General features: G+C 47.3%; 18 protein-coding genes, 2 long non-coding RNA genes and 2 other non-coding genes across 61 annotated transcripts; 12 read left to right on the top strand and 10 right to left on the bottom strand.

Annotated features, from left to right (window-relative positions):
- The first annotated feature begins 19,061 nt into the window (after window positions 1-19,061).
- Window positions 19,062-42,583, top strand: ERBB3 (erb-b2 receptor tyrosine kinase 3). Its single transcript, XM_061416820.1, has 28 exons — window positions 19,062-21,810; window positions 25,248-25,399; window positions 25,918-26,104; window positions 26,807-26,932; window positions 27,543-27,608; window positions 27,776-27,894; window positions 28,003-28,144; window positions 30,083-30,196; window positions 30,289-30,409; window positions 32,582-32,655; window positions 32,831-32,921; window positions 33,355-33,560; window positions 33,886-34,015; window positions 34,222-34,312; window positions 34,536-34,690; window positions 35,089-35,142; window positions 35,484-35,625; window positions 36,323-36,442; window positions 37,508-37,606; window positions 37,800-37,985; window positions 38,152-38,307; window positions 38,557-38,632; window positions 38,804-38,950; window positions 39,271-39,368; window positions 39,459-39,647; window positions 39,802-39,873; window positions 40,298-40,592; window positions 40,778-42,583. Exons 1-28 carry the CDS (start codon window positions 21,729-21,731, stop codon window positions 41,296-41,298), a joined length of 4,011 nt encoding a protein of 1,336 aa, XP_061272804.1. The 5' UTR covers window positions 19,062-21,728; the 3' UTR covers window positions 41,299-42,583.
- Window positions 35,379-40,299, bottom strand: LOC133247721 (uncharacterized). The gene is made up of 2 exons (XR_009736473.1): window positions 39,938-40,299; window positions 35,379-39,009 (listed from the first exon to the last, which is right to left on the bottom strand). It is a non-coding gene; the product is annotated as an uncharacterized LOC133247721 (long non-coding RNA).
- Window positions 42,584-43,318: 735 nt separating the features above from the next.
- Window positions 43,319-54,687, top strand: PA2G4 (proliferation-associated 2G4). Its single transcript, XM_061416859.1, has 15 exons — window positions 43,319-43,815; window positions 45,605-45,733; window positions 45,998-46,103; window positions 46,196-46,265; window positions 46,522-46,614; window positions 48,056-48,119; window positions 48,363-48,441; window positions 48,626-48,704; window positions 48,789-48,922; window positions 49,208-49,302; window positions 49,406-49,533; window positions 49,689-49,742; window positions 49,956-53,336; window positions 54,058-54,080; window positions 54,346-54,687. Exons 1-13 carry the CDS (start codon window positions 43,728-43,730, stop codon window positions 50,019-50,021), a joined length of 1,185 nt encoding a protein of 394 aa, XP_061272843.1. The 5' UTR covers window positions 43,319-43,727; the 3' UTR covers window positions 50,022-53,336; window positions 54,058-54,080; window positions 54,346-54,687.
- A 2,515-nt stretch (window positions 54,688-57,202) lies between these two features.
- ZC3H10 (zinc finger CCCH-type containing 10) lies at window positions 57,203-59,487 on the top strand. Its single transcript, XM_061416856.1, has one exon. The coding sequence runs from the start codon at window positions 57,203-57,205 to the stop codon at window positions 58,859-58,861; it is 1,659 nt and encodes a 552-aa protein (XP_061272840.1). The 3' UTR covers window positions 58,862-59,487.
- Window positions 59,488-63,690: 4,203 nt separating this feature from the next.
- ESYT1 (extended synaptotagmin 1) lies at window positions 63,691-78,408 on the top strand. Its single transcript, XM_061416839.1, has 31 exons — window positions 63,691-64,866; window positions 66,470-66,511; window positions 66,683-66,817; window positions 66,925-66,998; window positions 67,115-67,187; window positions 67,343-67,432; window positions 67,637-67,692; window positions 68,290-68,413; window positions 68,501-68,677; window positions 68,796-68,878; window positions 69,170-69,218; window positions 69,348-69,434; window positions 69,537-69,629; window positions 69,858-69,929; window positions 70,107-70,193; window positions 71,335-71,484; window positions 71,977-72,129; window positions 72,265-72,441; window positions 72,597-72,679; window positions 72,804-72,852; window positions 73,190-73,279; window positions 73,411-73,506; window positions 73,759-73,830; window positions 73,929-74,015; window positions 75,851-75,991; window positions 76,070-76,221; window positions 76,328-76,426; window positions 76,511-76,642; window positions 76,720-76,825; window positions 77,183-77,232; window positions 77,406-78,408. The coding sequence occupies exons 1-31, from the start codon at window positions 64,465-64,467 to the stop codon at window positions 77,443-77,445; spliced, it is 3,321 nt and encodes a 1,106-aa protein (XP_061272823.1). The 5' UTR covers window positions 63,691-64,464; the 3' UTR covers window positions 77,446-78,408.
- A 10,458-nt stretch (window positions 78,409-88,866) lies between these two features.
- On the top strand, window positions 88,867-93,006 carry MYL6B (myosin light chain 6B). Of its 2 annotated transcripts, XM_061416869.1 has the most exons (8): window positions 88,867-88,964; window positions 90,257-90,485; window positions 91,200-91,227; window positions 91,442-91,585; window positions 91,805-91,978; window positions 92,504-92,581; window positions 92,735-92,772; window positions 92,910-93,006. In XM_061416869.1, the coding sequence occupies exons 2-7, from the start codon at window positions 90,303-90,305 to the stop codon at window positions 92,761-92,763; spliced, it is 636 nt and encodes a 211-aa protein (XP_061272853.1). In that variant the 5' UTR covers window positions 88,867-88,964; window positions 90,257-90,302; the 3' UTR covers window positions 92,764-92,772; window positions 92,910-93,006. The 2 variants fall into 2 exon arrangements, with proteins under 2 accessions (XP_061272853.1, XP_061272854.1); XM_061416870.1 differs by lacking the exon at window positions 90,257-90,485 and having other exon boundaries at window positions 88,922-88,964.
- A 287-nt stretch (window positions 93,007-93,293) lies between these two features.
- On the top strand, window positions 93,294-96,457 carry MYL6 (myosin light chain 6). Of its 3 annotated transcripts, XM_061416882.1 has the most exons (7): window positions 93,294-93,373; window positions 93,643-93,670; window positions 94,532-94,675; window positions 94,874-95,047; window positions 95,139-95,216; window positions 95,521-95,565; window positions 96,268-96,457. In XM_061416882.1, exons 1-6 carry the CDS (start codon window positions 93,371-93,373, stop codon window positions 95,547-95,549), a joined length of 456 nt encoding a protein of 151 aa, XP_061272866.1. In that variant the 5' UTR covers window positions 93,294-93,370; the 3' UTR covers window positions 95,550-95,565; window positions 96,268-96,457. The 3 variants fall into 3 exon arrangements, with proteins under 3 accessions (XP_061272866.1, XP_061272867.1, XP_061272868.1); XM_061416883.1 differs by lacking the exon at window positions 95,521-95,565; XM_061416884.1 differs by lacking the exons at window positions 93,294-93,373; window positions 93,643-93,670 and adding an exon at window positions 93,856-93,875.
- Window positions 96,458-97,147: 690 nt separating this feature from the next.
- SMARCC2 (SWI/SNF related, matrix associated, actin dependent regulator of chromatin subfamily c member 2) lies at window positions 97,148-117,337 on the bottom strand. Of its 11 annotated transcripts, none has more exons than XM_061416826.1 (30): window positions 117,159-117,328; window positions 115,017-115,136; window positions 114,305-114,390; window positions 113,765-113,846; window positions 113,572-113,664; window positions 112,906-112,975; window positions 112,606-112,675; window positions 111,803-111,878; window positions 111,505-111,636; window positions 111,286-111,401; window positions 109,909-110,033; window positions 108,642-108,701; window positions 108,445-108,482; window positions 108,051-108,181; window positions 107,697-107,768; window positions 105,799-105,912; window positions 105,230-105,383; window positions 104,476-104,568; window positions 104,128-104,247; window positions 103,975-104,037; window positions 103,373-103,631; window positions 102,973-103,134; window positions 102,640-102,704; window positions 102,275-102,410; window positions 102,034-102,200; window positions 101,223-101,357; window positions 99,825-100,206; window positions 99,411-99,494; window positions 99,072-99,137; window positions 97,148-98,519 (listed from the first exon to the last, which is right to left on the bottom strand). In XM_061416826.1, the coding sequence occupies exons 1-30, from the start codon at window positions 117,267-117,269 to the stop codon at window positions 98,443-98,445; spliced, it is 3,459 nt and encodes a 1,152-aa protein (XP_061272810.1). In that variant the 5' UTR covers window positions 117,270-117,328; the 3' UTR covers window positions 97,148-98,442. The 11 variants fall into 11 exon arrangements, with proteins under 11 accessions (XP_061272810.1, XP_061272811.1, XP_061272805.1 ...); XM_061416827.1 differs by having other exon boundaries at window positions 104,128-104,244; XM_061416821.1 differs by having other exon boundaries at window positions 99,072-99,494; window positions 117,159-117,329.
- A 92-nt stretch (window positions 117,338-117,429) lies between these two features.
- LOC133247720 (uncharacterized) lies at window positions 117,430-128,035 on the top strand. Its single transcript, XR_009736472.1, has 2 exons — window positions 117,430-118,458; window positions 118,637-128,035. It is a non-coding gene; the product is annotated as an uncharacterized LOC133247720 (long non-coding RNA).
- Window positions 118,157-118,238, top strand: TRNAS-CGA (transfer RNA serine (anticodon CGA)). Its single transcript has one exon. It is a non-coding gene; the product is annotated as a tRNA-Ser (tRNA).
- Window positions 125,305-154,796, bottom strand: RNF41 (ring finger protein 41). Of its 5 annotated transcripts, none has more exons than XM_061416864.1 (8): window positions 154,615-154,747; window positions 153,969-154,120; window positions 151,902-152,086; window positions 135,110-135,222; window positions 131,276-131,547; window positions 130,443-130,578; window positions 129,970-130,073; window positions 127,898-129,219 (listed from the first exon to the last, which is right to left on the bottom strand). In XM_061416864.1, exons 4-8 carry the CDS (start codon window positions 135,197-135,199, stop codon window positions 128,868-128,870), a joined length of 954 nt encoding a protein of 317 aa, XP_061272848.1. In that variant the 5' UTR covers window positions 135,200-135,222; window positions 151,902-152,086; window positions 153,969-154,120; window positions 154,615-154,747; the 3' UTR covers window positions 127,898-128,867. The 5 variants fall into 5 exon arrangements, with proteins under 5 accessions (XP_061272846.1, XP_061272848.1, XP_061272847.1 ...); XM_061416863.1 differs by having other exon boundaries at window positions 153,969-154,081; XM_061416865.1 differs by having other exon boundaries at window positions 153,969-154,064.
- A 75-nt stretch (window positions 154,797-154,871) lies between these two features.
- Window positions 154,872-161,074, top strand: NABP2 (nucleic acid binding protein 2). Of its 6 annotated transcripts, XM_061416874.1 has the most exons (8): window positions 154,872-155,146; window positions 155,409-155,495; window positions 157,117-157,218; window positions 157,592-157,730; window positions 157,806-157,877; window positions 158,036-158,117; window positions 158,212-158,275; window positions 160,556-161,074. In XM_061416874.1, exons 3-8 carry the CDS (start codon window positions 157,140-157,142, stop codon window positions 160,753-160,755), a joined length of 636 nt encoding a protein of 211 aa, XP_061272858.1. In that variant the 5' UTR covers window positions 154,872-155,146; window positions 155,409-155,495; window positions 157,117-157,139; the 3' UTR covers window positions 160,756-161,074. The 6 variants fall into 6 exon arrangements, with proteins under 6 accessions (XP_061272858.1, XP_061272855.1, XP_061272859.1 ...); XM_061416871.1 differs by lacking the exon at window positions 155,409-155,495; XM_061416873.1 differs by lacking the exons at window positions 154,872-155,146; window positions 155,409-155,495 and adding an exon at window positions 155,502-156,731.
- Window positions 161,045-166,583, top strand: SLC39A5 (solute carrier family 39 member 5). 8 transcript variants are annotated; one of them, XM_061416847.1, is made up of 12 exons: window positions 161,045-161,133; window positions 161,252-161,309; window positions 162,370-162,727; window positions 162,932-163,115; window positions 163,919-164,081; window positions 164,265-164,434; window positions 164,634-164,774; window positions 165,150-165,246; window positions 165,326-165,496; window positions 165,674-165,754; window positions 165,880-165,941; window positions 166,323-166,583. In XM_061416847.1, exons 1-12 carry the CDS (start codon window positions 161,059-161,061, stop codon window positions 166,464-166,466), a joined length of 1,704 nt encoding a protein of 567 aa, XP_061272831.1. In that variant the 5' UTR covers window positions 161,045-161,058; the 3' UTR covers window positions 166,467-166,583. The 8 variants fall into 8 exon arrangements, with proteins under 8 accessions (XP_061272831.1, XP_061272830.1, XP_061272836.1 ...); XM_061416846.1 differs by having other exon boundaries at window positions 165,880-166,070; XM_061416850.1 differs by lacking the exon at window positions 161,045-161,133 and adding an exon at window positions 161,769-161,861 and having other exon boundaries at window positions 161,168-161,309; window positions 165,880-166,070.
- ANKRD52 (ankyrin repeat domain 52) lies at window positions 166,544-183,393 on the bottom strand. Of its 3 annotated transcripts, XM_061416842.1 has the most exons (29): window positions 183,258-183,393; window positions 182,863-182,946; window positions 182,330-182,408; window positions 182,068-182,138; window positions 180,836-181,036; window positions 180,243-180,330; window positions 179,985-180,127; window positions 179,474-179,686; window positions 179,144-179,222; window positions 178,775-178,889; window positions 178,584-178,666; window positions 178,358-178,475; window positions 178,061-178,129; window positions 177,723-177,863; window positions 177,562-177,642; window positions 176,338-176,449; window positions 176,061-176,132; window positions 175,611-175,812; window positions 175,276-175,363; window positions 175,082-175,199; window positions 174,142-174,361; window positions 173,877-173,964; window positions 173,685-173,768; window positions 173,436-173,581; window positions 173,136-173,218; window positions 172,853-172,935; window positions 172,562-172,653; window positions 172,410-172,477; window positions 172,066-172,155 (listed from the first exon to the last, which is right to left on the bottom strand). In XM_061416842.1, exons 1-28 carry the CDS (start codon window positions 183,282-183,284, stop codon window positions 172,419-172,421), a joined length of 3,039 nt encoding a protein of 1,012 aa, XP_061272826.1. In that variant the 5' UTR covers window positions 183,285-183,393; the 3' UTR covers window positions 172,066-172,155; window positions 172,410-172,418. The 3 variants fall into 3 exon arrangements, with proteins under 3 accessions (XP_061272824.1, XP_061272825.1, XP_061272826.1); XM_061416840.1 differs by lacking the exon at window positions 172,410-172,477 and having other exon boundaries at window positions 166,544-172,155; window positions 183,258-183,392; XM_061416841.1 differs by having other exon boundaries at window positions 172,062-172,477.
- Window positions 183,394-189,138: 5,745 nt separating this feature from the next.
- COQ10A (coenzyme Q10A) lies at window positions 189,139-192,546 on the top strand. Its single transcript, XM_061416860.1, has 5 exons — window positions 189,139-189,460; window positions 190,022-190,168; window positions 190,950-191,142; window positions 191,373-191,474; window positions 191,746-192,546. Exons 1-5 carry the CDS (start codon window positions 189,339-189,341, stop codon window positions 191,911-191,913), a joined length of 732 nt encoding a protein of 243 aa, XP_061272844.1. The 5' UTR covers window positions 189,139-189,338; the 3' UTR covers window positions 191,914-192,546.
- Window positions 192,547-193,268: 722 nt separating this feature from the next.
- On the bottom strand, window positions 193,269-216,186 carry CS (citrate synthase). Of its 2 annotated transcripts, none has more exons than XM_061416858.1 (11): window positions 215,950-216,186; window positions 205,257-205,307; window positions 204,521-204,628; window positions 203,748-203,813; window positions 203,300-203,431; window positions 202,481-202,669; window positions 196,618-196,817; window positions 195,796-195,925; window positions 195,577-195,678; window positions 195,167-195,376; window positions 193,269-194,862 (listed from the first exon to the last, which is right to left on the bottom strand). In XM_061416858.1, exons 1-11 carry the CDS (start codon window positions 215,989-215,991, stop codon window positions 194,692-194,694), a joined length of 1,401 nt encoding a protein of 466 aa, XP_061272842.1. In that variant the 5' UTR covers window positions 215,992-216,186; the 3' UTR covers window positions 193,269-194,691. The 2 variants fall into 2 exon arrangements, with proteins under 2 accessions (XP_061272842.1, XP_061272841.1); XM_061416857.1 differs by lacking the exon at window positions 215,950-216,186 and adding an exon at window positions 210,668-210,742.
- Window positions 216,187-224,173: 7,987 nt separating this feature from the next.
- On the bottom strand, window positions 224,174-227,615 carry CNPY2 (canopy FGF signaling regulator 2). Its single transcript, XM_061416881.1, has 6 exons — window positions 227,111-227,615; window positions 226,376-226,488; window positions 226,116-226,231; window positions 225,126-225,329; window positions 224,868-224,964; window positions 224,174-224,339 (listed from the first exon to the last, which is right to left on the bottom strand). The coding sequence occupies exons 2-6, from the start codon at window positions 226,461-226,463 to the stop codon at window positions 224,296-224,298; spliced, it is 549 nt and encodes a 182-aa protein (XP_061272865.1). The 5' UTR covers window positions 226,464-226,488; window positions 227,111-227,615; the 3' UTR covers window positions 224,174-224,295.
- Window positions 227,616-229,394: 1,779 nt separating this feature from the next.
- On the bottom strand, window positions 229,395-242,338 carry PAN2 (poly(A) specific ribonuclease subunit PAN2). Of its 5 annotated transcripts, none has more exons than XM_061416834.1 (25): window positions 242,057-242,338; window positions 239,207-239,376; window positions 238,975-239,095; window positions 238,758-238,835; window positions 237,897-238,164; window positions 237,140-237,482; window positions 236,844-236,940; window positions 235,881-236,000; window positions 235,549-235,668; window positions 235,146-235,274; window positions 234,818-235,017; window positions 234,585-234,721; window positions 234,340-234,446; window positions 234,026-234,124; window positions 233,835-233,908; window positions 233,581-233,728; window positions 232,987-233,139; window positions 232,808-232,867; window positions 232,530-232,620; window positions 231,805-231,962; window positions 231,565-231,708; window positions 231,255-231,434; window positions 231,036-231,129; window positions 230,562-230,759; window positions 229,395-230,066 (listed from the first exon to the last, which is right to left on the bottom strand). In XM_061416834.1, exons 1-25 carry the CDS (start codon window positions 242,336-242,338, stop codon window positions 230,032-230,034), a joined length of 3,606 nt encoding a protein of 1,201 aa, XP_061272818.1. In that variant the 3' UTR covers window positions 229,395-230,031. The 5 variants fall into 5 exon arrangements, with proteins under 5 accessions (XP_061272818.1, XP_061272820.1, XP_061272819.1 ...); XM_061416836.1 differs by having other exon boundaries at window positions 232,996-233,139; XM_061416835.1 differs by having other exon boundaries at window positions 234,585-234,718.
- Window positions 233,453-233,526, bottom strand: TRNAE-UUC (transfer RNA glutamic acid (anticodon UUC)). Its single transcript has one exon. It is a non-coding gene; the product is annotated as a tRNA-Glu (tRNA).
- Window positions 242,339-243,737: 1,399 nt separating the features above from the next.
- Window positions 243,738-248,849, top strand: IL23A (interleukin 23 subunit alpha). 3 transcript variants are annotated; one of them, XM_061416880.1, is made up of 5 exons: window positions 243,738-243,821; window positions 246,634-247,159; window positions 247,382-247,483; window positions 248,126-248,272; window positions 248,386-248,849. In XM_061416880.1, the coding sequence occupies exons 2-5, from the start codon at window positions 246,992-246,994 to the stop codon at window positions 248,545-248,547; spliced, it is 579 nt and encodes a 192-aa protein (XP_061272864.1). In that variant the 5' UTR covers window positions 243,738-243,821; window positions 246,634-246,991; the 3' UTR covers window positions 248,548-248,849. The 3 variants fall into 3 exon arrangements, with proteins under 3 accessions (XP_061272864.1, XP_061272863.1, XP_061272862.1); XM_061416879.1 differs by lacking the exon at window positions 243,738-243,821 and adding an exon at window positions 244,513-244,985; XM_061416878.1 differs by lacking the exon at window positions 243,738-243,821 and having other exon boundaries at window positions 244,513-247,159.
- On the bottom strand, window positions 247,615-263,431 carry STAT2 (signal transducer and activator of transcription 2). 2 transcript variants are annotated; one of them, XM_061416844.1, is made up of 24 exons: window positions 263,121-263,428; window positions 260,164-260,307; window positions 259,861-260,014; window positions 259,420-259,515; window positions 259,156-259,245; window positions 258,989-259,064; window positions 258,484-258,569; window positions 258,172-258,320; window positions 255,150-255,308; window positions 254,952-255,044; window positions 254,676-254,735; window positions 254,293-254,313; window positions 253,981-254,074; window positions 253,550-253,597; window positions 253,386-253,469; window positions 253,141-253,239; window positions 252,904-253,039; window positions 252,730-252,782; window positions 252,533-252,627; window positions 251,779-251,915; window positions 251,424-251,606; window positions 251,126-251,183; window positions 250,005-250,321; window positions 247,615-249,721 (listed from the first exon to the last, which is right to left on the bottom strand). In XM_061416844.1, the coding sequence occupies exons 2-24, from the start codon at window positions 260,292-260,294 to the stop codon at window positions 249,579-249,581; spliced, it is 2,562 nt and encodes an 853-aa protein (XP_061272828.1). In that variant the 5' UTR covers window positions 260,295-260,307; window positions 263,121-263,428; the 3' UTR covers window positions 247,615-249,578. The 2 variants fall into 2 exon arrangements, with proteins under 2 accessions (XP_061272828.1, XP_061272829.1); XM_061416845.1 differs by lacking the exons at window positions 253,386-253,469; window positions 253,550-253,597 and having other exon boundaries at window positions 263,121-263,431.
- Window positions 263,432-263,643: 212 nt separating this feature from the next.
- LOC133247709 (apolipoprotein F-like) lies at window positions 263,644-266,048 on the bottom strand. The gene is made up of 2 exons (XM_061416861.1): window positions 265,522-266,048; window positions 263,644-265,292 (listed from the first exon to the last, which is right to left on the bottom strand). Exons 1-2 carry the CDS (start codon window positions 265,604-265,606, stop codon window positions 264,331-264,333), a joined length of 1,047 nt encoding a protein of 348 aa, XP_061272845.1. The 5' UTR covers window positions 265,607-266,048; the 3' UTR covers window positions 263,644-264,330.
- Window positions 266,049-273,488: the final 7,440 nt, after the last annotated feature.

Genomic DNA, 273,488 nt, shown 5'->3' with positions numbered 1-273,488 from the left:
GGTCATTCTCACTGCTTGTATTTGGGGTTTGTGGGGATACTTTATTGTAGTTGCTGCCCGTGATTTTTTGTTTTTGCCTACTAGTTACTATTTTGTGTTCATATTTGTTTTGATGAGGATTTGCTAAATCCCAAAGCCAGGTAGGGCTGCCATATCCCCCACCACACATACCCCTCTCTCTTACTTTGGTATGGGACTCTGCTTATGCTTTCTTCTCTTTTCATGTTGTAGTGACATGTGTGCTTGTCTATTATCTCTTTATCCATAGACTCTAAATGCCATGGGAGCTCAGGAACAGAACCTGGAGATATAGTTGGGGCTCAAAAAATAGTTGGTGAAAGAAAAATGTTCCTTATTTGGAGGTTGAGAGAAAAGAGTCAGTCTGTGGCAGATACACAAAGGAGGATAGAAGTGGTAAGAAATAAAGCTGAAAGACTGGGCCAGGTCAGTGTAGGGTCTTGTAAGCCAGTTAAGGAGGTTGTCCTTTATACTGAAGGCAATGAAAATCCTTTAAAAGATTTAGACAAGGGAGTGATCTGATGATCTATTTTTTTTGTTTGTTTTGTTTTGTTTAACATCAGAAACTGCAGTAAAGAGAATGGATTGTGGGAGGCAAAACTGGAGATTAGACTCCATCGGAATAATATAGCATTCGAGTATAAATAATGAATAAAAAAACTGAATTGAAGTGACCTGATTTTCAGATAGCTTACGCAGTGGAAAACATAATTAGAACCCAAAGGGCAATAGAATGACCAGAAGAAGGTTGAATCTCAAAAAGATGATAGTTAGCCTAGATAAATGAAAGCTCACTCATTCAGGCCTCTAATTCGTAACTGATGAACAAGTAAGGCTGGTTTAATTATAGCTTGTGGAAGATAAATATTATGTGATTTCACATATGTGGAATCTGAAAACTAATACAAATGAACATATTTACAAAACAGAAACAGACTCACTGACTTAGAAAACAAACATTTCTAAAGGGATGGAGGGATAAATTAGGAGTATGGGATTAACAGATATACACTGCTATACATAAAATAGATAAGCAATAAGGATTTACTGTATAGCACAAGAAACCATGGGGCTTCCCAGGTGGCGCTGCTGCTGCTAAGTTGCTTCAGTCGTGTCCAACTCTGTGTGACCCCATAGACGGCAACCCACCAGGCTCCCCTGTCCCTGGGCTTCTCCAGGCAAGAACACTGGAATGGGTTGCCATTTCCTTCTCCAATCCAGGTGGCGCTAGTGGTAAAGAATCCGACTGCCAACGCAGGAGATGCAAGAGATGTGAGTTCAATCCCTGGGAAGGGGGAAGATCCCTGGAGTAGGCAATGGCACCCGACTCCAGTATTCTTGCCTGGGAAATCCCATGACAGAGGAGCCTGGTGGGCTACAGACTGTGGAGCCACAAAGAGTCAGACATGACTGAGCGACAGAGCACAGAGAACTATATTTAGTATCTTATAATAACCTATAATGGAAAAGAATCTCAAAAAGAATATATATAACTGAAATACTTTGCTATACACCTGAAATTTATCTTTATTGATTTATTTTTATTTTTGGTTGTGCTGGTCTTTGTTGCTGTCGGTGGACTTCCCACTGCAGTGGCTTCTCTTGTTGGGAAGCATGGGCCCTAGAGCACATGGGCCTCAGTAGTTGGGGATCTCAGGTTTACTTGCCCTGTGACATGCAGGATCTTAGTTCCCAGACCAGGGATCAAGCCTGAGTCCCCTGCATTGGCAGGCAGATTCTTAACCACTGGACCACCATGAAGTCCCTGTACATCTGAAATTAACACAATATTATAAATCAACTATAGTTCAAATAAGAAAAGTAATAGCTTGTGTAACAGCAATATACGAAGTGACACTATGGTTAAGTTGAACAAAAATGTTAACTTGCTTTTTTTTTTAAAACAAAAATAGCTTGTTTTAAAAATTCACATTGAGGGCTTCCCTGGTGTCACAATGGTAAAGAATCTGCCTGTCAACACAGGGCACACAGGTTTGACCCCGGTCTGGGAATATCCCATGTGCCATGGGGCAACTAAGCCCGTTCACCACAGCTACTGAGCCTGTGCTCTAGAGCCCAGGAGCCACAACTACTGGAGCCCATGTGTGTACTCCACAACAGGAGAAACCACTGCATGAGAAGCCTGTGCACCACAACTAGAGAGTGGCCCTGTTCTCTGCAACTAGAGAAAAGTCTGAGCAGCAACGAAGACCCAGCACAGCCAAAAAAAAAAAAAAAAAATCACATTGAGATATGATTCATGTATGACATTATTGATCCAGTAAAATATATGATTCAGTATTTTTAGTATATTCACAGATATGTGCAACCATTACTATAATCAATTTTAGAACATTTCCATCACCTCAAAAAGAAACCTCATACCCATTCAATATCATCCTCCTACCCCTAATTACCCTTCTCTCCACGCTAAGCAACCACTAATCTACTTTTTGTCTCTGCTACTGCTACTGCTAAGTCGCTTCAGTCGTGTCCGTGCGACCCCATGGACTGCAGCCCACCAGGCTCCTCCATCCATGGGACTTTCTGGGCAAGAGTACTGGAGTGGGTTGCCATTGCCTTCTCTGTCTTTTTGTCTCTATAGGTTATCCATTTCAGGACTTCCATAAAAATGGAATTATATATTATGTGGCCTTTTCTGACTGGCTTCTTTCATTTAGCGTAATGCTTTCAAGATACATTAAATTGAAATTGAAAACTATCAGTGCTTCATTCTTTCTATGGCTTCCCAGGTGGCTCAGTGGTAAAGAATCCACCTGCCAAACAGGAGATGCAGATTTGATCCCTGGGTTGGGAAGATCCCCTCTAGAAGGAAATGGCAACCAACTCCAGTATTCTTGCCTAGAGAATCCCATGGACAGAAGGAGCCTGGTGGGCTACAGTCCATGGGGCACAAAGAGTCAGATACGACTTAGCAACTAAACAGCAGCATTCTTTTTATGGGCAAATAATATTCAATTGTATGTATACACCACATTTGGTTTCTCCATTTTCTGTTTATAGACATTTGGGTTGTTTCCATTGTAGGGCAGGCAGAACTTTACTTCTACCCATCTCAAGTCCTCAGCTGGAGCTCTTTAACAAAAAGATAGATTAACAGGAGAAAAATAAATTTATTAACACATGCAATGCATATCACACATGAGAAACTTCAGCAAAGAGTAACTCAAAGCAGTGACTTAGAACTCCAGCTAACATGGTATCTTCAAGAAAAAGACAATAAATCTGTGGAGAAATGCTAGGACAAAAGAAAAGGGTTTTAGGCCTCTAAGGGTGGCCAACTATGGGGAGATAAATAAATGGGAGGAAACTAATGCAGTAAGGTTTGTCTGCAGATTTTTCTGGTGCCATCTCTGGGCTGATAAGAGTCTGGACTGTGGAGTGTCTCTAGTAAAGGAGAATTTATAGCCTGCCTTTAGGCAGAAAAGGAGGAGGGTAGAGAGAGAGCTTTTTCTCTGTTTGCTGTTTTTAATTGCCTTAAGCTCAAATATATATATATTTTTTGGTCAAAGAGACATATTTTGAGATGACATATTCTGGTTTCCTTCAGCATATTTTGGCTATTAGGAATCATGCTGTAATAAACATTCATGTACAAGTTTTGGTGAGGACACGTGTTTTCATTTCTTTTGAGTGTGTCCGACTCTTTGGGACCCTATGGACTGTAGCCCAGCAGGCTCCTCTGTCCATGGGATTCTCAAGGCAAGGATACTGGAGTGGGTTACCATGCCCTTCTCCATTCTTTTGGGTATATAACCAGAAATGGAATTGCTGGGCCATTTAATTTGGTCTTTGGCTCCATTAATAGACAGTGTTCAGGATGTGCTAAGGGATAGTGCCATCTGTCATCTGATTTATAGTCTTGGGCTACACATTTTGACAAACTGGACCATGTACAGTCAAGAGAGACAGGGTGATAGGGAAGAGATTGTTAAGTGAGTCGCTTGAAGAACAGCGGGAGGATTTAGAGGCATTTAGCTGGAGAAAAGAAAACTAAAGAGGAAACAAGAGACATCCTCAAACATCTGAAGGGTTGTGACATAGAAGAGGGATTAACCACAGGATAGAATGAGGCCTACTTGGTAGAAATCACAGAGAAACATAATTGGTCTGAAGATTTTCCTCCCTTCCTTTCTTCTTTCCTTACTCTCTCCTTCTTTCCTTTTCAATTATTTTATTTTTTTAAATCAAGTAATTAATTTTTAAAAGGTTTTTATTTATTTCTTAAAAGTTAACATGTACATAATAGGAAACCAAACACTACAAGAAAAAAAAAACATATTGTAAAGTTAAAAAATAAAATAAAATATAAAATAAAAATGCAAAAAAAAAAGGAAGAGAAAAAAACAAAGTCAGTTCATTATCACAGGCAGTTTATCATTTGATGTGTCCTTCTAGGTATAATTTGACTATAAAATTTTATTAATTTATTTATTCATTTTTGGCTGCGCTGGATCTTCACTGTTACATGTGAGCTTTCTCTTGTTGCAGCGAGTGGTGGCCACTCTCTAGTTCAATTACTGGGCTTCTCATCGCAGTGGCTTCTCTAGTCGCAGAGCATGGGCTGTAGGGCATTAGGGCTTCAGTAGCTGTTACATGGGTTTAGTTGCACCGAACAGGTTTTGTTGCCATGTGGCACATGGGATTGACCTTGACCAGGGTCTGAACCCGTGTCCCCTGCACTGGCACGTGGATTCGTAACCACTGAGCCACCAGGGAGGTCCTCTTGAGTTCTTCTGACATAACCTTAGTAGTCTTGGATAGTTTCTCCCATTCTCTCTTCAATCCAGTCTAAATCAGGTTTGCTGCTACTGCTGAGTTGCTTCAGTCGTGTCTGACTTTTCGCAGCTCCATGGACTGTAATTTTGCTAAGTACTCCGTACCAAATTTTTAAAAGTTCCTATCTATTCCTAGTTAGTTAACATATATATATATATATATTTTGGCTGTGCTAGGTCTTTGTTGCTGCTTACGCTTTCTGTAGCTTCAGTGAGTGGAGGCTACTCTAGTTGCAGTCTGAGAGCTTCTCATTGCAGTGGCTTCTTTTATTATGGAGCACTGGCTGTAGGCACTTGGGCTTCAGTAGTTGTGGCCCATGGGCTTAGTTGCTCCAAGACATGCGGAATCTTCCCAGACCAGGGATCGAACTCATGTCCCCTGCGTGGGCAGGAGGATTCCTAACCGCTGGACCATCAAGGAAGTCCAATATTTTTATTTTTTAATATTTTACATTTATCTTTTATTTTTCTGCCATGCCACATGCAGGATCTTAGTTCCCCAACCAGAGATCAAACCTGGGCCTTGGCAGTAAATCCTAACCACTGAACTGCCAGGGAATTCCCGTGTCTTTTTTAAAAATCATCAATGGGTGTTGAGTTTTATCAAATAGTTTTCCTACATTCATTGAGAGGCTTATATGATTTTTCTCCTTTATACTGTTAATGTAGTAAATCATATTACTTGGTTTTCCAGCATTCACTGGAATTCCTGAAATAAATCTTACCTGACTACAATGTTGTATAATTTTAGCATATCAATGGATTCTGTTTGCTAATATTTTGTGTAGCTAATATTTTGCATCAAAGTTAATGAGAGATGGGCTTATAATTTTCCTGTTTCTTAATAAATTTGTTCAAGTTGCATTGTCTCATAAAATGAATAAGAAATTGTTTCTTTTTAAAATGTTTATTTAAAGTGAAAAAAAATAAAATAAAATGTTTATTTATTTATGGCTTCTACTGGGTCTTCATTGCTGTGTGTAGGTATTCTCTAGTTGCTGAGAACAGGGGCTACTCTCTCATTGCAGAGGCTTCTCTTGCTGCAGAGCAGGGGCTCTAGGGTGCTCAGGCTTCAGTAGTTGTGGCTTGCAGGAAATTGTTTCTTTTTATCTATTATCTAGAAAAGTTTTTGTAAGATCTTCCTTAAATGGAATAATTGACCAGTACATCTATTGGGGTCTAGAAGTTTCTTGTGGGAAAGTTTTTATATTATGTATTCAATTTATTTAAGCAATATGAAACCATTCAGGGTTTTCTTTTTTCTTTTTTAATTTATTTGGCTGCAGCAGGTCTTAATTGTATTATGTGGGATCTTTCAGTTGTAGCATGCAAGATTTTTCAGCTGGGGCATGCAAGCTCTTAATTATGGCATGTGGGATCTAGTTCCCTGACCACAGATGGAACCCAAGCCCCTTGAATTGGAAACTCCAACTTTTAGCCACCGGACCACCAGGGACGTCCTCAGAATTTTCTGTTACTTCTTTGATCAGCTTAGGTAAGTTTGTTTTCCTAAGAATATTTTTCTTTCAACCAAATCTTAAAACTTATTTTAATAAAGTTACTCATAATATTCTCTTGTTATCTGTAGAATTATAGGAAGTCTCCTTTTTTATTCCTGATACAGAAACAAGCTTAGTTTTGTTGATCTTCAATATTGCTTAATTATTTTGTATTTCATTAATTTCAGTTCTTACCTTTATTATCTGCTTTCTTCTACTTGCTTTGAGTTTAATTTGTTCTCTTTTTCTGATTTCTCGAAATGGATGCTTATGGGTAGGGCTACCATGTTGGACAACAAAGACCTAAAGGATGCAAAGGTAATGATCGCACTTGTTATCTTTAATTTACCAATCTGCTCCCTGCAGAAAACAAATAGATCCTGGAGGATTGCAGTGAACTACTGCAAACTAAACCAACTACTAGCCATAGTTGCAGATGCTTTTCCATATGTGGTATCATTGCAGAGTGGAAAAATAAATAGGCCTTAAGTATATGGTATGGGCTTCCCAGGTGGCTCACTGATAAAGAATCCACCTGCCAAGCAGGAGATACAGGTTCAATCCCTGGGTTGGGAAAATCCCTTGGAGAAAGAAATGGCGACCCACTCTAGTATTCTTGCATGGGAAATTCCATGGACAGGGTAGCCTGGCAGGCTCCAATCCATGGGGTCATATAGAGTTGGACATGACTTAGTTAAACCACCACCACTAAGCACATGGTGGAGAAGGCAATAGCAGCCCACTCCAGTGCTCTTGCCTGGAGAATCCCAGGGACGGGGGAGCCTGGTGGGCTGCAGTCCATGGGGTTGCTAACAGTCGGATATGACTGAGCGACTTCACTTTCACTTTTCACTTTCATGCATTGGAGAAGGAAATAGCAACCCACTCCAGTATTCTTGCCTGGAGAATCCCAGGGACGGGGGAGCCTGGTGGGCTGCCGTCTATGGGGTCGCACAGAGTCAGACATGACTGAAGCAACTTAGCAGCAGCAGCAGCAGCAAGCACATGGTATGCAACCACTGCTCTGGAAAACTTTCTTTTCCATCCCTATCAGAAAGTAGAACAGACACAGTTCACATTCTCCTGGAAAAGGCAACAATATACATTTTCAGTCTGGCCCCAAGGCTATGTTAAATCTCCTACCCTTTGTCAGAAAGTAGTCTAGGGGCTTCCCTGGTGGTCCAGTAGTTGAGAATCCACCTCCAGTGCGGGGGATGCTGGTTTGATCTCTGGTAAGGAAGATCCCACCTGCTACAGGGGAACAAGGCCAAGCGCCACAGCTACTGAATCCCAGGCACCTGGAGCCCATGCTCCACAGCAAGAGAAGCCCTTGCACTGCATCTAGAGAGTAGGCCTCCGCTCACTGCAACTAGAGAAAGCCCCCGAGCAGCAACACCCGGCACATCCCCCAAAATGAAAAAATTTAAAAAAGAGAAAAGAGTCTAAAGGGACCTGACCAGCTTCAGCTGTACATCTCTCAGAACATCACTATATTGATCTGCTATATTAATAACATCATGTAAATTGGACTGGTTGAGCAGAAAGTGGCAAGTATGTCAGATGCCTTTTGATAAGACACTTGTTTTCTAGAGGGTAGTATGTTACCAAGTCTAAGCTTGCTCTGCTCGCTGCATGACAGGCCAAGGCCAATGAATCAGAGACGAGATGTTGAGGCAAGGAATAAGAATTTGGCAGACTAATGTCTCAAAATAACCACTTTATCAAGGTCTAGAGGCCAGGTTGTTTATAGATCAGAGATGCGGGGAGGTGAAGAACAAAGTAAAAAGGCCATTAATCTTGCAAATATCTCCTGGAATGACAGGCCTCAGGCAGGGGATGTGTTAATTTCTTCCTTCTTGCCATCCACAGGTAGACAAGGTTCCGAACAAAGGTACTTTAGTTTAACAGTCAGGTAGAGGATCAGGGTCCTCTGAGGCAGGCCATTATCTATGATTATAATAACAAATAAGCATATGATTGTGCTCATTTCACATGCTAGTAAAGTTATTCTCAAAATCCTTTAAGCTAGGCTTCAACAGTACATGAACCAAGAACTTCCAGATGTGCAAGTTTAGAAGAGACAGAAGAACCAGAGATCAAATTACCAACATTCGTTGGATCATAGAGAAAGCAAGGGAATTCCAGAAAAACATCTACTCCAGCTTCACTGACTATGCTAAAGCCTTTGACTGTGTGGATCTCTACAAACTGTAGAAAATTCTTAAAAAGAAGAGAATACCTACCAGACCACCCTACCTGTCTCCTGAGAAACCTGTATGCGGTTCAAGAAGCAACACAAACAACTGACTGGTTGTTAGAACCAGGCATGGAACAACTGACTGGTTCAAAACTGTGAAAGGAGTACGACAACGCTGTATATAGTCACCTTGGTTATTTAACTTATATGCAGAGAACATCATACCAAAGGCTGGGCTGAATAAATCACAAACTGAAATCAAGATTGCTGGGAGAAATATCAACAACCTCAGATATGTGGATGATACCACTCTAATGGCAGAAAGTGAAGAGAAACTAAAAGAAGTGAAAGAAGAAGTGAGTGAAAAAGCTGGCTTAAACCTCAACATTAAAAAGCTAAGATCATGGCATCGGTCCCAACACTTCAAAGCAAACAGAAGGGAAAAAAGTGGAAGCAGTAAAATATTTTATTTCCTTGGGCTCCAAAATCACTGTGGATGGTGACTGCAGCCATGAAATTAAGACTCTTGCTAGGACTTCCCTGGTGGTTCAGTGGTAAAGAATCTGCCTGCCAATGCAAGACACACAGGTCCCTAGTCCAAGAAGATCCTACATGCTGCTGAGCAACTAAAACCTATGCACCACAAGTATTGAGCTTGTGCCCTAGAGCCCAGGAACTGCACCAAGAGAAGCAGCCACAATGAGAAGCCCCAACTTACAACTAGAGAAAAGCCTGCAAAGCAACAAAGACCCAGCACAGCTAAAAATACACAAACAAAAAAAGATGCTTGACAAAAAAAGCTATGACAAACCTAGACAGCATATTAAAAAGCAGAGACACCATTTTGTTTACAAAGGTCCCTATAGTCAAAACTACAGTTTTTCCAGCAGTCATGTACGGATGTGAGAGCTGTACCATAAAGAAGGCTAAGCACTAAAGAACTGATGTATAGAACAGTCTTATAGACTCTGTGGGAGAGGGAGAGGGTGGGAAGATTTGGGAGAATGGCATTGAAACATGTAAAATATCATGTATGAAACGAGATGCCAGTCCAGGTTCGATGCACGATACTGGATGCTTGGGGCTAGTGCACTGGGATGACCCAGAGGGATGGTATGGGGAGGGAGGAGGGAGGAGGGTTCAGGATGGGGAACATATGTATACTTGTGGTGGATTCATTTTGATATTTGGCAAAACTAATACAATTATGTAAAGTTTAAAAATAAAATAAAAAAAAAAAGAACTGATGCTTTCAAATTGTGGTGCTGGAGAAGACTCTTGAGAGGGCCTGCAAGGAGATCAAACCAATCAATCCTGAAGGAGATCAACCCTGAATATTCATTAGAATATTCATCAGTCCATTAGGACTGATGCTTAAACTGAAGCTCCAATACTTTGGCCACCTGATTCGAACAGCCGACTCATTGGAAAATTCCCTGATGCTGGGAAAGATTGAAGACAAAAGGAGAAGGGGGTGGCAGAGGATGAGATGGTTAGATAGCATCACTGATTTAATGGACATGAATCTGAGCAAACTCCAGGAGACAGTGAAAGACAGGGGAGCCTGGTGTGCTGCCGTCCATGGGGTCATAAAGAGTACGACACAACTTAGCGACTGAACAACAACAACATAACAAAAGCAACAAAAAGCAAGTCAAAGAAACAGTTCCAACATGGAGTCAGAATTGGCTTTCCCCTGCAACAGAGGTATTAACCTTTTTTCAGAGTTCCTTTCAGAATTAGCTATTGCATTGTGACTGCTCAGCAGTCCAACTTCTCCTTCTGTCCAGTCCTGTTTCCCTCCTTTCTTGCAAGTGTTGATTCCAAGAGCACTCACTAATAAACTGCCTGCACTCTAACCTCCACTTTAGAATTGGCTTCCCTGGAAACTCAACCTGTGACCAAGGGAAAGGTTTTACCAGGTAAAGATAGTTCAGTTCAGCTCAGTTCAGTCGCTCAGTTGAGTCTGACTCTTTGTGACCCCATGAATCGCAGCACGCCAGGCCTCCCTGTCCATCACCAACTCCCAGAGTTCACTCAAACTCACATCCATCAAGTCTGTGATGCCATCCAACCATCTCATCCTCTGTCATCCCCTTCTCCTCCTACCCCCAATCCCTCCCAGCATCAGGGTCTTTTCGAGTGAGTTAGCTCTTCGCCTCAGGTGACCAAAGTACTGGAGTTTCAGCTTCAAAATCAGTCTTACCAATGAACATCCAGGACTGATCTCCTTTAGGATGGACTGGTTAGATCTCCTTGCAATCCAAGGGACTCCCAAGAGTCTTCTCAAACACCACAGTTCAAAAGCATCAATTCTTTGGTGCTCAGCTTTCTTTATAGTCCAACTCTCACATCCATACATGACCACTGGAAAAACCATAGCCTTGACTAGATGGACCTTTGTTGACAAAGTAATGTCTCTGCTTCTGAATATGCTGTCTAGGTTGGTCATAACTTTCCTTCCAAGGAGTAAGTGCCTTTTAATTTCACAGCTGCAGTCACCATCTGCAGTGATTTTGGAGCCCCCAAAATAAAGTGTGACACGGTTTCCACTGTTTTCCCATCTATTTCCCATGAAGTGATGGGACCAGATGCCATGATTTTAGTTTTCTGAATGTTGACTTTTAAGCCAACTTTTTCACTCTCCTCTTTCGCTTTCATCAAGAGGCCGTTTAGTTCTTCACTTTCTGCCATAAGGGTGGTGTCATCTGCATACCTGAGGTTATTGCTATTTCTCCCCGCAATCTTGATTCCAGCTTGTGTTTCTTCCAGTCCAGTGTTTCTCATGATGTACTCTGCATATAAGTTAAATAAGCAGGGTGACAATATACAGCCTGACGTACTCCTTTTCCTATTTGGAAGCAGTCTGTTGTTCCATGTCCAGTTCTAACTGTTGCTTCCTGACCTGCATACAGATTTCTCAAGAGGCAGGTCAGGTGGTCTGGTATTCCCATCTCTTTCAGAATTTTCCACAGTTTCTTGTGATCCACACAGTCAAAGGCTTTGGCATAGTCAATGAAGCAGAAATAGATGTTTTTCTGGAACTCTCTTGCTTTTTCCATGATCCAGTGGATGTTGGCGATTTGATCTCTTGTTCCTCTGCCTTTTCTAAAAGCAGCTTGAACATCAGGAAGTTCACGGTTCACATATTGCTGAAGTCTGGCTTGAAGAATTTTGAGCATTACTTTACTAGCATGTGAGATGAGTGCGATTGTGCAGTAGTTTGAGCATTCTTTGGCATTGCCTTTCTTTGGGATTGGAATGAAAACTGCCCTTTTCCAGTCCTGTGGCCACTGCTGAGTTTTCCAAATGTGCTGGCATATTGAGTGCAGCACTTTCACAGCATCATCTTTCAGGATTTGGAATAGCTCAACTGGAATTCCGTCACCTCCACTAGCTTTGTTCGTAGTGATGCTTCCTAAGGCCCACTTGACTTACATTTCAGGATATCTGGCTCTAGGTGAGTGATCACACCATCGTGATTATCTGGGTCGTGAAGATCTTTTCTGTACAGTTCTTCTGTGTATTCTTGCCACAGAGAGAACAAGAAAATATAATCATAATAAATATGTTTAGCAATGTAGGCTCAAAATATATACATTTTAATAGTTAACTTTATTGAGTACCTTCTTTCTGTTGGGCATGCTCTATAGGCTTTACATGCATTAATTCTTACTTTTTATTACAATCCTATAAGAAAGTACTGAGAATTCCCTGATGGTCCAGTGGTTAAAACTCTGTGCTTCCACTGCAGGGGGCACAGGTTTGATCCCTGGTTGGGAACTAAGATCCTGCACACTGTGCAGCCAAAAAAAAAATACTATTATTCTCCCTATTTTGCAGTTATAAAACAACTTACAAATTTAGGAAAGAAAAAATAAATCAACTGTTAGAACTGGAAATATTTACATAGGTCTCTTAGAAACAGATGGATCTAGAAGACAAACAGGGACTTCTCCGATGGTCCAGTGGTTAAGAATCCACCTTGCAATGCATGGGAAGAGGGTTCGATACCTGGTTGAGGAAGTAACATCCCATAAGCCTCGTAGCAATTAAGATGTGAAGCAGCCAAAAAAACAAAAATAATAAATAAGGAAAGACAATAAGCAGAGATATAAAAGATCTGAATAATACAATTAATAAGCTCAATATATTATATATGAAGAATTCTACATCTAACAGATAATACACTTTTTTTTAGCACGTGTAAAACATTTACAAAAAATGACCATGTACAAAATTACAAAGGAAGCCTTAATATTACGTTTTAAAGAATACGTTTTACACAGCCATGTTCTATGACTGTAATACAATAACATGAGAAATTACTAAGCAAAGGATAACTTTTTAAAGTTGACAAATGTCTGGAGACTAAAAACATATCACTAATAGTGAAATTTGGGTTAAAAAAAGTCAGAGAAATGATGAAATACTTTAAATAAAAGTTTATCCGACTTTCTAGGCTACAACTAAGGCTTTAATTAGAGATGTATAAGCATCTGAATGCAGAGTTCCAAAGAATAGCAAGAAGAGATAAGAAAGCCTTCCTGAGTGATCAATGCAAAGAAATAGAGGAAAACAACAGAATGGGAAAGACTAGAGCTCTCTTCAAGAAAATTAGAGATACCAAGGGAATATTTCATACAAAGATGGGCTCGATAAAGAACAGAAATGGTATGGACCTAACAGAAGCAGAAGATATTAAGAAGAGGTGGCAAGAATACACAGAAGAACTGTACAAAAAGAGCTTCACGACCAAGATAATCACGATGGTGTGATCACTCACCTAGAGCCAGACATCCTGGAATGTGAAGTCAAGTGGGCCTTGGAAAGCATCACTACGAACAAAGCTAGTGGAGGTGATGGAATTCCAGTTGAGCTATTCCAAATCCTGAAAGATGATGATGGTGTGAAAGTGTTGCACTCAATACGCCAGCAAATTTGGAAAACTCAGCAGTGGCCACAGGACTGGAAAAGGGCAGTTTTCATTCCAATCCCAAAGAAAGGCAATGCCAAAGAATGCTCAAACTACTGCACAATTGCACTCATCTCACATGCTAGTAAAGTAATGCTCAAAATTCTCCAAGCCAGGCTTCAGCAATATGTGAACCGTGAACTTCCTGATGTTCAAGCTGCTTTTAGAAAAAGCAGAGGAACAAGAGATCAAATTGTCAACATCCACTGGATCATGGAAAAAGCAGGAGAGTTCCAGAAAAACATCTATTTCTGCTTCATTGACTATGCCAAAGCCTTTGACTGTGTGGATCACAAGAAACTGTGGAAAATTCTGAGAGAGATGGGAATACCAGACCACCTGACCTGCCTCTTGAGAAATCTGTATGCAGGTCAGGAAGCAACAGTTAGAACTGGACATGGAACAACAGACTGCTTCCAAATAGGAAAAGGAGTACGTCAGGCTGTATATTGTCACCCTGCTTATTTAACTTATATGCAGAGTACATCATGAGAAACACTGGACTGGAAGAAACACAAGCTGGAATCAAGATTGCCGGGAGAAATAGCAATAACCTCAGATATGCAGATGACACTATCCTTATGGTAGAAAGTGAAGAGGAACTAAAAAGCCTCTTGATGAAAGTGAAAGTGGAGAGTGAAAAAGTTGGCTTAAAGCTCAACATTCAGAAAACGAAGATTATGGCATCCTGTCCCATCACTTCATGGGAAATAGATGGGGAAACAGTAGAAACATTGTCAGACTTTATTTTGGGGGGCTCCAAAATCACTGCAGATGCTGACTGTAGCCATGACATTAAAAGACGTTTCCTCCTTGGAAGGAAAGTTATGACCAACCTAGATAGCATATTCAGAAGCAGAGACATTACTTTGCCAACAAAGGTCTGTCTAGTCAAGGCTATGGTTTTTCCTGTGGTCATGTATGGATGTGAGAGTTGGACTGTGAAGAAGACTGAGTGCTGAAGAGTTGATGCTTTTGAACTGTGGTGTTGGAGAAGACTCTTGAGAGTCCCTTGGACTGCAAGGAGATCCAACCAGTCCATTCTGAAGGAGATCAGTCCTGGGATTTCTTTGGAGGGAATGATGCTGAAGCTGCAACTCCAGTACTTTGGCCACCTCATGCGAAGAGTTGACTCATTGGAAAAGACTCTGATGCTGGGAGGGATTGAGGGCAGGAGGAGAAGGGGACGACAGAGGATGAGATGGCTGGATGGCATCACTGACTCGATGGATGTGAGTCTGGGTGAACTCTGGGAGTTGGTGATGGACAGGGAGGCCTGGCCTGCTGCGATTCATGGGGTCGCAAAGAGTCGGACACGACTGAGCGAATGAACTGAACTGAGAATGTTAAATATACTTGAAAGAAACCAAGAAAATTTTGGAACCTAACGAACAAAGCATTCAACTCAAGAATGAATCAACTATTAGAACTGTAATTTTTAACATACCCTCTCAGGCAAACAATAGGGTGAAGTACAGAAGATCTGAAGGATAGCATTAAGAAGCTAAATTTATGAAATATCCCATCATGTGCATGCTCAGTTGTGTCTGACTCTTTGTGACCACATGGACTGTAGCCTGCTGAGCTCCTCTGTCCATGGGATTCTCCAGACAAGAATACTGGAGTGGGTTGCCATTTCCTCCTCTAAGGGATCTTGCCGATCCAGGGACTAAACTCCTGTGTTCTGGGATTTCTGCATTGGTAGGTGAGTTTTTACCACTGCTCCACTTGGGAAGTCCAATGTCAAATATATGATGAGGAAATAGAATAACTATAACCTGTGAACAAGAGAGGAAACAAGAGAACAGTATCTAGAATAATAAGACAAAAGAGCGGCAGCAGCTGCAGCAAATAAGCAAAATATAGAATGAAAATGGGACAGACTCCGCAGACACAACACAAACACAACAGATTGTTTTATGTTAATTTAAATGCAGTTCTCCATTATGGCTTATCACAGGATATTGAATTGTGCTATAGTGCTCTGTGCTATACAGTAGGACCTTGTAGTTTAGCCTCTCTGTACATAATAGTTTTTATCTGCTAGTCCCACACTCCCATTCCTCCCTCCCAGATACCCCTTCCCTTGGCAACCACAAGTCTGTTTTCTGTTTCATAGATATGTTCATTTGTTGTATTTTAGATTCCACATACAAGTCATATCATATGGTATTTGTCTTTCTCTGACTTACATTGCTTAGTATGATAATCTCTAGGTCCATCCATGCAGCTGCAAATGGCATTATTTCATTCTTTTTAATGGCCTATATTCCATTGTCTGTGTGTTTGTGTATATATATATATATATATATATATATGTGTGTGTATATATATATATATACATATGTGTGTGTGTGTGTGTGTGTGTGTATATAAATAAAAGAAGAAAATGGCAACCCACTCCAGTATTCTTGCTGGGAAATCCCATGGACAGAGGAGCCTAGTGGGCTCCCTGGGGTCGCTATATATATATAGACCACATTTTCTTTATCCATTCATCTGTCGATGGACATTTTTATTTCCATGTCTTGGATATTGTAAATAGTGTTGCTATGAACATAGGAGTGCACCCATCTTTCTGAATTATAGTTTTGTCCAGGTAAATGCCCAGAGGAGTGGGATTGCTGGGTCATATGGCAACTCTAGTTTTCTGAGGAATCTTCATACTGTTTACCATAGTGGCTGCATCGTCTTACATTCCCACCAACAGTTTGGGAGGGTTCCATTTTCTCCACACCCTTTCCAGCATAGATTGTTTGTAGATTTCTTAAAAAAATGGTCATTCTGTCTGGTGGAACATGGCACCTCATTGTTTTGATTTGCATTTCTCTAATAATTAGCAGTGATGAGCATTTTTTCATGTGCCTATTGGCCATCTACATGTTTTCTTTGGAGACATGTCTATTTGGGTCTTCTGGGGAATTCCCTGGCAGTCCAGTGTTTAGGACTACAAGCCATGTGGTGTGGCCAAAAAAAATTAAATCTTCTGCCCATTTTCTGATTGTGTTGTTTGTTATTGAATTATAACAAACTGTTGATATATTTTGATATATATAACAAGCTGTTGATATATTTTGGAAATTAAGCCCATGTTGGTAGCATCATTTGCAAATGTTTCTCTCAGTCTGTAGGTTGTCTTTTTGTTTTACGGTTTCCTTTGCTATGCAAAAGCTTATAAGTTTGATTAGGTACCATTTTTTTATTTTTGGCTTTATTTCTATTCCCTTGGGAGACTAAGCTAAGAAAACACTGGTAAATTTATGTCAGAGAATGCTTTGCCTATGTTTTCTTCTAGGAGTTTTATAGTGTTATATCTTATGTTTAAGTCTTTAAGCCATTAAGAATTTATTTTGACACAACAGGTTTTTAAAATTTTATTCACTAGATTATTGGTTTATTATAAAAGGATACAACTCAGGGAACAGTCTAATGGAAGAGATGTAAAGGGCAAAGTATGTGGGAGTTTCCATCCCCTTTTCAGGTACCATTGTCCCTGCATCTCCACATGTTCCCCAACTAAGAAGCTCCCTCAACAGATTAAAAAAAAAAAAAAAAAACAATATTGGACTTCCCTGGCGGTCCAGTGCTGAAGACTCTGTGCTTCCACTGCAGGGGGTGATAATTCCATCCCTGGTTGGGGTAAAGTCCCACGTGCCATGTGGCCAGAAACGAAATAAAACAGTACAATAGTATTAACCGTACACTAATGAATTTATAAGCCTAGACGAAATGTATAAATTTCTGGGAAAATACAAATAGCAAAATGGACTTCCCTGGCCATCCAGTGGTTAGGACTCCATGCTTTCACTGCGGAGGGCCCAAAGGGGCCATAAACAAATGAAGTTTAAAGATAAATAAATACATAAAATGTTAATCAAAGACTTTCACTGGGACTTCCTCTGTGGTGCCTGGGCTAAGACTTGGTGCTCCCAATACAGGGTCCCCAGGTTCGATCCCTGGTTCAGGGAACTAGATCCCACATGTCGCTACTAAGAGTTTGCAAGCCACAACAAATATCTTGCCTGGTGTACAAAGATCGAGGATCCTGCCTTGCGGCAACTGCTGCTGCTACTACTGCTAAGTCGCTTCAGTCGTGTCCGACTCTGTGCGACCCCGTAGACGGCAGCCCACCAGGCTCCCCTGTCCCTGGGATTCTCCAGGTAAGAACACTGGAGTGGGTTGCCATTTCCTTCTCCAATGCATAAAAGTGAAAAAGTGAAAGTGAAGTCGCTCAGTCGTGTCCGACTGTTAGCGACCCCATGGACTGCAGCCCATCAGGCTCCTCCGCCCATGGGATTTTCCAGGCAGGAGTACTGGAGTGGGGTGCCATTGCCTTCTCCCTTGTGGCAACTAAGACCCATCAAAGCCAGATAAAGAAATATTTTTTGAAAATTTTTAAAGGACTTTCCTACCCAAACTTTTGACCCAGATGATTTTACAGATATGTTCTACTGACCTTCAAAAACAGTTTCTTGCTACTTTTATGCAAGCTTTTCAGAAACTAGAAAAAGAATTGTGCAGGTTTTTTTTTTTTTTTGGTTGTACTGGGTCTTCGAAGCCTGGGCTTTAGTTGTGCCATGTGAGCTTAGCTGCCCCACATCCGATGGGCTCTTAGTTCCCCAATCAGGGATTGAACTCATGTTCTTTGTATTGGAAAGTGGATTCTTAACCACTGGACCCCCAGGGAAGCTCCCAGAAATCTTTTTAATGTTCTTATTAGTTGTAATTGTGTATGTGGGGTTTTATTTGTTTCTTTCTGCATTAATTACTCTTGCCAAGGCTTTACGTTAAGTGAAACGTACTTGGCATATAGCTTTTACCTCTACTAAGTATTTATTTGACAAGGTCCAGTTCAAAGGATTCTATATGTAAAATACCTCCTCTGAAGTTTTCTCTCCTAAAAAATAACTTTTAAAAAATGCCCATTTTGGACTTTTCTGGTGGTCCCGTGGTTAAGAATCCACCTTGCAATGTAGGGGACACAGGCTAGATCCCTGGTTGGGGAACTAAGATTCAGGGCAGGACAGCTAAGCCTGAGTGCCTCCAGCCCTAGCATGCTGCAACTAAGACAGGAGGAAGCCAAATTGAAAAAATAAAAAATTATCCAGTAGAGAGAAATATTGATAATACAGGGGAAAGACAAGAAGACTGAGGTATAGAACAAGAGGGCGGGGTGAGGGACAGGAATGGGAGGCCGACAGCTGGCTTGTGCTGTGTGCTTAGTTGCTCAGTCGTATCCGACTCTTTGTGACCCCATGGACTGTAGCCCACCAGGCTCCTCTGCCCATGGAATTCTCCAGGCAAGAATACTGGAGTGGGTAGCTATTCCCTTCTCCAGGGGATCTTCCCGCCACAGGGATCCACAGGGATCCACAGGATCCACAGGGTCTCCTGCATTGCAGGTGAATTCTTCACCGTCTGAGCCACCATAGAAGCCGGACAGCTGGCTTAACTAGCAACAAAGACAATTCACTTTAATATGATGGAAGTCAGAGTACCTAAGCGAGGATGAAGGTAAATTGGCCAGATTGCTGGTAGATAAGGATGCTTTCCTTTTTTTTTCCTTTTAAAATTTATTTACTTTTGTCTGTGCTGGGTCTTGTTGCTTCATGCAGGCTGTCTCTAATTGTGGTGAGCGTGGGCTACTCTAGTTGTAGTGCACTGGTTTCTCATTGCAGTGGCTTCTTTTTTTGAGCACAGGTTTTAGAGCATGAAAGCTCACAGCAGTTGTGGTGCAAGGGTTCAGTTGCCTCGAGTCATGTGGAATCTTCCCGGACCAGGGATCAAACCTGTGTTCCCTGCATTGGCAAGCAGATTCTTAACCACTGGATCACCAGGAAGTCCTTTATTATTATTACTATTTTTTTAAAATATTGTGGCATGTGGGATCTTAGTTCCCTGACCAGGGAATTGAACCTGTGTCCCCTGTATTGGAAGGTGGATTCTTCCCTGGACCACCGGGGAAGCCCTAAGGATTTCTTTGGATTACTTTCACAGTAAAATAAGAACCAAAGTTATCAGCTAAGAGTAAGGAAAAATAAAGGGATGCAGGATAACTGCTAACTGCAGAGAGTGTTGGTAAATAAAGTCTCCATTGGTTCATTTACTGGGTCAGCACAGCACCCAACAGAGATGGCCCCTTACTTGTCAGATATTTCCAGTGCTTACATCCCTGATATTTAGCATAACGTATTGAAGAGTGAATACCAGCAAGCACACCTGGATATATCTGGTTGCAGAGGGAAGGATTAGGGTTGCTGATAATAATAAGATACATACAGCTACATAAGATACATAAGATACATAAGATATATGAATACATAATACATAAGATATAATAATAAGATAAATACAGCTAGCATTCAGTAATGAAGATCTCCCTGCCTTTTCTTAGTAAATACAGACAACAACCTTTAATAAATATGACTGCTCTACAAACAAAGAAACTAGGGAGGGGTTCCTGCTTCGAAATGAGAGCCTTGAACACTAGGTCAAAATGCATGAGTGATCAAATGAAAGGCCCCGTAAGTGGTAATAGCTCGATTATCTGATAGGATTTTAATTCTGAGCAGATGAAGCTCCAGTCTAGAGCTTGTAACCCAAGAAGTCCTATGCAAAGACCTGATCCCCTCCTTCTGATCACCTGATCATCTCAGCACTGTCACCAGGTGGATGATCTTGGAGTAGTCCCACATTTCCAGTTCTGTAAAACTGAGAGTGATGTCACCTAATTCACATAATTTTTATATTAAGTGAAACATTCTCTAAGTTTGAGAAAGTACTTGCAAACGATCTTGTATACTAATGTATATGTTAATGTTGCTATTACTATCATGACTGTTAAGTAAGTGGTCAGGACAAGGTCAACACTCAGGGGGCAAAGGTAGCCTCCAATCACAGAACGGGCCCTCCAGGGTGCAAAGCAAGTTTAAAGAATTTTAGCCAGTACTCTTGGCTCAGAGTGAGAGGTGGAATTTTTCTTATTCAAAGCTCAACTGTTCTTGAAGTCTTCAGGCTTGAAACTCTGGGGAAAATAATTAGGCTCTCAGGGCAAGATCCGGAATGCCACACCGTGTGAGGTCACTGCCGCCGGCTGGGCACCAGGAAGTGCCCATCCGATCCATTTGGTGTAGGCCTGGGTTTGGGGCATCCCCTCGTGGTGGTCAGTAGCGCCTCTGGCTAGGATCCGGGAGCTGGTGCCCTGGGTTCATGCCTTTCGGGGACGCAGTCTCTAGGGCCCTCTCCGCGTCCCCCTCCTCCTCCTTTCCAGGAAGACCCCAGGCCCCGAAGGCCTGGGAAAGTGAACGCCTGTGGTGGGAACGGCGGCCGCCCCGACGGCGCGGTCCAACTCCAGTGTGCAAGGGGAGGCAGCTGTTCTCCCAGGCGGCCGTGGGGGGCAGCAGAGGGGACTGCGACAGGTGCGGGAGCCCCTCCCGGGGTGGAAGTGAAAAGGCGGGCTTCGGGGTCTGTTCCCAGGCTGGAAGCCACCCCCGCCCCCCTACCAAATCCCCGGGAGAGGCCGGGCCGGCGCCGGGTCTGGAGGAGGAAGCGGCCGGAGACAGTGCAATTTCACGCGGCCTCTGGAGCTCGGGTTCCTCGGCAGGGCGGATGAGTTATGGGGTTTGGAGGGGGTTTCCGGGGAAACTGAGGTGGCCTGAGCGGGCGACAAAAACACCCTCCCCCTCAAAAACACACACACACACAGGCAAACACATTGAGACAGAAACTCCCCCAAGTGACCCAACCGGCTAGGGGAGTTGAGTGATTTGGTTAGTGGGCGAGGCCAACTCGCAGGGGGTCGGGCTTTGGAGCGTTCGCTCCCCACCCCCATTACCTTTCTCCTCTGGAAGTATTTGGGGGCGTTCGGAATCTTGGACTCCGGGAGAATAATTAGGGCGAGAGCAGTTTAGGATCTGCGCGGCCAAACTGCCGGGCACCGGGCGTGGGGCGCGCTAGCTCGGGGCGGGCCGCCGAAGCTCCGGCAATCTCTACTCCAGCCTCGCGCGGAGGGGGCGCGGCCGAGACTCACCCCCTCCCCCTGCGCTCGGTCCTGCGCTCCCTCGCAGACTCCACTCCTCCCCTGCCATCCCGCCCCGGACTCCGGCTCCGGTTGCACTTCGCAGCCTCCTCTGCCGCCGCTACCGGGTCGCTGGCGGCTCAGGTGGCTTCGCTTCGATGTCCTAGTCCAGGGCCCTTCCCGGCCGGCTTGGGCTGGGCTCCCCTCACCCTACGCTGGAGTCATGAGGGTGAACCGGGCTCTGCAGGTGCTGGGTTTCCTCCTCAGCCTGGCCCGGGGCTCCGAGGTGGGCAACTCGCAGGCAGGTAAGCGGCGCGGGAGCACTGGCGGGCTCCGAACCCGGGATTCCGAGCCGGATTCGTGGGGTGCCGGAGGCCAGTGGCAGGAGCTTGGGCTGCGCGAAGCTGGGGTGCGAAGCCCCCGCCGGCTGGGACCCCCTGGGCTCGGGACCGTCAGGATGGGGTTCTCGGCGTGGTCCGGGCGGGGACGCGATTCTGGGACCTGCCCCCCGGCCACCGCCTCCTGGGCGCATCGCAGACCCTCAGATTTGTCTCTCCGGCGGATGCTGAAACCATTCACACTTCTGAGGGACCCTGCAGGGATGGGAACTAGGACCTCCATTCTGTAAACGTGAGGGGGTGATTGGAGGTGGAGATCTTGGAGGAAGAGGGACACGGAGGTGAGGGTCTCGGTTTGCTCTAGACGTCCTTGGCCCCTGGGGCTCAGCGCGCTCCAGTTTCGTTGTTTTGCCGACAGGGCGGAGCTGTGGAAGGGGGGGAGGTTGTTGTTCTCTAGTGTTGGAAAACAAGAGTGGCACCTCCTCTTCCGTGAGTGGGCCTGCCCTGGGGAGAGTGGAGAATAACCTGGGGGCTAAGTCCAGGCGACAGCAGGGGGAGAGGCCACGCAGAGGCTGACTGCCCTCGTTCTCTCAAAATAATAAAGTTGGCTGGTCCCCAACTTGACCAAACTTTTTTTGTTAAGCCCCAGATCATTTAACCAATATTTACTGAGCATCTACTATGTACAGAGCCCTGGACCACGAGCTGTAGGGTGAAGAATTTCCAGCCGCTATATTTCTGCCTTTTCTCTCCCCAACTTGAGGGCTGACAGGGCACCTGTCCTGTCTTCTGAGCCCCCTATCCTGGGGAGGGTCCTTCTCAGACCCAGCTTCACCCCCACTCCCATTCTGTTTATTGTCTGGCTGTCTCCGGTCCTCTAGACAAGAGTCAGATCACCCCTCTGTTCCTTCTCCCACTCCCATGCCAGCTAAGCCCCCCTCTTTGGGGTGTCTCCGGGGCGGTGGACACCTGAGGGGTGCTGGACACCTGAGGGGTGCTGGGGATGCTGGCACTGGAGGAGTTCTGTTGATTTCCTCCCCTCCCCCCCAGATCTCAGCTTGAGGTTTGGCACTGTCAGGGCCCCTTCCCCAGGGTGGGAGTGGGAGAAACACCTGTGCTTCCCTCACAGTTGCTGGGCCTAAATTTAGACCCTGGGATCTTGGGATGTGAACACTCCCAGCTGGTAGAGGGCGGGGGTCTGGGGATTGGAGTGGGAGAGATGGAGTAAAGTGACTGTCTCACTGTTCCGCTCAGACCCCTGGAATCTTCAGCCGGGAACCCAGGAGTCCCGGATCCTGGCCGCCTTCCCTGAGGGAGACAGGAGGCAGGCATGGTTGGGTCTCTTTACCCTTTATCTGGCTCCTGCAGCCTCTGGGCATCCGGCCCCGTCTCAGTCCTTCTATAGCCCCTTTGTCCTGGTGGTGATGGGGGCGGGGGACTTGGGGGAGAAGGCCTCTAGTTGAGGAGGGGCTGAAGATTCTTGTTGCGACCCACCCCAGTGCTCTCTACCAAAGAGGAGCCTGTGACACTGGCCCTCCCGGTGCCCCTGGTCGCTGGTTATAGCAGGGACTTTTGAATTCCCCTCCCCCTCCCCGCCTCCCCTAGATGCCTGGTTCCTCAGAGGTGTTGTTCATAGTTTCCCGCCCAGCCCTTTGCTCTTGTTTGTGTAATATGGACTTTACCCTCAGGGTGGCAGGGAACTGGGACCTCTAACACTGTAGTCTCCCCAGCTCGACACAAAGTCTGCACAAACACATGCGGGCAGGTGGGAAGGATGGGGCCACCTGCAATACTTCCTAACAAGGAAACCCGAGGACGGAACCTGTGGAGACTTCTGGGCCAGTAGGGGAGCTGTGTACGTGTTTGTCTGCGTGTGAGTGTGTACACACACACACCCCGCTTCCCTGTGCAGAAATCTTGGCTCCTCCTTTATCTGGGGAGAAAGGTTGGCGCCTTGACTTGGAACAGGGGGTGTCCTGCCAAGAAGGGAGTTGGGGTGGGGCTGTTGCAGAAACGACCAGCTTCCTAGTGGTTTTCTTTTCAACCCAAGGACCCTAGGGTTCCCAGGCACCTCTGGGAGCTCGTGTCTGTTTACTTCTCTGCTGGGTCTAGCTCACCCTTTTCCCTTCGTGGGGAATGATAGGGAATGGGAGCCCCTCAAAGGTCGAGTGGTCAGACTAGGGGTGCATCTAGGAGAGGTTGGGGCCTCACCATCTCCCTTCCTCCATTCCCACTCCTGCCTCCCACTAGCTGCCACCGCCTCAGGGAAGGGTGGCTGGAACAGGTGGTATCTACCCGTTCCCCCGCAGCCTTTCACCGAGCCAGAGGAGAGACAGGGTAGGGCTTCAGGGTCCAAGATTGCCCATAAGCCCCCATGTCCTCCTCCGCACTTACAAAGTAAAGCGCACCTCCAAGACTGACAGCGAGTGAGGATTGAGTGAGTGAGCGATGTTGGAAGACTTCTTAATGGATCTCCTCTGACAATGAAATTGGGTAGAAGGCTGAGACTAGGGGCAGTCGATTGCTGTTTCCATCCAACTTCTCTGTATTTGCTGAAAAATACTCTAGGGCTGGAAAGTGTGATGTGGAGAGAGCTGGCATGTGTGGGGATGAGGAAAGGAGTGAGAGGGAAGCCAGAGTTTAGGGAGGGGGTGCGGGGTAGGCAACCAGCTCCCTGTCTTCCAGCTTGAAAGACAAAGCTTACATTGACCCCCCACTACCACCATCACCACCACCGCCAGAGGCCCCCAGCTAGTGAGGTCACTGGTCTGAACCCAAGGCTTGAGGGTGGAAGGGGGTTGCTGCTGAGGACAGGGTGTCTGGGGACAGGGTGGAGCAGCCCCCTCCTCCAAGATAGAATTGCCTCATTGTGGGCCGGACTGTGGCCCCAGGCACTGCCCCCACCCTCTGCCCCCATCCCACCCTCCCTAGACACAATAGGGGCTGTGTGCTGCCCCAAAGAGATATTTATTCCAGGACCTAGAGAGGCAGGATGGGGGTAGAGAAGTGCCCAGTTGGAGTGGGGGCGGGGAAGAGGAGGGTAACCAAGTTGTGGTCCATTTCTAACTTCTTCTTAGGGAGAGGAAAACAACCCCACATCCTCCTTGATTAACTCCTTAGAGCCCAAAGTAGTACCCAAAAGAGGCCCAGAGGAGGCCCAGGTGGGAGAAGGAAATCTTTTCACCTTCCTATTCAGGGGGATAGTGAAGGGATTTTGGGAAAAGAGGAAGTTAAAGCTCTCAGTCCAGCCTTGGTATCTGCCTCTAGGGTTGAGGGTTGGGGGCAGCTGCCTTCTGGTCATGTTGAGTGTTACTAGAGGAGGGCGACCAAGGGGGTGGTCTTGGGGGGACGGGGCTGAAAACTTATGTCCAGCCCCCTGCCACTCTCCCCTCCACTTGGAACAGTGTGCCCTGGGACTCTGAATGGGCTGAGTGTGACTGGCGATGCTGAGAACCAATACCAGACACTGCACAAGCTCTATGAGAAGTGTGAGGTGGTGATGGGGAACCTGGAGATTGTGCTCACAGGACACAACGCTGACCTCTCCTTTCTGCAGGTTAGAGCGCTGACCTTCTCCCTCAACTTCTTTCCCCTTGCCCTCCTTATTGAAGCCTGTTTCCTGTCCTCCGGGCTACCCTGTGCTGGAGCTGGAGTTTAGCATTCCTAAAACTCAGTGGTTTCTAAGATCCAAGCCTGTGTGTTTATGGGGCAGTGATTGGAATCTAGGGCCTGTGGACTGGTGGCTGTAGCTGGGGATACACAAGGGCTGGCCACGAGAAGGGACAGGGGTGGGGTAGATTCTACACCAGGGACTGAGGGGCACCTGGGGAGGTGAGGCAGGGATAAGCAAAGACTGTCCTGGCATGAGGAGCCCTTGGAAGGAAAGGCTTGGAGCCTAGAATTTCTCAGCCATTTCCACAGCCCATCTTCACTTGTAGAAGTCATGTGGCACCTGCTATTCCTTACTCCAAAACAGGACTTGGAAAGAATTAGAGGAGTTAGGGAGGGAAAGGGGACTGAGACTTCTTGCCCCATTTCTTGTCCCTCTCACCGACGCAATCTGCTCCGTCACAGTGGATCCGAGAAGTGACCGGCTATGTCCTTGTGGCCATGAACGAGTTCTCTACACTGCCACTGCCCAACCTCCGAGTGGTGCGGGGGACCCAGGTCTACGATGGGAAGTTTGCCATCTTTGTCATGTTGAACTACAACACCAACTCTAGCCACGCTCTGCGCCAGCTCCGCCTTACTCAGCTCACTGGTCAGTTCCTGGTGATTCCTTCCAGGCCTGCCCTCAGCCCACCCGCTGACAGGTGCCTCCTTGACCAAGGCCCCAGACTGCTCCCTCTAAGGGCCCGTTCACGGCACCCACCAGCTTGACCACTAAGATGTAAAGGTCCACTCCTCCTTGAACAATAGAGAGATACCCCTAACAGGGAGCTGGGGCATCTTGCTCCGGGGGAGGGCCCTCATGTCTTGGTGAGGCTGAAGGTGGAGCCAGGGCTAGTACCCGTTCCTCTAACTTCAGTACAGTGTACCTTAATGTCCCTTCTTCTCTGGGAATGGGAATCCCTCCCCCACCCCCAAAGGCCAGCCCCCCAAGCCAGAGGGCTACAGGCTGGGTACTAAAATTCTCCCTGTCCCAGTCAGCTGAAAAACAGGCAGGTAGGGCACGCGGGGGTGTGGGTGTGGGCTTGAGTCAGGGATCTTCTCTCCTTCTTTCCCTTCCCCTCCCCCACTGGCTCAACCGGATCTGGACAGGTGTCTGAGGAGGCAGGACTTTCTTTCAGCCTGGCTCCTCCTCTTGTAAGGCGTCTGCAGTTTGGACTTAATTGGATGTACCTGTCTGCCCCATATCTCCTGCTTCTGACTGGGGTGGCCTCTCAGACTGGTGGGGAGGGAGGGAAGAGGGGGGACTCCCCTGACTAGCTCCTGACCCTCCTACTGGTCTTCCCTACCTCAGAGATTCTGTCAGGGGGTGTTTACATTGAGAAGAACGAGAAACTTTGTCACATGGACACAATCGACTGGAGGGACATCGTGCGGGACCGAGATGCTGAGATAGTAGTGAAGAACAATGGCAAGACCTGTGAGTGGCTATGATCAAGACTGCCTCTCACCCAACCAGAGTGACTCCCTTCTGTTCCTCAGTATGTCCCTAATCTGAACCCAGTCTCCCTTGAACAAACCTCAGGCTCTAACCCAAGGAGCTTGCCAGGTGGAAGCAGGTCGGTCGCCTAGAACCGGAACTGCAGACGCAGGGTGCCAGGGAAAGGGGCAGAAGAGCTCTGTGCTGAGTGAGAAGCCAGGTCTCGACTCCAGATCCATTTCTCTTTCCACTCCAGCATCCTCCCTTCTTGGAGCCCACCTACCCGCAACTGCAGGCTGCCACTCCCTGTCCACTCACTTGCACATATTCCTACTGAGTTCAGTTTGCCAAGAAGAACCAAATTCCTGGCTTGAGACTGGGCTGAGCCGGGCATGTGCCCCAGGCCCTCCCCTTGGCCGCCCTGTGGGTGGTGTGGAGGCGCGGCTCCACCCCTTGCTGACAGGTTCACTTGAGCCCAGCCCTGCTCTGCGAGGGCAAGGAGGGACACCGCCCTGGCTCCTCACTTCCCGGGACTGGGTGCCTGTGTGCTGACATCATACCCTGTTGATTTGAGCAAGCCTTTTTGACGGCCTTTTTCTCTCCCAAACAGGTCCCCCCTGTCATGAGGCCTGCAAGGGGCGATGCTGGGGTCCTGGACCGGAAGACTGTCAGACATGTGGGTCTACTTCATTTACTTCATCTACTCCATGTACACTTTCTTATCCTTTTCCACCCCAACTGTGTCAGGGGGGTGGGGATGAGCCTAGAGGGCAAGAGGGTGAGGGAGAGCCTCAGAACACAGTCCCAGAAACCCTGACAGCTGTGCTTTCTCTCCTTCTACAGTAACCAAGACTATCTGTGCCCCACAGTGTAATGGTCACTGCTTTGGGCCCAACCCCAACCAGTGCTGCCATGACGAGTGTGCAGGGGGCTGCTCAGGCCCTCAGAACACAGACTGCTTTGTACGTACTGTTGCCACCACCTGACTGTTCTGAAATGGGATGTGGGCTTTGGGGAGGAAGTTAGGGTACATATGTAACATGAGTCTTATAAGCCTTCTGTGTTCCTAGGCCTGCCGACTCTTCAATGACAGTGGGGCCTGTGTACGCCAGTGTCCACAGCCTCTAGTCTACAACAAGCTAACCTTCCAGTTGGAACCCAATCCCCATACCAAGTATCAGTATGGAGGAGTGTGTGTAGCCAGCTGTCCCCGTAAGTGTCTGAAGGGAAGGAACAATGGTAGTAGAACCAGGATTTTAGTCTTTTAGCCATTTTTTACAAAAATTTATTTATTTATGAATGGTAGCGCTGGATCTTCATTGCTTTGCGTGGGCTTTCTCTATTCGCAGTGAACCGGGGGCTTCTCTTAGTTTCAGTGTGTGGGCTTCTCATAGTGGTGACTTCTCTTGTTGAGAAGCACGGGCTCTAGGCATATAGGCTTCAGTAGCTGCGGCTTGTGGGCTCTAGAGCTCAGGCTCAGTAGTTGTGGCACATAGACTTAGTTGCTTCACTGCATGTGGGATCTTCCTAGGGATTGAACCTGTGTCTCCTGGATTGGCAGGCAGGTTCCCTTCCACTGTGCCACAAGGGAACTCCTATCCATTTTATTTTTTTAATATTGTTTTTGCCGCACTGCACAGCATGTGGGATCTTAATTCCCCAAACAGGGATTGAACCCATGCCCCTTACACTGGAAGCATGGAGTCTTAACCATTGGACCACAAAGGAAGTCCCTGACAGGATTTTATTTATTTTATCTTATTTTATTTGTGTGTGTGTGTGACCAGCAACCTGCTGTTTTTAAAATATAACATTTATTGCATAGATGGTTTGATACAGAAGAGCTTTTCTTCTCATTTTGACTTTGGAAGTACTATGTGACTGAAAACAAAGAGGAAGTACCAAAACTGAACTTGGGATTCTGTGTTCATGTGGTATAAACCAATTTCATATTTAACATGTAGCAGCAGTTTTTAAGTTTCCTTTAGAAAAATATGAATTCCACACATTTGTTATTTTGTCCTGTTTAATTCCCCATGGGCTGAAATCACTAGGATCAACTTCTTTCTAGAGGAAACAGAGGAACAGAGAATGGAAGGAACAGTGAATCTTTCTGAAACCAGCCTCCGACTGACACATAGCTTCCCCGGAGCTGGTGGAAAAAACAGTCCTTTGGGTTTTTTGTTTTGTTTTCACGGCTGGGTGTTTTATGTAGTGACTGAATCTCAGCATCATGTCCATAAATCACAGAGAAAAACAAAACAGAGAAACTTGCACCTCAAGAAACTTTTAGGAAGATCTATCTATCTATGTATTTATACATATATACACACACATATATATATATTGGGTAAAAACCCTGAGAGAAGGAGAAAGAGAATCAAAGAAAATGTATAGAAACAAATTAGCTGGACATGCAAACTAAGCTATGATTCATCCAGAGTTTAAACAAATCAAATTTCACAGTTTAATATTGGGGGAGGGGACAGAACAACAAACAAATGATACATCTTCCAACTTCACTAATAAAATGTGGCAAGACTTTATCGACTTCAAGGGTATAAATGAAGGCTAAATAAAACGTTAAATCAATGGTGATTATTTTGAGTGGCAGTCCTGGCCATGTTGCCAGGCTGGTTCCTGCTATACATCTTACCCCAGGGGTAAGCACATCCTACCCCTTAAGGTGTGCTTCTTCCCACAATATGAACCAGGGTTTTAGATGAAATTTTTTCCTTTTTTTTTGGCCATGTCCCTGACTAGGGATCGAACTCGAGCCTTCAGCAGTGAAAGCACAGAGTCCTAATCACTGTACTGCCAGGAAATTCCCTAGATGCAATTTTAGGAGGTGAAATGGATCAAGTTGGGAGGTTAATTGAGAGTGTAAAGGGCAATGGGTTGTGATCATCATCACCCTTAACAAATGGCCCCTATGTCCTGTTCCCCATCTATTTCCCCATGACTTCCACCAATTGCTCCTAGTTCCGCTTTTTGGATCCAAAGAGCAAAGGGCCTTTCTAATCCATGCTTAGAATCTGGCACTTGAGGAACCTCCGGTGGTCAACTGGAGCAAATCCATGCAGATGAGGAGGGAGGCGGTTCAGCTGGTAGTTGGCAGTGTTCCTCTCTCATCTCTTTCCTCTTTCCTAGATAACTTTGTGGTGGATCAGACGTCTTGTGTTAGGGCCTGTCCTCCTGACAAGATGGAAGTAGATAAAAATGGACTCAAGATATGTGAACCTTGTGGGGGTCTGTGCCCGAAAGGTGAGTAAAAGAAAGGAGTTGATGACGAGAGACCCTTTCCCCTGACTCAGCCCCGACCCCTCATCCCCACACTGAGCCTCTTCTGTTTGCAGCCTGTGAGGGGACAGGCTCCGGGAGCCGCTTCCAGACTGTGGACTCGAGCAACATTGATGGATTCGTGAACTGCACCAAGATCCTGGGCAACCTGGACTTTCTTATCACTGGCCTCAATGGGTTAGAGATCCTGTTTTCATCCTCTGATCCCCCACCCCAGCAGCCCCCTCACAGTTCATTGCACTGGTTCAAGCCTTCATACAGGGAGCTGATCAGGAGGTTAGATTAGAAAATCTTAGAGGTCACAAAGGACCTGGCAGTGCTTAATCCCCCAGGGCTTGAATCCCCTCAGACACCCCGGAGCAACCCAGCCACCTGCATGGCAAGGGACAGGGACAGAGTGTCCTCCTTCTTAAAGGCTTCTAAATATTCTTAAATTGGATAAAAATCTGTCTCCCCATGACTTCCAGCTGTTTCACCTAGTTCTGCTCCTTGGTATGGAGCCACAAAGAGCAAGGGACATTCCAGTCCATAGGACAGCGTTTACAGTGAGTGTGTGTGTGAGAGAGAGAGAGAAACATTAGACCACCTGTCTTTGGACAATATTATATCTAAAGTTGCAAAAAATGGTATAAAGATTTTCCATATGCTCTTTATTCAGATCCCTCAAGTGTTAATAGTGTACCATAAAAAAAGGAAAGGAAAGGAAAGTGAAGTCACTTAGTCGTGTCCGACTCTTTGCGACCCCATGGACTGTAGCATACCAGGCTTCTCTGCCCATGGCATTTTCCAGGCAAGGGTACTGGAGTGGGGTGCCATTTCCTTCTCTAAACAGTGTACCATATGCTTTATCATTTCTCTCTCTACACATCACATGCGCACACACACACACTCATTATATATGCTCTTGTTTTTCTGAACCACTTGAAGGTAAATTTCCAGACATGGTGTCCTCTCACCCCAGTGACATTTAAGGGTGTATTCCTTGAAAACAAGAACATTGTCTAACTTAACCACAGTACGTTTGTTTAAATCAAGAAACTAGCACTGATACAAAATGTTATCTAATCTACAGATGTCAGTCAGATTTCTCTTAATTGTCTTACTAAAGTCCCAGATCATACGTGTACATCCATTGTCTCTTCAGTCTCCTTTAATCTGTAACAGTTCATGCCCTTGACATTGTTGATGAGTACAGGTCAGGTGATTGGTAGAATGTTCTTCAGTTTGGGTTTGTCTAATGTTTTCCTCACACTTAGATTCAAGTTAGGCATTTTTTTTTTTACATAATTTTTTTTAATTGAAATATAGATGATATGCAATATTACATTAATTTCAGATGTACAGCCTAGTGATTTGACATTTAAATGCACTATAATGTCACCACAAGTCTAGTAACCACCTGTCCCCATACAAAATCATTACATTATTATTAACCATATTCCTTATGCTGTATATTACCTCCCTGTGACTTATTTTGTAATTGCAAATCTGTACCTCTTTTTAAAATTTGTTTTTACGTGAAGGATAATTGCTTTATAGTATTATGTTGGTTTCTACCAAACATTAGCATGAATCAGCCACAGGTTTACCTATGTCCTCTCCCACTCAAGTTAGGCATTTTTGATAATACTACAGACGTATTCTCCGTGCATCATATCAAGAAGGCACATGATATTGATCTGTCCCATTACTGGTGATGATGCCTCTGGTCATTTGGTTAAGGTGGTGTCTGCCAGCTTTTCTACAGTAAAGTTATTTTCCCTTTTCAATTAAATATCTTTTGGGGAGATACTTGCTTGAAGCAGTTTTTTGTGTTTTAAATATTTATTGGGCTATGCCAAGTCTTAGCTGTGGCATGTGGAATCTAGTTCCCTGATCAGGGATCAAACCCAGGCCCCCTGCAGTGAAAGTGTGGAGTCTTAGCCAGTGGACCACTAGGGAAGTCCCCCGAACCAGTTTTTATGAGAATTGCCAAATGATGATTTTCTAACTCCATTGTTGTTGTGTTGATCACTTGCTAAGTTGTGTCCAACTCTCTGTGACCCCATGGACGGCAGCACACCAGGCCTTCCTGTCCCTCACAAATAAATGCCAATTTGTTGGCATTCTGGTATTAGGCAGAGCCTTTCCTTCCTATTTATTTATGTGTTGGTGTGTTTAATCTGTGTGGATACTTGTTTTAGTCAATGTTTCATAGTCTCTTACAATCATTATTCCAGTTAACCAGTTCAGTTATTCTTGATTCGCTCAAGCTGGCTCTGGTGAAGAATGGTATTTGGAAACTAGGCATGCTTACTGCTACTAGGTTATGCTTCTACTTTGTTGACTGGTTTTCACTGTTCTCCCCAGGGACCCCTGGCACAAGATCCCTGCTCTGGACCCTGAGAAGCTCAATGTCTTTCGGACAGTGCGGGAGATCACAGGTGAGTGGAAGGGGAAGAGGCTACCCTTTCTAAGAGGGCTAGATGAACCACTGGTACAAACTGCAGTGTAACCACTTGAGAAAATCGTGTCCCAAGCAGCAGGGGAAGGACCAGCTGAAGCTGAGAAGGGAAGGGGAGAGACTCCCCACTCATACACCCTTCTCTGTCCCCTCAGGTTACCTGAACATCCAATCCTGGCCTCCTCACATGCACAACTTCAGTGTCTTTTCCAACCTGACGACCATTGGGGGCCGAAGCCTCTACAAGTGAGTATGAGGTGTGGAGGCAAAGAATTGTTTCTTAGGCATCTTGAGTGAAATATAAGGCCTGGTCTCACACCTGCTTCCCAGGTGGCGCTAGTGGTAAAGAACTTGCCTGCAGGAGACAGAGATGTCATGTGGGTTTGATCCCTGGGTTGGGAAGATCCCCTGGGAGGGCATGGCAAACCACTCCAGCTTTCTTGCCTGGAGAATCCCATGGACAGAGGAGCCTGGTGGGCTGTATAGTCCATGGGGTCACAAAGAGTTGGACATGACTGAGCGACTTATACAGTGGGAGTTTGATGGGGGCAAAGACTACAGGAGGGGAAGTCCCTCTCAGTGACTAGTTCAGAGCAAATTTGTTGAAGGAAAATGAATCCAAAGCATGGTCAGTTTTTCCTCTGTGGTCTCCCCTCTCATCTGGTCTCCTTGCTCTCAGCCGGGGCTTCTCACTGTTGATCATGAAGAACTTGAATGTAACATCTCTGGGCTTCCGATCCCTGAAAGAAATTAGTGCTGGGCGTATCTACATCAGTGCCAACAGGCAGCTCTGCTACCACCATTCCCTGAACTGGACCAGGCTGCTTCGGGGGCCTTCAGAAGAGAGGCTGGACATCAAGCATAATCGGCCCCGCAGAGACTGCGGTGAGAGAAAGGGCCCAGGACAGATGGGTGGGGGTCAGGTGCGAGGGGGGTGTAAGGACTGCTCTGCCCTTCAAGTGGGAGAACAAATGAGGGATGGAGCCAAGGAAAGGGGGACATTAGGCTGGAAACAGTAATGAACAAAAGTGTTCTTGCCTGGAGAATCCCAGGGACAGGGGAGCCTGGTCTATGGGGTTACTGTCTATGGGGTTGCACAGAGTTGGACATGACTGAAACGACTTAGCAGCAGCAGCAGTAATGAGCAAAAGTAAGGAAAAGGCTTGTTAGGAGACCTCAGGCTCCTCCTAACTCAGCCCTTCCTTTCCAGTGGCAGAGGGCAAAGTGTGTGATCCACTGTGCTCTGGAGGATGCTGGGGCCCAGGCCCTGGCCAGTGCCTATCTTGCCGGAACTACAGCCGAGGAGGTGTCTGTGTCACCCACTGCAACTTCTTGAACGGGTACAGTGAGGGGAGAGAGTCAAGAAGGGGTAGGGGGATTGGGCCCTGGGAGGAAGATGTTCAGGTGGCACCTGAAAGCCTTTAGATAACTTTCTGCATGTGCCTTGGTGGGAATTAGGTAGGAGGCCCTGTGGTTGGGGGATCAGGGCAGGTCAGGCCTTGGAAGTGACTCCCCTCTCTTTACCTCCTGCCCCACCCCACCCCAGGGAGCCTCGTGAGTTTGCCCATGAAGCTGAGTGTTTCTCCTGCCACCAGGAATGCCAACCCATGGAGGGCACTGTCACGTGCAATGGCTCGGTACAGTAGTAGCACCAGGATCTCTATGGGAGAGAGGGCAGGGCTGCCCTGGAGGGTCTAGGGAATGCTGTGGCCAAAATTCAAGGCCTTAGAGAGGCACAGGGAGGCCAGATGATGCTAGGGCCTGAGGCCGGAGGAAACCGAATGACTGGGTGAGTTCTTATTGGGAGTATAGAGTTGATCTTGGGATCTCATACTTCCTGACCATCTCTCTTCCACTCAGGGCTCTGATGCTTGTGCCCAGTGTGCCCATTTTCGAGATGGGCCCCACTGTGTGAGCAGCTGCCCCTTTGGAGTCCTCGGTGCCAAGGGCCCCATCTACAAGTACCCAGATGCTCAGAATGAATGTCGGCCCTGTCATGAGAACTGCACCCAGGGGTCAGTGATGGGATGATAAAAGGGTACTGGAGGAGGGGTAGGAGCACAGAACTAGGGGGAAAGTAGAGCCTGAGGAGACCAGAAAGGAACTATGATGTAAGAACCACTCCCAGCTGTGTAGTGAAGGACTAGAGAAAGGGAAACTCAGTAGCTGCTCAAAATAACACCACAATTTGAGACCTGGAATAGCCTCAACTCAGGGGAGTTTCATGCAAGAGAGGGACTCAGGGAGGGTTGCTGAGCCAGAGATGGGGGCCATGTCTTGGGATATGCTTTGGGCTCCGGGACTGGATGCCATGAAGGGGTCTGAAACAATGTTATATGTTGAGGCTGTTGGAATTGAGCCTCCAGTGGGAGTCTCCCAAGCTCCCATTTAAGGAGCTGATTTTCTTCTCCAGGTGTAAGGGACCAGAGCTACAAGACTGTTTAGGCCAACTGCTGCCACTAATCAGGTATGGTGGGCTTAGAGGTATAGGGAGCTGGGGATATTTGGGGAAGGGCAGTTACTTCCTGCAAAGAGTTGAGTCTATTCATTCTGGCCTTCTATATATAGGCTACTATCATGGGACTCAGGGACACAAGAATACAGGTTTCTGGCCTTCCCTTCCTAAAATTAACTTGCAGTAGTCTTGGGGTGGAGATTGAGGTTAGCCCCTTCATTGCTCAAGGATATATGCAAATGTGCATGTTAACTTCTTGCCCAAGATCTATTTTATACATTTAGTACAGGTATAAATGACATTTGTACAGGAAGCGTAGACCAAGGATAATTCTGGACTTCTCTGTCCTACAGCAAAACCCACCTGGCAATGGCCTTAACAGTGGTAGTCGGGTTGGCAGTGACTTTCCTGATCCTGGGCAGCACTTTTCTCTACTGGCGTGGACGCAAGATTCAGAATAAGAGGGCTATGAGGCGCTACCTGGAACGGGGGGAGGTGAGTGTCTATCTTACCCTGGAAACGTGCCCGATACCATCACCCTTGGAGAGCCTCTTCCTTCCCCAGAGCCTTGATCCCTTTCTTCAAGGAGGTAGTATGGTCCACCGGAAAGGACTCTGCCCAGAGAAATGGGAGACTCCTGATTTTGCCACTAATTTGCCATGTGACTTTGAAGAAGTTACCTTCCTTCTCTGCCTGTTTATGCACATATACAGAGGAAACAATAACACTCATTCTTACAAGATGGCTGTAAGGGTAAAAGGGGATGATATATGTGAAAATGCTTTGAAAATCAGAAAATGTATAAAAGTACTCAAGGCATGGCTGAGTTCTTTCTCTGTTCACATGAAACTATCACAACATTGTTGATTGACTATACTCCAATATAAAATAAAAAATTCAAAGTTTGAAAAATTAATCAACGTGATAGTATTACCAACCCTCTCCCCTACCCCCCTATCAAAGTGAAAAATCCAACCCTCTTGATTCCTGATCTCATGAACACAACTTCCTCAGTCCTCAAGGTCTGTTATTCCCCAATAGGCCTGAAATGTTTTCTAAGACTAGAGACATTTCTCCTCCTGTTCCCACCCCTTCAGGCTTCGCTGCTCTTGGCAGGCACCTGGGGCGAGGGCGTTGGAGATGGATATGGGAGTGGGCTTTCCTGAGTACCTCCTTCCCATCTGTTCTGCAGAGCGTAGAGCCTCTGGATCCCAGTGAGAAGGCTAACAAAGTCTTGGCCCGAGTCTTCAAAGAAACAGAGCTGAGGAAGCTTAAAGTGCTGGGCTCCGGCATCTTTGGAACTGTACACAAAGTGAGTGGCCCACAGGAAGTTTGGGGAGGTGGGGAAAGGATCTAGGGCAAAGAGGAGAGAGATTGGGGAAAGATCATTTCATTCCATACCTTTTAATAGTGTTCTAGGTCCAACTTCAAAAACTAGCAAACTCAGAAAAAAAGAGATCAGATTGGAGAGATTGGAGGTTACCAGAAGTAGAGGTGGGGTAGAAAAAGAAAGAAAGTGAAGTCGCTCAGTCGTGTCCGACTCTTTGCTACCCCATGGAGTATATAGCCCACCAGGCTCCTCTGTCCATGAGATTTTCCAGGCAAGAATACTGGAGTTGCCATTTCCTTCATCCAGGGGATCTTCCCAACCCAGGGATCGAACCCAGCTCTTCTGCATTACAGGCAGATGCCTTAACCTCTGGGCTACCAGGGAAGCCCAGGTTCTCCACTGGGGTAGGAGGAGGAACTGGATGAAGGCAGTCAAAATGTATAAACTTAGTTATAAGATAAATATGTACTAAGTGATGTGCGTGCATGCTAAGTTGCTTCAGTTGTGTCCGACTCTTTGCGACCCTGTGGACTGTAGCCTGCCAGGCTCCGCTGTCCATGGCATTTTCCAGGCAAGAATACTGGAGCGGGTTGCCATGCCCTTCTCCAGGGGATCTTCCAGACCCAGGGACTGAAACTGCATATCCTGCAGCTCCTATATTACAGGTGAATTGTTTACCGCTGAGCCACCAGGGAAGCCCACAAAGTGATGTAAAATGTGATAAATGTAATTAACACTGCTGTATGCTATATATGAAAGTAGTTAAGAAAGTAAATCCTCTTAAAAGTTAAGATTTCCCATCATAAGAAAAAAACTTCTATTTCTTTAATTTTGTTTCTCTCTCAGATGATGGATATTCACTAAACTTATTGTGGTAATCTTTTCATGATACATGTAAGTCAAGTCATTATGCTGTACATCTTAAACATATACAGTGGTATATGTCAATTATACCTCAATAAAACTGGAAAAAGAAAAAAAAGGTCAAGGGAAAGGAGTAGCCTGGGGAGAATGACCTTAGGCTGACTCCTGCCCAAAACTTCCCAGGGCGTGTGGATTCCTGAGGGTGAATCAATCAAGATTCCAGTCTGCATTAAAGTCATTGAGGACAAGAGCGGACGGCAAAGTTTTCAAGCTGTGACAGACGTAAGTGAAGGCAGGGTGTTCGGTGTGCCACTAAGAGAGGATAGCTGTTAGATATAATTATGTAGAAACACGGTCTTGTGTTAGCAGGTACTATATTAGCCACAGAGATGTCCCTGAATGTTGGGGGAGCCCTGGTCTGGTTTTATGTGAACCTGTCTGTTCCCAGGATGACCTTTCTTGTTTTGTCTTTCAGCACATGCTGGCCATTGGCAGCCTTGACCATGCCCACATTGTACGGCTGCTGGGACTGTGTCCAGGGTCATCTCTGCAGCTTGTCACTCAGTATTTGCCTCTGGGCTCCCTGCTGGATCACGTGAGACAACACCGTGGGGCGCTGGGGCCGCAGCTGCTGCTCAACTGGGGAGTACAAATTGCCAAAGTGAGTGCGAGGAGCCTGGAGGAGTTTTAAGATGGAACTGCCTATGGGCCTGCAGGGAGGGGCCCAGGGGGTTGGAAGTGTTGAGAGGTACCTAAGGGTTTGAGGTGATTCTGGGGCTCAATTGAGAACCAATTTCTCCACCTTGAGAAAACTTCCTTCCCTACAGGGAATGTACTACCTTGAGGAACATGGCATGGTGCACAGGAACCTGGCTGCCCGAAATGTGCTACTAAAATCACCCAGCCAGGTTCAGGTGGCAGATTTTGGGGTTGCTGACTTGCTGCCCCCTGATGATAAGCAGCTACTGTACAATGAAGCCAAGGTAAGGTGATGGGAAGGCTGGGTAAGGAGTGGGCGTGGACTGAAGCATGGGAATAGGGAGCGAGTGCTCTGTGGTGTCCTTCAGAGGCCATCAGATGCTGCAGGGGCAGTTCAAGGAGAGGAACCTGGAGATGCCAGAAATAAAAGTTTAGAGAACAAAAAAGGAAAGAACAATGGAGAACCTGGGTTTAGAAATGCTAACACAGTGTGTAGAAATCAGCTGGTAATGCTTTTGTCTTTGATCCCTCAGACTCCAATTAAATGGATGGCCCTGGAGAGTATCCATTTTGGGAAATACACACACCAGAGTGACGTCTGGAGCTATGGTCAGTCCATCTGGATGCCCACCATAAGATTAATAGCCCAAATTCCAAAGTTGCCTTTTGAGACCCTTTCTTAGAGTCTCTAAGCCCTTCAGATCCTGGGTCAGATTTCCCTTAATCTGCATGCCCATGTCTACTATTTTGCCATCAACTAGTCATGTCTTCCTATACCAGGAGTGACAGTTTGGGAGCTGATGACTTTTGGGGCAGAGCCCTATGCAGGGCTGCGACTGGCTGAAATACCAGACCTGCTGGAGAAGGGGGAGCGGTTGGCACAGCCCCAGATCTGTACCATTGATGTCTACATGGTCATGGTCAAGTGTGAGTTACCTGCTGATCTCAGCTTTTTTTTTTTTAAACTTCATTATTGCTTCATTGAACTGAAGAAAAAAGAAAAATAAGGGCACAGATAAACAATGCTCAGTGATGAAAAGTGAACACCCAGAACAGCAGTGCATGCCCCAGATGGTCTCTGCCCAATAAACATTAAGCACTTTCTACATTATTGTGAGGCTGTTGGATGTCAGGCTCTCCACACAAAGACAAGGGAACAAAGCACTGGCTATTTTCTAAGTGACTTCCCTCCCTACTCCCTACTCCACTCTCCTCTTATGGCTCTGCTTCCTACATCTTATCCCCAGGTTGGATGATTGATGAGAACATTCGCCCGACCTTTAAAGAACTAGCCAATGAGTTCACCAGGATGGCCCGAGACCCACCACGATATCTGGTCATAAAGGTGAGTAGGGACCTGGAGGTGCCAAAGAGATCTAGAAGGGGGAACTTGGCTGGAGCCAGGATCTATCTTAACAATCACCTGGTCTCATAGAGAGAGAGTGGGCCTGGAATTACCCCTGGGGCAGAGCCCCCACCTCTGACAAACAAGGAACTGGAGGAAGTAGAGCTGGAGCCAGAACTAGACCTGGACCTGGAGTTGGAGGCAGAGGAGGAGAATCTGGCAACCACACTAGGCTCTGCCCTTAGCCTGCCAATTGGAACACTTAATAGACCACGTGGGGTAAGACACTTTCCAGTTTCCTAAGACTTTATAAGCCATCTGCACACCTGCACCCTCATGAACCCCACAATGTCCATATTAATTACTCAAAGGCCTCTGTAGTGAGCAGATTTCTTTCTTAATCTAAACCTTTTCCTCACTTTTTTCATCCTAGAGCCAGAGCCTTGTAAGTCCATCATCTGGATATATGCCTATGAACCAGGGAAATCTTGGGGAGGTTGGCCAGGTAAGGTCTGTTTAGGAGGAGGCCAAGATGCTATATTTAAAATGGATAACCAACAAGTACCTACTGTATAGGGCAGAGAACTCTGCTTCAAGATTCTGTAACAACCTAGTTGAGAAAAGAATTTGAAAAAGAATAGATGAACATATAACTTTGTTGTACACCTGAAACTAACCTAACATTGTTAATCAACTAGGCTCCAATATAAAATAAAACATTTTTTAAAAAAATTAAAAAAGAGGATACCAAGAGGTTGGGTGGCAGTGCCTTAGGATTGGTAGGGAGTAGCAGGGGAGACTTTGGAAATCTCCGGTTTGATCAGGGTTCTACAAAATAGAAGGTGCTGAACAGCCCAATCTCTTTCTAGACAAATTTCTCTTCTTCCCTCGTTTCTGTGTAATTCACCATGTATTATTCTCCTCCTTAGGAGTCTGCAGTTTTTGGAGGCAATGAACGGTACCCCCGTCCAGCCTCTCTGCACCCAATGCCACGGGGACGCCTGGCATCAGAATCATCGGAGGGCCATGTGACAGGCTCCGAGGCCGAGCTCCAGGAGAAGGTGTCTATGTGTAGAAGCCAGAGCCGGAGCCCGCGGCCAAGAGGAGACAGTGCCTACCATTCCCAGCGCCACAGCCTGCTTACTCCTGTCACCCCACAGTCCCCACCAGGGTTAGAGGAAGAGGATGTCAATGGTTATGTCATGCCAGATACACACATCAAAGGTGCCTGATTCTGCAGTGCTTTCCTCAAATCTTTCTCTAATCCTCCTTTTGCAGGCTCCTCTTAATCCTTTGGTCTTCTCTGAGCATATCCTTCCCTATTCATTTTTTCCTAACACCCTTCTACTCCCCACTGCCTATTACCATGAAGTAATACCACATACCTAGCCTTTCTTCTCTACCCCTAGGTACCTCCTCCCGGGAAGGCACCCTTTCTTCAGTGGGTCTCAGTTCTGTTCTGGGTACAGAAGACGACGATGATGAGGAATATGAATACATGAACCGGAGGAGAAGGTGCAGTCCATCTCGTCCTCCTAGGCCAAGTTCCCTCGAGGAGCTGGGTTATGAGTACATGGATGTGGGATCAGACCTCAGTGCCTCCCTGGGCAGCACACAGAGTTGCCCGCTCAACCCTGTGCCCAACATGCCCAATGCCAGCACAACTCCAGATGAGGACTATGAATATATGAATCGGCGACGTGGTGGAGGAGGTCCTGGGGGGGACTATGCAGCCATGGATGCATGCCCAGCCTCTGAGCAAGGGTATGAAGAAATGAGAGCTTTCCAGGGGCCTGTACTCCATGGTCCCCAGGTCCACTATGCCCGCCTCAAAACTTTACGTAGTTTAGAAGCCACTGACTCTGCCTTTGATAACCCTGATTACTGGCATAGCAGGCTTTTCCCCAAAGCTAATGCCCAGAGAATATAACCCCTGCTCACTGAGGTGCTCAGGGAGCATTTGATGGCAGCTAGTGCCTCTGGAGAGTAACTCTCTTCTTGGTCTCTCTCCCTCACAGGTCTCAGCCCCATTTCCTAGTCCTAGACAATTCCATTCAAACTTTGGAGGCCTTAAACACTTAGACACAAATTTCTTGTGGTTATGTAGCCAGCTGTGCACTTTTTCTCTTTCCTGATCCCAGGAAAGGAGATTTTAAAATAGGTTTTCCCTATTTTGTGTGCTTTCCCAATCCCATTCCTCAGCTTCCTCAGGGGAACTCCCTGGAGATATGAAGGATTACTCTTGTCCCTTTTCTTAGACTCTGATTTGTTGACACTAGGCTTTAAAGTATGCCTTTATTTCCCTTTAGACTTTAAAGGAAGAGGAAAGGGGGGAACCCGGCAGGGGAAAGGAAAATTTTGGCTTACGATCCTTAATCCCGCAGAAATAATGAGAAGTGAAATCTTGTGAAGAAAGAGGTTGGGAGTAGATATTAATGATTACTATTAATTGAGCATTTACTATGTGCCAAGCATCCTGCTAAACTTTACCTATATTTATCTCATTTCATCATTTACACCAACTCTGTGACCTAGGTATTATCCTATTTTACAAATAAGGAAACTGAGCCTTAAAGAGGGACTTCCCTGATGGCTCAGTGGGTTAAGAATCCGCCTGCAATTCCGGAGACACAGGAGACACGGGTTCGAACCCTGGGTCGGGTAGATCCCCTGGAGGAGGGAATGGCAACCCACTCCAGTATTCTTGCCTGGAGAATCCCATGGATAGAGGAGCCTTAAAGAGATTAAGTAAATCAAGTAGCAGGTCCATGATTCAAAATCTTCCAATGCATGTGCTCTTACTGTAAGGTATCAAGGAAAACTGATGTAAGCCAGAGCCCTGATAAGGGGCATTGTCTTCTTGTTTTTGCACTGAATCAAGTCTAACTCCAACAACTACTGTAGCCTCCTCCTTCACCCTGACCTCTTATCCTAGAAGTGGAAGGGGGTGGTCAGAAGGAAAAATAACTGGACATCTCTGTGTAAACCGTAGCCTACATGTGCTGTATATGAGCTCCACCCAAGGGACAGATTCACAGGGGTCCCAAGAGCCACTTTCAGGAGCTATTCTCATCTACTTGTGGGAAGCTTCCAGTAGGGATAGAAAGAGGACCCAGCTTCAGACCTCTGTCCCTTTGGATGGGAAACTGGGGTATGTTTTTATCCCTCAAATTTTTTGTTTTTATACGTCTGAATAAAAATGCCAAAGTTTTGCAGCTTTCTGTCTGTCAAATGAAAACCTGTCAAAGTGTATGAGATAGAACACTCTTTTTCCCTGTCCCTCAGCCGTGGATGCTTCTTTCTGTCTCTTGACAATCCTACTGGGCCCCATGTCACTTTCTCCATCCCTACTTTTCCTTATTCCCTTAAGACGAGCATAGAGCACAGTCCTTTTCATTTTAGGGTTTTACTATGAAATCTCTATAGGGCAACCAACTGGGAATAACAAAACAAATAACGCGTTCGGGGAAGTTAGAAAAAGTCCTAAGAGGTAGAATACTGAAATTCATGTTTTAAAACTCATTCTCTTAAAAAAAAAAGTATCTGTGAACACTTCCCCCAGATGGCCATCAAAACTTGTTAGAACAACAGTGCCATCTTCAGTGAGAGTCCGGTCTCTAGATCGGGATAATCCCTCACTAATCTGGCTGCCCAAGCAGCCCCTGCTTCCCGGATTCCCGATCTCTTTCCACACCCGCTCTGCCCCTCCCGGTTCTCCCAGCACCTGAGGACTAGAGGACTGGTCCGGCAGGTCTCGCCGGCAGCTCCAGGGACTCAGGGAAGGGCGTATCCTACCTCCCCAGCCTTACTACGATCCTCCCAACTCGCTTCGGCTCCACCCCGCCCCTCAGCCTCCAAACCTATTTCCCTGCCGTAGCTCCGCCCCTCCTCCCTTACCCCGCCCCTCTCTATTACGGGTTATCGCTCGGCGTTCCTGGTGGATATGGTTTTTCCGGGAGAAACCACGCTTCCCCTCGTGCTTTCCAACGGCTCCGCCTTCCCGCCGGAGCCTGACCCTTCCCAGCGTGCTCGGCGATTCCAGCGTGCGAGGCTCTCGGAGAGCAAGGCCCCAGGGCCTGGCTTAGGGGCGCGAAAAGCATGCTGGGGATTGTAGTTCGGTAGTCCGCGAGGGCGGCTAGGGGCTGGCAGTAGGAGGGACTCGTTGTCCCAGGATGCCCTGCGCCTCAGCCCGCGCGTTCGCAGTTTCTCGCTCTCGCCCGCCCTCCCGCTCCCTAGCTTGCTCGCGCTTTTGCTCGCGGTCTCCTCGCGGATCGAAGGGGTTCTGACCACAGCTTGTGGCTGAGAAGAGCGACAGAGGCGGCGACTCAAGAGAAACGAGGCTGCAGTGGTGGTGGGAAGATGTCGGGCGAGGACGAGCAACAGGAGCAAACTATCGCCGAGGACCTGGTCGTGACCAAGTATAAGATGGGGGGCGACATTGCTAACCGTGAGTGCGGCCTCAGGGGTCCGGATATCGAGGCTGGGAAGGGAGAGTCAAAGGAGACGGTGATGGGTTGGCTCCTGAGGGCTGGAGCGGTGGGGTCACGCACTGTGGGTTACTGAGGGCCCAGTTCAGGTCTGCTGGAGGTGGCGTGGTGGGGAGGCTCCGTGTCGCGCCTGGGACCCGAGAGGCTGGGCCTGGGCTGGAGTCCCTGGAGATGCTGGCGGACGGTCGGCAGGGCGGCTGGGAGAAGATCAGAGCTGGGCCCCTGGCCAGCTCCGACCCTAGGCCGTTGGTAAGGAGGCGAGGTGTACCTCCTGCCCCTCACCTTTCAGTTCAGATTTCTGTCTCTGATAATGGTGGCAGCGAGACCACCTCGAAAAGGAAGCGCTTCTATTTTGTCGCGGCTCCCCGCCGTCAGGAACCTGGCCGGCACGTGTTGCCAAGTCCCCTGAGGCTCGCCGGCTACCTTCCTCCGCTATGTCCCTGACACCAGCTTGCCTACCACGTGCTTTGCTGTAGTCTTTCGTTCTTTACTTCAACTCCTTCCCTGGTGGGGGCCGCCTTCTACTCTAGGGCCAACTCAGGGACCTTTAGAGAGCACCCCATAACTCTTGTTTGACTGTTCTTGAAGTTGTTCATTGTACCTCCAACCTGCGGAGTTGGCTTTAGTTAGTCGTCTAATTTGATCTTAGGTGTTTAACAACTTTAGGAGTGTTTTGAGGTCCTCCTCACCCCAGCCAGTCAAACCTATGAATAGTGCTGTTAAAGGGAGTCTGAAGTTAGAATCTCAGAAGTCATCCTTACTAAGATTGTGCTCTTGACTTTCTCAGCAGCTGCCTGGCACTCTCTGCAGATGTCTCGCTTTCTATTTTCTCTCTTTGCAATTAAAAACCCAGTTAGGGGACACAAAATGCTTGTCTTTGGGCTTTTAAATGGTTCTGACAGTAAAGATAGGCATTTAGGATGCTTTTGATCCTGTGACTGAAAATCTGAGTTTCTCAAACTTTCAAAGAATCACCAAAACTTGGATCACAAAAATAAAATCTGAATCCACGATGGACCATGGAGAGGGTATCGGTGAACAGAATAAATGCTTTGTAACACAATGGATATGTAGTGGTTTAAATCAGAAAAAACAATTTTCCCTCTTGCAGTTTATAACTTCTGAGGCACCTGTGAATCCCATTACCAGTTTGAAACTCTTTTGGGTCACGTACTTCTTTGAGCCCAGGGACCTAGGTTAAGTCTTCTTGACTTGTTATTTGAAGAAATAAGTCTGCATAAATTGAGATTACTAACACCCCCTAATTGGGGTGTCTGGAAAGGAAGAAGGTAGCATTTAACAACACATCAGCTTAGAGTCAGCAATTGTATGTCTACCTTCTTGTTGTCCCTGATGCCTATAAATTTCTTCCAGTCTGCTTTGCATGTGTTGGATATCTTGGTGAGAATGCCCTTGAAGTTCATAAATCTGTCCTACCATACCACAGGTATCATCTTTGGAAAGTCTCCCTTGCCTTAGGAGACAGGTGGTGCATACCTAGCTGTCACACTATATAAAGGAGGGGAGGGAGTGTTGGATTTTTTAAGTTAAGGAAAGGAAGGTAGAGATTATAGAGATGACAGGTACATTCTAAGAGGCAAAACATATTCCTTTTTTTATCCTTAGAGCAGTGGTACTAGGGAATATTTCTCAGTTGGACTCAGAAAGTCTAAGTCCAACTTCTAGGTGTATCTTGGACGTTAACTTAGACAACACATTCAGGACTGATACATGGGATTCTGTTCCCAGGGGTACTTCGGTCTTTGGTGGAAGCATCCTGTTCAGGTGTGTCGGTACTGAGCCTGTGTGAGAAAGGTGATGCCATGATAATGGAAGAAACGGGGAAGATTTTCAAAAAAGAAAAAGAAATGAAGAAAGGTAAAAAAAAACACAAAAAAACAACCCCTACTAATTAACTAAGTTTCACCTTTATTGAGTCCTGTTTTATTGTAATGATGCAACCTTTACCCCAGCACTGGTTGAGATATTTGGAATTGGAATGGCAAGGGGAATTCAGTTTCCCACTCAGTCCAGACTGATCAAACTTAAACAAGACCCTGAAGAAAATCCATTCATTTTTCAGAGGGGCAGGAGGGTTCTGAGAGAGCGAGCAGGGCAGTAAGGCTGATTGTCTCTTTACAGGTATTGCCTTTCCCACCAGCATTTCAGTAAATAACTGTGTATGTCACTTCTCCCCTTTGAAGAGCGACCAGGACTATATTCTCAAGGAAGGTGACTTGGTAAAAATGTAAGCTTAAACCATTTTAGAGCACTTGTCTTTTTCCTCGGCATTCACAGTAGTGCCAGTTGCTAATGCTGTACTCTGCTCTTGCCTTTCAGTGACCTTGGGGTCCACGTGGATGGCTTCATCGCTAATGTGGCTCACACTTTTGTGGTTGATGTAGCTCAGGTAGGTGGACTGCTTTGAACTCTATTCAGCCAGTGGGGAGCTGGGGAGGGCCCACTGCTGCTGGTTTTTTTTTTTTTTTTCCCCCACTGCTGCCTCTTATCCTCACCTACTACCACCACATTAAGTTTTGAGAGTCTCTAGAGAAATAAAAGGGGAAAGGGTGTTTTCTCTCCTGACCACTGGATACATAATGGACACACAGATATTAACTGATCAGCTTTTCGGGAAGGCACTGACTGCGTTTCCTCCTCTACAGGGGACCCAAGTAACAGGGCGGAAAGCAGACGTCATTAAGGCAGCTCACCTTTGTGCTGAAGCTGCCCTCCGCCTGGTCAAACCTGGAAATCAGGTGAGCTGTTTAGTCCAAGTCCAGAGTTTGATAGAGCCAAAGATGCATTCAGGATGTACTGCTATTCCATACTGAAAGAGAAGGAACTAAAGAGTTTAAACCGAAGAGCTGTTAAATCTTAGTGCCTACCTTAGGTGATATGATGCTCTCTGTAAGGGGATGGGTCGTCTCTTTCTCATGGAGCCTATAGAGATCCTTCCTTTTTCATGTTTTGGATGTGTATTGTTCCCAGAAATAATTTAAGATAGATAGCTCAATAAAACACAGATATTAAAACTAAGTTTTAAAAGCTTATAACACAAAAATAATAATAGTACCAGTAAATTGGTGGCAAAGAAAGGCCAAAGACCCTTGCAAGACAATATTAGGAAGTTCAGGGATCATAAATTTCTCATGAATTCATACAATAACATGTTAGACTACTAGTGGAGACTTTGTCTAACACTTAGATTTCAGAACCTGTTCAATACGTAAAGCATCCTCTTTCTCTGTGCTCTTCACCCTTTTCATCCATTTGTCCCCATTATCACTTAATTGCATCGTTTTTACTTCAGCCTCTGTTGTAGTTTTCTTGCGGTGGTATCTATCAAAGAGCTATTATAAAGCACTTTGAACAGTACCTGGCACATAGTTAACCCTTTTGTTAGCTATTATTATTTTACACATTGATTATTTTTATTATTTATATGCTTACTATTGTTGGAAGATACTATTAATGTAGTGGCTGTTGTCTAACTATGACATGAGACTTTCAGGATTCTCATCCCATTACCACCCACTACTGATTTAAAATGAAATAACTTCAAAATTTCCTCATCTATAAAGTGGGGAAAATTAAATTGTGCCTCATTCTCACAGGGTTGTGAAGATTGAGATGATCCATATAAAGTGATTATCACAGTACCTGACATGTAGTTTAATAATAGCTATGATTGGAAATTCACTTTCCTTTTTTTCTTAACTATAATTTAGGTGAGGATCAGCTCATGATTGAAAGAGGTAGAGGGGAAAATAAAACTTTCTGGACCCTTTCAACAGGTTAGAATGCCAGGTATCATGGACTGAACACTGTGATCCGAAAACCTGGGTTTATACCAGGTTCTTTTGGTTAACTGGTTTAACCTTGAGCAAATCATGTAACCCTTCTGAGCCTCAGTTTCCTCCTCCAGATTAGGATGTAGATTACCATACAGAATTGTTGGCACTAGTCACCTTGCAGAATTGTTGTCTAAGTAGACCATCTTTGTGATAGCGCTTTGTAAAATGGTATGCAAATTTGATTTCTAGGTTGTAGGATGCTAGGGCTATGAAATGAAAAATTACTGAGAATCATTGCATTTGCTGGAGGATATTAGAACTCAGTTCTTTTGTGCTGCTGCTTCTCATAGTAGACAACACTAGCTCCTGGTATTTTACGTTTTATTTGATCTTGTACTTCTAGAACACACAAGTGACAGAAGCCTGGAACAAAGTTGCCCACTCATTTAATTGCACACCAATAGAAGGTGAGACTTCAGATAGTGGGGTTGAGGGTCTCAGTATGAGTGGTTTAGCAGAATTAAGACTTTTGTTCCCTTGAGCATCCATCCTGGCTCTGGCATAGTCCAAGACCCAAACCTCAGTGCCCGAGTTTCCATAGCTGGGCACTTTGCTCTCATTGCCTGCTCCGTGGTTCTACTTGGGTAGGTGGGTTGGAAACCTTTGGGGATTCTAGATGAGTGGTACCACAGGCTTTGTCCTCTCTACAGGTATGCTGTCACACCAGTTGAAGCAGCATGTCATTGATGGAGAGAAAACCATTATCCAGAATCCCACAGACCAGCAGAAGTAGGTGCCCTGTATCCCACCTTCTACCTTCTGTTGTATAAGACTAGTCATGAACTTCTCCTTCCATACTCCAGGCTAATCTTATCCACCGTCTCCTCTAACCTGGACTAATCTTATCCACCTTCTCTTCTAAGCTCCAGGAACCACTTATTGCTCCTTACTGTTCCCTTTCTGTTCCTTTTAGGAAGGACCATGAAAAAGCTGAATTTGAGGTACATGAAGTATATGCTGTGGATGTTCTCGTCAGCTCAGGAGAGGGCAAGGTGATGAACGTTTACCAGAGCCGGCAGAGAGGGGAGGCTGCGGGTGGGTTCCAAGAGCACTAGACCAGATGTGATCTTTTATAGGCCAAGGATGCAGGACAGAGAACCACCATTTACAAGAGAGACCCCTCTAAGCAGTATGGCCTGAAAATGAAAACTTCCCGTGCCTTCTTCAGTGAGGTCGAAAGGCGTTTTGATGCCATGCCCTTTACTTTAAGGTACTACTGCACTTAGCGAGGACAGGACTTGGAATAGTCTGACCCGTAGACCATACAACCAGATCTCTTTCCTTCCCCTACCCCACTTGCCCTCCTTCCCTCTTCTACCTAGACTTGTAGCTCTGGCCTGCATGCATGCCTTCTTTCTCCCTCTCATAGGAAGTAGTGTAAAAACAATCCTACACATTATTTCTGCCTGAGGGTAGGAGTTATTTAAAAACAGTAACAAAGTGGTAAGACATGACAGGGAGTTAAGGATACCTGAATTTGTCTTTCCCTCCCCAGAGCATTTGAAGATGAGAAGAAGGCCCGCATGGGTGTGGTGGAGTGCGCCAAACATGAACTGCTACAACCATTTAATGTTCTCTATGAGAAGGAGGGTGAGTTCTGAGAAGAGAGTTGTAGTTTGAAGCCCCCAATTATGGTCCCCTTCTCCTTGAAGTCAAGGGGACATTCTATCAAAACACTTTGTTTCTCTCATAGGTGAATTTGTTGCCCAGTTTAAATTTACAGTTCTGCTTATGCCCAATGGCCCCATGCGGATAACCAGTGGTCCTTTTGAGCCTGACCTTTACAAGTCTGAGATGGAGGTCCAGGATGCAGAGCTCAAGGTTAGTGTGTGATGGAAAGGAGCAGGGACGTGGCACTTTTTTGGGGAGTGAGGACTGAGTGACGGGAAGTCCCAAGAAGAGCTACAGTGCCAAGAGTAGCACTTGGCGTTTGCTCCATGTTCCTCAAAATTTGTTTTCCTTCTTCTGTTTTGTAGGCACTCCTCCAGAGTTCTGCAAGTCGGAAAACCCAGAAAAAGAAAAAAAAGAAGGTTTGTTATGATCATCCCTCCCTGGTGGGGTGAACCTGATCGTCTTTATTCACCTTCCTGGGTCATGGTGGGGATATAGGTGTCGATATGTCCTTATTTCTCCCCATCTCAGCCCTGACCTAGAGAATTAGGAATATTCTTGTCTTTGGTCCCCCAGACAGTACCCTAAGTTATTGAAAACTGACACATCTTCTCTCCTTTCCATGAATGTAGGCCTCTAAGACTGCAGAGAATGCTACCAGTGGGGAAACTTTAGAAGAGAATGAAGCTGGGGACTGAGGTGGGTCCCATCCCCCCAGCTTGTCACTCCTGCCTCATCCCCTTCCCACCACACCCCAGGCTCTGTGAAGTGCAGTTCGACTTCTCCACCCAGGACCGCGAGCAGAGCGGGGTCTCCCTGTCCTCCTCCCAGTCCCCCATCCCAGCCCCCTTCCAACAACAACCAGCTCCAACTGACTCTGGTCTTGGGAGGCCAGGCTTCCCAGCCACCGAAGACTACTTTAAATAGGAAAGAGAAATTGAATAATAAAATCAGGAGTCAAAATCCATCGTTTTCAAGCCCCTCTTTCTAGCCTTTTTCTACTAATCTCTGCTTGGTCAAGGTTTATGGCCCTACAACAGAACGGGAGGAGGCTAACATAGCCACCACCACTAAAAACTCAGATGAAATTTTTTTATACCACTCCAGTGTCAGCATTTTCCCATCTGTTGGGGCTTGTTCCTCTGTTCCCACTTTCCCCAAGTCTTTTATCAGGCCTCAAAATAGAGAGGAGCTATTCTTCAGACTATTTTTCTTCACATGTGGCAGATTCCTTTTATGATCCAGGCTGTCGAGCCAGGCCCCTCCCGTTTTTAGGAGCTGGAGCCTGCATTTACCAATGGATTCTCATCTGTCAATTGGATCCTCATTTGTAAATCTTTGTAGTCAGTTTTGTTCTACAGGACAGTGTTTCTTCCCTCCACAAGGCTGTAAAGAAGTAATCCATCTCAACCTTGTCCATTTCTTTGAAGTCAGTGGGGTTCTTCCCTTGCTCCATCTTAGAAACCTGAGCTGGAAGCTCCACTGTGGTTTTGTTCCCTGTTTGAAATATTTTGACCTCCCTTCCTTGAAAGAAAGATGTGTAACCAGAGGAGCAGACTGAAGAGACAAAACTCCTGGCTTTCTGAAGCTGTGGACTTGGATTAATTGCTAGGGGTTTGGAGAGAAAGGTGACCTTTCAGTACCTCTGGCATGCTGTCCCAGGGAACTAGGGCTCCCACTAACTTATGAGGTTTTTAAACACATTGAAAATGACATGGCATTAAAATAAATTTGGATTTGCTCATAATCATGTGTCTGTATGCTGCTCTTATTTGATGGTGGTGGGAGAGTGAGCTGAAGTGATCATTTGGAACCAGTTTTGGGGGGTTTTTTGGCCTTGCCTCATGTCATGCAGGATCTTGGTTTTCCAACCAAGGATCAAACCTGTACCCCCTGCAGTGGAAGCATGGAATCGAAACCACTGGACTGCCAGGGAAATCCCTGGAACCAGTTTTCTAAAATACTGAATACCTTGGGTTGGGGGAAGACATAAAAATCCTGGATTTTGTGATTTAACAGTTCATTTTCTATGGGAGTTTGGTCTAGTTTTCTGAAATAAAAACATAGCCCTTAGTGCTGACACTATTTAGAACACTTAATGTATGGATATGAGAGTTGGACTGAAGAAAGCTGAGCACCAAAGAATTGATGCTTTTGAACTGTGGTGTTGAAGACATTTGAGAGTCCCTTCGACTGCAAGGAGATCCAACCAGTCCATTCTAAAGATCAGTCCTGGGTGTTCTTTGGAAGGAATGATGCTAGAGCTGAAACTCCAGTACTTTGGCCACCTCATGCGAAGAGTTGACTCATTGGAAAAGACTCTGATGCTGGGAGGGATTGGGGGCAGGAGGAAAAGGGGACGACAGAGGATGAGATGGCTGGATGGCATCACCGACTTGATGGACGTGAGTTTGAGTGAACTCTGGGAGTTGATGGACAGGGAGGCCTGTCGTGCTGCGATTCATGGGGTTGCAGAGAGTCGGACACGACTGAGCAACTGAACTGAACTGAATGTTTATTGCGAAAAAAAAAAAAAAAACCTGCAAAGTGATTATCTTGGATTAGGAAGCCAGGAAGAATGCCTAAGTGTTAACACATTTTTTTCAGGCCACCCTGAGGTTTGATGGGTAATGCATGTATTAGAGCATTTTTTATGTTACTGCTGACCTGAAGATACATTACATAATTACGAATTAAACTGAACACAGATCTCTTCGTAAGAGTTCATAGCAATCAACAGGTGAAATCCCAGTGGGTTTGATATCTTGGCGTGGGTGGGGGGCGTGGCATTTTTGTTTTCAAACACATGACAGTCCATTGGTGACAATACTAGAACCACTTAAGCACTTGAAACGAGGGTCGGAAATTTAGAAACCTAATTTTCCAGAACTACAAAGGTTAAATGTTCTAAAGAAAACACTAAAAAAAGGAATCATAACAAGCCTCAATCCATCTTATAGTGAATAAGGTGAAGTCTGTATGATGAAGGGTTTTCTTTCATCCTTCATAATACACGTTTTTAGGTGCTTCTGACCTAACCATATCTTGATACTGGGAAGCTGTCATACCACCAAATACAATTCGTGCCTAAAGATACATGTAGCTGATCGGGCTTTCCTTCTGTCAATTAGATCTGTCTTTAATTTGTTAATTTGACACGACTGAAGCGATTTACCACACACACTATGCAGAGGGAGAATCACTGAAGTATCTTCTAACAAGATGCATTGTGGCCAGGAATGTTATGATATTCTGCCTCAGGCATTGCAGGGAAAGACCACAGTTGCCTAGGACAAAAAGAGTTCATTTTCCACAGTAAAAAAGGTCTCTTTTTGTAGTAAAACAGCTTTCTCAATTCCCCGCTGAATTGCAATCTTAGGACCTTTGAAAGTTCCAAACTCGAACCTGCAGATATTTAGTTTAATAAATAAGGTAAACCAGTAAAACAAGTCAGGACTTTTTGTACAGTCCGCCTCGATCCACAGTAAAATGGAGGATGTCTCCAGAAAACTGCAACTCCCATGAAGCAACGAGAGAGAAGGCGGAAGTAGCTACCCTTTGCTCGTTTTGCACTTCTAGGTCTCTTATTGGAAATATGTGCTCATATCTACATAATATGGTATCCTCATAATAAAACAGGTGAGAGGAATCTTGTACATCAAAATACTAATTTCCAACAGAATTTCCCTAGCTCAATCACTTTTCACACACCAGCAAACTGCCAAAAGCTATCGTTACGCCCCTTGGGCTACCCCGCCCCCGGGGGGGGCGGGATGGCCAGGGCGAGAAAGCGGAAGTGACGACACTGAGTATTCCATTAAATATCCGTAGGCGGGCCCCTGGCGATCTCTTGGCCTTAGCGCCATCTTTTGAGGTGAGTGTTAGTGATGGCTGTGTTCGTGTTCCGACTACAATCCATAAACATCTGATCTCTGCACTCACCATCATTACAGCAAACTAACCGCAGACTTTTTTTCTTTACCCGTAGAAACCTCTGCGCCATGAGAGCGAAGGTAAGCAGTCCCTGCCAGTGAGCTAAAGCTGTAAGAATTGGCTGTTGGTAGGGGAGACCTTGGCAAGGGAAATCGGCCATCGTTCCAGTGTCGCCGGGTTCTCAGATTGTGCTCACGAGCTAGTGGGAGAGGAAGGATAGTTTGAGGAGAAGCAGAATAAGTGGTGGGTAAGTTGTGTGGGGAGAAGCAGAATAGGTGGTAGGTAAGTTCTGTGGCGAGAGATGCTGAAAGTGGGAGAGGGCGCATGCAGGCAGGATTCAGGGTTTTACGTCTGGGATCCAGGTGGCAGTCCAGATTGCTGATGGACTCGGGGTTTTGCGTCTGGGATCCAGGTGGCAGTCCAGATTGTTGATGTGGTTTACTGCGACTAAGCCCTCCTACTTGATCAAGAATCCACCCGGTTCTAAATAGTGCTTTTCATGAAAGTTGTGAAAGTGTTAGTCGCTCAGTCGTGTCCGACTCTTGCGATCCCGTGAACTGTAGCCCGCCAGGCTGCTCTGCCCATGGAATTTTCCAGGCAAGAATACTGGAGTGGGTTGCCATTCCCTTTTCCAGGTAATCTCCCTTACGCAGGGATTGAACCTGAGTCTCCTGCATTGCAGGCAGATTCTTTACCGTCTAAACCACCGAGGAAGCCTCCCCTAGTGTTCTTCATATCCCTATCTAAACTTGTTACTGAAACTAATGATATCTTGTTTTATTCTCTGTCCTTGGTTGCCAGTGGAGGAAGAAGCGAATGCGCAGGTATGCTGGGACGTAGTTAGTACTGGCGGGGGGCGCGGGGGGAGTGGAGCAAAGTGGACAAAACTTGGGACGAACATTTGGTTTAGAAATCCAAAACAACTTATGAGCATTGACTGGCCAAAGCCATGAATTGGGCAGAAGACGACAGAATCGTAGTGTTGATTGATTGTACCTGTCCCTTGTATTGGGTGCACATTTAAGATTGAAGGGAAAGACTGAACTCGGGTTTGTGGGCCCGAGGTGTATTCTTATGTCTGGTTTTCAGGCTGAAGCGCAAAAGAAGAAAGATGAGGCAGAGGTCCAAGTAAACTTGTACACCCATGGAAGCCACAGAAGCAGAAACAAGGGAAGCCAGAGGCCAGGGACGCTGGTACAAAGTGTGGACTGCATGCCTACTATCTAGAACTTATCAATGGATCTGGAACATCTATGGCCATTCTGATCACCTTGACCACCTTTGCGAGACCTACCTTGCTCATATCAAAGCCGTCCCTTTTGGTCCATTGCCCTGGACCTGTGATAACTATGGACTAGTTCTCTTCTCAGTTGTGGCTGAATGTAACGTGTACAATAAATCATCTCTTTTGCTGTCTTAGCTGAAGAAAAATTTTGTGTGTTATGTGGTTTTTTATGGTTACACTAGCTGGGGATTCTCTATCAGTACAGTCTGTCTCTACTCCCTGCTGTAGAAAAAGTCAAGCTTTATATCTACAAGTCGGGGGGCGGGGAGGTGTGGGTTCCGGTCTTACGAGCTGCTAGAGTATTGGGTGGCCTTTACTTCCTGGAAAGGGCGTAAACGCCACGGACGGTTTTCAAGTTGATTTCGCGGGCATAGGAGTAACCAGGTCCGCTCTTACCTAGGTTCACGTTACAGAATTCCGCTTTAAGGCGTTTTGCCATTGGGTCGGGTTGCCATGGTGACACGCAAAGCTTGCTGGGAACTTCCTGCTGCTAGTCGCGCAAGTATTTCGCACACCACAGAGTGTGGTTCCGGGTCTGGTAGCTAGAGCGTCATTTCTTCCGCAGGAAGCGGAAGGGCGGTAGGGTAGGCGGCTCTTTGTCGAAGCTAGAGGACCGGCAGGCGGCAGCAGCAACTACGGCGGCGGCGGCAGGTGAGGGAGGCGGGAGACTTAGGTGGAGGCCGCGCCCGGAGGGGAGGAGTCGGGGCCGGCCCAGCGGCTGGGCTCGGCCGGGCTACACAAGGCCCCCCAGGACCGAGTTGGCTGTTCCTCACGTCGTAGGGCCGAACCCCTTTTCTGACTGACCCCGCTTCGCGAGCAAACGCCAGCTCCGTGACGTCACACCCTTGCCCATCCCCTCTGCTTGATGTCACCTGGAGTTCCCTTCCCCGCTTCACTTCGTGCTCCCTAGTGTCCTATTCATGTGGTCCCCGGCAGAGCTCCGGCGGCACTGCACAGAACCTGCCAGGCCAAAGACTTGCTCCGGGAAACTCTTAGGACTTTTTCCCCCCCAAACTCTGGGGTGTTGAGAAGCGTCATAATCACCACCCCTAAGTCTAACCCGCCATCCTATTGCACTGTCAGTCGCAGCCCTTGCACGGCCCCCTATTCGGAGTTCCTAACCCCAACCCGACTCCGGGCTTTGATCCCTACATTCTCCTTCATCTCCAGAAGCGTCCCTTACCCTTTGTTCACTCAGAGCTAGTTTTCCAACTCTTTCTCCTAGGCTCTCCAAATTAGTTCTGTCCCATACTACTCTTCTTACTGGCAGCTTCTCCCCTTGACAGGGGAAGTTCAATTTGAATCCGAAGGAAATCTTGGGAGTGCCTAGAGCTCTTTCCATTTTGTCAGACTTCATTCTTGCAGCAGCAACCACCCTGTAGTTCTCCATTCTTACCCCTTCTCACACCCAAGTCTCTGTTTTTCTCCTGCTCAGAACCCAGCAGTGATGTGGAGGTGGAGACCCACAGGAGCCCCGGACTTCACCTGAGCTACCTCAGGTATCACGCAATCCTGGGAAAGTTGGGTGGGGAAGAGATCTGCTTCTGGTGGGACTTGTAACATGGGTCAGGCTTGGATAGATGCCATTTATTATTCAGCAGGTCAGTTCCCTTTTAGTAAAAGTTTGTATCTTTTCTTTTCCCACTCTTTTCCTTGATTGCTTTTACTATTCTGGGACTACCTCCCTTTGGAGAAAGAGGACCTCTTTTTTACAGATTCTCTTGCAATTCTGGCCTGTGATCCAGTTGGTATATTTTCGGGATCATTTTGCCTTGAAAGCAAAGTCAAGGTAACAGACTGGGTGGTTGGGGGCCATCAAGGCTAAAGAAGTTGTAAAGATTCCTTATACTCAAGGGGAAACAATATGAAGTTTTCCTATTTGAACAGCAGGGGGAGCCTGAACACTGCTTAGGAAAGGCTTAGGAGGTCAGACACGTGGTAGCAGGGACTCCTAGTCTTGTTGGGGGTGGGGAAAGGAGAGGGCTAGAACCAGGGCAGTGGACTGACATTCCTGAGATCTCTTGGGAAAGAGGAGACTTAAAAAGCTTTTATAGAGTCTATAAATAAAGAGGATCTTCTTGGAGTGAGGAATGGTGTGGTTTGATGTCAGATCTTTCCATGGAGGGTAGGAGGGGTATAGAGTGAAGAAAGACAGGTTATTTGTTCCTGTGAAATTAACACCTTTCTATTGCCTTGATCTTGCCACAAATGGTTTTGTCCTTTGGGGGTCTATAAGTGGAGATTCTAGCTGTCGAACTCTTCCCCTGAAATGGAGGGGAGGGGGCTGACCATCCTAGAGTTGAGAATAGTGGTAATCTGGGAGAGAACTCCAAAAAAATGACAAATTTAGATATTGCCCTCAAGGTGGTGATACCAGTCTCTTTACTCAGGACTTCCTGGGGTCTGGAGATCTATTTCTTCACACAGTCCTCACCTCACATCCCATGGAAGAGGGGAACAGGGAAGCAATGTCACCAGTATCCCATTATCCATTGCCGTTAGTAGCTCACCAGCTTATCTTAGCCAGAGTTCCTAGTCTCCTCTTAGCCTGATCAGACACCGACAGCAGTTTTAATTTTGTTTCCACAAATTTAATAAGGTCAGTTCAGGAGGTGAAATAAAATCCAACACTAATCTCTCCCTCTGCCTCTTTGGCATGTCATGGTTATATGGCTTCACCATATAACTCTTGGGGTTATATGGTGGCTTCACCCCAACTCTTCCTGCTCCGTCAGCCAGGCAAGTGTGAATCATTCTGACACAGACCAGGAGCACAGGGCCTGGGCAGGACTTCTGATAAGCCAGCCAGTCCAGGCAGAGTGCTCATCCGTTAGCTTCTCCATCTCCAATACCATTGTCCCTCTGGCCTGCCTGTTGCTGGACTACCTGCCTGATAGTCAGGAAGAGTTTGGCCTTTCTGGAGGACTCCAGTTTGACACAGTTCTTCTCTTTCCTAGTGGTCACCAAGAGTGGCAAGAAAAGGAAGAAAGCCCTGAGTTGGGAGGGACCAGGATGCCTGACCGGGACAGCTATGCCAACGGCACTGGGAGCAGCAGTGGAGGCCCTGGAGGTGGTGGCAGCGAGGAGGCCAGTGGGACAGGGGCAGGCAGTGGCGGGGCCAGCTCAGATGCCATCTGTAGAGACTTCCTGAGGAATGTGTGCAAGCGAGGGAAGCGTTGCCGCTATCGCCATCCAGACATGAGTGAGGTGTCCAACTTGGGGGTAAGCAAAAATGAGTTCATCTTCTGCCATGACTTCCAGAACAAGGAGTGTAGCCGCCCTAACTGCCGATTCATCCATGGCTCCAAGGAGGATGAGGATGGCTATAAAAAGACAGGAGAGCTGCCTCCTCGGCTGAGGCAGAAAGTGGCAGCTGGCCTAGGCCTGTCACCAGCTGATCTACCAAATGGGAAGGAGGAGGTCCCAATCTGCCGTGACTTTCTCAAGGGTGACTGCCAGAGAGGAGCCAAGTGCAAGTTCCGTCACCTGCAACGGGATTTTGAGTTTGATGCTCGGGGTGGAGGCGGCACTGGTGGTGGGGGTTCAACAGGCCCCATTCCCCCAGGACGACGTCATGATCTCTATGATATTTATGACCTCCCTGACAGGGGCTTTGAGGACCATGAACCAGGCCCCAAGCGCCGGCGAGGTGGATGCTGCCCCCAAGATGGTCCCCATTTTGAATCCTATGACTACAGCCTGGCTCCACCCCGAGGGGTGGAGTGCAGACTGCTAGAGGAGGAGAATGCCATGCTCAGGAAGCGGGTAGAGGAGCTCAAGAAGCAGGTCAGCAACCTTCTGGCTACCAATGAAGTACTGCTGGAACAAAATGCGCAGTTCCGCAATCAGGCCAAGGTCATGACCCTGAGCTCCACTGCACCAGCAACTGAACAGACTCTGGCCCCCACCGTGGGTACTGTCGCCACTTTTAACCATGGCATTGCCCAGACTCACACTACTCTCAGCAGCCAGGCTCTGCAGCCTCGCCCTGTGTCCCAGCAAGAACTGGTGGCCCCTGCTGGAGCTCCGGCTGCTCCCCCAACTAATGCTGCACCTCCTGCTGCCCCACCACCCCCACCCCCACACTTGAACCCAGAGATCGCGCCACTGTCAGCTGCTCTGGCTCAAACAATTGCCCAGGGAATGGCACCCCCACCTGTATCCATGGCTCCTGTGGCTGTATCAGTGGCTCCTGTGGCCCCCGTGGCTGTATCGATGGCCCAACCCTTGGCAGGAATCACAATGAGCCACACCACCACCCCCATGGTGACTTATCCCATCGCTTCCCAGAGCATGCGAATCACAGCTATGCCACACTGATGGGGCTAATGGACACTCCCCTGGTATAGTCTCCCAGGGCTGGAGTTGAGGGGCCTTCACCCACACACCTAGTCCTCCAGAGCCCTGTCCAAAGGGCTCACTCATGAACTAGGATGAGAGACTGCGAGGAGTTTGCTTCTGAGAAGGGATTGGGTTGGTGTGTTTCCTCCCACCTGCCTTTTATGAGGCTCCTCTTGTCCATCTTCCTTCAAGCCTCATGGGCTTGCGTAGGAGTGCAGACTGAAGGCCACAGACGAAGGACTGACTGAGGGGCGTGTGTCCTCTGATGGGAATTTGGGGGACATCCTTGGTCTTGTCCTCTTTTCTGCACAGCACAGGTTCCAGCACTGGCTTTGGAAGGAAAAAATACCCTGCCCAGAGGGGAAGCCAGGAAAGAATAGGAAGTGGGTGGCCAGGAGAGAAGGCCTGTTAGGAGCCTTCATACAGTTTGGGGCCTAGTTGAGTTGGACAATATAGGAACTGCTCCTGGGCCCGTGGGAAGATGGGGACCATAGTACTCCAGCCCAAAGACTAGGGGAGGCATTCATTACCTTGGCTTGACCTGGACATCCAGAGGGCAGGGCCAGCCACGTTCCAAAGAAATAAAAAAAGTTATTTTTGACAAAGGAGGCAGTGAAAACTTGCTTAGATATTCTGTGTGGAAGATGGGAGCAGTAAATAGATGTCATGCCAAAATGGAATAAAGACCCCACTCTCACATAGCTTGGGTAAGGATGGATGAAGGCCAGTGAAGAAGGGTAAGGGCCCAGAGAAAGATCAGATGGGGCTTCAGGGAAGGTACTTTGTGGGGTAAAACCATTGGAGCCACCTTGTCTAGTTTAAAAATAGTCCCATCCATTCTGGTTTCTATCTGCATGTACTATTCCCAGGTTGCCTTAGTAACCAGGGTTCCCAGGGTCATTTAGGGGGGCAGGTACTAAGGAGGGTGGATGTGCTGGGAAATGGGAATGGGATATGTGTCGACAGAGCCTTCCCTTATTCAAACACGGCAGGGCAGGTGGCAGTTTCTGAGTTGTTGACAGCAACATCCCTCCTACCGCATCCTTTTCTCAGTTCCCAGTGCCTTAAGCCTTCAAGGCTTAAGAGGTGCTGGGGAAAGGAGAGTTCTTCTGGGGACACAAACCTCGGGGTTCATCCCTTACTTTCCTCTGCTTCCACATAGGACCACAGAGGTTTTAAATCCAGTTAAGAGTCAGTAAAGCCAAGGGTCCCAGTAGCCAAACCTCAGTTCCTCCTCAGCTCGTGGCTGATGTAGGGGAAACAACTCAGGGGAACAGTCTAATGGGACAGTGGATTTGGGGGTAGAGAAAGTGATCCTGGTTTATTCTTCCCCCATCATATCTCGTGCTACCTCTTGCTCTTGTTTGGTTGATCATTCAGTATACACCTGGGATTGGAGATGGTGGACTAAGTCAAGACCAGTCATTTTTAAAAAAGGGGAGGGGGCGCAAAAGACTGAAGATGGGCAAATACTGAAATATTGTTTGTGGATTCTAGAAGCCACACATTGATAAGCTTAATGTTGATTTTCTGATATAATTCTGGATTATTAAAGAGATGGTTTATGAGCATTTAGACAAATGTGATCATAGATACCAGCATTAATTCGTCCTAGCCAAACTCTGACGAGCTAACTTTTATTTTTTTTGCCAAGTATCTCTAAAGAGGTAGATTTGGGAAACTGTAGATGTTGTATGTATTTTTTAATGTGTTCCAGCTAAAGACTACCAAGAATATACCTACAGTTGAGTGAGTTGGATGGATTTAACACAGTTTGTGATGATGGAGAGAGGACACCATGTGCAACTATAGTGTGTCTTGCAAGAGGATGTTAGAAAGGACCTATAGGACTTAGACTTTCATTGAGTTTGGAGAAGGTTCAAGGAAATAGAGCTTCACTCTAAACTGGGTGCTATTAGGGAAGCAGGGAAAATTCAATGATTGGGTATCTTATCTAGAAAAAGAACAGACTAAAGTGAAGCTGAAACTGCAGTAAGTAATGAAGCAGTAGTCACTCATTAGCTGGGAGAGGGGGATGTTTGCAGTTTAAGGTTTGCACATTGACCTTGTTTAGCCCTTAAACAAAATTGTGATCTAGGTTTTTGTTTTGTTCTTTTGACTCAGTTCATCACAATCACTGAGTGCCCTTGTCTCATGTTGGTGTTTTGTGAGATTGTGTCCAACAGTACCTGTGAACCAGGTCAGCCCCCTAATAATTCCAAAAGCCAGCTGTGTCAGGCCATTTCCCAGATGTCAGAAACTGCTTTCCTCTTTCTCACCTAAGTCATTGCAGATAAGAGAATAATTATGGGTCAGTTAATAGTAGAGTTTGATGAAATCAAAACTGAAAGTTTGTGCCTAGTAAATGTCGATGAGCACATTCATGTTAGAGATATACCCAAGGGCTATATTTTTTTCATTGTATAAAAATATGAAAAGCCTACTCACCAACATAACAAAAAAATACTAAGTAATACTGGAAATGTCAGTAACTTGGATTGACTAATCTGAAGGGTCAATTTCGATTGACCCTGCCCCTAAAAATACTTGAACCTGCCTGAGAAACAAATGTAGAGACTTGCCTGGTGCTCAGACGGTAAAGCGTCTGTCTACAATGTGGGAAACCTGGGTTCGATCCCTGGGTTGGGAAGTTCCATGGAGAAGGAAAAGGCAACCCACTCCAGTACTCTTGCCTAGAAAATCCCATGGATGGAGGAGCCTGGTGTCCATGGGGTTGCAAAGAGTTGGACACGACTGAGCGACTTCACTTTCACTTTCATATTAGCAATAATTCACATGAGAACAACATGGGACTTCCAACTGGCTGCAAAAAAATTAAAATATTATTCTTCATAATACGGCAGTTAATATTATGAGCCTGTTGTGTTCTAGCACCTTCCTAGAATCTCCATAGGATAAAAGAATCATAGTTGCGCATTGTAAACGTAGTTGTACCATGTCTGTCTGATAGGAGTCAGTTCTAAAGTATTTTGTGTTCTTCTGAATAGTTTTTACAGAAGACCATTGGCAAACCAGTGGGGTATCTGGGAAAAAGAATGATAAGACTGTGGGTAGACCCCATAGATGTCTTCAGATATTTGACGGGCTACCTAATAAAGTTCCTGTCTTGCTGCACAAGCAGAGAGTTCTAGAAAATAGCTAACATGTGAGTACTTAATATAAACCAAGGCACTGTGCTTGTCACTTTACATGCAGTATTTCATTGACACAATGGGCATCATTATTGTACTTGTTTACCAGGGGAGAAAGACTTAAAGAAGATAATCAACCCAAGGTTCCACAACTAGTCAAGAATGGATTGACGAATCTCTTCAGGCAGTCTGACTCCAGCTTGGCATAAGATAAGTGCTAATAATAGAGCCATCCAACAATGGGACCACTACCTTCCAGTAACTTGTAAGGAATAATACAGAGGAAGTTTCCTCAAATTTTGTTGCCACTGCCATCTTGAAGAGTAGTCAGGGACCAGATTACCATTTCCAACCCTGGGAGGCAATTGTAATTTCATATAAAGGCAGAATGCAAAACCAGGAAGTCTCAATGCTCTCCTCCCTTAGATACTTCCTCTAACAAATGGCCATCCTTTTTCCTGTTACCCACTTACTGCTTATCACCACCAGGTGGCACCTGGGCAGCAGAATTGTCAATGGGTGGGGACCCACCCTGTTTACTTTGTTCTGGTGCCTGCATTGCAGCTGCTGATTCTGTGGTTGCTGGGTGCCAGTTGTGAAGAGACCTTCCTGAGGATGAGCTTTTGTTCTCCACACACCGTCTTCAGTAGGAGGGTCTGATCTGGATAGGATGAGAAAGGGGAAAAGTTGGGAAAGGAACTTCCATAAGTCATCCTCTTCAACCCCCAGCCTAAGGGACTCCCCTCTACTCCAATATTTGGCAAATTTTAGTTTTATTAGAAAGTTTTTCCTCTAAGGATGTTCATCCATTTTCCTGCTCTGGTTCTGTTTCATCAGCTGGTGGGCAGACAAATCATTCTTACTTCCTCCAAGGAATCAGAAATAATAACCCCTTGAACTCCTTTTATACCTGCTCATCTCAGGCTGTGGAGAACATAGAAAATTGTTCTTTATACAGTTCTGCAAACTGAAAGAAGCAGTTTAGTTACTGTTTCAGAGAAGTACAGAAAGGGAAGTGAGAAAATTTAAGGGAGGAAGGCTGGGCAGGGATAAGTTTTAAACAGCTTTGATGAAACATAGCCTGATGAAATCTATGCCCTGCAGAGCTAAATAAAAATTTTAACAGCTGCAAATCAAACAGTAATGCAAGCCCCACATATATTGCATTAAAAAGTAATCATGGCCAATCTGTCCCTCCTGGGCTTCCAATCGCCCAGTTTCTAAGTCCCTAGACAACACTTTAAGTCCAGTTAACTGGTAACAAGAGTCCTCATTCAGTGTACCCTGAGTTTTTTCATTCCTAAACCTACACAGTGCAATGTAGCACTGAGTTCTACATCTGACTATATTCTAAACCTTCCTTGTAACACAGGCAAATGAGTAACAATTGTCTCATTACTCTTGATTATCCATTTTAGTGTCCTAGCTGTTCCTCAAAGTCAGGAATTCTTGGAAAATATAATCACTTCTGCTACAGCTGAGCCCCCACCTCCCTTTGGATCCAGTTTAGTTTTAATCTCTTTAAAATAGAGATGACTAATTCTTGGAGGCAGAATGGACATACTTGGAGATTTCTAAAGATAAAAAAACCTCACTTCCTATTCACCCTGCTTTCCCCCTCCCCAACTCCTTTCCTTAAGTCTGAATTATCTAAACTCTGTAATTTTCATACTTTCCAGGTTTTTGTTTTTTGTTTTCCAGAGGCTGTCATTACATAGATGAGGCAGAAGACTGGGAACAAGATAGACAGAGTAGGTCACTGAACACTTTCATTCCATATAGGGTAATTTCCTTTCCTTTTGTAAGGACAGCCAGAAAAAAGTGGAAGGATAAGGAATATGCTTAAAGAATGAAAACAAGGGAAAGGAGACAAATTAACACGTAGGAATTCCAGACCAAGTTCTGCCAAGTCATCTGAACAGAGTGGAAGGAAATCCTAACCCTCGGCAACCCCTCAACTTCGCTACTCAATCTACCTCTAAAACCGAGTAATTAGCGGTGCGGCTCCGCATGACGTCATACCACAGGCACGCCAATCCCACGTGGGGGAGCTCCTGGTCCCGCCTCTCCGCTTTAAATGGTAGCCACGCCTCCTCCTCTTTTTAACTAATCACAAGCTAGTCTTTAGCCTTTTGCCTCCTTTTCCCGCCATCCCGGGCCGCCCATCTTGGCACTCAGGTCCAATCAGGAAGGTCCTGCTTCTCCTGAGCCCTTTCCCCCTCCTCGCGGAAGGGGGCGGGGTTTCGAGCTTTTGACTCCACCTTCGTCTATGCGGTGCGGACCAACCCAAATAGTCAGAACGAGGGGGCGTGGCTTGAAATCCCCTCCCCCATTCTGGGGTTTATGGTTTGTAAGCGGGGGAGCTAGTCGCAAAACTAAGCAACCTCTAGCTGATCTCTGGGTTGGGCGGGTGCTCCCTGAGGTGGCAGCATGGAGCCCTCTCTTGGAGACAGCTCTAGCTCTAGCCCCAGCCCCAGCCCGGTGGACCAGCCCTACCCTCCCTCCGAACCCCCTGACCAGCCCACCACTGCTCACGCAAAGCCAGAGCAGAGTTCTGGGGACCAACCTGCCGGCCCAGGAGCGGCGGGTGAGGCCTTGGCGGTGCTGACTTCGTTCGGGCGGCGGTTGCTGGTGCTAGTGCCGGTGTACCTGGCCGGGGCAATGGGACTCAGCGTGGGTTTTGTGCTCTTCGGCCTCGCCCTCTATCTGGGCTGGCGTCGGGTCCGCGAGGAGAAAGAACGGAGCCTTCGAGTCGCGCGGCAGCTGCTGGACGATGAAGAACGGCTTACGGCGAAAACTCTTTACATGAGCCATCGAGAGCTACCTGCCTGGGTGAGCGACCACCTTCAATCCTCAGTGCAGAATAGCCCCCTTTTAGCGCCTCAGTTCGAGGGCTCTCCCTATCGTTAAAGTCAGCTCCCCACCTTGGGACGATGAGCCCCAGACTTACCCCTTTGGCCAGCTAGCCGCCTGCTTGCTGGGACGCGCCACTCTTGGGAGCGACTATCCACCCCCTTCCGCACGCCCGGATCCCGATTCTTCCACAAAATCAGGACTTCTTCCTCCACGCTTAGGCAAGAACAGTAATAACATCTGGGAAGCCCGTCTCAGGCGTGGCTCTTCCTCCAACCTACCATTCCAATGCCCCTCCTTGTTTCTGGTGCCATTCACGCAGCTCCTGGGCATCCCCGTTCCGGTGGCCGCTCAGAGGGTTTCCTCCTCTTTCCTGTCCTCCCCAAGACTTTTTTTTTTTTAGTATCCATTTAAGGCCATAAGGTTTTTCTCCCTTTTCCCGCTCTTATCCTCGAGTACCCCGAGCCCCTCCTTGGGAGCACTGCCCAGTCGAGGCCCCGCACCTGGACAGACCCTCCGACCCTCTTCTTTTCCGCCTGTGGTGCCTGGGCCACGGAGCAGCGGAGGCGGCTGCTGGACAAAGGGCGGGGGTGCTGGGGGGGTGGGGGGCGCATGCGACTGCTGCAGTGCCCGCTGCCCACACTCCACCGCCCCTGGCCGGCCCCACCCTTTTCCGGACTGCGGGCTGCGCTTGCTGGGTTGAAGTCAGGACCCGTTTTCTTCGCCCCCTCTGCTGTGGTGAGGGGCCCGGATGGCTTCTCTCAGGCCTTGCAGGTGCCCAGCCCGTTATCCAGCCCCTCCCGGCCCCTCCCTTCCCGCTCCTCCCAGCAGAGCTGCCCGTCTAGGGAAAATTAAAGTTGACACTTGGCAGACATATCCATGCTTCCCAGACTCTGAACTGGGGAGGAGAAAGGGGGAGCAGTGGTCCCACAGGACTTGGAGCCCAAGCAGCAACTGTTTCTGTTCCTCTTCCTCCCTAAAGCGAGGAGAAATTAATCTTCCTCCTAAAGCGACTACCCCTCCTCCTCCCCCAGTATAAAGCACAGGTACACTTCCTTTCCATGAAAGGAGTCACACAGATTAAAAAGAAAGAAGACACCAGCCTGGGCCCAAATAGCTCTTCTGGCCCCTCCCTAACTCAGGAGCCGCTTCCTGCTTCACCTCTTGGTGTAGAAGTAGTGGTTCCCAGGGCAGAAGGAAGGCTGGTAAAAGGAGCCAGGATCCCAGGATTTCCTCCTCAAACTCTGATTTGTCAGGACCTTCCCCTCCAGAAAGAATGTGCTCTTCTTTCCCCTCCTCCTCTCCACCTCTGCAGCTGACATCATTTCATACCCTGGAGCTATCTGCAAAGCAACTTTGTGTGGCCAACTCTTTTGGCTCCCTTTGTTAAAGAAACCTCAGTGCCCCCAAGCCCAGTGGAGGACTGAATCCTCAGGACATCCGGCTCCTCCCCCAACCCCTGGGTGTGAGGAGGCCCTGTCACACTTAGGTTTTCTCAGAGGGCAGCCAGTAGGCATCTTAGCAGGAAACCACAAGCAAAGGATAGTGCTCATCACTATCTCCATTTTTTTTCCACCTCCAGGTCAGCTTCCCAGATGTGGAAAAGGCTGAGTGGCTCAATAAGGTGAGGGTTGATTGTCCTGGTTTTTGTTTTTCATGAGGGGGAATAGGATTCGTCTGTCTTGCCAGACCCTGCCACACTTCAATTCTAGCCTCTCCACGGGGAGGATTCTAAAGGAAATTCCCTTTAGAGGGAAAGCAAGGCTCTTCTGTGACCAGTTCCCTTTCCTCCCAGATTGTGGCCCAGGTCTGGCCCTTCCTGGGCCAGTATATGGAGAAGCTTCTCGCTGAAACTGTGGCCCCAGCTGTTCGAGGATCTAACCCCCACCTGCAGACATTTACATTTACACGAGTGGAACTGGGTGAAAAGGTACTTGTATAGGAGGGGAAGGAATGGAAGGGAAGAGATGGGGACGGGGGAGGCAGGTGGCCTAAAGGGGTCTTTCCCTTCCCTCTCAAGCATTCATCTTTCTACAGCCACTGCGCATCCTTGGAGTCAAGGTTCACACTGGTCAGAGCAAAAAACAGATCCTGCTGGACTTGAACATCAGGTACTGCACTTGTCACTTTTGCCGGGTCCCCTTCCTGGTCACTCTGACTGCTTTACTCCCCTCACCCCACTTCAGCCTAGGACTCACCCTCTGTTCTCTTTCTTCCCAACACCCAGCTACGTAGGTGACCTTCAGATTGATGTGGAAGTGAAGAAATACTTCTGCAAAGCAGGAGTCAAGGGCATGCAGGTAGGGCACATGCCTGGGGCCTCCACAAGAAGCCTTTTCCTGGAGTTTCAGTAGATGGGGGAAGTGGGAGGTTAGGAAAACCAAGGCTGGGGAGGTCTGGGAGGGGAAAAAGACCTTTTCTGAGGAAAGGCTTTATTCATTTCTTCCTTCCCCAGCTCCATGGTGTCTTACGGGTGATTCTCGAACCACTCATGGGGGACCTTCCCATCGTGGGGGCTGTGTCGATGTTCTTCATCCGACGCCCGGTAAGAGAAGACATCCAGGAGCAGCAGGGAAATGCAGGAAGCAGAGGACTGGGAGGTAGAGGATGGCCATCTCATCTCCCCAGTGGGGAATGGGGGAGGGAACTGACACACAGGCTGAGAACTGGCAGGGAACTGGCAACAGTTGTATGGGAATGACCATACCCCCGTGTGCTGTGTCCTGATCCCCCTGCTCTTTGCTTCCAGACCCTAGATATCAACTGGACAGGGATGACCAACCTGCTGGATATCCCAGGACTCAGGTACCAAGGACTTACTGAGCACCTGCTAAGTGTTCCAAACCTGATTTGAAGGTTTAAGGGGTACAGAGCAGTGAAAGATGCAGCCAGGAGACTTTCCTGGTGGTCCAGTGGCTAAGACTCCGACCTCCCAACATAGGGGGCCTGGCTTCCATCCCTGGTCAGGGAACTAGATCCCACATACCACAACTAAAGATCCTTTGTGCCGCAACTAAGACCCAGTACAGCCAAATAAATATTTAAAAAAAAAAAAAAATGCAGCCGGTTTCGTCTAGGAGCCTTGACCCTAGTTGGGGAGCTAAGACAAATACTCCTGAGAAGTTTCGTACTGTGGTTTTTCTCCTATGGAGACTGCATTTTGGTAGAGAATGAAGAGGGCTACGGGGTCCTCAGCAGGGACAAAGGGAGAAAGAAGAGCTGGATGGCAACCAGGAAGGGACTGAGTAGGAGGTGGGAAATGGGGGTAGAAGAGTAGCGAAAAGGTATTCTCAAGAAAGACCTTCCCTCTAGCTGTAGATCTCTCTCGGTGGTGAGAAACATAGTTGGGGGTGGGGAAACAGGGACCCTCACACTCACCTCCTTTTCCACTCCCCCATTCAGCTCCCTCTCTGACACCATGATCATGGATTCCATCGCTGCCTTCCTTGTGTTGCCCAACCGATTGTTGGTGCCCCTTGTGCCTGACCTTCAAGATGTGGCCCAGTTGCGTTCCCCTCTTCCCAGGGTACGGCCTCTCCCCCTAGATAGAGCCTTCGCTCAGGAACCCTGTGGTGGGTCTTTAATTTCTCACAGTCTGATTCCTACCCTTCAGGGCATAATTCGGATTCACTTGCTGGCTGCACGAGGGCTGAGCTCCAAGGATAAATACGTTAAGGGCCTGATTGAGGGCAAGTCAGACCCCTATGCGCTTGTGCGAGTGGGCACCCAGGCATTCTGCAGCCGTGTCATCAATGAGGAACTCAACCCCCAGTGGGGAGAGACTTATGAGGTGGGAGAGCCAAGGAGTGGGGGGAGCATGGTCAGGTGGGGAAGTTCAGGAGGTGTTAAGAGAAGATGATGATTGGATGCTGCTCACCTGCAGACCCTTATCCCTCTGTGTTCTTCAGGTGATGGTGCATGAGGTCCCAGGACAGGAAATTGAGGTGGAGGTGTTTGACAAGGATCCAGACAAAGATGACTTTTTGGGCAGGTAAGACTCTGCCTACGTTAGGAGTCTAAATCCCCAGGGCCACTGACATCCCAGACATAATCCTTTTCCAGGCCAGGGGAATAGTAATCATTTTCTTTCCCAACTTCTCACCCTTCATCCCCACCATGCACACATACTTAAATACCTCCTGAGTGTAAGAAGGGAGTCTGAGATCTGCCAGTTATTTCTGGGTGAGAAGCGGGCCAGTGAATGACTTTCTGCTAATTATAACACTCTCTTCTTTTTTCCTTTTCACTGCCATCATTACCACTACCATCCCCTCCCCCACAGAATGAAGCTGGATGTAGGGAAAGTATTGCAGGCTGGAGTAATGGATGAAGTAAGTTGAGAGAAGAGGAAGGTGGAGGGTAGTGTCCCCCATTGTGTAGACAGTGGTTACTGCATTGGTGGGGAAGAAGTTGGGTGGGTTTCTGATCTCTACCTCACTCTCTTCTACCTCTCCCTCCAGTGGTTCCCTCTTCAAGGTGGGCAAGGCCAAGTTCACTTAAGGCTAGAATGGCTTTCACTTTTGCCAGATGCCGAAAAACTGGAGCAGGTAACTAATGTGCAAAACAGTAAGCTAGCAGGGGAGAAATAGGTAACTAGAAGTATGGGGGACTGAGTGGATGAAGGTCTGACCACGACCACCCCTCCGCAGATTCTACAGTGGAACCGTGGAGTCTCTTCCCGCCCAGAGCCCCCGTCGGCCGCCATCTTAGTTGTTTATCTGGATCGGGCCCAGGATCTTCCTGTGAGTGTGGCTTCTGAGGGCAGGTGAACAGGAAGCCGTGGGGTCAGCACTCCCACACCCTCCCTTGCCCCTGACCACTGTGCTCCAGTAGCAACAGCATGTAAACATGAGGACTCCACAGACGGGATCAGAGTCATCTCAGGGGAAAGACTCTGATGAGAGCCCACCTTCCTTCACTGAAACACAAAAACAACCAAGATGGTGACTTCTGAATTCTCCCACCCGCAGCTGAAGAAGGGGAACAAGGAGCCCAACCCCATGGTACAACTGTCAATCCAGGATGTGACCCAGGAGAGCAAGGTGAGGGCCAGGACAAGGATACCACTGTGGGAGGCATTGTGTGTGGGGACAGGAGGAGGGGGGACTATTCTTGGGATGAAGTGTTCCCTTTAGGCTGCCCATAAGGGCAAGGGTTTTCTGGAGAAACAGAACTGGTACTGGGCCATGTACCCTTGACCGAGTCCTGCATACCTCCAGGCTGTCTACAGCACCAACTGCCCAGTGTGGGAGCAGGCCTTCCGGTTCTTCCTGCAAGACCCTCAAAGCCAGGAGCTTGATGTGCAGGTGAGTTACAGGTCCTCCTGGATGCGCTATTCTGTCTTCCCAGGTCTACACCATTTCTTCTCTGCATCTTCTCCTTTGATCTCTTATTTTCTTGGGGTTTTTTGTTTGTTTGTTTGACTGTGTGGCTTTCCAGGTCATAGTTCCCTGACTAGGGATCAAACCTGGGCCATCTGCAATGAGAGTATGGAGTCCTAAACCACTGGACTGCCAGGGAATTCCATGATCTCTATTTTCAGTCCATCTACCGAGACTCTCCACCTCTTACACTCTCCACATTTCCCCACCCATCTCTCTAGGCTCATTCTTATTGAGAACTGTGTACTTCAAATGAGTGATTTTTGTGCTTTGTAAATTATGCCTCAAAAAAAAAATTTTTTTTAAAGAGAAGAACATATGGAGCACTAAACACCTAGCATTTTTTTTCTGGCATATTTTTATTTTTAAAAGTTTTTTATTTTATATTGGAGTATAGAGTTAGAACGACATTGTGTTTCAGATGTACATCAAAGTAATTCAGTTATACATATTCATATATTTATTTTTCAGATTTTATTCCCATGTTATTACAGAGTATTGAGTATGGTTCCCTGTGCTTAGAGTAGGTTCTTGTTGATTATCTCTATCACAATATGGTAGTGTGCATATGCCAATCCCAACCTCCCAGACATCTAGCACTTCTAAGGTCATAGAAAAAGCATGTGCACAGTATCTGCTGTCATGAAACTTACTGGCTAGTTTCATAGAAGAGACAAACATATATAAGGAAAGATGATTCAGCATCAACCAGTGGGAGTCAGATACCCAAAGTATAGTACTTAGGATGGCTGGAGAAAAGTACAGAGGCTGGAGTAACTAGAGAGACTTTGTGACAGAAGTAGGATTTTCAGAGGGACTGCAAGTATCAGTAGGATTTAAATAGGCAGAGAAGAGCAGAATGAGAACGAGAACTTGGCCAGGTAACGAGACCAGAAAGAGCAGAGGAGGAAGGGACTGTGGAGTAGACAGAGGACTATAAAAGGATGGCCCGGAGTGGAGCAGGTTTGTGACTGGCACAGAGTGAAGCTGCAGCCGCGTCACATTTCCATAGTGTACCTCCCTGTTCCCTAATCTTTCTCTCCATCCCCTCTTCTTGTGCCTACAGGTGAAGGATGACTCCAGGGCCCTGACTTTAGGGGCACTGACCCTGCCTCTGGCTCGCCTGCTTACTGCCCCGGAACTCACCCTGGACCAGTGGTTCCAGCTCAGCAGCTCTGGCCTAAACTCCCGCCTCTACATGAAACTAGTTATGAGGGTATGGAGGTGGATGAAGTGCTATGGGCGGAGAAGGGCCTTGTGGATTCTTTGTGGCATTAAGAGTAAGGAAAGGTGACTTGTTCCTGGGTTTCAGCACACACACACACACACACAAAAGTAAGGAAAGGGAACTTCCCTGGCGCTCCAGTCGCTTAGACTCTGCACTACCATTGCAGGGGGTGCAGGTTCAATCCCTGGTCTGGGAGCGTGCAGCCAAAAAAAAAAGGGAATCCTCTGCAATGAAATGATCTAGTATATGTGGAAGCATCTAGCAGACACACAAAACGTTTATTGATCTAACTGGGGGAAGAGATGGTGTCTGAGTAGGGTGAGTGTGGAGGGAACCCTCCAGAGATGAGCCCAGCCAAGGCAGGGACCTAGTTTCCCTGTCAGAGTGCCTGCTCTGCCTGCCAGGCCCCACATATCTTGCCTGCTGATGGCTAAATTTTGATTAGCCGCTTTGATTTGACAATCACTCTGCCCTTCCCAGCTCTTATACTTGGATACATCAGAAGTGCGGTTCCCTGCTATGCCTGGTATTCCTGGGGCTTGGGACCTGGATGATAGCCCTCAGACAGGCAGCAGTGTGGATGTCCCACCTCGACCCTGTCACACTACTCCTGATAGTAGCTTTGGGACAGAGGTAAGTCTGTATCCAGATAGGACTAAGCTCTATTTGCCCACTGTGGTCTACGTGTGCAAAACCTGTTTCAAGACTGGGTCTGACCGGTTTCTCTCTTTGACTGCCATCTGGTGTCCCCATCTGTCCCTTTTGCAGAATGTGCTTCGGCTCCATGTATTAGAGGCCCAGGACCTGATTGCCAAAGACCGCTTCTTGGGGGGATTAGTGAAGGGCAAGTCAGACCCCTACGTCAAACTAAAGCTGGCAGGACGAAGCTTCCACAGCCGTGTTGTTCGGGAAGATCTCAATCCCCGTTGGAACGAGATCTTTGAGGTCAGAATTGAAGGCTAGAACTCTTTCCAGTTCTGCCCCATCTTTCCCCCACCTCTGAAAGTAGTCCAGAAAACTTCTGGGGTTCAGTTGACTGGAGGGGGAATCCAGTCATTCGGAGAAGAAAAGGAAATGATTCCACTATTTTCTTCCACTAGGTGATCGTCACATCAATCCCAGGTCAAGAGCTAGAGGTTGAGGTTTTTGACAAGGACCTGGACAAGGATGACTTTCTGGGCAGGTGAGAGGGTAAGGTCTGATGAGGAAGACAAGCTGGGTCTTGTAGACCAGGACGTCTGGTCTTGTGGGGACAAGAGACTTGGCTCTTGACCATAGACCTTAATTTTAATCTTTCTACTCTACAGGTGTAAAGTGAGTCTCACCACTGTCTTAAACAGTGGCTTCCTTGATGAGGTAAGCATGAAATGAGAATCAGCAATCCCTTGGGACTTACCTGGCGGTCCAGTGGTTGACTTCACCTTCTGGTGTGGGGCGTGTGGGCTTGATTGTTGGTGGGAGCTAAGATCCATATGCCTTGCAGCCAAAAAAACCAAAAAAATTAAAAACCTCAAAAAACATTAAAAAAAAAAAAGAAACAATATTGTAACAAATTCAATAAAGGCTTCAATTATGGTCCACAGATGGTATATTAAAAACAAAGAATCAACAGTCCCTCCTGATCCAGTTGCACATCTCATTCTTATGGTCCCTGTCCCACACACTCCAGTCTTAACCCTGCCTACTTCCACAGTGGCTGACCCTGGAGGATGTCCCTTCTGGCCGCCTACACTTGCGTCTGGAGCGTCTGACCCCCCGCCCCACTGCTGCTGAGTTAGAGGAGGTAAGGAAAGATACTGGAAGAAGGAAAGGACCCAGGGTGGGTCAAAGTAAGCTCTTCTGTCCGCTTTCAAGGCATATGCCAGCCCTCCAGAGTATCAGTTACCACCCCCCAGTCCCCGTGTCCTCCCCTAGGTGCTGCAGGTGAACAGCTTGATCCAGACCCAGAAGAGTGCAGAACTTGCAGCGGCCCTGCTGTCTGTCTACCTGGAGCGGGCTGAGGACCTGCCGGTGAGATCTGCTCCCCACACCCCATAGCTCCCAGGCCCTTCTATATCCCTTGGGTTTGGATGCTCCTGGTGTATTTGGAATAGTAAATTCCAAATTCCTCTCTCCCAGGGTGGTGCTGGGATGGGAAGAATTGTCTGCCCAAGGCCAGGAGGGTGGTGGCTGTCAAGTGGCAATAGGGATGTGGGCCGCTGGCTATGGGGCAGGGAATTTGCCTTAACTGGGACACATTTAAGACCAGTATTTTCTTTCCAGCTCCGAAAAGGTACCAAGCCTCCCAGCCCTTATGCTACTCTTGCTGTGGGAGATACGTCTCATAAAACTAAGGTACTGTATTGGGAAATGCCGAAGGACTAAGAATGGGAGGGCTGAGAGGAATAGAGGAGAAAATGTCAATCACTGAGGATCCTCCTCACCTCCACCAGACTGTTCCCCAAACGGCCACCCCCGTCTGGAATGAGAGCGCCTCCTTTCTCATCAGGAAACCAAACACTGAGAGTCTGGAGTTGCAGGTACTGTAAACTCATCCTACAAACATTTACCAGATTGCTGTCACAGTCCAGGCACTGAACCAGGCACAGGGCATTCAGAGATAAAACAGCAAGTTCTAATCTTTTTGGAGCTCATACTCCTTTTAGGAGAAAAATAACCAGAGAATACTTCCAGACTGGTAACTGCTGAGGTAAAAGGCAGTGAGGGGAGAAGAGGTGGGAAAGGTGAGGGTGGGTAGTAAGAAAGGCATCCTTAGCTTAAGGGTAGATAGGCCCTGACCAAGGAAAGGAAAGGAAAACCTTTCAGGCTAAGAGGGGAATAGAGGCAAATAATATATTATGGAGATAGGCAGGAGCAAGATCACAAGAGCTCTTAAAAATTATGTTGAGAATTTAGATTTTATCCTAAAGGCATAGGAAAACACTAGAAAGAATGAGAGATGACATCCAGACTCATATATTAGGAAGACTGTTGATGTCAGGGTAAAAGATGAGCTGGAGGAAGGCAACACTGGAGGCAGGTGGATCAGTTAAGAGACTGTTAAGAGTAATTAAAGCAAGAATTGACAAAGGCCAGATGATATTTGGCTGTTATTTTGACATGGAGGGGAAGAAGTTGGGGAGGAGCAAAGAACAGTCTAGGTGTTAACTCCTGGGTTTTTAGTGTGGACGGACAGATAAAGGTGCCATTGCCAACAGAGGGAATGCACAGAGCAGGAATTTTAAAAACTGAGATCTCTGAGGACCATCCAAGGGGAGCCAGCCATTCGGAAGGTAGATCTCTGGCCTATCGTGGGCTTCCTTCCTGTCCCTCTTGTTTGAGCATCATGAGCAAGCAACAGGTAGTAGCTGCAGTCACGAGCATGAGCATGATCTCTCAAGGTGTGTGTAGAGTGAAAAGGAGACAGACAAAGGTGGGATATGCTGGGCGCTGCAACAGATGAAGGGCAGATGGAGAGTAAGAGCCCTGAAGTACAGTGGGATGCTTACCAGGAAGGAGTGGGTTATAGAAGCCACAGGAAGTGACCAAGTGTTATTGAGAGGTAAACTTAGATGACTGAAAACTATTCACTGACTTTGAAAACCAGGAGGCACCGATGATTGGAACAACTTCAGGAGCGGGTGACCAAAAAGTGATGAGGTATAGGAGGTGAAGAGAGGATGGGGGAAGTTAATATAGGAGTGCTGGGCTCTTTCTGGAGTAAGGAGTCAAGAAATACCTTCCAAAGTTGATAGAACAGTAAGTAGAGAATTACATGATAGAAACTAATAGAACTTAAAGTAATGTAGCTATTAACAACACTGACAGAGGTAGAGAAGAGATGTAAATGAGCTCAGTTAATCATCTTGCACAGTAGAGACTCAGTAGATAATAAAGCTGGCAAATATGAAATAGAGATATAGGCATATTAGTTTAGTTAGAACTATGCCAGTATAAGGAAAACAGGAAGAGCTCTGGTAGAGTGTGGACATGCGGGTAGGAAGGGCAGGAAGCAATTTCATTTTACTGTTCTTTTCCCACCCTGTGCAGTTATTACTGGGATAATTTATGAAAGCTGAGAAAGTAAAGATCATACAGTCTATTCTGGTTGAAAAAGGGAAATGGGGCCAGCAGCAACTATTACCACAGCTTCCCTGTGTCTTCATGAAGGGGAATCTCTGACCAAAACCACCCGAATGTCCAAGCATTTGGACCTGGAATGCCGGGATTAAATCACCTCTCTCCCTTTATTGACCATGCTGCGAGGCTTGCACTGGGATCGAACCTGGGCCCCAGCAGTGAAAGCGCCCAGGCCTAACCACTGGACTGCCAAGGAGCCTGCTTCTCTCTTGATGACAGTCCTATTGCTTCACAGGTTCGGGGGGAAGGCTCTGGCACGCTGGGCTCATTATCCCTGCCCCTCTCCGAGCTCCTTGTGGCTGACCGGCTCTGCCTGGACCGCTGGTTTACGCTCAGCAACGGTCAAGGGCAGGTGCTACTGAGAGCACAGCTCGGGGTGAGTGTGGGAGATGTGGTGGGTGTGGGGAGGCGGGAGCAGAGGGCTGTGTGGCTCACGACCTTCTTGTCCGTCTAGATCCTGGTGTCTCAGCACTCCGGGGTGGAAGCTCACAGCCACAGCTACAGCCACAGCTCCTCATCTCTGAGTGAACTAGAGCTCTGGAGTGGACTCCCTCAGGTCACCTCTTCAGCCCCAGAGCTCAGGCAGCGCCTAACACACGGTGACAGGTAAAGTGCTGGGACAGAAAGATGGGACTCAGTCGAGGATATAAAGGACAGGCTACCGACTCCTGAGGCACTGCCTGCTCCCAGCGCTGTCTCCATCTCTCCATAGTCCCCCTGAGGCTCCAGCTGGGCCGCTGGGCCAGGTGAAACTGACTGTTTGGTACCACAGTGAAGAACGCAAGCTGGTTGGCTTCATTCACAGTTGCCGGTGAGACCCCATCTGTCCACCCTCCAGGTTCTACCTGTCCCCCCCACCTTGGGTGGCCTTGTCACCTCCTTCCTCCTGTCACAGGGCCCTTCGACAAAATGGACGGGATCCCCCCGATCCCTACGTGTCACTGTTGCTACTGCCAGATAAGAACCGGGGCACCAAGAGGAAGACTTCACAGAAGAAGAGGACCCTAAATCCTGAATTCAACGAGCGGTCAGTCAGTGGGCTTTCCAGTGAAGAGATGGCAGGCTTGGGAAGGGCCCTGCCTCTAACGCCCAGTCCTTCCTCAGGTTTGAGTGGGAACTGCCCCTGGATGAGGCCCTCCAGCGAAAGCTGGATGTCTCTGTGAAGTCTAGTTCCTCCTTCATGTCAAGAGAGCGTGACCTGCTGGGGAAGGTAAGAGGGCAGGGTAAAGGTGAGAAAAGTTGCTGGTGGAAAGGCTTGTAGTCCCTGTTAGGGAGGAGGCACCCAGGTGACGCTACTCTACAGATGTTCTTTACGGTACTTTACTACCCAATTTGGAGAAGGAAGTGGCAACCCACTCCAGTACTCTTGCCTAGGAAATCCCATGGACAGAGGAGCCTGGCAGGCTACAGTCCATGGAGTCACAAAGAGTTGGACAGCACTTAGTGACTCAACAGCAAACACTACCCAATTGCCTCTGTACTGGTTTGGGACCTGGAGTGTGACAGGGTGGGACGTGGTTTTTGGAGACATGAAAAGTAACGTCACCCCTGCTACTCTCCAACACAGGTGCAGTTGGACCTCGCTGAGATAGACCTTTCCCAGGGTGCGGCCCAGTGGTGAGTACCTGATGAGCTGGCAGTGGCCCAGGATGCTTAAGTAGGAAGGAAAAAGGATGTAAGCCAAGCTGAGAACCACTGATCTGAAGTAAAGAGCCCTAAGATCTTGTCTCATTTATAAGAGAACACAAGAGTCATCTTTTTACCTGAGCCTTCTCTGCTCGTTCCCACAGGTATGACCTCATGGATGACAAGGACAAGGGCAGCTCCTAGGAGCCAGGGATTTCTGCCTGACCGCTCTGTCTCCTTGCCTCGCCTCTTGCTGCATCACCGCCTCCACGCGATGAGCCTAAAGCTTGGGGCCCGAGGGCAGAGCCTGCACCGCTCAGCCCTCACCCTTCCCGGTCCTGTGCTAGGGCCTTTGCGCAACCAAAGAGCAGGACCGTACGTTACCCTCTACTGCACGGCCTTTATCCTTCCGGGCTCCTGGGGCAGGGACGTGAGCTGGCTATTTGCTGCTCTGCCCACACATTCTCCTTTCTGCCCAGCTCCTCAGGGCCTTCTGTGTCTGTGCCTGGCCACTGGCAGCACTAGCAGTGGCATTAGCTTATGCCAAATATAGCTTTTGGAAAGACCTTTTTTCTTTGATGGGATGGTCTCCTTCTTCCCAAACATGAGCAGTCAGGGAGAGAAGAAAGGCTAACCATGCACGCTGAGCGCCTCCTGGACCACTTCATGCAGCAAGTGTACCAACCCAACCCCACATCCCCTTCCGTACCCACTTCCTCCAGCCTGTCCCAAAGATGACACCTGCTGTGTTGACTCAGGCCAGCCAGTCTCTGGATGGCTCTGGGAAGAGATTCATCAAAGCCTTCAGGTGGCCAGTGTTGGTCACGGTGTGAGCCTCTAGCTGGGGCATACAGAGGGCTCTGGAGGACTCAGGACAGCATGGTCAATATTTGTCCAGGCGCCTCGGCTATTCAGTCACTGTCTAGAACTGAATCTCCTAATTTTGTCCCAACTCTGCCAATCCAACGTCTCTTACATTAAACCTTATACTCAAACCAGCTGGGGCTCTTTTCCTTAAGGGCAGAGAATCCCACCTACCCATCAGGTGTTTATTCCAAGTGTCAAAAGCCTTTGTTCAGTTCACAAATCAGGTCTGTTTGTTTATATTTTTAACTGATTATCAGTTATTAAAAAAGCTGATTTAAGCATCTGCAGTGGTGACATCAACCTCGACTCCTGGCTCAATACTGGCGGCTCTGTCTTATTAACAGTCTCAGAAAGGACCCTGCACGGCCATGAGTTGCTTGTGGATCCTCATCAGAAAAACGATTCCAAGTTGTAGAACCTTGTAGTTATTTTCCTTGTAGTTACTCTGAGTTTTGGGGGGCCTCCCAACCAGGCTTTGAGAGTGTTTCCCTTTGCATCTCTGATCAAGTCAGCATGTACTTTCTCCAAAGACGTTACGCTGCAGCTGCTTAGAATCGGAGTTAGATTCCTAGAACCTCTGGTTCCTGGAGTCTAAATCCAGGCTGTGGGGCAGCTTCTGACTGACATGTTCCTCCGTGAGAGTGAGGAGTGGGGAGGTACGCAGGTGGGCCGGAGCTCCCTGCAGCTGAGACTGTGTCTTCCTCGGAGATCAAGGCAGAACCCACTGTGGTTGCAGCCAAGATTGCTGGTAGTGCTGAGGGTGCTCATGTGACCTGTGTGAATTCACTGAATTTCTGGTGAGATTCATTCCCAGTCATGGTGATGATGTCTATTACGCATTCTAATCTTCTGAGCTTTCCAGGGAAAGGATTCCTAAGGCTGGTGAACCTGGGAGCTCTGTGCCATGGCACAGAGTCAAAGATGTTCAGCCACATCCAAAGGGGCTTAAGGCCCACGTGGTGGGCAGCTACAGGAGAAATATTTTATACGCATTCAAAGCTGCTCACCCTTGGGGCTCTTCCTGGAATGCAAGTACAGAAGCTTGTGCCCTATTCCCTCTAACTACCATGTGAAGGGAAAGTGAAGTGGAAGAAGAAGGAATTACTGAAAACTGGGTCACTGAAATAGGAACTTGGAGATTCCATAACTGCTTCAGGGGGCCTTTATCATCCTTCTCTGAAACCTTAGGATGCTGTCCACTGGGAGGAGAAGAAAGGCTCAGGGAAAGAACTCAGTTTGGAGTTGTCAGAATCCACCTTATCAGCAAAAGCTAAATTTAAACTCTCTATGCCATCAACTCACTCAGCTCCAAATTTTTTTTTTCCGATAAATCTCTGGTATTCACTGATGGTTCTTATGCCATCTCTACCTCCTTCCCATCAACGTAAGAGCCTTGGCCATGAGCAAAAAGTCTCTGTTGCCCTTCCCTAAACCCACAAACTTAACAGGTGAAAACCCCAAAACACAGGGCAGAGGAACTTATATTTCTAAGGTTTCTCATCTTATTATTCAATACTGGGCATGTAGCCCAAGGCCTGCCGTTATAGCTAGCTTCTGGGATCTTGAAATGTGTGATTTTTAAGAAGCACTCTTTACCTAGTTCATCACTTCCAGGTAATTAAATTTCCAGAAAACTAAAGGACATGGCACAAATTCTCCCATCCCCGAAGGGTCTCTACTCTTGCCCAACCTTTTCAAATTCAGGATAGGTAAGAGAAGGGTCATTGATCTACATACTATTAATAAACACAAGATGAGACACAATTTAGTACACTGTTGCGCTTATATAAAATGAGCTAAGGGTTGTTAATCACAGCAATTACACAAATGCCAATTTGGTATTTCTTAAACAGCTGGCCGTTGACAGGCACACGAGGCACTACCTCTGCCAGAGAAAAGGCAGCGATGACAGCACATGGGCACTGTCACTGATGTTTACAAACACTGCCCTTTTGGAAGATGGCTCCATTGGCCCAAACAACATGCTGCGGTTAACTGGACGTGGCAACACATCTGTCTACCTAACAGCCATTTGCTCCAGAGCATTCTCGGTGGCAGTGTGCCAGCCCCAAGGGATTAATCACAATCTTTTTTGCTGGATACTCACTTTGCCAGACTCCACTGCAACTTAAAGAGTGGCTCTGTGACCAGGCTGTGGTCAATGAAATGTAAGAGGAAGTCACCTGGGGATGGAGCGTCAGCAGAAGAAAGCCCTTGTTGCTCCCTCCCTTTCTGCTGAGGTCTTAGTGGAAAGATGTGCTATGTGGAGCTGCAGCAGATTTAAAGCCTGAGGTCACTAACACGAGGACGAAAAGCTAACACAATTACAGGAATAGTTTTTAAAGTAGGATTATAACTTGCTTTTTTTCCTCTTAACACATAATAAGCATTTTTACACTTCAGTAAATATTCTTTGAAAATATAATTTGTAACCGTTACAACATGTACAGTTCTAAAGAACGATTGCCCCATAGTTAAACTGATTCTATATTGTCAGAAATAAAGGTAGTTCTGTTTTGTTATTCACTATGGGAACACACAAAATTTATTTTTGGCCACGTGGTGTGGCTTGGGGGATCTCAGTTCCCCCATCAGACTGAACTCATGCCACAGCAGTGGAAGTGTGCAGTCCTAACCACTGGACCACCAAGGAATTCCCTGATGACAATATATTCTTCCAAACTGCATTCTAAAGGAAATTATGAGTTTTCTACTCCTACCAGCAATACACATGTTTTTCTATATTCTTTTTTAGATATTACAACTTAAAAAAATCTTTGCCAACTGATGAGCAAAATTTTGCCTACTTTTACAGATTTTCCTGTCTCTTCCCTCACTGTCAAATTACCAATTGTCATTTCTTGGTGAAATCAGTAGGCATTCTCTCCAGCAGCAATTCCCCTACCTATCAATTTTCCACTCCTGGCTTGGGATTCAGATAACATTTGTGAAGCACTGCACTGGGAAGGCTACTGAAATGCAAAGGTAAGACTACCCTAAAGAACTAAAAACCAATCTGACACCAAAAGCAAAGGCAAGAAAAGCAAAAAGAAACAAGTGGGAATGCATAAAACTGAAAAACTTCTGTAGAGCAAAAGAAACAATCAGCCTATTGAGGGGGAGAAAATATTTTAAAATCACTTATCTGATAAGAGATTGATATCCAAAATATATAAAGAACTCATACAAGTCAACACAAAACCCATAAATAATCTTTTTTTTTAATGGGCATAAGATCTAAATAGACATTTTTCCAAAGAAGATATACAGATGGCCAACGGGTACGTGAAAAGGTGCTCAACATCACTAATCACTGGGGAAATTCAAATCAAAGCCACAATAAGATACTGCTTCATACATGTCAGAATGGCTATTATCAAAGATAAGAAATAGGAGTTGGCGAGGATGTGTAGAAAAGGGAACCCTTGTGCACTGTTGGTGAGAATGTAAGTTAGTACAAACACTATGGAAAACAGTATGGAGGTTTCCTAAGAAATTAAAAATAGAACTATGATCCAGCAATTTCACTTCTGGGTATTTTTCTGAAAGAAAAAAAAAAAAACACTGGTTAGAGGCCCATTGCAGGACACACCCTCTTCCCCCAGGGGGTTTCTGTAGCAAGTTTTCATATTCTTTTCAAACAAAGGTTTCTCTGTTAATAGTTGAAGGAAAAAAAAAAGCAGAGTAGGCACGCCACTTACGCATGATGTAGAGAGCTGTTGATTTGTTTTTGTTTTTTTAAAGGAAAACAATTTGCAAGATGTTGCACTAAAATGTTTTATATACACTTCAGAGAACTGTAGTAAATTATGTTAAAAAAATGACTAGAAAAGATATATGCACTGTTTCACTGCAGCATTACTGACAGCAGCCAAGATAGGGAAACAACCTCAGTGTTCACCGACAAGTGAACAGATAGAGAAGATGTGGCATATCAATACAATGAAATGTTATTCAGTCATAGAAATGAAGAGAATCTTGCCATTCCATTCCAAGGATGGAAGCTGAGGGCATTATGGCAAAGGAAATAAATCAGACAGAGAAAAACAAATACTGTATGATTCCACTTATAGGTGGAATCTAAGACAGTAACAACAGCAACAAAACCAAGCCCAGAGAACAGACTGGTGGCCGGTGGCTGGTGGCAGGGGAGGGAGGGGGGGTGAAATGGGTGCAGGGAGTCAAAAACTATAAAATTGCTGTTAAAAGCCCTGGGGATGTGGTGTACAGTACAGCATGGTGACTATAGTCAATACTGTATTTCATGTTTATAAGTTGCTAAGAGTAAATCTTTAAAAAGTTCTCATAACACATATACCAATTTTTTATATGGTAACATGTTAACTAGACTTATTGTGATGATCATTTCACAGCATATACAAATATCAAATCATTATGTTGTACACCTGAAACTAAAATAATGTTAAATGTCAGTTAAATAAAAAAGAACTAAAAACCTAGGAACAAGCAGGGTGATCGGACAGTAGAGTAATTATAATACCCCTGCACCTAAGAAAGGTATAAAGAGTAAGAGAGCCGCTGAAGGGCCTTCTCAAACCTTTCCACTGCACCCTCTGCAAACCTAGTTCCATATAGCACTTCCCACTCACTCTACTCCTTACAATTCTTTATTTACACAAAGCTCACTCTGGCCTCCCCTGAAACCTGGCTCATCTCTCAAGAGAACTCATTCACCAGAAGCACCCTCCAGAGGAGACCATTCTTTCTCCTTAACTCCATGTACTTGTACTGGGAGATAGGCTCTGCCTTCTCTTTGCACCCCAATGCTGCATCCCCATCATTATTCTCAGGGCAGTGAAAAAAATCTCAGCTCCTTTGGAGATGATGCCCATCTGATATACTGTCTCTACCTTTTCCCATTGCTGTCACTCCCCAAATACACACACACAGTATTTACAGAAGGGTGTGGTGCCCTGAATATTGCTGTCACCCTGGAGTCTTCAATGTACACTGCAAGTTATTCAGTAACTAGAATCATAGTTCCTCATTTGGCGGACACTTGGTTTCCTCCCCAGTGCCCTTTCCTCCCCATCTGGATGAACTCCAATTCACCTCCAGTGGCAGGTGGATCCACCACCCTGGGTGGCCTAAGAGAATCAAAGTAACACCATCCTCCTTACCACAAGGTAGGCAATAACCCAGTCTGAACCTACCAGGGCATATTTATTTCCCTGACCATAGTTATTAGTTCAAGGGTCGATGTGCATTTTTCTAAGTGGGTCTAGTCAGGAACTGATTGCAATGATCAAGAGAAGCTCTCTCCCTTCCTTCTGTGGTATAAGGATGTGCAGTTAAGCCGTATCTGGCTCCAGGAAAGGATCCAAGGAAGAAGCTAACACAGGGACAGTGGCAAGAGAATTAGATCCCTTGGTGATGTCATGAATTTCTGGATCAATATGAACTGAAAACCCACCCGACCTCTTTTCAATTACTGAAGCCAATAAATCTTGTTTAGCCAGTTTCAGTCAGATTTTTTTGCTATTTGCAACTGAAAGAACTTTAAGGAACACTCTCCTTAAACCCAGTGACCTTCATCTCATTACTCTTTCAACCATTTACCCCATGGTAACTCGCCTAGTTCCTGTCTTCTCCTATATTCTTTGAAATTCTAATCTCCAATGTGCTATTTTCTCCAGCTACAACTCTGAGGTCTCCAAACATTTCACTTATTCATTCTCTTTGAAACACCAGCCTTGTGACCTCCCACATTCTCTCAATTTAATCAGCCACTTTCATACTCACTCCTTCTCTATTTGGCCTGGACTACAAACCTTTTAGTTAGACTCTCAACTTCCTCGTTCTCAAGTTCACCCATTATCCCTATTCCATAAAATTTAAGCCACTACCATTCCAGCTGCCTCTATTCTCTAGCTTAATTATCCAAGTAGCTAATACTGGAAGAAGAAAATAACTACCTGTGGATCAGCGCCATAACAAATTTATGATCTCCTTTTACAACCATCCTCCAAGCTATTCAGCAAGCTCATGTGGAGCAGAGTAGCCACCCAATAAATGTCAAATGAGTGTTTGTCAGTGGGTCCCCAGTAAGCTGTCACCTTTCAAAGCACCTATTTCAAACCTTCACTACTTTCTCAAGCCAACTGCTTCTACTTCCTCTTTCTGCAAACTGCATCACCTCACTTTAAAAAAAAATTATTGTAGGTGCTTTACAATATTCTGTTAGTTTCTGCTGTACAGCAAAATGAATCAGCCACGTGTATACTGAGCGCAGAAGAATTGATGCTTTTGAACTGTGGTGTTGGAGAAGACTCTTGAGAGTCCCTTGGATTGCAAGGAGATCCAACCAGTCCATCCTAAAGCAGATCAGTCCTGGGTGTTCATTGGAAGGACTGATGTTGAAGCTGAAACTCCAATACTTTGGCCACCTGATGTGAAGAGCTGACTCATTGGAAAAGACCCTGATGCTGGGAAAGACTGAGGGCAGGAGGAGAAGAGGACTGATTAAGAGCTCAGTACATGGGAACTCCCAGTCTCTTGACTCCCCAACCTATCTCCCTATTGACTTACTAGTATCAGTGTCCATTCTTCACTCTTCCCTTTCACCCAGACGGCCATTCACTCTACAGATATTTGGGTGTCCAGCATATGCCAGGAGCTGTGCTCTGCTTGGCCCTGGAAATAGTGTGTGTTGGTGGGGAGAGGGGGCAGGAATATAAAAGAGGTAACAACCTAAGCCGAGAAGAATAGCTTTCTTTTGAAGATCTAAAAGCTAGTAGGTATGGTTGGTTCCGGAGAAGGCAATAGCACCCCACTCCAGTACTCTTGCCTGGAAAATCCCATGGACGCAGGAGCCTGGTAGGCTGCAGTCCACGGGGTCACTAAGAGTCAGACACGACTGAGCGACTTCACTTTCACTCTTCACTTTCATGCCTTGGAGAAGGAAATGGCAACCCACTCCAGTGTTCTTGCCTTGAGAGTCCCAGGGACAGGGGAGCCTGGTGGGCTGCTGTCTATGGGTTTGCACAGAGTTGGACACGACTGAAGCAATTAGGCAACAGCAGAAGCATGGTTGGTTCAGGCAAGGAGTGTTTCAAAACTATGCTGGCTTTTGTGGGTCAATGTGAGGATTCTTTTTTACCAAAGCATGTGAAAGGATTTTAAGCAGGAAGATGACATGATCAAATGCACATTTTTAAAAGATCACTTTTATTACCTATGTCTGTTAGTTTATTCTCTGTGCTTTCCAGCAGGCTAAAAATATTTCAAATAGATTTCCAGGCCCTAACACAGACCTAGAATCAGAGTCTTTGGGAGGAGAATCTGGAAGTTTGTCTGCTTACAGGAAATTCTGAAGAACAGCTAAATCTGAGTATCACCGTTTTAGAATATTACAAAAATAAAATTAGCATTTCTTACCAGAAAACCTATCTTTCTGTTTATATGTAGCATCTAGTATGCATCTATAAAAATGGGTCTTGGAGAGGACTTCATCAATGACCCGTGCATCATAAAACATCCTCCTCACCCTCCCTCTTCTATCACGCATCACCACCAGTACCACTTTCTGATCAAAATGCCAGAGGACTGAAAACATATTTCCTATTTACTGAGGAAACTGGGGTCTCTCTACCTAAACTATTATCCATTTTAACACATTAGTCACTGGTGAAAGAGCTAGGTAAGATGTATAGGGTGAAACCAAAATTATTCAAGTTACTAAAGATCTACATAGTGCCATGTAACTCCAGAAACTGTCCCATCAGGCTTTAATGTACATTAAAAGGTAGACCTTTCATAAGGTGTGCCCGTCCTCACCTCATACTGTCTGAGTGGCTATCATCAAAAAAGAACACAAATAAAAATGTTGGCGAAGATGTGGAGAAAAGAACCCTTGTATACCATTGACAGGAACGTAAATTGATGCAGCCACTATGAAAAACAGTGCAGAAGTTTCTCAAAAGGCTAAAAATAGAGTTACCACATGACCGAGCAATTCCACTCTTGGGTATATATTAAAAAATAAACAAACCAATACCCCAGTGTTCACAACAGCATTATTTAAAATTGCCAAGAATACAGAAGCAACTTAAGTGTCCATTAACAGATGAGTGGAACAAGATGTGGTGTGTACACACACACACACACACACACACACACACAAATGGACTACTACTCAGTCACAAAAAAGAATGAAATTTTGTCACCTGTAGCAACATGGATGGACTTGGAGGGCATTATATTAAGTGAAGCATCTCAGAGAAAGAAATACTGTATGATATCACTTATATGTGGAGTCTAAAAAATACAACAAATCAGTGAATATAACAAAAAAGAAGCAGACTCACAGATATAGAGAACAAACTAGTGGTCACTAGTGGGTAATGGTGGAGAAGGCAATGGCACCCCACTCCAGTACTCCTGCCTGGAAAATCCCATGGATGGAGGAGCCTGGTGGGCTGCAGTCCATGGGGTCGCTAAGAGTCGGACACAACTGAGCGACGTCACTTTCACTTTTCACTTCCATGCATTAGAGAAGGAAATGGCAACCCACTTCAGTATTCTTTCGTGGAGAATCCCAGGGACGGGGGAGCCTAGTGGGCTGCCGTCTATGGGGTCGCACAGAGTCGGATACGACTGAAGCGACTTAGCAGCAGCAGTGGGGAAGGGGCAGGGGCAGCTTGGGGTAGGGGAGATGGAGGTACAAAGAATGGGTGTAAGACATGCTCAAGCATATACTTTAAAACATGGGGAATATAGCCAATACTTTGTAATGACTCTAATTGGAAAGTAACCTTTAAAATTGTATTTTAAAAAGCTCTGCTCTTCCTAATTATTTCATGTTGACTAATATTAGAATATGCAATCCTTAAGAACACACAAGTCACATCCTAGGTGGTGCAGGAAGAGGAGAGTTGGGCATTTGTCACAGAAAGCCCACATACATGATGCATAAATCACCTATGCCCAGTTAAGACCACGTTCAGTCTGGTTTGTGTTATTTATGATTAAAAGACAGAGATAATACAGAAAATGAAGGATAGTCCTTCAACTTGTATTTGCCAAGGGACTTCATCTTTTCTTCTTGCACTGCTTATCTACAAATCAGACAAAATGCTAGAGAGTCAGATGATGCCATAAGCATTTATCCTTGGCAAACTGCCAAAAGGCAGTTATGAAAGGGAAGGAGAAGAAAAATCAGATAAACATCTTCAAAACCAACTTCTGTGGAAGTGATGAAAGACACAAAAAGTCATCTTTGATGTGGCCCTCCCCTAAACAGTCTTGTAACCAAACACTTAAGACAAACGTATTCTTTCTTGCTGTCCATCTGTTCATGCCTAGTAATATTTTATGGATGAAAAATGAGGAAATACCAACTACTTCATATGTTGGGAAGGATAAAGGAAGTTTAGCTAACAAATCACTTACTCTGTGCTTGGTCCATTCTGTCTTACAAAAATTAACACATGAATCCTCCCAACAGAACTACAAGGTTACATATTATTGATAACTAAAGTTGCTTGTATGTGGCAGAACCTAGATTCAAATTTAAACATACAGAAACCCCTCCCCGCCAAAAAAAATCTAAGCAGGCTTGTCTGAGTCCACATTCTTTAGCACCCTCTATGGTTCACAGCAGTACCTGTTCTGCTGAGACCTCCAGAATACTTGCTAACACCCTCCTCATCTTTGCTGTTTCTATTACACAACCCATTTCTGGTCTTCCAAGAAGCTTTCCCCAACCACCACGTATCACTTCTGCACTGCCCATAAAGTTCATTTATGCCTCACACTACTGACCTCCGGTGGGTAGGTTTTCTTCTCCAACCCAGTGCTTGCCCATTCAGGCAAGCCCCAATGTCCAGCACTGTGTGAGCAACCGGGGCATTTACTGGTCCAGCCAGTGAAGTCGGGCTTGCCCGGGCTGGCTCCCTTCAAGCACAAACAGGAACTTTGATAATCATCTGGGGGATGTACAACACAGGGAATACAGCCAAAATTTACAATAACTAAAAATAGAGTATAATATTTAAAAACTGTGAATCACTATGTAGTACACCTGAAACATATTTGTACAACTATACTTCAATTTTTAAAAAAATCTAAAAAACAACCATCTGCGGGAAAGAGATGTCCAATGCTGGGCAGAGAGTTCCCAAAGGCTGGACAACCCAGCCCTGCATTCCAAGACCTGTGAAGAAACGACAGGGAAGCTGGTACATACGCTGCCGCATTCAGCGGAAATTTCAATTTAGAGCGACTAGGGCAGGTGACCGGCTTAATTCCAAAGTTTAACACTTCAACTACCAGTTCATTTTTAAAAAAAACGAAAAACTTCAGTTAACTGTCCCAAGTCACAAGGCAACTCAACGGCTTCTGTTCTCTTTCTACCAAACAGTAAGAGGAAGCTAAAAAGGCCGAACCATTATGCCCGAGGGAGTAAGTGCTTCCCACTATCTGACCTCCATCCGGCCTGCTGCAGCTGCAGCCTTTCCCTCTCATTCTGCGTTCTTACCAGTGGATTCAGAAATAAATCCCCACCCACACTAAACCGGGAACTCAGAGCCAAGCAAAGGAGATATCTTGAGGGACCACGCGCGGTTTTACGGTCAGGGATAGGGGCTGTAAAGTGCTCACTGCCTTTCGGTTCTGGGACAAGAATCGCACCCCCAAAACCTGAGTCACCAACCGCCGCCGCGGGCCGGAAGTCACTGCGCCAGCATCCTCCCTGAGCCTTACCGCGGTGTTTCCCGTGAGCCCGCGGGCGCGCGAGGACTACATCTCCCGGCATGCTTCGAGGCTGCAGAAATTAACCCTTCAGGGCCCGCGGCTGCCCTGCGCCCCGCCTCCGCCCCTTACCTGGATCCCACAGGGTGAGTTTTGGGGCGCTGGGGAGGGGCTCTTTCCTTTATTTAAGGCCTAGGGGTGTGTGTGTAGGGGTGTGTGTGTGTGTGTGTATGTGTGTGAGATGTACTCCTGGCTAGAGGAAAGATTCTGATTTTCCTAAAATGAGACGATTTGCAGTAATGAGGTTCAGATGGGTTGTTTTTTTTTTGCGAGTGGGAGACCCAGCATCAACTCTCTAAACCCCTAAATTGAATCACTACTGTCTTCCTCCGAATGCTATCTAAATCATCGCCTTCTTTACCCCCAGTACAAAAATAACCAGTAAACCCTCCCCTCTTTCATAGGCCCCTGACTTCCACCTTTCCCCAGTCCTCACAGCAAGGTTTGCAACCTGGCTGCCAAGTCAGGGTTTTATTATCCTTCTGGTTGAGGGTTGAAAACTCATGGAGCCCAGAGGACCTCGCACATCTTTATGAATTAGAGATTTTAGAAATTAGGCCCTTTGCCTCTCAGAGCCTGCCTTTCCCCTCAGGTGCCACCATGGAGTCCCTGCAGGTTCAGCAGGCACCCTGTCTTTGTCTGACTTGAATGACCATAGGCTTGTGGACAGGGTTCCTTTCTTCGGAGTATGGGTGATGGGTATTAAATTCAATCCTTCCCTCCATCCCCACTCCTAAAACAACACTGGGGCTAGAAGAGTGGGTGGGAGTCACACCCTTCTATTACTGTTCTTTCTCCGTACCCTGCAGTGCACGGTTCCAGTTCTGGGATGGGAGGGAGGGGGTTAGGGACTTGAGGTACCGAGTATTATAAGCTGTGGGGTGAACTACCCTGCTCCTCATCCATAGGAAGAGGGAAGTGGAAGGGCTGCTTGTTTTTTTCCCCTTTCACTACTCCCAGACCCCACTATAATAAGGCCCCCATCTTTGCCTCCATCTTCAAGAGTCTAAAGTTGCTAGGAAAAAGGACTATTCTGAGTCAGGGGGTCGGAATTTTCTGGGTCCCCTTCTTTTCCTCACCCCTGTTTCAGTTTCTCCCTGGCAACCCTCCTATCTGCACCCTGAAAGTTAACTCCCCCTTTCTGGGCTGTCTCTACCTTCCTCCCCCTGCCCCCAAAGGGCCATTGTTCTGGTCAGCGTTTGGGGCGGGGTGGACAGAAGGGAGAAGACCTTGGGGCAGGAGTCCTGAACCACACTGAGGCCAGGGGAGTGAGGGCAGCCGGCATATCTCTCCTCTATCTCACCCTCCCCCCAGCCAACTGGCTCCCTGCCCCTGCCCCCGCCCCTTGACATCCCAGACTCCCTGGCTATTTAAACAGAGATGGGTGCCCCCATCGGCACGCTGTCCTTTGGCCACCCGACATCATGCCTCCCAAGAAGGATGTTCCCGTGAAGAAACCAGTGGGGCCCCCTGCTGCCCCCAAGCCTGCTGCTAAGCCTGCAGTAGGGCCCCCTCCATCCAGGGTTGAGCTACCATCACTTATCCCTGTAATCCTTGAGAAACCTGCGAAAATCCAGGAGCCCCCCATTGATCTCTCCAAAGTGGTGGTAAGTCCCTGAAAAGTGAGAAAAGAATGGAGGAGTGGGTACAACAGTGGGATATAGCCTAGGGGACTACGGGTATCTAAAAGGTAGGGAATCAGTAAGCACTGGATGATGGTGGGGGGTTTTCTTAGTACCCCCCGCCCCGGAAGCATCTAAGCTTAATGACTCTATTGTCTTTGTTGCCCTCTGCCTCTAACCGATAACATGTGTGTATATGTACATCACTTTCTCACTGTCCTGCTGGAGGCAGAGCCTGTAAGATGGGGAACATCTGGGTTCTGAGGACAGTTTCAAGGTGAAAGGGGGGAGCTGCTGCCTGCCTGTCTGACTATTCAATATGAAAAGCCACAGCTCTGAACCCCAGGAGGGAAGGCTGAAGAGGACAGACTTGTTAGACAATCACAGCTGGGGGCCAGGGGTAAATTTAGCCTTTGTTCAGCCCCCAGTTATGTGAGGGATGCAGGGCTCAGGGCAGTAGAGGGAGGGGAACAGGTGGCATGGGATTAACCCTGTTCCCAGGAAACCCTCCCCCCAATAATTCCTCCTCTTGGGATTCTCCCAAGTTCTGGAGCTGGGAATGGGACTGAGGTGGCTGGGTTCCCAGCCTGGTCCCTATGGGCCCCTCCCCCGAAGTGGCTGCCAGTTGGTCGGGAGGAGTGCTGGAGAGGGATTGAGTGAGTCCTGTCATCTCTCCTCACATGCTGTTCTCTTCCACAGATCGAGTTTAACAAGGACCAGCTGGAGGGTGAGGAGACGCCCCTGAGCCCAGTGTCCATCCCAAGTCCCCAGTCAGATCCTCTTTCTATTCCCCTACCTCTATTCCCGACCTTGAAACCTCCCACACTAGTGCTTCTTGTGTCCTCTCTTCTGCCCAGCTCAAAGCACACTGTTTCTGAATTTCCTTTCTCCTGGTGGTGATGGGAACCCCTTGTCAACACTGACCTCTCCTTACACTTCAGAGTTCAAGGAGGCCTTCGAGCTGTATGACCGAGTGGGGGATGGCAAGATCCAGTTCAGCCAGTGTGGGGACGTGATGAGGGCTCTGGGCCAGAACCCCACCAACGCCGAGGTGCTCAGGGTCTTGGGATACCCCAAGAGTGATGGTGAGGGCACCTGTGGGACCATGCGGGTTTTCAGTTTGGTGGTGGAGTGTTGGTAAGGTGATAAAGGATCCTGAGGTGGGTCCCAGGACTTTAAAAACTGTCAAACATAAGGGCAAAAAAATATCTGAATGTTGAACAGATGAAACCCTTCATGGTGGGGATGGGAGTTGGGTCCTAGGTGACACTGTAGTAACCTTTCCTTCACCTCTCTATCTCCAGAGCTGAAGTCGCGCCGTGTGGACTTTGAGACTTTCCTGCCCATGCTCCAGGCAGTCGCCAAGTTGCCGGACCGAGGCTCATACCAGGACTACCTGGAGGGGCTTCGGGTGTTTGACAAAGAGCAGAATGGCAAAGTCATGGGAGCTGAGCTCAGACATGTCCTCACCACCCTGGGTGAGGCAGGGACCAGAACTCCTGGGGGTGTTGAGAGGAGGGGATGAACTAAGAAGGTTAGCCAAGTAGGCAGAGCCAATGAGGGATTACTGTCCTGTGGGTCATGGGAAGGAGACTGAGAAGGTCAGAGCCTTAGGGACAGGATCTGAAGGTCTTCCCCCTTCAGTCTAGTGAGTGGGCTGAAGCTGCCTCCCAAAGGGGCAGAGGAAAGGGAACGAGGTGGGAAATCTGAGTTTCAGTCTTGGGAAGAGATGGCTGTACTCTATGATATGGTCTGTTTCTTAATCCTCTGGAATTCAGTTTCCTTGTCTATCAAAGCTTTCACCACCTATAACTGAGGTGAAATGGAAAGCAAGATTCAGAGACACACTCAAGGCATGCCCACTACAAAGAGGGAATTCTCTTGGGGGACTGTTGCTATGGGCAAGTCTCCAGGCTGGGAGAAGAGGAGGTACCACCAGAAGAAAGAGGCGTGGGTTGATGAGGGAGGGAAGGCAGGGGCTAAAACACTGTGTCTGGGCCCAGGAGAGAGGATGACTGAAGAGGAGGTGGAGTCTGTTTTGGCAGGACATGAGGACAGCAGTGGCTGCATCAACTACGAAGGTGAGGGGCCAGAGGAGCAGAAACGACTAGGGAGGAGGGAGGCAGGAGGCCCGAGGTATGTGGGTGGAGGCATCCTGGAGCCTGAATTCTCTAAAGTAGATGGGTTATCATCAGGCCAGCTTCTGAAGCCCCTCTGGCCTCTTCTCTCTGCAGCCTTCCTGAAGCACATCCTAAGCGTCTGAGCAATGCAGGTAGGGCACTCTCACTGCGCCTTGAGAGGCAAGCCTCCTTCCTGTCCCTCTGCCTGCGTACAAAAGCAGGGAAGTGCATTTCCGTGTCTTGCTGCGCGACAGCGGCAGGATTTGGCAACGTTCATCTTTTTCCACAGGTGCAGGGGGGTCGGACGCTGGGCCCCCACCAGGCAAAAGCACGTTCCTGCCACTAGGAGGCTATTGTTTCAAAATAAAGAGACGTTTCCTCCCTTAGCTTCCGACTCTTGCTTTCTTTAGAGGTGGGGGAGGGAAAGGGAGGGCTCCTCTTCCCACCCGCACCCACCACTGCGACCTCCTCTGACTTTCTCGCTGCTCGGAGGAGCAGATTCCTTGCACCCCATTCCACCTCGTTCTGCAGTTTCTGTGCCCCAGGTAGGGCTATTCTGGAGACTTGAACACCAGCTGGCCCCCGCCCACCTTATTACTAATATAGTAGCATCATCTGCATAAACCCGGGCCAGGATCCCCATTGGTTGGGTCAGCTGGGGTGACGTCATTAGGACGTACTAAGACTAGGGTTGGGCCAGGAACCGGAGCCATTACTGCAGGAAAAGGTCCCGCAGAGCTGAGCGTTAAGATGGTGGGGCCTGGGGCCGAGAGGATGAGCGGGATTTGGGGCGAGAAGCGGGAAGCCGGGGAGAAGGGGCGGGGAGAAGGCAGAGAGTAGCGAGTAAATGAACCTGAGGCCCCCGAAGGTTGGAGGTGGGGTTGGAGTGTTTGGGATCCTACCCTGCTGGGAAGCGAGTCCCCAGCATGGAATAGGAGTTTGTGATTCAGAGTTTTGGGACTGGGACGGAAGCTGGGGGGATTGGAGTTATGATGCTGACCACTCTCGTCTTCTCTGGGCAGTGTGACTTCACCGAGGATCAGACCGCAGGTAGGTAATCTCTGACCTCTGTTGAGGTCATGTTAGGGAGAGGGACACTCCCTCTACCTCCTTCCCCCTCGCCTGTCATCTCTTTAGCACCCCCAGGGGAATACCTGGTGGGTTCCCTTCTCCTTCCTTCTGGATCTTCCATTTTCTTTCCTCACTCTTTCTTCCTCCCTTCCCTTCTACTCTAGATCTGAGCCCCAAGCACTGGGTGAGTTTTAGGTGACGTGGGTGTGTTAAACAACTTGATCACTAATGCCTGCTGTGTGTGGGGCTTGGGGACGGTGTATTAAGCTGTTTGTGCTCCTCTGTTCCTTAATCAGCCACTTCTGCCTCTTTTCCTCCTGTGATAACTACCCTCTCCCTCAGCTTGTAATTGTGAAGGCTGTAAACAGCAGTGACGTTTTTTTGTGAAAGTGCAACAGGGGAGTTTGCTGAGGATACTTCTTTGTAGCAGTACCCTCTGAAATGACCCTGTACTGGAGAGGTGAGAAGTGGCAGGCTGGGATGACCCCAGTCCCAGGCCGCTGCTCCCACTTCCTTATAAGGACAGGGCCCAGACAGGGCGGTGGCGAATTCCTGCCCTGAGTCGTGTAATGAGGAGGCTGGGCAGGCTTGCTGCAGGCGGAGAGGGTATGTAAATGGCCGTTACCACTCTGCTAAGGGTTGAGGAAGGCCAGGTCTTTATGTGAGACACCTGAGTTGGGAGGAAGGGACACTGGATCCCTCTTAGAGGGCTTGGGTTTACAGTGTTGTAAATATCTGATTTCCTCAGCATGATCCAAGTTGAATGGGCAGTGGGGACTGTGGAGGAGGGTTTGGGTTAACACCTGTGTGTCCCATACTGATGTTTATCTGGATCCTCAGAGTTCAAGGAGGCCTTCCAGCTGTTTGACCGAACGGGGGATGGCAAGATCCTGTACAGTCAGTGTGGGGACGTGATGAGGGCCCTGGGCCAGAATCCCACCAACGCCGAGGTGCTCAAAGTCCTGGGGAACCCCAAGAGTGATGGTGAGGGTCCTTAAGAACAACTCCGCAGTGTGGTGGTGGGCCTGCAGTCTTCAAATAGCTTCGTTTTATCTTCCTAGGCCCCAAACACAAGCGGGTCTTGTCTGGCAAATCCCACAGATTTCTCCTGCCTGGAGTGGGAGCCCCTTAACCCTAGTCCTAAGAACACATATGACTTAGCTTCCACCTCCTTTTCGGCAGAGATGAACGTGAAGGTACTGGACTTTGAGCACTTCCTACCCATGCTGCAGACTGTGGCCAAGAACAAGGACCAGGGCACCTACGAGGACTATGTCGAAGGCCTTCGGGTGTTTGACAAGGAAGGGAACGGCACTGTCATGGGTGCTGAGATCCGGCACGTTCTCGTCACACTGGGTGAGGCTCTGCCCTTCCTTCTTGAGATGCCACTTGATAGACCTCAGTGTCACCCAGCTCCAGAACACTCGCTCTTCCTTCCCCTCTGAAGGTGAGAAGATGACAGAGGAAGAAGTAGAAATGCTGGTGGCAGGGCATGAGGACAGCAATGGCTGTATCAACTATGAAGGTGAGGGACGAACCAGGGTCTCGGAGGAAGCAGCCATACGGGGCAGGTCATGCACAGCACTGAGGGCTTTCCCTGTCCCTGGATTCAGGCTCCTAAAAGTGCCAGGAGGCAAGGGGCAGGGCCCAGCCCAGCCCAGGAATGGGAGGCCAGAGGGGTGTGACAGGAAAGGAAGGGCTCATGTGGCCTGAAGGGTGGGGAAGGGATGGGAAGTAAAAATAAATGGATGTCCAGTCCCTCACTGCCTGACCCCTTCACCCCACGTCTATGTCTTGTCTTCACCATGAATGTCTCTTCCTTCCTGCAGCGTTTGTGAGGCATATCCTGTCGGGGTGACGGGCCCATGGGGCGGGTACGGCTCCTCCCAGCCCCCCTTCTCTAGTTGACCTCCCCAGTGTTTTCCTCCCCAGCCTTTGCTCTCTAGCCCCTGCCCTTCCCCTACTACCATCTGACTTCCTCCCGGCATGCCTCTGCATGGAGCTGACTGGGGAGGGGAGGGGTTCCTCAAAGAGGCAGACAGCCTGGGGGTGTGGCACCTCCTCCTCTCCTAGAACGGGCTCTGAGGTTTGGTTGGCTTCTGGGGTACTGGTGTCTGGGAACTCACACCAGCCTACCTACCCCTGTCTGGCTTCATGGTGATCCTTTAGCCCGGGATCACGTGGTTGGCAGGGGGGGTGGGTTGCCTGCCCCATCGTGCTGCTGTAGGTCTTCTCTTCTTTCCGCTGGGCAGCTTGGAGGTACCCTAACCCAAAACTCTGTCTCCTCCTCCCCCAGTGGCTGACAGTAGCTGTAGGTTTAGTTGGGAACTCTTCCGCCTCTGCTGTGTTCTTGCTGCTCAGGGTGGGGCAGGGGGAACTAACAGCTGGTGGGAGGGGAGCTGGGGGTCGAGAGTACTGGTTAGACTCAAGGTGGCCCCTCTGCAAACTGACCCCAAGGTTGGTTGTTGTGGGCACATTCCTTCTTACGCTGCCTTTGTGGTCTTGTGGTCTCCTGGCCCCTGGCGGACCCCTCCCCTTCACCCTGCTTCCTGTTCACCACCCTCTCCTTTCCACAGAGCTCGTCCGCATGGTGCTGAATGGCTGAGGATATTCCCAGTGTGCGTGGACACTGCACCTTCCTTGTGGGAGATTGTGTATGTAGCCCGGACGCTTCTAGGTTCTCTTGTCACAGTATTTTCCCCAGATTCTCTTTCTTGGATGATGTCTGCCATCAGCATTCACCAAATAAACTTGTTCTCTGCTCTATGTGCGGTTCTGCTGTTCTTCCTGAGCAGGGTGAAAAGGAAGGCAGTCTGGGGTCAGTGGACCAAAGGTTGGGGGAAGCCAGCCAAGGGCCTGCAGGAGCCACTTTTGCCTCATTTAAGAGATGCTGGCTTCACTCATCGGTGCTACAAAGGCTACCTTGAGGCCAGAAATGCCTGTAGGACTAAGGTTGGCCACCCTTGTTCATCCCATGTGGGCTGAGTCCTCTCCTAGCCCTCCCTGGCATGGAAGGCCTTTTGTCAGGGAGCCCAGGAACTGTTTATTGGAGCGAAAGTCAGGCCATATTAGTACTGCCTGGGCCTGTCACTTCAGCGAGGCCCAGGGCCAACAATAACAAGCAGCTGAGATGCCTGCCTTCTCCCGCCTAATAAGGGAAGACGTGAAGCCACCACTTCTGAAAGGATAAATAGACAAAATTTCCAGGTTGTGAGTTGTCCTTCCAAGTCTTAAATGGCTATTTTTAGAGCAGGTGAGAGCCTCTCCCCAGCTCCTGCACAGTTGTTCAGCCTGACAGCTGTGCTGCCTTTGGCCCGCAGTGGAGAGAGGCCCGGTGTTGGCCGAGCGTCTCTCCAGCCCCGCCTATTGCTGCTGGAAGGACTCCCGGGGTGCTGCTCCAGCCCGATCCCCCTGCCTCACAGCCACGGGTAAGAGAACACAGAAGGCATCCACAAATGGAACTGAAAGCAAATTAATTTATAAAAAAAAAAAAAAAGGGAAAAGAAAGAAAAAAGAAAAAATTTACAGAAAATTTTGAACAAAAGAAAGGTGCCAAGACGCAGAGGAAGAGAAACACGGGGACACGAGGAACAAAGGGCCTGGTGGGAGGGACCAAGAATTGGTGGAAAGCCTTGGAATCACTGTTGTCTTCACATCAGGGCTGAAGAGAGGAGAGCTGGTACTGGGGGCACTGGAATCTGGGGAGCAGAGCTGAGCCACGAGCTGCCATCAGGGGGTCGGCATGCCCCTAGGTTAGGCACCCCTACCCAGCTGCTGCCCCAAATCCCAGGGAATTCCCCGCTACCAGCCATGATGGGCATGGTGGGAGGAAGAGGGGACAGAGTGACCCACCACGTCATAAGAAGGAGGTGCTTAAGTGCTTTTTTGACAATTCCACGTTTTTAAAACTTCCCATTCTTTTAGTGCTCCCCTCTCTGCATCTTCTGGGAGCCAGAGCCCGGGGAGGAGGCCACAAAGCCCCACGTGCCCTTTCTTCCTCCACTACCTACCACAGGAGTCCCCAAGACATTTCCCCACCAAATAGACATACGCTGACATCAACTACGCAGGAGACTTTTAAAAACACAAAACTGACATTCAGAGGGAAGGGGGTCATTGGCTGAGCTTGGGTGGCCTAAACAGCAACACTGAGGAAGCAGTGGGAGAGAGGAGTGGGAATAAATGGGGCAGCCGAGGGGTGTGGGGAGCTGACTCAGTCACTAACGAGGGGCCGGAGGAGACAGAGCCTGCACCCTATTCTATCAGAGCTCTCCCCAGAACCTAGATACCCCTTTCCTAAAACTCACCTCCCTCCTCCAAAATATGTAAAACTTGGATTTTTCTCACTGGTTGGAGGGCTTTTTAAAATCTCTACTTCCTTTTAAAGGGCTTTTTTTTTTTTCAATCCATAAAAAATGCAGTAGTTTTGTGGGGATGTACCCTTAACAGTGGTTAATTAGGACCTTGTAGAAACACCTTCGCCCAGCCCTTCCTTTGAGGGCAGTGTCCCCATCCTATCTTCTCTCCCAGACATTAGAAACATCTTTTCCACAGAAGTCCTTGAATCATCCAATGTAAAAATGCCTGCCCCTGACAGGCACGGTGGGGGCTTTGGAGGGGCAGGAGGACTTTCCTTACGTAGTGATGAACTCTCCAGGCTGGGGAAGGGTCCCAGTGGTGGGGACGGGGCTGTTCCTGGAACCTTGATCTCCGTTGGGGGTGAGGAGGGAGAGAGATGTCGGGCTGGCTCCTCACTGTGGGGGTGGCACGGGGGTGACTGTGCCTGGGCTCGGGGCCGTGGGGTCTGGAGGCAGGGGGGTGCCTGGGTCTGTGGAGAGAAGAAAGCTGCGTCAGCTGAGGTGAGCAGGGGAGAGGTTCCAGACTCAGGCCACCAGATACGCAACTGGGCATGGCATGCAATGGACGGGAGATGAGAGAGCACCCCCATGGACAACTTTCTTTTCCCAGAGTTCTCTCCCACCACACGCTGGGAAAACTGCTGCACCCCAACTGTCCTCCTGCCCCCCAGGGAACTCTCTAAATGGGGCACTTGAGCGTGATGGGAACAAGCAAATGGGACGGCAATCATCATGCAAACAAGTAGCCGTTTTTCCAGTTTACAACTGAGATGCTCTGTGTCACAGGACTCCTCCGTGACCCACCAGTGAAAGGCCCCAGCGTCATCCCAGGGGGCAGCTGCCAGGCTGGGGAATGGTGGAGGACAGCCAGAGAGGCCCTTCCCTCCTGTATTCTAATTTTACCACAGCGTTCAAAAAAACGATCCTGGAAGCCATAGTACCCGAGCCCCTTGCCCACCTGCCCTCCAGTCCACCCCGTGGAGCCCTCTCCCGCCCCTTGCCCCCTCCAGGACCCTTCTCACCTGGCAGTGGGCTGGCACTGGGCAGGAGGTTGCCCTGAACAGCTGCCACAATGGCAGGGCTCTGGGCTGCGGCGGATCCGAGCCCCGGCCCAAGAGGCAAAGAAGATGGCATGGTGGTGGTCGCCGGCAGGTTAGGATGTAGAGGGTTCGCCATGGACACAGGCAGGTTAGGTGGGGGGAGAGTGGCCGGGGCAAACGGGAGATGGTGGTGATGCCCATGCAGGTTAGGAGGAGGGGGGAGGTTAATACTGATGGAGTCGGCTAGGCTACCAAATGGGATGATGGATGGAGCAGGAGGGGGAGGCGGCATGCCAAAAGGCAAACCCAAAGGAGCATTACCCGCCACGCCTGGGTGCCCGCTGCCTGGCACTGCCCCTGGCATCATTGAGGGAGGAGTTTGTTGGTTGGGGAACGGTGAGGGGCCTGGGAATGAAGAGGAGAGATGGAGAAGGTTGGAGGCATACAATCTCACTCACCAACTCACTCTCACAGTGAGGATAACCCAGTCACTCCTAGGCCACCTTCCCTTTTCCTGATACTAGAACTGAGTGATAAATCCTTGGAACAAAATTCCAAAAATCTGGCTCTGGGGAGGGAGCCCTGCTGACTTAGGGAATAGCCATGGTGAAGGAGGATCTGTAGAAACTGAGGTCAATCCTTATCTCCAGTCCTATCACACACTGCCTCTGAGGGGAACTGGAACGTGCCCCCGGAACCCTCCACTCAGCCAGAGTTCCAGAAGCCATCACTCACCATGGGGTCCAGGGGGGGGTACCCCTGGTGGGACGGCCCCAGGCTGGGGGGCGCCAGCTGGTGGCTGCTGCTGTGGCCCCACAGTTGACCCTGCCTGCCCAAGCTGTTCGGAGGGCCCCAAGCTTCCAGGAGGGGCCCCACTGCCCGCAGGAGCCGGGGCCACAGAGGCTGGAGCCATGGCCAAGCCATGGACAGTGGGTGGCCCAGCAGCGCCTGGTGGTGGGATAGGCTGGGAGCCCGGGGGCAGGGCTGGTGGTGGCTGCTGCTGCTGTTGGTGCATCTGCTGGAAGTGCTGCTGCCGGGCCCGCATCTCTGCGTACTTCAGCTGCTCCATGTGGAAGGCTTGTCTGTCGGCCAAGAGCTGCTGCCTCTGGTACTCCAGCTGCCAGGGCCAATGGAGAGCTGTCACCCGGGGGCAGGAAACCCCAAAGGCACACACCTTGCCCCCTGCTTTGTCTTCTGACAAGCCCAGCCTCCCATTCTGGTGATCCCCACACCAAACCTCAGCCTTGTGCTTGGCTTCTGCTGTTCTCGCCTCCCCTCCCCTCTCCAGTTCCCCCCACCAGGTCTTCTGGCTGCCTGCATGGCTTCTCACTGCAGTGGACAAGTAGACTTAATCTGGTGGCAGCCCTTGTTCATTTTCAGCTCCAAAGCTTTGAATTTGTCATTACTTTCATCTGGAAACTGACCACCCACCCCCAACCAAGTTCCTCTAGTCAAATCATGTTCTTTCCCTCCTTCAAAACTGAAGAAAAACTCACAATTCCTAGGAAGCCCTCCCAAATCACCTCACTAGCTTCTGAGCTTTGGCCTCTATTCTGCTCTCACTCAGGGCTTTTATACTTGATTGGAAATCTCTTAATTTTCATTTGTCAGATACTTGAAGCATTAGCCAACTTTGCTGTCTCCATATTGGATATATGATATCTTCAATTGAGGAGTTCAGGATCAGAGTCCTTGTCTTCTACTTCTTTTATATCTTCTAAGAATCAAGAAGATTCGACACCATGTCCATCCTATTTCCTTTCCAACTTTAACCCCTGGATCTGAAGCCCTTACCCTCTCATCATGCCTTAAACCTGTTCAATCACTCAACAGTCACTCCACAGCAAGTCTACCGTGGACTAAGCACCCTTCAAGGACCTGGAGATGCAGCAAAGAACCAATAAGAACTTGACCCTGGGGCTGACATTCTGTGGGACCTCAGTCTCTAGGCTGTACCTGTGGGTCACTTGTCCCTAACCGCCCAGGCTGGCTCCTCCTTCCCTGGTCCGGGCTAGTCTGCTCCACTGTGATGCCATCAGCCTCAGGTTCTCTGTACTGCTCCCCTCGCCCTAAACTGCGGCCCAGCCCAGTGCCAAGGTGGGGCCCTGCCAACCCCCAGGGCACTCGACTCACTGCTTCTCGCTCCCGGTCCATGATCGTCTCTAGCTCCTCAAAGTGCCGGAGTTTGATTTCCAACTTTTTCATCTGGGTCTCCACCAGCAGGGCCACCAGCGATTTGATCTTCCTCTCCTCAACAGCAGCCAAGTGCTAAGGAAGGAGGGGTGGGGTGGCCATCAGTGGGAGGACCCAGCTGAAGATGTTGGGCAACAGAGAAGGGTGGTGTGGGGGCTGACAGGCTTTAAGACAGAACTTGCTGTGGTCACAACCCAGAAAGTAGCACAGGCATGAGTGGTATTTTTTAAAGAACATGAAAAAAGAGAGGATATCAAAGGATAAGAAGAGGTCAAATAATTGAGAGGGTGAAAACAGGCCCAATCAGGACTTCCCTGGTGGTCTGGTGGTTAAGAATCCACCTTCCAATGCAGAGAAAGTGGGTTCGATCCTTGGTCAGGGAGTTAAGATCCCGTAGGTCATGGGGCAACTAAGCCCACATGCTCCAACTGCCATAACTAGAGCCCATGAGCTGCAATTACTGAAGCCCTCTCGCTCTAGAGCCTGTGCTCTGCAACGAGAGAAGCCCACATGCTGCAACGAAGACCCAGTGCAGCCAAATAAATAAATTAAATGTTTTACAAAAAAAAAAAAAAACAGGCCTAATGATAAAGGCTTAAAAAAGATAAGAGAAGAGATGACCAAGTGTCCCTCTTAGGATCCAAAGGGGACAGGAGGCAGGCCAGCATTGTGTAAGGATGACAAGGCAGGCTTTCCTCCAGGTGCTGTGTGATGAGGAGCAGCACCTCCTTCCCTGGGTCTGAGGCCTTACCTTGGCCTTCACAGCGGCAGCAGCCAGGGCGGCGGCGGCGGCGGTGGAGAGGTTGCCCTCGCCAATGTCACGCTCCACCTTCGTCTTCCTTTCCCCCTCCGACTCCACCACTTCTTTCAGCACCTCCTCCTGCCCTTCCTTGGGCTCCTTCTCCTTCTCAGGATCCGCTGCGCCAGGAAAAGGGTCGTGAGCCCTAGAGCCTGGCTTCCTTTCTGAACCCCAACCGCCATGTGAGGCTCACCTGTCGGGTCTCCATCACTCTTTTCTGACTCCTTCTCGCTATCGCCATCCTTCCCTTTCTCATCGTCCTTCTTGGGTGCCTCACTGGTCTTCTCCTTCGCTTCTTCCTCCACAGTCCCAACTCCTTCTCGAGGTTCCTGGAGTCCCAGAGAAAGGAAAAAGGGGAGTGTCAGGGTGCTGGTTCGCACAGAGAGGGCCCAGACCAGGAGCTGAGTTTACACCTCTTACTCGGGAGGGGGCCTGGATCCAGGACGCAGCCCCATCCAAGCACAGCCCTCACCTGCCCAAGCTAAGTGGAGCCAGCTCCCCTTCCCCGGTCCACGCTGGACCCCTCTGCCTTCCCAGCCCGTGTCAATCCCGCTGTACCTTGGGTTCCTTCTTATCCTCTGTGGCCTGGCCCTCTGCCCGCGCCTCGTCAGTCCCACTCTCCTCTGGGTCCAGGGGAAGAGGAAACAGGAAATGTCTGACAGTTGGTCTACAACACTCTTCCAACTGCCCCTTCTAGCCAAGATCTTACTGACAGGACTAGTGGGGAGCCACGGTACCTAACGTAAAGCCCTGAGGAAAATGAACACCCCACCAACTCACCCCATTCGTCTCATGCTCTGAGGTCGGGTGGAGGCAGGGATGGTGTGGGGAGGCCAGGCGGCTGAGGCTGCTGGTAAAAAGGGAGGAATTGGGGAACACGGCAGGCCTTACCGATCCTCTCCGGCTCATCAGAGGTGGTCCCTGCGATGCCACTGCTTTCCAGACCAAAGGCTGGGTCTGCCTTGCCTGTCACTTTGGCGGCTTCTTCCACTTTCCTAACGTGGGCCTCCACCAAAGCTGTGGGTACCTCTTCCTTCATTTTGGAGAACTCTTCTGTAAGACCCAGAGAGGGGGAGGCTGGGAGCAGGCAGGTAGGCAGTTCTGGCACTCTCTGTGAGAGCTCCCTCACAAGCCCGGCTCTTCATTTCTGCCTGCGTGGAGCTGGACCATCGCCTGGGCTGATGCCAGCCGCAGACAAGGCCAGTAGGGCAGTGAACTTGAGGGGGTTGCAAGGTCAGAGTACCCAGCCTTTCAAATGCAAACCAAGAGGGCTGGGAGCCCTGCGCGTTACCTAGGGCTGACTTCGCAGCAGCTGAGGCCACTCGAGGGTCGACGACAGAGGCCAGGAAGGCAACGGTGCTCATCACAGGGTTGCCTGACTGGCTGAAGGGGATAGGCTGGTAGGCCAGGGGGCCCAGGGAGGCCTCTGAGTCCTCCAGGTACGGGTCTTCGATGGGAAGCCGGAGAAAATGCAAGATGCATTCATCCTGTGTGCGGCTTCCCACGTGCTCTGACACTTTGTTCCAGTCATCTTTGTACATTTCCAGTGCCTGGTGGTGGTGGTGGAGACACAACCTCACTTACTCCAGTAACCACCTCCCTCAAAGGTGAGCATCCCCCACCCTGCTAAGCAGAGCTGCTTCAGAGCTCTCCGAGTTGTGATATTTATATACTCTGCCAGGCCCAAGGGGAATCTCCAAGTAGCACTTGGAAAGGACAAGGGGCTGACAAAATGGTCTCAGTCCCTGCCTGGCAGCTGGCCCCTGGGGGAGTATGCGATAGGAGCTGGGAAGGAGAGAGACAGGGCAAGATCACGCCCTCCCCACTCCCAAGTGTGGCCGGCACCGTGGCCACTTCCCTTTCACAGGACTGTCCTTCCCTGGCCCAGGTTACCTCCAGGAGCAGCAGGGTCTCCTGTTCTGTCCACTCTCGAGTGGCACTGGCTGCAGCTTTGCTCTGCAGGGGAAACACGGGTGGGTCAGCGGGAAGAGCCTGTAGCCTTGAGGAGCAAAGGAGCACCAACCCCAGGTGCCCGCGGCCCTGTACCTTGGAGGGGACGTTCTTCTTCGTGTACATGTCTGTGCGCAGCCCAAAGTTCTGCATGTCTGTCGGTTTCTCCTTGCCTTTGTCAGGGAAGTTGAGCATTTGCTGGGAAGCAGAGTTCTGCTATTTGTGGAAGGGAAAGAGAGAGGTGACTCCGAGTGACTGCCAGGAGCCAGGGGCAGACAGAGATAGAGGACAGACAGAAGGGGCTCCCTTCCCACAGCCAGGGACACCCCTGCGTGGACTTCCTCACTGCTGTAGCTCCTCTGCTCTCATGGCTCTTCTTCCCGGGCAGGGGCCCCCCAATAAAGGGGCAAAGAAGCAGCCCAGCGGGGTCTACACCCCACCTACCAGCTCTGGCTTGCCCTTAGCCGTCTCTGGCACCAGGTCATCCAGCTCTTTGCCCTTTCGCCCAGCCTTGGTATCAGCATCAACCTGGCGGCCCTGGGGGACAGAGCTTGGTGTCATGCAGGCTGGGCACAAAATGACCAGGCTGAGGCCCTGGAGGCCTCAAGACCAAATGCTGGGCAGCCCGAAGCTCGGGGGGCACTCATGCCACAGTTCCATATTCCCTGAATGATTAATTAGATCTGGAATTGGCATGATATCCATTTGTATTCACGTGTATCTTTATAGGTTCTCTTAGGAGCTGGACAAGTAGGTTCTAATCCTACATGTCTGACCCTGGGCAAGCCACATAACAATTTTTGTAATGTATGAAATGGAAATGGAAAAAAATGGAAGTGATAAAAATAATGAAGCAAATATGAAAAAAATGCTGGAAATGTGACAAGGTTAAAAAATCTCATGCAACTGAATTGTAAGCCATTTTTCTCTATCTGCTCCATCCCCTGCATTAGCCTGTCTGCTCCCCGAGGATAACAAGGATCTCTTCTCCCTCAGCAAGTCCTTGCAGTCTTAGGTACAAAGGCTGAGAGAGGGTGCTAAATACATGGGACTGATTCCTGTGGCCCTCTGCATCCCATGGAAAAGGAAGAAGCCTCAAACACTCCTGAAACATTACCCTAAAAAACCGGAAAAAGAAAAGTCCAAAGAAGCCCCAGTTTGCTCAGTTCCACCCCGTCCCCACAGCCCCTCACTTTACCTGCGGGGTCTTGGGCTGCAGCGGCACCAGCCCGGATGGTGTGTCCGCCAAGACGTGGAAGTGAGAGGTGGGCGGAGGCCCCATGGGAGTTGGTCGACTCTCGGCATCCACCTGGTAGTTAATGAGACCCCACTGTTCTAGGAAGGCATGGACCCTGTGAGGAGAGAGGCAGAGACTGGGTCACACACGAGGAGAGGGCTGGGGGCACACTCTTCTCTGCTCCTTCTACTCCCTAGGAAATACGGCCTCCTCCCAGCTCCTACACACCAGAGACAGCCAAGTCTCCACCTGCACCAGGGCCTCTCTCCATATCCACCCATCAGCTTCCTGCATCTCTCACCAGATAGGCTCCTTCACTACAGACGTGCTCCTTCTTCCTCCCGCCACACTGCAGAGAGCGCCCTGCCACCCCCTAAGTCACCCTGACCTAAGCCTGAACTTGGCCTTTCTCTAGCAGTGTCTTTCCTGCTCATCCCCTATGCTCCTTGCCAGCAGCCTCTCTACTTCAGCCAAGAGGCATCTGTGAGCATTGTCCTTGGGCATCTGCCACCCCTCAGCTGCAGACCCACCTCATGATGGCACAGACATCACCCGCCAGGTTCCTGCGACAGGCAGTGGAGGTGAGATACTCCTGGGGGTTCAGCCGGTAAGTATCAATCATGAAGTTCCGATAGGCCAGGTAGCTTAAAAGAGAGAGATATGAACGCTGAGAGGGCTGAGGGGTAGGGAAAATTGCTAAGAGAAGAACAACCTTCATGTGTGACAGAGAAGAATGCCTCATCCAACTCAGTACACACTGCGGGTCTCCTGTGTGCTAGACCTGAGGGGTTCAGACCCTTGACGGGATTTTTCGTTAAATGAGTTATCTCCTTGGCTGTGTGTGCTTGGGGATGTTTCATCCAACTTTTTTTTTTTTTTGGCCATTCCACATGGCTTGCAGGATCTCAGTTCCCTGACCAGGAACTGAACCCAGGCCCTGGCAGTGAAAACCCAGAAGCCTAACCATTAGGCTAACAGGGCACTCCCTCATCCAACATTTGGGAAAGAAATCAAAAAGAGAAAGTGCTCTTAATTCCAAAGGCAGATGTTAAAGGGAAGTCCTTAGGGGTGCCTCCACCTAGTTAGCAGGGCATAGCCTTAAGAATACATGTTTTGAAGGTGGAAAATCAAAACTAGGATTTGAACTAAGTTCAAATCCTAGTTCTACTATGATGGCCTTAAATTTTGGAAACTTAGTTACCTTAACTGTAAAATGAAGTGTCTGTTGAGAATAGAAAGGTCTGTAGAGATACAGAGTAGCGCTGGGCACGCTGTACAAGCTCCAAAAATGGCAGCTATTGTGTGGCGTAACGTAAAGTTTGAGAACATGAGGCAGACTACAGGACTCAGACCCCAGCTTTATTACTCACGAGCTGTGTAACTTTAAGCAAGTGACTGACGCCCTCCACGCCTCAGTTTCCTTGTCAGTAAATTGAAGATAATAAGACCTACAGCTAAAGCTGATGTGAAGATTAAATTAGTCAAGGTATGTAGGATACTTAGGGTAATGCCTGGGAAATAAAGGGCACTCAATACATATATCGTCTGGTATCTTACACCCAGAGTGCAAAGCGTAAAGAGTTCTAGTTCTAACTCTGCCTGCAGATCAAGTTGAACTCATGTCATCTGTCACTACTGCCTCTGGAGACAGCAAGGCTTCTTCATACACTGCTTTCCCCAGCAAGAGAAGGAGAAGAGAACCATACCAGGCCGTGGGGAAAGAAACATGGTGGAAGGGAAAGGGACCCTGGAGCAGGGAGATGGGGAGCTGAGGAATAGCTGGGAAGCCAATGAGTTTAGTCCTCAGGGTGCCTGGGCTCAGCACTAGCTCCCACCTGCCCACCCGTATCTATCCTGGAACACTCCTAACCACAGAAAATCACCAAACTAAAGCCAGGCAGGTTTGGTCTGAGGAGGAGCCTCGAAGGACAGGAAGATGTCTGAGCCCCAGGCCCAGACTTTACAAAACACATCTCTCTATCCTTTAATTCACAGACTGGGTCTTAATAGTTCCTCTTCCCGTTTTTTTTCTGTTAAAACCTACTCTATGGGACCAGTAATAGTCAGTTACACTTTAGCCAAAGAGATTACTTATGCTGGAGATATTTGCATTTTAGACAGCATAGGTAAGTATGGATGGAAAGCTCTAAACCCTGTTAAAAGAAACAGAGGGAGGAAACACAGCTGAGCGCAGGGGGAAGCAGATACTTGTTTTGAACAGAAGAGCAAGTTTCACACAGCCCCCAGCAGATCCCAGAGGGCAGTGGTCACAGTGCTGGGCTGGAGCTGCCTGTGGGCAGACAGCATGTCTCTGTGAGCCTAGCATAGTGCCTGGCTCATGTAGGGAGCTCAAGAAGTGTCTGCCCAATTGGATCAGGAGGAGCCAATGCGGACAGGAGGAAGAGAACCACAAGCTAGAGTAGCTTACATTTCTGGAGTCTTGGACTTGTTCTTGCCATTGAAGAACTCAGGGAGAGCCCTCCGTTCGATGGCGTGAACACTGCAAGAGAAGCCAGGGTGCAATGAGAAGGCTCAAGTGGAGAGATGGGACCCCAAAGATGAGAGATGGGACCCCAAAGAGAGGAAACGTCTGGAAGAAGGGGCAGCAAGAAGGAACGGGAGGCCTGGGTCTGAGAACTAGACCAGGAGCTCCCCTACAGCTGAACTGTACCCCAGGTTTGCTGGCTGAGGAAGAGGGAACTTATTTGGAGGTGGGAGACGGAATATGCTGACCCATGGTCCAGGAAAATAACGCTTTAGTGAGGAGCTGGAGGATCGATACCTGTTGTAGTCAAACCAGGCAGCATAGCTCGGGATGATGATGTGGTGGGTCTGCTCAGTCACGTTGTCCTCATGCAGGTCTGGGTTCTTGGTCTGCTCCCCCTTGTTGCCCGTGCTGCTCTCGTCCTCATCCTATGAGTATGGAGGCTACTGGACTCTCAGCATTCTCGTTTAGCCCTTAGCAACCCTCTGCTTCTCCCCTACCCTGGGAATGTGGGCACTAAAGATGGGATGGAACAGAACAGTTATGGGCCCTGGGATTCAAAAGGCTCAGAGTTTTGAGCAACAGTGAGAATGAGTTCTAGGGTGGGAAGAGTCTGGGCACTGGAAAGTTCTGGGTGAAAGTACAGGGCAGAATCACAGGGAGAGGTAGGGGCCCTCTAAACTGGCTCTACCTTGCCCGTGGTCTCCATGCTTTCGTCCTCTTGTTCATCTGAAAGAGAGAGACAGCAAGATAGAAGGTTGGTGCTGCCTGAGGGTCCGGAGAACAAGTGCGCTTTTGGAAAGGCCCTGGCAGGCCAGGGGCAGGGGTCGGCCTCCCGCCCCCCCGCCTCTAGGCTCTGACTGCCTTGCCCCGAGCGCCCCATCTTACCCAGGTCAGTCATGGTGCCTCCTTTGACTGGGGCTGACTCCGAGTCCTTCTTAGTGTTGACTGCCAGGGGAGAGAGTCATTTTAACAGACAGGTTCTATCTAAATCAAGCCCTCGCCTCTTCACTGTGAACAGTTCCAGAGAGCTCACTTTCTCCCAAAGCTTGCTCCATCTGATTACAAAATGTAATAGCTTGCTCCAGTCACAATCATTCTAGAGCTTGAAACTTTTTCCCCTTCCCCCATCAAAGATTCATTTTACTCAACCTTTTTCTTATAAAGAAGCATCTTCTACTCTACGAACATTCATCAATCACTCTTGTCTTTAATTGCCCCTTATCTCCATCTAGAAGTCTATAAGTTTCTTCTGGACTGACACAGTCTGACCAAATCATTCTGTAGAGGAGTGGCTGGATCTTAAACATTTTTGAAAGCAGAGGACATTTTCCTCCACTGAATTCATACACAGAAGCTCACCCGAGAAAACACAGAGAGGAGAGCTGCTCTGATGGAAGAAGGGGTGAAAGCTGGAACTCCTCTCTCAGTGGCCTTCCCACCCTACTCCTGAAACCCACTCCTGGATGTCTGTGGAATACAGACATAAAGCAGTACTGCAGAACAGTAGTCTCCAAAGTGGGGATGCAAAAGGGGGTTCACTGGAATATAGGCCGAGAATATGAGAACCTCTATTTTTTAATCTTATCCTCTACATTTTCCTAATTTTACATAACGTATGTGTTTTATAATGTTCCTAAAAGTAGTGGTGAACACTACATGTGTATAATTTGTGCTCAAGTGTATCTTACTGACATTGAAAGTGAAAGTTGCTCAGTCATGTCTGACTCTTTTCAACCCCATGGACTGTAGTCCATGAAATTCTCTAGGCCAGAATACTAGACTGGATAGCCTTTCCCTTCTCCAGGGGAATCTTCCCAACCCAGGGACTGAACCAAGGTCTGTTGCATTGCAGGTGGATTCTTTACCAGCTGAGCCACAGGGAAGCCCAAAAATACTGGAGAGGGTAGCCTATCCCTTCGCCAGTGGATCTTCCCGACCCAGGAATCAAACCAGGGTCTCCTGCATTGCAGGCAGATTCTTTACCAACTGAGCTATCAGGTGTGTAATAAAAAAAAGTTTGGAGACAGCATGGTCCACAACTCAGACATGGAAATGAAGTTAGAGGACTGTCTGTGGTGATGACAATGACTTCAATAACCAGCTAAGGTGAAGGGTAAGAGTCTCTATACCTGGAGCTGGGCCTGGCCCATACCTGTCTTGGGCAATGTCACCTCTTCCACATTGGGGACCGGTGAGGGCTCATCCATGTCCTTTGTCAGGTCTTCTTGCTCCTCCTCTCTGTGGCCTCGCTTTGACTTGGTGTAAGGTGTTGAAGGACTGCAGAGGAAAGAGACTGAAAGTGAATCCAGGCATCCTTGGACAAGGAATGCCTGGAAGGTGAGTTCAATAGAAAGGAAGCAAGAAAAACTCCCAAAGGGACTGTGAGGTACCATGTGATAAACGTAAGTAACACTGTGTATGGTGCACACAACAGTTGTTAGCAGAGTAAATCCTGGGCTTCCCTGCTGGTCCAATGGTTTAAGAATCCACCTGCCAATGCAGGAGACACAGGTTTAATCCTTGGGCCGGGAAGATCCCACATGACACGGAGCAACTAAACTCCTGCAACCCAACTACTAAGCCTGTGCTCTAGAGCCTGGGAGCCTCAACTACTGAAGTCTCTGTGCTCTAGAGTCCATGCTCTGCAACAAGAGAAGCCACCTCAGTGAGAAGCGTGCTCATCACAATTCAGAGTAGCTCCTGCTGGTCACAACTAGAAAAAAGCCCATGCAACAATGAAGACCCAACACAGCGAAAAAAATAAAAAAATAAATAAAAATTAAAAAAAAGAGTAAATCCTGAGGGTTCTCAGAACAAGGAAAAAGAATTTTTTTACTTATTTTTCTATTTCTTTAATTTACTATCTACACGAGACAAAAGACGTTTACCAAATGCACTTTGATAATCACTTCACAATGTACGTAAACCAAATCATGATGTATTCCTTAAACTTCTACAGGGCTGTATGTCAGCTACATTGCAATAAAACTGCAAGGAAGGGACTTCCCTGGTGGTCCAGTGGTTAAGAATCCACCTTCCAATGCAGGGAAGTGGGCTCGATCCCTGCTCCAGGAACTAAGATCCCACATGTGGCAGGGCAACTAAGCCCATGCCACAAATACTAAGCCTGAATGCCCTAGAGCTCATGTGCCGTAACTAGAGAGCCCACGAGCTGCAAGGAAGATCTTGAGCAACCTCGAGCACTGCAACCAAGACCAGATGCAGCCAAAAATAAATTAATTAAGAAAAACAACTGCAAGGAAGAAAAAAGGGAGAGAAAACCCGACAGCAGAACTGAGCAAAGAAGAAACTGATCACTACAAAGTAAGTGGAAGAGGCGAAGACCTTTCATCTGCAGATTAAGCTCTCTTTGAGTGGCCAGGACCGGAAGTAGACACTGGATAGCTAAAGATCTCCTCTTCCCTTGTAGGCCAGCGCCTGGTAGTTATGGGAGGGGATTAGTCCTTCCTTCCTTAACCAGGGAATGGACAGAGCAGTGAAGGCAGGGGCCGGTTAGGGGCTGGCCTACCCTTTCTTAGCATTCTTCTTCTTGGCTTCTGGGGTTGGTGAAGGTGAGGGGGAGCGCTTCCTCTTCTTATAGTTCCCCCCCTTCTTGTCCCGTCGGTCTGAATCTGGGCTGTTCACCTGCCCGTTGAACAATTGGGGCAGATGTCAGCCAACAATCTCCAGCGAAGATTGTTCTGAGACTTGTACTAAGGGCTCAGGAGAAACGAAAAAGAGTTTTCACCTCATCTGTCAGCGTCTTGGCTGAAATCTTCTTTCGGCGGGAGACAGGGTTTTTGTCATCATTTACTTCGTAGTCTTCCTCATTCATCCACTCATTGAAGGTGTCTGTGTCCAGAATCCATTTTGCATGAACCTGAAGTACAAAGGCAGACTGTCCTGGGGAGAGGCCTGGAAGCCTTCGTTCTGTCTGGGGACCCTTAACAGAGGAACCCAAGGGCCCAGGAGCCTCTCTGTTCACCTCCAAGAGCGGTCTGGCCCCAGTATTCTTGGGGGAGGGAGGGCGGACAAGGAAAGCTCACCTTCCTAGGTTTCTCAGGAGTTGGAGCGTCTTCCACAGACGCTTCAATTTCACTGGCTGGGATCCATGTGTCATAACTGCCATGGGAAATTGAGCGTGAAGCACAATCAATGGGATAGAGTTGTGGAAAAATAAAGGGCAAACCTTTTACTTTTTCCATTTACAAAAAATATCGGGTTGTTGGGTTAATTTTTGTATGGTTTGTTGGGTATGATTGTTTTTTCCAATTAATATTGGGATTCTTTTCACTATATAGTAATAAAAATGATTATAAAACGTTTCAAAAATATAAAGAAATCATCCTAACACAAGCACTGTGACATTCAATATATGTTTTCTCCAGTAACTTTTTTCTACAATTTTTTCCCCTATTATTTTGTTTTTACATAATGGCAATGATACTACATGTCATTTTACACCCTACTTTTTGCAATACCTACTTATAAATTATGTATGGTATTTCTATCACTTTAAATAAAGTAAAATAGCCCACTGACTAGATGCATAAATTTGCTGAAACATTTCCCCACTGTTAGATGTATAGATTATTTCTAATGTTTACTTACCAAAACTCATACTAGGATAACCATCTCACACACAAAGCCCCAATCCTTTTGGCCTAAGCTTTGTCCAGTAAGCCCAAACTTCCCACAGGACAGACAAGAGGGTTCCCATAATAGGTGGGAGAACAAACTAACAGAGCGAAAAACAACCCTCAAAAAGTGCCTTCTTGCTTTACTAGATGTTCTAGGGCTTTTCAGTCTGGCTCTTGTACTTAAACTTGTCCCCAGATCCCATTCTCACCTGTCAGGATAGTAGCCCCAGTGCAGAAGAACCTGCTTGTCTCTCTTCATGACTGGCCGTACCCATTCCTCTGAGGACAGAGACAGAGCAGGGTGAGACATGAGCTAAAAGGGTATATATACAAAAGAACTCTGTATACAACACCTGCTGCAGCAGGGCACTTGGGAATACGAACAAGGGTGGTAAGAAGATTCAGGGTTCTAAGGAGGGAGGAGCCCAGGCACTGCACAGCTATTGAGTGGTCCTCCATCTCCCAGTCCAAGCCATCCACTGCAGTGACCAAGAAAACCCAGGTCTCACCTTCCTCCAGGTTCCCTGGAACGGGATACACAACATGGGAGGCACTGTTCTTATCCTCAGTGACCGTTCCCTGGATGACATAAAGAGAAGCAGGGAAGTGTGGTCCTCTTTGAATTAGTCATGAATGTAAATAAACCAAAGTAAGATTTAACCACAGATCTGCCTTCATAATCATATGGTATCAGAATGGTAAGAAAGTTGGTTTGCATTCTCTAAATACACATCGGCTGAGTGGCAGAGAGAAACGGCTGGGACTTTGCTAATAATGGCGAAAAATCAAAGAATTTTAAATTGCTACAGATAAACCTCTGAATAGATAATCTGTTACACATGGGAAATGAACAGTCAAGTTTATGTCCCTGTATGTCCCAATGACAGCTGCTTGTTATTACAGAGTTCCAGAGAGCAAAGATCTCATTGATCTCAAATCAGGCCATCTCTAGCTCAGGGGAATAGATGCTTTTCCCCTCAGGCCTATGCAGTCTCTAGGAACAGTGATCTAAACCTGCCAAGAATGGGAATGGGAGAAACAGAAACAGAGGCTTAAAGCTTTAATTCTAATATTCTTCCAAATAGGTAGGGCTACCGTGGGGCTGCTTATTGTATGCAAAACATCAGAAAAAGAGTCATGGAGTTTCTAAAACCTCTCCTGACCCACCCACTCACCTGATGTCTCTTGATAATGTCTTTTAATTTCCCTAGCAGTTTGGGTTCAATTTCTGGGCACAGAAAAATGTTAGGTCGAGACAGGCAATTATTCTGGGGGGAGAAGAAATAAGTGGGATGAGATTACAGGGAAGGGGTGTTTGGGATTCTCATCCAGGGAAGGGAGATAAGTGGGGGAGTTCTTGACTATTACCTGCACCAAGGACTTCTCAATGGTCATGAACATTTCCACGTTGCGGTCCATGCGTGATGGATTCTGGAAATCGTAACGCCGCCTTATAAAGAAGCAATAATCTAGTGAGTGGTATAGTTCAAGTCTGGGGACGAGGTTAGCATATATGATTATTTTAACATGGGAGATTAGGAGGCAATTTTGCCTTCAGCTGTGCCAAAATCGCCTGGGATCTGGGGTTCACTGATCTCAACTTCACAAATCACTTTGTACTTAGTCTGAAAGGACAAAGAAAGGCTTGAGATGTCAACCTAAGAATCCCTTTTCCTCTACAATACACACACTGACACACATACTCATATTCACTCATTCTTAGAGACTCTTGGCTCTGACTCCCAGCCACTTTTCTGACCTAGCAGGTCAGGTCTGCTGATCTAGCAAAATAAAAGACTTGCAAGAATGTCTACCCTCTCCCACCCCACAAAGACCCCAGGGAATCATAAAGGGGGATTTCCTTTAAACTAAATGTAAGAAGTACAGAGAGAAGAAAAGGCATCTCACCATCCCTGGTCACTCTTGAATTTGTAGGCAGCTGCAAGTATGTGGCACAGGGAGCCTCCTGCTTTGAAATCTAGGAAACATTTGATCTACAAAATTGAGACAGGGAAGAAGTATGTGACAGTTACATCCTAAATTCTCTTATGATTTAACAATCCTTTCACAAAATCTTATGCTGAACTGATCTCCCTCTCAAAGCTGGAATTCTTTAACCCCTGTGCCATTCTATCTTGTAGCCTAGAAGAGGGGAGAGAAAGAAACCAATATTCACAAAGCCCCACTCTGTCCCTTGCTGGATTCCCTTTACTGGGTTACCTCGTTAATCATTACAGGTTATACCTACAAGGTAGGTATATTAATCCCATCGAGAGATAAAGGAACCAAGACTCAAAAGGCATAAATGGCTTGTCCAAGATGACAGAGACACCAAGTGGCAGAGCCAGGATTTGAACACAAGAGTGTGCAAATCCAAATCTCACATGTTTTCACCATGCCATTAGTTTCATGACTGAGTTTCAATACTCTGAGATAACCTGTTGCAAGAACTATTACTAGGACAAAGGGGATGGTAAACTGAGGGCTCTGCCAAGCCAGTAACACCCCAACCAGGGAAAGGGATGGTAGGAAGTCACCCAAACCTCAAAAACTAGAAGATTTATAAAAACACAAAAGACAACTCCTTCTCAGATTTGCCCCCTTGCTTTTTCGCACTCACCGGCAGTTTAGTGAGCGGTGCATTGCTGACATGTTTGCCAAAAACTTCTTCCTGAAATTGTAGCAACTGTACAACCAGGCTAGACAGGGACTTGTTGGTGGGTGGTTCGGCTTGTATATACTGGGGAAACAGGGAAAAGGAGAGCAAAACAGACCCCAAATCAATTTTCCACCGTCTCCCTTATTTCTTCCCCAGGAGCTCTGGAAGCATCTGGGATAGAAATAGTGTCTTCTTCCCCCACATGCCTAATCTCTTAGAAAGAAAATGGCAGAAGGAAGCCCTGAGGTGCCCCTCACCAAGAAGATGACATTCAGCAGCTGCCTACTACCAGTACCAGTCTTGGGTGCTGGCGGTATAGGCAGCTTCCTACTCTCCCTCAACTACACCCTAAAAATGGAGTTGCAGGATCCCAATCTTTAGCCAATGGCACCGAGTTGTAAAACTGTGAAGATTCATAGGGATCAGGTCACAGAAGCAACATCTGGAATGCTCTAAGGGAGACAGCAGTCTACTTCTTTGAGTAATGGTGTGGAAGGTCAAGATTCCCCCTATAATACAGCCTGATAAGAAAGGTGCAAAGAAGCAATATAGGGCGCATGTCTTCACATGCCCTCCTAGAAGGGAAAAAAGACAGCTACTGCCCAGCCAGGTGGGAAATAGCAAGCCAGTATCTACCCTTCTTGAGGAAATTGTATTGAATGCAGGCAAGCCTGGGCCTTCTTAAATATTTCCATATTATGCGACCTAGCATCCTGGCCTTCAGTTCTCATGTAAAACTGTGCGAAGAGGCTAACTTTACCTTTTGATCCCCTTCCTCAACCCCGACCATAGAAAAAAGTGCACCTTTTGGTGGGAGGTGTAAAGAGATCCTTGAAAGAAAAGATAAATGACAAAGAGCTAAGAGCTTGACAGCTGAACTAGGTCACAGGCTGTCAATCCCCCCAGGGCCAGACACTAAGCCCCTAGACTGATCTCCTGTCCAAAAGGTCAAAGGTAGATGCCTGGGAGCCAGAGCCTCACGCTGGTGTAGAGACAAGCCACAGACCCAGCAGCTGTTGGTCAAGCTCTGAAACCCAGAGAGACCTCTGAGAACAGAGCCAGACTCATAACCAGGATCAGAGGGGCGTTCTCCACCGGCCCATCACACTTCTGACAGGTTGCAGGGCTGAGCAGGAAGAACTGGGGAGCTGAAGGAAAGTCTGAGAACCTCTTATTGGGGGCAATGAGAAGGAAGAGACGCAGAGAAAAGAGACTCCAGAGAAAAGCCCTACGCAGAGATGTTCCTTTCAACCAGGCCTAAAGACAAAGACATCACCAGGAAGAGGTCTGGTATAAGACAGGTAAGGTTTGAACCCTTTGTTCACTACCTTATTATCTCCTGTTATGGGATGGGGGACTCCAGACACAAACTGCATCCTAGTCTCTGAACCCCAAACCCAAGGCAATGCAAGGCCAGGTGGTGGGGTGATTTCATTGTGAAGTTGAGCAATGGTTTTAGAAGGGGTAGCTGCCCAGGAACTCCTATACCCTGACTCCCAAAGAGGTTCTGTTATCCCTTGTACTGAGATGGGGGGCGGGCGGTAGACAGGTGATCCCGGGGCGGGGGCCTTTTTCAGGCTGGTGAGCAATCGAGGGCCTGCTCTGGGGCTGTTTATCCTCCGGCTTTCATCATCTTTCTCTGAACATACACAAAGCACCGGCGAGGCCTCAGCCCTGCTGGTACCTGGCTCCGTGGGGAGCTCTGGCGGGCACCGTGGCGGGCACGCTCGGGTGTGTGTGGGGGGTACATTCGGCACCCGTCCACCCCCGACCGTCTCTCCCGGAAAAGCCCGGAAGGCGATGGCTTATGGAGGGTGGGCAGCTGGCACCGGGACCCGCCAGGCCAGTGGAGAAAAACAAGGGGCAGAGGGCGCAGTACTGGGGGCGGGGGCTGGCACCAGAGGCGGGGGTGAGGGGGGTGGTTGTTAAAAGAGGCTGGGGGAGGGGCGCGGGGCGGCGGAGGGCGCGCTGGGGCCGCTCCGGGGGCCGCGGGGGAGGGGCCGCGGGCCGCGGGAGGGTGGGCAGGGGCTGAGGGTGGGGGGAGCCGCGGGGCCTCGGTCCCTTTGTCCCGCCCCCGGCCCCCGCGCGGCCCTGCCCGCGTACCTTCTTGTAGTTCTTGCCGAGCCACAGCCGCACGTTGTCGAACTGGGTCACGGTGTCCGCGGCCTCGTAGTACTTCACGTTGGGGCCGCCGTCCTTCTTCCGCACCGCCATCTTCTCGGGCTCGGGCCCCGCCGCCGCCCGCCCCGCTCAGCTCAGCTCCCGCCTCCTCCGCCTCCTCCTCCGCCCGCCTCCCGCCGCCGCGGCCGCCGCCTCCCGCCGCCTAGGCCGGCCCCGGCCCGCGCAGCGCCCCCTGCCGGTCGGCCGGACGCGGTGGCGGCGAAGAGCCTGGCGCGGGGCCGACCCTGGCGGCCTCCCTGGCGGCGGCGGCGGCGGCCGCGGCTGGAGCTCTAGGGAGGAAGCGGCTTCCTGGAGGGGGCGCACACTCCCCTGAGATCGCCCTTTACCTGACCTGAAGTCTTTTCTTGCCTCTCAGCCGAGGGAGTGGGGTACCTCTCTATCCTACCCTAGGGGGATGCCGGTCGCCTGAGGAGCCCCCAGCCCAGATCTCAGTGGTCCTCACCTTACACATTTCTTAACCCCACAAAGCCCCTAATCCCGAGGAGCCCTGGACCCGTTTCCGCAAGAAGTTTCTTCCTTTCATCCATCCCCAGAAGTGCCCCGTTTAAACTCCTTCTGAGCCTCCCTCGCCCCTAACGCCTTGTCCCAGGCCTAACCCCAGGGGTCCCCTAGCCACCACCCCGGGGACCCAGCCCCTCCTCTCCAACTGCTTTCCTCTGCAGGCCTCGCCAATGCCTCCTAAACAGCTTTGCGCTCCTTGAGACCCTCATCTTTGTGGGGCGGGAGACCCTTCCTCCTTGGGTCACCCGATCCACCCGACTCTCTTCCTTTGAGCGGCGTGGAGGCAGAGGTAAGGAGCGGAATGTGAGGAGGTCACAGGCTGTGTGTTTGGGCTTGGCCCAACTTCCCGTTGCCAGCAGCCGCTCCGGGTCGTTGTACGGACCCTTTCTGTAAGTGCTCTGTGAAGGGCGATCTTGGAAGTCACGGTGGCCGAGTGGTTAAGGCGTTGGACTCGAAATCCAATGGGGTTTCCCCGCACAGGTTCGAATCCTGTTCGTGACGGGCGCTTTTTTTCCCTTTCAGGGTGTGTGTGAAGGAAACCTCTTGGCTTCCACGTGTCTTTCGTGCCATTCCCTTTCTGTATCGGAAACAGAAGCCAGAAGGTCTCACCCCTGGATTTGGGGGAAGAAAGGGGCTGAGGATGACCACAAGAAGCGTTTAATTATGTACAACTGTATTGGCTGCTAGGATACAAAGCACTTAGAGAATTCTGTAACTTCAGGTTTGCAAGCAGTTTCGACATGCCTTGTTTCATTCTTTCGGGAGGGCGTAGCAAAAGATTTGGTTCAAGAAGGGTTAAGTTTTGTTCGGGAATGTGAATGCTAGTTGTGCTTTTAATAGTCAAACTCCAGATAAAAAGGGCACCTCTGAATTTAATGACCAGACGTCACATCTTGTAGGTCTCTGTACCGTGAAGATCCTGGAAACAAGGCGTTCTCTCACAAGGATTTCCCTGAGGTGCTACGTCTCAGGGATCACAGAGCTTGTGGGGAATAATCTATTGAAACATCAACACTGCCAATCTGGCTGGAGCCAGAGTGTACGAAGATAACTCACTTTTTATCATGTTCTTATTATGTGCCAGGTAGTGTTCTAAATTCTCCGTGTTCCAAGTTCCTAGCTAGGGAATTGATCCTTCTCCAACCGTCCTGTACTCAACCTCAGCCGGTTCTTCCTCTTGCCAGTTTCTCACTGTGGGGAATATCTAGGATTCTTGTTGAGGATGTTCTCTTTGTATTTGATTTCTTGCACAGCCACATTCCCAAGAAGATTCCCCAGAGGGCAGGGATCCAAAGGTAATTCATAGAGTTTTTTACACATTTATTTTTTGGAGTTTCCCACCTTTCTGTCATTCTTATGCTGTCTCATGAGATATGCAAGCAGAGTTTCAAACTCTGTATGCAAACTCTGTTTGCATATGAGATATCTCATATCTATCTCATGCTGCTCTTTCCATTTATGCTGTTTTTTCCTTGCCACTGCCTCCCCCCACCATACCACTATCCCCCCATACTTTCCATCCAGCATGTCTCTTTACCTGCTCTTTGAGGTTCTTGATTACAACAGCTAGAACCTATCAGTCTACTACTACCATCCATTAGGTTGTATTCAAGGCATCTCCTTTTATGTGCTTCTGCAAATTTTAATTAAAATAAAATAAGTTATATTTATTCTACCTCCTAAATAGTCTCAACTGTGTCTACTTTTCTCAGAAGTGAGTGCAGGCTGGACCCCCACCCCTTGCTGGAGCCTTCATGTGAGGACTGCATGTGTTGATGTATGTAATGCATCTACATTGTGATCTATCCACACTGATATTATCTAAAGCATCCACACTGGCCAGGGACCTTAAACCCTATCATGGTCCCTTTTTTTTTCTTCTCCCCATTCTTTCATATTCACTACATTTCATCCACTGGTATTCTTTTAGTTCCTGGTATAATATTTGTCTGTGTTCATGCTTTTCTCTGCCTGAAATCATCTCTCATCCTCACTTTCTTCTCAGTCTCCATTAAATATTGGTTCTCCTGGGAAGTCTTCTCTAACCACTCGTCACTCACATATCCTATTCCCTTATCTTACTATGTGAAATCTTTCTTCCCTTGTAGAATATACACTCTTGGCACATTTAAGCCACTCAAAAAAAATCGTTTTGAGTATGTGGATTTTTTTTTAACGTGTACATATTTTAATCTTCACTCAGACTGGACTGCATGAGAGCTTCTTGAGAGTTAGGACTGTGTATTTTATTCTTTTTTGCACTTCCTCTATTAGGCCTTAGACATGGATGTGATTTAAAAAAAAAATGTACTGAATGAATATAATCTAATAGGTTCTGTACTGGGCTTCCTACCAAGTCCTGGTTTTGCGCATGCTCTCAAATTTAATTATCTGAAGAGCCAAGATCAAAATTGACCAGCAGAGGGCAGCAGACAACTATGTTGTGAGGAGAAGAGGCCTCATGGTTTACAAAATGGAGGATCTGGATCCAGAATAAGCTGGTTGAGGTTGTTTGGTACCTCAGATACTACTTTCCATTCTCAAATGCTTCCCTTGTAGTGTTGGAGGTGAGAGGCCAAGACTTTGAACTGTCATGCACAAGAGAGAATTTCAAAATTTTACCATCCCCATTGCCCATCACAATTTCTTCACCCTTCCATCCCAACAAATCTTATCTTTCTGTCCTTCTGTTTTGTGTTTCATAATCCCTTTCTCACTATTCTTACATATTTATTATATTCTACCCCCTGGAATTCTTTAGTTTCTGATTCAATATTTGGCCTTGCTCTTCTGCCCTGAAGTTACTTCTGCACCTTGGCTTGCAAGCCCCACTCATTTCAACCTCCTAAAGAACCTTCCGTGAATAGCCTTTCATAACAGATTAAAATTCTCCTACTCTACTCATTCAATCCTTCATTAATTCAGGACAAACAAAACAATGACTTCACTTGACACTTCCAAATCGCCATGTTGTTTTCTACTTTTTTTTGTTTTAAAATCTATACCTTCTGCCTCTAGCTCCATGCTATCTTTAATACCCTGTGGTAGAAAACTTTGCTATGTTTGAAGCCATTGATTTCTTACTGGGCTTGAGAGACACTGTACATTCTTGCTTTTCTCTTAGAACACTATTTCTCCATCTCATCTATTTTCTCCCTTCTTCTGTGAAGTTCTACAAAAGCTTTGCTCTTCTCCTCCCAAGCCACAAACCCCAAACTACTATTCCAAGCATGAACTTTCAGCCACACCATGGTCCTATATCTCAAGCTGCCTTGGTGTTTAGTCGCTAAGTTATGTCTGACTCTTTTGTGACCCCAAGGACTGTAGCCTGCCAGGCTCCTCTGTCCATGGGATTTCCCAGGCAAGAGTACTGGAGTGGGTTGCCATTTCCTTCTCTAGGGGTCTTTCCAACCTGAGGTTTCTGGTTGGAACCTGCATCTCTTGCTTGACAGGCAGATTCTTTACTGCTGAGTCACCAGGAAAGCCCCATATCTCTAGCTGCCTATATGTCTGCATAGCTGACCTAATGTCACCTAAAACACAAAACTTCTTCCTTCCCTGAATCACATTTTCAACTTTTTTCATTTGTTAATACTTTCTCTCAATTCTATCTAGTTTCCAACCTTAAGAATCATCAGACATTTTCTTTTCTGCCATATCCATCATTCATCAATCATTGCTTCCTCCATCATATCACCTATTTCACGCTGTTACAGTGGCCTTCCAGGTGCCCCAGTTTCGCCACTTAAACATCTCTGAAACACTGCTTTCATCAAATTAATCTCATCTAGGAATTTCAGTGCCCCATCTGTTCAAACACATTCTCCTATTATCAGTATGCCCTGCCTAAACCACCCATTTTTTTAATCCTTGTGTCCTTCCAGTAAGATAGCCCCAATCTAAATGGGTTGGACGTCTAAGTCACCGCCTCATTCCTTCTTTCTCTTGTGAAGTTCCTTCTGTCTCCTCACCTTAAAACCAATGACTAGCTAATTCTACCCTATACTGATTTTTTTTTTAAGCTGCAGATTCTTAGATCTTAATCAAATTTGCTTTTATGTGACTAAAAAGCTAATGTGGGGAAATCGAACATGCAGGAACTTATCTCCTTCCAATTTGTCAACTTGTTCCAGATGTTACAAGGCTTGGATCTCTGTAGTTTATCCAGTAAAGCAAATAATTAGAGGACCCGAGCCAAAATGATCTCAACCTACACTTATTTCAGGAATGCTATCATTGCACAGAACATTTCTGGAGCTCCTTCATGGCTAGGTTATGGGCCACATTTAAATGATTGATTACTTCAAAATTACTTAAAAAAAAAAAAAGCTGAAGCATTAGCCACCTTTATCATGCATCTTATTTTCCAGATTTTGTTCCAGATTACTTCTGGAATTCCCTAAGGTCGAATTCTTAGCCTTATGGAGAAGGCAATGGCAACCCACTCCAGTACTCTTGCCTGGAAAATTCCATGGGTGGAGGAGCCTGGGAGGCTGCCGTCTATGGGGTTGCAGAGTCCGACACGACTGAAGTGACTTAGCAGCAGCAGCAGCAGCAGCAGCAATGTCTGTTGAAAAACTAAACGCTGAGTCACATAGTTAATTTTAAGGCTTCAGAATCTATGACAATATCTGTGCACAAAAACAGTCTGTCATAGAGACAGTCCCTTCTTTTGAGGAGTGGGTAGTTCGAGCCCTCATTAAAGCTACGGGTAGAACTGTAAACCAACTGTCTTGTGTTTCCTGAGTTAGCTTACATGGATGTCTTTTAATAATGTCATTAGCCTTTTCAACTTTTTCGAAAGATTGGCGTCTCAAGCAACAGTGTGATACTCTATTCCTAGAGCTTTTGACATCCCTTGAGTTATAGCAGCTTTAAAGATGGAGCCATTGTCACTCTGAACTTTAGAGTTTAAGATCCCACTTACATCATGAGAAGTCAGTACAGTAAAATTTCACCCATTAGTAAACTTATGAGCTATAGGCATTAGTAAAACAATAGCAACAATTACCCTTAAGCAATGTGGCCATAGCCTTTTTTCAGTAACAAACTAAACTCTGATCCTGTGGACAAGCTCAAAGTTGGAGCCTGTAAGAGAGCAGTGTGAAGAGCCTTAAAAGCCGTTTGTGTCTCTGGGGACCAAACCAGCTTGTCGGTTTGGGCCTACTGAGTCTCAGTTAAAAGTTTATATAAAGGCTGGGCAAATTTCCCATAACTTGGAGTCCAAATGCAGCAATAGCTTGTAATGCTCAAGAATCCTCTCAATTGTCTAAAGTCATATTTGGCTCATTTAGGAATAAAGTATAAGGATTAGACACACACACACACACACAAAAGAATTCTTAGCCTTCTGTTCTCTCCTTTAGTGGCTGCTATCATTCCTGGAATTTCTTGATAATTCCCAAATCCACATCTTTAACCCTAACTTCTTGCTCTTAAGCTGTAGACCCACATTTCTGTTTTCTAGCCAACCCCCTCTATGGGGAAGCACTTCCAACCCATTTTTCCCCAAATGAGCTCATTACTTCATTCTTCAAACCTGCTCATCATCTTCTCCTCGCTATTCAGGTTAATGACATGTCCTCTCACTCACAGACTAGAAACCTCAGTCTTTATCTGTGACTCACCTTTAATTAAGTGTCCCTTTTTATGTGCACTGGTTAGCAACTCAGGCTCTGGAATGAATTCTGGGTTCAAATCCTAGTTCTGATTTTTAAAAAATAAATTTGGCCACAACCCACAGCATGTGGGATCTTAGTTCCCTGACCAGGGATTGAACCCATGCCCCCTGCATTGGAAGGCTGATTCTTAACCACTGGACTGCCCGGGAAGTCCCCCAGTTCTGATTATTAGCTACATGAACTTTGTCCTTTGTCTCAGTTTCCCCACATAGAAAGTGATGATGATAATAATCTTTTTATAAAACTGCTGGGATGACTAGATGCTTAATATTTAGCTCATGACTCACAATACATGCTCAATCTGACTGTTAGTCCCTTTCCTCACTGCCAATATCTGATCCTATTTGGAACTCAGCTCTAGTGATTCCTGGAAAGACTTCCCTCCTGCATCCCACCAGGGTAGGGTAGGGAGTTGACCCCTTTCCTCCTCATTGTCCCACTGCATTAAACATACATATTAGCAGTATGCTATTCTGTATTTCCCATTATTTGTTCAAGTGTATGTCACCCAAGCTTCAAATTCCTTTCAAGGAATATACAATTATTTGTATATCTCAAATGCCCAGAACCCAGTCTAGCACTTGATACTTATGCTATAAATTTTGGCTGAGTGAATCCAGTCAGTTACCAAGGTCAGTTAACCTGTTGATTTTTCTCCCCTCCTCTGTCCTCTTTCCTGGTCATTTCAAGCTCTAATCCTCTCATGTGAATTAGTGCAAAGCTTACTAATGTTATCATCCAATTTTCATTGTTTTTCTATCATCACTAGAACCATGAATTACAAGTCACGTCTCTTCTCAAGAACTTATCTGTAAAACTAATGTCCAAATTCCCTGCCATATCAATGCTTTCCAGGAATCAGCCCCAAATTATTTTTAGTCTTCCATTACTTCTTTCAACAAACTCTATGCTTCAGATCACGTTCCTCCTTCTTCAATATATCCTTCACTTCCAATTGTTTTTATTCATGCTATTATTTCAGCCTGAAACAGAGGTTGAAAACTGGTGAACCATGTTTTTTTTGGCCCACATTTTAAAAATTGAGCCAACATTTAAAAGTTGTGATATTTAGCATAAACATTAGGATGTCCACAAGTTTTTGAAAAAAGTCAGGAGCAGTGTTGGGTCTCTATTCTTGTATAGCAGTAACCAATCAGATCTGTACTGACAGCTGCCCCTTCTCTCAGGGCACATATTTGTCACCTAGCCAGCTTCAAAAACCTCTCAATGATGAAAGTGTACAGTGAAGAGATCAGGGTAATAGTGGGACAACTGGGCCTATGTTCTAATGTTACACAACATAAAGAACATCTCCCCTGAGATGTCTTTTATTCCCAGAACTGGTTAACTTCCCTCTGTCTGACTCCAGGGAATTCCCTGGTAGGGCTCTGACTCCACACTTTCACAGCTGAGGGCCTGGGTTCAATCTCAGGTTGGGGAACTAAGATCCCACAAGCCACATGGCATGACAAAAAAAAAAAAAGAATCTCTCTGACTCTAGGTCTAATCTTGTTTAGGAAAAATAGCGGTTTGAAGAATAAGTTAAAGGACATTGTCAAGAAGGAGTCAAATTCAAAAGACCACTCTCTGGACAACTGACCCTATTCTCTTCAACAAATTAATGTTACCAAAAAGAGGTTGTTTAAGGAATCCAGACAGAGTTAAAACACATAACCTGGTATAACCACATGGTTCCTGGATTGGATCCAGGTTGGAGAGTAATCAGCTCTAAAAGTATTTTTCTTAGGACAATTGGGGAACTGTGAATATAAGCTTGTATTAGATTAAGGATACATTGTTAATTTTAAGCATTTGTTATTTTGACAATGCAGAAAAATTCTGATTTTTCAAAGGCATATACTAAAAAAAAAAACAAAAACAAAAAATTAAAACAAGCAGCGCTCTTTACTTCCCTGCCCGTTCTCCTGACCTTAAAATAGGTTGGCACATTTTCTATAAAGGACAAAGTAGCACACATTTTAGGTTTTGCCATAGTTCTATGGCAGGTACTCAGCTCTACTGCTGTAATCTGAAAGCAGCCAGAGACAATATACATAAATACAAATGGGCATGGCTGTGTTCCAGTACAACTTTTTTTTCCAAAATCAGGCAGCAAGATACAAGTTGTAGTTTGCCAACCTCTGATCTAGAACAATATACCACGTCCTAACCTCTGATGTAGAACAAGATACCATGTCTCCCGGAAAAGTCTTTCCTGGAACCCAGGGCTTTATCTTCACTCTGCTCACATACTGCTTGTGGCAAGATCCACTTCCCACATTTATGATGTCTTATTATATATTCTGATGCTGGGAAAGATTGAAGGCAGGAGGAGTAGAGGACGACAGAAGATGAGATGGTTGGATGGCACCACCAACTCGATGGACATGAATTTGAACAAGCTCCAGGAGTTGGTGATGGATGGGGAAGCCTGGTGTGCTGCAGTCCATGGGGTTGCAGAGTTGGACATGACTGAGCAACTGAACTGAACTGATTGAACATTTATCTCCATCGGGGAGTAACTTCTGTGAAGGTAGGTGCCATTTTGCTATATGAACCACCAGCCCCAGCCCCACCCTAGTTGAGTTCTTGCAAAATAGACATTCAGTGAGTATTGTTTCCAAAAACCAGGCCTACCCTAAAAGATTTGGCATCATTCATAACATTCAAAAGAATGAGCAGCAGGTTCTAAACATAATTTTCGGGTGCCATTGCCTTCTCCAAACATTATTTTAAAGAAACTTAAAAAAAGCACTGCTGTCACTAGAGCATATATGTTGCCACTCGTGGTCTATACCATGATGTGTTTATCAGCATCTTCTAATCAGATCTTGTGTATATGAAAGTGTAGTAGATTCCATGTGCACAGGAGTGTTCTTATGCTTTTTTTTGCCCCTCTAAAGTGTCTAGAGTACTATTAGATTTATATTAGGTGCACAGTAAATGCTCAACAAATTTAAAATACAGTACTGTGGTAAAAGATTTTTTTTCTCATGATAGGGAAAGTGGCAGTAAACGCCTACAGAAGGGTTTATCGGGTTTGACAATCACAGCAGGCAGTCGTTCCAGGTTCCTTTCCTCATGTTTACTTTTTTGGTTAGGTGGAGGTTTCTCTGCCTGCCATGGAATCCCAGATTCCAAAGCAAAGGTGTTTGTGGGACAAGGGGAAAGGTACTTGCATATGGTCTACAGAAAGTGTCCCCAAATCCCAGAGCACCTTGGGAAGACATGGATTTGCAGCAAAGGAAAACTCTGAAAATAACACAGTCCAGATCACTAGCAAGAGCGCTTCAGCTCTACAGAACAGGAGACAGGAGGGAAGGGCGTAGGAGGGTACACTCCTTCCACACAGACCTCCTAAAACAGAGGTCAGCCCAAAGACAAGAGTTGGTTACAGAGCAAGGAAGAAGTCAGGGAATTAAGGTAGAGAAAGGCCAAAGCAGAGGAGAACCTCCAGGAGGGGAGTGATATGAATTAAGAATTCAGAGAGCTGAGTAAAAGATTTATTATTAGTGCAGTCAATACCATGAAACAGCACATGTATAACACAACCAGCGACCTGCAGAGACACTAGTGCAAAGGGTAGGGAAGCCTTGACTGAGCTTCCTGGCTCCATCTGAAGGTGATAACAGGAGGGTGTGGGCCTGGGTAAGGCAGGCAGGGGCAGAGGGGAGTGGAAGAAATGTAGTAACCAGACTAAGTATAGCAGCGTTTTCAAATTCCTGAGCACAACGTCCCGGAGCTGGAACATATGACTGTTCCTCACCGCCTTCAAGCTGTGTCCCTCTCCTCCCCACAGTCCCAGTGGAGCCATGACCCAACTACCAGACCCACAGCAAGCTGGCCTGGGATAAAACTCCAAGCTGTCCTATGGCCATCTTCCTCTAGCCCCTCTCTCACCTGCATATTAAGATAATCACACCCACTACCCCTCCCCTTCTCTTACTCTGCTGGCCACCCCAGGGATGAAGGAATGCCCTGGGCAGCTTGAAATGGAGCTGAAGCCCATGGCGGGTATGGGTGAGACAACACAGCCTGTACTCAGTGACAGGATTTCCATCCCGTCTTGCCTGGTGAAGCTTAGAACCCAGCTATATATCTCCAAGGAAACTGGGTGTTAGGGTAGGGCTGGTGGCGGGTAGGATTTCTTCAAAATTAAATCCAGAGTTTTACCATGAGACCCTGGTGAGGCTGGGAGCACAGTTCTCTAGGGCATAGTCAGTGATGCTGGACGGTCACATCCATCACTGGAATAGAGGAAGCGCCTCATCCTAGACGGGTTATGGAGGCTTGGGGTAGGCTTCAGTTCAGCCAGGGGCTCCCATGGCCCTTCCTATATTAAAGCCAAAGGTTGTGCTGAAAAGGAAAAATATAAAAGACCCCAGCCCTGTCCCACCCTATCCAAAAATCCCCACAACAGGAACAGCAAAAGAAAAGTTTTCTGTTTTGTTAACTTTTTTTTCTTTTTCCTTTCTTAAAAAAAAAAAAAAAAAGGTAAATAAATTAAATTGCCAACAACATGGCTGGGCTAGAAAAGTGGGGTAGCCATAATCAGGCCTTTCTTTAAAAAAAAAAAAAAAGTGGGAGGGAAAGAGTGAAAGAAAGTTACCAAAATAACTAGTTACAATCACAGGGCTGGCGAGGGGTCTAGGGGGCTATTATGGCCCGTGCCACAAAGGCAGCACCCACCCGACTGCAGCAGAAGCCAGCAACCTGCTTCTTGCTGAGCACATTCACCCCAGGAGACTAACCCCTCACCCCCAACCCTGTCATTGCCTAGCCATGATAAAGTGTAGGAAAGGAGAGCTCATCTGAAAATATTCGGCATCCCCAACTGTACACCCGCAGGCCCGGCAGGAGCCCACACCTTTAAGTGGCCTGGTGGGTATTGCTTGGCACCGAGGTCCAGTCTTCCCTTAAGGGCCACCAGCGATGGCCTACTGGCCTCATTATTTATTTCTAGGCTTTTGTTCCACTCTACCATTTCTTCAGGATGTCTGCTCCCCACAGCTGCCCTCTAAATGCTGTTCAGAGTCAACAGACCTGCCTCATCTGGAGTCCCAGGTTTTGGAGGAGGGGAACAGTTAGAGATTCCTCACTCCATCCTGATCCTCTACCTAAAATGAGTATCTTTGTGCTTTCTGAAAATATCTGGAACCAGGGACCCTAGGCAGGAAAACAGAAATAGAGATGGGGACTTTCCCAATCAGGTGAAAAATTTACAGACATCTTGGGGGAAAAAATTAGACAAAAGGAGGGAATCTGGGTTTCCCACCTAAAAGGCTGAGCAGAGTGCTCTGTGGTCCCCCTCAGTGGTGGCACAGCTGGGACACGTGTGGCTCCAGGGTAAGCCACGGTATTAAGAAAAGTGGGGAGGACTTGGGGCCCTGCTGCTGGAGTAACTGGATCTTCAGATCTTCATCTCTTCCAGAGAGCCCATCAAGATCTCCTATATCTCTTCCACGCCATGCGCAAAGATCATGACGAGCCCAGGTTCCTGCACCATGTCGTCACCCATGTGCTGGTTCTCACAGGCCATCACAACAACAGCCTGCTTGCCAGGGATGCGCTTGGCCACGTAGTTCTCATAGTAACGCCGGTTCATCTGTCTTGTCTCTAACGTGGCCAGACCCTGGGGCCAGCTCCGCTCGTGGGCGTTTTCGATCAGCTCATTGACAATAGAGGCAGGACAGCCACTCTCCACCAGGGAGCGCTTGATGACAGCCTGGAGCACAGCGTCAGGGGTGGAGATCATGCCGCCCCAGCGGGTCACTCGTGCAGGCTGCAGGGAGTTCACCCACCTGTGTGGAGGGAGTTGGAGGGGGTCAGTGAAGGTCAGCCCCTTTCTCTGCACTGGCTTTCCTCCTAATAGTAACGACTGCCTGCTCTGCGCTCAGCCTAACCCAATTCCTCCTTTTTTCCTTCCATCATTGGTTCAGAAACTCCAGATCTTTCCCTAGGTGGTCCCATCTGAGTGTCACCACGTGTTCCTCACCAGATTAAACCCCACAAGTGTAAGGTTCCTGTTGTTTCTCCTGAAAATTCCAATACTTAGCACATGGTGCCTGGGAAGTAGTAAGTATTCAACAAAAATGAATACCGAATGAAGCAATTATTCCTCTATTCTGTGTCCCATGCAGCACTGTATAGACTGACTCACTCAGTTTAGTCTATGAACTATGTAGAACTCCAGAACTGAAAGGGATCTTAGACTTCACTTGTTTTTGCCACACTTTAGATCACTTTCCTGGATTTTTGCACTCTCTTCTCTGAATTGTAAACTCCCTGAAGACAGGGACAATATTTTAACACAGCGTTTTGTGCATGTGGGTACCCACCTAACTCTTGGCTAAGCTTTCCCTTCCATCTACCCTCTACTGGGGCTGAAGGTGATCCCCGTCTCCTCTGCCTCTTGTTCTTCATCCCAGCATCTGAGGAGCAGCAGCCCCAGCCCAGCCCTCTTCTTACTTTGCCACTTCCCTGCTCTTCTCTCCTCAGGGCTCAGTACCAGGACATGGAATGAGTGATTCCACATCCCGAATAACACTCACTCTAGAATCTCATTGTACTCAATGGTCTCTTCCAGGTTCTGAAGGTTGGGATTGACACTGCGAATTGCACGCATGTATGCCTTGAGCAGCTGAATGTCTCGCTTCTGTCGGAGAGAAGGAGAACAAGGGATAATGGTTAAGACAGACAATAGATGAAAGACAAAATGAAGGAAATCGAGAGGTCTGAGGAACAACCAGACTGGAAGCTTCATAAAGACAGGGATACGACGGTATCAATCCCAGCTGTACCCTCAGTTCTTAGCAAAGTGCCTTCAAGGGAAGGCATTTGATAAATGGTAAATAAATGAATGCCACTGATGGGATAATGAGGAACAAGAAGAGCTCCAGTCTGATTTGCTGCTATTCACAGGCAGAGTATCCACTGACCAGGCTCACAAGCACAGGCACAGATCCGCTGCTCACATCCATGCCTGTCACCCATAGGCACACACTCTGTGTTCTCCAGGCCCTACCTGCTCCGCCAGCTGGTGTTTGTGTTCCGCTGAGGTCTTTTCCAGCTCTGCAATCCGTGTCTGCTGCTGCTGTACCACTGAGCGCAGGTGCTTAATACAGTTGTGGTTTGGCAGCTCATCTTTGGGCATCTCCAGGCTGCCACCCAGGGTGGGAAAAGAACATGACAGGAGCGTTCAATAAGATAAGTGGGCACAGGCAGGTATCTGCTGAGAGGGCTTTTTTCTACCGGAAATTACTAACATTCATTCATTTCTAACATTCTCTTGTTTATTGCCTTCACTTCCTTCTCCCCAGCTCCCCCACCCACCATATCCCTTTGCTGTCTTCTTCCTCTGGGCCTCTTTCCTTCTTCGAGACAGTGTTTTATCTCCCACGTGGCTCTGCGTTCCTCCTGCAGATTCTGCCTGTGGACTCATTCCTTCTGAGAAGCCCTAGATTCAAAGCCCCAGCTATCAGGAATTAACCAAATATTTTACACCCCAAAGAAAGACAAAATAGGACCAGAGGTAATATGAGAGGCCTGGAAATTAGAGCAGTGAATCTGACAAAGAGAAGCAGTACTGGACAAAAGGGAGGAATAAAATAAATCAGTCTTTAGTGGTATCACACAGATTGCTGAATCACTGTCTCCCTTCTCTTACTAAAGCAAGAGGACAAAGATCGTAGCTCGGAAAGCAGCACGAAACAGATCCTAGAGCAGGGAGCCAGGGAGGCCAAGAGCGCTCCTTGCCTATGCACACAGGAGACCTCTTCAGCAGGGAGTGGGAGGTCCACAGACAGGTATAAACGGGAAGGCCCCTCTCTGTGGGTAGAAGAAAGGCAGGACTCTTACCCGCAGCCCTGTTCACAGGTCACAGGCCGTTTGGGGTTGTGCTCACAGTCACTGAGGTGAGACATGAGGTTGTCAAGCCGGACGATAGCACTGCAGCCAAACACAGCGTTGTCGCAGGCAATCTGCAGCTTTGACAGCATGTTCCGCATGATCCGAGGTACTGGGCGCAGGTGGGCGACCGTCACAACGCTCCGGTCCACCGGACACGTCTGCTGCTGAGAGAACCACTGGGTGATGCAGGCATTGCAGAAAGCATGCTCACAGTGAGGCGCCTGGAAGCGAAAGCAGGGCAGAAGGGACACAAAAGAATTAGCCAGAGCTAAGAGCCTGGGGACGATAACTCTGCAAAGCCTATCAAGCCGCTGCGCAGCTTCCAGGGCCAGAGGTCCCTGGGGTCACAGCAACGGTGAGATCTACGATGGGTAAGGCTTCAGATATGTTTCCTGTGCTCAAGATTCCAAATGGATTGTGACATAAGACAAGTAAAAAGTTATATAACAATAAGAACTATAAATAACATTCCAGGACAGTGAGCGAGAGACATAAGGTGGTCAATTATTAAATGCCAACTGGATTACAAATAGACAATAATTGGCCAAAGAAATCCAGAGGAGGGTGAGATCTTTCCAGTCTAGGTCAATCAGGGCAGGTATTTATGGACAGGACAGAATCTGATATGGGTCCTGAGGGATGCGTTGGGGGGAGGGGGGCAGAGACTCACTGGCAGAAGTTCATTTTTTTTGGCTGCGAGACCTCAGTTCCCCAAAAAGGATTGAACTTGGGCCACGATGGTGAAAGTGCCAAATCCTTAACCACTAGACCACCAGGGAGCTCCCCCAAGTTCTTATGTTATGAGGCCCAACCTGAGGTGTTGCCCTGAGTCCCAAGGAGCAATGCCTATGCTCCAAAACAGGTCTAGATTTTTGTAGAATCACATTCTCTTCAGTTTCATAAAGATCACATTTCAGCCTACGTCCTTGATAATGCAAAGTGAGAGGATTCTCTGGCCTCCAGCATGGGACAGACAGAGCGGGAACTTACTAGATATTGATGAATGGATGAATGACGCCGAGTGCTTTTTATGAGCCAAACATTTTGCTACATGGTTAAGTTAAAAAAAGGTAAGACAGTTTCTGCCTTCAAAATGTTCACAGACTGTAACATACAAAGGCTTCATAAGAAAATAAGTCATTATCAATATCATTAATCCAACTGTCACTACATTTTTATTTTTCACTGAAAGACATAATATTTGATTCTTTTTAAAATCTTAGACCCTATCTCTAAAAAAATCCTAAGTGTGTCCACTTTTCTCCGTCTGTACTACCACTAACCCAGTTCAAGCGATCACCTCTCATCTAAATTATCATGTCTTCTAACTGGCCTTCCTACTTCCACCTTGCCCCTTTATAATCCAGCCTATATTCAGCACCTGGAGTGATCGTTTAGAAATGCAAACTGGATCATATTCCTCACCTGTTTAAAATTTTACAATGGTTTCCCATTACACCTAAAATAAATCCAAAGTCCTGCCCAGGACTTAAAAATTCTGTTTGATCTGGCCCTGTGCCTCTCTTCACACCATGCTCCCAGCATGGTGTGACTTCAGGCCCTTCTGGCTTTCTCTCTGTTCCTCATCCCACCCTGCTCATTCCTGTCTCTTGCTTTTGCTGCTCCCCTTTGCTGGCCCCTTATCATTCTGATCTCAGCTCAGTTGAACCTCTTTCATGACCTTTCTATCTAAACCTGCCACCCCTGCAGAAGTATATAGAAGGTGCTACCTTTGTGTAAGAAAGGTAGGCAAATATATGTGTACATTCACACTTGCTTGTATCTGCCCCCATACACACTGGAAGGATACCAAATTAATAGAAATGGCTATTGATGAGGGGATTAGGTGGACTGGGACAAAGATGAATTAAGACTTTTCACCATACATCTTTTTCTACTGTTTTGATTTCTAAACCATATGAATTTATTATCTATTTTTAAAAAATGATGTAGGGAAATGAGCAGCCCTAGCAGAAGCTTTCTGTCCTTGGAAATGGGTCTATTAACCTGGCTTGCTCCTCAGATGGTAAAGCCTGAGTGGGTGGGGGAGGATGTTCTGTCTCAGATAGTCACTAACTGCCACTGATTTCTCCACATGTGACTCACCTCAAATGACGGTGCCAGAAAACAGACAAGGCCCTACCAGGGTGGAGAGGGAACTGACACACCCCATGACCTCTTGACACCACCAGGAGAGCCTGCTCCACACCCAGCCAATCCGCTTCTAATGGCATGCATGCGTGCTAAGTCGCTTCAGCCATGTCTGACTCTGCAACCCTATGGACTGTAGTCCACCAGGCTCCTCTGCGTCCATGGGATTTCCCAGGCAAGAATACTGGAGTGGGTTACCATTTCCCTTTCCAAGGGATCTTCCCGACCCAGGGATCGAACCTACATCTCTTATGTCTCCTGCACTGGCAGGTAGGTTCTTTACCACTAGCGCCACCTGGCAGCACACTGCAAAGGCAGAGGATAGGGCCAGGGCTTGCTGCCACTGGAATGCATTCTGATTTTCATTCAGTTCAGTCATCTGTGTTCCTTTGGGTAGCTGACAATTGGAGAGTAAGAATAAACTCCAAGAATCAAGGGGAGCCTCAGGGAGTTGTATAAGCAGTGAGTGGGGGAAGGGCCGAAAGCCCTCATTGACTGGTGTCTGGGTTTGGAACATGGAATTATCTCCACCTAGCCAGAGGAGCGGCAGAGGATTAATTGGTATTTACAGAGTACAGGCAATAAGGACCATACAGAATGATGTCCCATGAATACAACTGTTAAGAATTCACCTCGTTCATTATACTTGCCTGGTAATCATGAGCTTCTCCTCATACTTGCCCCAGGAAGACACAATTATCTTTGGTCTCTCAAGGCTGGTAAAGAAATGACCTAGTGAAGGTGGCAGCTTTCATATCACAATCCAGAGTACATGGCTGCATTAAAAATTTTTTCCCCCCCAATAAATCCTAGGAAGAAACTAGATCAGTTCATACAGCTCCCCACTTCCTATCTGTTAAACAGTAGGCAGGCCCTCAGGCTGATAGAAGAAGGCAATGGCACCCCACTCCAGTACTCTTGCCATGGACGGAGGAGCCTGGTGGGCTGCAGTCCATGGGGTCGCTAAGAGTCGGACACGACTGAGTGACTTCACTGTCACTTTTCACTTTCACGCATTGGAGAAGGAAATGGCAACCCACTCCAGTGTTCTTGCCTGGAGAATCCCAGGGACGGGGGAGCCTGGTGGGCTGCCGTCTATGGGGTCGCACAGGGTCGGACATGACTGAAGCGACTTAGCAGCAGCAGGCTGATAACCTGAGACACTCCGTCATGAAAAGGCAGAGAGAACTTACTAGGAGAATCCAGAAGTTCAGTCATGGAAAGGAAGATGGAACCTAGTTAGAGCCCCTGAAGAGAAAAACAAGCTACCAAGCTATTGTCAAGAGGACAGAAACAAATAGCTGACCATTTTACAGCATGAAAACCTCACCTCCGAAGAAAATCTGAACGAGCTACACTTCTGCGGTGTCCGCCTCTAGACAGACTCTGGAAGGCCCTATTCCAGAGTATTGTATTTTGTATTTTGACACTCCTTCTCTTGCACCCTTCAAATCAGGGTCTTGTCGCCACCACCGCTCCTGTGCCCCAAACCTCTAGTCTGCGTGTGTCAGGAATGTGGGGAGTGGGAGCCTGAACAGTGACTTCCCCGTTGGCCCCATTTCCTATGAATGTTTTCTAATTAGCTCCACTGCCATCTGTTGCCTCACCAAACCTGCCATCAACCCGACTCACCTGGACTGGCTCCTCCAAGACTCCACTGCAAATAGGACAGATAAGGTCTTCGTCAACATCCCCCTGGAAACGGGTTACATCATACCCCATGTCTCATCACTGAAACCCAGGTCCTGGAAGGAACAACAGAGGAAAGAGAGGCCAAGTCAGAAGAATACAGGTATTTCCAACTTTATCTCACTGCCAAGACCCATTCATTTGTCCAATAAATATTTATTGAGAGCTTACTACATGCCAGTCATTTGTGGGGCAGTAGGGGAAGCTGACTCAAGAAATTTAATTCTAATGGGAGAATCAAAGGATTTTATATAAACATACACTTAAAATATGAAATGATAAATGCTCTCAGGTTAAACATGGCATTACGATGGCAATAAATTTGGATACCTAACCCAGGCTGAAAGGAGAGGGAGGCTGAGAAGTTTTCCAGGACACTAGCAGGACAAACAAGTAGTTAGCTAGGTTGCAGGGGTGGGGGGTGGGGTGGGGGTGCGGGAGAGTGGGGGAGCCTGAGCAGGGTGGGACATTAGGGTTTTAGGCATACGAGATAGTGTATTTAAAGGCCCAGAAGTAGGAGGAGATATATGATGAGTTCAGGGAACTATAAGTGATTCAGAAAAAAGCTGATTTGAAGGGTGCAAGACAGGGAGTGTCAAAATACAAGGCTGGAAAGGCAAGCAAGGGCCAGGCCATGGGGAGTCTTACATAAGGAATTGGGACTTCACCTTGAAGGCTACAGGGAACCAATGAAAGACTTTAAAAGGAACGATGATAAAAGTTCTCTTTTAGAATCACTCTGTAAACCGGGCTGAGATTAGAGACAGGAAGAACATCTAGGCAGGAGACAAACGGTGAGAGTCTGAATTTAGGTGATGGTAATGGGAGGGAAGTTCAAGAAAGAGAACACTCAAAGAGCAGCTAGGCTGCCACACCCCTTCCTTGGGCTCCTAAAGATCCAACCTAAATAAGACTGTGTGTGCATGCTTAGTTGCTAGGTCATGGACTGTAGCCCACGAGGCTCCTCAGTTCATGGGATTTTTTTTCCCAGGCAAGAATACTGGAGTGGGTTGCCATTTCCTTCTCCTAGGGGATCTTCCTGACCCAGGGATCAAAACTGTGTCTCCTGCATTGCAGGCAGATTCTTTACCACTGAGCCACTGGGGAAGCCCCAAATAAGACGTCACTGAACAGTAACTGAAACTCCCCTGTGGACATCCAACCAGTGGGCTAAATGGAGCAAGGATGGGCACCTGATATAAGGGTAGATAATCTACAGACCCCATCAAACTGTGATGTCCTGAAAAAGATGAGCTACGTCAATCATGAAGTTCTCAGAAATTTAGAATTATGCTGTTCAATTTACAAGAGTGTGGAATGGGGGATTTCCCTGGCATCCAGTGGTAGGACTTGGCATTTTCACTGTGGTGGCCCAGGTTTGATCCCAGGTCGGGGAACCAAGATCCCTGAAGCTGTGTGGCTCAAAGATAAACAAATAAAAATTGAAATTAAAAGGATGGGGAATGAAATGGACACAGAGAGGCCTTGCTAGGTCAAGTACAAGCTAAAGTACAGCACTGGATTGAGTTAAGACTGACTGGATTTATATCCCTAGTTCTACTACTCATTAGCTGGGTGACCTTGGGCAGGCCATGTACACTTCCTAAGCCTAAATTGCTTTTTAAATAGATGAAATGGGTATAAGTAAGAAACAATGCATGAAAAACATTTAGCATGGTGTTTGCTGGCACATACTAGGCACTCAATACACAAGAGTAACCATTATTTATATACACATCTTTTTTTTTTTTTTGACTGTGCCATGCAGCATCTTAGTTCCTCACCAGGGGCCCTAACCACTGGACGGCCAGGGAGTTCAGTACAGTTCAGTCACTCAATCATGTCTGACTCTTTGCAACCCCATGGACTGCAGCACGCCAGGCCTTCCTGTCCATCACCAACTCCCAGAGTTTACTCAAACTCATGTCCATTGAGTCGGTGATGCCATTCAACCATCTCATCCTGTCATCCCCTTCTCCTCCCACCTTCAATCTTTCCCAGCATTAGGGTCTTTTCAAATGAGTCAGTTCTTCACATCAGGTGGCCAAAGTATTGGAGTTTCAGCTTTAACATCAGTCCGTCCAATGAATATTCAGGACTGATTTCCTTTAGGATGGACTGGTTAGATCTCCTTGCAGTCCAAGGGACTCTCAAGCGTCTTCTCCAACACCATAGCTCAAAAGCTTCAATTCTTCGGCACTCAGCTTTCTTCACAGTCCAACTCTCACATCCATACGTGACTACTGGAAAAACCATAGCTTTGACTGGCAAAGTAGTGTCTCTGCTTTTTAATATGCTGTCTAGGTTGGTCATAATTTTTCTTCCAAGGAGCAAGCATCTTTTAATTTCATGGCTGCAGTCACCATCTGCAGTGATTTTGGAGCCCCCAAAGATAAAGTCTGTCACTGTTTCCACTGTTTCCCCATCTATTTGCCATGAAGTGATGGGACCAGATGCCATGATCTTAGTTTTCTGAATGTTGAGCTTTAAGCCAACTTCTTCACTCTCCTCTTTCACTTTCATCAGGAGGCTTTTTAGTTTTTCTTCACTTTCTGCCATAAGGGTGGTGTCATCTGCATATCTGAGGTTATTGATACTTCTCCTGGCAAACTTGATTCCAGCTTGTGCTTCATCCAGTCCAGCATTTCTCATGATGTACTCTGTATATAATCTAAATAAGCAGGGTGACAATATAACAGCCTTGACATACTCCTTTCCCGATTTGGAACCAGTATTTTGTTCCGTGTCCAGTCCTAACTGTTGCTTCTTGACCTGCATACAGATTTCTCAGGAGGCAGGTCAAGCGGTCTGGTATTCCCATCTCTTTAAGAATTTTCCAGTTTGTTGTGATGTGATCCACACAGTCAAAGGCTTTGGCATAGTCAAGAAAGCAGAAGTAGATGTTTTTCTGGAACTCTCTTGCTTTTTCGATGATCCAACGGATGTTGGCAATTTGATCTCTGGTTCCTCTGCCTTTTCTAAATCCAGCTTGAACATCTGGAAGTTCACGGTTCACATACTGTTGACACCTGGCTTGGAGAATTTTGAGCATTACTTTGCTAGCGTGTGAGATGAGTGCAACTGTGTGGTAGTTTAATTCCCTATTTACGTACACATTTAATTTCTACTACTTGATTAAAAATTCCTTGAGAGTAGGAACTCGTAAGTTACATCCAATTTAATACCAAGCTACAGTTCTTAACAAAACATAAAATATTGGTGTGACTTAATGTTGCTTTAACTAGGAGCTTCCCAGCAAACAGAGTATAGTGGACATGTATTTCTGCCTACCTACCATCCCATTTTCTGTAAACAGCATCACAGGTTTCCTTTAGGAATCATATCCTGGTTCCTAATGGACATGTGACCCAACCCAGGACAATAAGAGAAATGCCTGGGACTCTCAAGGAGTTTGTATAGCTGGTAGGATGTACAACTCAGAGTGGTCAGTGACCAGCCCTGCCATTAATGAGGAGAGCCTACTTATAGAATGACACCATAATTGGGAATTTCCTGGTGGTCCAGTGGTTAGGGCTCTGCACTTCCACTGCAGGGGGCACAGGTTCAATCCCTGGTTGTGAAACTAAAATCCCACATGCTACAGAGCTCAGCCAAAAAAACAAAAATGACACCACAATAAAGAAAGCAGAGCTGAGAAATAAAATTAAATGAAATCATTTGAGGGCCTAGATTCAGCCATGTTTGAAGCCACAGTCACTTTCTGAACATAAGTTACATGAGCCAGTAAATTCCCTATTATGTGTAGGCTGGTTTGAGCTGGGTTTTTGTCTCTTTAATCAGACAAGATCCTAACTAATATAGTAGGCTAATGGAGATAAATCACAAGGCTCACTTTGGAACCACTCAGCTTCCTTTACCCATTTTATATAGGAACAATGATACCCCATGACATTGGTACAATTACACTGACCTCTATCACCACCATTTCTCTGCATTCCTGTTCCTCCACTTCTAGGATCTATATACTAACAATGCCTCTGAAATTGTCACTCTAAACTACCTTGGTCTGGCTATCTTCCTCTAAGACGGGGATATCCATGGAGAGAAGGGAACCCTCCCACACTGTTGGTGGGAAGGTAAATTGGTACAGCCACTGTGGAGAACAGTATATAAAGGCTCCTTAAAAACTAAAAATAGGGCTTCCACGGTGGCTCAGTGGTAAAGAATACACCTGCCTTGCCTATGCAGCAGACACGGGTTTGATCCCTGATCCAGGAAGATCCCACATGCCCTAGAGCAAATAAGCCCATGTGCCACAACTACTGAGCCTGCGCTCTAAAGCCTGTGAGCTGCAACCACTGAGCCCACGCGCCAAAACTACTGAAGCTTGTGCCCCTGGAGCCCATGTTTTGCAACAAGAGAAACCACTGCAAGGAGAAGCCTGGCACCTCAACTGGACAGTAGCCCCTGCTCGATGCAACTAGAGAAAAGCTCTCACAGCAACAAAGACCTAGCACAGCCAAAAGTAAGTAAATAAATAAAAGTTTTTAAAGAAGAGTATTAAAAAAATTCCACTAAAAACAGAGCTACTATATGACCCTGCAGTCCCACTCCTGGGCATATACCCAGAGAAAAACATGGTCCGAAAGGATACATGCACCTCAATGTTCACTGCAGCACTGTTTACAATAGCCGACCCATGGAAGCAACCTAAATACCCACTGACAGAGGAATAGGTAAAGAAGATGTGATACATGTATTCAATGGAATATTACTCAGCCATAAAAAGGGAAACAATGCCATTTGCAGCAACATGGGTGAACTAGAGACTGTCATACTGAGTGAAGTCAGAGAGGAAGAAATACCACGTGACTATTCCTTATATGTGGAATCTAAAAAGAAATGATACAAATGAACTTATTTACAAAACAGAAATAGACTCACAGACTTAAAGAACGAACTTACGGTTGTCAGGGGAAACAATGGAAGGAAGGGAAAGCTAGGGAGTTTGGAATCAACATGTACATACTGCTATATTTAAGAAGGATAACCAATAAGGACCTGTATAGCACAGGAAACACTGCTCAATGTTATATGGCAGGCTGGATGGGAGGGGAGTTTTGCGGGAGATTGGATACATGTATACATGTGACTGAGTACCTTTGCTGTGCACCTGAAACTATCACAACATCATTAATCAACTACCAGTTCAGTTCAGATCAGTCGCTCAGTCGTGTCCGAATCTTTGCGACCCCATGAATCACAGCACGCCAGGCCTCCCTGTCCATCACCAACTCCCGGAGTTCACCCAAACTCATGTCCATCGAGTCGGTGATGCCATCCAGCCATCTCATCCTCTGTCATCCCCTTCTCCTCCTGCCCCCAATCCCTCCCAGCATCAGAGTCTTTTCCAATGAGTCAACTCTTCACATGAGGTGGCCAAAGTACTGGAGTTTCAGCTTTAGCATCATTCCTTCCAAAGAAATCCCAGGGCTGATCTCCTTCAGAATGGACTGGTTGGATCTCCTTGCAGTCCAAGGGACTCTCAAGAGTACTCTAAATATAAATAAAAAGTTTAAAAAAAAAGTGGGGATAGCCATATATTTGTCTCTCCTCAGACCTCTGACCTTCTGTTCCTATGTCAACATTCTTTTGAATAATCTATCAACAGTAATGGATCAGAGTGAGTACATGAAAGGTGATATTAAAGACATCATAAAGTGAAATGTAAAACCCAGAACAAAGGCCCCTTGTGATTCTCCTTATTGTGACTCACTGAACAATGAGGATGGTGGTGAGAGAGCCGAGAGAGAGCAGTGCAGGGTCCCTGTTCTGTGGCCCTTCATTACTGACAGCTGTAGTGCACACCATGGCATTGTTGGCTCCAGGAATTCTACTCCCTCTCTCTCATCCACATGGCTCCCAGAGAAGCTGCCCCACTAGTACAGAGACCTTACCCTAGGCTGCACCTGACTGGGCCAAGGGTGAGCATGCAACCCAATCAGGGCCAACATATCGTATCTCTGAGAATTTGAATTTGGCATCAAGCAAGATGAGTTGCTCTTTCTCTGTGTGCCATGTTCACTGAAGAAGACAAATCTACAGAGGGAAAGAAAAGACTGAGATGAACACAGTGAGAAAGGCCTGGAAGAGAGCAGCAAGTCCTGAGATCAGAGTGCAGGTGTGTTCCCAAGATCCAGCTGTCTTCCTAACTTTGGTTTCTGTGAGACACCCTGTGTATCCTCTTTTTATTTAAGCTACTTTGAGTTGGGCTTCTGTATCTTCCAACCAAAAGAATCCTGGTTCAAACAACAGCAAAGAGACAGCATATAGCATTAGAAGCTTAAAGAGGGATGGTTTAAATTAAGAGTAATGAAGACCCTAGGATACTATAGTAGGGTTAGAATAAACCTGAAAGTTATGGGAGTGCCTGAAGGATTTTTGTTGGCATAAATTTACAGGTTTTTTTTACTTTGACAATTTCAGACTTCCAAAGATCCCATATATCCAGACTCCTTAAATGTTTACATTTAACCACATTTATAACTGCATATTTTTAACCACATTTATATATATATATCAAAATTTTTTGAACTTTTAAAAGTAAACTGTAGACTTGATGCTTTTAACCCTAAATAAATATTGTGTACTGTATTTCCTAAAAAGAACATTTTTTATATTGATAGTAAAATTATAAAAATCAGGAAATTAACATTGATGTAATATTATATTTACAAACCATTTTTCCAGTTTTGCCAGTTGTCCCAATAATCTACTTGAGCAAAAGAACATTCAAGATTATGTTGAATTATATTATGCACTGAGTTGTCAAACTTCTTTAATCCTATGACTGAAAAAGTTACTAAATCCTTTTCGTTTTTTATAAATTTGACATTTTTTTAAGAATACGCACTGGACCTCCCTGGTGGTACAGTGCGTAAGAACCCATCTGCCAATGCAGGGGACACGGGTCCAATCCCCTGGTCAGAAAGACCCCACATGCCACAGAGCAACTAGGCCCGTGTGCCACAACTACTGAGCCTGCGTGCTGCAACTACTGGAGCCCACATGCCAAGAGCCTGTGCTCCACGACAAGAGAAGCCACCACAGTGACAAAGCCCACGCACCGCAATTGGAAAGCAGCCCCCAACCACTGCAACCAGAGAAAGCCCAGCACAGCCAATGACTAAATAAGAAGACACACCAGTTATATGAGAATGTCTCTCATTTGTCTGATGTTTCCTCATGATTAAATTCAGGTTTTGGGACTTCTTTGGCAGTCCAATGGCTAAGATTCCAAGCTCCTAATTCAGGGGGCCCAGGTTCTATCCATGATCAGGGAACTAGATCCCAGATGCAGCAACTAAGACTCTGAATGCCACAACTGAAGATTCTGCATACTGCAACTAAGACCTGGCACAGCCAAATAAATAGATAAATATTAAAAATAAGTAAGTAAATTCAGGTTTCATTTTAGGCAAAAATACCACAAACTAGCACTGTGTTCTCAATGCATCATATCAGGAGCACATAATGTTGATCTGTACTGTTCCTGGTGGTACCAGCTTTGACCCTTTGGTTAAGTGCTATCTGTCAGGTTTTTCTACTCTAAGAGTTATTACTTTTTCCTATGTAAGTAAGAATGTTGTGAGGGAGATTCTTAAGTGTGTGTACACCTGAAGGAACTTTAAGAAATTGACATGATCAGCTTTCTATTTTAGACTGGCAGATTCTGGCAGCCATGCAAAAAATATAGGGGATAGGGAATATTAGAGACAGTAAGATCTTTGTAGGAGTTTACTGTAAAAATTAAGATTAAAAAAAGTATAAAGGTTCAAACCAAGGCATTTAAGAGAAGGAATCAGGAATCAAGCAGGCCAGTGGTTGTTGGGACTTTCCCACGCTTCCACTTCGGAGAACTAGGATCCTGCAAGCTGCATGGTGTAGCCAAAAATAACAATAATAAAATGAATAAACAAAAATTTTAAAAAAGGGAATTTATATTAGTTCAGGAAGTAATAAAAAGATTACTCTTTTGTTTCTGCCTTGGATAATTAGTGGTGAATTCTTATTTACCAAAATAAGAAACTTTGAAAAAAGATCAGGATGGGGTAAAAAGTAATAATGATCCTAGTCTTGGACGTGTAGAGTTTCAGATTCCAAGCAGAAATCCTGAAGGTAATAGCTGATGGGTTTTGAAAGGCCACAAGGGAAAGTACACAGAATGAAACCAGACAATGAGGATGGTTCTGAAGTCTATGGAACACTAGGGAGCACTGATTTTTTGCTTTATTTTTCAGTTTTCCTTTTTTCACAAGTAGTATATATGACTTTATGTTCATTTTAAAAGAATAAAGCCACTCTTCCCACCTTCCTCTCGCCATCCATTGCTTGGTGAACACTCCTTCTTTCAATTGCCCTGCCCTCCTTTGCTATACATAGATATATATATATATATATATATATTTTTTTTTTTTTTTTTTGCCCACACTGTACAGCATGCAGAATCTTAATTTCCCCAACCAGGGATCAACCCATGCCTCCTGCAGTGGAAGCTCAGAGTCTGAACCACTGGACCAGAGAAGTCCCATAGAATCATGTTTGAAGGAAGCCTTGCTCCCAGGCAGTTTATATTCTAGTGGTTGAGAATTTTCAAGCCACCAGTCTAAGCCTTGATTACAATGTGTTTTGTCATTCCCTTCAGGACTGAGGTTTGCCTGATTGCCAATTTTTCCCCTGAAACAAATCATGTTGCAATTAATACCCCTGTAACATGATTTTTTTGGAGCACGAGAACAAATCTCTCTCCTAGGACAGATACCGAGAGCTGGAATTGCTGGGCTGAATGGTGGGCTTGCTATTTGTTTTCTAGACACTTCCATACCATACTCTGGAAAGGCCCTTTCAATTTACAACACCACCAACAGTGTGTGAAAATACTTTAATAATGACATTTAAAAGGGGGGCAGGGAAGGAGCCTGAAAAAAAAAAGAGAGAGATTGAGAAAGATTGGCCCCAGATAAAAGAAAATCCTGGAGAGAAGAGAGTCACAGAAGTTAAGGGAGTTGGGGGTGTGGTGAGGAGGAAGGAAAGAGGAATTCTTGTTTCATGAGTAGAGTTTCCGTTTTGCAAGATGAGAATGTTCCAGAGGTCTGTTTCACAACAATGTGAATATGCTTACATTATTGAACTATATTGTATGCTCAAAAATAGTGAAGATGGAAATTTTGTGTTACGTGTTTTTACCACACACACACAAATTAAGGAAGTGGAATGTTTAGAGGAAAAAGAAGTGTCAAAAACTGCAAACACAAGTTGGACTAAAAAAAGTAGAAACTGCCAAGACATGGGACTGTGGACGCCCACAGCAGAGGGGGGCTGCATGGCGCTGGGTGGCACTGTGGCCAACGCAGCATTGAGAGTGGGAGCCAGACTGCAGTGGCTCACAGTGAGCAGGTGAGACAGAGAGATGGGGACTGAAGAAAATTGTCAAAAGCCTGATTCCCAAGGAAGAAAGGAGAGAGGAGCACAGGAGGCTGAGGAAGGGGGTTGGGTAGGGGTGCTTTTTCCTTATGCTAAGGAAGGTTTGAGGATGTGTATGTACCAAAAGGAAAGCTCTAGTGAAGAAGGAAAAGTAAAGATGAGAATCTGGTCACTGAGGGAAAGGTAGGATGGAAACCAGGAAATATGTTAAATAGGAAGAGGGACACCTTTAAAGCAGGAAAGCAGACAGACTTCCCTGGTGGTCCAGTGGTTAGGAATCGCCTGACAATGCAGGGGACACAGGTTTGATTCCCGTGAGAAGCTCCCACATGCCGTGAGGCAACTAAGCCAGTGCCCCGTAACTACTAAAGCCCAAATGCCCTAGAGCCTGTGTTCTGAGACAAGCCATTGCAATGAGAGGTCCGTGCAATGCAATGAACACTTGTCTTCACTCACTGCAATCAGAGAAAGCCTGAGTGCAGCAATGAAGACCAAGTGCAGCCAAATAAATAAATTTTTTTTTTTTAATTAAGGCTTTAAAAAAAAGCAGGAAAGAAGAATGGTACTGAAAGAGGTCCAGACAGGTTTTCAAAAATCACACTAATGAACTTTTAAAAATCAGATAATCACATTCATTTAAGTGAACAGTAAAGTACAGCTACACTTACTTATGGTAATATAAGCCAACCTGATGGAAGAGCATATCTAGCACATCTATTTTTTTTTTTAAACATCTATTTGTTTATTGTTGGCTGTGCTGGGTCTTTGCTGCTGTGCACAGGCTTTCTCTAGCTGCACTGAGTGTGGGCTACTCTTGGTTTCAGAGCACAGGCTTCTCACTGTGGTGGCTTCTCTTGTTGCAGAGCAGTCTCTAGGCACGAGGGCTTCCGTGGTTGCACCTTGTGGGCTCTGGAGCCCTGGCTAAGGAGTAGCCTCAGGGTCTTCGGGATCTTCCCAGCTGCTATTGTTCAGTCACTCAGTCGTGTCTGACTCTGCGACCCACACCAGGCTTCCCTGCCCTTCACCATCTCCCAGAGCTTGCTCACACTCATGTCCGTTGAATTGGTGATGCCATTCAACCATCACATCCTCTGTCGTCCCCTTCTCCTCAATCTTCTGCCTTCAATCTTCCCAGCATCAGGCTCTTTTCCAATGAATCAGCTCCAGCATCAGGGTCTTTTCCAAAGAGTCAGCTCCAGCATCAGGGTCTTTTCCAATGAGTCAGCTCTTTGCATAAGGTGGCCAAAGTATCAGAGCTTCAGCTTCAGCAGATCAAACACATGTCCCCTGCACTGGCAGGCAGATTCTTAACCACTGGACCACCAGGGAAGCCTGAGGATATGTATTTTAAATGATGCTTATGAGGAATATACAATAACATAATATATTGGGTTGGCCAAAAAGTGTGTTCAGGTTTTTTTGTAATATCTTATGGAAAAACTCAAACTTTTGGCCAACCCAATAATAGATTTAAAAAGTAGGACACAAACTTGAATATAGATCTGTTGAAACACAGTTTTCCCCATTGACCTGGTTAAGACAGTCTTATTTTTGCCTTTAGAGTTGGAATGGACCATAAGAGACCATCTGGTTTAACACACCAGGGCTGGAATCCTCTCCATGGTATCCAAGAGTCAGTCACTCTGAGCTTAGACAGTCCTGGGAAAGGTCAAGATAGAGAGCAGCAGGAGCACAGAAAAGGAGTATCTCGCCTAGACTCAACTCTCCCACAGCATCTAGAGTACCTATGTCCTTCTAAAACAGGTATTGGGAGCTTTACCTGCGGACGACCTCTAAGGACACAATGGAACTATTATCGCATTTCCTCTCCACTTCAGTTAATGCAACCTGACACTGGTTTGTGCTATTCTGAATAATGGCTAGGTGCTACCTGAGACAGCCTCTACATGATAGCAGAAATATCACCCAACACCCATAATTCAGCTGTTGAACCCCTGACTTTACAATATTTGAAAATGAAGTGAAAGTGTTAGTTGCTCAGTCGTGTCCAACTCTTTGCAACCCCATGGACTATGGCCCACCAAGCTCCTCTGTCCAGGGAATTCTCTAGGTAAGAATACTAGAGTGGATAGCCATTTCTTTCTCCAGGGGATCTATCTTCCTGACCCAGAGGTCGAACCCAGATCTCCTGCATTGCAGGCGGATTCTTCACCATCTGAGCCACCAGAGAAGCTTCTAACAATATCTACCTCAATTAAATAAACAAAGCGTAATCTGGTTTCTCTATAATAGCTACTATATTAATCAGAGGAAAAAAAAATATTACTGCCTTAAAATGTATCAGGTATGAAGTCTTCCAAGATATACTGCTAAGACAAAAAAACTAAGGTATATAATAGTATATGGAAATGTGCCAAAATAAGGGCAAAATATAATACATATGTGTGCATATGTATTATGAATGCATATGAATATGCTTTCATATACACGAAACTCTCCAGAAATGGCCAATAGTGGCTGCTGCTGAAGAAGGGTCATTAAGGAACAGGAATGGGGGAAATTTTTAATTTCCTCAGTTATCCCTTTGAATCTTTGAAAAAGATTTTCTGTGTGTGTGTACTCAATAGTCACATAAAGAAATACTTTTATTAGTTATCCTAAACTGTGAAAGTATTAAGGTTAAATGAAAAAACATGTCCAAAACACTCAATGTCACATATACTATATGTGTCATTTATATCATGTAACATATACAACACACATATATAACATGCTGTATACTATAGCAAGGTCTGGAAAAAATGTTCTCTTGCAAGAAAAAGTTAATCAAGGTGAATCATAACAAAAGAGTCAGTCAATATCCTAAAATAATATATACTTTTCATCTAGCAATCCTAATTTCAATAACTTAGCCTAAGGAAATAATTACACAAGTGAGCAAAACAATATACCAGGTTGTTTATCCAAGTATTGTTTATAATAGTACAAAAAAATCAGAAGTGACACAAACATCCAGTAGAATTCCTTACATCCTTAAAATGGGATACAATGTAGCATTAATATGACTTAGATATTTTTATTAATATTTGTTTATTTAGGTTATTCAAATTTATTCATTATTTATATAAGTAAAATAACATTTATTCATAGCATATATTCTACAGTGCCATTTTCATTAAAAAATTTTATGTGTGTCCACACTTATGCTGGAGAGCATCTAAAAGCACATGAGAAGCTGCCCCTAAGTACAGACATTTAGTACTTTTACTTTTTTCCCTCCATACTTTTTAAATTGAAGTATAGTTGGTGTTCAGTATAAGTGACACGTGTACAATACAGTGATTCACAATTTCTGAAGGTTCTACTCCATTTAGAGTTATAAGATATTGACTATATTCTGCATGTTATTAGTACTTTTAATTTCACTCAGAGTTTTGCTTTATTAGTTTTTTCCTCCTCTTTTTTTACAATGATGTTTTACTTATACAACCAAATAATAATTAAATCATTATTTATTAAGTATTTCTACGTCGTAGGCACAATTCTAAGCATTTCTGGCATATTAACTCAACTGATTTTTACAATAACTATGAGTTACTCTGTGAGGTCAGCATGACCTTTTACAGATGGGAAAGAGATGCACAAAGGTTAAAAAGCTTCTCTAGGGACCTCTCTGGTGGTCCAGTGGCTAAGACCTCCTGCTCCCAATGCAGTGGGCTGGGGTTCGATCCCTGGTCAGAAAACTAGATCACCATGGTAAAACTAAGAGTTTGCATGCCGCAACTATTAATAAAAGATCCTGTGTGCCACAACTACGACACAGCACAGCCAAATAAATACATAAACATTAAAAAAAAAAAAAAGCTTTCCCAAAATCGCACAGCTAACAGGTGGTGGAGCCAGATCCCAAACCAGGCAGACTGGCCCCAGGGCTCAAGCCTTTAACTGCTATGTTAAACTGCCTCTCAAACTGAAAAATGCAAGCTGCAAAAACAGTACATATAGCGGTGGTCCCATTTATATAAAAACTTCTTTTTTTAAGTGTAATATATTGTGTACACATTTTAAAAATCTACTGAGATTATAATTTTGATCTACAGAATATATTTCTGCGACTTAATTTTAAAAAAATCAGTTACCTTAGAGCAAGGGGCAAAAATGAAAACAATACCCTTCTCTCTCTTGTTGCTATGGCGAAATGTTCAAAGCAGGATGAGAGTCTGTAGTATGCTTCACTTGTGTTTTAATTTCAAAACAGTCCTGGGACTTCCCTGGTGGTCCAGTGGCTAAGACTTCATGCTCCCAATGCAGGGGACCTGTGTTCGATTCCTGGTCGGGGAACTAGATCTCACAGGCCACAACTAAAGATCAACTAGAAGATTATGGATGCCACAACTGAGACCTGGTACAGCCAAATAAATATTTAAAATAAAATGCTATCTTAAGGAAGACTACAAATTCTGAAAACTGATCTTAGTGGGGTCTCATGGGATCCCACATCCCCAAAAGAAACAGCAGAGAACTTGCCTCAGTTGGTACAGGGATGGTCAGAGGGTGTAAGAAGCCACCAGCCAGGCTTAGGAGTTACAAGGTTCCCACCATAAAGTCAAGGTTTACAGAACTCTGCAAAGATGCTGGGCCTTGTTCTTTCTGAATCAAAACCTCCACTTTATCTGCTTGGAGATGCTCCTGTTTTATCCACCTTCCTCTAACTCTATTCTTTCAGAAGTGTGACCTTAAGAATTAAGGGGAAATTTAGATTTCGTTCTGACTAGGGTATTTCCGATGTGTCGTCTATGGGAAACATGCTGAAGGAAGTGGTTATACACAGCCTTGGAAGCCAGCTCCTTGCCCTGTCTCGCCTGGCCCCTAGGTAGACAGTCAAGCTGATAGGCTAGACTCTGTGACTAGTCCTTCTCTCTCTAGGACTCTCAGTATTACTGTGGGACTATCACAGGGGTAGGTTCTCATTTCACGGGGGGTGCCTCACAAGAACTCAATTGCTTACTGCCCTAGTGACAGAAGCCTTAATAAAACTGAAACCACAGAGACCACAAGAATCACAGCCAGTGACCACAGCCACTGGAAGCACAGTTTCCTAGATCTCCTCGTTGAGCTGTAGAACAGGAAAAGGCCTTGGAAGGTTTCACGTAAGTTGGGGAGTTGAACTAAATTAGCACTGAAGTGTCCCTTCAGGCTTATAGGAGTTCTGCCAACTTACCCAATTTGAACATTCTGAACCCAAACTGAAAACTGCATTCCCAGCAGGCCAGAACCAAAGCAGGTAATTATGAGGCTGTACTTCCTCACTGTTACACTGGGATGTCTCTACTTTTCTGGTCAGCATTATTATAAAAATGTGACGACTTCCCTGGTGGTCCAATGGTCGAGAATCCTCCTTGTAATGCAGGGGACACAGGTTTGATGATCCCTGGTCCAGGAAAATTCCACAGGCCTCAGCGCAACTAAGCTTGTATGCGACAACCACTGAGCCCATGGGCCAAAGCCTGTGCTCCGCAACAAGAGAAGCCACTGCAAGGAGAAGCCTGTGCACCACAACTAGAGTAGCCCCACTTCCCACAACTGGAGACAGCCCACGTACAGGAACGAAGACGCGGTGCAGCCAAAAATAATAAGTAAACTACTTAATTAATTTCAAATAAATAAATAAAAACTTGAGAACTTTACTAGGCCACTCCCTACACCCTTGTAACTTACTGTTGCGATTGTTTTCACTGGTCTACTCCCAGAGAGAGCTAGGAATTCAAAACGGATTGTTTCTAAAAGAGCCTGAACATTTACCCTCCCTTATTCAGGGTTTCTTGAACCCATGTACCGATGTGCAAACCATGCACATTCACATGCACAAACGTTAGTGCGACCATTCCCATTTTAGAGTAACTGGGTATGCTGTCACCAATGCTTGGCAAAAACATACTGGTAAAATCCAAGCATATGTGCTATAACCTCCTTCTACTCCTTCTCTCTCATCCATGCCCTGAATACAATACAGGTACAGAGGGCTGAGAATTCTCCAGCACCAATTACCACAAGTCACCAGACATTAAGGCAAAGGGCCCCATAACCTGCCCCACTGTAATGAAACAGGTGACTCCCAGGAATTTCAACCTAGTGAAGAAAGTAGCTGGTGAAGGGTGCCTCACGGGAGTCCCTAAAACATTTCATCTTATCTCCCTGTCTCCCAATAAACAAATAGATGTGGAAAAAGAAAACTGAGTTGACAATCTAGAAACCTGAGTGGCACTCTAGCTCTATTACCGAGCAGTATGTAACCTTGGGCAACTGACTTCACCTCTCCGGGCCTCAGTTCCCTTTACTCCACATGAAACGAAGCAGCCAAGACAATACAAGTTCTACAAAAGTACAAAAACAGGCTAAATTAGGGGTAATTATATTATAAAAGGTGCCCTGGCTTTATGAGAGCCAAGTTTGACCTTGCTCTCTTTAGGCAACTCTCCTGACTTTCTAAATGAAAGAAAGTGGTCTTTTTCATCTAAGCAATAGAATCCTTAGAGTGAAGTCATTCCCTCTCTTACAGAACTGAGCTCTTAGAACTCAGTTTCCTCGTTGTCTCTAAGGTTCCACTTAATTCCAGAATTCTGTGATCCAGACTAGATTTAGCACAGGGGATTTTTAAAGTCGGGCTTCTTCAGCACACACTTTAATTGGTTAAATTTGAAAGACAAGCCAGAGGGGGACTTCCTTGGTGGTCCAGTGGCTAAGACTCCATGCTCCCAATGCAGGGACCCTGAGTTCAATACCTGGTCTGGGGACTAGATCCCACATACTGCAACTAAGATTCGGTACACCCAAATAAATAAATATTTTTTAAAAATAAATAAATAAATAAGCATCCAGAGGACACACAATCCTTCAAAAACAACTCTAACACCTCGAGTGAGGCCTCCCAGGCCTCAAAGATCAGCAAGGACCCCACCCTCCACCACCACCTTGGTCATCAGCACCAATCACTATTTGTGTGGCTACCCCCAATCTAATCTTCATGTAAAAGAAACAGCAAGCACAATCCTTGTCCTCAAACAAATGTGCAGGCTTGAGTTCAACGAGTGAGTACGCAGGCTATAAAACACACAAAAATAGTAAAATTTAACAATTTATCAACAAGTGAAAGTTAATAGTTCATGTAAGACTTAAGTGTACATTGAAGAACAGACTGACGTGGGTTAATCACAGAAAAGTTTATGCATAAAAGAGTTTTGAGAATCAGGTTTTCAAGAGCAGAAGGAATCCAGACTAGCAGAGAAGAGGGTTGAAGCCCAGAAGGGGGTTCTGAATCAATGCTTTTTACCTTCCAAGTGTTGGGGGGCAGGTTCCCTGTTCACAAGGCTCCGACCCCCTGATGCCTCCACTCAGTGCCACTCAGGAGACGCTCCCAGTAACCCATCTTGTTGGCTATTCTCCGACTGAGTCTTCCTTCCTAGTAACAAGCTCCATCGCCAAGGGGATGGATGTGATGTCACAATCGGGAGCACTCTATTAATAGGAACAAGGAAGAAAAAGGTGAGTCAGGAGCACTACCTGCACTTGGCAGTGAAACTAGACAGACTTGGATCTGACGGTCGGTTGAGGAGGACAAGACAACTCCACTGAGAGCTACAGGTTTCAGGGTTAGGTACACAGGCTACTCTGTAAGGAGTGAGGTCATCTGCTAAGGAATCACACACCCGGGCCAAGTGATTCAAACACAGCTGAGGTGGGGACAGAAAGGGACAAGAAGCAAGGCAGGGAAGAGGAGCTGTTTGAGACAGAAAAGATTCTTTTATTCAGTGCATACAATTGCAAAGAATGCCAGAGAATCCAAATCTGTGGCTACGTAACACAGAGAGCCATGATGCCTTACATGCACAGTATGGTGCTTTAATGTTTCCAAAGTGCTTTCGCATAAATTATTTCATATAAAAAGAATTCTGTCCTACTCTCCACTCAGAAAATACTGTTTCACAAGGAGAAGATACTCAAGAATATTGGTATAGGTGTAATTCTACTTTCAAGTCCGGAAATATTCCTGAAGAGATCAGGCTTTTTTTAAAAAAATGAAGAGGCAGTCAATCAGGAAATTACTCCAGGACAGACAACTGGGAAGACCAAACTCTCATTACTAAAAGGATGAAACCAAGTAGAGGGAGACAAAGCTTCAGATGCAGAACAGAAACTACTCAAATTCCTTTCCTCACCTTCACATTGATCAATATTAAGGACTATGTTAGGAAGGATGACAATTTTTATCCATAAAACAGAGACCACCTCATCCTGAGTCTGGTACATGGGCTCATTAGTTTATTATGCTCAGCAGCCATAACATGTTGCTGCTGCTGCTGCTGTTGCTGCGTCTGTGCGACCCCATGGACTGCAGCCCACCAGGCTCCTCCGTCCATGGGATTTTCCAGGCAAGAGTACTGGGGTGGGGTGCCACTGCCTTCTCCGATAACATGTTAGTGCAGTATTTAAAAACTAATCAGAGGATAAAGGTAGAAGGCCAGGTAGTTGGGGGCAGTGGTGGGGAGTTGATAGGTCTCTCCCATCCATAATACAGAGGAGTGTACAATGCTTCTTCCATTTTGACAATACTGTATTTCCCAACAGCCTGGCGTCCACCCCGAACCTCAAGAAAAGCTTCCAGGAATCAGTGCTATGTTCAGTCTCTTAGAGACAAGTTCCAGACTACCAGTTGTCCATCCTGGGAAAAAATATCCCCCCTCACAGCTGTCTTGACCAGAACAAAACAGGATTTTTCAACACAAAGGGGCACCTGGAGTCAGGAGACCTGGATTCTGGTCCCTGCTCTACCAGCTGTACGACTTGTAGCAAGCCATGTATCCCTTCTGCAGCTTTCAGTTTCTTCACCTGTCAAGCAGGGAAAATGATAACTGACTTATCTATCTTACATATTATCCAGGAAAATCAAATGACATAATAAATATGAAAGCATACTGAATACTGCTATTCATACCACTATTCGTACAAACACCATGAGGTATTTGTAGCAATAGAATGCAAAATAAATTTAGAGTTCTGAGGGTCCATGAGGAAATACTTGAAAGAAGCTTGTTTCTTCTTTTCTATCCAGGTGTAGACACAAAGTCGGCTGGACACACAGGGCAGTAACATTATTGCATCACTCAGATTCCCTACCATCCCTATCTGGGGAAAACTAGCAGCCTGCAACAATATCAGCTTCTTGCTCTACTGTCAGACTAAAACCACCTGTACAGGAAGGGATTAGACTTTATCACAGTCCAGTCCCCAAGAACAGTGGTTTAGTGGTCTCATTAACAGCTGCATTTGCTACTAGATGGAACGAAGTCAGTTTCTGAATGAAGATGCCTTGTCAGTCCCTCAAGCGAAACACTCTCACCCCTCTCAGCTTTAAGCTCCTTCTCCAGCTCCCTCCTTCCCAGTCCTCAATTTCCTCTGCGTTCTGGCTTGGAGAAGGCTTTCCGGTGTGTGAAGCCTGTGAAGAGGGACCGGCTGCAAACCCAGGGCAGGGATGTAAGGAATGTGAGATTCCTACATAGAGGGGTGGGAGGGAGAGAGGGGAAGGAATGGAGGAGGAAGACAAGGCTGCCAAAGACAAGGCATGGGAGAGGAGCCAAGCTATGGCGCTTCGAGGGCGGGGGTTCAGGTTCCGCGGCCCCTACCCAGGCTGGCCCTCAGAATGTTCCCTTCCTCCGCTCCCGGCCTGTCAATCATTGCCTATTTAAACACCACGCTGTTCCCTCAAGTCCTCTCCTCCCTGTCCTCCAGCCAGCCCAGGCCCCCTCCTGCACTTTTTAAGGCTCCCCCATTCCAATGGATCACCCCAACAACCCACCCACCAGCGCCCCTTTATCACCTCTGGACTCCTCCCTACTGCTGCTCCCTTCCTCCATTTTTCATCTCTACTCTCATCCCTTCTCCTGACCTCCAATATCTCGAACCCCCGCCTCAATCCCCCCTGGGACATCGCCCCCTCCCTCCCACACCCTTCTGTAAGTGGGATCGCGCGCAGGCGCCGTACGCACCGCCCTGGAAGCGGTCTGGACTCTCTGTACCCGCAGCGGCCGAGAGATAGCTCGGGTGCCGGGTCCCAGCCTTTTCTGGGAGGGGAAGGGGAAGGGGAAGAAGACGCGAGAGGGTTCGGACCACTCTCCGCCGTGTGGGACGGAACCTTTGCCCCGCCCACCGCTGCTACGCAACCCGGCGGAAGCCCGTCACCAAACTCCGCCTCTTTGTTTAACTCCGTCCTGGACTAGAAACCACGAGCAGCCAACGAGGAGAGTGAAGGCTAGCCAGGCCTCCGCTCTAGACCGGAAGTCTTTATGGTTCCAGGGAGAACTAGATAGCCATTTGGGAGGGAGGACTCTATGTTCTTCCCAGCGTGAACATCAGGGGCTGAGCAGGAGGCCGATTCTCCAGGAGCGCGAGACTTCGCTTTGGAGGGGTGCATGTGTTCGTGCTCTAAAGCTGATGCGACTTGGTGCGAGATCGTCGCTAGTAGGCTGGCCTGCAGTGACCTGCCGTCTCCCCGGCCCCTCTCCCGTTTCCAGAGCCGTGGTCAGCATCCCGGAGCCTCCTGATCTTATGACTCATAGTCATGGGAGTGGATATGTAGTCAACGAGGCGACCACTGGGTGGGGAATGGGGGAGTGTCTGACCGGAAAACTTTGATCTATGGTTGCCCGCTTCCCTCCCAGTCTCACTCCCGCCGTATTTACGTCGGCCTTCGGAGCACTCGTATAGTTGCCTGAAACACATCAGGGGACAGAAGGGAGATAAAAATGTCCCTCTTCCCGGGTTGTGGTTTGCTTTCCTTAAGGTACAACACCGTGGCTGGGGGTGTGGGTGGGAGAGAACCTGAGCTCCGAGGAAAGTCAAGGTGGAGCCTAAAGCCCTCTAGAAGAAGGTAAGGGATTGATTAAGCAAACCAAGGTATTACAATTGCATGGCCTCTTAGGCTAATCTGATAATAAGCAGTATTTTTTACCGATGTTCGCCAGGCAAATGGTAACGCACATGTATGTACATTGTTTATATATATAATTGGTTTATACGCAATACTACAGAGCTGGCTACATTTTGTTGACTATGTATCAAGTCTCAAAGGGAACTAAAGGTTCCGGCCTCTTCTTTTTAGTCCTCTGAGGATCCTGAGGTCTAGGGATTGAGTACTTCAGGAACAGTTGCCTTTCGGACTGTGAGAGGAACTGGGGCTCTCTGAGCCCCAGATTCCATTATTTCCAAGGGGTAAGGAGTGAGGCTGCCAATTGTCTGTCTCTGGTGTGAATGCTACTTTTTCCAGAGATCTTGACCAAGCTGGTTACTGCATTAAACTTGAGGGCCCCAAATCAGAAATAAAGATGAGGGTTAGAGCAGTTGGAGAAGAGGAGGAAACTGCCTGTTGTGTGCTAGATACTGCTTTTAACATGTGCTAGGGGAGGCCTGGCGTATTGCGATTCATGGGGTCGCAAAGAGTCGGACACGACTGAGCGACTGAATTGAACTGAGACACTGCCTTTTCTCGTCTGCAAAATGGAATCACATATTTAAGAACTGTCGAGTAAAAAAGTGAAGTGATGAGCTTGTTTTTATGCTTTTGTCCACTGGATTCCAAAAAACCTTTGGTCCTATTTCCACTGTCTCACGACTAGGAGAAAATCTTGGAGAAAGAAAATCTTAGTTCTTGCGCCTAGAAATGGCAACCCACTCCAGTGTTCTTGCCTGGAGAATCCCAGGGACGGGGGAGCCTGGTGGGCTTCAGTCTATGGGTCGCACAGAGTCGGACACGACTGAAGCGACTTAGCAGCGCCTAGTCAAGTGGAGGAAAATTGGGACCTGAGGCTCCCCCTGGTGGTCTTTGTTATTCTTTGCGCAGTCAACCCTCTGAAGCTCCTTTAATACCTAAAATCCCACCCCTTTCGCGGCGCGTGAATCTCGAATCCCCATTGGCCGGGTGGGGACCCGCGGCGGGACGCAGGGGCCGAGCCGGGGCAGTGCTGATTGGCTAGAGGAGGCCGGCCGGGGAAAACTTCCGGGAATGTTCTTACTCCTGCGGTCCATTGGTCCGCATCCGGCGGCCTGGGGACCTTTGGCTCCCCCTGCGGGCGACTCGGCGGCGTGCACAGTCCGGCGGGCTGGCTGGGTGGGTGGTAGGCTGTGAGCTGGGGGAGAGGATGGACTGAGTCCCGGATTGTCCAGATGAGGGTTCGGGAAGGTGTGGCGAGTGAGATTCCATTCCTTGGCTCTGCATCAGGTTCTCTGCCCCGGTTTCCGTCGGCTTCCCCACTTCGGGACTTGAGACTGAAAGAGCATCGGGGGAGGGGGGACTTCCAGCCCCGAAGCAGCCTATCCAGAGACCCAAATTCTGATCTTGAAGTTGGAGGCCCACGGGGAAGTTCGTTTCTACCCTTTCAGAAGAGTTAGATGGTTTAGGGCTGCCTGACCAGCCTAGTGTGGTAGATAGGCCTTGCGAAGTGGACATGGGAAGGTCCATGCATTGAACCTTCATCCCCTTTCCCCCCTTCTAGTGGGGTGCTGAGGCTTGGGCAGCATGACGACGGAGACCTTCGTGAAGGATATCAAGCCCGGGCTCAAGAATCTGAACCTCATCTTCATTGTGCTGGAGACAGGTGGCTCTGCTGGGGCGGCGGGCCCCCTGCGTAGGCTCTCGGGGTTGGGGAGAACCATTCTTAACTGGCACCCAGAATGGCAGGGCGCACCCCAAGACACTGCTTACGTCCAATCTCTCTCCTAGCCCCCGCCCGGAGAGTTGTAGTCGAGTGTAGGGTAGATGAAGGGAACTCTTGCCAGATCCAAGCCTCCAGTGCCTCCGGGCCTTTTCCCACTCAGGGCCCTCTACATGGTGCTGGCTCCTCCCTGCCCCAGGGATTTGGCTTTGCCCTGTTTGTACACCTCACTCCGCCAATATCTAGACTTCATCCCTCTGATCATCACCACCCCTATTTATTTGACCACCCCCACCCATTGGTCTATTTCCTCCAGGCCGAGTGACCAAGACAAAGGACGGGCACGAGGTTCGGACCTGCAAAGTGGCGGACAAAACTGGCAGCATCAATATCTCTGTCTGGGATGACGTGGGCAACCTGATCCAGCCTGGGGATATTATCCGGCTCACCAAAGGGTAAGCCATCAGATGACTTCTGGTTATTCAAGGGCCTTCTCTGTAACTCTGAATCCTGCTTTTTTGCCCCCACAGGTACGCGTCAGTGTTCAAAGGTTGTCTGACATTGTACACTGGCCGTGGGGGTGATCTTCAGAAGATTGGAGAGTAAGTGCTATCTTGGGAAGGTAGAAGCACAGGCGAAGGAAAGCAGTTTGTGTTTTGCAGGAGGCAGCGTGAGGGTGTGCATTCCATGTTCGGAGCCTGGACCTTTCTGAGGTTTCCAGGGGATGGGTCTGAGGCTTTGCCGCTTTCTCCCCTTGCAGATTCTGTATGGTTTATTCTGAGGTTCCTAACTTCAGTGAGCCAAACCCCGAATACAGCGCCCAGCAGACACCCAACAAGACGGTGGGTCCCATGACTGTGATGTGGGGAAGGAGGGCAGGTCAGGCCAAGAAGCCTGGCAGAGAGTAAGGTCTGCATATGTCATCTGTGCATTCAGGTGCAGAACGACAGTGGCCCTGCAGCTCCCCAGCCTCCCACTGGACCCCCTGCTACTTCTCCAGGTAAACGTGTTCTCTTCCATTCACTAGTCCTCCTAGTTTCCCTAATCTCCCCAGCCTGGAGAGATACATTGCCTTCATCCCTTTTTCAAATCTCTTTTCTGTGATTATAGCCTTTTCCTCCCCAGTTCTTTTTTTTTTTTTTTTTAATAAATGTTTGTATATTTATTTACTTGGTTGTGTCAGATCTTAGTTGCATCACACAGGATCTTCCTTGTGGTGCGTGGGCTCAGTTGCCCCCACAGCATGTGAGATGTTAGTACCATGACCAGGAATCAAACCTACATCCCCTGCATTGGCAGGCGAATTCTTAACCACTGGACCACCAGGGAAGTCCCTCTCCCAGTTCTTTTGCAAGTCTCTCGGGTGAAAACATTTGGGGATATGTTTCTATCACTGACTGATAGAGCTCCCTTTTGCCACTAACACTCAGAACCAAAAATGAGAGCAGTTTCTCTGCAGACTGCCCTCTTTCTTTCTAGCTCATTCCTCTCTGCTTCTCCTTTGGCAGAAACTTGGCATTTTCCACCCTTGCCTATTTTGATTCAGTATCAGTTCTGATACACTGTTACTTATATGACTCCACATGGAGTCCATACGGCACCACTTTAAGCCCATAGTTTCTGTTTAGGGTTGCCACTCTTGAAATTTAAGGCCCCGCTCCTAGGCCTTGGCCCTCAGGATTATGGTTCTTCCAACTCAGAAGCCCTTGCTTTTGGTCTCTTGAGAATTTGCCTTCCTGTAGATCATCAACTTTTAATGAGAATCACTCACCAACATCACTCTCTTCTTCCCTTGGCTTTTCCTTAGAAACCTGTTTTTTTACTGTTCTTTTCTCCTGGGTCATCTCCCAGCTGACGCTCCTCTCCTGGATGTTTGGCTCTCGCCTCGGGTCCACACCTTGCGTTTCTCCCGTGACACTAGGCTTTGGGCTGCCTCTGGCATTCCTCAGTCTGTGTCTGCATCCTCAGTTACCGTGGTTTCCTAACCTGCATTAGAACCACTCGAGGTCATGGTGTTTTTTTTGGAAACACCATGAAATAACAACATTTAATTCCACCATAAAAAGTAAGCATCCATATTTCCAACTGAAAATATGACAGTTACATATTCTCTGGTCTCTATAACTCCATCATTTACAAAAATATTTTAAATAAGATACATTTAAGCCTGTTTGCCCCCTCGTATTCATTTGCTACATGTTTATTTGCTTTGTCCTCTGCTAATAGGTACAGAAGGTTTTAAAGAAAAAAATGTATGGCATCAAAACAGTTACTTTCTACATACTCTCCTAATTATTTCTGTGAATTAAGGAAGGAGCTTTATTCTTCAGTTTTGGCTGCAGATATCTTTGTCTGATGGATCAGCAGGGGTATGGTTAGAGTTCATGGTGCCTTGTGTATATGAGAGGCAGGCATCTATCTTCATTTAACAAGCATTTATAGATGAGGAATACAAGGGAAAAAACACAGCACTTGTCTTTAGGAGCTCGAAGTCCATGCAGGAAATAGTCCCACAGATGATGGTTATGTTAATAATACACTGTGGTAAGTGTGGTGATGGTGGTTTTCACAGCTAAGGTAGTTCAAGGATTAAACACTGAAAATATACACAAAAGTGTTGTCTGTTATTTTGGGGGTGTGAGTATTGTATAATAGTTTTTTTGTTTTTTGTTTTTGCTTATTCTTGTTTATATTTTCTCAAGTGAATGTGATTCATTGTGATACACACCACACTTTTTTCTTCAAGATCCTTCTTACACTTTAACACAAACTTCCCTTCCCAGTGATTCTCCAGTTTTACAGTCAGTTTTGGTCAAGAGCTATTTTGTTGGTGGTCCTTGAGCCTAGAACTAAACAGCTAGGTGTGACTCCTAATGACAGAGATGAATAAAAAAGAAAAAATAGGAATTCCCTGGCAGTCCACTGGTTAGGACTCCTCGCTCTCACTGCTGAGGGCCCAGGTTCAATCCCTGGTCAGGGAACTAAGTAAGATACCACAAGCTGTGAGGTGCAGCCATTTTTTTTTTTTAAGAAAATATACAAAAAAAAAAAAAAGAAAATATACAATGGTTCATGTAGCAACTGTCACAATGATTGCGTCTTCTCTGGGGCCCCTTCCTAAAACTCACATTCTTTGCACTTGGTCACACAGCCTTAAATGTGCAGTTGTACTTGGTAAAGACTGTTCTGTCCGCCGGAGCTGCAGGGAGGTCTTGGGGATGGATGCCTGCCTGCCTTAGTTTTCTGATTCCTGTGTTTCTCCTCTTTCTCCCACAACTAGCCTCTGAGAGCCAGAACGGGAATGGACTGAGCGCCCCACCAGGTTCTGGTGGTGGCCCGCACCCGCCTCACACTCCCTCCCACCCCCCCAGCACCCGAATTACCCGAAGCCAGCCCAACCACACAGCTGCCGGCCCCCCCGGCCCCTCCAACAACCCCGTCAGTAACGGCAAAGAAACCCGGAGGAGCAGCAAGAGATAGCGATACTTTCCCCTTTCCGCCACCAGCCATAAGCCAGACATCTGCTAGAGAACACAGCTTTCTCCTGGGCTGCCGTCTCTGGGGGGCCAGGGGGTGGATGTGTTTTAGCCACTAAACTTCACTGGAGGGTGGGTGAGCAGTGGCTTTTCTCCACCCTCAGCCCATTCTCCCCTCCTTGTCCAGCTGAAGCTGCCTGTCTCCTGGGGTTCGGGGCCCTCTGCCTCCCCTCCTTCCTGCTTAGAAACGACGGTTAGTCTGTTTCTTGAGTGTGTGATGTGGAAGTCTAATTGAATCTCCTAATAAATGTTACCACTCTGTACTGGACTCCTTTGCTTTCCATGGGAAAATGAAGAGATCGGCAGCTGGGCCTTCCGAAAGGTGGGGTGTCCCTAGGAGGTGGAGGGGAGAGGCAGCGCCTGCCCCTTTAAGGTAGTGCCCCTCCCCCGCCCCCTCCCTACCGGTGACCCTTGTCCACCCGCCTGCCTACCCCCCACAGCTGGAACCAAGAAGACGGCGTCCCCCTTCCTCTGGGTGTCCCTGTTTGCTGCTGTCAGGTAATGCCAACCTCGACCCCCTGGACCAATCACCCCGCTCAGACTGTGCTCCCCAACTTAAAGCCAGGTCAGACATTTGCAGAGGGCCTGGACGCTCCTTTCCTCCTCCCACCAGAGTGTCCCCTTTCTTGGTCATGATTCCCTGAGTTCTGGCCCTTTCTCTTCTGGAATGAGAAATTGCTAAAAACAATTTCTTCCCCATGCATCTGGTGTTGCACTCATCTGCCTTTTTACCCTCCTCTCCAGCTTAGGGGACATCTGGGGCCAACTTTCCAGGGAATGTGGGCATGGGGCATGGGGGTTGGAGCTGAATGAAGCCCAATGCCATATGTAAGGTAGGTGGGGTGGCAGTTTAGACAGCGAGAGGCTAAGATGGTACCGACTGGCTTGGGGGTGTGTGTAAATTATTTAGAAGAAAAGGCCAGGCCCAGGCTCTCCTTGGCCATGTGGCTTTTCCAGGGGAAGAGAGTGGCCCCTCCCTACTCGGGGGCCCAGCCGAGACTGACCTTTGACCCCCACCCCAGAGACCAGTGAACCATTAACTCCTCTGATGTGAGTCTTCCCACTTTGGCACCTCCCCTGGCCCCACCCCCAGGCAGGTGGGCTAGGGGCGGGGGCTTGGCCATCCTGGCTTTCTATCTGACGTGGCCTTCAACTTACCTGGGCAGCTAGAGACTGAGCCTGGCTCCCCTCCATAAGTCAGGAACCTCTCAGTGCCCACAGCCAGGCCTCATGGGGACCTGAGGTGACGGCTCTCACACTGCCAGTGGGGGTGAGGTCCTGGGGATTGAGCGAGTATAAGAGAGGTGGGGTGAGGTTGAGGGTTGGGCTCTGGGGGACATGGGAGGGACAGGGGCTGGGCGGCTCTGGATCAGGTGAAGGGATTGTTCTGGGTCAGGAAAAGTGCTTGCTCTAGAAACTGGTAAACAAGAGGCTGCTCAGGAGGCAAAGCAGAGGAAGGGTGAGCAAGTGGGGCTGCCGCTGTACTGGCTTGGGGGGTTGGTATGAGGAGTGCAGGCTCATGGCAGGAGCCCCAGCCCCTTCCTCCTTGTTCTTCCAGGGCACAGTCCTCAGGATGTTCCACCAGGGGGAATAGAAGCCGGAACCAGAGCCTCTAAGCCTGTCCCCCCAGTGATGGGGCCCCCAATGAGTCATCTGCTGGCTGGCCTGTGTGTGTGGGTGGCCTTGGGCCAGGTGGAGGGCTCAGCCCCCTACCTGGGCCCTGCTGAGCAGGAACAGAACCATTACCTCGCCCAGCTGTTTGGTCTGTATGGGGAAAATGGGACGCTGACCGCAGCGGGCCTAGCCAGGCTCCTCCACAGCCTGGGACTAGGCCGAGTTCAGGCCCTTCGCCTGGGACACCACGGGCCTCCTGCTGGTCGGGGTGCGCCCCCAGCGGGAGACAATTCCACACACAGGTATTAACCCATCTCCCCCCACCTAAAGTGTCACACCCCAGCTCTTCCCTACTGAGAAAAGTCTCCTCTGGCTGCCTAGCTCTGCCTTCCTAACATTAGATTCCTGGAGTTACACGTTTTCCAGACCCTGATTTGTTGTATCCTTTCAAGGCCCCTTTGTAAGAGAACACAAGGGAGCCTGACTTGCCATCCCATCCACTCTAGGCCACAGGACCCCGAGCTGAGTGTGGATGTCTGGACAGGGCTGCCTCTGGACCCCTCGGGGTGGGGTGACCTGGCGGAGACAGAGGCCCCAGGACCACCCCATGGGCCAGGCCCCTCGGGCCTGGGCCTCTTTCACAGGCTTCTGCTGCTGGACCATTCACTGGCTGACCATCTGAATGAGGATGTGAGTGATGATCCCTCGAGGGGATAGGAGCCACGGGATTTAGATGGTCTGAAATGTTTGAAGAGTCAGTAATTTAAAATGGCTACTTAAAAAAATTCCAGGTGTGATCTTAGGGTACATTATTCCAGTAGAGAAATATGTTCCCCTGTGCTCACAGTAGGTAAACCCATGGCCCAAGCTCTAAGACTGGGTTTAGGGGCCACACTTGGCAAAGCAGAGAATCCAGAGGAGCAGCCCAGGGTGGGATCTGGGGCTGGTTACCTGGAGAGGAGGCTTGCAGCGGGTAGATGGCTATCATCATCTAGAAAGTCAGTGAACATGTTCCATGTACACCGGAGGGCAGCCAAACCCAGCCCTGAAACAGACCTGGTGAGGCTGAGCGCCCCATCATGGGAAGCACTCGATCCAAGGCTGGTGGAATAAGTGTCAGGGCTGTTGAGAGGAGGTTTGCATGGCATTTTAGGGTTCTTCTCCCTTCTAAGATTCTGGAAGGGAGGGCTCTAGTTATCTGACCATCATCACCAAATTAATGAGACACCAGAGCTCCAGAGGGAGGGAGATGGTGGCAGTGCTCACTAGCACCCAATTTGCACTGAATTGAATTATTAGCTTTGGTTTGAATATTTACTGATAATTAAATGCTGATTATAACTGTCCTGAGTCCCTGATGCACCTGGCAATGTGAGTGAAGGGGACCCTGGAAGAGACCCAGGAGTTCATGCAATGGAAGGGCCGACATTTAAGATCTGAGTCACAGGTCTCAGCAATTCCCTGGTGCCTAACCTCCAACTCTACCTCCCCAGTGTCTGAATGGCTCCCAGCTGCTGGTCAATTTTGGCTTGAGCCCTGCTGCTCCTCTCACTCCTCGTCAGTTTGCTCTGCTGTGTCCAGCCCTGCTTTATCAGATTGACAGCCGTGTCTGCATCCGGGCCCCAGCTCCGACCCCCTCAGGGGATCTACTATCTGGTCAGTGGGTGAGAGCGGGAGTTGGGGGTGGGACACGTGAATGCTGGGGGAAGTGGGTCTCAAGCCAAGGAAGGGGGTTCATTTCACTGGGGTCCTGCCTCCCCTTGCAGCATTTCTCTGCCCCATCCCACCTTTAAGGTATCCCTCCAGCTCCGCCTGACTCCAGCCCCTGATTTTGTGCAGCCCTGATTCATAGCACCCTGGCAGTCCTGCTGCTTAGCCTGCCTGCGCCCCTCTCCCTGCTGCTGCTGCGGCTCCTGGGACCTCGTCTGCTGCGGCCCCTGCTGGGCTTCCTGGGGGCCGTGGCTGTGGGCACTCTTTGTGGGGATGCGCTGCTGCACCTGCTGCCGCACGTACGTGAAGCCCCTTCCCTGCCCCCTGCCCGTGTCCGCAGTCACAGGACATCCTCTCTCCACCCCAGCCTCAGCCCACATTTGCCTTCTGGTAGGGAGTGTGGGTGAAGGCTTGCCAGCCCCCTCCACCACCTCAGGAGAGGGGTGTTGTCGGGCGCAGGGGGCTTTTGGAGTCTGCCCTTGACCGCCTCTCCATCAGGCACAAGGAGGGCAGCACACTGGAGCTGGTGGGCAGCCAGAGGAGGACCTGGGCCCAGGACTTTCGGTGCTTGGAGGTCTCTTCCTGCTCTTCATCCTGGAGAATGTGCTAGGGCTCTTGCGGCGTCGAGGGCGCAAGCCAGTGAGTGACACCCTGATGTCCTCTTCCTGCCGAGCCCAGAGTCCTAGCCGAGAACTGGCCACTGGAGCCAGGAGGTGAGGGGCCGAGCGCTCCTGGCTCTGACGTCTGCCTGACTGTGCGGGGCCTGATGGCCAGCAGGGAGCGGGTTTGGGCTCCTCAGCACAGACCCAGGACTTCTGGCCAAACGGGCTCCTCTCCTGAGTTTGGGGCAACAAGAAACAGAGGGGTGCCAACCTGGGAAGAGAGCAGAGGCCAGGGAACATCCCCAAGTGCCAGAGGTGGAACCAGTGTCATTTTCGCAGCCGGCAGCCCGGGCTCTCCCTGCCCCCTGGCTCTGCTGCTTCCTCCATCAGGAAGGATGCCCTCCCATTTCAGAGATGCTGCGGGCAGAAAAGAAAGGACCTCAGAACTCCACACCTGGACCTGGAGGATGGCAGTGGGGTGGCCCTTCAGCCACTGCAGGCAGCTCCAGGTGACCAGAGAACATGAGGAGCGGGCCCTGGCTCCCAGCTCACTTGCAGCCGCCAACATGGCTCTTGTCCTTCCTGCAGAGCCAGGGGCTCAGAGCCCAAGGGAGCAGGACAGCCAGCCCCCAGCAGTCCCAGCCCCTCCTGGGCACCAAGGCCACAGTCACGGGTACGAGGGTGGTGGTGGCACCAACATCACGTGGATGGTCCTCCTGGGAGACGGTCTGCACAACCTCACTGATGGGCTGGCCATAGGTGTGTGGGAAAGGGGATGGAGGGTGGGAGGTCAGGGAGAGGGTGGGCCTCTAGTTACTGGGTGGGGCTGGGAGAGGGCTACCAGGAAGGGGGGGGCGCGGAGCCCTGGGCCCCTGTGCTACTGCCTCTGGGAAGACCCCTCTGCCAGACTATCCACCTCCCATCTTGCCCACCCAGGGGCTGCCTTCTCTGATGGCTTCTCCAGTGGCCTCAGCACCACTGTAGCAGTTTTCTGCCACGAGCTGCCCCACGAACTGGGTAGGAATGGCCGGAGTGGAGTGAGGTTGACTCTAGAAAGCAGTGGAACGTGGAGGCTGGGGGGTGACATGGGTGAGGGGTGGCCCGGGCTTAACTCCCTGCTGCCCTGTCCCCTCTCTGCACAGGTGACTTCGCCATGCTGCTCCAGGCTGGGCTGCCCTTCCGGCAGCTGCTCCTGCTGAGCCTGGTGTCTGGAGTCCTGGGGCTGGGGGGTGCAGCCCTGGGGGTGGGGCTCAGCCTGGGCCCTGTCCCCCTCACTCCCTGGGTGTTTGGGGTCACTGCCGGGGTCTTCCTCTATGTGGCCCTTGTGGACATGGTGAGGGGTGGGGGGTGCAGAGAAACCAAGGGAAGCGGGCAGGTGTGGAGAGGGGAGTCTCAGCCCCTCTGCCTCCACTGGGAGCCACCAGAAGGGTGGCAGGGTCGGGGTTGGGGGGAACCACTGGCTCACCAGCATCTGAGATGCGGGAGCGTGGAAGAGCTAGCACAGGGTTGGCAGGGGTGGGTGGGGGGGGGGGCGGGGGTGGGAAGCAGGGGGCTTTTCTGACCCCCTGATGTTCTTTCCTTTCAGCTCCCAGCCCTGCTTCGTCCTCCTGAGCCTCTCCCCCCGCTCCACGTGCTGCTGCAGGGGTTGGGGCTGCTGCTGGGGGGTGCCCTCATGCTCACCATAGCCCTGCTGGAGGAGCAGTTGTGGCCCCTTGTCTCTGATGACTGAGGGGGGCTGGTGGAAAGGCATCCAGGCTGCCCTGCCTTCCCCCCGGCCAGAGGAATGGAGGCGGGACACAGGGCCAGTAGGATCAATAGGATTTTAATAAACAGAACCCATCCCCAAGCCATGACTACGACAGTTGTACTTGCACCAAAACAGCATAGAAAACAGGGATGTGGCAGGAGGAGGGCTCAAAGCAGGTAGGGGGAGGGAGGGCCTGGAGGGTGCAGGACGCTTGGATCTGGTCTGCGGGGGAGAGCTTTGTGCTTCAGCCCAGAGAGGAAGGGGTGAGTTGGGTCGGGACGATGCACCAAGGTCCCCACTTCTCCCTGCTGCCCTCAGCACCCTGGGGATGCAGGCATCCCGGCAGGGCTGCCCTTTATTGCTGCCCACCAGCATTTAACACCCCGCCCCCCACCCCCGACCCCAATGCTAGCACCACAGGTGAATCCAGGACAGGGAGAAGGGCAGGCGGGGAACATTGCTTAGAGAAAGATTCAACTAGAATCCAGTGAATTGTGCTCAGTTCTCTTTACTTCCTACAACCGAGTACATGGGTCACAGGGCGGCGGGTGCAACAGGACATGGGGCGTGCCCCTCGGTGCCCCCAACACACCCCTGCACACAGGATGGTGGTGTCTGCAGCATCACAGGTCATGCAGGGCACGGGGAAGGGGAGGTTCACACACACAGAGACGCCCACAGCGGGTACCAGACGGAGAACACCCCTGAATATACACAGCTGTACACAGGGAACCCCCAGGTCCCCAACCCAACCCTCTCCCCTGTCTTGCCGTCCCCCAGGCAGGAGGAACTGTATTGCTTTGAGAGAGCCACCCTGGGGGCTGCTCTGCCAGGCACCCTCCCCCCCACCCACCCCCATTTTGGCACATCTGCAAGACACGCGGCAGCGAGAGTAGGCACCCTCCCTCCCAGGCTTATGTGGCCGGGAGTTGAAGAAGGGGGCAGGAGATTTCATCCGCCATCTTTCCCCTAGCCCTTCCCAAACCCCTAGCAAACCCACTCCAGCCAGAACCCACCCCACCCCCCAAAACACACACACACAAAGCTGAGCTACCCAGGAATACAGAGGAACAAGGAGATTGTCTGGGACAGGAGCAGAGGCGGGGTAGGGGAGAAAGGACTGGAAGCAGAGACCCCGCCCTGGTGTGGGGTAAGACTGGCACACAGCTACTTTAGTGCAATTGGAGAGGGTGCCCAGAGTGAGGGATGGAGGTGGGAGGGGCGAAGCCAGGCTCCCCAGGGAAAGGGCCTGGCGGGAGTGAGCGAGGGCCCAGGGCAGACCCTCTCAACCCCGCCACCCTCGGCCCTCCCAAACGCAGTGACAGTGTCCCCCTCACACCCAAGTGGGCAACAGCAGCCTCAGTCAGTACCTTCAAGTAATTCATAGAGCAGACCCTCCCCACCCCAGCTTCCTCCCATCTCTGGGATTTGGTCGCTTCTCTAGGGGTTGGGTCGGCAGGAGGGGGTCCCCAAGTCAGACCCTTCCCTCTCTACCTCCCTCTTCCCAGACCACTGGGCTTGGTCCTCAAAGATCCCTCCCCTCAGCTCTTGCCCGATCTGGGTCAAGGCTGAGGGCTGGAGCCACAATTAGATGGGAAGGGGCTGCTTTACTCCTTATCCCTCCTTCAAAGGTAGGGTTCAAACTAGGTGGGTTGGGGCCCCGTACTGGTTTGCCCCGAGAGGAGGGGTTCTGGGCTAGGGTCTGTAAGGCTATTTTCCTTTGCGGCAGGAAGGGGAGGTGGGGGAATGAACACTGGGTGTGGGGAGAGGGTGAGAAATGGCAGAGAGGGAAGGAGGAAGGGGCCACCCTCCGGAGCACAGTCCCCAGAGCCACTCAGACCAAGTCACACTCACGTACACAAGATCCCGAGCGTGCCTGCTCCCAGTGCCTCCAGTCTGGCCCCAACGCCCCCTCCCAAGACCCCAACGGAGGTTTGGGGGGGTACACAGCTGCAGAACCGTTCACTATGGCCCCACGCCTCCCGCCCCACCCCGCCTCTTCTCCCCTCCTAGGTCTGGGGAGTAAGAAGGTGCTCGGGTGGGCAGACAGCGGTGGAAACAGTATTGAGTTTTCCTTTGGTTACATATTGAAGGCAAAGGTGAGCTGGACTTACAGTCAAAACGGATAGGGGTGAGGAAGGAAGAGGGGCCATGGCTGGGGTTGGAGAGGGAGGCAGACCCTCCTCAGCCCCTCCACCCCAAGGAACACATGTCGAAGTGGGGTGGCAGTCCCTCCGTCTCATCTCTCCCACCCCCCACAGCACCAAACGAAAGGAGAAGCCCCCTCCCCCAGGGGCTGCTCCCCACCCCAACCTGGGCTGTACATTCAGTGGTTTTCAGCAGTCCTATGGCTCAGGGGGCCACGGGGCGGGGGAGGTGGCCCATCAGTCTCGGCTGGACAGTGGCAGTGACCCGGGTCTGTTGGTCCATCCAGGGACCCACAGTTTGTGCCATTTGTTTTTCTGAAGGATAGTACACAACCCTACCAAAGCCACCGCCCAATCAGAAACATCTCCCCAAAAATCAGAAACTAAAAACTGGCTCTTTCCATTTCGCCCTCTGATTCACACATCTGTTTCCCTGTCTCCTACGTAGCCCTCGCTCTGTCCCCTTTGCTGGGACCTGGGGCGGCTCCCAGGGTCCTCACTTAAAATAGGCCTTTTCTCAAAAGTGCTTATTACTTGAAGCAAGTGCTTTAGAGCTGCGGTGGGGAGAGGGGGACAGGGAGAGGGAGGGCGAAGGGAAGGAGACGATTCCTCCCCGCCCTACCTCCTTAAGATTGGGGGGGGCATTCTGCCTGGTTGATTTCTCCGCACCCGTTTATGTCAAAGAGGTTTAAAACAAAAATCAAAAACTTAACATTAAAATAAATATGCAGTGGCCATGAGAATGGTCAAAATGCTTCAAAAGACACTAGGGGCTGGGGAGCCTGGGGTGGGGTGTGGGATTTCCTTTGGCATAAGGGAGGAGGCTGCCCGGCCTCCCGGCCTCCTCACAGCCACACGAGGAGGACAGAGGACGCCCCATGGCCTGCCCCAGCACTGCTGATGGTGTGCCAAAGGCACTGCAGGGACCAGGCAGTCACCAGAAATCTCATCTAGCAAAACCAAGGGGCTCCTGACAAACACTCGCGTCTTCCTGTCGTCACCAGACACTGATGAAGGAGAACACGACTGCAATCCCGAGAGTCTTCTCCAGAGGACCCATCTCCCTGCGCCCCCTGCCCCCCCCCTCGCCACCTAATTCCCAGCACCAAAATGAGGGGGTGGGGGTGGAACAGGAAGGAGGAGAGAGAAGTGAAGTCAGGGGCAAGCTCTGCAGAACCAGCAGGACGGGGGCAGGGTGGGGGCTGCAGCCCTTAAGAGAGGTCACGTTGATTGTCGTCTAGGGGAGGACAGGGTGCGCAGGGAGGTGGGCAAGAGGGGCATTGCAAGGCCCTTTGGCTTAGAAAATAAAGATTAAAACTAAAAGCTGCACACTCTTTCTCACCAATAATGGTCATTTGGAAGCTTTGAAATGGTTTAGGAACTGAGGGTTGGGGGAAGCAAGACACAGAGAGGAGGGGTGGGAGGGAAAGGGAGCCAGACAAAAAGAGTAAGGACTGGGATGAACACCCCAGGCTTCGGGAAACCAGCATGAGGTATGGTGAAGGGTGTCTGCGAGGGAGCGGGGAGTCCCTGGGATGTCCCTACTCTCCCCTCAGCCCACCCCAGCAAGGGTGGCCAGACCTGTGGGGGACACAACTGAAAAGGGTGTAAGATTGTGAATAAAGCAAGCACGGGTGGGGGAAGGAGACGGAGGGGACTCCCCCACCCCACCCTGGGGGGAGGCCCTGTACTGTGTAAACGAAGCCTGTCCAGTCCTCCAGGGACAATACTGATGGCAGCCAGACTGGGCGAGGATGCACTGGGGTTGGGGGGAGGGCAGGACCTCTATTCAAGTTCTGTGTCTTGGCCCCTGGCTGAGGTATTGAGTTTAAGGAAGGGAACGCTGGGCTAAGGAAGCGGGTCCCACTGTCCAGGAGGCTGAGCTAGGAGATGGATGGACAGGGCGTCTGAAGGGACCAGGGCCAAATTCAATGCTACATTTAGAGAGAAAACTGCCCCCTCCTCACTCCAGCCCAGTTTGGCTTATAGGGTGCAACATCAGGAAATCTCAGCGCAGCCCTTAGCTTGATCCCTTCTCTCCCAGCTGCTGGGAAGGCAGGAACCAAGCCCCAGTAGACGCAGACCTTCCTCCTCTCACTGGAGGAGACGCCTGGGCCCCCGAGCAGCCACGGTCCCTAGTCTGCCCTGCCCCTCCATCTTTGGCTTCAGATCAGGAGTGACTGGGGGCAGTGGGTACTCTTGGACATCACAGAAGGCGGCAGCAGGTGGGGTGGGGTCAGGGCAGAGAGCAACTGTGGGACTGGGGGACACAGGAGGAAGAACAGTCTCTCCCTCCACACACATGCAAACACATGCCTGAAACACAGAGGACAGACTAGGGCTGTGGTTTTGAAATGGACAGGAAATTAATTTGTTTCTTCCCCTAAAGGATAAAATGCTTACTTAAAAATTCATGACAAGCCTCAAAGTCAAGGGAGGGGAGAGCCAGAGAGGGAATGGCCACAGGCTCCACCCTCCCAAAAGAAGTTAAAAGAAAGAAGCGGGGTGGGGGGTGGGTGTTAAAGTGCGTGGTTAGGAGGCCAGGCCAGGAGGGGGCGGGAGGAGGGGAGGGGCAGGCTATGGGGGCAATGCCAGCCCTTGATTTGCATACGAGGAGCCGGGAGAGTGCAGGATTGGGGCCCAGGTACAGTAGTTGCTGCTTCAAGTGTTTTGCATTTGAACTTTAGGGGTGATGGGATACAGAAGTAGGGGAAAAGCTCCAGGCCCCAGTGCTAAATACCCTCCCCCCTCGTCCGCTAGCTGCCCCTGAAGGGGGAGGGGGACACCCCCAGAGTGCTCACACAGTACCAGAAATTAAGGCTTCTCACTGCTGCGGGGATGGAGGGGCCGGCCGAGCAGGGAGGCAGTGATGGGTATGGAAGAGGAGGCGGAGATCTGCCTGGCAGGGGCAGGGGGAAGGGAACTGGGGCGAGTCAGAAGGAAGAATAAGGGGCAGCTGGCAGCAGAAGGGGAACTGAGAGAGCGGACAGAAGAGAGGGCGCCAGGCAGCAAGCAATCATTTTGGGACACTTGGCAGAAGGGGTTGCCCTGGGGGTACCAAGGGCCTGGGGTGCTCCCTGTTGGTCCCAGACCCCTGCCAGGCCAGGATGGTGTGGCAAAGGGGTGAGCAGCTGCTCCCCAGTGCTTTTTCCCCACTCCACCCCCCCCAACCCAGTCGTGTTCTCCTTTAAAGTGCCCTAAATGTATAGACTTTTTCTAAATAAATAGAATAAGATATCAAGCCACCGGCAGGGGGAGGGACACTGGAGGGGGCTACTCGGAGTAGCAGCCATCTAACCCAATGGCGCCATGCCGCTCCTGGCTGTAGGGGCAGGAGGCCCCATGGGGCAGGGCACCGCAGCCACCCACCGTCTTGGCTGCCGCGATGCCGCAGTTCTTGAGCAGGCTGAAGCTGAAAGGACTGACAGCGTCCTTGGGTGGGAAAGGCTTCATGGTGGAAAGGATCAAGGCCAGACAGTCTGCCACATCTTTGTTGGGGGCGCAGGCCAATGCTGGGGTGTGACCTGCGGGGCAAAGGGGAAAACTGAGCCCAGAGTCCTGTATTCCCGGGCCCCCTCCACCCGCCCCAGGCCCTGAGTGCTCTTCTCTGTAGAGGGGAGTTGAGGCAGGCAAGCACCCCATAGGGTCACAATCGGGGGCTATAAGGGCCCCGGGAGGCTGACAGGCAGGCTGTCCAAGTGAGGGGCAAAGAGCAGAGCCTGGGGGACAGGAGGCTGAGGTGTGCGGGAGGTCGTCCTGAGGACCCTGCAGGCTCCACCTAGTTCCGTCAGACTCCCCTCAGAGACTCTAGCGTATCGGTGTTGGGTCCCTGCTCTGAAGAGTTCCCTTGGGAAAAAAATCCAGTTTATTAACCAGCCAGGTTAAGAAGTCACCTCCTGAAGAACGTCCCTGACCCCAGACCCCACCCACCTTCTTCATCCACAGCCAGCACGGTGGCCCCACGACTCAGCAGGGCCTGCACCACAGAGGCTAGGCCATTCCGGGCAGCAATGTGTAGTGGCCTTGGAAGAAAGGAAGAAAAGGAGAGTGTGAAGTCAAGGGGGTGGCAAGCTGCCCTTCCACCCTCAGCCAGAGCAGCCACACTGCCAGGCGAATACTGTGAGTTCCAGAGAGCTGGAGCCCCTGGAATGGGCAGCAGCCTCCTTTCCACCTCCCCAGCCCCCACCCCTCAGCCAAGAGCCCCCTACCCCAGGCACTCACATCTGCAGCGCGCTGTTTGTAGCATTGATAAGGCCAAGGTCTTGGGTTTCTGCCAGGATCATGAGGGCACACTTCTCATGGCCCTGAGGGAGAGGGGCAGAGAGTGAGGGCTGGAGAAATGGAAGCCTGACCACAGGAGCTGAGGAGGGTGGCAGGGGTACACAAAGCTGTCCCACCAGGCAGACAGGACAATCCTGACTTCCCCTGAGCCCTCTCACCAGACCCAGGTCTTTCATCAGGCCCTGCCCCATACAGAGACCCCCACCAGCACCACAGACGGTACCTTGCTACAGGCCAAGTGGAGGGCAGTGTTCTTGTTCTCATCTAGCACAGTAAGGTCTGCCTTCCCTCGATACAGCAGAAATTCTACAAGGGAAGGGAGGCAGAGAGGGGTGATGCTCCCTTCCAGAGCTGGGCTAGTCTGGCTCTCCTTGCTCTTGTCTGCACATGTTTTGCATCCCCTCTGCAGAGAGTGAAACATCCAAAGACAAGCCTCCTGCCTCCTAACCCCCACCGGCAGGGCTGACTCATCTCATGAAAACCCAGGGGGAGTACCTCCCATCCACATGGGGCCCCTACACACCCACAGCTGCAGTCTGCCCGTTCTCAGCTGCTGTCATGAGCGCGGTGCGGCCAGTGTGGTCCGTGGCGTTCACCTCGGCTTGGTGCTGCAGCAGCATCCGGAGCCCAGAGACGTTGTCCGCGAAGGCAGCGGCGTGAAGAGGGGTCCTGTGGGGAGGAGTCAGGGCAGAGTGAACCGGGAGACCCTTTCTCTTGAGCAGAGAGGAAGCCAGGGGCAGCGGAGGCGTCTCCCAAGGCTCCTGCCACTCACCGTCCTTTGGCATCTCGGCTGTTCACAATCTTGGCACCCAGAGCTCCCAGCAGCATCTCTGTGGTGCTGTCCTGGTTATTAATACTGGAGGAAGAGGAAGGGTCAGCAGGAGGGGCATGGGGAAACAGACGGTCTGTCCTATGCCCACATCACAGACCCTTGGGTGGAGCTGGGGCTGAGGAAGGGACTTACACTGCACAGTGCAAAGGAGTGAAGGGGTTTCCTTCCAGATATGAAAACGGGCTGTGTTCAAGTAACAACTCCAGACAATCTTCGTGTCCTGAGGACGAGGAGGGAAGAGTGGTGATGGAGAGAAATAACACCACGACCCCTTTCATTGGTCTGTCCCATCTCTTGACACCCCATTCTACTTCCAGATCCAGAGCAACCCACGAGTCCTTGTCTGCCTCCCTCCACCCCCATCTCAGCTGTCCCCACAAAGGCCCCAGAGCCACACCAGTGTAGGAGGCCCAGTGCATGGGCGAGTATCCGCTGTAATCCACCCCGGTATCCAGGGGGTCTGTAGACAGGGCGGCCTGCAGCAGGGTCCGCAGCACTGCGGTGTGGCCACAGGCTGAGGCCAGGTGAATGGGCGTGCGGCCCTTGAAGTCTCGGCACAGCACAAATGCATCGTGGTCCAGCAGGGCAGCCAGGCAGTCCTCACAGCCAGTCACTGCCTGTGGGTGACGCGGGGGTGTCAGTCCTGAGGCTGGCCCAGGAGTAAGAATCGCTTCCCGGGCTCCGATCCTTGTCTTTGCAACCATGATTCTAAGTATTGTTTAGTTGCTAAGTCATGTCCCACTCTCTGTGACCCCATGGACTGCAGCATGCCAGGCTTCCCTGTCCTTCACTATCTCACTATCTTCAAACTCAGGTCCGTTGGGTTAGTGACACCATCCAATCATCTCATCCTCTGTTGCCCCCTTCTCCTCCTGCCCTCAATCTTTCCCAGCATCAGGGTCTTTTCTAATAATTCTAAGTATTAAGGATCGGCATCTCCTTCCCTGACTCTATGCCATCAGACAAGCAGGATAGTGAGAGTTAACACTGGCCCTCTGCAGTGGGAGACTAAGGAGTCAAACAACCCCATGGGATGAGGAGGAGACAGCTTTAGGGCAGGTGATGGTGGAGAAGGATCGGGCAAGTGGCATCATTATCAAACAGGAGAGGGCCAGCTGGGGACCCTGGGCAGAGTCTAGGCGGTGAGCAGGTGACTACACAGGATCACAGAGCAGGGTAATCAGGAAGATGAACTGTGGGCATCAGATCTTCATCCTGGAACAAGCATGCTAAGGCCCACTAAGACTCCCGCCCACCTACTAGACAATCTGATATCCTACTGTGCGCTCCTGTGTCTGAGCCCTTCTGTGAGCAACCCCACCCTGAAGCCCACTCACCCCGCGGTGGAGGGCGGTGCGGCCCCGGAGGTCAGCAGCGTCAGCCGTGGATCCTTTCTCTAGCAGCAGATGTACGCAGTCCACGTGGCCATTCATGATGGCCAGCATCAGCGGGGTTCTACCGAGGGGGCAGGGAAAGGGTGAGGGCCTGGCAGGGCTGGGAACCCTGCACCCCACCCCCAGCCCACACTCACTGTCCATAGGCATCCATGACATCCGTGATGTCAGCGCGTTCCCCACTGTCGATCAGCAAGTGCAGGGAATCAGTGTGGCCAGAGGCAGCTAGGTGAAGAGGGGGCCTTCAGTGTCAGGCATGGTCGGGGAAGAAGACCAGGTGGAGGGTGGAGGTCATGGGAGGACACGGGGTAGGGAGAAGTCTTGGGGGAGAGTCAGCACTTGAGGTTTGCATCCTCCTTGCCCTACCCTATCTCAACCCCAGTCCCTTCAGGGTTCTGGAGGGAGCTGGGGACCAGTCCCAGAGGAGGCCTGGGGTGGCAAGGGGAGGAAGCAGCCCACAGGGCACCCTTACCAGCAGCATGCAGGGGTGTCCACTTGCGTTTGCGCTCCTTGATGAGGGCAGAGGCGCCGTGGGCCGTTAGCACCTCCACACACTCAGTAGAGCCTCGCTCAGTGGCCAGGAAGAGCGCGGTCCGGCCCTTGTGGTCCCTCACGTCCAGGTTCACCAGCGTCTCAGCCAGTGTCTTCAGGGCTTCACAGTGACCGTTGTAGGCCTGGAGGGGTGTGGGAAATCCATGGATAAAGCTCCAGACATGGCCCCACTCTGCTCTTGGGGCCCACGGGGAGACTCTGGGCAGCAGGCCTCCCCGTGAGCTCCTTGGGCCCCTCTCAGACCACTGCCTGCTTGCCACATCCCCACGAGAAGGCAGAAGCAAGGACGGATTCACACGTGCTGGTACCTGTGAGCCGGCCTGGGGCGGGTGGGGACAGGGAAGGCAAGAGGAAAAGACCTGGGACTCACAGCTAAGTGCAAAGGGCTGACTGGAATGGTGCTCTCTACATCCTCCAGGCAGTTAAAGGACATTTCTAAGAGCTGCAATGGACAGAACAGGAGGTGCTGAGGTTCTGGTATTCCCAAGACATCACCCTTGACTCCACCCACAGCAATCCCCGAAGTCCCTGGATCTAGAGACCACACTGGACTCAACCACCCCTTGGCCTGAGAATCCAGACACAGAAGCAGACTGCGTGCTGGGCCCTGCCCTGCTCCCATTCCCCACACCAGGTCCCACACGTACCAGTTCGAGGTTCTGTCTATTGCCATAGGCGGCTGCATAGTGCACAGCTGTGTAGCCCTGCCTGTCCCGCAGGGAGGGGTCTGCACCGTTATCCAGTAAGAATTCCAAACAGCTGTGGGACAGGAGCAGATGGTGAGGAAGGGACAGGCCTAGCCAGGGAGGGTACAGTTTGGGAGGAGCAGAGGATAGGGCAAAGGAGCCCCTCCAGGCTGAGCTGGCCCACGCTCACCCCTCACTCTTAGGAGGCTAACTCCGGCCCGTTTGACCCAGACCCACCACCTCCAGGTCTGCCCCGAACCACTCTAGCTCCTCGACCCTTTGAATGTGCTCCTAGAGACCCTGGAGAACAACCACAGTTACCAATCTGCTGATTGAAACACTCTTCCCCACCTCCAGGCACACTGACCCTGCCTTCTCCTCCTAGCCCATCGGGAAAAGGCCTGCTTGTCTCACACTCACTCCCAGCACCCTCTTCTGTGGGAAGCCCTCCCCAGCCTTCCCAACAGGTGCCTCCTTCCCTGGCACCACTCTCACAGATCAGTAGCAACTCTACTAGTAGTAATAGTAATATTGCATTTAACATTTACTACGTGTCAAACACCGTTTTGTGTAGTAAGTGTGTGGTAAATCACTTAATCCTCACAATGATCCTTTGAGGTAGATACTGTTCTTATCCCTACTGTGTCTGAGGAAACTGAGGCCCAGAGATTAAGTTACTTGCCAGAAGTCACACAGTTACAAGTTAGGCCTCCCAGATTTTAAATATCTTTTTGTTGTTGTTGTTAGATAAATAAACCCTTTAAAACAGTCATAAAGAAAAATTACAAGGATAATAGAGTTCCCATATATTAGTCACCCAATTTCCTCTATTATTAACATCTTACACTAGAAGGTGTAATCTTGGGGTATTACCCCAAGAATAAGAATCTCGGGGTAATTCATTTTTTATCCTTACCACCTACAACAGTACTTGGTGTACCTATTAAGTAAATACTCATTTAATGCTTGAGGAATAAATGAATTTGTGTTTAGCTTTTCTGATCCTCTCAAGAAGACCATCCATTTCTTGAAGGAAGTATCTCTCCCACTTCTGCCTGTACCCACGGTGCTTGGTCCAGGATTAAACTCAGGGTGTAAGGCAGCAGAAGACAGTGGTGGAGAATAACAGGACGGGAATCTGCCCTGCTGGGGAGGTGCAGCCCAGGGGTCTTCTCTGCTACTCACAAGAAGGCCTCTTTTCTGCGGGACTCCTTCAGGGGCTCATCCTCTTCAGCATCATGGCTGGAAGGTGAGTGGGGCTCTGCCCTGGTAGAGGAGAGTGAGGAAGTCTGGTAGGGTGCTCGGGGAGGAGAGTGGGGCTGAGAAGAACCAAGAGGGCGCCTCACCTCCTGTAGGTGTCGGAGGCGGCAGCATAGTGGAGGGGAGAGCAGCCTTTACAGTCAGCCTCGTTGACGCCGGCCCCGGCAGTCACCAGCGTGACGGCGCACTGGTAGCTGCCGTTGGCGGCTGCATAGTGCAGTGGGGTCCTGGGGAGAAGCAGAGGAGGGTGGAGAAAAGAATCAGGGGCAGGTCCAAATGCAACCAGAGGTGCAGCCATAAGCTGCTTTGTAATGTTCTCCTCCCTCAGTCTCCAACTCCCCACCCTGCCTCCATCACTTCCTCCATCACTTGTCTCTGATTGGGCACCCTCTCTGTATATATACACTCCTGCACAATAACACACCTTCCAAATTTGTCTCTCCTCCTCAAGTCAGCTCCACTGCTCAACAGCAAGTTAAGACATTCAACATTCCTGAAAGGAAGGAGGGTACGGGTTAATGAGAGAAAGCGCTTCAAGGAGAAGCCACAGGCTTCTCCCCAGGGAGAGGCTGAAGGGGGACAGAACTGGACAGCCCTTTCTGCTGCCACTGTTCTCACCGCGAGAGGTGGGGAGCTCTGGGCAGGAGAGAAGGAAGGGTCCAGACTGCTGCCCAGACTCCTTCGCTAGGCCTGGGGGAAAAACAGGGGGATGAGAACTCACCCTCCGGAAGCAGCAGCATGAAGACAGGTACGGCCAAGGTTGTCAGGTGTGTTGATGTCGAACCCAGCTGAAAGCACGTGCTCGTTGCTGAGTGAGGATACGATGCTGTACAGCTGACCTGAGGGGCCAGAACAGCCGCAGGTCCCACCTGAGGGCATGGGCCAGAGCAGGACATGGCCCCTGCTCTCCTGCCCTCCTTCCCACACCCAAACCAGTCAGCTCATACCTGAGGAAAGAAGCTTACGACAACAGTCAGAGAATCCAAAGAGAACAGCTAAGTGCAGGGGAAACATGTCGTGGATGCCGCGCCTGCGAGAAGGGGAGGGACTCAGTCCTCAGTGGGGACCAGCTGCAGCCCCACCACCAGCCTGGGGTCTGAGGCAGCCTAGAAGTGGGGCCGGGGGTCTCTGCACTCACCGGGCGGTATCCGCGCCGTTGGTCATGAGGGTGCTAATGAGCAGCTCGTGTCCGTAGCGAGCGGCCACGTGCAGTGGCGTGTTCCCAAATTTGTCGGCGCAATCAATCTCGCTGCCTGAAAGGGGGCAGCGCATGCACACACTGAACTAACCCTTAGGCTTCAGGCCACTCCCACTAATTAGTGAGCCACCATCTGAGGGGAGCTGGGCAGGTGGAGCAGGGCCATTTCCACAAGCGCCTTGCTCCAGAGCGCCAGATGCCTGTCCTGACTGAAGATGGGGTGGGAGGTAAAAGGAAGAAGAGGGGTCTCTAGAGATGAGTTCTCTGAGGAAGGAGAAGAAGAGGTCACAAAGCCTCCCAAGTCCATACCGTTCTGGATGAGGATCTGGGAGCGGGTGAAACGGCCGTGAATGGCAGCCATGTGCAGAGGACTCTTCCCTTCTTTGCTCTGTGGAAACACAGCATTTTTTCCCCTAGTGCGAAGCATGGAGCATGCCCTAGTCCCCTTTCGAAAGGACACATCTTTGAAGATAGGGCGACCATAGGGACATCTTCTCAACCCACTTTCTCCTGGGAAGGTCTGGTCAATTCAGGACACAAGCAGATGACTCCCCAGAGAATTATCCAGAGGGGCAGATACAGTCAGCACCCCGAGCCAGGGTCCTCTCCCCCTAGTCCCCGACTCTTCCCTTCAGGCACCTGGTAGTTGACATCCGCCCCGTTATTGACCAGCAGCTCCAAACACAGCGCGCCATTGGTGGAGACTGCAGCCACGTGCAGCGGCGTGAAGCCCTTGTCGTTCGGCTGGTTGACATTGGCTCCTGCATTCACCAGCTCGATAGCCACAGCATCCTGGCCCAGGTAGCAGGCGATGTGCAAAGCTGTGTTTCCAAAAGCGTTGGGCTCATCAATCTGGATTTCCAGGGGTGAGGGTCAGGGGATAAGGGAGGTATCAGTTTAAACAAAGTGGAAGCCGGCACAGAGCCTAAAGAGTCCCAGAAATCCAACAATGGCCTCAGACTCCTAAGGTTCCCAACCCAGAGACTGAAGGCACTTCTGCTTAAGACAAGCATTATTCAGATCCTCTCACCACATCCCCCCAACTCCCCAAACCACAACAGGAACCCCAGCACCCTCCCATCTCCCGAAGAGATTCTGAACTCCAGCTCCCTGGCCTCACCCCAATCCCTGCCATGCTCTGCACCCTGACCTCAGCCCCCATCCGGAGCAGGTACTTCACCACTTCAATCTGGCCACTGGCAGCAGCTGTATGGAGCAGCCCATAGCCCTTGCGGTCCTTGCAGCCGAGGTCTGCGCCCCGTGCCACCAGCAGTTTCAGGACCTCCAAATGCCCTGGGAAGGGAGTGCATGCTCTCAAGGACATGGAGGGTGAGCACCTCCAAAGGCTGCAACCCTACATCCCTGCCCGAGGAACCCCAAATCCTGCTCATCCCGATTCTCCTCTCACCTAGAAAAGCTGCCCAGTGCAGAGGCTGCCGCTCCTTTTTGTCACAAACGTTCAAGCTGGCTCCCTTATTGAGGAGCAGGTTCACCGTCTGTAGCAGGACAGCAAAGACACCTATTCAGAGCCAGCTTCCTGTCTTCAGTGTACCTAAGAGCACCTGAAAAGGCTGAGGCAGCCCTATGTTTCTGTTCTTGGGCAGAACAGAGAACTAGGGGGAATGGAGAAAGCAGACACTAAGGAGAACCCAGATAGAAGTGGAAATCTGAGGTAAACTCAAGAGAGTCTCTTCAGGTGATCTGGTGGTTTTTGAATTCATTCGAAGTCTTCTAAATGTGCTGAAGGACATGGACTCTCCCTTCAGAAAAAGGCACGCAGGCAAACATTTTCCATGCAGCTTCAGAGGTTTTATCACCCTCTTGAGGTCCAAGTCAAGAATTTCCCTCTAACCCAACCATTGATTTGATGCTTGAGCCCAAGTATTTATATAATCATCTGGGCTGCTGTTCCCCAGGCCTAATGGCCTGGAAGCAGGGGAAGGGGAGCGGGAAGGGAAGGAAAAAGGCAGGAAGCTGGGCATGGCCTGCAGTGGTCCTCACCTCCAGATGCCCGCTATGCACTGCATGGTGCAGGGCACTGCGCCCGCTCCTGTCAGCCACGTTGAGGCTACTCAGTAGGGGTGCCAGAGCCTCAGCACACTTGGTGGCCCGGTTGGCAGCAGCCACGTGCAATGGTGTCTGCCACAGCTTGTCCCGGGCATTCACATCTGCTGAATGTGCCAGCAGCAGTCCCAGCACCTTCTGTGGAGGGGCGGAGGATAAAAGAGAAGACAGAGGGGGAGCAGGAGGTAAACCAATAGGAGATGGAGGGGAGAACTGGTCAGCACAGAACACATGTTCCCCTCTCCCCACTACCCCAGCACAGAGTTACTCTCATTTTTCCAACACAGTGAGCTTTTCAATACCCACTTTCCATCTTCTGGATTTTCTTCGAGCTTAAAATCTTCCCTAACTTGCTGAGGAAAACACAGAACTCTTCCTCAAGTCAACTGGTATCGTTTCCCAACCCATACCCTGAAAATCTTCACCCACACATACAGCCACTACCGAGCAGATCCCCACACAGAGGCTCCTGACCTCCCACCACTTTTAGGAAAGATAAATGCTCCCACTACATTAATGCCCTGAATACCCCCTTCTATCCTTCCATAGACATCAAAATCATCTCCATTACCTAGGTAAGCAGATACTGGCTCCTCTAGGAGAGGAGCTAAAATGCCCCTCCTGTTCACCACCCACCCCATTCCCATTCCCTAGTAGCTGGAGCCAGGGGAAGTGACTGCCAAGCCAAGAGGAAGGTCATCTTTTCCCGCTCTTCAGGGTTGAGGGGCCCAACTGATGAGGTATGTTTGATCCTTGCACTGTCAACTTCCAGGCTACCTAAGGGCCAGGGATGTCACAAACCACTCCCTCCCAACCCCCGCCCCTCAAGCACAAGGAAAGAAATCTTAGTGCCCAGAGGGGGGTCAGACTCCAAGGTGGCCCCCCTGGGAGGGATGAGTCACTCAGGCCTGGCAGCAGGGCCCCCTGCAGTCTGCCAGCCCAGTGTTAAGCTCTCCCCTGACGTCACATCAGCTGGCAACACTCAGCCCCCACCCCGCCTTACCAGCCAGTTCCAGGGGTAGGAGGGAGGGGCCAAGGTCTGGTCTCCTCCCAACCTGGGGGTAGACCATAACCTGTGGGGCAGCGGACTAAGGCTCTCCAACCCTTGTCATCCTCCTTTAACCAACTCATCCCCTTCGGAAGGGAGAAAGGAGCGGGGAGGCCAGTACCTCATTTCGGGAGGCAGCAGCACGATGAAGAGGGGTCAGCCACAGTGTGTCCTTAGCGTTGACATTAGCACCTGTGGGACGCAATACATTCTTTTGGTGGGAGTTGGAGAGCAGGTGGGGAAGAAAAGCCAGAATCAGGCCAGGAAATCTAGATGGAGACAGAACCTCGCCTGGACCCAGCTGGACCATCCTTGGATACAACAAATAGGCTCCTCCCTCGGTCCCTCCCTGGGCACCACACCTTCCAGCTCCCCACTTTCACCTGACATCAGTAGCAACTGGAGGATGGGGACATCGCCTACGTAGGCAGCAGCATGCAGTGGGGTTCGCCTCTCTTGGTCCTGGTAAGGCAGAGAAGAGGAGCGGCTATGGGGGTGAACTACCCAGGACCCCAAGTCTTAATGCTCCAGGCCTTTCCCCACAACCTCTTCGCACAGGTTCTGTGGCCTCTTAAACCCCAATCCTAGGTCAAAGCCAGGACCTAGGAGGGTGGAGTCAGGGGGTCGGGGCCACCGGCAGCGAAGCAACCTCCTTCTTCCAGAAGGGGTGGGGGCGCTGCAGACACGGATGGTTCAGAAGAGAACACCGTTTCTGGGCATCCTCAGCCCTACTGGTCTGTGCTCCAAGCCTGCCCTGCTCTTCATCCCCAATGTACAGCAGTCGCCCATCCCAGGGTGGAAAGAGCTGCGGCCTCCCCCGAGCCGAACAGACACGGAGCCGCCCCACGCGTGGGGAGGGGTCCTGAACGCCAGGGCCCAGATTACCGGTTCGCCATCCTCCCTGATCTCAACTCACCAGCACATTGATGTTCTCCTTCTGCGAGAGGAGAGAACGCACTTCCTCCACATCTCGGCTAAAGATGGCCTGGACCAGGGGCGGCTGCAGGGAGAACCGGCGTTCAGGGAGCGGGCCGGAGCGGAACCGGGGAGGGGGGCGGGGGACACCGGGTTTGAGATGGGGGGGGCGACGCCGGAGGGGCTTCGCTCTGGGGTCCTGGCTGCAGGGGGCTTCCACGGTGTCTCCGCCGGTCGCCAGGCCCCCAAGGACACCGGCTCGGTTGAGGGGAGCGTGGCGTGGGGCGGGGCGGGAGCCCCGGGCTCGGGCCCAGCCTAGGCCGCACATCCCCGGGCTCGCGTGGCGGCGGTGTCGGGCCCTGGAAGGAGGAAGCGAGCGAGGGCAGGAGGGCTGACCTGGTCCGTGATGCTGAGGATCCCCATGGCCCGGCCCGGGCTCCGTCCGCATCGAGCTCCCGGCGGCGGCGGCGGCGGCTCCACCGGGGACACGGGGCGGCCCAGGCGGCGGCTGCGGCGGCGGCTGCGGGGAGAGCGCAGCCCCGCCTACCGGGGGGCGGGCGAGCGGGAGCCCGCAGCGCTCCCTGGCGGCCGTCGGGGGCCCGGCCTCAGGGCGCTTGCCGCGCAGGCTGCCCCAGGCCGCGGCGCCCTCCGCCCTTCTCCAGCGGTCCCAGCGGCCTGGGCACCCCCCATCTCACGCCCTGGTTCCCCAGCTCCTCAGGCCGGCCGCGCCGGGCTCTTAGCTCCACTCTGAAGCCCACGGGGGATGCTCCACAAAATCCTAGCGGCAATTCGAGCCTCGGCCCTCCTGCGTTGCCTTCCAAACTGAGGACCAAATGGCGGGCCAGATCTCACTCAGCCCACAATGCCTCCTCTGAGCGAACGCCTCCGGTCCGCGATCACACAACTCAACATTCCCCACTGACTTGGGGAAGCAGGGCGTGGAGATCTGGGGGTTATATATGGCAATAGTCCCAGAGGCAGGGAAGGCGCGTATCTCCGCTGGCGGTGACAAGAGTTGGGTAGAAAGGAAAGAGCAAAAGTGCCCAAACTGCAGAGGAGGGGGAAAAAAAAACAACCCTCAATTTAGCTGCAGAAAAACCCCACAGAGAGGATAAGATAGCTAGCTGGCAACTGAAGGACTCCAAGCCCAACAGAAGGGGGCTTTTCCATTGCCTACTCTATTGCTAGGTTAAGGTGGTAGGGTGGCTACATTTTAAAAGACTCATCAATTTCTCCCCCAAAAAAGGGTCGAGGTACTTCTCCACTGGAGAGACCAGGCTAATCAGGCAAGATCTAGATGGAGGTTGACTTACCAAAAAGGCAAAAAGAGAGAAGAAAAGTAGGTATTGAAGAATTTATATACAATTTATAAAACATGATTCAGTGTCCTGTGCAGAGCTCAGCAACTCAATATATGCAATCTGAGGAACACACTTAGAAAAAAGAAGCATAGCACGTTGCCCACCCTGTCAAGACAGAGGCATAAAAGCCCTCCTTTGCCTTCCGACAATCTATGACCCTCATCATTTTCATTATCTTGATCCCTTGAAAAATACACAAGTGCCAGTGGTTTTTCTTGGAGAGAAAAACTGGGGAACAGGGAATAAGGAGTGAGAGAGAAATTTACCTATCAGTATATACCTTTAATTTTAAAAAATTTTTACCATTTTGAAAACAAAATTCACAGTTTTACTGAAAACTTAACCTCTTCCAGGAAGTCTTCCCTGGTTAACAGTTTCTTTTAGTTTTGACAGGTCTCCTTAACACTTCTATACTTAGTTTACACTGTCACAATCAGGTTGTTGTTTCAGGCGGGGTTTTTTTTTTCCACTTGTAAAAATTGAGATATAGTTGATGCACAATATTATATGTTGCAGATGTACAACACAGTGATTCACATTTTTAAGGTTATACTTCATTTATAGTTATTATAAAATACTGGCTATATTCTCTATATTGCAGTCACAATCAAGTTTAAATTGCACATCTTTATTGTTTTATTTCACCTTACATCTTTGACATACAGGAATCCAGTGTTTCAGAAGGGATTTTAAGCTCCTTAGCCAGAGTCTTCCAACATTGGACTGTATATTGGTTTTCTTTTCTATGAAAAAAGGATGTTCAAGGAGAGAAGTAATAGGAACAGACACTTAATGCTTGATGATGATGAAGATGAGGCTGAAGAAGTAGAAACTGAAGGTAGCTTGGAATCTGATGGATAGGGGTGTTGGGACATGTTGACTTATCTATTAGCTTTGACAGACCTTCCAGGAAGGGCTAAGCTATGGCCCAGAGGATGGGGAGGAGGGGACTACATGGCCTCCATTGCCCAAAATAGCTTTTGGTAACCTGAGGAATTGGAGTCAGAGGTTGAACTGGGGTCACGTGCCTGGTTCTGGCTCCTGAGTGGAAGTGAACAAGGGAGTTTACGCCAGCCAGGTCCTCTGGGCAGCTGGAAGGAGGAGGAAGGGCTAGAAGAGTTATTTTTAATATTATTCAGAGCACAGAAAGAGGATTTCCCAATAGGGAAAAAAGGATATGATGTAGGTAACACAGTTACTTCCAGGGCTCAAGGAGATGCAAGGCGTGGGGATAAGGAGGCCGGAAGTGGTCCTAAAGTCCTCTTACACAAACTGTCCTTCTGTAGTACACTGATGCTACTACTGCTGCTAAGTTGCTTCAGTAGTGTCTGACTCTGTGCGACCCCATAGACGGCAGCCCACCAGGCTCCGCTGTCCCTGGGATTCTCCGGGCAAGAACACTGGAGTGGGTTGCCATTTCCTTATCCAATGAATGAAAGTGAAGTTGCTCAGTCCTGTCCGACTGTTAGCCCGCAGACTGCAGCCTACCAAGCTCCTCCATCCATGGGATTTTCCAGGCAAGAGTACTGGAGTGGGGTACCATTGCCTTCTCCCTCTGGAGTACACTACTGTATTCATATTTGGATAACTAAGCAGATGCCTGCCTGTCTTTAAGCCTCGATTTTCATTCTAACAAACGTTTGCTGAGGCTTCACCATTGAATTCAGCCCTGTACTAACTGGTTTGGAGGTAGAAACTTAGAAGTAATGGTTTCAGGATTTCCCTGGTGGGCAGTGGTTGGGACTCCATGCTTTTACTACCAAGGGCGAGAACTAAGATCCCACAAGCCTTGCGGTGCTGCCAAAAAACAGAAAAATATATGTAATAGTAGGGTTTTTTTTTTTTTTTAAGTAACAGTGTCCATTTTTGTGTTTATAAGTTAGAAAAACATATACATGAACATTAAACAATTAGAGAATATAGAATTCAATCTACTTTATGTGGCATTATGTGTTCACAATAATGTTGAGAGATGGATTCAGTCAAGAGGGTCTTCCTGGAGGAAGTGTGTTTTGTCAGTACTTGAAGGAAGTTATTGATGTAGAATGACAGGGAAATGGAAGGAAACTGGTTGTTTCAAGTACAAGGGATGAACTAGGAAGAGTTTAAATGGCAATAATTACCTAATCTAATTAGTAGGGGGGGACAGCAAGCAAATTGGCTTGGCAGGCCTGTTATACCTCCTTGGGGATTCTGTAGCAGTTAACTCGGTTAAGGCATAGTGTTAATGAGGTCACAGTTTACTTATGTATCCCAGTTAATTTGTCTTTTATCTGACCAGATCCTTACCCCCCACTCTACACAGCTGTCTCACATGTGTAAGCCCTTAGTCAGAGGGGGTGGACAAGAGAGTTGGGTTGGAAAGAGTAAGTAAATTTGTTCCTCAAGATCACATACCCTTTTGAGAATGGCTCCCCATGACCATCTTCAAACTGGAAGAACATATTGTGTCTTGTTGGCAGGGAGGGTTCTGAGGGGGAAAGAAGAAATGTTAAAAAAGAAAAAGAAATGAGATCATTCCACAATTGGGACTTCATGTGTATATAATACAAAGTAAGGATTGAAATGCCTTCCTTGAAAAATGGCAAATGTAAGCCACAGTTCAAGGGAGGACCCCACTTCATGAAATCCAGACAAAATGGCCCAAACTTTAAAAAATCAATCCATATCCACCGAAATCTCCCAAATAAATGCCAATCTCAAACCGTGGGGAAAGTTGGAAGGTTTGTATCTGTTTTCAGGGCCTTGTTTCTGGACAAGCTGTCTCTTTTCCCTTCCAGTTACAGCAAGTCCCCTACATAAAAATGAGTTCCGTTTTGAGAGCATGTTTGTAAGTCCAACTTGTTTGTAAATCCAACAAAGTTAGTCTAGGTACTCAACTAACACAACCAGCTATATAGTACTGTATGGAAACAGGTTTATAATACTTTTCACACAAATAAAACAAAAAACAAACAAAAAATAAAAGATTTTTAATCTTACAGTAAAATATCTTGAAAAGTAAAGTAGTACAATACAACAGCTGGCATACCAGGGCTGGCATCATCGAGTGAACAAGCAAGAAGAGTTACTGACTGGAGGAGGCAGAGGAGGTGAGAGATGGTAGAGCTGAATGGTCATCAGCAACTGGAGATGAGGGCAAGCTGCAATTTCACTCCTGCCTGACATTGGTGGCACAAGTTCTGGTTCCTTGCTGAAGTCAATTCTATCTACCTTCGGGAAAAAATGATCCAGTGATGACCAGGTAGTAGCTTGTTTTTTTTTTTTTTTTCTCATCATACATGACTCAGCAGCACTGGACTGCATTCTGAATGGCTGCTGCAACCTTCGTGTACCATTCTACATTCAGGTCCTGCACCTCAAAACTAACAGTGCCTCCTCAGATAAAGAAAATCCCCTTGCTGCTTCCTGCATTGTGAATCTCTGGTTCTTCAGTTACTCCTTCCCCTTGTCACTCCATTCTCTCAATTATTTTCACTTTTGTTTCCATCGCAATCCCTTGGTGCTTCTTAGCAGTACCAGCTACATCACCACCACTCTCGCAGTTGGTTATGGACATCCTGGGCTTGAAATAAAGATACTCTACTGTTGTCCTCTTTGCAGTACTGTCGAGTACACAAAAGCACAACCACTTATAGAGGATGCATGCACATGACCGCGTACACCAGACACACGAACTACCTGATGTTATTGGAAGTGTGCACGCACATCTGCATCTTTGAAAGTTCACAACCTGAAGGTTTGTATGTAGTGGACTCACTGCAGATCCTAAGGGCAACACCATCATTAATCATTTCATTCTTCCACCCTCAACCCCAGGACCGTATGGTGTGTGCTCAGTCGCTCAGTCATGTCCGACTCTTTGTGACCCCATGTATTGTAGCCCACCAGGCTCCTCTGTCCATGGAATTTTCCAAGCAAGAATACTGGAGTGGGTTGCCATTTTCCTCCTCCAGGCGATCTGCCCAGCCCAGGGATCAAACCCATGTCTCTTCCGTCTCCTGCAATGGCAGGTGGATTCTTTACCACTGCACCATCTGGGAAGCACCAACCACACCACACTACTCAGATAAAGATTTCCTGAATGTGGAGAACATGACTAAAGATTTATGCTCTCAAGACTAAAGCAGAGAGGGGGGTTGCACTGTAATAGTGTAAACATTTTTTTTTTTTTTTTAGTGTAAACATCTTTAAGTGCAATAGCAGATACCATTGTTCTTAAAGTGTCCTTCCTTTACTCCACTGTGGGAGAATTGCAAGGGCTCTTGTACCCACCTAGATCTAGTCTCTAATTGTTGATTTCTCTCTCTTTTTCATCTGTTCTCCCCACTTTTATCGACACTTTTTCTACCCTTGTAATATGACTGAAAGCAGTGTAGTGACATTTCCTGGCCCATGAGGTCTCACTTCTATCAAATGCACACTTTTCCAGGCAAAGATGGTTCTCTATCTACCATAAAAATAAGTCTGGTTCTTCTCACTTCCACTGCTTTCTATAATTATTAAGAGAAAATGATGCAAAGTCTTAGCCCAGATCTTGGAACATTAATTTTCTGTCTCAAAGCACTGCACTATGCGCTATGCTGGCTCTAAAGATGAATGGAACTTCTAACTATAAACAAGGCAAAATATAGTACAGGCTCTAAGAGACGTGCAGAAGACCGAGGGTATCTGCTGTTGATACGGCCACTAAGCCACCTTTGTGCTTATGTATCAGGCCCGTGATCAGACCCCGCAAGTAGTTTGCCTGTTGACCTCGCCCCACCGGGCCATGTCTGCAGCTTCTCAAATACCCACTCCAGCGCCCTCGCCCTTTCTCGCCAGAGGTGTGAAACTACATCTCCCGACAGGCCGCGTGGTCCCCTTCCTTCCCCCCTCTCCCGGTCCCGAGCCATGGCAACGGCGTGACGTGAGGGTACTGGGAGCTGCGGGAGCGGCTTCAGTTCTAAGCTATCCAGCCGCCCGGGCGGGAGCTGGGCGAGAACAGCCATCGCCCCGCGCCGCCCCTGCCCTCGCCGGCCCTGAATCCGCCCGACTGCTAACCCTCCGCTCTCCCTCTGGAGTGAGGAGGGCGCGGCCGCTATCAGAGCAGAGAGGGCAAGGGAGGGTCGCGCGCATGGCCTCGGCGGGCGCGCGGCGACTCCCTGCCGGGACGCGCGCCGCGGCCCGGGGCTGCTGCGGCCTCTCCTTGCGCCCGGCTCCGCCCCCGGGCCCTCCGCGACCGCTGGGACCAATGAGGTGAGAGGGAGGTGCGGGCGTCCGCGCTGGAGCTGAGGGGGTCACCTAGGACCCCGAAGTTCCGCGGTGGAGAGTTGCAACTCTGGCTGCAAGCGCGGTGGGAGGGCGGCGGTGGTCATACCCTGGGGTATAATGTGTTGCTTTGGGGAAATGCTTTTGCAAATTATTGGCGAGGCAGTCCCCGAGGTGAGTGCCCAACCACATCTTGCCGGTCGCGGGTGCCTTGGCATCCGCCGGCTTGCGAGGCCCCGGGGGCTGTGAGGCATCCCGAGAGTCCTTGCTTTCAGCAGTAGCGTAGCCTCCAGTCAAAGGCAACTGGAGCTTCGCACGCACCCCTCTTTTTCCCATCTCCTCCCTCGGCACTGTCCTCAGTCGCCCTCGACCTTTCGCACTCGTGACTGCCTGGCCGGGGAGCCTGGCGGGCTGCAGCAGGTGCTAGGGGAAAAGCTGGTTTGGACGACCTTCCTTCTGGGATGCGCCCCTCTTCTTCTGCACCTGAGAATGATTGAGGACCACAAGGAAAGAATCTTGACACTGTCTCTCCTTTCCTTTTGGCCTTAGATTTCCGATCTCCTGCAGCTTCTTCTTGCCCCGGGCTCCCCAGGTCTTGGCGACTGAGTCTGGCTTACCTCCCAGCCGTTCCTTCATGGGCTTTGCTGCCCCCTTCACCAACAAGCGAAAGGCTTACTCTGAGCGTCGGATCATGGGGTGAGCATGCTCTCCTGTCCAGTATCCCTCCACATTCCTTTTCCCGACAAACAAAACACCATGTCCAGGGTAGAATGTAAGAGTAGCCATAGTGGGCAAGATTCATCCCTGGCCATCCCACTGTCCCCAGTGGTATTACTGATCCTTTACCCTCCTTTGGCAGCCTCCCAACCTCAGTCCCCTTCTTCTTGGTTGCTGTGCAGGTACATTGTGAAACGTGACTAGAGTTGGACAATAACATAAGACAATAGGGTATTATTTCTTTACTGACCTGACTTTAGGTATTCTGAGCAAATATGAGTTAACACTTATTGAACACTTAACTACTGCTAGCAGTTAGGCTGTTTAGGTGTTTTATCACAGATTTTCCCATTTGATCCTCCAAACAAACTTATGAATCAGTTACTACTATTATGATTTGCAGAGAAGATAAATGGAGACAATAATTTTCCTAGGGCCGCTTTGTCAAAAAGTTACAGAGCTAGGATCTGCGTCCCTGTGTGAATCACCAGTCATCCCAGTTCTCCAGACATGACCCTTTTAAGGATCAAAATAGATAGTAAATGCAAAAACACTCTCTAAATGGCAAGACTTGAGATGCATTAACATCATGGAAATCTGGACATTTGCTTTTGCAAAATCATTCATGGGGGCTTATTTGGGATCTCTAGTTCCTGAAGGTACATGATTGGTGGGCAAAGGTATGAGGGGAGGGTGCCTACGGCAAGGAGGAACCTGAGCCAACTGGCAGCTTCTTGGCCTCTGTGACTCCTTCCCCTAGGTACTCAATGCAGGAGATGTACGAGGTGGTAGCCAATGTCCAGGAGTATCGTGAGTTTGTGCCCTGGTGTAAGAAGTCTTTGGTGGTATCCAGCCGCAAAGGTCACTTGAAGGCCCAGTTGGAGGTTGGCTTTCCACCTGTTGTGGAACGTTACACTTCTGCTGTTTCCATGGTCAAACCTCATATGGTCAAGGTGAGGCCTGGTTGGGAGTGATTGATCAGGATCTTTTTTTCTGTGTTCTGTGGCATTTTTACATTTAAGGGCTATTTTGGCTTTCCTTATGATTTTTCTATCTCCATGTGTCAGATATTTCCAATATTTGAAGGAAAGGAAAATGGCTTTCAATTCCTTTGTACAGCTTCCTACACCTGATGTAGGTCTCATTCCATTGTAATATGCTTTAACTACCTGTCTTGTTCTAGGCTGTTTGCACTGATGGCAAGCTCTTCAACCACTTAGAGACCATTTGGCGATTCAGCCCTGGAATTCCTGCCTATCCTCGAACTTGCACAGTGGACTTTTCGGTGAGTCAGGAGGCTACATAGGGCTACAACTGGGTTGTAGGGGCTGAGCCGAGGTACTATGACAGTTACTTCCCAAGTCAATTACACTCTCCACAGGGGTCAGCTTGTATCACACTTGTACTTTGTACTCAGTCCTAGGGCTTTTGAGGAGATCTAAGGAATAGGAGTTGGGGGGAGGAAAAGGCACTGAATAGTAAGTACCCTTGCATTTGGTCAGGGACTATCCAACATGGTTTTGAAGAGTTTCTGACTGTCTCTTACCCATTCCCAGATTTCCTTTGAATTTCGCTCTCTGCTGCACTCCCAGCTGGCCACCATCTTTTTTGATGAGGTTGTCAAAAAGAATGTCGCTGCCTTCGAGCGCCGGGCAGCAACCAAGTTTGGTCCAGAAACAGCCGTCCCCCGTGAACTGATGTTTCATGAGGTGCACCAGGCTTGAGGCAAAGGATTATTCCCTAGCCTCGCTTCTCCCCCCACTCCTCACCCAATTTTCTTATTTATTTGGCTCCTGTTCCAATCTGAGAGAAGAGTCCATGTTCGTATTACTGTTCTCCCTCTGAAATCCCCCAAAATTGGGCTCTGAGCTGGCTAGAAATGCTGGGGGAAAGAAAAGGCAAGGAGGCATGGAAAGGAGATATGCTCAGGAAAGGGTCAGGGTTATCCTGAGAGCACCATATGCCTGAAGCCTGCCACCTTCTCACACTGAATTATAGTCGGGGCTGTGCGGTCATCTCTGAGCTCTTGTCAAGGTGCCTTAGTGTCTGACCAGGGGAAAAAAGCTTTTCTTAGGACTGAAGAAATTGAACTCTTTGTTCTGACACAGAGCTACTGGGTGGTCAATAACCTTGCCTACCTGAAATGCCTCAGGAGATGCCTGAGATCTGGCCCCAGCTTGAAATCCCTATGACCTTACTTCCATGCTGCCTGGCTAGTGGAGAGCAAGGGACTTTCTCAGCCATCAGTGCCACAGGGGCAAGGAGCAAAAGAGCACTGAACAGTTGTACTCCTGGGCTGTCTTCTACTTGGCCTGAGTTTTTATAAAATTTCAATAAATTAATTGTGACAGTGTGAATCTGGCTTTTTCATATTGCTTCTTGGGGGAATAATGTAGATATAGCAGAGCAGAAGAAAGTTATGGCTTCCTTTCCTAGGGGAGCAAAGGTGCAAGAAGGGCTCTTGGACATAGCGTCCCTGCTAACTATAGTAGCACATTCTACAAGCCAGGACCTAGTACCCACTCCCTTGCCTATTTATAGACTTTTTCAGAAGGTCAGTTGCAGCAGGAGTCTCAGGACAGAGTAATCTGGTCTCAGACCTCCCATATAACTGATGCCCTCCAGACCACCTCTTATTCTGGGGGATCTGTAAGGGAGGCAGCAAAGAAGGATCGGCATTCCACAAAGCTCCAGAGCCCTCTGGAGGGTCAGATCCGGAGTCAGCTGTCCTACCCTAACTGCCCTTGGTATAGTTTCCTTTCACCCACTGGGCTGGACCAGCTTCCTTGGATTAGTCACCTAAGCAGTTGTGAGGTCTCTAGTCCTTGAGTGTTCTACTTTACAACAGATTTAGGAAGGATGGAGGCTAAAGGTCAAGGACTTCTAACCATTAAGACAGCAGCAATCTTCTTTGGAAATCTCACAGGGAACCTGTCTTCTGATTAGGGTAAGTGAGTGCCAAACATGCCTAAAAAGAGATGCACAGGATAACGTATAACCTACTAAGTGTAGGATCTTGCTAGCCAGACTGCTTACCTCAGAATGGAGACTCTTCCAGGCCTCATTTAATAGGCTCAAACATTGTTAATAAAAACATTTATTTTGCATTTTATACAGAACAACCTGAAGTCTGCATCATGACAGTTACCCAAGGGTTTACAGACAGTATTATCCATCTCAACAGCATGGTTCTGGGGATTAGGGATCCACACAAACACAGGCAGGAGTTGCAAGGGAGGAAGGGGGGCACAGCAGGAGTGTATTTTTAATCCTTTCTTAAAAAGGCAGTAGAACCTTCTGAGTCACTTGAAACCTGTGCATATGGGGATTCTAAAACAAACAGTGTACTGTGAGCTCTTGGGGAAGGGACAGGATAAGAACCTTGATAAATAAAGGGATATTGGCTTGTGGCAGGGGATGAGGAGGGAGGTTTACTATTTTTAATGTCCTCAGCCCCAGCACCTGATAGTCAAAGGAGACCATGTCCAATCTTAAAAATCATTTCCCTGTTCAGAAAGAGGTACTAGTACTCCTGGGATCAGGCCATGAAGATATCATGCTGGTCTTTCCTAAGTCCCTGTTCTATAGCCCATAGCATATTAAAGGGGAAAAAAAAAAGGTCAGAGGGTAGTGGTTTGTGTTCCAAGGAAGTAAAAACTTAGTTCACATTAAGCACTGATAAAGCCAAATAACTAGGAAAGACCACATAGTAGACAGTGCTGTATATACCTGCTGAAAAGAGGTCTCTAGGAAGGACCAAGACAGGAAGGTCCACAGCAACCTTGGCTTGAGGTGCAGCAGGTATAGAAAATCTGGAAAGAGGTGAGTATTCAAGTAATGGGGAATAGAACACTCCTAGATCTTAATTTTAATAGGATAATTTTAAAAAAGAAAAATAAAAACCAAATATTGGTTGCCAGTCAACAACAAATACCATGGCCTTTATGATCATCTGGTAGCTTCACCAAAAAAAAAAAAAAAAAAGGCCACAGCATCACCCAATAGATCTTGCTAGGAAGTGTCTGTGTGCATGGGAGAAGTTAATGGGGCTTAGTACAGCTGACAATCCAACATGATTCCTATGGAAACAGAAGGGGTAGAGTCCTGGTTTGCTGGCCTATTAAAGGGTGGACAGAGTAGAACCAAAAGTTCTGAAGTGATGGCAAATTCTCTGCAACCAGCTTTGACCTAGGGAAAGAAGAGCCAGATTCCCACTCTGAAGATGGGGGTGAGGTGAAACCTAACCCACACTACATGCATTAGTCCTGGTCATCCTACAGTTGGTGGGCAACTCACACCAGGCAGGGGAAAGGAGCTGGTCAGGGAAGAACGGGTTACTTTTCTTCTTTTAAAAATCTTAATTTATATTTTAACCTCAGACTTATCATCAGTACCTCAATACAATTTAATCTTAAGTCTTTAAAAGCCCCGAAACAAAAGTATACTTTTTTTTTTAAAGATCCCTCACTCTCTGGTGGATAGTTTCCTCCCCATCTTCAGTTTCACCCTGACTTAGAGTCCACAAACTTCATCAGACCATCTGTGCTCATGGACTTCGGTCTCTCTAGAGGGAAGCCTAGGGCTCGGCTCCAAATGAGCTGTGCTAATACACCTAGTGCCCGTGATACCCCAAACAGGACTGTGTAGTAATTCATCTCCGTCATGCCGTAGTACTGTAAGGTAAAAGAGAAAAAAGTTGTGTTAAAGGCCCACAGGTAGTTGCATGTACAAGTCCAGGGTGATTAAAAGCCTTAACCCAATTAGCCTTAAATAGAAATGACTGGGAAAAGTATAGCAACTGCATTCTGAAAGGAAATCATCATCCCTTCCCTCCAGCCCACACGTTCTACACCACAGGCAACTTTATCAACAGGGTTAAGGAAGGAGGTGAGAGCCCTGGCTCTGACTAGGGAGTTGATTTTGTGCATGGCAGAGAACAGTAGGGTATGGTATAAATTAGAGGAAAGCAGGACTCACCTGGAGCAGCACCCCGCTGTGAGCATCTACATTGGGCCACGGATTCTTTGCCTTGCCCTGCTCTAGGAGGATATTGGGCACAATCTTGTACAGCTGAGCAACCAGCTTAAACATGGGGTCCTGAGGCAGGTGTTTCAGAGCAAACTCTCGTTGACAGGTATATCGTGGATCAGTCTTCCTTAGTACTGCATGGCCATAGCCCGGGACAACCTGCAAAGGATGGGGTTGGGGGAAAACCAGTTGTATTCTCAGGCAGAAATTTTTGTCTTTTCTAAATTCTTCAGGGCAGACAAATGGAAAAGAAATCTCCTCTAATTTAGGAAGTTATCTCATTGTTTTCTCCTTCATTCTTTCAATTTATTGAACTTTAGTCTTGGCTTCTTTCTTAGTTGCTAAGTATCTCTGCTCACCCGTCCTGAGTTGAGTGTGTTCCAGATATAGTCTCGTAACTTCTCATCTGACACATCTTTGCCAACTTCCTTCTGAAGTTGTGTCAGCCAAACAAGCACTTCCTATGGGGAAGGTTTAGAGAATAAGAGTGTCAATGTATATGCCAGGAGAGAATGCCAGGATCAGAAACAAAAGCATGCCAGTGAGAAAAACATGGAGCAGGAGAAGAAGAGTCTTACCTGATTTGCCAGTCCATGCAGGGGCCCTGCCAGCCCATTCATGGCTGCTGCAAAGGACAAATAGGGGTCTGAAAGGGCACTGCCCACCAAGTGGCTGGTGTGGGCACTTACGTTGCCACCTTCATGGTCACTGTGGGGAAGAAAGGAGAATAAAGGCCCAGAGAAAGGGGAAAAAAGGAGGAGACTATGCTAACAGGGACCTTGCTGTTCTCTTACTGTCACATACTTGCCTAGCTATGGGTTCACACCAGCCTAGAGCCAGTCATTTATACATAAGCTCTTGTAAGAGATGTCCCAATGTATCATCAGCCTTTGTTCACTAATCCACAGAACTGGAAAGGTTACTGGTTGATGATGCCCAGCCTGTGTGCCATGCTCCCTGACTTTCACTCAAGCTTTAATAGCAATGGCCAGAAGAGGGAGCTCCTGGAAAGCCAAAGGGCTCACCTAACGCGAACAGCTAGTTCTTTTTCCTAGCTAGAAGCACTAGCTTACTCTGTGTGGTTATAGTAATTTCACTAGACCTCTTGTGCCTTTACCAGACCCCTTTCATGCTTTGTATCATTCCATACTCTGTGCTTCCATCTCCTTGCTGCCTACCACCTGTTCCCAAAAGACGAGAATGTTAAGGAGCTTTTTCTTTTTTTTTCTCTTGGTGCACTGTGTAGCATGCAGGATCTCAATTCCCTGACCAGGGATTGAACCCACACCCTCTGCAGTGGACGTGCGGAGTCTTAACCACTGGACTAACAGGGAAGTCCCAAGGAGTTTCTCTTAATATTCACCACCAATCCAGCAACCTGGTGGCTGGGTCTCCCTCACCTGTGGATGGTGAGGTACAAGCGCATGAGCTCTGTGAACTGAGCGTCAGTATAGCCTAACATGTTGGTGAAATTGTGGGACCAGTCCAGCTTAGGGTCAATGGCCCCAATACTGCTGCCCTCTCGGTACAGGTTCCGGTAGATCTTTGCTGCAACACAAGGAAGCTTTGCGATCAGATCCATAGAGTCTTCATAAATCAACTGATGGGGAGAAAAGGAAAATGGAGAAAAAAGAAGAGGAATCATCAGCAAAGAAGAGTTAGGCAGGGATCGTGTCTCTTCTCCATGGACTGGGCTTTTTGGATTGATATGGATATTTGGATTATATGCTGGGTGGTTATATATGGAGTAAATAACAACAATGACCATGTAACTGAGTAACTGTTATGACCCAGGTACTGCATCAAGGGAGTTACACATGGTATCCCATGTATATTAAAATATTATTCCCAATTTTTCTCCATTCTACAAAATATATAATGACCTTCACTTTACAGAAAAGGGAACCAAACCTCAGAGCATTCAGTCAATGCCAAAGTCAGATTTCCAACCCTTACACATTTAAACATGATCTTTTCCACTATATGACTTTGCACTCAAACAATATGCTAAGACATTAGGTTATTTAATAATTCTATGTTCCATCTTTCAAAGAAAATTTACTATATATGCTAAGGGTCAAACAGTGACATTCAATCATTAGTTATTAACAAAGGCTTCCATTTTTAAAGCATTTACTAGTAATTATAATATCGATTATTTTCAGTTTTTTCTTTTCTTACAATAGTCCTGTAAGATAACATATCCCTCATTTGTAAAAATTGGGGCACAAAGTTACCCACTCAGCTAATAAGCATCATCTAGCTTAAATTATTAACTCATGGCCATGCTTGTTTCATCTATACCCTTACTTTCCCCTCTCATCTCCCAAATTATTGAGTGAATCCCAGATATCATATATAACATGTAAATATTTAGGCATGTATCTCTAAAAGATAAAGATCCTTCATAATCAAAATCACAAAACCATTATCCCACTGAAAAAAATTTAACAAATCTTCAATATCATTAACTAATCAGTATTGAAATCCCCTCCACACCTCATTCATTGATTAAAGCTCCCCCTCATTTGTTTGTTTTACTGAAAAATAGCCCACATTACAATTGTCTGATGTCTCTGAAATAGTTTTTAATCAATTTAAGTTCCCTCTTATGCTGTCCTTTTTTTACTTTGCAATTTACTTGTGGAAAATCAGCCTCATTTGTTCTGGAGAATTTCCCTTAGTTTAGATTTTGCTGGTTATATACCTGTGATGTCATTTAACATGTCCTTCTGTCCATTTTATTTCTGACAAATTGATAAGAGATGGAGGCTTGAGCAGATTCAGGTTCAATTTTTTTTTTAGCAAGACTTTTTGATAAATAGTGCTATGTTCATTGATTAAGAGAAACATATAACATCTGGTTGTCTTTTTGTGATGTTAATGGTTTGCTCAACTTTTATGTCTCAATTTTATCTTCTCATAGGGATTTTAAGTTCCTCTACGGAGGAACTTAGTAGTTTGTGTTTTTTTTTGGCCATGCTGCACAGCTTATGGGATCTTAGCTGACTGACCAAGGACTGAACCTGCGTCCTCTGCAGTGGAAGCAGAGTCCTAACCACTGGATTGCTAGGGAATTCCTATTTTTTCTGTTAGTAACAAAAAAATTTGGGAATTCCTTGGTGGTCCAGTGGTTAGGACTCGGTGTTTTCACTGCCAAGGCCTGGGTTCAGTTCCTGGTTGGCTTCAGTTCCTGCAAGCCATGAGGTGCAGCCAAAGAAAAAACAAAGAAATTTCTACTTTCAGTCACAGTACATAGGAACCATGGAGAAAATACTTGCTGATATTATATAGTGCTGTCCTATCAAGTTAACTGGCTAGATGTTCCTGTAAGAAGTCATGAGGTTTTAGTAGTTCTGCTGGAACAAAGAACAAAATCTATAATAAGTATCTTAAATGAGATAATCTATGTGAAGTCATCTATTACTCAAGTACTCAGCATTGAATTTTGTCAGTGCCACCAAGAGTCAATGAGAACACTGCCAAAATTAAAAAGCTACTTGAAGCAAGAAGTACTTAGCTAACACAAGTTCTCAGGAGATTACTTACATGATAATCATACTATTAAACACACCTCCTTGCAGATTTACATCCCCCAAGGAAGTAGATGTTTTCCAGAAGTATGCCTAAAGGATATGCAGATCTAAGGGACCTGGATCGATTAGCAGAATGCCAAGAACAACAAGATCCTGGGCTAGGCCAACTGGCATCTGTGGACTATGTACTAATTTTCACAATTGTTTGTGAAGTATGAATGACCGATTCATAAAGAAACTACAAAAAGATTGTTTCAACCTCTACCACTGAGGATGAAGTTTATGAAGCAGCTAGTATCAGACCAGGTCTGACACTGTGGGATCTTTACCCTGCTTTTTGTAGTGGGAAAGCTGTACTGTCAAGAGATTCAATAGATAAACACACGGACAGAGAACTCCTTATTTCTTCTTTAATAAGCTAATAAGACTGAGGTGCTACTTAGCTACTGGTACTAACTCATTCTTCATCTTTAAACCCTCAGAAGAAAAAAGGACAAAATATGCCACCACTGCATCTGCCTGGAATAAAGGTAACAAAACTGGCCATAATCATCACTGTGATCCAGCATCTCTAGGGCTAGAGAAATTCTGGCCAAGTACTTAGCAAGTAATCATTTAAAAAATTTTTTTATTGGAGTATAGTTGATTTACAGTGTTGTACTACTAATAGCTATCAATCATTATTAAGAAGACACAGAAAATGAAGAGTCAGTATTAATGGTGAAGAGACCCTAGAGTGAAACAAACTCAAGTCTCAACCTGGTCTCCACCAGCTACTAGCTGCATGACCCTGGGCGTGCTACTTTATTTCTCTCATCTTCAACTTTGCCATTCAGTAAAATGAGAATAAACAGTAAGGTCTACCTCATGGGGTAGTTCTGATGATTAAATCAGATGAGTATAAGCATTCAAGCTGATGCTTTCAAGAGTTGTTTGTTAGGTGTTGGAATGACAGCTTCAAACCCTACACATACTGTTCATAGGCCTTACTAGAAAAACCTGATCTGTCAGCTACTTTGCCGATTTTACCCAATCCAACAGTATCTTAAGGCTACCTCACAGTTAAACAGCTTGTGCATCAGAGTAATCTCCTAGTCACAAGTGAAGTTAAGTCAATTATAAAAAGACCTAACTCTTTCACCTCAAGAGACTACACAGTTATCTAAAGTCATGTAAACTGCTATGGAAGGAAAGCTGTAGGCAGATCATCCATTGAGATATATGTAAAACAGCATGAACGGATAATTCTAGAAGAGACTTAGATCACATGTACTCTTTAACATAAATTTTTAAACAGAAATAACCAGTTGAATGCTGTCATGTAATTCTACTTAAGCAGAATAGTAGAATAGTGCTTCAGTGACCTTTGAGAGAGATACAAGACATGGCAGCAAAATAGCACCAAGTTCCACTAGAGCAATTACTGGAGCTAACTTTTGTTCAGTATGAACTTTATTAGACACACATCCTGAGGCTGACAGATTTATCAGTAATGCTTACAAATACTCTCAAGGTTGGTAAAGTCCTGAAATACAATCTTTACCTCAAGACAACCACCCTCAAATGACATCTCCCAAGAGGTAACAGAACAACCAACCAATACCTGTACACTGAATCGGAGGCAAGAGCAAGCAGAGAACAAGATTCATCTTCCTGATTCAATAAAGGACAGTGTGAAGCAGTGCAGCCTGTTTGGATACCTGGGAAATATCTTGTAGGTATTTACTGCAAAGTATGAAGAAGATCATGGCATCCGGTCCTACCACTTCATGGGAAATAGATGGGGAAACAGTGTCAGACTTTATTTTTCTGGGCTCCAAAATCACTCCAGGTGGTGACTGCAGCCATGAAATTAAAAGACGCTTACTCCTTGGAAGGAAAGTTATGACCAACCTAGATAGCATATTCAAAAGCAGAGACATTACTTTGCCCACAAAGGTTCATCTAGTCAAGGCTATGGTTTTTCCTGTGGTCATGTATGGATGTGAGAGTTGGACTGTGAAGAAGGCTGAGCGCCGAAGAATTGATGCTTTTGAACTGTGGTATTGGAGAAGACTCTTGAGAGTCCCTTGGACTGCAAGGAGATCCAACCAGTCCATTCTGAAGGAGATCAGCCCTGGGATTTCTTTGGAAGGAATGATGCTAAAGCTGAAACTCCAGTACTTTGGCCACCTCATGCGAAGAGTTGATTCATTGGAAAAGACCCTGATGCTGGGAGGGAATGGGGGCAAGAGGAGAAGAGGACGACAGAGGATGAGATGGCTGGATGGCATCACTGACTGGATGGACGTGAGTCTGAGTGAACTCTGGGAGTTGGTGATGGACAGGGAGGCCTGGTATGCTGCGATTCATGGGGTTGCAAAGAGTCGGACATGACTGAGAGACTGATCTGATCTGATCTGATCTGAGGAAGAACTCTACAATAGTCAACACAACAGCATCATAAGTAGTAACAGGCACTCCTGAGTGGTCAATTTCTAACAAACAAGTTTTAAAAGAAATGTTGGGCTTGATTTAACTTTTTCTGTTATGGTGACCCACACAGATAACAATGACTTGAAAGAGCATTTTAAAAAAAAATGAAAAGCAATATATTCAGATTATACAACCTTCTGAATCTGCTGATTTGTGATTTCATAAATGCTTGTGGATATGTTTAGTTTGCATCATTCCTATACCTTTCTCCTCAAAGCCAACCAGACTAGTATCAATTGCAAACTTTCTCTCCTTCTTTCCCTCAATAGCACTCAATTCTGTATACACAGCTGGCACTGAGTAAACACTGACCAATCAAATGGAGTGGGACTTGCCAAAACCCCAAGGAGATTTCATCAGACAAGTGGGCCATACTATTCTATGAATAGTATGAACTCACAGTGAACTCTTTAGGGGCCTTCTGGTCAAAAATCATTTAGTGCATCTGCTTTGCCAAAAGGGACTTTTCCATTCCTATACTACCTGTCTCTAAATAAGAAACAAACAAACAAAAAGAGATGTCCTTCTGTAGACCTAGCCAGATAAATTGTACTTTACCCAGTATTTGTGATGTATTGGAAAGAGGAGAGAAGGAAGTGTGTCCTGTGTACTAGGACAAGGCCCAACAATCTTCTCATACTCTCACTACAGAGTTCAAACTGTGAAAGTCACACTGTTTTCAGAGAATAAAGCTCATTTGCTTTTTGCATCCTCATTCCAGGATACTAACTACCCTTCCACTCCTGACAGGTATCTGGAGTGGCTTAGCCCAAACAGTGGCTGACTGCAATCGGTCCTTCCTAGACTCCAGAATTGCCTTAGGTGCCATTCTTCCAACTTAAAAAGGTTCTCATTTGAAGAAGAGGAGAAAGGATCTTTTGGGGCCAGGGTATGTCTACTCTGCGAAACCTTCCTCAGGGACCCTGCAATTAAAGTCACACCTTTTTCAATATTCCAACAGTGCTGTGTACATACCTCTATTATAGCAAGATTACTGAACTGTAATTCCTTTTTTACGTGTATATCACCCTTACTAAAATCAATAACCTTGGTGATACAAAGCATGCTTCATTTATCTTTGTAATTTCAATAACCCATAAAAAGCAACCCTACAATAAAATTTTGTTAAATGAATCTGTGGCGTAACTCAGGGTAGTAATTTTCCTAAGAATTCTTCATTCCTTTTTCTTTCTTTGCACTCAGGTCCTTTGAATCTCTATCAAACACCAATCATCACAGCAAAGTTTCCTACCTCCCAGTACTTGGTTCGGTTGATACCCTCTGAATATGCTCGGGCAAAGGTACTTTCACTGTTGAGAGCTGTAACAGCTGCACTGAGCTGAGACATGGGGTGTAGATTAGTGGGAAAGTTGTCCAGCATGGTGACCACGTGGGAAGGCAGAGCTGCCCTCTTTGCCCACTCCTGTGAGAGCCAAGATACCTGTGAAAAGGAAGACATTGCTTATAACACTAGACAAGGAAAAAGAAGACAAATAAAAAGACAACAGGGGACTTCCCTGGTGGTCCAGTGGTTAAGAATTTGCCTTCCAATGCAGGGGACATGGAAGGGAACTATGATCCGACATGTTACTGGGCAACAAAACCCACGTGCTGCAACTGGAGAATAGAGAAGCTCATGTGCTCTAGAGCCTGTGTGCCACAACTAGAGAAAGCCTGCGCATGGCACAGCACAGCACAGCCAAAATGGAAGAAAATGAGAAAAAAAAAAAAGACAATGAGTATTCCCTGGTGGTCCAGTGGTTAGGACTCGGCGCTTTCACTGCTGGGAGCCTGGGTTGAATCTCTGGCTGTGAGTAACTTGCAAAATGGTAACAAAGATCTTGCAAGCTGCCTGGTGTGACCAAAATAAAAAATTTAAAGAAAATGAAAAGATTGACCTCAAGTAAATAAAATCCAAGAGATTTCAATCCAGTCCACTTACAAAACAGAACTCTGCTCTGATTTCCTTCCCCTCTATAAACTACCACCCATAACCAGAATAATATTAAGTGCTTGAGATTAGAAAAAGGCAAAGGAGGGGAATGAGAAGGGCTAATGTCCTTCTGCTTACCTGTTCCTCTGTTGGGATTTGTCCAGTTACCAGCAGCCAAAATAAGCCCTCTGGCAAGGGTTCTTCGCCCCCTTTAGCCTTTGGCAGCAGTTTCTGGCATTCAGGGATGCTGTAGCCTCTAAAACGGATGCCCTTGAGGGAGAGGAGTAAGGATTACAACTCAAAAATCACATAAATTGACTGATCTCACTTTCTTCAGACCTGTCAACAAGTTACAACTTTCAAAGTGTAAATCTTTAGGTAACTTACTCTTGCTTTGTACTTTTACTAGTTGATATATTTAAAAGGTAAAGTTATTTTTCAGCTATTCCATATGTACCTATTTTCACCTTCCAAAATATATAGGTATGTGCCCTATTTTGTTCTCCTCACCCTTAGTGATTTAATCCATGGTGTGCACAACTAAGTAAAGTCAGTGATTACTAGTAATCGACAGGAAGTCTCTTACCTCATCAGGATCAAGAACTGATGTTTCATACACCAATCCCTTCATGCCTCGCATGCCACCATACATCTAAAGAAAAGAGGATGTAACAAGTTGTCCAAGTAATTCAGGCAAGAGCTTGTTAGAGCTTCATGGGATCTGGGGGAGGAAATTTAGTCTCTGACTTGCAAAACTTTGGGAGATTTCTGAGTTAACTTTCTACAGAATGTAATTTTGAAAGACTGCTAACGCTGGAAATGAATTTTTTAAGTTGAGAAATCACTATCTTTAGTTAATGTTTCTGCCTGTGCTCCCTTTTGTTATTTTTTTCTCCTGCCTGCTCTTCTCCCCTCATTCCCACCAACCAAAGTAAACAGAATGGGATTGACTATATGGAAAGAAGATGGAGACCAATGGCTAAACAGTGTTAGGAAATTATCATCTGAGCTGCTGAGATTCTCAGAACTGAAGAAAAACCATCCTAAAGCTGTTCTATAAGGCCAGCTAGAGCTATGGTCTAACTGGATGATCAACTCAGAGACAGAGAACCTTGGGCCCAAAAGCTGAGGGGTTGGGAAAAGTAATAGAAACTTCATTCATCCTTTCCCATACATGAATTAGGTTAGCCTCAACTATGAAATCTGTGGAAGAGAACAGTCTAATTTCTAACAGACACCATTAGTTTCAACATTTCCCTATGTGGGGCAGAATGCTCTGAATGGTCAATGAGGAGCGTGGTGCTTCTGCCCCAGCGTGGTGCCGAGCTCCTTTTCCAGGCAAAACCCCACAGCCCTCACCATGTCCACAGTGATCTGGCCCACCACCGTCTTGCCATGTTGCTGCCTGAAGGCCTTCACTCTGGTCTGCTCCTTAGGTATCAGATCAGCCAATATGTCTTTCAAATTCTAAAAAGAGAAGTAGAGAGGCTAAGTGATGATCAAAATATTGATTATATTTCTGCCAAGTTGATATGTTAAGACTGCTTTTTAGAATTTGGCTTTCTCTGTCAGGGAAGCCTGGTCAACTGCTCTGTACAGATGAGGGTAAAAGAATTAGGCAGACGAAGAAGGGAATGGGGAGTTGCTTAATGGGTACAGTTTCAATTTGGGAAGACAAAAGTTTTGGAGATGAAAAAAAAAAAAAGTTTTGGAGATGAATAGTGATGATGTTTGCACAATAATGTGAATTACTTAACTACCCCTAAACTATAAACTTGAGAACAGTCTATTTTCTAATGAATACCATAAGCTCCAGCATTTCCTTTTATGGGACAGAATGCTTTGAATAGTCGGTGAAGAGAATGGTACTTTGGTTGAAGTACATTACAGAACTACTTTTTTCCAGCCAAAATCCCACAGCCCTTATCATGTCCACAGTGATTTAGCTATCTTAAAATAGCAGTAGTAATAATGGCTATAACAAGAGTCTTGGTCACCTCCAGGAGACACTTGGGATAATGATAAAAGCCTGGATGGTAGCCCACCCCAGGGTCCAGCTGCCTCAATGATCCTCAGTCCTCTTTCCAAATCTTACCGTGGAAGAAGCACTGGCATGCCTGGCAGCAAGAACAAGACAGGATGCATTCTGCAAAAAAAACACAAAACCTTATACAACCATCCTCCTTCCTGTAATTACAATGCCTCAACCTCTCTCTTTATTTTAGCCTCTGTGGACAGTTTGACATATGAAAGCTGTATAAGGCCTTGAGCAACCTGGAAAGAATTTCCATTCTGGAGGCAGCAGCTTCATCAGCACTCCCCGAAGAGCCTCTCCCATCACCTGGGTTCTAAGGGCTGGGCTTTGTTAGGCATGAAGGAAACGGCAGAGAGGCAGTTGTTAAAGTACCCAGTCCTTCAAAAATCTAGCTTTCCATAGCTCTGAGGAGCCCTGAGAAAAGCAACGAGGAAACTGATCAATCCCTTAACCAGGCTGGTAATCTCTCTTCAGCACCTAGTCCTTTGGCAGCACTTCAACCTCTCCATTCTAGAAGAGTCCAGAGGGGAAAGCAACCTTTTACAACACTACCTGAAATGCTCCTGGAAAAAGCATGGAGAAGACAGGATATCTACAAAGTAACAACCAGACTGCTCAACGACAGCAATGGAAACTAGAAAACTGGTAAGTTAGCTTTAACATACTGAGAGAAATTACTAGACTTGTGTACCCAGGTGAGAAAGAAAAAACTCTTAAAGGAGGTGAAATAAAGACATTTCAGGCAAACAAAATCTGAGAGTTTATCACTCACACACCTGTACCAAACAAATTTTTTTTTAATTGAGGTATAATTCTTGTACAGTATTCTGTCAGTCTCAGGTGTACAACATGATTCATAATTTTTTAAGGTTATATTCCATTTATAGTTATTGCCCCACTTCACTCTCCCCATTGGCACCCGTTAGTTTATTCTCATATCTGTACTTTTCTTTGTTATATTCACTAGTTTTCTTTTTAAATTCCATGTAAGTGATAAACAGCATCTGTCTTTCTGACTTCCTTCACTTCACATGGTACACTCCAGGTCCATCCCTGTTGCTGAAAATGGTAAAATGTCATTCTTTTTTATGGCTTAGTAGTATTCTGTTGTGTATATAACACACACATCTTTATCCATTCATCTCTTGATGGACACTTAGATTGCTTCTGTATTTTGTAGCTAGGCTATATTTTTCTATATTTAGAGATAGTTTTTTCCCCCCAAGAAACACAACTTTCTATGAAGATTGCTGAGTTGCAAGAGAAAGTTCAACACTGCCTTTGAAAAAGACAACCAGTTGTACTACTACCAAGTTTTAAGGATTTAGCCAAGGAGGCTGACTTTTCTTCAGATTATTCTGAAGATAAGATTAGATAGTAAAAAATAAGCCCCAGGGTCCTCATCTATAAAATGGTGCTGATACCCACTAGATCCCACAGGGCTGTCTTGTGATGATTAAATTATAATGGACGTGGGAGCACTTTGCAAACTAAAGATCACACACACACACACACACACACACCATGCAGCAAGTCTATACTCTATACCTCTCCTTTTGCCAAAAAGTCAGACATACTTTTTTAAGTAACTACAGTCATCCCTCGGTATTCAAGGGGGAATTGGTTCCAGGACCTCCCCACCCTCAACAGATACCAAAATCTGAGGAAGCTCGAGTTTCTTACATAAACTGGTGTAGTATTTGTATATAACCTATGCATATTTTCCCATATACTTTAAGGTATCTCTAAATTACTTATAATACCTGCTACTGCTAAGTCACTTCAGTCGTGTCCGACTCTGTGCGACCCCATAAACGGCAGCCCACCAGGCTCCCCCGTCCCCGGGATTCTCCAGGCAAGAACACTGGAGTGGGTTGCCACTTCCTTCTCCAATGCACGAAAGTAAAAAGTGAAAGTGAAGTCGCTCAGTCGTGTCCAACTCTTCGATACCCCATGGACTGCAGCCTACCAGGTTCCTCTGTCCATGGGATTTTCCAGGCAAGAGTACTGGAGTGGGGGCCACTGCCTTCTCTGTTATAATACCTAAAGCAATGTAAATGCTATATAGTTGGAAGTACAAAGTAAATGCTATGCCAGTAGTCAGCACATGGCAAGTGCAAGTTTTGCTTTTTGAAACTTTCTGGAGTTAAAAAAATGTGTTTGATCCACAGTTGGTTGTACCCACAGGTGCAAAACCCATGGATACAAAGGGCCGACTGTACTGTGTTGCTGTCTGATTGTGCTGGAAATCATTTGAACTAGTGGTGGTGTATAAATTCCAAAACACCACATGCTTAAGGTGAGACTGAGTAGTGCCTGAGGCTTTTAGAATTTCATACCCCTCTTTCTGTTGGGGCAGGAGGAAGAAATGGAAAGGGAAGAGACCCTTCAGAAAACTTTATTTTAAGAAGAATCAAAAGAAAGAAAGAGAAGTCACTCAGTTGTGTCTGACTCTTTGTGACCCCTGCCAGGCTCCTCCATCCATGGGATTTCCCAGGCCAAGAATATCCAAAGCTAAATTCAGAGAACACAAGGCAAGCTAATGTGGCCTTAAAACAAAGGGGGAAGGCCTCAGATTGTTAATGAGGGCTGATTGCGACTCCTCTCATTAACTTTCTAAAGAATCTCCTCTAGCTCACTGAGGACCATTTGGGCAGAATGTACACAGCACAAATAGCTATTTAGGCTGTTCATCCTACATGGGGTGAATGGGAGTGCACCCAGCACTCAAGAAATAACTATTTCCTTTATCTTACTAGTCATCCAAAAGTGAACAAGGGAAAACCTTGAGTGGGTTCAAACTACTCTTCTACAGCACTTTCCATGTTCAAGCTATTTCATGCTCCACGGTCCCATAGATCCCCTATTATAGAAGCCCTATCTCCTGGAGACCACATCAGCACTCAGCAGACCCTTTAATTGTGGGTAGTTCGTTATGTGGGTTTGCTTTTAAAGAGGCTGTAGGGGAACATACCATCTGAGAGAAAAAAGAAGTTGAAATCTCTCCATAATGATAATTTTTTCACTTTTAAAACATCTTTAAGTTTCTATAACGGCTGGCTACTTCACTGGCAAGAGGAAGACATTATAAGAATAGTCTAAGGTTAAATCTTAGGCATAAGAAAAAAAATGTATCCAAGCTAAGCTGACAGAATGAAAGCCTGATCTTAAGATGAAAATGAAATTCTCTCAGAATGGAGGTCTCTCTTCCAGCAATATGCCTGTATGAACATAAAACAAAAACAGTTTTTTCCCCTTATAAGAGAGAACTACTAGAATCAATAAGCTTCCTTCTCCTTTTACTTAAGGTTAAAAAAAAAAAAAAGGAAATCAGAAAGAGAAGAGTGGAAGGTCAACTAACAAGGCTATAAGAATGCAACATCATTTAAAGGCATCAGATGGAAAGTATTACCATACTTGCACCACCAGCAAAGTCTTAATTTCCTTTGTAGAGCGTGTCTTTGCCATTTAATGAGGCACCTCAATGTAACTTGAGGAGAGCTGATCTCAACTGTCCCTAATCTCCATCTGCAACACTTCTTAGCCAGATCTCCAATTTGCAAAAATGCTAGTGTGTGAACAGCATGGCTAGGTAGCTCCCAAGTGAAGGTAGAATATTCTGTTCCTACTATACTTCTGGTTGTGTGAGCCTAGCCAAGTCATTTAATCTTTCTGTGCTTTAATTTCCTTATCTCTAAAATGTAAACAATCTACCTGAAAAAGAATTCAGAGTAAAGATAGTAAAGATGATCCAAGATCTTGGAAAAAGAATAGAGGCACTGATCAACACACTATAAATGTTTAACAACAAACTAAAGAACAAACAGATAAACAATAAAGTTTAAGTTTAGTCGTGTTCAACTCTCTGCGACTCCTGGACTATAGCCTACCAGGCTCCTCTGTCCATGGGATTTTCCAGGCAAGAATACTGGAGTGGGTTGCCATTTCCTTCTCCAGAGGATCTTCCCTACCCAGGGATCAAACCCGGGTCTCCCACATTGTAGGCAGACGTTTACCATCTGAGCCACCAGGAAAGTTAAACAGATAAACAATACAATAACTTAAATAAAAAATACACTAGAAGGAATCAATAGCAGAATAAGTGACACAGAAGAAACAGATAAGTGAGCCTGAAGACATGAATGAAAAAAAAAGAAATGAGGACAGTCTGAGGCCTCTGAGACAATATTAAATGCACAAACATCCACATTACACAGGTCCCAGAAGGAGGAGAGAGAGAGGACCTGAGAAAATATTTGTAAAATGGAAATAACTGAACCCACCTCAAAGCACTGCTAGGAGGATGAATTAAGTCAATATTTATGAAGCACTTACAATCATGCCTGGCACACAGCACCAAGTGCTGTATATTTGTTATTTAATAAATATAGAAAATTAAATAGTATGGCTACTTTCCAGCACTCTTCAATGTCAAGTTTAGTCATATTTTAGCTCACCCTGCAGCCTAGGGGGGGGGGAAAAAACTAAAGAAATATGAAGGATTTTAAAAACAATCAATATGGATAGAATATTGGAAAAAATTCAGGTTAGGATAACTTTACCTAATGATGTAGAAGACAGAGCACATGGCTTGGAATTAGGAAAGGAAATCTGGGTTCCAGTCCCAGCTCCATTACTAAATAACTGAGACATCTAAAGCAAAACTACTACTGTTTCCCTTGCCCTCTCCACTTCTAGGATAACACTCAAGCTACTTGGCTCCAAAGTCTGATCCTAAGGTTCCAACAAGGACATATATATATAGGTACATAAAAACCTTGCTATTTAAAAAATATGACTGCCTGGCCAGCAATATTACCATTACCTGGAGCTTGTCAGAAATGCAGCATCTTGGGTTTCACCTCAGACCTACTGAATCCAAATCTGTAGTTTAACAAACTCACTAGGTTGATTCCTATCGACAGTAAAGTTTGAGAAACATCCATGATTTAAAGTGTTAAGCAAGGAAGCAGAGGGGAGAACACCAAGAGTCTAGGATGTGGTGTTATTAAGAGTCAAGTCCTAAATTCAGGTCCCGCTACTATCCTGCTGTGTTACCATGGCTCTAAGACCTAACTTCTAGTTTCAATTTTGACATCTCAAAATTGGTAATAAAGCCAATTTCAGGGTAGACAAGTGGACTACATGAAATAATTTGCATGAAAGCATCTAGAACAATGCCTTCAGCATAGCTGAGATCAGTAAACATGTTTCTTAGTTATGTGTTGGCTTATTACCTACCAACTTGTGTCACAACTCTCTTATGGAGCTGGATCCCAGGAAAGAGACAGTCAAGTCTGAGGAAGGGGTGAGTGAATAATTCCCTGTAGTTGAAGAACAGGAAATAAAGCCCCAACTTTCTGAAGGGCTTCCTGACCAAGCGAAGAGTCTCAGGGAGAGGAAACAAATTTAACTAACTATAATCTACCAGCAGGAGGTGTTAGAGGGCTGTCATACCTTAGGCTACATACCTCATCTCTTCTACCTCCTGGCTGCCAGTGAAAGCTGCTAAATGGCTTTGTACAGTGCATTCAGGCTATACTCACAGATAGAACAGGCCAGCTTACAAATCTCTGAGTCATCCCCGAACTTTCAACTCCTAGCTCCTCCCCCCAATTCTGGAGGTGTGGCAACTGAGCTTCGGCTTCTGGTTACATGCCACGTGTGGAGTCATTCTACAGGAAAGGCGGCTGTCAGGTGAATCAGGGAATCATCTGCCTCAGTAGGTCAGCTGCTTCATGGGGAGAGACAGTGAGAGCTACTTCCAAAGACAAGGGCCAGGCTTACAGCTTCTGTCTGCCAGAATTCTCTACAGGGTGGTGGGAATTACCATCACTAAAAGGCTTTTTCAAATCCCACATGCTGCCATCCCATGCCAATAACTTTTAGTGAGCTGGTTATTACTGATAGAAATGGGCTGCAGCTGTCAAATGTGCTATGCTAGGATGGAAAAATACAATTAAGGGAACCTCTATCTTAAAAGGCCAAGGGAGGAAAAGGACAAATAAAACATGCAGGAAATTCTGCCAAAGATTTGCTTATAATACTTTAGGGTATTGGCCAAGTCCCTTAACAAAAATCAATTAAAACTACTCCCTTCTCCCCCAGATTCTGCAAACAGTAGAATCCCATTTGGATAAGCACTTACTTAATAATGTAGTTACTTCTCTCTTATTCCTCTTAGCCTATTATCATCATTGATCTATATCTAGGACCCTTACTCTACAAGGGAAAAGCCAAATTTCCTTCAATACTCCATCAAACACATTCAGAACATGTCCTGGCACATATCCAGGAGCTCCAACACCAAATTTGTGAGCCTACAAACTACTGTGTATAAAATAAATAGGCTACAAGGATATGTTGTATAGTATAGGGAACATAGCCAATACATAATAATATTTATAAGTGGAATATAATCTACAAAATTGTGAATCACCATGTTGTACACCTGAAATACTGTAAATAATCTACACCTCAATTTAAAAATTAATTAAAAAAAAACTTGTGAGAGATGCTCCTGATTTTATTAGCACCCTTGTCCAGTAACAAAAGATCAGAGCTTGCCAAGCCAGCAGAACTGGCTTAGTTGATGAAACAACACAATTCTCTAATAACTGCAAGAAAAAGCTTGTGCTATGAAGGCTTCCAGTGCAGAAGAAACAACTTACATTAAGTAAAAACGAACACACGCAGGACAAAGACTCCTCTCTCCCCAGAACCAGGTCAGAGAACTAAAGCCATTTAACATCTGTGTTTCACAAGGGTAATACTGGAAGTCTATCCGCACTACTTGGTCAGGCCACTTAATAGCCTGAGCAGAGAAATCTTTAGATTTCGTACTCTGATGCCCTTCATACTCATAAGAATTCCCTTAATAATTCTGCCCAACTCCCATTGTCTAACAGACCCTTCTCTAAAGGTTCGCTGATTATTCAATGAAGAAGACTGCAAAGGACACCAATTCAGCCTCAGGAAAGAATTGAGTCCTAATTTTTCTTTTAGAGAAATTCTTACTGTTCTTTAATAGTTGCTAAACACCTATCTAGAGAAAATAGTCTAAAACAGACTACAGCTACTTTTGAAGTCATTTAAAAATAATCACTAGTTAGGGACTACCTTGGTGGTCCAGTGGTTAAGAATTTGCCTTGCAATACAGAGGATGCAAGTTCAATCCCTGGTTGAGGAACTAAGATCCCATTTGTCAAGGAGCAACTAAGCTCATGTGACACAGCTAGAGAATCTGTGCTAGATTCTGTGTAGTGCAATTAAGACCCGATGCAATCAACTAAATACATATTTAAAAAATCACTAATTAAAAAAAAAAAGCTCAACACACACACACACATATATATTAAATATAGTTACAAGCAAAAAGGACTGCATGTGGCTTTATTGGCCCAACAGGAGGGGATCACCAAGCAGTCAACTGAGACACTTGAAAAAAATACAAATTTCCAGATCCACCCCACCTCTGCTGAACCAGAATCTGCATATAGGATTCATAAACGTGCAAGGTAAACAAGCCACCCCAGGCGATGATGCTCACTGTGAACTTACTTACACATCTTTTAAAATGATAACATGTTAAAAGAAACAGGAATTCAGGCAATTTCAGGGAAGAACTGAAAAACAGATCCTAAGATCTGCTGCTAAAGTTGTCTCTCTACTGGTTTTAATTTCACTCAAATCCTATTCAACTCTATTACATAAGGCACCAAAAACAGGGCAGAAGGAATTACTCTGTGGCTTTAGGAAGCTCCACCAAGTCTGGTTTCCCGCCTTCTGCCCACTTGGAATGTCAGCCTTCCCTTCTGATTACCTGCTTAATCCCTGCTTATCTCAATGCCTCCCCACACCCATGTATTCAAGGGCTATCAATCTAAAGACCACCAGGAAGAACAAATACAATCACTCCACCACTAGCACAGGATGAGGCATCACTCTTCACTGTTCATCTTTGATTCATCTTGTAAGCCATCAGGCAGTTGCCATCACTTTGGGTAGCAGAGAATCAAAGAAGTTCGAGAGTTTGCCCTTAACACGCTTTGGGCTTTAAGCTTAACTAATATTTCAAAGGACAAAACTGACTCAATTGTGTAGAACCCATTTTCAGGCTTGAATTTACAGAAGAGATGTGTAGGGGTGTGGGCTTGCTGTAAAGTGTCTTGAAAAAGTCTAGAAATAATCTAGAAACACTTTTGGATTGACTTAACTAAAGTTATCAAACAGCTTAGAGGAATAATTCTCAAAGATATAAGAAGCAGGGCTGTCTGTCACTTTGGTATTAAGAATGCAGAAGTTAATTGGTGGATCTACTCTAATTCCCAACTCAGATCACCTATGAAAAGACAGCACAAAGCGAAGGCACCCACAGCTAATACTAAAGCCATTGCTTACTAGAAATTCGTTCAGATAAACAAGAAGTCAAATAACCTTAAGGCTCTGAATGAGGTGGTCTCTTCAACTCAGGTGCTAAATTACCTGACAGTGGGCAGGGTGGAACAACAGAACAATGATTAGCATTTGTGTCTCCTAGCAAGGTTAAACAAAGAAGGCAATGGCACTCCACTCCAGTACTTTTGCCTAGAAAATCCCATGGACGGAGAAGCTTGGTAAGCTGCAGTCCATGGGGTCGATAGAGTCAGACACGACTGAGCGACTTCCCTTTCACTTTTCACTTTCATACGTTGGAGAAGGAAATGGCAACCCACTCCAGTGTTCTTACCTGGAGAATCCCAGGGATGGGGGAGCCTGGTGGGCTGCCATCTATGGGATGGCACAGAGTCGGACACACTGAAGCGACTTAGCAGCACTAGCAGCAGCAAGGTTAAAAAGTTTTCTCAGAAAAGTGAATTACACCTGACTTTGAGAATCAAAGTAGTAGGCACTATTTTTGCCTTTTAAAGTCTACCTTAATAGCGAAGGAAAAACAGCACCATTAAGCTGTAGGGTAATCTGGAAAGTTCAGGCAGGTGCTAGCAATGCTGTCAGATTGAAAGACTTCTTGGTATTCTGGCTATACTGCTTACATCTCAGGAAGTTTCCACTGCTTGGTCTGTTGAGCTTTGTTATAAAGGTTGAAAGCCTTCTAACGGCTTCCAATATACAGGTTTCTAGGATCCTCAGGTCCAACAGGAAAGTAAACAAAACAATAATGATCACTACAATTAGGTTGCCTTGTCAATTCAAAAACTTTCTGAGTTTCTTTCCCCAGAGGTTTAAGAGAAAAACTAAATTTAAATGTAAATTCCAAAGGCAGTTTCAAACTGTAGAGTTAGCAGCTCTGGAATGAGCTAATTATAGTATCTCCTATTCTGCCAAAACACTATCCAGAACTTGCTTCATTTCCCAAGAGGTTTCCTTTCCCTGTTCCCTGGTAGTGGAAGGAACTACCATCAAGTAAGACAAGTATCTCCTAAATGGCCAGCCTCCACCTTGCTGCTGCTGCTGCTGCTGAGTACCTGGAAAAACCTGTAAATGCTACAGGCTTTACTTTATCTGCCAACCATTCAAGATAACACACTGTAAGCCAAAACCTTTCTAGGTTTTTCCTTTCCTCCCCTTAGGTGCTGGCAGCTTTAATTTGTCTGCAGAAGAAAAAAGTGTAAGTTCTTTGCAAGAGTCAAGGTCACTTGTGGGACTGTCCCTGCTTGGATTAGAAGGCTGGGACCCCTCAGCACACCAGTCTGTTTAAAGGACCCAGTTACCCAGAGACAAAAGTAATTTTGGCAATATGAAATTGAAGACATTGTGTAAGCAACAATATTCCTTATGATCCCAACAACAACAAAAGTCAAATAAAGGGCCCCCCATGGGACTTCCCTGGTGGCTTAGACTCCACGCTCCCAATGCAGAGGGCCTGGATTCCATCCCTGGTCAGAGAACTAGATTCCGTGTGCTGCAGCCAAACAAATTTTTAAAAAGTAAAAGGGCCCCCCAAAAGAGGAACCTTTCTTGGGTAGAACATATTTAAAAGCAATAGTAAAACTTAAGTGAGCAAGTAGTAGGACGTAACCTTGGAATTACTATCTCCCGCCCAGTTATCTTCACTTATCAGCCTGCAGTTTATAGGAACAAGTTTTCCTCAATCACATGCGATAATCATGCAGAAGGTTCTACACAAGCCCTCCACCCCACCCAAGCTCCTCCTACATACAGTAACTGCAAAAGTCCCAAGGACAAAGAGGACCCGAGTCGCATTCCTCCAGAAGGAACTGCTATGCTTGGTCACTAAAGGCTTAAATCACTGGGCTGGAGAAATGGAAGCCGGCAGTTCTGAAACTGACAAGGACCTCTCTACCCAGTCGAAGCTGAAATTAGCCACGGCTCCAGCTCCGGCCCAGGACAGAGTGAGCACGTCTGCTCACCCTTGCCACTTCTCTTAGCCAGCCCTTTCTTCCAAACAGGCTCTTTCCCTAATCCCAGTGGAATACATCTATGTTCTTCACTCCTTTTTCCAAGGCCAAGCACCCCCGCCTCTTCTACCCTTGACACGCGAGGTGACAGCTGGGTCCGGCCTCCCCACCGGCCCAAGACCTCAGGCCAGGGCGGGCAGTACTCACTTCACCCGCAGTGGGCCGGAAGGCACATAGCCCTGGGAGCTCCAAGCAGAGCAGGCGGCCAGCCAAGCGCAGGGCCCCTTTAAGACGCGCTGGGGTGCGCCTGGGTAGGGGAGGGAGACCCCGGGCTTGAGGGCCTGCAGTCGCCTCAGCCCCACCCTGGAACCGCGCGGTCCTTCCTAGATGCTCACCTTAGCTCCGAATAGCCGGGCGGCCGCAGTGAGTAAAGCCATGGCGGGCGAACTCGGGGATCTGTCAGGGAGGGAAGAAGGGAAGAGAGCTGCGGCAGGAACGGGAGGCGCCGCTGCTGCACCAGAGGCCGCGGGGACGAGGGGAACAAGGTTGAAAGGAGGAGGCTGAGGGAAAGAGTAGATGAGCCGGCGGCGGCGCCCAGCCCGGGGTCCTCGGTGAGGCCCCGCCTACCGCCCGGAACCCGCTCCCGCCCCCTCTCAGGGGACACGCCTCGAGCTCGGCCATTGGTCCAGTGTGCGTGGGGGGGCGGGTCCTAAGCCATTGACAGCAGTTGTGGCGGGGAGGATTGGACCGTTCCAGGTGGGCTAATTGAGGGTGGATGGGCGGGGAGAAGCGTGTAGGTGGTTAAGTATGTGCCTGAGAACTCAGTTAACTTCCTTCTTAGGCTTTTCCCCTTGCCCTTAACACGTTTAGGGTTAACTGTAAGGTGGCTGTTAGAAAAAAAAGCTCCAAGGCCTTTGACCTTTGAAAGGTCCTCCGAAGCCAACCCCTTAATATCACGGCAACTGATCCTACTCCATTGGCATGCTTTCTTGATCAATGTCATTGGTTAATGACTTAATGGCCATAGAGGTGACATCATGTGGACACAGGCTATGATGCCAGAATTAGCTACTTGGAAATCATTTGAGGTAAGCAGAAGGCGTGGTATTACAGATACCAACAGATCCCAAAATGTGGAGAAGGAAAGCAAAGGCAGGAACCTGAATATCGGGTGGTCTTCGCCAGCTGTCAGTTCTGTGATTAGTGCTAGGAAACCCAAGTCTTACGAAGTATTATTTGCTTAGTCGTGTCCTATTCTTTGTGACTCTATGGACTATAGCCCGCCAGGCTCCTCTGTCCATGGAATTCTCCAGGCAAGAATTATGGAGTGGGTTGGCATTCCCTCCTCCAGGGGATCCTCCTGACCCGGGGATCAGAACCCAGGTCTCCTGCGTCACAGGCCGATTCCTTACCATCCGAGTATCAGACAAAGCAACTCCTATAAAGGCCCCCTTAATGTGAGGGCTTCCAGAGCGGTCCAGAGCCTCTGGGTCCTGGGCGTTAGTCTCATTGCCACTCCAGTCACATAACCCACACAACCAGTCCATACCACATATAACCAAAAGATCAGGAGCTGCAGAACAACCCTTCACCCAAAATCACCTCCTTTTTTGTTACATCACTCCTGTTACTCTCATAGGGCCTCTGGGCCTTTACACGTATTTGTCTGTCTTCTATATACTCTTATCCTGTGCTCCCCAGAGACCGTTAAATGAACCATGGCACTGAAGTGATCTTCTATATCATTCTTGACTAATTATTCTGGGTAGACAAGAACTTAGAACCTTTCTACCTCTGTAAGCTATCACTGTCATTGACCCAAGGGCAGAGAGGAACTGACCTACACCCAGATGAACAGTCCTTTTATCTCCTTACATAGAAGTAACAAAGTTCAGAGGTCTCAGTACCATCTAAGCCAGGTTTAGCTAGATCTCATTTATAAAGAACCTAGTTTATAGCTTGAACTTGGAAAGAGAGAAAGAAAAGTCATTTTCTCTTGCCAGATTTCTTTATACTTAGCTTTACACCTACCAAGCAATGCTTCTTTGGCTTGGGGATCAGATCCTAGGAAAGAACTTCATAAATAGTGCCCCAGAGGAGCACTGAACTTAGCTATCTCCTCAGTGACTTCAAAGCTCCACTGATCAATACTTGCTCCCAATTTAGCATCTCACAGAGGATTTCCTCCTAACCCTAGAATAGTTTGACCTAGTTTCTTCTCTCTGGTTAATCATCCACAGAGACTAGCCTGCAGACCAGAGGACTGAACTCTAGTGCCCGGACAGACAGAAGGCATTCTTAGGGTGAGTCTACCAAAAGGATAATTACTGAGTGGCCATGAGGGTAACCTGTTTTGGAACTCTAATGATGAGAGGAAGGGTGGGGAATAATAATACTTACAGTGTCCTGGAGCCTAGTGTCATGAGGCCTTTAATGACTTGTTAGGGGAAACACACTGACTGAAACTGCCCACCCTGGCCAGGCACCATAGTAACTATTTGCGTGAGTTATTTTATGACAGGAGGTCCTACTAAGGAACACGGAACTAATAAGCCCATCACCAACCAGAAGAGTTCAGGAAAGATTAAGAGGAGACACCACATGTCCTACCACCTCCCAGAATCCTTCTTGCTGGCATCCATCTTGGCTGAGCAATGCGTGTGCCACCAAGATGAACCCTGAGTCAGAATGATTGTCCAAAGACAAGCCAGAAACTAACCCCATCACCATAAAACCTGAGACTTTGACCCACGTGGCAGAGTAATTCTCCTGGGTCCCCTTACCCTACTGCTCTCCACCCAGGTACCCAATCCCAATAAAGTCTCTTGCTTTGTCAGCATGTGTGTCTCCTCAGACAATTCATTTCTGAATATTAGACAAGAGACACTTTTTGGGCCCTGGAAACAGTCCACCTTCCTGCAACAGACTTATTTTAAGGTTGTTCAGTCCTGACATCCATTGCTATAAGATCAATGGGAAAACCCAGGGATCAAAGGGACTGAATGGTATTTTTCAGTAACTGGCTTAGAGTCTTTTCTCTGAAGCTATCTGGGATCTGGGGAGGTGGGGAAAAAAGTTAAAGGAGAAGGATTAGCATGAATAAAGCAGCCAAGTGAATTATAGGTCCAAATACAGCTACATGTCTGAAAAACTGGAGGGGACAAGGGAGAGAAGACAGAATTGAGGTCATCTTGACCTTGGGAATGACCTCTTTAAAATGGACAAGGGCAATAGTGCCCTCTGGTGGCCAAGGATAAGTAGAAAAATACACCCTAAAAATTCATCAGTAAACCAAACTGCAGAAAAAAATCTACTTCTGCTTCATTGACTATGCTAAAGCCTTTGACTGTATGGATCACGACAAACTGTGGAAAATTCTTAAAGATATGGGAATACCAGAACACCTTACCTGCCTCCTGAGAAATCTGTATGCAGGTTAAGAAGAAACAGTTAGGACCAGACAGAACAACAGACTGGTTCCAAATTGGGAAAGGACTACGTCAAGGCTGTATATCGTCACTCTGCTTATTTAACTTATATACAGAGTACATCATGAAAAACGCTGGACTGGATAAAGCATAAGCTGGAATCAAGATTGCAGGGAGAAATATCAACAACCTCAGATATGAAGATGACACCACCCTTATGGCAGAACGCAAAGAGGATCTAAAGAGCCTCTTGATGAAAGGGAAAAAGGGGAGTAAAAAAGTTGGCTTAAAACTCAACTTTCAAAAAACGAAGATCATGGCATCTGGTCCCATCACTTCATGGAAAATAGATGAGAAACAATGAAAACAGTGACAGACTTTATTTTCTTGGGCTCCAAAAATCATTGCAGATGGTGACTGCAGCCATGAAATTAAAAGATGTTTCCTCCTTGGAAGAAAAGCTGTGACAAACCTAGACAGCATATTAAAAAGCAGAGACATTACTTTATCGACAAAGGTCTGTATAGTCAAAGCTATGGTTTTTCCAGTAGTCACTTATGGATGTGAGAGGTGGACCATAAAGAAATCTAAGTGCTGAAGAATTGATGCTTTTGAACTGTGGTGTTGAAGAAGACTCTTGAAAGTCCCTCAAGAGTCTGCAAGGAGATCCAACCAGTCCATCCTAAAGGAAATCAGGCCTGAATATTCATTGGTAGGACTGATGCTAAAGCTGAAACTCCAATACTTTGGCCACTTGATGGGAAGAACTGACTCATTGGAAAAGACCCTGATGCTGGGAAAGATTGAAGGCAGGAGAAGGGACAACAGATGATGAGATGGTTGGATGGCATCACTGACTCAATGGACGAGTTTGAGCAAGCTCCAGGAATTGGTGATGGACAGGGAAGCCTGGTGTACTACAGTGCATGGGGTCGCAAAGAGTTGGACACGAATCAACAACTGAACTGAACTGAAACCAAACTCCTTTACTTAAATAGGTAATAACTAAAATTTGTTGAGTGCTTACTATTTCCAGATACTGTGTAAATGTGGCACATGCATTACCTTAACTGATCCTCACAACTCTAAGGGATGTAGGTAATAGTAGTATCTTTACATAGGAGGAACCCAAGGTTTAGATAAAGTATCCCACTCAGGATCATAGCTTATAATTGGCATTGCTGGAATTCAGACCTAGGTTGGCCTCACTCCAGAAGCTGTATTGTAACTACTAAGCTGTATTGTTTATATGATGATGACTGTATATTATCAGCTGCAACTCAGGAAGGGGACTTTGAGTCATTGTTAACTGTCTCTTGGGCACATTAGCTCAGTGGTATGTTTAAAGATATTTAAAAAGATAAGAACTATAGGGAATTCCCTGGGGTTCAGTAATTAGGACTCCACACTTCCAATGCAGGGGGCAGGGGTTTGATCCCTGGTTGGGGAACTAAACAAACAAAAAGATAAAGAACTATAGTCTCATTCATCCTGTAAAACCTTTGTACACTCATACCTGAAATACATGATAAATGATGACCTTCCCAGTATACAGGTAATAAAGGTAGGAGAGACAAACATTTAGCACCTAAGAAGACTAGGGGGATAGAATGGACTTCTTACAAGGAATAATCAGGCTGGAAAAAGGCTGAAAAGTGGATACAGTGCTTTTTCACTGTACATTATTAGATTCAGAGGGCTTGCATTCAAACTTGAAGGTAGTTTTCAAACAAATAAAAGAAGTACTACTTTACAGAGCCACTAGGGACTATATGAAGACTCCACTGGCCTAGGCATGAGGTGATCACTGGGGATGAAGCCTTGGCTACCGCAACCCTCTTTGAGCTTGTTTTCTGCATCTGCAAAATGGGAGTAATATCTAGTATTTCTCAGAGTTATAAAGATTAAATAAGTGTGTTATATAAGTAAAATATTTATTTTTCCCTTATTATTCATTTTTGTCTTATATTTAAAGGATTTTTGTTCCTGCTTAGAATCCTTTTACAGCAAAAAAAAAAAAAAAAAAAAATCCTCTAAAACATAGACTAGATTTTCACACAATACATTTTCCTAGTCACCCTGGATCTCATTTAACACTGTCTTTGGGAATTCCCTGGCAGTCCAGTCACTGCCAAGTACCTGAGTTTGTTTGGGGAACTAAAACTATTATCAGTTCAGTTCAGTCTTTACGACCCCATGGACTGCAGTATGCCAGACTTCCCTGTCCATCACCAACTCCCAGAGCTTACTCAAACTCATGTCCATTGAGTTCGTTATGCCATCTAACCATTGCATTCTCTGTCATCCTCTTCTCCTCTCACCTTCAATCTTTCCCAGCATCAGGGTCTTTTCAAATAAGTCAGCTCTTCGCATCAGGTGGTCAAAGTATTGGAGTTTCAGCTTCAGCATCAGTCCTTACAATGAATATTCAGGACTGATTTCCTTTAGGATGGACTGGTTAGATCTCCTTGCTGTCCAAGGGACTCTCAAGAGTCTTCTTAAAATCCTGTAAGCTTCACCAAACCAAAAACAAAAGAAACAAGGCTATCACATTGTCTTTGGGAATGTTTCATTAAATGCTAACATTTTTCTGATAAACTCATTTAGAAGGCATGTAAAATTTAGGGTGTAACCATATAATATGAGGTTGAGTATGAAAGTGAAAAGTCAAAGTGTGAGTCACTCAGTTGTGTCCAGCTCTTTTTGCGACCCCCTGGACTGTAGCCTACCAGGTTCCTCTGCCCATGGAATTCTCCAGGCAAGAATACTGGAATGGGTTGCCATTTCCTTCTCCAGGGGATCTTCCCAACCCAGGGATCAAACCCCAGTCTTCTACATTGCAGGCAGATTGTTTACTGTCTAAGCCACCAGGGAAGGCCAGGGTTGAGTATATGCTCTACCAAATACTAGGCTAGAATAATTTTAGTAGCCTCCAGAAAGGTTCAGAAAAATTCATGGGTTCCTTGTGCTAACCTGTGGTACGAATTGAGAGATAAGCAAAATATATCCTCCTGACCTTCTGAGGATCAAGTCAAGGATGATAAGATCCACTCTTTCCCATATGAGACACATGCCTGTGTCCCAGTGGCAAAAACTCTTGGTCTGGAACATTCTTAACAGCTGTACCTTGACAAACTAATGAGGCACATCACAAGTAACTTGTTTTATTTATTTAAATTTGTAAATATCTTTTTTGTGTGTAAATTAGAAGAGTTTTGAGTTCCCCATAAGAGTACTCTCACTTATGTTTCTGAGAAACTTTCTGGTGGAAGAGGAAGAACTTTTCAGACTGCAAGCAGACGATGGACAGAATCCTGGGGATACTCATAGGGGAATGAAGCATGTGAACATTATTCACCTGCATCACAGAAGACATAACGCTTAGTAGTAACAGCTAGAAAAGTGATTTGACAGGATACATTTCTTATGACTGATGAGAGAAAGAGTTAGCACTTGACCCTGAATTTAGTTGTCAACTAGTATCAGGGTGCTTGCTCTGAGCTAGTTAGATTTCATAGGGATTTCTGGTACAAGAAAGCTTTGCTGAACATGTGCCAGGCTTAGTGCAAGGTATGAAGAGGGGAAAAAAAGACTTAATACAGAAGCTACTTCACAGCTATATTAGATCAGTTGACATTTGGGAACATTAGCTTATAGATTCGGTTTTGCCACTAAATACAGAACTTGAGGACCTGTGGTTTCTGTGGGCCTCAGTTTCTTTATCGGTAAAATCAGTTACTTCATCTGCAGAAGTGAACCTGCAAGATGACCTTGGGGGTATCTATGACCTCCAAGGGCCCTTAGATTCTAAAGTGCTTAGTTTAAAAAGTCTTTGAAATGGGGCTTTCCCTGGTGGTCCAGTGGCTAAGACTCTGCGATCCCAATGCTAGGTACCCAGTTTCAATCCCTGGTCAGGGAACTAGATCCCATATGCTGCAGGTAAAAGTTCCCACAACTAAGACCCTGCACAGCCAAATAATTTTTAAAAAGTCTTTGAAATGTAATAAACCTTAGTAACAGGTGTTTCTCCCTGGGACAGATGTTCCATTCCAAACCCTGAGACAGCCACTTTAGGATCAGGGTGTTTTAGAAGCTCCTCAAAGAAGTATCCTTTACATTTTCATCCTGTGTCCCAGGACAGAATCTCTACGCACAGAAAGTGTGTGTAGTCCACACTGTAGTGTACTTATAGTCCACACTGGCCATAGCTAGGGATGGAGATGACATGTTGCTGTTGGCATGGAATCTGAAAGCAAGACCTTTCCTTCAATAACATTTCTTACCTCATCTCTCCCTATCTGACAAAGCCCTTACTTGTCAGCTGAGATGATCACATCCATTTGCCCTTTCCTGTCTGCTCTTGCTGATCCCTCCATCTGGAAGGGTACAGAGGATAAAATAATCCATTTCCTTTAGGACTGTGCTCTATCTTATGTTTCATCAGTATGAATACAACTAATTTCTAGAATCCTATACTACCATGAATGCATGCATGCATGCTAAGTCCCTTCAGTCATGTCCAACTCTTTGCGACCCTATGGACTGTAGCCCACCAGGCTCCTCTGTCCATGGGATTCTCCAGGCAAGAATACTGGAGTGGGTTGCCATTCCCTTCTCCAGGCGATCTTCCCAACTCAGGGATTGAACCCACATCTCCTGCAGCTCCTGCACTGTAGGTGGATTCTTTACCACTGAGCCACCAGGGAAGCCCTATACTACTATACACTTATTCATGTTCCCTAGCTTAAACACAGAGGTTCCTCTTCTCACAATAATTAGACTCTAAACACATTATATTGAGTAAGCACTGAATAAATGCTTATCCAGTTTGTTAGTCCATCAGGAATTTCAGATGACAAAAGAATTATGGTTCAGGCTCCTTCTACCTTCAGTTCAGTTCAGTCACTCAGTCGTGTCCAACTCTTTGTGACCCCATAAACCGCAGCACACCAGGCCTCCCTGTCCATCACCAACTCCCGGAGTTCACCCAAACCCATGTCCATTGAGTCTGTGATGCTATCCAGCCATCTCATCCTCTGTCGTCCCCTTCTCCTCCTGCCCTTCTACCTTAGCTCTATACAATTCCCAAAGCTTTTCCTTTCCTTCCCTTTTTTTTCTTCCTGTCTGGAATCTCCTATTTTCAAGCATAATGTAAGGGCCAATTCTGGGCATGAAAAGACAACACAGTTCATACTTTTGGTTTCATATTTTTTCAGTTCATTTCAGTAAAAACATAATATAAAAGGCATCGCTACCCTCTTCCCCTCCTGGGGGTGATCCATCAAGCTTGTCAGTCTGAGCCGCTCCAGTGGTTCATAGCTCATCATGGGATATGTGCAGGGCATGGTCACATAGATCTGCAAATAGCACATGACAGTTTCAAAGAAAATGCCACTCTCACGCTGATATATGCCACTATCAAGAAAATACCCCAAAACAAATCGACACACACCGACCACCATTTTTCAGATCATATGCTTTTTTTTTTTTTTTCCCCACACCTCAAGGCATGTGGGGTCTTAATTCCTGACCAGGGATCCAATCCATGCCCCCGGTAGTGGAAGTGCAGAGTCCTAACCACTGGCCCACCAGGGAAGTCCCCCACCCCCCCGCATAGACTTTAAAATGATAAAACTCTCCCATCATCCTCTCCCCTCGATGTATCTCAGGTGAGGGAGCCACAAATTCTGAAAGCTGATAGGAAGAGAATGCAGAGGATCAACCCAAGTCCCTAAGCCATAAGTAACTCTTAAGTTAACTTCATAGAGTAGGCTGGAGGAGGAGGTGTTGGGGGGTGCTGGAGGACAGGGAGTGGGACACACACTAGAAAATGCGCCAGGTTCCACAGAGATGTGAGGACAGGAGGTAAAGTGACCGTAGCTTACCTGTTCGCTTACTACAAAGTTTGTCTTTAACATTGTCAGCCTCTCGGGAAAAGAATTCAATGAGTTCATCCTCGTACTCCTCCACAATGCTCTCACACTGTCAACCCAAGGGAGAAAGGAGTGAGAGAAGCCAGCAAGGGGAAGCCTCTGGTCTCCACCTCCAGAGAGGAGGAGAAGGATATGAACTCAAATTTCCACTTGGGCTCTCCAATAACTCCCCTAATTTTCAAGAATCAGCTACCCATTCCCATAGCTCACCGCGAACTTGAGGGTGCCACTGATGTCTGAATCAATTCGAATGCCCTGTAGGTCCAGTTCACTGGATTCTCCATTTCGGCCCACGACACGTACATAGTTCTTGCGGTGCGTGGAAGGGTCGATCTGTTCCCCATACTCCTTCATCCGGTCGCATACTTCCTCTAGCAGCTCTGTGAGGTGGGCCTCTGAGCGAGCATAAGGCACCTAGAAATGTCCTCAGCCTTGGGTCATATTCTTCTACCTCTGTACATTAATAATTTATACCCTTACTTTTCCTTCCAAATCTATCTTGAACAACCTACTCTAAAAAGCCTTCTCCAATTTAAAACCATTATGATTTGTGTAATTCTGAAGTCCTAGTGGTTCAGCAGTAAAGAATCTACCTGCCAATGCAGGAGACCTGGGTTCAATCCCCGGGTCGGGGAAGATTCCCTGGAGAAGGAAATGGCAACCTACTCCAGTATTCTTGCCTGGGAAATCCCATGGACAGAGGAGCCTGGAGGGCCACAGTCCATGGGGTCGCAAAGAGTCAGATACAACTTAGCTACTAAACAACAACAAAGTCCATTCAAATATGTGATCTTATTTTACCTCATTATACAAGCGGAAAAAATAAAATAGGTGTCTTTCCAAATTATAGATAAATGACCTCTTTGATTAACCCTGGTCACTATGTGTTCTCTTCCTTTGAATTTCTTTAATTCTTATGGCTGTAAGGTTATTTATTTATTTATTTGGTATTAAAATGAGGCTAATACCTGCCCTTAAAAGGAGAGCATCAGACAGTTGCATGCACGCTAAGTTGTAACAACTTCTACAACTTCTACAAAGTATTAGGATTTCTGCTGTATTAGGGAGCCAGGGAAGCAAATGTATGGGATACAAGCCTCCAGCCTCTTCCAAATGAAACAGCCCAATCTTTTAGATATCTCATTAGTTGAGTTCTCATTCAAAGTTAGAGTGAGCTATTTGGGGGAACAGTCAAATTACCTCCACCACTGACTGGCTGCCATCTGGATTGATTCGGAAAGAGCCCATCTGAATGGTCTTCTTGGGATCCACCTGGGCAATTTCCCACTCAAGTTCATCCACCAGAGCCCTGCAAGCTGATGCAAGGGGGTAAGGGGAGAAAGGAATCAACCTAGGGGCTTCCACTCGTCCTTCTCCCAGGCCTTGGATCCCATCCTCTCCAAGGCTCTATCTTCCCCATCCCACCCTGCTTCCTCCCATTTCTTCTTCTGTGCCTTTACCTCCACAGTGTAGATCCTGGCTCCTCCGGGCCCAGGTAGTTCCCAAGAGGGCTCCCAGAAGCAGGGCCAGCCAACCCCAGCCTTTCATCTTTGACGCAATGGGGATGCTCCACCTGGGTTTAAAGCATAGATGTGAGAAGCCTACTCCATTCCCCCGCCCCGCCCCGCCCGCCACGACACCGTCAGCCTCTAATCCCCGCCACCACCACCCCTCCTCATCCCTCATCCCAAGCCTACAAAGGCCTCAGTGTGATCTGGCTCTACTTTCCAGGAAATGGCCTGGACACAAAGGGGCTCCTCTGTTCCGGCGCTCGATGTCCCGGAGGCCCCGGGGCAGTGGGTGAGAGAGCAGGCTTGGGACTTGGGTCTTAGTTCCAGATACTACGTCGACAGGTGAGCCCTCAGATGTTGGTACTTCAGCGGTGGCTGCCTAGGATCACAGGGCTATGTGGCAGTCATGGGTTGGTGGCTGGCATTAAGCAAGGATGACAGGCACAGAAGGGCTGCTGGCAAGGAGAGTAGCTGATTCTGGCTAAGAGGTAGCGAGGTGGCTGACTGGCGAGAAGAGCACAAAATAACTAGGGCCTATTTGGACCCAGCACCGAAGACTGGTGCATCCCCACCTCCAGCCTATAAGCTATTCCTCCGTGCGGACCAGCCCCCTTTGTAAAGACCCCACCACTGCCTTCGCTCCAGTCCAACCCCGACCCTCAGTGCCACTCGGATCCATCCCACCTCTGCTCCCAGGGCCGCCGCCGTGGCCCAGGCACTGGAAGACAGCCGACCTCTCACTTTAGCTCCCGACCCTAGCACCTGGCTGCGGGGGAGCGGGGCTGTCCAGGCTTCTCCAGAGCGCTGCTGCGCGCTCCAGACACGGGGTGCCCCGGTGACTGCCTGAGCCAGCTCCTCGAGTCCTAAGTGGATTCCTAAGCAGGGCTCAGAGGCGCTACAGTACGCGTCGCACACCGGAGACCGACCCCAAACCCGCCCCTCCAAACTCTCGCGCGAACAGGCAGCTTAGGAGCGGCTCCCAGACAGCAAGGACCCCGGTGGATCGCAGGACCCAGACTTGCGTGGCGAGGAGCTCCACGTGACCATCAGAGGTCAGCAGAAGAATAGGAGTGGCTTGAAGCAGGGTCAGAGCCTGACGTCGTGCGCGGAGGCGGTCAGGCTCACACACGCCAATCTAGGTGGGCTCGGACCTTCTAAGAGAAAGGTAATGCGGCTAGCCAGTGAGAATCCCTGGTTTTAATACCCGGGAAACTACATCTCCCAGGAAGCACCACATCACCACACTGATACTTTGTTAGTAGCTACAGGTTTTAAGATTCTTGGGACCTGTAGTTTGTCAGTTTCTCCAACTCACATTTTGCACAAAACGGGGAAACCATACTGCACCTCTTAAAAGAATCCGACCCTAGGGTTCTAGGCAGGCACACCAAAGGCCTAACTGCCCAGGAATGACATACTTCTCCAATATCCTGAATTTTGGACTTGAGAATTTTATCTTCATGGGTGAGACTTTGACTTAGTTTTTTCCACTTGTAATATTGGGTTTCCAAAAGAGTTCCTTTGGTTTGTTTTATGTAAGATGTCTGTAGTAGTGCTTAGTTTTCTTTAACTTCACTTGAAGCAATTTTGTTAGATTGTAGTGTGACAGTTGTCATATCAGCATGCACTAAAAATACTTAGCAAAATTGGTTAATTTTTGTGTAGCCATTTTACTATTTAAGATGAAAGAAGAAAGCAACATTTTTGGCATATTGCTTGTTTCGAGAGAAAAAAAATGCAACTGAAACGCAAAAAGATGTGTGTTGTGTGTGGAGAAGGCGCTGTGATCGATGAAATGTGTCAAAAGTGGGTTGCAAAGATCTCGGCTGGAGATTTCTTGCTGGAGGATGCTCCACGGTTGGGTAGGCCAGTTGAGGTTGATAGCAATCAATCAAGACATTGAGAACAATCAATGTTATACCACAAGGGAAGACAGCTGACATACTCAAAATATCCAAATCAGTGAAGAGATTTTTTAAAAGAATCCAAATCAGACATTGAAAATAATTTGCACCAGCTTGGTTGTTTTGTTGTTTGGGTTCCACATATGTTAAGTGGAAAAAAAAAAACCCAAAACATTACCTTCTTGGCTATATTTCCACATGCAATTCTCTACTAACCCTAATGAAAACGTTCCATATTCTTTTTTGGCCACACTTGGAGGCATGCAGAACTTCCCTGGCCAGGGATCGAACCTGTGCCCCTTGCAGTGGAAGCGCAGTCTTACCCAATGGACAACCAGGGAAGTTCCAAAACCTTGTTTTTAAAACAAATTGTGATGAGCAATGAAAAGTGAATACTGTACAATAACGTGACACAAAAAAGATCATAGCACAAGCAAAATGAATCACCACCAACTACACCAAAGGCTGGTCCTTATACAAAGAAGGTGAAGTTGTGTGGGATGGGGAGTTCTCTATTATGAGCTCCTTCCAGAAAACCAAACAATTCCAAGTACTGCTCCCAGTTAGACCAGCTGACACCAGCACTCAATGAAAAGTGTCCTGAATTAACAGAAAAAACATAGTCTTCCATTAGGATAACGCAAGGCTTTGATGACCAGGCAAAAACTGTTCCAGCTTGGCTGGGAAGTTCCGATGCATCTGTTGTATTCACCAGACATTGCACCTTTGGATTTCCATTAATTTTGGTCTTTACAAAATTCTCTTAGTGAAAAAATTTCAATTCTCTGGAAGACTGTACAAGGCACCTGGAACAGTCCTTTGTTCAAAAAGAAAAGTTTTGGGAAAATGGAATTATGGAGTTGCTTGAAAAATGGCAGAAGGTAGTGAAACAAAATGGCTGTTCAACCAAGTTATTGGTGAAAATGAAAAATGTGTCCTTTATTTTTACTCAAAAGCTGAAGGAATTTCTTGGCCAACCCAATAAAAAGCCAACACAAAGGAGAGGAGGCTGAAGTCAGAGAACCCCACGTGCAGATATTTCTAATGAAATAGATGACACTCAATAATATTTTTGTTTTTATTTTACAAAACATGCAGTTTAAAACAAGAATTTTTAAAAAATAGCAAGAAAACAAAACTTGGGACAGGAGAGTGGATGGAAGACAGGTTTCTCAGCTGTCAGCAGGAGTGAAGCCAGCAGCCAAGCTTTGTCTAGGACTCAAAGGCCCTTTTGGCAATGATGATGTTGGCAACACTGGTTTGCTGGGACCACCAGACTCTAAATGCTGGCCCCTCCGGGCAACCCTCAAGCAGCCAGACTTAGGCTAGGTCTTGAGTTTCTGTTGTATCCTATCAGTGTCCGGGACTTCAGTAGGAACTGAGCGTTTTGGTTCCAGGAGCTTCTTTACCTGTATATTAATTACCCAGGATAATTATTAAGAACACGAATTACTTTCCATCTGGGTCAATTCCAGGCTGTTTCTGGCCCACTATTTTGCAAAGGATGAAAAAGTAATCTGGCTCCTAGACCTTCTGCAACAATCCTGCTGCATTCCAGTTCTATTAATAGCACCATCTGTAGACCCTGAGCAAGTCCAATTCTGGGAGTATACAGGGTATAGCCAACTTGAGAACTCATCTCCCAGTTCTGGGGCCACAGAACACTAAAGGGAGGGAGCTGTTCATTGGGAGAGCATGAGGTCAGAGTGCCAGCACTGAAGAGAAGACAGCTGCATCTGTCAGAGACAAAACCAAGAGCATTGACTCCTAAGGTGAGTCAGGAGAAAAAGCACCTGGGACATTTCTTATGAAGGAAAAATGCAGGAGAAAAAAAGGCATGGACCTCCCCCAAACTTTTTAGAATTGGGAAAGAGAAGGTTAGGACCAATAGAGAGCTTCAATAATAAAACTGATTTCTGATTTCACTGAATATTGGAAGGAATAAGTGCTTTGTAAACCGTTAAGTGCTTTCTATTACAAACAGAAGGCTGGCGTGGTACTGTTTTAACATCACCATTGTTCTTATTTGGCAAAGGAAAAAAAGAGCAACCCACTCTAGTATTCTTGCCTGAGAATCCCATGGACAGAGGAGCCTGGCAGGCTACAGTCCATGGGGTTGAAAAGACTCGGACATGACTGAGCGACTTCACTTTCACTTTCATTGTTCTTATTATGGTGGCTATAATCTTCACAACCCACCCAGCCCACCCCTGTCCCGTCCCAGGCCTTACTCTTGGGACTTGTCTGGCCCTCAGGCTCAGGCACCTTCCAGTCCATCTTTCGACCTTTCTCGTAAAGGCTCTTGAGAACTTTGTGGAAGGACTCAGGCTCAGTGCCATTTTTGCTTAGTTCCAGATACTTTCGGTAAAGCTGAAGGGCTGTGCGGGCATCCTCAATACTGTCATGGGTCTCCCCTTGAATCTTCAGGTCTAGGGGAAGCAGAGGTGGAATAGTTTGGGACCTAGCAAAGGAAGGTAAGAATATGTCCTCTACTCACATCCCCACTCTCAATAAACAAAAAATCCCTGACTGCCGTTAAGGGAAAGAGCCAAACACCATCCCTAGTGCACAAAAGGGATACTGAAGCTAATTAAATCCACCTGTAACTCTCACCAGTAATTTAGGGTTATCCCTATTCCCCTTGGCCTCTCACACACTTTCATGCTGTTGTTCCACACAAGGATGTACAAGGCAGAGGAACTCACCTAGAAAGTACCAAGCAAGGAATCGCAGGGAAATCATTCGTTTCCGGGGCATGTGAAATAGATAAACAGTGTCAAGGACTTGGTCCTTGGGCACCTGCCAGGGATAAAACAGTGGGATACTGAGTGCAGGGGATCCATAATTTCCCATTTTCCCAAAACACAATGTATACCCTGGGGGGCCCACACAAAGAAAGACTCTTAAAAGAGCCCTGCCCAAACCATGAGGTTGATGACCCGGAAGTCCTTTTGCAGACCGTGACCCACAAACTTGACTCCAATGTCTATGAGAAAACGAAGCTTTAAGTAGGTAGACTTTAGAGTTGTGAGGTGCTTAGAGGAAATCTTGGCATCAAGGTCTCCTGGCTTTATCCCTGAGTACTGAGTCAAGTAATCCACCACCTAGGGATACAGAAAAGGTCAAGTCACACAAGAAGCGAAATGCACAGTTCCCCCTACCATTCGTCCCCAGGTTCTAGGGCCTTCTGTAGAAGCACAGGTCTGTCACATTTGCACATCCACATCCTAATACCTGCTCCTGGGTAGAGATGTAGTCATCAATGAAGGGGATACCCTCATTGGGTCCCTGGCCCCTAACGCAGGTAATCCTCGCCACTGACATCTGGCTTGGCTTGATGGTAGACTTGGTGCCATCACTGCGCAGCTCTGCTTCTTCCTATATAAGAGTTCATAAGGAAACCAGAAAAATGCTTGTGACTCCTGATATCCCCAGAGTTATGTTCTAACACCCCACTCTTTTGGTCTTGGTTACCTCATTAAGGGTGACAAACTCAGCGTCCAGGCCCACCAAGTCCCCAACCTGTGGCATCTCATTCAGCATCAGGGGAATAAAAGTAGTATGTGTTTTCCGCTGCTTCCGTGCTAATGAGGCTTCAGCCAGCAGAACACTTGCCTCAATAGGATTCTTAACTGGAGGGGAGAATCCAGAAGACAGATGGCTGCGGAGAGGGAAGTGACCAGGGGAGGGAAACCAGAGTGCCTGACTACAGACTGGGTCTACACTGTGATCCCAGTAATCGAAGCATGTGACTAAAAAGATCATGTCTGATTAACAGAACAGGCCAACAAACAGGTCAAATCAGAAAATTATCAAGAAATATGCTAAGAAAAAAAAAAAAAAACAGAAAGGAGTGAGATTTTCACTTTGGACTTTACCTTAGAAAATCCAGAATTAAAAAAAAAGAAAGTCTAGAATAATATAGTTTATTACCACACACACACAAAAGAAGAGATCCTTACTTGGAGATAAGCTCAAAATCATAACCTTAGCCATTTTCAGATATCACCCCTCATCACCTGTTCCCATTACACCCTCAGGATCCCCAGCTTCTAAATTTAAGGCCTGATGAGCAGAATCACTCTACTGTCCCTGGAAATACTAACACTGGTTGCCAATCCTAATAAGCTGTTTTCCAGATCTCTTCCTGAAGATGAATCTTATTGCTCACACCCTTGGGTCTATGCTATACTACTTACTGTTCAGGTTGTATTTGGAATTAAGATTCCTTTTGATGTAATAAAGGATAGCAGGCACTTTCCAATTCATGTCAAACTGCACAGCTTCATGCTATAAAAGAAAAAGCACCTAATGGTCGACATATACGCCTTTCTTCCCCTTTATCCCAAGTCAGAGAGGACTCAGGTGCTATATTTAGCTTTGCTAATGCTTTTTACTACTGAGGACCCATCCCTCCTCCTGAATCTGCCTGGGGAAAGGGGAGATGCAAGGGGGAATGGAATGTGTTACAACTAACCTTATCGATAGGTTCAATGAGAAAGTCGTTGAAGAGATACCACTGCTGGTGGGTAACACCCTGTGGAGATACAGAGGATGCCAAAGTGATGGCTAGAGCATTCTGGCTCAGACTCAAGATAAGGACAGAACTGGGATTCCACTGTGGCTACCACCAGGAATATTCCTGCCCTGTATTACCTCACTCACCTCCTTGCGCTGGTGGTAGGTCTCTCCAACTTTGATGTGAGCCACCAGGCTGCCCCCTGTGCGTGAGTCCAGGATGTGTACCACAGTTGCCATCAGGTCATACACATAGACACCATGCTCTTCCTCTGCCCTGGCTGGGCCCCACTGTGAGGGGGGTACCCAGGCTGCTAAGCTAAGTTTAAGGGTGGGGAAGGAAGGGGAATGGGGATAGAGGACAGGGAGCTTGGGGGATGGGGACAGGGGACCAGGTTGGGTTCTTTCCATCCTAGCCCAACTATGACTCCCGGCACTGAACTGAGTCACTCTACAAAAGCCCATAGCTGGTGAATACTAGGCCTTATTCTCTTTTTCCCCCTATACTAAGGGAAACTAAAAGTTCCACCTTTCCCTTGCCCTGCTTCTGCCCCATCTCTCCCTTTTGTTTTTTGGTCATGCCACAAGGCTTATGGGATTTTAGTTCCCTGACCAGGGAATTGAACCCAGGGCCCCGGCAGTGAAAGCACCGAGTCCTAACCACTGGACCACCAGGGAATTTCCCAACCTTCTTTCCCTTATTCCCCCTCCTCTTCCCAGTTTTTCAACAACCTGCATCTCATCCCCATCAGTCCAATTGCAAACATCCAGCCCTTTGTTCTTGGTCATCTTCATTTGAATGGAGAAAGGAAGCCAGACATTCTTCAACTCCTCAATGGAGGGACACATCAGCATGCCCTCTGGACTGCCTAGTTCCTTCCTATCAGGACAGGAGAATTGGAAATTTGTTCTAAGGAGATCTGACCAGTGACAAGAGGGGCCACTGGGTAGTTCAATCCTTTGACCACTCTACAGACAATACCTACCAATCAGCCAAAGCAAACTCCTTATTCTTGGAGATTTCCCCACTATGCTTCTTTATTGCCATCTTGAAGGCAACCTGCACACAAGGAGAAAACATCCAGTTCCTCGGAGAACATGAATCATATATGGAGGTTAAAAGAGGAAGAAAACTAAAAAGTACTCCTAGCACCCTATTTCCAACCTAAGTCCTGACCTCAGCCTGCATCCTCCAGAAATCAGCTTCTTTCAAACTGTTCACCTCACAGTTGATGACAAGAATATCTGGCAGATGGCGGATGTTGCGGGTCTGGATCTGAGAGAATGAAACAAACAAGGAATGGCAGGAGGCCCACTGGGAAAGAAACCTGCACGGGAACAGTTTAGGCCTGGATCTGCTTCCTCCAACTGGGGTTCTTCCCACCCACTAGAGATCTCTGGATGGTGGTGCTGACCTAGTCTGTCCCAGATGAGACCACAGCTGAGTCCCCCATGTGGCAGGACTCTGGCCCAGGGCAAGCGCCCACTCACCGTGGGCTGGTACTTTTCACAGTTGTCACACCAGGCCTGTGTATTCTGCTCCAGGCAGATGCTTCGCTTCAACACCTGAGCAAAGTCACAGTTCTTCCCGGTTTTATCTGAGGGGAAACTGGATGCTTCACTCCAGGTCCTCCCTATCCCCACCGTGAACCCCCCAACACCCTTCTCCTTGATGTTTCAGGACACCTGGGGGAGCACCCCCCCACCCCGGCTGCAGGGTATACCACTGTTGCTACCCTCAGGGTAAGAGAGCGTGAAGAGCAGTGTGGATGAGGCTCGCACGGTCTCACTGCCACAGCGGCAGAGGCTGCAATTTTCCATCTCACAGCTGAACAGCTGCCCAATGACAGAGTCCCCCGATGAGCAAAAGCTGCTAAGAGTGGACAGGGCAAGATATGCACACTGAGGGAGTCAGGACACCCTTTTAGTCACAGAGGGGCCTGCCGTGGTGACTTTAACTATTCCATACCTGCCTCCAGCACCTCGGTAAGCCTGGGGTACTTCCAGCTCCTGCAAATCTTGATGAAGTTGCGTGAGAATGAAACGGTTCCACCTCTGAATGAGCCTGGCCAGGTTGCCCTTGCCCGAAGCCTCATCTGAGTCAGCCAAAATCAGACCAAGGGCTGAGGCCTCAGGAATGGTGCGGAATGCTCGAAGAAAATTACTGCCCTGGAATCCAGGAAGTGTGTCGGTGGAAAAGGGTTATTTCCTCTTCTGTGATTACTGGCAAGAGTGATGACCCTGCCTACTATCCCCCTCCTTTCCCCTTTTATTGTCCCAGGTCTCCTGGCACTGACCTGACAGGGGTCGCCTCGGGAGAGGTCCAACATGTGGAAGAGGAAGCCCAGCTCGCAGGCTAGGCAGAACTCCTTCTGGCAAAGGTGGTTCTGGATTAGACAGCGCACAGGCTCCAGGAAATAGAGCACCTGGAGGGAAGAGCAGGAGATCTGATGCGGACAACTGGCACAGGGAGAAGGAGCGGTGGGAAGGCTAAGAGATGGTGGAGAACACAAAGCTTGAGTCCACTGAAGAAGAGGAGCTCATGGGGGACTTGCAGGCTGTGGGGCAAGAAAGAATGGCAGAGGAGACTATAGTGGACTTGGCCAGTTGGTTAGGGAGACCTGGAAAAAGAGGGGTTGAGGGGCCCAGAGAGAAGAAAAGCAGTAGCCATCTTCCAGTCGTGGGAATACCCAGCCTTACTTGGATCATGCAGTTACAGTAGGCATTGGGGATGTGGGGCTCCAATCCAGCAAACAGCGTCTTATTGTAGTGCTTGAAGTCAAAGTCCTCCAGCCCTAGCTTGGAGTATTTGATGGTCACCTGAGGCAGAAATAGTCTGAGCAAGATGAAGATGTCCTCAGAGCCCCCTAAATCTCTGCAGTAACCATAACCTTCCCCCAGACCCTTCCCAAGTCCAGAGGGATAGGCAAAGGCTTCTTGAATGAGCCCTTCAATCCTTTCTCCGATGACCACCTTTCCCAGGAACCTGCCCCCACATCCCAGAGGGCCCCTTCCTTGGTATCCCCCAGCACCTTGCGGTACTTCTTGGAGACCATGTGGAGATGTGGCTCCTCTTCCCGCCCTATTGGTGACTCAGTGACCTGGCTGAAGCTGTCAAATTCACTGTCAGACTCCTTGAGTCGGTAAGGAATCTAGGGTTTTTAAAAAGAGATACCCTTGTTGGATGTATAATGATCTTTGGTCCCGCCTACCTTTTATTCCAACACTGAAGCAATCAGCAAGTCCCGAACCTAATAATTTCATGGGGTTTTCGGCATCCACCGCTGCCTTTTCATTCCCACTGCCATCACCCTACCTCATCACAGCTGGACAATACCGATGCTTCCACAGTGGGTCCCCCACCCCAATCCACTCAGTCCAGCACACCGCCACCGAGCTAACCCCCACAGCATGGCCTTTTTGGTGCACTGCTTCCGCTGTACACTGGCACGCACAAGGTTTCACAACCAGGCCCGTTCAAAACTTCATTTCTCATTGATTTGCAATACTAACAGCCGGTCCAACATGGTCCCTGTCAGTTAGACCTCCTGAGACCTCTACTAACACTGTTCTCTCATCCTGAAAGGCTCCCGTTACTATCTACTTACCCGTCTTTCATCCTTCCAGCTCAACACCCACCTCGTGGAGTATGCCCTTTCTGACCAGTCTAGCCTCTGACCAGAGTACCCTTTTCTCTCTAAACAACCCTAACACTGACTGCTTCTAACATTCCTTTAGCATTTAATGATAAAGCATAAATAACTTCTGCCATGGATAGGTCTTATCTTCAACAACCAAACACTAAAGCTCTAAAGAGCAAAGACCCTATCTCTTATGTATCTGAACCCTAACACCTAGTATAATACTTCCAATTCAGTAGGCTTCAAAAATCTTTGTTGACTGACTAAAAACAAAAACTAGGGAGAATTACTAAAGACAAAGGAGAAACACCAATGGGCTGGGGCGGGGGCTGACCCTCTCCCCTCTGAACAAACCTGATTTCGCAGCCTGGTGCGGGGATTGGGTGCATAGCCGATGAAGCCCACCTTCTTCATGGTGCGCAGAATCTCTGCATCCACAGGCGGTGCTCGCCTATAATGTAGTATAGTTCTAGGGCTTGAAGACTGTGGTGTCTGCCCATCCAATTCCCAATCCCCAAGGGACCAGAAAAAAAAATACTAAGAGTAGACAACAATCAGGAAAGAAGGAGAATAGTAACAGGGCTTGCCGAGACTCCTGGTATCTTGGCCCTTTCCCCCTCCCTCCTTTTGGCCCAGATGTGAGGTACAACCTGGGAGCTGGAGCAGAGTTGGCAGCAGGCCAATCAGAGAGAAGCGTGTCAGTGGTGAGCGGGACAGGGATGAGGGAAAGAGGCAGTAGGTCCTGGCTCCAGTCCAGAGGCGGCAGTGAGTCCACGAGACAGGGCAAAGCAAACTCGGTCTCACGGGAGTACGGGTTGAAGGAAGGCTCAGGGGAATCAGTCCAGAGGTGCACACAGCCCTCAGAATCCCCAAAAGCGAGGGCCTGCTTGCTGGCTGACACATCAAACGTCATTAGCAGAGGTCCCACAGGATTCACATGAAAGATGTCTGCTGGGTTGGCCAGGCCTGTGGGCTCACAAAACTGGCACTGCCCTAGGAGGGAGGAGGAAGCCCACTGAGCCCTGGAAGGTGAAAGGGAGCCATCTTGTTATGCCCTTCCTACTCTCTTCCCCTGGTTCAAGAAAAGATGGGCCCCAAATCCATGCCTAGAGATAAGAGGAAATACCATCTGGTGCCTCCCATAAATCACAAGGAGGTTTGCTACCCACTGGAGACCAGTTCTCTAGTTGTCTGCCTGCTCTACCTGTATTTTTTGCATATGTGCTCTTCACATCCAGGGAGAAAATAAAAGCTCTAATCTCTTACCAAACCTAAGTGAGACCCTGAGACCCCTTAGAAAGGTTACTTTTTTCCCAGCAAAAAAATTTCAGGGAGTACACTCCTTCTTGCTCCTAGATCCCCTCTTTCACTCATCGACTCTTAACCCATCCTATGTCCCCTTCATACCTGACTGGGAGATGATAGCAAGACGAGAAGTGTATGTAGGAATGAAGCGTAAGAAGGCAGGATCCACGTGAACTTGAAGTGGTGTGATGGCACGCATCATGCGTAGATCATAAACTTTGAGGAAACGGTCACAGGCCAGACCAGTAAGGCGGCTGGAGAAGCCACAGGTGGCCAGCAGGTTGCCATGCACATCAAAATCTGACAGGCTCCCTGAGAAGGCATCGAACTCATGTTCCACCTTAAAAGTACGGAGATCTCGCAGAGAAACCTGAAGAAGAGAGATCTTCGTTATCTGCCAGCACTGTTATCAGGAATAGGACCCACCATCTGCCTAACCCTGTGAGGCCCCTGCCAAAAGAACTAAGGCTCTACAATGTGTGTGTGCCAAGTCGCTGCAGTCAGCCCAACTCTATGTGAGCCCTGCCAGGCTCCTCTGTCCATGGGATTCTCCAGGCAAGAATGCTGGAGTGGGGTGCCATGCCCTCCTCCAGGGGATCTTTCTGACCCAGGGATCGAACCCACGTCTCTTATGTCTCCTGCACTGGCAGGCAGGTTCTATACCACTAGCGCCACAATACAGGCAATTAAAGCACAAAAAAAAGCAAAAAGAGAAGCCAAGATCTGGAAGGGACCCCAAAGAGAACTTGTTTACCCTTTTGCCTCTAAGATACCCCACTTACCACAGAAAATATCAGGCTCAAAGATAATCTCATAGTATAACATGGCTGAGTAGGAACTCAATTCACTCCTCCCACCTCCCCAACTACTGAGCCCCAGAACTGAGTAAAAAACAGAGCCCAATCACATATCTGGTGAAACAGAGCCCCAAGGTGGGAGGAAAAATGGAACTTAGTCATTCACCTTGCCAGATGTGTGGCCACAGAAGAAGAAGCGATTCGTCTGTCTCATGATAGTGACTCCAGGTGTCTCAACTGTGTACTGTGAGGGAAGCGGGAGAAACCGGTGAGAATGATTCTTCCCACAGACCAAAGGAACAGAAAGGTCATATGAGCATCATAGGCATTTCCAGTTTATACTGCCCCCAATAACCTCAGGCCCTGCCTGCGTCCCACTGTACCTTCTGAGTCTCCTGGACAGTGTTCAGGTCAATCTCTAATATGTGGTTCTGCAGCCCACCAATGAGCAGAGTGCTGCTGTCAGTCAGCAACAGGCTGTGCATATCTTCACTCTCATCCAGCCTGTGGGAGATGAAAAGCTCAGGGGCCAGGGTTTCCAAAGTTTCCAATCCTTTACCCTTCCTGCTCTGTAAGGGATCCCCTTCCCCAGTCCAGAGGTAAGAAGCCACTTACAGGTAATCAAATATAATGAGGCCCCCTCGGGCCATATACTTGAGGTTGTTCTTGGTAAGAAAAAGGATGCCATTCTCCAGGCTCTGGATCTGGCGGATGTCGTCACTGCCACTGACCTGAAATGATGAGTAGCGCTCCAAAGTTGGGCCGAAAAATGATGTGGCATGGCCCTGTAGTGGATGAAAAGATGAGAGACACCCTGAGTGGAGCGGCAAGGCTATCCCAGATACAAATCAGAGAACTAGACATTGCTCAGTTTTTCCTCCATTCTTGCCTGGCCTTTCTGGCTGGCAGTGACTAAGGCATAAAGCTGGGCACCAATCTTATATAATATGATACAGTATCTTTAAATATAAAAATATTTATATGTTATGATAAAAACACTAAGAATACTATCTTATGTGCATTTAATACTTTACAAAGTACTTTTATAAACTCTACCTCATTTTATCCTCACAATGACCCTGCTGAAAAGGTAATGCCTCAGTTTGTTAGAACAGTACTCAGAAGGTTAGGGACACAGGTCCAATCCTCCACTGGCCCGGTGGCAGTCTTGTGTCCCACAGTCAAGTCCTCATCTCCACAAGCCATCTGGGAAATGTGTACTGTGGGTCACAGGCTAGAACAGAGAGACTGAAACTCATGCCACCCTTGGCTCCTATGACATCATCCACTCCTGGTTTCTCTCCTGACTCTTAGCTCATATCTTCTCCTTATGTGCAACCCTTATGACCACTCTTGAAACGTGACTATTCCAAGCCCACCATCTTCTCACCCTACTTGTCTTCCTAATTTTACCCACTCTTAAGGTTTAAACATTCAGCTTAAACCGGATTTTTTCCCCTAGCCCAGACCATTGCCTCAAGTTTCAGACTTGTACATCCAAATACCTACCACATGCCTCTCTTTAGCTATTCCATGAGAACACAAACTCATTACATCCTAAATAAAACTCACCATTTTCCCCCATTTCAATTCTTCTTAACTGTATTCCCTATGGTACCATGATCTACCCAGTGGAGTAAGTCACTGGTAGTCGACTTAAATTTAACTTCCTAAATACTTGCCAAATCTGTTCTGACATATAAATCTCTATAGTGCTTCATTCAGGGCTTCATCACATTTTAGGTCAACTACTACAAAATTCTGTGCACTGACCTCATGGAGTCCTATCCCATCCTCCTTAAATCAAACTCTATACTGCTACTTAAGCACTCCACCTAAGATGCAAACTGGACCTTGTCATTCTGGATAAAAACCTTTAGTGAACTAAAGAATCAAGTCCAAGCTCTTTTAACAGAGCTTATAAGGCTTTCCAGACTGTCCTCCCACAGACAACTGCATGGTTCCTTCCCTTCCTTCCAGGGAGATTAGAATGGACATCCTGGCCTGCATCCAGGTCTCCACTCAAGTGTGCCTTTATCGGAAAGCCCTTCCCTTGCCCATATATCTAAAACAGCAATACCTCACATCTTTCAATACCTCAACCCCCTAACTCCACGGTACTTTTCTTATGGATTCTATTTTTCTTAAGGATATGTCATAAATATATTTCTGTTGCCTTTTAAAATGCTTATTCAAAACTTAGACTTCAGAACAAGGTCTGGCACCTAACAGGTGCTCAAAAACATTGGCTGAAGAGAAGTCTTTAACTCTTCAGCTTCATCTTCCATTCCAGTAAACCCTACCTGCTTGTAGTTCCTGCACTGTGCAATCACCAAGCTGTGTACTAGCTTGGGAATCATTGTTTATTCCATTGCTTTTCCCAAAACGGAATTTCCCCCTTTTTCATCTGGCTCCTACGCATCTCTCAAGACTGAGCTCAGGTGTCACTTCCTTCTGGAGATCCTCTAATTCTCTTCTTTGCTCACCAACATCCAGTACGTATTTTCACACTGGCATTTATTAAGTTCATATCCCAAATTCATAATTATTAAGTTAAACACTTTTTAGTTTCTTTTAAAATGCCATAAAATTAAAAAAAATAAATAAATAAAATAAAATGCCATAAAATTACATTCATATACTTGGGTTTTTTCCTTCATTGTCCTGTGACCTCCTTGAGGGCAAAGATCATGTTTTATTAAGCTTTATTCCCTGAGTCTAGTCTAGTAGTAGACAGTGCCTACTGAAATGAATGTATTACCAAAAAATTCACTCTTTCCAACAGAAAAACAATTCACATCCTATGGAAAGTAAATAAACCATGGACACCATGTTATTTCTTCCAAAATCTTTGGGCTCCTGAGCATATTGGCAATATGGATACATTTTTAAAAATGAACAATGATAACTGCTCCCGGAGAGATTAAAGTCAGCCAAAGACAAAATGATTCCATGTAATATGTGCAGAAACAGGAGTTAAACATTCTGTAATTAGGGAATTCCCTGCCTGTCCAGTGGTTAGGACTCCATGCTTTCACTGCCCAGGCCTGGGTTTGATCTCTGGTCAGGGGTACTAAGATCCCCAAAGCGGCTGGCATGGTCAAAAAGAAAACATCCTATAATTATAAAAATGGAAAACAGAGGAAGAGCATTAGAGACTGTATTCAGATGGCTATAGACTAACTGAATGCGTAGTTATCAAGATTAATCAAAGCATGGAATGGACAAATTGTGGAAGAAGTGGGATACCTTCTGAATAAGAACACCGATGTAATCCATCTCTACATTCTATGACTCCCTCCTTCTCCCTCCCCTCCCTTCCTCTTGGCTTGATTTAGAAACCCAGCTAACTCCATCACCTCAACTCAGTTCTGGCTCCCTGCAAAGCAGTTGTTCTTGGGCTAAAACCAGGTAAGAGACCCCCAATATCTCCTTTCAGCCCTTTCAAAGGGGTACAGTTCTTACCCCATGGCTTCCCACCCACAGCATCTCCTCGTGCAAGTCAAAGTGGGAGACGGAGACAGGCACACCCACTTCAGCCACCACACTGTGCAACTCAGAGTAGACACCTTCCATTATGTGCACTGACTCCTGGACTGGAAGAGCCTCTAGGGCCACTCCCTCCGGGTCCAGCTCCACGTTCTGTAGCAGACTCGGGTTCAGGTGGGCATCCAGGACAGGATCCAGGGCAGAATGCATGGCCGGGGCATACTCTGCAAGTCCAGGGTCCAGACCCTCGAAGTTCATGATGGTGATGATGACGATAGCAGCAGACTGACCCGTGTCACACACCCTCCCTTGCCACAGCCCCTTTGGATGCCTGACCCAATCAGCAGGACATCACTGGACCTAGAATGGACATCCTGACCTGCAAAGGGAAAGAGGGAGCTAAGTCACGGGTAGGCCCAGGTACTTGTATTGAGTGTGTTCTAGGTTTTACTGGCAGGACGGAGACAAGGCAGGCAGAAGATGTAAGAATACAAGGCAGGGGATGAAACAGGCAGGAAGGGAATCGGCACTGGGGTAGAGGTGGGAGAAGGTGTTGTCCCTTGCTCTTCTCCTCTAAGGTACTCTGAACTCCCAGGACCCCACTAGTTAACTTAATCCCTGACTTCCTTTTCACCCTCCTTCAGGGCTGCTCACTTGCCTGGTTCATCCCTGAACCATCAATGTCAGGAGCAGCAACTGTGGGGGTAGGGGTTAGGTAGAGGTGGGTAAAGTGCTTGTTTCCCAGAATTAGGGATAGGGGTAGACGGTTGAAAGGGCAGAACAAGGTAAGTCAGTTTCCCAGAATCCTCTGCAATGCTACCCAGGATTCGCTAGGGGAAAATAAGACTGGCCAGTTACCCACAGTTGGGGCGGGGGGTAGGGGGACGTGAAGGAAATAACTAGTTACCCAGAATTCTCTGGGGGAACCAGAAAAATCAATTACCCATAATTCTCCCTCGGCGGCGGGGAGGGGAGGGATTAGGGCAGGGGTCAGATGTGTTCCTGGGATGCTTACGGGGATTAGGTCATTACCAAGATTTCTCCATGGCGGATATTTTGGAGCGCGTGGAATTAAAACGAGTAGGGGGAGAGCAAGCGCCGTCAGCTCCGCGGGAAATTCCAGTTTCCCCACTTCTCCCCCGCGCCTCAGGTTCAACCAAACTCTACGTCGGAAAGGGCGTGCACTCCCAGTCTCAGCTTCCAATTAGGAAGGGCCAGAGGCTTACCTTAGCCAATCGGGAGCAGCCAGGTACAGCCGGACCCGCGAGAAGACGTGTGACGCGCGAGCTGAGCAAAACAAGACCTACGGGGCGCGGATAGGGACAAACGGAGTCAGAACCTTGTCCTAGTTCGGTGGTGGTAGAGTAACCGTTGTCTTGTTTAAGCCTTCTTTAAAAGAAATTAGAAAGCCCCAGGCTTGGAGCCCGAACTTTCAAGCTCTGTATAGCTCCAGACTAGAGTAAGGGGAACCCAAAAGCAAAGCACTGGGAATCGATTGCTGGATATTCCCATTATGGCCCAGTCCACCCCCTTTCCCCGTGGTACTCTTGTGAGCACTTCGCCAACTCCGACTTGTTACTCCTGAAACTTGCCGGCATTTCCTATCATTTTCAGGCATGGGAGAGAAAAAAGGAAGCGGGAGGCAGCCTCCTAACACGGCTCAAGTAGCTGCATCTTCTACGATTCTAAAGGCAACCATCTGAAACTCCCATCTGTGATTATTGCCTCCCCAGAGTCGCCGGTAATATTTCCAGGGAACAGGACCCCTCAGCTATAAAATTCCCCTAGCTCGTGGAGCAGGACATTATTCCTCAGGGGGCAGGACATGGCAAATTGAGACGTTTGCCTTCCCCAGACTTAACAGATTTAGTGTCAACACTTACTCAGGGATTCTTGGGGTATAACTCTGAGCTTGAACTGCTTTGGAATAGATCCAGAATGTTAGATGTCTGTAGGGTATTTTAGTTCAGTTTGTAAAGGCCACATAAAGGGCAGCGTTGATGGGATTCCTCATAGAGAATACAGTTTTAAAGCATCTCAATGTGGTGGTGGTGGTTAGTCGCTAAGTCCTGTACGACTCTTGCGACCTCATTGACTATAGCCCTCCAGGTTTCTCTGTCCATGGAATTCTCCGGGCAAGAATACTGGAGTGGGTTGCCATTTCCTTCTCCAGGGGATCTTCCCAGCCCAGGAATCGAACCCAGTCTCCTGCGTTGCAGGCAGATTGTTTACCGACTGAGCTACAAGGGAAGTCACCATCTAGGGACCTCTGAAATCAGATCAGTTTGAGAGACCCTCTGAGTTAAACATGTTTTTCTCTCGGTCTATGACCTCTAAGTCTAGAACCCCTCTGATTCAGGATTCTCTGAGTCAGGATTCTAGGCTTAGAGGTCATAGACCGAGAGAAAAGCACATTTAACTCAAGAGGGTTTCTCAAACTGATCTGACTTCAGAGGTCCCTAGATTTAAAATCTTGTAAAAAAATGTGTGCTGAGTAATAGGGACAGTTCCTACACTTTGAGAAATTTCCATATTTAGGTCTCAAATTAAGAAAGACTTAACAGGGATTTCCCTGGTGATCCAGTGGCCAAGACTCTTCACTCCCGATGCAGGGGCCTGGGTTTGTTCCCTGGTCAGGGAATCCCAAGATCCCTAATGCTGCAACTTAAGAATTTGCATGCCTCAAGGATCAAAGATCCTTGCCAGAACTAAGACCCAGTGTAGCCAAAAAAATTTTTTTAAGACTTAACAGTGAGAATTACAAGGCCTGAGATACCAGCAACATCAGGCTAAAAGAGCTACTTTATTAAGATGCGTGGTGTCCCCTCACAGCGTCCAATATAATAGAATGAGAATGCAGAATCTGGTCTATGTGGTAATTCTGGCCATTTAATAGTGATCTTAGGTAAGTTACTTATCTTTGCACCTCAGTTTCCTCATTTGTACCCATCTCATTGGGCTGTTGTGAAAATTAAATGGGTTAATACATGAAAAGTGCTTAAACCAAGTATTTGGTATAAAGTGAGAGTTGGATAGAAGCCATCATTACTAACCACCTGGGGAAACTTCAACTGGATTTGGTGTCCAGGCATCCAGCTGGAAAGGCCTGCTTGGGAGTATCTTGTCAATTTAATTTGCATAACGGTTGAGGTCTTGCTGACGTCATGGTCTCCTTGCAGCTCCAGGTCAGATATAGTCCTGGAAGTAGTTCCTGTCACACAACAGTCCCACAGTCACCCCACCAACCTTGCTTCCTACCCAACTCCCAAAGCACCAGGAAGTGAAACAAAGCCCCGTGCTTCCAGCTCACCCTTGTCCCTCTCATCCCATCCCCCAGAGTTCCACTTCCTCCTCTTCCTCCTTTTCACCTTCGATGTCTTATCCTAAACGGCTCCCAGAATGGGAACTAGAGGTGGGAAAAGCGTGGAAGGCATACAAAAGTGAGGTGAGCTCCCCTACCCTACTCCCAATTTCCTTATTTCATGCATATCCATCTTTCTCAGAAGGCAAACCATTTCTCACTCAAACTGAGATAACTTCTCTGAGGCTGGAAATATTTTATCCCAAGGGTGGATTTACCACAGGATCACATTTGAATCAGAAATTTCACTGGGCAGTTTTGAATAGTACTAAGGGAACGGAGACCTCTGTCGAGGGTAAGTTTCTCAGAGAAAAAGGGTCAACCTCTTGGAAAGGCTTTGGGAGCCATCTGTGTGGTCATCCATGGCCTCATTCTGACGTCCAGATTGTCCTGGGACCCTCCACTGGGGTGGGGACAGTCCCAGGTTTGGGCCACCCTCCACTCCCACGCCCAGCCTCACAGTCTCAGCTGTTTCACTGAATGTTGCATCAGGGATGGTGATGAAATCAGTATCAGCGGATTTTACCCATGGATGCAACAGGCTGAAGGACCAGCCAGGGTCGCTGACACAATGCACCTTCAACTACCCAGAACCCTGGACTTTCTAGCCACGGTGAAGGGCTCGGTGCTGGAATATCTCCAGTTGGATTTCTAGACCTCACTTACACACTGATGTCCCCTACCCCCAAATCACCTGAATCCCACAGAGCCCAAGAAACTTGGGCCACTAAGGTTGAGGAATCAGATGGTTCTTAGCAACAGTTCTCTCCTCCCAACAGTCCCCCTAGCCTCCAGCGTGAGGCCTGAAGTGAGGGAGCAGTAATACCTTATACTGAACAGATGTGGCTTCCCAGTTCACAAAATGTTTCATGTCCATCCTCTCCTAGTGAAAATAACACTTCCCAACAGAGAAAAAGAAGCCCCCTTATTCTTGGATTGAGGACATCAGGTGGGAACCCAGCTTCATTCCAAACTGATCTTGCCATCCTATTGGGAGATAAATGAATGCTTCTGTTTTGGTTTTTACTTAAGCAGGAGGTGAGGAAATTAGGTTTAAAGGGAGGGCTAATATAGCTTAGAGACACAAAAAGATGAGTGAAAGGTTAAACAGGAAGGAACTTGAGACTAGATTCATTTAAATATTTGCTGTTCCCACCCCTCCCCCTGTCTTCGGCCACTTTGATTCCTGGAGAGCATTACACAGAAGTCTCATCCCAGGCCTCCAGCCACAGCCACCACACGACTCATTTCCCCTGGAACTGAGGCTACTTACCTGGGCTCCCCACGGAGGGGGATGATGCAGGAGGGGAATCCCACCTGCTGTGAGTCACCTGCTAGTATAAAGGGCGGGTCTCACAATGCAAGGACCTTAAAAAGAGACTGAGACAAGGGGAGAAAATCTACAGGAAGCAGCTCAGAACCACGGTGAGCAAGAGAGAACCAGACGCACAGAACAGAGAGAATCAGATTCAGAGCAAGGGGAAGTGGACAGAGGTTCCACAGGGACTGCAAGGCACGGAGCCAGCCAGATTGGAGAGGCAGGCAACGAGATGCTGGGGAACAGAGCTGTGATGCTGCTGCTGCTGCTACTGCTGCCCTGGACAGCTCAGGGCCGGGCTGTGTCAGAGGACAGCAGCCCTGCTTGGACTCGGGGCCAACAGCTCTCACAGCAACTCTGCATGCTGGCCTGGAGTGCACACCTACCAATGGGACATGTGGTGAGTGGCGGCCCCTAGAGCCCATCTGAGCTCTCCAAGGCTATAGTGGAAGATGCTGTGGCCTGGGGTGGAAGCTGGAGGGTTGAAAGCCATCAGGGTAAGAGAGAACAGTGGTTGAGAGAACCCCTGAAGAAGGGATCCAGGGAGAGTAAGGGCCGAAAGGTCCAGGTAGGATTTGAGGGTACTTATTTTTTTACTCTTTCCACTCCTCCTCCATTTCAGGATCTACCAAGAGAAGAAGGAGGTGATAAGACTACAGATGATGTCCCCCGTATCCAGTGTGAGGATGGCTGTGATCCACAAGGACTCAGGGACAACAGTCAGGTACAAAGATGAGGCTGGCCCCCAAGGAAGAGGGGACTGGAGATAGAGCTGGATACCATGGTGAATTAGTAGAAGTTGTATCTGTCCTTGTCCATTCAGCCTGCTGTAATAATAAACCATAGACTCAGTAGTTTATAAACAACAGACATTTATTTCTCACAGCTCCGGAGGCTGGAAGTCTGAGGTCAAGGTGCCAGTGTGGTTAAGTGAGGGCCCTCTTCCAGATCAGACTTCTTGTCTCCTCACATTGTGGGAAGGAGTAAGGAGTTCTGTGGGTCTCTTTTATAAGACCAATAATTCCATTCATGAGGGCTGCATCCTCATGACCTAGTAACTTCCCAAAAGTCCCACTTCCTACCACCACCACACTGAGGGTCAGGATTTCAACATATGAATTTCACAGGGACGCAAACATTCAGATCACAGCCATGTCTTAAGAATGGCAAATATCAGGTGAGTCTTTGGTGGAGTAATTAGAAGGGATCTGTTTTCTTTCTTTCATTTTGATTTTGGCTGAGCTGTGCTGTGCCCAACCAGGGATCAAACCCATGGCCCCTGCAGTGGAAGCGTGGCATCTTAACCACTGGACCGCCTGGGAAGTCCCCATATCTGTTTTCTTTCATGGCTTTCTTTTCTCCCCAGTCCTGCTTGCAAAGAATTCATCGAGGCCTGGTTTTTTACGAGAAGCTGCTGGGCTCAGATATTTTCACAGGGGAGCCTTCTCTACTCCCAGATGGCCCTGTGGACCAGCTTCACGCCTCCATACTGGGCCTCAGGGAACTCTTGCAGGTATGAACTAGGGACCTGGAGGAGAGGAACTTGCAGGTGTCAGAGACAGGGCCTGGGGGTGGGGGTGGGGTGAATGATTTAGTCTTCTCTGATTGTGTCCTGTGTCCTTTCAGCCCAAGGGTCACCACTGGGAAACTGAGCAGACTCCAAGCCCTATTCCCAGCCAGCCATGGCAGCGCCTCCTTCTCCGTCTCAAGATCCTTCGAAGCCTCCAGGCCTTTGTGGCTGTAGCTGCCCGGGTCTTTGCCCACGGAGCAGCAACTCTGAGCCCCTAAAGCCAGTAGCTTAAGGATGACACCCAGACCTCCGTGGCTCAGTAATGCTAAGATCAATCTATCAACTAGACACCTGTGAGCCAACAAGTTCATTGGTCCATTAATTTTAATGAGACTTATTCTGTTGAAAAATTACCAAAACTGACTGACTTACGATGTTGACCTAGGAGAGGCTGAATATTTATTACATGGGAAGGGAAATTTTGGGATTATTTATAGTGGCAGGAGCTTGGGGATGAGGATTATTTATTATATTTATACTGAATTATGTACCTTTTTCAATAAAGACTTATTTATGTGGATCTCTAAGTCTAGGCTTGTCAGTAAAAAGAAACAGAATGGAAAAAATAGGGCCAAAGCACTACAAAATGTATCCTTCTGCTCTGCAGGGCTACAGTGGAAAGGGGTCTTACCTCGTGACCCCTTGGTATATAGAGTAACTAGGATCTTTTTGGCCATAATCCCTGCTAAGGCTGAGCAAGCTGAATGAGGTTCCAAGGGACTGCAATTGGGAAGTATCGCTCCTAAGCATGGCCCTCTCTTGCTCCTTGACCCAGGGCTTCCTTCCCTTCTTTCTTGGCCAACAGTGTATTTGGCCAATGACAGGAGTCCCCAGGTACTGCAGGATCAGAAGTTAGAGCTGTTATGAGCAGAAAGGGCATTCCAGAAAGATGAAATGAGCACCAGGTTAGTCTTATCAGTCACTAAAATGTTGAAAGCCTTCCATACTGGAAAGAAGCCACTTCTCTGAGCCATACAGGAACCTCCTAACTGTCCTGGTCTGCCCTTGAATGCCTGTACCTCCCAGCACAGCAGGCAGCCTCCAGGCTCCTAGTCGGAGCCATGAGTAACATCTCTGCTGATTCACTGCTGCCTCTCCCTTACCCATATTATGCTTCTCCCTCACATTCCCCCAGAGTTAACCCAGTTTAGAAGGGGCACATGCCTCATGTCCCATCCTTGGAGAGCAGTGTCATGATGTGAGGGGTACGAGGGGCAAATGCACAGAAAAATCTGAGGCAATGTAGCTCCTAGTAGTCAGAAGGGCTCAAGGGCCCATCTGCATAGAAGTGGCTGGGGTTGAAGACGTCAGCTTCATCCATGGTGTTCTGGCAAGGCAACACTGGATCACCGTTTGGCATGATTTCTTCAATCCTCATGCTGTTCCTAAAGACTAGATCATCCAGAGAAAGAAGTCAGGCCCTGATCTCAGACTAGGAGTTCCCAAACCAGCAGGCAAAGTGAGAGAGGATGGCAGCAGAGGCCTAGATAGGGCCTGAGGGGGGCATTAGGTGAGGTGGGGGAGGCATGTGTATTTCCTAATGAAATGAATTGCAGCGAAATCAGCCTTTCTCCAATGAGGAGCTTAGAACACAGGCTTTTTCTGTAGCGAGGGAGGGAGGGGAGTTGGGAAAGGCAATGCGTCCTCTCTTCCCTGGTTGCACATCATCACTTACTTTCCATGTCCTCAGTGTTCAAGTGTCTCAGATCATAGGGCAAATCTGGTTCTGGCATGGGCTGTAGTTCGAGCTCTGGAATAGGCTCCAGCTGCAGTTGTGGTCCCGGGTATGGTTCTAGGACTCCCTGTGACACCTCGCCTAGTGTGGGCTCCAGCGTGGGCTCCATGCTCAGATCCAATCCTGCCTCCAGCAGTGGCTCTAAGTCCAGGCCTGGCCCGTGCTCAGGCCCTGATGTGAACCCCAGACCCAGCTCTAATGACTCCAGCTCTGGCTCCAACTTGAGGTCCGGCAGTTGCTGCAGTTCATCCACCTGTCTGGATACCCAATACAGACAAAAGAGCAGGGCTCAGTTGTTTAGGTGAAGTGGGGAATGGCAGAGAAAGCAGAGGCTATCTTTCTAGTCTAAAAAGGCAACAGAGCAGAGGGCTTAAGACCATAGGCTCTGGAATTAGGCTTAATAGAGTTTAAATCTTATCATTTACTAGTTGGGGGACCTTAGGCAAAGTGACCCAACCACCCTGAGCCTAAACAAGCATACTTCAGAATACTTGAGAGGAGTAGGATGGTTAAAATCAGGGCTCTGGAATTTGAGAGACCTGAATTGCTGATCAGCCATGTACCCGAGGCATGACACTTCACCACATTAAACCTCAGGTTCCTCAGCTGAAAACAGTAATAACAGTTTTTTTTTCTGCCTCACAGGACTGTTATGAAATCACTAAAGAAAACGAACACAAAGCTTTTAGCCCAGTGCCTGGCACATAATGAACTTTCATTAACTGTGGCTATTACCATTTCTGGCTTGGCTGGGTTCTCATAAGGATTAAATGGAAAAAAAAAAAAAGTTCTAAAAGAATCTAGTACTATCCTTTGCATCAAGTAGATGTCCATTAACATTAGTGATGATGACGACTATTATCAGGGAACCCCCATGGAGACAACCTAAGGATGGCAGCAGGAAAATAGAGAGACACTAAAAGAGTAGGAAAAAAACCCCAGAGGGCTGGGGAGCCTGGGTTGGTAGGAGAGAAGGCTGAGGAGACCGGAACTGGGCAGGTCTGGGTAACTATATTAGCCAAGAAGGGTTAAGGAAGGTGGGCAAAGAGTTCATATCTCACCTGTTAGAGACAAAAATGAGCTTATGTTTCAGGTATTTCTTCCGCTCCTCAGGATTAACTATGGGGGACAGACACAGGAGGCAGGGGAGGTCAGTGGACTGGACACATCGCCCCAGGGTCCTCTAGTGCAGGTGGTCCTAACTGCCATGTCTCCCTACTGACTGACTAGCAGCGTCCCACAGACAAATCCCTTCCCCTCTGTGGATGTTAGTTTTCCCATCTTGAAACGGAAGAGCTGCATTTATGGATGCCTGTGGACCCCTGCATTCTACCAGTGAAATATATCAATGGTTCTCACTTTTCTCCTGGGAGTAGCAACCAAAAGCCTCATCCCGGGGGATTCTCGGGTAGAGGAAGCGCAGTGGGTTCTCAGGTATGTTCTCCTCCGTGAGCATCTGGTACTGGCTGATGATCTTGGTCAGTGGGAGTGACTGCAGCACCTCCTTGGTGAAGGGCTGCACAGAGTTGATGAGCACCTCGTCTAGACAGCGGAAGTAGGAACAGGCAGGCTTGAGAGGAGAGGCTGGGCCCGAGGGCTTCCCACCCTGACTGCCCAACCCCAAATCTGCCAAGGGATTTGGGACAGAGCCAGGGAAGCCAAGGGCAGTAGAAGGGAGGAAAGGAGAGGCTGAGGGAACGGCAGAGCTGCTGACCATCATCTTGGTGTTCCACCCAGGAGCAGGTAATGCCCCCCTCCAACGTTTCACTAAAGCGCAGCAGGAAGGTGCCGGAGACAGTCTTCTTCAGCAGCCGGCGCACCTGGTTCCGGCTCACAAAGCCCATGATACGTCTGCAGCATGGAGAGCAGCTGTGAGGCCCTGCTGCTTCCTACTCCCCTTGTAGAAGGACAGAGTGCCAGGGCTGGGGCCCAGCCCTGCCAACCTGTTACACTGTTCTGTGTTGGCCAAGTCATTTCACTTGACTGACAGTATCCACCTCCCAGGGCTGGAAGAGGTGTGAAGCTTCAGTGAGATCACACAGGTGAAAAGCACCTTGTAAAAGGCAAAAAGTGCTGCCTAAATGGGCAGGCAATGTGGTGGAAAGTGCACAGGGGTGGGGTCAGACAGCCCTGGGTTCGAATCCCGACTGTCCCCCTGGTGTAACTCCCTTAATCTCCCTGAGCCCTCACTTCCTCACTTGAGGGTGGCAACACCCACCACGCAGCTGGGCTGAAAGGATTACATGAGAGAATTCATCAAGAGCACCTAGTAGGCTCTGGAACACAGTGGATGCTTGACAAATACAGGCTAGGAGACTACTACTGCGAACTTGAGGGGGTGTGACCCTGCAGCAGGTTTTGCACACTCCCTCTACTTGCCACACGAGGGCGCACAGAGTCCACTCTCAAGCCCAGAAAGGCAGCTGGGCCTGAGGGAGTGGAAAGAGGAAGACTGACTAAGGCCTTACCCATCCTTCCAGAGATCCTTCAGGTGGTCATGTATCAGGTCCAGAATCTTGTCGAGCCATGTCCAAAACGGTAGCTTGCCAGGGGGACTCTCTCGCTGAAGGAGGAACGGCAAGGCAGGAAGAGGTGCAGAGCTGCCCCGGGAGTGGAAAGCGAGGGGTGGGGGAAGGGGCCAGCTGCAAGGAATGCAGGGAATTACCTTAATGAAGTCAACCCAGGACAACGATGCACCCTCAGTCTTGGAGTTCTGCCCTGTGGAAGGACAGTTCAAGATGACGGAAGGAGGCAAGGCCAAAGGTCCTGGGACAGCAAGGACGGAGGGCTGGGGCAGACAGAGGCTAGGGAAAGGCTGACAGAAGAGAAGTATCGATACCAAACAGCTTGTCCCTCAGCATGCCTAGCTGGTCTGAGTCAAGGCCTCGATTAACATAGGAGGAGAATTGCCAACTGAGAGCAGGGCCCAGCAAGTTCCATGGGGCCTTCGGGGGGTTGGAGAAGAACTGCTGATCCTGCAGAGGTGGGAGGGGACAGGGTGGCTCAGAAGCAGTGCCCTCACACCAAGCTCCACGCCCCTCCTGGCCTCCCTTTACCTGTTGGCCCCACCTCCTACCTGGGGGTTTGAGCTGAGCAGATTGAACCAGAGAACAGAGGCCCAGGCAATTGAGAGTTGGTTCATGTTAGAAATAATCACCACAGGGAGGCTGTCCGTCTGAGGAGGAGACAGAAATCACCAGCGAGGGATGTGAGGTTTCCAACTGTAGACGTTTGGTAAGGGCCTGATCACAGCCTACCCTGAAAGGTTTCTGCTTAACCCCTCCTTATGTCTCCCCATAAATGCACTTCATTTTCACTCACTGTCAGCTCCTGCTTCAGACCCTGGTAGGTGTATTTGACTGTGAAGCTAATGATGTGCAATTCCTCTGTAACGGACAGCAGCCCCTGGGACAACAGAAGACTCAGTAATCAGAGTGCCCTCTGGCAAGTTCCTCCTGCCCCGTAACCCTCTGTCCAGGCCTCACCTTATTGTTGCCTTTTCCTGAACCCCCTGAACGCTGCTCCACCAGAGTCTGTGAATGGAAGGGAGGGAGAAAAAATGCCAGAGAAGAGACCCCAGGGCCCATGGAACCCCGGCTTTGTCCTCAGGACTTCCCAGGGCCTGGGAACTTCCCCCAGCCTGTTCCATTGCACTACAGGCTTAAAACAGCATCCCTCTGGGACTTCCCTGATGGTCCAGTGGCTGAAAATCCACCTTCCAGTCGACATGGGTTTGATACTTTGTCTGGGAATTAAGATCCCACATGCCACAGGGCAACTAAGCCCATGTACCACAACTAGAGATCCCGCATGTCACAACAAAGATGTCATGTACTGCAACAAAGATCCAATCCAGCCAAATAAACAAAAATAAATATTAAAAAAAAAAAAAAGCATTCCTTCTTAACCACCTTACCAGGTAGCCAAAGTCCCAAATTAAGCCCTGAGTCTGGCCTTTCTCGGGGGTCAAAGTTTTCTGGTTTGAGGTCAGAATGTTGAACTTCCGGAAGCTGTTTCGAGGAAAAAGAAGATATATGGAGGTCAGGAGCAGAGTCCGGTAGGAAAACAACAAAAGTTTCACTTCATTTCAGACCTCCCCCCTCCTTTCTCTGTCTCTGCACCACACAAATCAACCTCCTCCTTGTCTGTGTCCCCATCAGGGCTGTCACACGTGACTGTGTAGCTCATGCAGTGCACAGAGTCTGCAGCATCCTTGTTAGGTACCTACCCTTGTGATTTGGGAGAATCCCTAAAAAGAAAAAAAAAAATCATTAGGAAGCAAAATAATGTAGAAGTAAGTGTTTCAGTCTTTGGGGTCAGACAGACCTAAGTTCAAATAGCTCACCAGTTATGTGGCTTGCACTAGAGATATAAAGTGCATTGATAATATCTAACTCCTGGGGTTCCTGTGACAATTTTAAATTGGGTACTTGACAAGCTACATGTCACATAGTAAGGACTCAAAAGGGATGAACTATTTCTATGAGGTAGTAATGGAAGGGGAAAGAACACAGCCCTAGGGCCTGGTTGTGAATGGTAGCTGTCTCCTCCACTCCATCATCCCGTGTCCTGGGCGCCTCTGGGTCCCACCCTTCACCTGCCCCAACTTACCTGTCAACGGAGACTTCCGCAGTCAGTGATTCATTGCCTTCCTGGAGTCTCACTAGCAGCCTGGAGGAGAGGGAGGTAGATGGGGGAAAGTGGTCAACCTCAATCTCCTGGATAGAACAGATGTTTAAAAAAGATAAGGGAAGAGATGAGAAGGGGTAAGTGGACCAAGGGGAAATGAGAGAAGAAACAGCTCAGAGTGAAAAGATCTGAAAAGCCAAAGAGCACGCAGTGTCAGGGCTGGAAAAAGAAAGCAGGAATGAGTTCTGAGATGCCAACCTTGTTCGGACGGTGAACTTGCTCCCTGTCTTGAGGATGAGGGGTCGATGAAGAGTTTGGGGCATGCAGGGCTGATTTTCTACTACAAAGGCTCTGGAGAGATGTGGAGAGAATATATAGAGGTCAGTATCTGTAAGAATGGCTCCCTTGGTCCTTTCCCTCTGGCCTCCCTGAGGGGTCCTTTCTTGGCCTCCAGACCTGTGGAGCAGGCGCTGCAGCAGCTCTGTGACCTGGGCCTCCCGCAGGTCCACCCCTTTGTTCAGAGGGTCCCCATCATAGGAGACCATGTGACTCAACTCCTTCAACTCCTTCAGCAGCTGCCGCAGGTGAAACAGCAGCTTCGCTCCATCTGTGAACCTGGGTAATGACATAATCCAAGGAAGAAAGAATCATGAGTTTCCTGGAACCCCCAAACAGGCTCCAAAAGCTCCCCTTTAACTATGTGGAAAGTCATAAACTGATTGGGACAAAAAAAAGAATCCAGGAAGTGTATGAAAGATTATTCAACATTGTTCATAATGCAAGGAATGAAAATGAAAGCCACTTTCACATATAAAACCAGTAATTCATTAACATAATAAAGATAACATATGATGCTTCATCTCTACTTTTTTTTAAAGTGCTTTACACATCTTCATGCATTTAATTCTTAAAACAACCCTATGAGGTAGGTACTATTTTATCCCTATTTTACGGAGGATAAAGCTAAGGCACAGAAAGAGTGAAGTGACTTGCTCAAGGTCATAAAACTAGTAAAGAAGGAAGTTGTATGTGGTCCCAGGCAGTCTGGCTGTACAATCCATACTTTTAACTTCTATATTTTACTGTTTTTATAACAAGATATAAGAACAATAGACAATGTGGTAACAGGAAAACAATCGTCCACTACATAAAGGCAAACAGACTGGGATAGCAGTTTGGAACTATTTTTTAAAAAGCCTCAAAAATGTATATATGCTTTATAGTATTCCATTTCTAAGATACACCCTAAGGAAATAATCAAACAAATGGACAGACAGATGGTCACAGTTCATGGCTTTGTTATCTGTAATAGAAAAATTAGAAACACTTGGCACTGGGTATACGTGGTGGTAATTTAGTCGCTAAGTCATGTTTGACTCTTTTGAGATCCCACGGTATAAATTATGTTATAGTTACATCGTGGAATACTATGCAACCATTAAAAATAATGATAAAATAGGTGGAAAATTTTAATATGGAAAATGTCCAAAAATATTAAATTAAAAAATATAAGATAGTATACATATATGATATAATCTGATTTCTGTTTAAAACAGATGTATATTTGTGTATATGCACAGGGAAAATCTGGAAAAATGTATTCAAAAGCATTAACAGTGGGTACCTCTGCATGATCAGATTATGCAGATGGATAATTTTTACTTTTTTTCCCTCTCTTCAGTAGTCTGAAATTTTTTCAACTGGCATATATTTACAATCAGAGAAAGCAATAAAGCTCTTTGTATATAAAAACAATGAAACAAAAGAACAACACAATAACAGCACCACCACCAAGAAAAGATATATTTTCTAACCTGGGAATATCACTTCCAATAACTTACAGAAATAAATTAGGGTTGTAAATAAAGATGTAACTATGAGGTTATTTCTGGAGGAGGAAAAGGCAACACACTCCAGTATTCTTGCCTGGAAAATTCCACGGACAGAGGAGCCTAACAGGCTACCGTCCATGGGGTCACAAAGAATTGGACATGACTCAACACGCATGCAAATGCACAAGAGGTTATTTACTGCAGCACTGTTTAAAACAGTGAGAAATCGAGAATTCCCTGGCAGTCCAATGGTTAGCACTTCCACTGTAAAGGGAATGAGTTTGTCCTTGGTCACGGAACTAAGATCCCACAAGCCAGCACAGCACAGCCAAAAATAAAAAAAGCAAGAAATCACTCACAGGCCATAGTTTGCCAATCCTGAAACTGTAATTTAAATACTTATCCTGTACCCTAAGCCCTATACACCTGTTTTCAATTTACCTGAAAGTTGTGATATTTTTTATTTATTTATTTATTAACTTTCAGCTGTACTACACAGCATGCACGACCTTAGTTCCCTGACCAGTGATCGAACCCATGCCCTCTGCAGTGGAAGGGCACAGTCTTACCACTGGACCGCCAGGGAAGTTCCCTGTGGGGTATTTTTAATAGATTAAATTATAATAAATTTTCTCATAAGATATTTAAATAATAGGTATCTTTCAAATCAAATATATTGAAGGACACATTAGTTATTTTTTTTAACATCACAATAGATAATATAAGATAGTTTACTAGAAAACAATAGCAAGAAATTAAAAGCAACCTGAATATCCAAATATAGGAGTTTATTAATTAAATTATATTACTCCCATAAAGGGAACTATGATGCATCTATTAAAAGTATCATGGGTAGGGACTTCCCTGCTGGTTAAGACTCCAGGCTTCTACTGCAAGGGGCATGGGTTTGATCCCTGCTTGGGGAACTAGGATCCCACATGACGTGTGGAATGGCCAAAAAAAACATATCACAAGTAAATATTATATAATGCTAAGTTAAAAAAACAAACTCACAGGTCTCAAAGTAGTTTGAACAGTACGTTTCAATTTTTGTTTAATATTATAGTAGCTACAACCTGATATTAAGGTTAACAGGTAATTTTCTTTTCCTTTTTTTGGTGGCATTATATTCATTGCACTAAAAAAAGGTAAAAAGATATTTCTCTGGTGATTAAAGAGGCAGGAAAAATTGGACTGTGGATCAGAGTCTTTCACCAAAGCAAAGACTGGGCTCTGGGCTTGCTGAGTGGTGAGAATGAAGAGCAGCCTGTAGCTGCAGTCAGACAAGGGAGCTGAGGTCATTCTGGGGAGTAGAGACTAAGGAGGGCGGTGTCTCTTGTCATATACAGGCCATTGTGTGTGTGCTCAGTCAACCGTGCCTGACTCTTTGTGACCCCACAGGCTGTAGCCTGCCAGGCTCCTCTGTCCATGGGATTTCTCAGGCAAGAAAACTGGAGTGGATTGCCATTTCCTCCTCCAGGGGATCTTCCCAACCCAGGGACTGAATGCAGGTCTCCTGCATTGCAGGTGGATTCCTTACCACTGAGCAACTGGGGAAGCTCATTCAGGGCATTATAATCTACAAAGCACAGGTGGTAGTTAGGACTATGGACAGGTGAGCATGAAGTTGGGGAGGTGTCTCTCACCACTTCTCCAGCTGTTCCAACCCTCCGACAGGGGGCGCTCCAATGCAGGCTTTCTGCTGCTGGACTTTCCATTCCTCCAACTTGGGCAGCAATAGCTCAATTAAGGTAGTTAATTGGCCTAGCAGTGCTTTGGAGGCATCCAGCACCTCCTATGGAAGACATAAAGTAAGTACTGAGAGCCTCTTACCATTACCCTCCACCATCCAACTAGGCATAAAGAGACAAAGAAACCAAGGCCAGGAAGCCAGGGCTCCCAATGCCTCATTTTCCCCAGTTCCCTGCTGCCCACTCCTTCTGTCCTCTGACTCCCACCTTTCTCTGTCTGTCCAGTTCATTGAGTGTTTCCTGAAGAATGTCCATCTGTCTGGTCTGACGGGGGTCCAAAGAAGGTGTCCTCACTGGATGGCAGGAGAGGGAGGGAGACAAGTGCTCAGACCTAGGGCTCCTCCTGACCCAGACCTCAGTTAGAGTCAGGAGAAGGGAGTTTGAAAGGGAGAAGAAAGGGAACCAAGCAAAGCACAGGCACCTCTGGGCCCTCAGGCAAATTCTGCATCGTCTTGCTAGAACTAGAAGCCCACTCAATCGGCCAAGGCAGGTTCCCAAACACCTCCTCCAACCTTCACCAGCTATTCCTTGGTTTATATCACTACCCTGACCTATACAACATACCCTGGCACCTCCAGCATTGCATGGCAGCAGGACTATAACCAGCAAGATGCAGCCACAAGTTGATTACCACTTACTGGGACTTTTCCCTTCTGCTCTACTCTACCCTCAGCCTCCCGGTAGGCACCCCACCCCTCAAAGTGCTTTCTACCTGATTTCTCAATATTATATCGGAAACAGAAGACATCCTGCTGGTCTTTCAGTTGGCTGATGGATTTCACCAGCTTCTGCAGAAGAGATGAGACCCCAGTGAGGCTGCCCCTGTGAGAGGAGGCAGGTTGAGTCCTGCCCACCTTGGCTCTTGCCATGTCTACCAACCTCCTTCATAGCCTGTAATTTCAGGATCCGGGAATCAAGTTCATGCTGCTGGCTCTCCCCAGGTGCTTCAGGGGCTGGCTCTCGTTGCTCCTGAAATAAAAGGCTATGAGCACATTTCAACTCTGACCTGTCACCCCTAAAATCCAGACCTGAAATTAAACCACAGGATGTGGAAGATCTTGTTCTGAGGCAAATTTCCTGAGTCCTTTCCATGGTCCCTCTCTACTCCAGGAGCTTTTCAACACACCACCAAATTGTTCTCACCAGCTGAGCCCTCTGAGCCCAGGTCAGAATTCTTTTTTCTTCCAGAAGGAGATTAAAGATCATCTCAGCCAACTGGGTAGAGCCAGTGGGAAGGGCCTGCAGTAGGAAAAGAGGAAGGATTGATAGAACTCAACTGCCATCAATAAACTACCACCTCAGACCCTCCACACTGGTGGCCTCAGTATTCTCCCCTTCCTCAGGATCCCAAGCCCTACCCCGTTTCACCACTGGTTCTCCAAACCCTAGCCTCTTTCTAATAGGATCATCTAGACTCTGCCCTTCTCTCTTCCAGGGATCCCCTAAATCCAGACTCTGTCCTTTTCCCCCCAAATCTTCTCCTGTCCCTTTGAACCTCCAGGTTCTGTTCCACGTTCCATATCCAGAAAGTCCTCCTCTTCACTCAGCTCCCATTCCTACGTTATCCCCTGCTCCTCTGAATACCTGAATATCTCGATAGAATTTTCGCAAGTTGTGCTGTAGCAAAAAATACTCAGAGTCTTGGCTGCATCGGCCACACTCAGAGTTGAGTTGGTCCAAGAAGTGCAAGAATAGCATATTAGCCATGGCAGCATCATTTCCCAGTGCAGCTTTCTGCCTGTGGACCAGGAAGAACAAGGATGTGTGTGTCTGCAGGACTGGTACTATTTTGAGGCCATTCAACCCCTTCTGGCTGTCTCCAGGATCCTGGGGGCTCAGGAGAAAGAAATCACTCTCTTCATCCCCCCAATTCCCAGAAGGCCTCACCAGTTCTGATCTTCAATCCAGACAGCCAAGTGCTGTCGAACATCCATCGGCAGGAGGCTATTTGAGTAGAGCTCATGCAGCTGATCCTGAAACGGGCTGTCAAGGTTCTGCAGCATTTCCCACTGCGCCATTTGGGGTCTGAGCCTGAAGGATGTAGATTCCCAATTGGAAATTTTGCTGGACTAAATCATCCACAGTCTCATGATTATTTATTACTACAAATTTAAAAATTAAATCATACCAGCAAGAAAAAAATTAAAGTCTAGATTGATCCCACTTCCAATCTTGGTCCCTTTTCCTCCTCTCCAGAAGTAACCAGTATTACCAGTTTGGTGCATATTTTTCTATGGAGTATTATTTAAGAGCTCCAATGTGTAGGCTTTTTTTGTTTCAGTGGTAATTTTCAAACACACAACAAAATTGAGTGAGTAGTACAAGGATCATCCATGTACCTGTCAGATCAGATCAGATCAGTCGCTCAATCATGTCCGACTCTTTGCGACCCCATGAATCGCAGCACGCCAGGCCTCCCTGTCCATCACCAACTGTCACCCAACTTCAATAAGCAGTAATGGTATTTCCTCAATCTTTATTTATCTCCCCCAGTGAACTTATACATGCATTTGTTTGGTTTTGTATACACTTATGCTGGACCATTTAGAAGTCAGCCTTGAGTTTTTATTTCAGCATTATCCCTGCTGGCCCCAAACCTTTTATCAGAGGCTGAAACCTCCGTGGAGATAAACTGCTCTCCCAGTTGGAAGGAGGAGCTCCACTCTTTAGCAGATGCTTCAGATGCCTAAACACTGTGGAAGGGGTCACTCAATCCCTAGGACTATGACACTTGTATGACCTCTGTCAATTTCTAATTCTTCATGTGGATTATCAACTTTGTGAGATAATCAATACCCAATTTCAATTGAGTGAAACCAATTTCACTCAAAACTGGTTTTTGCCGGTCACCAAACAGGCTGGGTGAAGAACTGTTCTCCCTACCTCTCCCTGCCCACTGCCATCTGTCTGTTTAGGAAATCTAAACTTCTTGCAGCCTGAGCCTAACAGAAAAGAATAAACACCCCCTTCTGTAGTCTAAGAAAAGGTCACATGATTTAATTACAAATCAAATGCTTAGGGTGGGAAAGATTCTTTTCCACCAGTATAGTAATCATTTCTTCCTCTGGGAAGTAGGAACAAGGGAAGGAAAGAATTGGGTAGGGGCTCCGCCATTTTAACCCTTTTAATAGAGCTTGACTTTTTAAACTATGTATTTGTATTGCTTTTAAAAAACCAAATGACCAGGCCTCAGTACCTAAGGAACTAATCAGCTGGTATTAATAAAGCAAAGTGGCAAGTAAACCCTGAGGTTTAAATATGAAAAAAACAAAAAACCTGGCCTTCTTAAATACATTGCAAACATGGAGGTTAAGGGCTATAAACTCTTCTTTCTCCAGTTATCTATTACTCTTTCAGGTGCACATTTTGTTCTCTGTAAGCTTTTCTGAATTGAACTGTATTTTTTTTTCTTTTGCTGAGGATCAGAAATAACACAGACCATATGCAGGTCAGGAAGCAACAGTTAGAACTGGACATGGAACAACAGACTGGTTCCAAATCGGGAAAGGAGTACGTTAAGGCTGTATATTGTCACCCTGCTTATTTAACTTATATGCAGAGTACATCATAAGAAATGCTGGGCTGGAAGAAGCACAAGCTGGAATCAAGATTGCTGGGAGAAATATATCAATAACCTCAGATATGCAGATGACACCACCCTTATGGCAGAAAGTGAAGAACTAATGAGCCTCTTGATTAAAGTGAAAGAGGAGACTGAAAAAGTTGGCTTAAAGCTCAACATTCAGAAAACTAAGATCATGGCATCCAGTCCCATCACTTCATGGCAAGCAGATGGGGAAACAGTGGAAACAGTGGGTGACTTTATTTTTCTGGGCTCCAAAATCACTCCGGGTGGTGACTGCAGCCATGAAATTAAAAGACACTTACTCCTTGGAAGGAAAGTTATGACCAACCTAGATAGCATATTCAAAAGCAGAGACATTACTTTGCCAACAAAGGTCCGTCTAGTCAAGGCTATGGTTTTTCCAGTGGTCATGTATGGATGTGAGAGTTGGACTATAAAGAAAGCTGAGCGCCGAAGAATTGATGCTTTTGAGCTGTGGTGTTGGAGAAGACTCTTGAGAATCCCTTGGACTGCAAAGAGATCCAACCAGTCCATCCTAAAGGAGATCAGTCCTGGGTGTTCATTGGAAGGACTGATGTTGAAGCTGAAACTCCAATACTTTGGCCACCTGACGCGAAGAGCTGACTCACTGGAAAAGACCCTGATACTGGGAAAGATTGAGGGCAGGAGGAGAAGGGGACGACAGAGGATGAGATGGTTGGATGGCATCACCGACTTGATGGACATGGGTTTGGGTGGACTCCGGGAGTTGGTGATGGACAGGGAGGCCTGGCTTGCTGAGGTTCATGGGGTCGCAAAGAGTTGGACACGACTGAGTGACTGAACTGAACTGAACTGAACCTAGAAGAGTGGGATGGGGTGGGAGGTGGGAGGGAGGTTCAAGAGGGAGGGGACACATATATACCTACAGCTGATTCATGCAGATATATAGCAGAAACCAACACAATACTGTAACGCAACTGTCCTCCAATAAAACAAACAAACAAACACACACAGACCAAAAAGTAAAAGTGTTGGCCAAGACGCTGAACCAATGCAACAATGCCAGGTTTCGAGTCTTGGAGGTAGGGGTGTTTCTGGAGTGGGGCATTACGAATGGACCCCTAGGTTGGACAGGAGGGGCAGCAAGCGACAGCTCCTACTTCTACCTGGAAACAGTCTAACCCCTCATGGGTGTACCCGCCCGGGCCTACCTTCCATCTGAGGAAAAAATTCGCGCCTCCACCTACACCCCCGCGCGCCCTCACAAGGCCAGTACCTGGTTAGGGTCTCAGGCCCAGTTCCCTGCAGTAGCTCCGGTCCAAGCTTCCGGTCGCCAGAAAGCGTTCCGGCACCAGGGCCTCCAGAGACGCCCTCGGCTTCTGCCGGCGTCTCGGACCCGCCCCCTTTCCGCAGGCTTGAGAAAGAGGCTGAATCTCAGAGTTCGTCACTTCCAGAGGAGCACTTCGGCACTGGCGGCCATTCAGCCAAACGCTTCCCCAGGCAGTGAGCTCATTGGCGCCACCACAACTCCTCCTTCCCCAAGGGGCGGGGCAAGAGGAGCCGAAACCACACCTCCAGCAGCAGCAAATGGTAGGCGAGCTGAAGTAAGCCCCGCCCCGTGTGTGCGAAGGGAGGAGTCCAATTAGCAGAATTGTTCAGGACTGAAACAGCTGATTTCCGAGAATCAGAACCCACTCGGTGGAACCGAGACTAGACAAGACCTTGTAGGCGTTGATATACGAAGCGGAATTGCGACACTTTGGGACGGGAAGGGGAGGGCTTAAGTAACAACAACAATAACAATGACAAAAGCTTCTTTATTGTTGGTACGGTGCTAAGCATTAGTACAGCATATCGTTTTTAATTTCCACGAAACCTATTGAGATGCAAATCATTACCCTCACTTTACAAATTTTAAAAAAACTGAGTTTGGAGAAATAAGTTACTAGTCAGTGATCACTGAAGCTCTAACAAGTGGAGCCTGGATTCAAAGCCAAATCCTCTGATTCCAAACCACAAACTTTAAAACTCTTACACGTTACAGTACTGCTTTTCTCCTTGATAAGAAATCAGAGATTTGGATTTTGAACACACACATTACAACTTATCAGAATACTAGATCTAGTCATCGTGTTTACCACCTTCTTTTATTATGTACTTATTTTTGGCCACACCGCCAAAAGGTGAGCAGAAAAAGGTTAGCTCTTCTCATTCCCCTCTTTCTTTGCCTTTTTGTAATCTCAAAACACTTAATCCTGATCTGGTTATGGATGGTAGTTTATAGAAGGGAAGGAATCAGAGTAGAGTTCTGCTGGATTAAGAGGATTGGATTGAATTCTCTTTACTCAGAGGTAACCATCTTTTTATTTTTTATTTTGGCTGTGCTGCACGGCTTGTATGATCTTAGTTCCCTGACTGGGGGTTGAACCTAGGCCCTCTGTCAGTGAAAGGGTGGAGTCCTAACGGTTGGATCCTACCACCTTCTTTTATATCTCAATATTCCAATACCTAGGATCTAAGCCACAGTTGTTGAATAAGGTCCACCCCCAGCATGGATTTGAACTTACTACTTTTGACACGAAAGGGGCCATGGTAGTTGTTTCTTCCACTTCACTCATGTCTGAGGTGCTCCGCAAGACCTCCTTGCCGGTCTCTGGTGGAGGGGTGTTTGCCTCTCTCTCATAGTAATACTGGATCAACCGCTGAACCCCAGCCTTCAGTGCAGGTTTAAGTGCAGTACCGATTATTAGTCCTGTGGGTCCCCTTGACCCTCCAGCCATGGCCATCAGAAGGTCATAACCCAGATCTATAACCCCATCTCGGCCTCGTTCCTTGGCCACGTCCGAGCAGTTCTGAACAGCATAATATATTGCTGTGCCCAGATTGTAGAAGGTTCCCACTCCCGGCAACATCTGGACTATCTTGTGCACACTCTGCTCCTGCTCCTGCTCACAGTCTTTGATGGAGGGTGATCGTCGGGCTCTCTGTGGGCCTGGGTTCTCTCTAGCCCACAGCTGCAGAGCAGAGGCCAGGGCATCTACTGACACTCTCCTCCCTGTGCTTCTGCTTTTCTCCAGCTCTTGAAGATGTCTGATGAGGGTCTGTGTAGCATTTACACCCCCCTGACGGTACAGCTGAAGCTGCAGGACCTGTACATCACCTTGACAACCAGCTTTGTCCAGGGCGATCATCAGTGCCAGGCTTACCAGAAACCTGGGGAGAGGGGCCATCTGAGTGAAGCCAGGGAGGGATTTGGGAAGAAGGGTCTGGCAAGACAAGGGGTATGAGGAAGTTAACGAGGATTCCAAGGGTGAAGGAAGATGTAGTAAGACATCCATCTGGTTTCCAGATGAAATGGCATCTGCAGCGTGCAGCAGGAAGCAGCAAAGAAGTAGCTCAACTGGTAACATGATGAGTCTGAGACCATGCAGGTTCGTAACAGAGTGCACTGGAGAGGGGAGAAACCAGAAACATACAAACCGTTTCATTAAGGGCTGTGGTCCAAAAGGAGCCCAGGACTCAGGGCGAACCTCATCTGTTACCTCCAAACTTCTGTTCTTTTTTAGCTAAAGGACTGAGAAACAGGAAACTCAACCCAATTGTTCCCACTTGACCTTCTCCATCTTCAGGTCTTCCTCAGCATGATTTCCACCCATTTACAAGGAGCTCCAAATTACCAAACAGTCCAGTGATTAAGAAGTGAGACTGCCTTGATGGATTTGGTAGCCCCTCGATCCTGTTCTGCTGATTCCTCTGTCCCATGAAGAGAGCAGATATACTGGCTTTCCCCTAGTATCAGTAAGAGATGTAATCTCTGCAAATATTTATTCATCTTTTCTGGCTTCTCAAACTTTGTGCGCTTGTCACACACTTGGCCTCAGTATCTAAAAACTTTGGTATTTGGCATTTACAACCAGTCCCTGTCACGTTCCCACTTTAGCTCATGATAGAAGCTGGGAGATTAAGAATCAGAAGAGATTGGATGTCTATGATTCCCTTTTATTTCTCTTTTCAGTTTAAAAATTAAATTAGCAAGCTACAGTGTCTCATTGGGGATTTAGTACAGGTAGATGGATGAGGAAAAAAGTTCAAATGCTTCTCATGCTGAGATGTATTACAGGCACAGTATATGCTAACTGAAAGAAAAAATGAAAAATGTAATGTGAAATAAGGACTGAGAGCTACTAAGTGGAGAAGGGCAAGGTTAACAGCAGCACTGGGATGAAATAGAGTATATCTATCCTAAGTAGGGAGAAGGCAATGGCACCCCACTCCAGTACCCTTGCCTGGAAAATCCCATGGATGGAGGAGCCTGGTAGGCTGCAGTCCATGGGGTCGCTAAGAGTCGGACACGACTGAGTGACTTCACGTTAACTGTTCATTTTTCACTTTCATGCATTGGAGAAGGAAATGGCAACCCACTCCAGTGTTCTTGCCTGGAGAATCCCGGGGACAGGGGAGCCTGGTGGGCTGCCATCTATGGGGTCGCACAGAGTCAGACACGACTGAAGCAACGCAGCAGCAGCAGCAGCAGCAGCATCCTAAGTAGTGTCCAACATTTCTGCCTACTTACTGTGTCCCATCTTATTTATTTATTTGTCTGTGTTTGGTATTTGTTCCAGCACGCAGGATGTTTGTTACATTGTGTGGGCTTCTCTCTAGTTGTGGTGCATAGTTGAAGGTGTATGGGCTTAGTTAACCTGTGGCATGTGGGATCTTAGTGCCCAGACCAGGGATCAAACGTGCTTCCCCTGCATTGGAAGGCAGATTCTTAACCACTGAACCATCAGGGAAGTCCCTGTCCCATCTTTGAACACAGTCCTGGAAGAGCAGACCTGTCTACAATGTGGCATTGAATATCTGAAGTAAAGAATCTGGACAAGTTCCTGAATCAGTTTCTCCATAAAGCACTTCAGAATAGCTGTAGAACATTTTATAAATTATATTGTTGTCACCCATAGACATTGAGAGGCTCTTAACTTGGGGATGTTTTAAGCTTTTTACCTAATTTTCCAACTAGTTCCCAAGACTCATACTGGCATTTCTAGAAGATGGTGATAGCAAAAGCTCTGAATTGTGTTACCAGCAGCATGGGAGATGGCTTCTCAGCGAATTCAATCACCATCCAAGTTAACTGGCAGACTAGCCAGCCCAGAGGGTTTTATTCACCATCATTAATAAACCTCTCAAGGTAAGTAGCTGAGTTTTTTATTTATCCAGGCCTCCCTGGTGGTCCCCCAAGATTCCTCAGAATTACTTTAGCATTGCCAGTGCCTTTTCCTTCATTGTGCGTTTTGCTCTCATGGATAAGGGGTTTAGTCCTTTTCTTCCATCTTAACAAGCTGAAGCTGCAGAATGTGAGCCTCAGGTTGTGCAACCAGCCTCTTCCAGAACCACCTCCAAAGCTAAGTTGGATAGGGGCTCAAGCAGAGGGGCTAAGGAGGGGGCCACATGCAGGAGATGCTGGCAGGTTTTAGGATCTGGGAGAGGGATTTGGTTGGAAAGCAGGTTAAGAGGATGCCCAGTTTCTGAGATAGACTGCTGGAAGTTCGGGGCCCCTCCCTGGGCATTTTTTGGGAAGGAAGCCACTGGGGACAGCAAGACAAAGAAAAGGAACAGCGCAGTCTGGATCATGGTAGGTCGACAGAACAGCCCTGCTGGAAAGAAACAGGACTCAGAGTGAGAAGCGGGGAAAGGCTTGGGATGAAGAGACTCCAGGACTAGTCAGAGCTTGGAAGTGCCTTGGCCCTTAGAAACTTCAGTTACCCTGAACATACCTCACACCCATAAAGGCTATGGGAGGTCCTCACTGTTTTGAGGAAGAAACAAACCAGAGGAACAAGAAAGTCCAAACATCTTTGCTTTGATATCTTCATGGCTGGAATGACTATTTTGATTTTTTGGTTGTATCCCACTTTCCTCTTTAGCCTAGCCAAAATCACAAGGACCAGAATGCTGATAGCATCCAAAACAGTGAAGGACGTAGCATGTGCAAATATTTATTCATCTCTTTCCAGCCCAGACTTTGTCCTTCTCACCTTTGTCCTATGCTGACAAATATAGGGCCTTTTCTGTTTTTGACCCTGCTACTCCGGCCCCGTATCCCTATCGTCCTAAGGTTTTACCCTGGACCTATACATGAGATGAGGGAAATTTCCTCTGTAGATTCTGAAAGGGAGAAGAGGTAAGGTAAAAAGACTGATGATCTCTGGCAAGACTCCCCAAAACATTTAATAAGTTCTCATTAACAGGATACACTGGGTGAAGTTCTGGGAAACTGAAAATATTGGTAAGTTGAATGAAATCAGTACAACTTTCACTTCTCACTTTTCTAATTTTAATGGGAAACATAAAAAAAATCTATTCATCATCTGGGTAGTAACTCTTTCCATATCTAACCAATACTCCAAAAATTGGGAGTTTAGGTTTAAGCAGTTTCCTCTAGGGTTTAGCAGTAAAGATGGTATCTGATGCCTTCTGAAACTAGTACAGGTTTCTACATATGGTTGCAGTAAAAAGTTTCCTTGGTGTTGTCACTCACTTCTGATAGATAACCAAAAGGAACAGGCCAGAGGGAGGGGCTCAGGGTCCTTCCCTCTATTTATTTTATTTCTCTTAGTTCCCAAAAGTGGCCCCTGACGACTAAGAGCAGATAGAAGAAAGAAGAGGGGCTGGTCTGTACAGATACACTATCAAAACTGTAGGAAGCAAGAACGAGGTGCAAAGGGAGGGATCCAGCGCTACCTGAAGTTGTTGTTGTTGTTTAGTCACTAACTTGTGTCTGACTCTTTGCAACCCCATGGACTGTAGCCTGCCAGGCTCCTTCTGTCAATGGGATTTCCCAGGCAAGAATACTGGAGTTGGTTGCCATTTCCTTCTCCAGGGAATCTTCCTGACCTGGGGATCATTGATGCCACATCTCCTGCCTTGGTAGGTGGATTCTTTATCACTGAGCCACCAGGAAAGTCCAGTTACCTGAATTTGCATGTGAGCATGCTAAGTCAATTCAGTCGTGTCCAACTCTTTATGACCCTATGGACCATAGCCCGCCAGGCTCCTTTGCCCCTGGAATTCTCCAGCCAAGAATACTGGAGTGGGTTGCCATTCCATCTCCCAACGGGTCTTCCTAACCCAGGGATTGAACCTGCATTTCTTACATCTCCTGCATTGGCATGCAGGTTCTTTACCACTAGATAGACCTTGAGAGCAATTTGCTAAATGAAATGTCAGACTCAGAAAGACATGTACCTCATGATGTCACTTATGTGTGGAATCTTTTAAGAAAAATTGAACTCACAGATACAAAGAACAGATTGGTAGTTGCCAGGAGGTGGGGACTGAGCAAAATGGGTAGAGGAAGTCAAAAGGCACAAACTTCCAGTTAGAAAAGTCCTAGGGATGTGATGTACAACATGGTGAGTATAGTTAATAATACTGTATTGTATATTTGAAAGTTGCTAAAAGAATAGACCTTAAAAATTCTCATCACAAGAAAAAAGTCATAACTATACTTGGTGAGGGATGTTAAATAGATTTATTGTGGTGATTGCTTTGCAATATATACAAATATCAAATCATTATGTTGTACATCTGCAACTAATATGTCAATTACATCTCAATAAAAAGAAGAAACAAAAATGGGGATATTAATACTTGTTTTACAGAAACAAAAAGGACTTTAAGAGAATATCATGAATAGGTGTGGGCTTCCCAGGTGGCACTAGTGGTAGAGAACCCAGGTGCCAATGCAGGAGATGCAAGAGACTTGGGTTTGATCCCTGGGTCAGGTAGGTTCACTGGAGTAAGGCATGGCAACCCACTCCAGTATTCTTGCCTGGAGAATCCCATAGACAGGAGCCTGGAGGGCTACAGTCCATAGTGTTGCAGAGTCAGACTTAGCATATGTGGATGCATGAATAAGTATATGCTAATGAATTGTATAATCTAGAGAAAATGGATAAGTTGCTAGAAACACACAATGTACCACGACTGAATCATGAAGTAATAGAAAATTTGAATATACCTTTAATTAGTAGGGAGATTGACTCAGTAACCAAAATTTTCCTAATATGGAAAAGCCCCAGACAAAATGGCTTTATAGGTGAATTCTACCAAACATTTGCGGGTTTTCTTTTTCGTTCCTTTTTTCCTGCTAAACATTTGAAGAAGAATTAACACCACTCCTTTTCAGACTCTTTCAGTATATCAAAGAGGAGAGACATTTCAAACTAATTCTAGGTCACCAGTATTACCCTGATATCTGAGCTAGACAAAGACCCTACAAGGAGCGAAAACTACAGAAAACATATTTCATAAGACTATGAATGCAAAATACTAGCATGTTGAATTTGGCAGCATATTAAGAGCGTTATACAACATTATCAGGCAGGATTTATTTCTAGAATGTAAGAGTGGGTCAATATGTGAAAATCAATCAGTATAATTCACTACATTAACAGAATGAAGGAGAAAAATGACATGATCATATCAATTGATGTAGAGAAGCGTCTTACATCAATAAAATATAAATAGGGAAAAGCTTGCTCAATAACAAAGGCTATATATGAAAAACCCACAGCTAACATCATATTAAATGGTAAAAAGACTGAAAGTTTTTCCTCTAAGATCAGGAACAGACAAAGATGTTTGTTTATGCCATTTTTACTCAACATAGTGTCAGATATTCTATCCAGTGCAATTACGAAAGGAAAAGAAAACAAGACATCCAAATTGGAAAGAAAAAAGCAAAATTATCTGTTTGCAGAAGACATGATCATATATGTAGAAAACCCTAAATAGTTGCACCACACACACACACAAACTTATTAGAATTAATAAGCAAATTAAGCAAAATTACAGGATACAAAATCAACACCTCAAATTAGTTGCATTTCTATACCCTAACAATGAAAAACATGGAAAAATGAAATTAAGAGAGAAAACAATTTTTTTACACCAAACTTTTTTTTACAACATCATCAAAAAGAATAAAATAATTAGGAGTAAACAAAGGAGGCAAAAAAAAAAAAAAAAACTTATACACTGAAAACTACAGAACATTGCTGACAGAAATTAAATAGGCATAAATAAACAGAAAGCTATCACACCCATGGACTGGAAGACTTAATACTGTTAAGATATCAATACTACCCAAAGAGACTAACAAATCTGATGCAATCTCTACCAAAATCCTAGTGATGTTTTTTGTAAAGTAGAGAAACCATCCTAATATTCACATGGAATTTCAAGAGACATTGAATAGCCAAAACAATCTTGAAAAAGAAAATAAACTTGGAGAACTTGTTTCCTGATTTCAGAACTTATTACAAAGCTGCTGCTGCTGCTGCTAAGTCGCTTCAGTCGTGTCCGACTCTGCGACCCCGTAGATGGCAACCCACCAGGCTCCCCCGTCCCTGGGATTCTCCAGGCAAGAACACTGGATCAGGTTGCCATTTCCTTCCCCAAGGCATGAAAGTGAAAAGTGAAAGTGAAGTCGTTCAGTTGTGTCTGACTCTTCTCGACCCCATGGACTGCAGCCCACCAGGCTCCTCCATCCATGGGATTTTCCAGGCAAGAGTACTAGAGTGGGGTGCCATTGCCCTCTCCGTATTACAAAGCTACATCACTACAAAGAAGAAAGCAAATTTGGTGATCAAAAAGAAGTCAGTAAAATAAAAATGAAGTGGTTCCTGAAAATTTTAAAAAAGCTATAGTACTCAAAACAGTGTGGTACTACATAATGACAGGTACCACACAGGAGCCATTCTTCCAGGCCAATCAAAGTCACATTTGTGTGATTTCATAAGCAGCTGAGCTGCAGGTAGAGAATAATCCTCTTCTTAAAAATGAAGATACCAACTAGGATACACGACTCAACACGGCTTGCCTCCTAAGAGAATATGCTTGGGCAAGTGAAAGCATTTCTTGAAAATAATTCTAGGTTAGCCCTAACAGATAACTGAATGAGAGACTTTGCTTAACATATTGGAAACTTATAAAAATCAATGAGAAAAACAAAAGAAAGTTTCAGTTTAAAAAATAAACTAGGAACAAAACTTGCAAAAACACACAAAAACCGGTATGGTATAGGCATAGAAATAGAGATATAGACTAATGGAATAGAACAGAGAACCCAGAAGTAAATCTTTGCTTATGTAGTTAAATAATTTTTTACAAGTGCATTGAAAGCATTGAATGAGATATATGGTGCTGAGACAACTGGATATTCACATGCAAAAGAATGAAGTTTGACCCTTCCCTTATATTATATACAAAAATTAACTCAGGATGGTTTAAAGGAACTTCCCTGGTGGTCCAGAGGCTAAGACTCTGCGCTCCCAACAAAGGGTGTCTGGGTTTGATCCCTGGTCCCACATCCTGCATCTAAAGCCCTTGCATGCTACAAGGAAGATTGAAGATCCAGTCAGTGTGCTGCAACTAAAATCTGGCCCAGCCTAAAGAAATAAAAATATTTTAAAAAAGAATGGATTAAAGACTTAAACATAACTAAAACCGCACAATTCTTAGAAGAAAACATTGGAAAAAAAATCTTCATGACATCATATTTGGTAATGATTTCTTGGGTGTGACACTAAAAGCACAGGTAAAAAAAGAAAAATAGATAAATTAGACTTCATAACAACTTAAAAGTAATAAACTTTTAAAACTTTTGTGCATCCAAAGACACTAACAACAGAGTGAAAAAGTAACCCACAGGATGGGAGAAACTATTCGCATATCATATAGCTGATGAGGGGTTAATATTCAGAATATATAAAGATCTCCTACAACTTAACAACGAATAATTCAATTTAAAAATGTGCAAAGTGAGGATTCCCAAGTGGTTCGGTGGTAAAGAATCTGCCTGCCAATACAGGGACACAGGAGATGCAGTTTCGATCCCTGTGTCAGGAAGATCCCCTGGAACAGGAAATGGCAACCCACTCCAATATTCTTGCCTGAAAAATGCCATGGATGGAGGAGCCTGGAAGGCTGCAGTACATGCGATCACAAAGAGTCGGACATGACGGAGCACACACATATCACACCATAAGATTGCTTCTAGCATTAAAAAAAAATAATGTGCAAAGGAGAATTCTTTGGAGGTCCAGTGGATGGACCTCTGGTGGAGGAACTAAGGTCCTGCAAGATGAGTGGTGCGGCCAAAAAAAAGGGGAAGGGATTTGAATAGACATTTCTCCAGAAAAGACATACAAATGGCCAGTAAGCACATTAAATATGTTCAACATTATTAATCATTAGGAAAATGCTAATCAAAACCACAGTGAAAGACTATTTCACTCAATCTAAAAGTCTGTCACAAACGGGTGAACAAAATGTGGTACATATGTACAATGGGATAAAAAGTAGGAAATTTGTAACATTGATGAACCTTGAGGTCTGTGTGCTCAGTTGCATCCAACTCTTTGTGACCCCATGGACTGTAGGGGTCCATGGACCCCAGGACCCCATGGACCCCAGGCTGCTCCGTCCATGGGATTTTCCAAGCAAAAATACTGGAGTGGGTTGCTAGTTCCTACTCCAGGGGATCTTCCCAACTCAGGGATTGAACCCACATCTCTTGAGTCTCCTGCCTTGGCAGGTGCATTCTTTACCAATGAACCACCAGGGAAGTCCCTGAGCT

Source organism: Bos javanicus, chromosome 5, assembly GCF_032452875.1.
Source record: "Bos javanicus breed banteng chromosome 5, ARS-OSU_banteng_1.0, whole genome shotgun sequence".
NCBI lineage: Eukaryota > Metazoa > Chordata > Mammalia > Artiodactyla > Bovidae > Bos > Bos javanicus.
Note: the sequence above shows the minus strand (reverse complement) of the source record. Positions and strands in the feature narration are given on the sequence as shown.

What these genes read in the sequence shown, in the direction of transcription:
- ERBB3 (XM_061416820.1), top strand. Translation starts at nt 21,729, where the DNA reads ATGAGGGTGAACCGGGCTCTGCAGGTGCTGGGTTTCCTCCTCAGCCTG. An exon ending in CACTGCAACTTCTTGAACGG is followed by an intron (nt 34,016 to 34,221) that starts GTACAGTGAGGG and finishes ACCCCACCCCAG; the next exon opens with GGAGCCTCGTGAGTTTGCCC. An exon ending in CACTTAATAGACCACGTGGG is followed by an intron (nt 39,648 to 39,801) that starts GTAAGACACTTT and finishes TTTTCATCCTAG; the next exon opens with AGCCAGAGCCTTGTAAGTCC.
- PA2G4 (XM_061416859.1), top strand. Translation starts at nt 43,728, where the DNA reads ATGTCGGGCGAGGACGAGCAACAGGAGCAAACTATCGCCGAGGACCTG. An exon ending in AGAAAAAGAAATGAAGAAAG is followed by an intron (nt 45,734 to 45,997) that starts GTAAAAAAAAAC and finishes GTCTCTTTACAG; the next exon opens with GTATTGCCTTTCCCACCAGC. An exon ending in GCCATGCCCTTTACTTTAAG is followed by an intron (nt 48,923 to 49,207) that starts GTACTACTGCAC and finishes TTCCCTCCCCAG; the next exon opens with AGCATTTGAAGATGAGAAGA.
- ZC3H10 (XM_061416856.1), top strand. Translation starts at nt 57,203, where the DNA reads ATGGTTATATGGCTTCACCATATAACTCTTGGGGTTATATGGTGGCTT.
- ESYT1 (XM_061416839.1), top strand. Translation starts at nt 64,465, where the DNA reads ATGGAGCCCTCTCTTGGAGACAGCTCTAGCTCTAGCCCCAGCCCCAGC. An exon ending in TGCGTTCCCCTCTTCCCAGG is followed by an intron (nt 68,414 to 68,500) that starts GTACGGCCTCTC and finishes CCTACCCTTCAG; the next exon opens with GGCATAATTCGGATTCACTT. An exon ending in GGCTTCATTCACAGTTGCCG is followed by an intron (nt 76,427 to 76,510) that starts GTGAGACCCCAT and finishes CTCCTGTCACAG; the next exon opens with GGCCCTTCGACAAAATGGAC.
- MYL6B (XM_061416869.1), top strand. Translation starts at nt 90,303, where the DNA reads ATGCCTCCCAAGAAGGATGTTCCCGTGAAGAAACCAGTGGGGCCCCCT. An exon ending in TAACAAGGACCAGCTGGAGG is followed by an intron (nt 91,228 to 91,441) that starts GTGAGGAGACGC and finishes CTTACACTTCAG; the next exon opens with AGTTCAAGGAGGCCTTCGAG. An exon ending in GGGATACCCCAAGAGTGATG is followed by an intron (nt 91,586 to 91,804) that starts GTGAGGGCACCT and finishes CTCTATCTCCAG; the next exon opens with AGCTGAAGTCGCGCCGTGTG.
- MYL6 (XM_061416883.1), top strand. An exon ending in GGGGAACCCCAAGAGTGATG is followed by an intron (nt 94,676 to 94,873) that starts GTGAGGGTCCTT and finishes CCTTTTCGGCAG; the next exon opens with AGATGAACGTGAAGGTACTG. An exon ending in TGGCTGTATCAACTATGAAG is followed by an intron (nt 95,217 to 96,267) that starts GTGAGGGACGAA and finishes TCCTTTCCACAG; the next exon opens with AGCTCGTCCGCATGGTGCTG.
- SMARCC2 (XM_061416821.1), bottom strand. Translation starts at nt 117,269, where the DNA reads ATGGCGGTGCGGAAGAAGGACGGCGGCCCCAACGTGAAGTACTACGAG. An exon ending in CACCGCTCACTAAACTGCCG is followed by an intron (nt 114,391 to 115,016) that starts GTGAGTGCGAAA and finishes TCAATTTTGTAG; the next exon opens with ATCAAATGTTTCCTAGATTT. An exon ending in TGCTGCGAAGTCAGCCCTAG is followed by an intron (nt 103,135 to 103,372) that starts GTAACGCGCAGG and finishes TGGGTCTTACAG; the next exon opens with AAGAGTTCTCCAAAATGAAG.
- RNF41 (XM_061416862.1), bottom strand. Translation starts at nt 135,199, where the DNA reads ATGGGGTATGATGTAACCCGTTTCCAGGGGGATGTTGACGAAGACCTT. An exon ending in TCTTGGAGGAGCCAGTCCAG is followed by an intron (nt 131,548 to 135,109) that starts GTGAGTCGGGTT and finishes TTTCGCTTCCAG; the next exon opens with GCGCCTCACTGTGAGCATGC. An exon ending in AACACCAGCTGGCGGAGCAG is followed by an intron (nt 130,074 to 130,442) that starts GTAGGGCCTGGA and finishes TCTCTCCGACAG; the next exon opens with AAGCGAGACATTCAGCTGCT.
- NABP2 (XM_061416871.1), top strand. Translation starts at nt 157,140, where the DNA reads ATGACGACGGAGACCTTCGTGAAGGATATCAAGCCCGGGCTCAAGAAT. An exon ending in ATTATCCGGCTCACCAAAGG is followed by an intron (nt 157,731 to 157,805) that starts GTAAGCCATCAG and finishes TTGCCCCCACAG; the next exon opens with GTACGCGTCAGTGTTCAAAG. An exon ending in ACCCCCTGCTACTTCTCCAG is followed by an intron (nt 158,276 to 160,555) that starts GTAAACGTGTTC and finishes TCCCACAACTAG; the next exon opens with CCTCTGAGAGCCAGAACGGG.
- SLC39A5 (XM_061416846.1), top strand. Translation starts at nt 161,059, where the DNA reads ATGTTACCACTCTGTACTGGACTCCTTTGCTTTCCATGGGAAAATGAA. An exon ending in TCCCTGTTTGCTGCTGTCAG is followed by an intron (nt 161,310 to 162,369) that starts GTAATGCCAACC and finishes TTGTTCTTCCAG; the next exon opens with GGCACAGTCCTCAGGATGTT. An exon ending in GCCACTGCAGGCAGCTCCAG is followed by an intron (nt 165,247 to 165,325) that starts GTGACCAGAGAA and finishes TCCTTCCTGCAG; the next exon opens with AGCCAGGGGCTCAGAGCCCA.
- ANKRD52 (XM_061416840.1), bottom strand. Translation starts at nt 183,284, where the DNA reads ATGGGGATCCTCAGCATCACGGACCAG. An exon ending in ATAGACAGAACCTCGAACTG is followed by an intron (nt 176,133 to 176,337) that starts GTACGTGTGGGA and finishes TGTCCATTGCAG; the next exon opens with CTCTTAGAAATGTCCTTTAA. An exon ending in AGCCGAGATGCCAAAGGACG is followed by an intron (nt 173,582 to 173,684) that starts GTGAGTGGCAGG and finishes TCCTCCCCACAG; the next exon opens with GACCCCTCTTCACGCCGCTG.
- COQ10A (XM_061416860.1), top strand. Translation starts at nt 189,339, where the DNA reads ATGGCCTCGGCGGGCGCGCGGCGACTCCCTGCCGGGACGCGCGCCGCG. An exon ending in CGACCGCTGGGACCAATGAG is followed by an intron (nt 189,461 to 190,021) that starts GTGAGAGGGAGG and finishes TTTTGGCCTTAG; the next exon opens with ATTTCCGATCTCCTGCAGCT. An exon ending in CTTGCACAGTGGACTTTTCG is followed by an intron (nt 191,475 to 191,745) that starts GTGAGTCAGGAG and finishes ACCCATTCCCAG; the next exon opens with ATTTCCTTTGAATTTCGCTC.
- CS (XM_061416857.1), bottom strand. Translation starts at nt 210,727, where the DNA reads ATGCACTGTACAAAGCCATTTAGCAGCTTTCACTGGCAGCCAGGAGGT. An exon ending in AAATCCCAACAGAGGAACAG is followed by an intron (nt 202,670 to 203,299) that starts GTAAGCAGAAGG and finishes TCCTTTTCACAG; the next exon opens with GTATCTTGGCTCTCACAGGA. An exon ending in ACCGAACCAAGTACTGGGAG is followed by an intron (nt 196,818 to 202,480) that starts GTAGGAAACTTT and finishes TCTCCCCATCAG; the next exon opens with TTGATTTATGAAGACTCTAT.
- CNPY2 (XM_061416881.1), bottom strand. Translation starts at nt 226,463, where the DNA reads ATGAAAGGCTGGGGTTGGCTGGCCCTGCTTCTGGGAGCCCTCTTGGGA. An exon ending in CCAGGATCTACACTGTGGAG is followed by an intron (nt 226,232 to 226,375) that starts GTAAAGGCACAG and finishes CCCTTGCATCAG; the next exon opens with CTTGCAGGGCTCTGGTGGAT. An exon ending in GCAGCCAGTCAGTGGTGGAG is followed by an intron (nt 225,330 to 226,115) that starts GTAATTTGACTG and finishes GGACATTTCTAG; the next exon opens with GTGCCTTATGCTCGCTCAGA.
- PAN2 (XM_061416834.1), bottom strand. Translation starts at nt 242,338, where the DNA reads ATGAACTTCGAGGGTCTGGACCCTGGACTTGCAGAGTATGCCCCGGCC. An exon ending in TGCTATCATCTCCCAGTCAG is followed by an intron (nt 237,483 to 237,896) that starts GTATGAAGGGGA and finishes CCTCCCTCCTAG; the next exon opens with GGCAGTGCCAGTTTTGTGAG. An exon ending in TCTCCAAGAAGTACCGCAAG is followed by an intron (nt 235,669 to 235,880) that starts GTGCTGGGGGAT and finishes TTTCTGCCTCAG; the next exon opens with GTGACCATCAAATACTCCAA.
- IL23A (XM_061416880.1), top strand. Translation starts at nt 246,992, where the DNA reads ATGCTGGGGAACAGAGCTGTGATGCTGCTGCTGCTGCTACTGCTGCCC. An exon ending in ACCTACCAATGGGACATGTG is followed by an intron (nt 247,160 to 247,381) that starts GTGAGTGGCGGC and finishes CCTCCATTTCAG; the next exon opens with GATCTACCAAGAGAAGAAGG. An exon ending in GCCTCAGGGAACTCTTGCAG is followed by an intron (nt 248,273 to 248,385) that starts GTATGAACTAGG and finishes GTGTCCTTTCAG; the next exon opens with CCCAAGGGTCACCACTGGGA.
- STAT2 (XM_061416844.1), bottom strand. Translation starts at nt 260,294, where the DNA reads ATGGCGCAGTGGGAAATGCTGCAGAACCTTGACAGCCCGTTTCAGGAT. An exon ending in AAGTTCACCGTCCGAACAAG is followed by an intron (nt 254,736 to 254,951) that starts GTTGGCATCTCA and finishes CCTCTCCTCCAG; the next exon opens with GCTGCTAGTGAGACTCCAGG. An exon ending in TGCTCAGCTCAAACCCCCAG is followed by an intron (nt 253,040 to 253,140) that starts GTAGGAGGTGGG and finishes CCACCTCTGCAG; the next exon opens with GATCAGCAGTTCTTCTCCAA.
- LOC133247709 (XM_061416861.1), bottom strand. Translation starts at nt 265,606, where the DNA reads ATGGGACAGAGGAATCAGCAGAACAGGATCGAGGGGCTACCAAATCCA. An exon ending in CTTAATCACTGGACTGTTTG is followed by an intron (nt 265,293 to 265,521) that starts GTAATTTGGAGC and finishes TCCCCTCTCCAG; the next exon opens with TGCACTCTGTTACGAACCTG.